We start from the raw sequence: 260360 nt of genomic DNA on the forward strand, positions 1-260360 counted from the left end.
TACACGGCTTTGTTCCTACTCCGCGCCGTGAAAATTCTTGAAGTTACGATTTATGACGTCGTGAAACACAGTGGAAGAGGAGCGGATCTTATAACATTTCGGAATTTCGTTGACTGAATTTAGCGATTTTTGAATCGATATGAATGCGAAACACATGTTTTTTATCAATGAAATAAGACGTAGACGTTGAAACCCCGTTGAAACGTACCTACTGGATCTTTTAGGAACTTCTTCAAACGAATTTCTGGGCACCTTGTCCACTATGTCCAAACTTCGACCAATCTAAAAGCCTTAGATTCCATGGTCAGAAATCTGATAGACTCATACCTGAAACTTCTTCAAACGAATTGCTAGGGACCATGTTCGCTACGCCCACACTTTTGCCATTCGCTACGTACTCACTTTTGCCATTCTAAAAGCCTTAGGTTCCATATCACGATCAGAAATAGCCGATAGACTGAGGCCACCAATAGCGAAGCCACACCAATAACTACCTTGACACACGGTGGGATAGTAATATTGTTACCTTATAACCACTTATAACAGAAGCGTGAAATAACTTCAAGGATATCCAACAGCAACGTAAGGACAATTAGAAATACATAATACATGAAGAATCTACAAAGCATAACCCATTAGGTTTAAAATTTGAGTCAGTCAACATTTTGCTATAGTGGGGGAAAGGCAGTCATTGCATCTACTAAATTTGAAAGAATGATCTAGATAAGATAATGAACTTGTCACAAAATACGGTTCATCGATTTTTAATACGGACCAGAAACAAAGCCACGATTGATTTGTTTATCTAATTAGAAATCTTCTCTCAACGCATCTCGCCGGTATTCAATATACGATTTTTAATCGCCAGCTCGACTGAGACAACGCGTATTAGAGAAGCTTCTTCCGCGCGAGTAGAACCGCGCTTCGGGCTAGATACCGAGTTATCACTGCGAGACGACGCTTGATCGGTGAACGAAATGGCGCCACGACGAACGCGTCGTTATAAAAAAAAGTGAAAAATATACAATCGAAATCGATACGAAAAGAGATTGAAAATTCCACGCGTATGCGCAACATTTCCTGCGCGTCGGTATAGTTCGTTTTTAACGCCTGTATAGTACTGGGTGATATCGGAAATTCGGCGGCGCGCGATCTGAAATTAATGAAAAGAAGAAAAGCTTTTTCTTCGTATCTATACACAGCGCCGACGGTGATAGCGGCGTCTAATTAACAGCGATTTTCGAGAACAGAAAACCGTATGCTAACTACACGTGGCTGCGCCGGCGGCAGCGGCGCGCAAAACACTTCGGGAAAACTAAAAATCGATAATTCCTGATTGGAAACAAGTTATTAATGGGTTTAATCGAGTTTCGTCGTTTACGCGTTTCCTTCGCTTGTTCCGCTATTATTTCTAACATTTAATTTAGAAAAGGGCAACAGAGATGCAACTGAAAAACGGGACCCAATTCGGCTGCAGTTTTTCAGTCATCGCCAATTTAGCCGAGTAGTATAGTGCGCAAACGTAAACGAGCCTCGCGGGTGCTACAACCTAATTGTAGGGAAACGTTCGGCGCTGAGTTAGCTATTACGTCGACGCGGATATTTCGTTATTTTCGCCCGTATTATAAGCTCCGCGTTAGATACGACGGATTAACCCTGACGCGGCCCGACTCAACGGCAAGACTGACCGCCTAATATGATTTTATGTCGGCCGTATATGGTTGGCGGTCTCTAAGGATTCCGGCACGGATTGTCGAGTCTGTGTCTATACGGTGTTTGCGAGTTACAACCAGTTAACGAGTCTCCGAGGACCTGCGTACGACGTACTGGCTTTTACTATTGTCTATACTGATTTCCCAGCCCGTACGCGGCCCGTCGTCGCAAGAAATGTCAGAAGTTAAGTAGAATGCCAGCCCGCCGGATATTCGACGTTCGTTAAAGTCTCCTAAACGAGGAGGCGAGGAAAATATAACGAGGGCCAAAGGTTAATACCGGAAATTACGTTAATATGCCTGAGTACAATTCACGAGGCTGTCCGATGTAAAATTAGAATATTATTCCTACCAGCGCATATTTCTCGACATAAAATCAAGTTTCGTCGATTTCTCGAGGACCCCTTAAATAACCGATGCATTCGTGCAAATTTTGCGCTGATAAATTGAATATCCTTCCCATCACAATGACATACTGTCAGATAAGGGGAGCTTCATCCTTTGCTTAGAACATATCTCATTCAGTCTCATTCTATAGCAGCACTGGAACTGTATCCCCTCCCTTACAGATCGTTTTTGACGCTTCTAACATCCGTTTGTAATCAGAAAACGTCGTTACATCAGCAAATCACACTAATTCTAATAACCGATGACCTACCAGGGTATTTTCTGAGATTTCGAAACGTACATCCGAAATTCAAGACCTTACAGATTTTCAGAATGTCTTTAAATTCCCAATCAATCCATACTAAATTTGATACCAGCGCATTACTCGTCGCCCGTTGCCCAAGAGGCGTCATAATCACAGCTTCTTTGAAACAGATTTCTTGTTTTCAACTATTCACGACATGTTCACACGTATTGTGGCAACGTCATTATATGAAATACAGATAGATACAACGGTCTTTGTTCTGCCCCCGCGAACACAAACGCAAACGGCGCACATCCGCAACTGTCGTTTCCTATAACTTAATAATTGCCAGATTTACAGCACCGCCATTTGCTAATTGCGTTCATTGCAGCATCTTAAGGACTTGTTTCTGTGTGTGTGCCACGGTCGTAATAACGCTGAATTACCAACGTCAAACATAGCACGCATTCGTCCGTTCTCTTTCATCCCCTCCCAACAGAGCTCGCTATACGTGTTGGCTAATGAGAAAATCTTGGCCCAGTTTCCGCACGTGAGGACTGAGATATTGCACTTGCAAACACTTAGATATACGGTTCACGATTGAAATCGCTATCTCGTGAAACGTTCTACGTTGTATTACAAAAATTGAAAAGTTTCAGCCAATGAGACAAAATATCCGTTTTTGGGGCACCTTCCTTAAAGTGACGTATGTTTTTCAAACTGTAGCTGTGACCGATTGTTGCAGCCGAGAAAAATGAAACGAACACCATAAGAAAATAGAGATTGTCCCTTTTCTAATGAAAGATAACTTCAATTTCTGTGGCTTAAGGGGGATGGACGACAATAAATCGTGCTATAGGTTTTGGTGTAAAAATGTTTAAGATCTGTCCAACAATGGGACCGCTTAAAAATGGCATCTGGTACATGGAAACTTCCCTATTTCAATGAACTTGTTCGCAAAACGCTTTATTTCGAGTTTCTAAAACTATGCTGATACATGTAGATTCGGTTTTGCGCTCGCTTTGATTCGTCGTTGTGTCGTCACGTAATGATTTTAAGTTCTGAAAACAAAATTAAACGCCAAGCGAAGCGGACGAATAGTGCAAACACTGTGAACCTATGAATCGACACCGCTGTGTGATGCAAATCTTGAACTCGACGGATTCGAACCTAATTGAAGATTATGCATTGCGACTTTGCAAATGGCTCTAACACCGACATGCGCTGGAAAGTTCCGGATAATTAGCGAGATTTGCATCTTGAGAAATGGCGCGCACGTATATATATATATATATATATATATATATATATATATACACTTAACGCGTAAATAGATAAAGTCATTTTTATGAACGAGCACATTTTTCACCCTAAACAAATCTTCCGCGTATTAATAGACGCCAATTTACGGCCATGTATTAATCACTCGGCGCGATGATGATGATGATGTATTAATACGCCACGGCGACGCGGTTCACCGACTTCCGGTATAGGTGATTAATGAACAGCCGGAAGTGCACCGAATTTACCGCCATGAACAGTTTAATCAAATCGTTCACGCCGACAAATTATACGAACATCGTTTTCTAATGGATCATAATTTATTTCTCTTTAACGCCTGTTATACGTACGCACAAATGCCGGCCATATTTCTGGATAAATATCAAACCGCAAAGAAATTGATCAATTCCGGCGCCGTATCATCTTATCCCGGATATATTTGATTATCGCTGATGAATTTTGCCGTATCTTAAAACTATCCGAAGCGTAAGCCTATTACGTACGTTGATTAGAATCGCATCCTTACGAATGCCACATCCGCAAATATAGTAGCCCCGCATAATTGCCACCATCTATTTCATGTTTTCCGGCCCTTCTACGTCGCACGCGTAATAACGCGTAAGATGAAAAAGATGAATGATGAAAATTCGAAGAATTGATCATCAAGATAAAGAAACCACAGCGCGGTAAACAGTTGAATTCGTTCAGATTTGTACATACTCGTGTATTCTCGTCGGGTTCGAGAATTTGAGCAATGATAAGACGCAACGGTATCGTGAAAAAAACGGATAATAATCAGCCACTGTTCGCTCAGGAAGACGCGTATAATAATCCACCAATATTTACTGCTAATCTTTACCATTGATGCGGTGGGTTTCAGCCCCACCCAGTAATTACATGAATGAAAAATACAGTAGAATGTCGTATTACGTAGAGTTCGAGTCCTGGTCAAACTATATGTAATTATAGTTGACCAGTTGATGTGCTAATAATGCGCTAAAGAGAACGTGTTATCATCCGATATGGCCAGTACAAGCGATGAAATGAAATATTCGTCGGTTCCAGTGCGGTCATTTTTTTCTCGATTAAGCCACTCTAATAGACGATCCGGTCTTGTTTATTCCCGTCTGATCGGGCGATTATGTTTTGGGTTCGAATCCCGGTCATTCCACTAAATCTCGACGCGACAGAAAAAAACCACGTGAGCTGGTCGGCCAGACTGTTACCAGCGACGAGAATCTATGATATCTTAGTCGCATCAGGAATTGATGGTTTATCGATTAGCCATTGATCAACATTAACAGTGCCCGAGGACGTCGTTGACATTTCCCATAAAGTATAGCTTACCCTAGTCTTCAAAGACAACACTAACACCACCACCAACAACAACAGCAGCAGCAGTAGCAGCAGTCCGCCTCCGCAACGAAACAACAATCAGAACTATAATGATGACAGGAAATGTAAAACTGATTTGTCCTGCACCACGATCGCGTGTGAATGTGTCGTTTTCCGCTCCACCGATAATTGGCCTCAACTCTCAAACTCATCGATCGACTAGCGTTGATACTGATACGTATTTAGATATATCGACGATGTCGATGCTTATGTCTGGAGTAATTCCAAACCTAAAATATACATATGCGATGTGTCCCCACAAATCAATACGCATCTTCCATAGACCGTCCACGCGCGTAAATAGATTTTGCTTCTCTACTGAAATAATTTTGTCGATTAGTCAAATAGATAAGCTCTTGCCCTGCCGTGACGCCATCGTTAGAGAGGCGTGGAGGACTTTCCGCCGTCTTTGAGGGGTTAAAGAACCGTGAATTCGCTGCTGTCAATGAGAAGTTGGAGAGAAACGTCATGGTGCCTCTGTCAAGGAGGAGTTTGAGAAAAACTTCCCGCTGCCGCTGTCTGGGAAGAGTTGGAGAAACCGCCTGGTGCCTCTGCCAAGGAGGAGTTTGAGAGAAACTTCCTGGCGTCGCTGTCAAGGAGAAGTTGAAAAACCTCCTGGTGCCAGCAGTCAAATCTCCCAAGCGACACCACGTACAATAATCTACACCTGGTTTTGCGAAGACGTTGCGGAGTTCACCATCAGTTCAGCGGTTTTTACGGTTTATTCTATCAGAGCACCGGTTACCGATTTTGCAATAAAGCCGCCGGTGCGGTGGTTATCTTTCCAATACGTGACATATTCGACGTCTAATCGCGGCGATGGCGGTATTTTACGAATCAGCGACGAATGTCAACACCGAACGAGAGGTATGCAACTCGTCACACAGCGGCTTTAAAGCATTCGCCAGAAAGAAAAAAAGAAAAACCGGCGGTATAGTAACACATGGTTTTGACATGCATGTACGGAAGAAAACAAGCAATAACAATAACCTGTTAATATTCGCACCTACAATAGCAGAAGAGACGGCACCTTCGATTAACAACGACGTGTTATTTCCTTGTGCAATATTTGAGGTTATTTCACATTGTGAATCGCGTATATTGCGTTTGCACACGTATGAAACGTGATACCAATAAGTGTATTTGTTTTTGCAGCCATGCACTCCAGACAGGTGTTTGAATATCAATCAATTGATTCCACGCGGGACGATCCCTGTCATACTACAACAGCTATCATTTTGAAGCATAAATACTTGAAACTTTTGTACGTCATTGCAGTTAATGCTTTTGACTTTGAAGTGGTGAATGTCCCTATTTTGATTGATTGGTTTTGATTTTATGCTGTTTGGCGTCCCTTACAAAACCACCACCTGCCGAGAGCGAAGCAAGTGGTTTAAATCCGAAATGATAAATCGAAGCGCATATATCAGCGGCCGAATTTTTAGGCTATTTTGATAAAATCGTGAAGTACGTAATTGGAAATTTCGGCGTTAACAATCTTCCAACACGCCTGACCTGGCGAGCCACTGATTGGGGTTGTTAAAGCATTTCAAGTGAGGTCACTTTTAACACGCGAAGCCATCCGCACCCACGGATTTGCCACAAACCCGGAGAGCCCCTCCACCCATGCACCTAATGCGTTTACATTCGTCTTGCCGCCCATTCGAGAAAAAAAAACTTCATCGAGCCACCCACTCGAAGAAGCCCTGTCGTCGCCGTCCAACCCACTCGAAGCCTCTCTTATCCAGATTAATTGATACCTTTAAGCGATAATGAGCAATCTGTCAGTGATATACGCGCGATTGGAAAACGATTCATATCGCGAATCGCTGAATCAGTTTATCTGCAACATTCCCCTGAATGGCTGAGTATTCAACGACCATCCCACAGTGTTCATAACGTGCTCAAAATAAACCAGCAGCCTTCAGCGTCACTGGGAGCTGTTTCTAAAACGGTATTTTTAACGCGTAATCTTTTGCGTCGTTTTTGTCGCGAGGGCAGATCAAAAGAACGCATTATATCGCGTTAAAACGGCGCTATATTCCCCGAAACAAATTCTCACGCCTCAAACTAGAAATTGAATTCAATGGATTCATCGACAAAATGCTTTCTTTAAAATTTAAATGTTAACAATCAATATAGGAAACAATGTCCCGTGAGAAAACCCCCAATACGTACATGCGGCTGACAAGCCTTAGAAATATCATATTCCTAACTATAGGGATTAGATATTTCATTCAAATAGAAGGAAAACCATTGACGGTTTTCCTATGCCCCTCACCAGCCAACATAATGCATATTCATAAAAAAAGCTCGGACAGGGGGGCCAATTTTGAAAGACTTGTCACATCACAGAATGGCACTTCGTCTAAAAAAGGCAATATTCGGCTCACTTCCGTACTGAAATGCACTAATTCACAAAATGAAGAAGGGTACTCAAAACTTGACGAACTAATCTTATCCATCAAAAGCCCCACTGGATCCGAAAATGAATTTACTTTAACTCAAAGTTAATTCTAACTCACAACTGTGGAACTGGGTCCCGATGAATAAACACTGATAACTGAATATATCGTGTGCGTTAACTTCAGTGTGATCTGTTTTACTCTGTGTCACTGTGTATTTCTACTTCGACTGAATTTACGTCGTTATTATATGAATACGACTATTTATATCGTCTTGAGCTCGGATTTCCTGCATTCGCGAATCGAAGCAATTATCTAACTCAAGGATTCTATTGTGTTCAAGATTTCATATACCGTACAGAACGTCTCGATCAAAGATCAAAGCAAAGTTGCAATTACCTATTCGATATCGCAGAGTAAGCCGCGGGTTTTCTAAAGATAAGCTATTTATTACATTCAACTGTTTTTAATGGACCGGCAGCATATTTTTATCACCGATATTTTATACGTTAATTAGTGTATTGAGCCTCCTAAAGTATTCGAATATGTTTCATCTTTCGTAATAACTTTCGAATTCGATATTCAAGACTGCGAGGTTTGCGCGTTAACCGCACGGTCACGATTTCAAACAGCGTGTCCTCAAAGGTCACCGAATAAAATAGAATAAAATTGTGCGGTCTACTGCGACCGTTCTCAATTGTTTTAGAAAACACGGTTTATCGTTGATTCTAGAGCAGCGTCATATTATTACAAAGCAAGACATCGAAGCGCATAAAAATAGGCTGCCATTGATGATTTATAGAATTTGCTATCCAATTTTCTCTCATTCAGGAGCGCCAATATTCAGTTTCTGAACATATTGAATTTGTACACAAATCTATCTGGCGTTCAGTGGGCGAGACACAACAACGGCACCAACGACGACGCTTGAGTTTTGTAAATACGAAAATGCAAAAACTCATGTGAAACGTCACGCTGGCAGCGCCCACCAGTTTTTCCCCGGCGAAATTGGGCGCTTGAATTATAGATAATTTTTCTCGGAAACTCCGCGGTGAAACGTTCGGATACTAAATTGATTATAGAATTACCAGACTTTTTTGACTGAGAAAATATACTGCATACACAGTATTTAATGACGGGAGCACACCTAGAACCCACACACACACACACAACCTGCGCTGTGTGTCTAATTACAGCCGCAGTATTGAGGAAGGAAGGAAGCTACGGATAATTTGCGCTGCCGATTCGAGCGCTGTTAGAGAGAAATATTTTCGTGAACGCCACCGCACCGCAATCGCCTGTCATTCCCTTTCCCTCTCGATTTAATTCGCCGTTGATAATTACGCGTGGAAGTGCGAGGTTAATTCGTTTGTTAAACCGGTGCAAGACGTCCCGCGGTATCGAATACGATCGTTCAATTTTCGCCTGTATATAATGCGTATATGTACTATACTTTTATATACGTTACCTACATATTCGATTCGTGATAGCTGGTGTCATCCTCCCCCGGCGGGGATTCGAACCTGATGGCGTCAAGATTGCCACGGTACGAAACCCTGCCACACTAGACCGAGTGCGCAGCTACATGCGCAGCTTAGATGATGTCATTATTAGCCAATCAGAAATCCCGTTTTATTTTAACCCGGGTTTTCCCATTTATAGTTCTTCCGTGAAATCTACCTCAGTGATTATACAACAAGCAATCTGATTGGTGCCGCAAGTTTTCGCGCGGCAAAGCTGCGCATGTACCTGCGCACCCGGTCTACTGTGGCAGGGGTTCGTGCCGTGGCTGAGTGTAGCGATGCCATCAGGTTCGAATCCCTGCCGAGGGAGGATGGCTGGTGTTGGAAAAAGCTACGGGCGAAATATCGTCGGCGCTATGATGTAAAACAAGTCGAAATAGCGCAGAAGTCAAAATACAGACGAATCGAAGAATGCGGACTGTTTCGTCAATATTTAATCAGCTGATTTAACTCATTCGTTTTAACAAAATAGTATTGAATAGCGCGAGTAAAATGAAATGATACATGTATGTATCATACATTCTACCGACGTCTGCAACCGACGTAGTTACTGAACTCCAACAGCAGTGGAAACAGCAAGTCGAATGCAAGGAAGGTACAACGATGGATAATCTGGCAATATTTCAATTATATATCGAAAGAAATCCCACAATAATTCTAACAAATATGAAGGGCCGTATTTAGCAGGGGCAAGGGGGCGGTTGCTCCCCCAGAAATTTTGGGAAAGTGTCCTTTTGTAAATCACATTGTTATATCCTTTAGAACTGTCAAATTTCGTGTTTTTCTGCCCCCTAAAATTCGGATGCTAGGTACGGCCCGTATATTCGAGCAACATTTCGGCTAAAGACTATTAGAGACTCCTTATTTCTCGCACAATTAATCTTTAACAAAATTCATTACAACGCTCTGGCCGCACCAACACAATAATCTATTTCAAAACTCGCTGATAGACCGCTTAAACAAAGAAATCATACCCGCAGGAACTCCACATCGGTATAGTAATGTTTTTCGTTTCTTGAATCGAAATTTAGTGCGATTGATTCATCCATGTTTCAAAATTTATTTCAACATTTTTTTCAAACCACTTTTTATCAATAACTAGATGATGCGTGGGCTGCGTCTTTTTTGAAACAGAGCACAACGTATCGAAAACACATATCATTTTCCAATACCCGATAAATTTAAAAGCTTTAACGAATAAGCCTTTTTACAGTTTCCAGGCGCCATTTTTTTGGGTACCCAAAAAAATGGCGCCTGGAAACTGTAAAAAGGCTTATTCTACACTGCGGCGGATCCAGGGGGTGTCCGCGGGGGTCTCAAATGTTGAGGTCCCTTAAAATTCCGTCCTCAAATATTCAGTCCATCCTCAAATATTACGGATTGAATATTTGAAGAACGATTAAAATCAAGAATGGACAACTGAAAAAAATACCAAGTTTTTGTTGCGGAAAACTTTAGCTGTTTTACCAATTCTAGAAGATCTAAAAAAGATCATTGCGTACAAAAAAAATGCGGCGAAGCTTAGAAAACGCCCTGGACGCCCTCCTTTTCTTCGACCCTGGATCCGCCCCTGTTACGATTACAGAGTGACGTGTCTTCGGTTTTCTTTTCGGGATGGGCTTACACCGCAGCCGTGACATTTTCTTAACGATTTCTTTTTTTTTTCCTTATACCAATTCGCGATCTCGTTTATTCAAACTGGTAATAAATCGAAATTGGCCGATCTAATTCGCGTCGCTGTCTTCGGAAATCGAGCCGAACGGACAACGACTCGATATTCATCGCCCGACGAGTCATTATACTTAGCCGGAGTAATGTATATATATATATATATATATATATAAGTTTAATTTCAATTAGTCTTCGTTTGATTGATGATTATATAGAAGCATTCCTTTATCTCTGAAAGTACGCATTCCATTTGAACGCCGGGCTAATATACAGACACAACTTACAACCTTCGTAAATCGGAATTCTTTTCCCAGTAAATAATTCATTATGTAGACATTGAACTCACCTCGAAAGCGATTTATGAATTGCGATCTATTAAAATCCGTATAGTCTTCGGCGGTAGATATTGATAACGATAGACAAGCCGTATGAATGAATCCATAAAGTAATATCAATCTGGCGAGGATTGAAGAGATCTAGGTACGTTTGAGGCAACAACGAGAGTGTTGCAGAACCGCGCGTTCCCGTTACCCGTTCGGAACGTAACGCTGCGTACGAGCGTGTGTCAGCGCTGAGCGTTGCAGCTCTGTAGCGGCTGACAGCGACGACCGTCGCAGCAACGGTTTCGCATCGCATGCGTGAACGTGCGGTTCAACGCCGCGAACTCTACGTTAACAATATTCGATAGTAGCATTACTGATCGCAAGAAAATGATTAATATTGTTAGATAGAAATCGTAGATTAAAATGTTGCAGTGTCGTGACTAAAAAGCGTTTGGTCACAGATTGTGGAGACGTGTAAAAACGCTATAGAATAAATTGAAACTTTTGTCTTTTGTATTTTCTATCGGTATGAACGTGGATGGTGGTCGAATAAAACACTCTAATCCTCAACGTTTCGGCTGTTGACTAACAGTCATCATCATTGCACCTGATGATGGCCGTTTAATTCAACAGCCGACACGTCGCGGTTTCGTTTCAATAATATAAAATTCTATCGTGGGATTTCTTAACTCATGAGCGTGGATATGTTACCGAGACAAAGAACTGATTCAACCCGCAACACCAGGAAGCCACCAGGTACATTCAACACCGCTTTATGTTTTCGTGAACATCCTTAAAGATAATATAAATGAATGACTTCTCAAATCATAACAAACAGGGCCTGGGCCACTGTTCCCCCAATGAAAAAATTCCCTGAATTTTCCCTATGTTTTCTCCATGTTATAACATACAATTCCCTGAATGCATGGAGAATCCCTTTGCTTAGAATGTTACGATTCATTCATTATTCACGAATCGCGTTAAGAAGCGCATGGTCAATAGCTTATCAAAAATTCCTCATATTTCTCCATGTTTTACCAATATTGGTTAAATTTCCCTGATCCTTCCCTGATTCTTTCCAGATTTTTTCTAATTTCCTCGAATTTTCCGGCCACTCTCTGATGCGATTCAAAATCATACATTTCTGCGTTTATTCTGTTTCTATGGATTTTCAACTATCCGAACTCTCTTCCCAAGATCCAAGTCATATCTCTCACACAAGACTGGGCGTGGTTATCATTAACCGATTCGATCGCACTAAATATGGTATACGGTTTGCTCGCGTTTTGCGAGGTTCTCGTTCGTTCGTTCGTTCGGTCAACAGCTGTCAAACACACGGCGCCAGATCGACCGTCGTAATTTACTTCTCTCGCCTGCTCACTGCCCGTTTTATTACAGACGGTTTGATCGTATCGCGCGCCGAGCCTAATCACCGTCATTTCAGGATAGATCCGCTTTAGAAAAAAAGCACTGACACAACCTTCCGACGAGTTTTAGAGATAAGAGTGCTTCCTAAAAACTCGCTGCAATTTCTAACGAGAAAAAATATCAAGAAAAGTTAAAGGCTTATATAGGAATCAGAATTCCTGAAGATGACTATTGGATTACAGTCGAAACGTCGAATCAAGTTAATAGTTTTAAGGAATCTCTTCGTCAATCAATGTGGGATTTTCTATTATATCGTCACAACATGGATACGTGTTTCACCAATGGTTGTAACTTTAAAGCTTATGTTTCACAATTGGGTTGGTCACCATAAGTAACGAAAATGGAGTACGGCAGTGTCATTTGAATTGATTTATTGTCTTTGACTTTATAATAACCAATATGATAACTTAACCAATATGGCACCGCCTGCTGACATGAGCACATGGCTGGGGCAAGTGGTGCAAAGAAACTTATATATTTCAACGAAATCTTATAAGATTTATGATTTCACACTTGCAAATTAGATCACATATATAACTCGAAATGATTAACCTTACTGTCGTAGATAGAATATGGACGATGATGAATTAATCCGAGCAATAGGTGACAGCCCGCATTTAGTTTATATCACCTGTCTTGTGGAACCAACTTCCCTTTAGTATCAGAGATAGTCCATCGCTTCAATGTCTTAAGAAGAATATGAAAACTTACTTTTTTAAGGAGTATTTATAACTGCAATTAATCTCAGCCACGTGTAAATTTTTTTCAAGTGTTTTGAATTACTATTTTGTTGATTACAGTTTGTAGGAGTGTGCTAGATAGTGAATTATTATCATATTATTGTTACTATTATCAATGAGAATTTCGAAACTTCCTCTGCGATAAAAAAAACTTTTTAAATCGTTGCACTTGGGATGAATTCCGTAGGGCGTGTTCAAATATCAAAACCTTTCGCACACCAGAGCCAATATCTTCATGATATTACGCTTCATCTGCTATTTGCTGTATTTGTTAGCGAAGAAACGAAAGCCACAATCAATCATTTATGATAAATGTTGATATCATTTATCACCATAGATTGACTTACTGTGCTTCGGAATATTTCTTATGTACCACACAACATTTATCATTACCAGACTATCAGTATAGCCCTATTATCTTGCTACATTTTTCTTCATTATCTATTATTTTTGTATGAATTTATGTTACATCTTAATGAAACTGAGGTGTTAACATTAAAATTTTAAGGCCCCTACATACGGGCCAGATCTATAGATAGATTGGATCCAATTCGGTGCGTTTGCTTCTAAACTGATTCAATGAAATGCTGAAAAAGATCAGTATTTAAGAACTAAATATACATTAATAAAAAGCATCGTAGTGAAAGTTCAAAAAGTTTATCTGGCATATTTAACTTAAAGCTGTGACTATAAAATGCGTCTTTTGAAATTTCCATATTTCAGTACCGTCTAAGTATTCTTGAACAAAATGTCAGGTTGACAGAGAACGTTATCATTTTCGTTATTCAAGGTCGGTTTCAAAATTACCCAGGCGTAATGCCGCGCACGTCAGCTGAGATTTCAGACGATTCGCGAAATTTCGCTGGAGTCCTCGTTACGTCGTTAACGTGTTGCGATTCCATCATCATTTGACGAGATTGAATTTTTACCTGAACTCGCCGGGGTCTACTTAACGCGCCTCGTAACGCGTCCCAGTGGTATTTAGGTGCCACGACTCGAGAAATGTCACCAGACACCGTGACCCAAATTTCAGTCGCCAGGTTTACCGTCAGACGATTCTAGCAGTTTTCCATTCGTAAAATCGGTAAAATTTGAAAATCTGATTTGTAGTGAATTCTCCGCGCTAACGAACCGACATAATGACAGCGCGAGACCGGGGACAAAATTTCTGACAGTCTTTTACGTAAAACTTATGGAAAAGACGACTGTCGACTTAAAGCCCAAAAACGCACGCGACGCGGAAACACGGAAACAGGGGGCGGAAACGTGTTTCCGAAATTGGTTTCCATACACAAGCGACTGTCTGAAATAAAATGAAGTAAAACCACAATGTAATGGAAAAAATTCTATTACGGCCCTTTTTCAAAAAGTGTTTTTGAAAATTGTCCATAGAATTCGGTCGGAATGTCAAATTCTCATTTAGTTTTCTCATTATATTGTGGGCGTTTCACTTCATGTTTCCGACCATTTCCCCGCTTCGTCTGCATCGGGTTTATCAACACTTCGGTTTTTCGTGTATACGCATCGGGTGATACCGCTACCTAAAAATTCCGGGGAAAAGTCTAAACGCAAACTTGATCGTCTCTCCAACTCGACGACGATGACGGAGGATGTAGTTGTCGGAGACTCAATTTGTAGCCGGCGTTCGCTACAAATCGGACTAATTATCGAGATGGCACGTCGTCTGACCATTTTTCGCTCGCAATTACCGAGTGTTTATGTACATCACGAGGCAGCGAATTTCCAGGCACGTTCGTCGCACCGTGTACAAGAATGATCACTCGCGCCGAGAGTGGATGTCTACCGCAAATTACTGCTATTATAGTCCACCGTATCATGGCTACCGCCTCGAATGTTGATGATTATACCCCGAAAAACCTTCTCGATATTCCTGTTCGTCGTTATTAAGTTAAAGATAGCGCCTGTACCGTCTACGCATAACATTTATTCGATGGCGTTGTTCTCTGACTCAGTCATTATTCATATGTACTGTGCATATAACATGCTGCCAAAATTATGGTTTTTACACACAACCAATGTAGCGGAAACCCTAAATGGACGGAGGCCACTGGTAGTATACATATTTAAAACAACCAGACTAAGTATAGAGAATCCCACAATAACAACGTAAAAAATTATACAAAGATGATTCCCTGAAGATGATTCCCTGAGCTAGTGTAGTTTTGTTCGACGTTTCGACTCTATTTTGAGTCATCTTCAGTAAGAATATAGTCGAAAAACGTCTAATAAACTACAAGCACAACGAAACATTTTCAGACGTATTATTATCTTTGACGTCGTTATTATTGTGGGATTCTCTGTCTCTTCACAACAGGGATATAGTGTTTTATCAATGGTAACCAGACAAGGTAAACTGTATGATCGAAATATTCTCGATCCTCGATCAACTTGTCTTCAAAAATAATTTTAGGGGAAGAGGCCATTAGTGTAATTAAACAATCCGTCACTATCAGGATCCGTATGAAAACAAATATAAGACATCTTGATTAACAGCGAGGGCCCGTTAGGGAAATAAGCCAATTTCCTTTAAAAAAGTAGGCTTCAGTTTCTCGTTGGAACTGGTCAAAACAATATATTGCTTGATATCATCGACAATAAATAGTATAATATGAAAATTATTACATAATATTGAGGATCAATAAAGTTATTTTGGATTTGTGTTTATCGATAATTGAATTGACCGGGAACCAGTCTAGCCCCGGAATATTGATGACGTAATGAAACTTATCAAAAATAAGATAAGCGTATGAAACATGTTTTATCACAAAATAACTATCTTGAAACGCCAATATTGATGACGTAGTGCACGTCGAATAACGCCTTAAATAACGCGTACTAGGTATCGATGTATATAAACATTATCGTAACGATTTTTACGGCGTCAAAAAAAACTCACCGTATACAGAACCGATAATTAGAAGGATAACACGACGATAGCTTATCACGGAGATCTTCATTCTACACGCGACTCGCTTTCCGGACATTACGCACAGTTTATCGAGTAAACAGTGGCGGAATGAAGAGTGCGGGACAAATCGAGAATAAAACCGATTCGCGTGAGTTCATCTCACAATGATTGAATATTTGAGAAAACAAAGAATAGTAGGGTCGCGTATAGTATGATTATTGGGTGCGTAGCAAATAACGAGGATAAGGTTACGAAAACAATTTGCAAACGGCGATTTTGATTGCGTCAACATTTCCTATATTCGAAATCGACTAATTTTTTTTGACTAATCGACTTAGCGCACATCTTTTACAAATAACAAACTGACGAATACGTAAACTATCTGTCCTATCTTTACTTCGGGAGCGATTTCTGCTTTGTTCGGTTACGGATTGTCGAGGTAAATTGTGAAATTCACGGATAGTGTGGACGGTGTTGATGAAATATCGTCCAAGATATTCATTTTTAAGAATACAAATTTTTGGATGAGACAAAGAATCGTACATAACTATAGCATATGGTATTTATATACTAACAGGCCTATGATAAATTGTTAGATCTTTGCCAGTGAAAGTCCTTTTGTGAATATTTCAAATACTATAAACTTTAAAAACCTTACATTCACAGTACTTACTATTATATCATCTATGTAAGTTACTTATAGAATTTGGTATCCACATTTCTATAGTTCATGGGCATTCTATAAAAGGGGCGCGAACATTCAGTTTCTGAACATATCGAATTTGTACACAAATCTATCTATCTTAAAAAACGGCATTATTACGTACATTCACTGGATTAACTATATGATAACATCATTCATTTAGGTTAGTCTAGCGGAATTGGTTACCGGTACAATTTTCTCCGTTTCGAAGGCTTCCTTTAAAAAGGTCACAAACATACAGTTTCATCTGTGAATATTGAGTTACAAATAATAACGCGGACGAATATCAATGTAGCTATCTTTAAAAAACGGCATATACACTAATAGTATTAACTACATCATTCATTAAAATAACCAGTGGAATTGTGTACACAAATTTCTCTATTTTGAGTGCGTTCTATAAAAGGGACGCGGATATTCGGTTTGTGTAAATATTTTGCTGCCATTTTAATCACCGATATGACCTTATTATTGGTGCGCACAGTCATTGCCGATCAATCGAGAGAGTGTCGCGCGATTAACACGCATCACAGTTTATATTACTCGATGGCGCTTGTCTCGTATAATCAAACAAGCCGTTCCGATTAGTATATAAGATTATCGGCAATAAGAAGTGATGATTTAAGCCCGCCCTAATTCTCTGTCTTCGCTCTTCGAGTGGCAACTAGAGATGATATCGTCGTCACGAATATGCGACTGACGAGCGGATGTGATGACAGGTCAAGGACGCCGTCTGTCAAGTTCGACGTGACTTCGAAACTTCGTGACACAGTTAAATACGCGTCAATTTCAATATCTGGTTTCGCGTCAGTTTAAAAAAAATGATCCAGTAAAACATAAAGATGCATTGTACTTTATGGGTTAACTGATTTATTTGAGATACGAGCTTTCGCTACTAATCCATAATAGCTTCGTCAGATAAATGGGGTAGGCCTAAATCGCTCATTAAAGCTACTATGCATTTGTAGCGAAAGCTCGTAATCTCGGGGTAATATCATTGGTCGAATAATTACTCCAAGCTCAATAAACTAGTTGAAGTACAATAAAGTAACCTATAAATCTGTCTCTACGTGTAACTGATTGAACCCCAGGTTAACACGGCTCATCTACGAATCTTAAGAACCGAACGTCTATTATCGTCTGGTTTTACGTTTGACAGGTGCGTGAGATGCATCGCCGATTCGAATGAAAACCGTCGCATCGATCACTGTTCAAAATGCAAATAATATTTAAATCAGATTGTCTGTTTAATTCATTTTAATCAAAAGCGTAAAAATTCTTTTTGAAAAATGCGTCTTCACTCGGCTTGTGACGTTACTTATATGGATCATGGACGTACGTATAAGCAGAGAATTAGCGCTGCCGGTCTTTGTTTTTCACGCCCGTGCTTCGATTAGGTAGATATACACATCTATTTTCCAATCGGTATCGAGATATATTGGATCGGAACCCGGTGGCGGAAGATTTTCTCAATCCATCCGCAAAAGGGAATCGAAACCTTGCGCCCGCTGATAATCTCTCTCCAGTGCCCTGAAACGAATCGGATTTTTCCGATTTGCGTTCTCGACGTAGTCTACGCGACATAGAAATAACAATATTTCATTTTCACAAGCGGGAAACAGCCTAAATATACATATATTCAGTCTCGTCAGATAGCGATTAAAGATAATATTGATACACGATGCATATTTCATTTTCCCCGTCGTTCGAATAAGGCGATGCATTATGCATAATCCACGCACAGTCTCGCTTCCTTATTTCATTTAATATCGATATGCAATGTGAGAAACGCGCGGCCTTAATTAGATCATTTCGGCCCTGATTCTCGAACCCCGATGTCGTTAGGCGTTGCTTACACGGCGCGAATAATCGAATTTGTATTTGTTATTATTTTCTTAAGTAACTCGCGTGAAATGCGCCGGAAACGGGCGACTGCTCGCTTTCGCCCGAGAACGCCCGGTCCGCTGTCGCCCCGAGCTAACTAACGATGTCATAAATTTGCATAATCACATTAATGCAATCTGTTGACGCTGTATGTAAGTATATTTATATATATAGTCAAAGCCGGGGAAGTCAGTCGACCATTTATAGCAGTTTCATGACGATTTCTTCGTAATTCTTATATTTCAACTGGGAACTTGATGACCTTTGATTGATGTAGCAGTACCAGAATTGAAAACGTTGAGAAAAGGATGAAATGAAAAGATCATCCTCAATATCACCTACGGATGGTAGAGGCCTATTGGTAGATAATCATCGGTAATTCGAAAAGAAAACTAAACCGCGCTACTATTGGATAGAATAGATAATGAAATGATGAATGATAAGCAAGCAAAAAGGACATGTCAGTGGTAGAGACCATTGACAAACCGCCAAGAAAAACCTACCACCATCATTCGAATACATGGATCTAAGAATGAGTATGACATTTCAAGTTTAGAACAAGATACTTTTCATTCGGCCTTCATTGACCTAACAAGACAATTTCCTTAAATATGGCGAAATTTATGGACTTGTAGACTTGGGGATGTCACAAAATTGTATGTATTTATTTGTTATTTGTCACTTCAAATCAAATTGTTTCTCTTTTTCATTTATTTCTTTTATTGTTGATCCTTTTTCATCTACAATCATGTACTTTTGATTTGAATTAAATTAATTGGAATTTGATATCTGAACCCTTGGGCTAACCAGTGAAAAGACCAGTAGCTTGGAACCTCTTTGGATTACATGAACCAGCACTCTTTGAGCTTCACGGTCTAAAACTAGTTCTTTTACAAATTATCCAACTTAAAGTCAAAGTTTAAACTGAATTGAAAAAAAAGAATGATCTCAGATTAAACAAACATGGCTTGCAATCGAAAACCTCGACGAGGACTTATCAGAGACATTACCACGCTTCCTGTGAGTAACTAGAAGTAACGTTTAAGCGTGCTTATCGAATACTTATCGGGTACTCGAATGAATATACGGCTTCGCAAGTGTTAACTCGAATTCTCGGTTAATGCGGCGCTATACCCGAATCAATAAGCAACAGTTACACAGGCACCTACACCTTCCTACCTAGCGGCTTCTGAAGTACATGTATATAACCAGAAAGTAACTAACTCAGTTGCGGTATAGAATGGCTGGTCGCTAAATCTGCGAAAGTCTGGACTCAAATCGTTTAGCGGGTGTCTCCTTGCGCGCTCGGCTCAGTGATACGTTTAGATTTTCTTTTGTAATTCGGTCAACTGATCATTCATAACCATAAATCAAGAATTCGCGCCCGAAAAAAAAATATCCTATTCACATTTTCATCAAATTAATCGCCGCAAAATCGATGGTTGAGTATCTTTTATTAGGGAACAATTAGCATCATTATTGCTTCGAATATATCGATTGCCTTTGTTCAAATAAAACTTGACATCGTGTTATGATTTCACGAACCTAGTTTTACTATCGCTGTACACAGGTTTCCAGCTTCCAGCTCCGGTGGTTGCAACTGACGCCATTTCAAACTCGAGTAAAAATTAGATTTCTAGTTCGATTAATGACAAACTTCACGTCAACTGTTTTGATAATGCGAATAAACGGGATTCATTCATTCATTCATTCATTCATTCATTCATTCATTCATTCATTCATTCATTCATTCATTCATTCATTCTATTCGTTCATTCATTCATTCATTCATTCATTCATTCATTCTATTCGTTCATTCATTCATTCATTCATTCTATTCGTTCATTCATTCATTCATTCATTCATTCATTCATTCGTTCGTTCATTCATTCAATTCGTTCATTCATAAAGATCCTCTAGTATCCGCGCATTCGCGAGTATTTTCTGGAGCGTGCGTATCTAGAAGGAAAATAGTTATGAGAGCAAGAATGCGCATACCATAGAAAAGAGTCTGGGCGATATATTTGAAAGACAAGTATAAAGGTTATATGCACCGACACCACACGCGTCACATTGGACGTCAAATGGCCGTTAAATAGTGACTTTCAAACTCAGTTCGCCGCTTGCGCTTAACGGTCATTATGAAACCCTGCGCATAGAGACCCTGACGAGTGACGTCACTGATAGATAGAAGTGCGTCATAACGTCCGTCAAACGGAAGCGGCTGATTGATGTAAAAAGTCACGGTTGACGGTCATGTGACGGACCAATATGACGCGTGCGAATGATCACGTGACGTCGGTGAATAAGGTTATACACGATCCAAATGTGAATCGAAAACCCGGGTTGTTGTTGAGTACACGTCGAATTATGCAAATTGCAGACGCATTAATCATCCAGTTTAGATTTCTGATTGCCATCGACTAAGACGGGGGGTAATTGTCTAAAGAGATGGATAGCGCATGAGGATTACTCCAATCCGCTTTATAGAATTACATCTTGATTGGATTTAATTCCGTTTTACATCAATCCGAATTCAATTTGAGCCATTGTGTCGCCGAGTGCGCGTGCGCGTGTTGAATGCGTCATCGTTACCGCGAGGCGCTGCACAATCTAGACATTCTGAGAATGTCCGAGAAACGAGACCGCACGTGGAGAACCTGTGAAAAGTCAATTATTAATCAGTCACACATCTGATTGATTAATTGATAAAAACTTAATTTATCAATAGACGAAATTCTTAACAAAAACTAAGGGTTGTACTTTGATAACATCGATAGCCTTTTTATTCATTTCAGCTTTTCGACATGACTATTAGATGTTGAAACCTTTTAAATGCAGCAACTTGTTTGTACAGTAAAATTCGTTTATGACGCCACCGTTGGGACCAGTGTAAAAAACATAGCATTATAACTACTTTGGCAGCGTTATAAAGAATGACATTTTCATTAAATTTGAGTTAGATTTGGCAAGTTTGTTCTCTGACAAACGTTGGCCATTTTTAAGAGAGTATTGGCATTAAAAAGGATGGCGTTATGACGCACTTTGACTGTATATCATTAACGTATGTTAAGGAACGCAAATACGATGTTTCGTTTCTGTGAGCCCGCTAATAACCTGCCGACCTCTGTAGCGTTGAGATTTCACTTTAAGCAACGTGAAACAGAAGTCCAGAATCTGAAACTGTTCCGCGCTGCTTCAGTTTCCAAACAATCGACACGCTCTAAGTGAAGATTATTAGCGGGAGATCAGTGAACTGTGGTTGATCCTACATCGGTGTCGGGATATATATCCAATTAAGATTCCTGGCCTAATGTTTTCGGTAAATATCGAGATCAACGAAGAACGCGAACCACTCAGTAATGGGTTGTTTATTTTCTCGTCTTGTAAACACACGCAGCCACCGAGTGAATGCCTTCGGGCAACGTCTCAGATAGAAATCAATCGCCAACCGATTTTGAAAGCAAGAGCAAAAAAAAAACGAGCCGGTATCATAAGTAAAACGGAACGACATCATTTCACTAATCGAAGGCAACGAGGAGTTTAAAATATTTGTTCAATTTTAAAGTGATAGATTCATTTATGAAATGATATGTGAACGAATAAGTATCGTTTCGGCTAACGAAGACTTCTTTTCCGGACAGTCGGTCAAAAATGCGCCATACTTGAACTTTGCGCTCACTCTCCATCGATGATCATAACCTGTTTCGGTTTGATGTTTTTTTTTGCGAGCAAATAAATCAGCTCATAAGTTCAGTCGTGCTACGATAGTAGGACGTGTAGTATCATACTTTTTATATTGTGACCAGTACATATTTCGTTGCCTAAATGATCGAAAGGAAGAAGTTCCGACGGGCCGTGACATCCGATCTCGCCACTACAAAAATCATCAAACACGATCTGAAACGCTCCTTCTTTTAATTGGATTTCTCTTCCTAGTTCGTTTACAGAGAGGATGGTCTCCGTGCAAAGGGCTGCTCCGCACTCAATCGGAGAGCTCGATTGTGTAAACAGTTCCCAAAGACGCGAAAACACTCGGCGGGTTATAAACTGCTTTTTCCGTTTCTGTTTTTAGGTGTAAAGTTTCCCATTATCGCTCTTGCCATTAGCGCCGAAATAACGCGGAAGCCCGGACCCAGTTCAACAGTTGCGAGTAAGTTGACTGAGAGTAGAATTTAGTTCATTTACAATGAAATGTAGCCCTCGAATTCTAACCGAGATTTATGAAACCGAGACCTTGATCAAAAGTTGGTTTGACTTAATCAGTGGATAGCTGACACAGTGACATATAGTCGACTAGGGCAAAGTGACAATTGCAAATTCACCGGTTATCTTTAACCAACTTTTTAGCAACAGGTCCCTGACAGTTCGACAGTTATGAATTAGATTTGACACTAGAGTTAAAACATTGAATATAATTCGATTTTACCTCTCGAACTCACAACTGTGGAACTGGGCTGTTTAGTAGGTTAAACACTCTGGACTATAGAAACTAATGATAAATCAAATACGCTAATTTTCTAAGATGTATAAATATCGGGAGGAAAATTCGTTAGTGAATTATTAAGCACTATTTTTTGCGGTTGGAGGAAAGTGGTCATCAATCAATAGTAAATCGGAGCAGACGTCATCTTGTAGAACACGATGCACGTGACTGGTAATAAACCCAGCGAATATTCCGCTGATCGGTCGGTACCCGACATGCCTACCTCGGATTTTTCCGCCTATAAGTGTATTCAAACCGGAATTTTTTCATTGCAAAATATCCGATTTCGCGTTTTATTTGCCAGCTATTTCTCCGCAAAATCAAAGGATTATTGGTAAAAGGGCTGGATTGTCGAAAGTGAAGTTTTTTAGTTAGTATCTTATATATATATATAGTTATTTCTATATGTGAGCGACTATTTCCTTGTTCTGGCATGTTCTGGCATTTTGCACGGCATTTCCATCCAGAGTTTGAAATCAAAACGAATATTCGAGTAGTGGCTTCGTACATATTTTGCATCCTACGGTGAGGTTACAGCGTAAAGTACAAGAAATCAATCTTCGCGATCGGATCGCCGCCTAAGATTCCGTAATGGTCATTTGTCCGCTTCGTTGGAAGCGTAGAAATTTGAAAAGGTAATTTCTACGCTTCGGCGATTGTCGTCATTAGGTTATCCATCACCCTTCGAAAAATGTGATTTATTACTAGCCACGGTACGGCGAAGTTTGTGAACGCGCGAAATGGATGATTTTGATTTTGACTGTCCGTGAGCACTCTCTAATAACGTCTATATTGTTCGCATGTCAAAAAAGGTGGTAAAATTGAAATCGAATGAACAAAAAAGATCACCAATATACTGTATGTCATATGAAAATTACTTGCCAAAATTATTTCTACAGACAACATTGCGACGGCATATGTGGAATCCTCGATTGCCACAGTAGCACCAACCGCCTGACACGACTGTATGACAGCGCCCAAACGAGTATGATGAGCTGTCGGCTTTGTTCGAGTTTACCAAATTAATTCCGATAAATGAGAAATGTACGATTGTTGTAAATTATTTTAAAAAATATATGAGAAATAAATATATATTTTTTTCGTTCGAACGAAAAAAAATATATTTATTTTTCACCATGTCCCCTCCGAGGCTCCGTAGAAATTGAACTGAAAACCATTAAAATTATCACTGTTATGCAAGTAATAAGGAATATGGGCTTTCAAATTAAAGGTCGATAGGTCGAAATTAAATTTGCAGATTAAAAAATTTTGATTTGTTATGAAATAAGATTAAATCGAACCTACGAAGTGGGCCTACAAATTTAGATTTAGCTTTCTTTATTATTCAAACATTTGAAATTTGGTTCGATCTATCGACCTTTGATCTGAGAGTCTATATTCCCCGGCAGTGACAATTCTTCGATTGAATTAACACGCATCATTTGCTAAAATAAGTCTATTCACGCGCATATAGACACTAATCACAATAATTGCGTCTATCCTTCGCGATTTTGATTAAACCAACACAAACCATTTGCTTTAGAAATATATAGATAAGCAGGGGCGGATCCAGGGACCACTGTCGAGGGTAGCGGCAACTTGGAAGGGCATCTTTAAAATAAAAGGGCATTCTGAAATTTTGAAAATCTGTTTTGCTGTAATTTCCAAGCAATTAAAGCCCTGTCGCGAAGTGCTTTCTAATGGCGAATTAACTGCATTGAGATGTAGTTTTCGTGTAGACCAAAATCTTCAAGAATTATGTGCTTTTTGTTAGTAAAATTATCTACCTCGTCTTTAAAAAAAGATTAAAAAAGGCACGAGATTTTCGCGACGGTAGCCCGTGCCTACAGTGCCATCTGAATCCGTGCCTGGTAATTTATTTACGCAATTATGAGAATAGGATACATCACTAAGTTAAAAATGAGACCGCGGGAAATTATTGCGGCCAGACTGCATTTCATACGAGTGGCCGGGGCCGGGCCCGCAGCCGCGGCCGGCTTTTATACCCCACCATTGGAGCATTCCAACATCGCGCACTTTAATATTGCATTCCGGAGATTTCGCATGGGAATTGGCGTACCGCGACGAGTTACATATGAACTTGACATGTAGCAGCTGACACCGAGTAGCTCCCACACTGTGCGCGTAGCACACAATCCGGAGCACTCCTGCTGGGAAACATATCAGTCATGTGATTTCACAAAATGGTGGCAGTCCGGATTAGTAGTTGATCCGGCACGACAGTAGTTGATAAGTTTGGTTAAATAAAGATGTCATCTTTTTACCTAGTTAGTTACCTAATCGTTGGTGGTAAGCTTTTCATAATCGGATGGGCTTATACCAACGTTAGGGATGACAAGGACCAAAACACGGTTGAAAAAAGTAACACTTCAAAAGTATACTTTCTATTCACTTCAGTCCACAATTAATGGCTTAATTCACAAACTAACACAGGTACCTTTCGAAATAATCCAATTTTATGTATGTTTCGAGTGGTTAATCAACATTATTTTGAGAAATTAATTAATTTCTCCACCAATTTCGCCATTGGCCGCCATTTCTCTGTATTGCACATGTGGCATGATAAGACAAGGGGACCTACAAGGATTTATATAAAACTTCCGAGACGAAACGACAATTTTTATTTTTGATGGTTTTCCAACTTATATTTCAAATCTTCTTGTTTTCCATAATAAATCATGAAATAATAAATTCTGGTAAAAGAAAAATGTGAATAAGTGTTGATTTCTTAATTTTTTTCAATTTCGTCGTTTCGCTTCGTTAGTTTGTGCTGTTGTCCTCGCCTCAACCCACAGGTGCCAGCACCTCCAGTAATTTTCAAAATGGCAGCTGTTGACCCGACGGAAATTTACTCTCACTTTACGGCCGATTTGCACATGGATTAAGATCGTCAGGTGAGGTGTTATAGGTATCAGACAAACTACGAATCTGTTGTGCGTCGATTACAACAAAAAATAGACGGATATCTTAAGAGACAATGAAATGCCAGGCAAATTACTCGTCAGTCAAATTGGCTGACGAAGATTTCATACAAAAATGACCTTCCCATTCCTGACTGTGGTTTGTGAAAATATCCGATTGTGAAACTAAACCACAGACAGGTTACTGACTACTTTTTACCGTGATATTGAGGAGATTCACGCTCAGCTTGAACTATGTAGTGGTTCATGTTGTGCTGGAAAATACAAGAGTGAGCGCTACCATTGCCCACTTTGTCCATTGACTAAGTTCAAATCGAACAAGATTTCATATGTTCGAAGTCATATTTTGAGCAGTCACTGGAAGTCACGCATCCAGATTCCAAGAAGGCGTGTCGATGATAATGTTGACGATGGTATCCAATCAGCCAGGTAAATTTCTCCTAGTAATATAGGGCCCTTATTTCTCTGTCCCTATATTAGATCTGTGTAGCTGACACCCAGTCCTGATTGAGACCTCTCTGTGCAGCTGACACCCAGTCCCTGTATTAGACCTGTGTAGCTGACACCCAGTCCCTATATTAGTCCTGTCCAGCTGACACCCAGTCCCTGTATTAGACCTGTGTAGCTGACACCCAGTCCCTGTATTAGACCTGTGTAGCTGACACCCAGTCCCTATATTAGTCCTGTCCAGCTGACACCCAGTCTCTGTATTAGACCTGTGTAGCTGACACCCAGTCCCTATATTAGTCCTGTCCAGCTGACACCCAGTCCCTGTATTAGACCTATGTAGCTGATACCTAGTCCCTATATTAGCCGTGTGTAGCTGACACCCAGTCCCTGTATTAGACCTGTGTAGCTGACACCCAGTCCCTATATTAGTCCTGTGCAGCTGACACCCAGTCCCTATATTAGGTCCTGTGTAGCTGACACCCAGTCCCTGTATTAGGTCCTGTGTAGCTGACACCCAGTCCCTGTATTAGTCCTGTGTAGCTGACACCCAGTGCCTATATAATCCTTGTGTAGCTGACACCCAGTCCCTGTATTAGGTCCTGTGTAGCTGACACCCAGTCCCTGTATTAGGTCCTGTGTAGCTGACACCCAGTCCCTATATTAGTCCTGTGCAGCTGACACCCAGTCCCTGTATTAGACCTGTGTAGCTGATACCCAGTCCCTATATTAGCCCTGTGTAGCTGACACCCAGTCCCTGTATAAGGTCCTGTGTAGCTGACACCCAGTCCCTAGGCCTATATTAGACCTGTGTAGCTGACACCCAGTCACTGTATTAGCCCTGTGCAGCTGACACCCTGTCCATATATTAGTCCTGTGCAGCTGACACCCAGTCCCTGTATTAGACCTGTGTAGCTGATACCCAGTCCCTATATTAGCCCTGTGTAGCTGACACCCAGTCCCTGTATTAGGTCCTGTGTAGCTGACACCCAGTCCCTGTATTAGTCCTGTGTAGCTGACACCCAGTCCCTGTATTAGGCCCTGTGTAGCTGACACCCAGTCCCTGTATTAGGTCCTGTAGCTGACACCCAGTCACTGTATTAGCCCTGTGCAGCTGACACCCAGTCCCTATATTAGTCCTGTGTAGCTGACACCCAGTCCCTGTATAAGGTCCTGTGTAGCTGACACCCAGTCCCCATATTAGTCCTGTGTAGCTGACACCCAGTCCCTGTATTAGACCTGTGTAGCTGATACCCAGTCCCTATATAAGGTCCTGTGTAGCTGACACCCAGTCCCTGTATTAGGTCCTGTGTAGCTGACACCCAGTCCCTGTATTAGGTCCTGTGTAGCTGACACCCAGTCCCTGTATTAGTCCTGTGTAGCTGACACCCAGTGCCTATATAAGCCCTGTGTAGCTGACACCCAGTCCCTGTATAAGGTCCTGTGTAGCTGACACCCAGTCCCTGTATAAGGTCCTGTGTAGCTGACACCCAGTCCCTGTATTAGGTCCTGTGTAGCTGACACCCAGTCCCTAGGCCTATATTAGACCTGTGTAGCTGACACCCAGTCACTGTATTAGCCCTGTGCAGCTGACACCCAGTCCCTATATTAGTCATGTGCAGCTGACACCCAGTCCCTACATTAGTCCTGTGCAGCTGACACCCAGTCCCTATATTAGTCCTGTGCAGCTGACACCCAGTCCCTGTATTAGGTCCTGTGTAGCTGACACCCAGTCCCTGTATTAGGTCCTGTGTAGCTGACACCCAGTCCCTGTATTAGTCCTGTGCAGCTGACACCCAGTGCCTATATAAGCCCTGTGTAGCTGACACCCAGTCCCTGTATTAGGTCCTGTGTAGCTGACACCCAGTCCCTGTATAAGGTCCTGTGTAGCTGACACCCAGTCCCTGTATAAGGTCCTGTGTAGCTGACACCCAGTCCCTAGGCCTATATTAGACCTGTGTAGCTGACACCCAGTCACTGTATTAGCCCTGTGCAGCTGACACCCAGTCCCTATATTAGTCATGTGCAGCTGACACCCAGTCCCTACATTAGTCCTGTGCAGCTGACACCCAGTCCCTGTATTAGGTCCTGTGTAGCTGTCACCCAGTCCCTGTATTAGTCCTGTGTAGCTGACACCCAGTGCCTATATAAGCCCTGTGTAGCTGACACCCAGTCCCTGTATTAGGTCCTGTGTAGCTGACACCCAGTCCCTGTATTAGGTCCTGTGTAGCTGACACCCAGTCCCTATATTAGTCCTGTGCAGCTGACACCCAGTCCCTGTATTTGACCTGTGTAGCTGATACCCAGTCCCTATATTAGGTCCTGTGTAGCTGACACCCAGTCCCTGTATTAGGTCCTGTGTAGCTGACACCCAGTCCGTGTATTAGTCCTGTGTAGCTGACACCCAGTGCCTATATAAGCCCTGTGTAGCTGACACCCAGTCCCTGTATTAGGTCCTGTGTAGCTGACACCCAGTCCCTGTATTAGGTCCTGTGTAGCTGACACCCAGTCCCTATATTAGTCCTGTGCAGCTGACACCCAGTCCCTGTATTAGGTCCTGTGTAGCTGACACCCAGTCCCTATATTAGTCCTGTGCAGCTGACACCCAGTCCCTGTATTTGACCTGTGTAGCTGACACCCAGTCCCTATATTAGTCCTGTGCAGCTGACACCCAGTCCCTGTATTTGACCTGTGTAGCTGACACCCAGTCCCTGTATTAGGTCCTGTGTAGCTGACACCCAGTCCCTGTATTAGGTCCTGTGTAGCTGACACCCAGTCCGTGTATTAGTCCTGTGTAGCTGACACCCAGTGCCTATATAAGCCCTGTGTAGCTGACACCCAGTCCCTATATTAGTCCTGAGCAGCTGACACCCAGTCCCTGTATTAGACCTGTGTAGCTGATACCCAGTCCCTATATTAGTCCTGTGTAGCTGACACCCAGTCCCTGTATAAGGTCCTGTGTAGCTGACACCCAGTCCCCATATTAGTCCTTTGTATCTGACACCCAGTCCCTGTATTAGGTCCTGTGTAGCTGACACCCAGTCCTTATATTAGGTCCTGTGTAACTGACACCCAGTCTCTGTATTAGGACTTTTGACATCAAGATCAGGCACTCCTTTATCCTGACTCAATTAGCATTGCGTTATTCGTGGTATGAAATGTAAGCGCAATGTTATTGGGAAAGAATATGGTAGTCGCCATAAACAACGCACCCAGTCATACTTTTCAGCAGAATGTATTTCTAGTTATAGCGATATGCTTTGGAGTTCATTTCCTTTCTTTGGTAGGTTCAGTATAAAATGTTTCAAAGATTGCGCACCAAGAGCACATTACCATTGCTATTACTGCCCATATCAATCATCTGAAAAAGCAAGGATATTGAAACATATGAATACTTGTGACTGTGGGTCGAAAAAACCAAGATCTGTTAATTTACCGGTAAAGCAAGTGAATGATAGCAGCGATGTGCAGCCTGTTGGTTGTCCATTTTGCAGTAAGAAGTTTAGCCGTCAGTGGGAAAAACAACACATTGCAACTTGCCGCATGCAACAATGCCAATCCAGTAAAGCAATATCAAAGTCATATCACCACAAATCTGTTGAAGTTGACACAAACAATGGTATATTTGCTGTTTTCCCATCTGCAACAGCGCGTTCAGTACCAATTCATGTTCAGAGGAAAACAAGTGTACCAGCATCTGTATTTTGTGAAAACAAAATTTGCAGGGATGCCAAAACAGCTGCAGTCATCTCTGGGAATAACTCGTTTGAATGTCGTCATGTTAAATCTGTTGAATTTGCTTCAGCACAACAAAGCTCTCCTTTAGATGATAGTTATCTAATGGACCTTATGAGAAGAAAATTAATCAAGGATGAACGATTTGATGATATAACAAGACTTGCAAGATCTGCAGAAGCTGATACCATACCATTAGTATCGTTGATAACTTGTGATAGTCCACGCTATCAGTATTTTTCTGTACATACTACTCGAAGAAGATGTTATAGCCTACTTAGGCGTGTTGTAATTATTTTTGATAATGTGCAGAAATCTTTCCGATGCAGTTGTTGTAAAGGTGCGTTATATTGCAACCACAAGTCCTGTGTCAAGTGGTATATGAACCAATATACACCAGAAGCTTTGATTAATAATCCTTCTGAAAATGAGGATAATGGTGCCCAATGTGTTCAGACTGAAGACCAACTACAGATGAAGTACATATTGGATCAAAAGCGTGTACCATCTGTGATAAACCATCCACATCCTGTCAACTCTTCAGTCAACCATGAAGTCGTGCCAGCTGAAGCTACTTGTTTTCATTGTAATGGTACTTAAGAAAGGCTAAAACGTACATCATCTGCAAAAATATATGATGTACAAAGAATAATAAAAGGTAAGATATTCATACATAGGTTCAATAGTTCTATTCAAGCGATCAACCAATTCATAGATAAATTGATAAACTTTCATAAAAAATTTCAGATGTGTCAGTATACATCAAGAAGTGTGAAGTTTGTGGCATGCAGTATCGATACCAGGAATGGTGTGATGGAATTCATAATTTTGATAACCACACATTCTTGTCTATAGCATTATGTCAACTCATAAGAGCAGGATTGAAGGTAGCTTTTATGTACTGAGTAATAACGAAGCATGGTGCAATATGAATAACAGTAACTTTACTTGAAATATTATATATCACTTTACTTTCTTAGGAACATGTGTCCATTCAAACATCCGTGAAAATGGTGGCAGCTCTCAACGTCGATGATATTCCATTGAATAAGATACAGCACGCTTATCTTCATTTTGAGGCTCTTTGCAATCACAGCTATGCTTTCACCTGTGCTGTATGTGGTTTTCATCCACCAATTCTTATATGGGATACATTCCGTGAAGCTTGCTTCAGATATGCTGGTAATTGTACTTTTTCATTGACATCTGTTTTGTCTGAAAAATTTCATATTCTGTAGAAATGATTCAGATCAAGGGATTTTTACACTTCCAAATACATTTTCCAGCTTCAGAACTGAAACCACCAAGTGCAAGAAATGAAGAGGTTAATTGCGAGAAGTTCTGGAGAGAAGTTGAGTTAGAAATGCTATACAGAGGTCATGGTGCACAGAAAGGTATCCTAGGCCCAGGCTGGTTTGGTTTTATTATCATAATAGTTGCTGAAAGTCTTAATTATACATGTATACTGGTGAATATATTCAGATCACAGAGTAATCCCAACATATGAAGCGTGGAGTCCATGGATTGGAGAGAAAACTAGAAGATCATCGATGTTGATTAACACTGAATATGAGAAATGCTCAGTGGAGGCAGGATTAGAGGGTTCTGAGCCAATTCCTGAGGAAACTATTGAGCATCTTTTGAAGAATGAAAAGGCAAGTAATGTGAAACCTATTCACTATATGCTTCACTCAATTGTAAAAATGAGAATTATGGGAGGTTATCATTTATGATTTATGTACATAAAGCCTACTTGTAACTCTCTATATTTATCCTTCATGCTAAACAGGTCAAGAATATTCGTGCATTTTGTCGCAGAGCAAAAGTGGACAGTTAAGGTTCAGCAATGGACATGATACGCCGTCTGAGGGACATATCTAGAGCATCCTTCGACAGTATTTATGAAGATGTATTTGGACACTCAGGTAATCTAATGTGTTCAGGTGTTCTCAAATTAGTTGACTTCTTCATGTATGTGTTGATTGAAAGCTGCTTCTGACAAGTTGTTTACAGCGGATAGAAATCCCTTGGTCATTGAGACTTCAAAATAGAAATATCAGCACATATGTCTTCTTAGGTACAGGGGCATTTGCATATCTGCTAAAAAAACTTGCCTTTACCTATTTCATTTTTTTCAGGTGGATGGGCAGTTGGTTGTTGTCCACATGGTGTATCGTATGCGATAAAAAATAATTTTCGAGGTGAAAGTCCGAGGGATTATGTTGACCTGTTAAGAGGCATGAAACATCAGCCAACAATATCGATCTGTGATGTTGCCCATCTTGTGGCAAACTTTGCAAACTCCCGTTTTGACCAGATGTTTGGCCCAAATGATGGTCGACTGGCTGAAGCTAATGAAGATAATATACGGCGAGCAAAATCACATGAGCTAACTTTCAAAGCCGAATTTTTGGATGATATCAATAAACCGTATGAAATTTGTGATGATCCAGTTCATCCAGTTAAAAAATCCAATCATCACTATGCTTTATATGACTGGTTTCATCAGGAAAACTGTAAATCTGAGACAGAAATACTCAGACGTATATCCCTAGTAGATAATATTGCTGGTTTCATTGATTCAGAACGTGATGAACAGGAGTTCAGTCAACGCAAAAAAGATATCTATTTCTTAAATAAGATGAAACCAGGGACACACATGTTTGTCTTCAGACTTATCACTCATCTGCGTAATGAGTCTATCAATCTAATGCTCAACAAAAAGATGAAAGACCATCTGGGAAGCATTCAGCAGGACCCTATTGGTCGTACAATTCAGGCCCCAAAAGGATCAATGCAAAAACATGCTGATTGCAATAAAAAAGTAGAAAAATCCACCATCTCAATAACTCGCCGACTGCCAGAACAGAATATTTCATCAAATCAGTCGCGGGTTGATGAAGTTTCATTACGGTCTAGATGTTTGTCCTTTATTAATAAACTCACAAATCCAAAAATTCTCAATGCATTCATCGATTTGAACATTAGTGAAATGTGTGGTGAAGAATTACGTGGAGTACATGACAACCTCCTTTATGCGTCAACGGTTATTGGAAAAACTGCTCCATCGCACAGACATATTGAAGTAAGAGCAAATTGTGATGGAGTCATGTACATGCAGACTCAAGGGAGTACAAATTATTGTGGTCTGTGTGCTGTCAATAATTTAGTTGGCGCAAGCGCAATCTCGATCAAATATATGGATAGTATATCTGATGCTTTGTGGATTGGACAACTGTTGAATCCAGGAATTGGTCCAACATGCCGTATTCTTCCTCCTAGAGATCTGGAGGGATTCTATAGCATGGATGTAATAGAAGATTGTTTAGAGCGTCTGCACTGTGAAGTCATAAACATTGTGGCTGGCGTTGGTAGTAGTGAATCAGATGAGGAATTGTTGCTTCTTTTAGAGAGTGCATTTGGAGGTAGCGCTGGTACATGTATAATGTCTCTTCTGATAAAAACTGCACGTAGTGATCATTGGGTTGTTGTAAGGCGTGGTGCAAGTAAAAGATTTTACCTACTTGACTCAAGGCAAGCTCGGCCTGTTGAATTAAGTAACAGCTATTGTTTAGATTATCTACGAATACAAAGTATCTCCGGAGCTGTTTATGCTGTGCGATCGCGTCAAACCCATGTACTTTTACAAGATGTGAGTAAGAAATTTTACTTTTGAAGTTATAAAGTTCTATACCTCGGTATCTTATTTTCACCTCAATTGTCAAATTGAATATGTACATGGAATCTATTTCAGCAGGATCAATCGCCGCCTGACTTGACACCAGTAAGTAACACATCTTGTTCAACTTATGTTATTGTTATATGAATAATCAATTTATTTCGAAAATGAATAATTTTCATTCCAGAATCTTGTCGGCGAAAATAATGAAGAAAATGTAGTCACTGATATGACATCATCTGAATTAAGAAGTGTAAGTAAACAAATAAATCTTATATGTACGTTGTTCGACTTCTTATATTGTTATATGAATAATCAATTTATTTCGAAAATGAATAATTTTCATTCCAGAATCTTGTCGGCGAAAATAATGAAGAAAATGTAGTCACTGATATGACATCATCTGAATTAAGAAGTGTAAGTAAACAAATAAATCTTATATGTACGTTGTTCGACTTCTTATATTGTTATATGAATAATCAATTTATTTCGAAAATGAATAATTTTCATTCCAGAATCTTGTCGGCGAAAATAATGAAGAAAATGTAGTCACTGATATGACATCATCTGAATTAAGAAGTGTAAGTAAAAAAATAAATCTTATATGTACGTTGTTCGACTTCTTATATTGTTATATGAATAATCAATTTATTTCGAAAATGAATAATTTTCATTCCAGAATCTTGTCGGCGAAAATAATGAAGAAAATGTAGTCACTGATATGACATCATTTGAATTAAGAAGTGTAAGTAAACAAATAAATCTTATATGTACGTTGTTCAACTTCTTATATTGTTATATGAATAATCAATTTATTTCGAAAATGAATAATTTTCATTCCAGAATCTTGGCATCGAAAATAATGAAGAAAATGTAGTCACTGATATGACATCATCTGAAGTAAGAAGTGTAAGTAAACAAATAAATCTTATATGTACGTTGTTCAACTTCTTATATTGTTATATGAATAATCAATTTATTTCGAAAATGAATAATTTTCATTCCAGAATCTTGTCGGCGAAAATAATGAAGAAAATGTAGTCACTGATATGACATCACGCAAAAGATCTTTTCTTGAACAAGCAGTATGTGAGAAAGAATTAATCAACATTAATGAAAAAATGAAACTTTCAATCTAAAAACTTTCAGATTGTATGTGAACGTTGTTTGTAGCAATCTAAATGAATTTCATACAATTTGACATTCATAAATGAATTTTACTAATTAACCTTTTTCCATGCATTTCTGACTATAGAACACCATTCTGGAAAAATGTGCATGCGCATTTTCAATCATCCTCTTAAGAATTGACCTGGTATGTCATTGTTTCCAGGTATCTGAAATTGATTTAGAAGTACACCAACAACTTCGAATTAATCCAAAGAAGGTAATTTTAGATTCATTTTCTCCCCATATAAGTGTGGTTATTAATGGAATGTATGTATGGGATACTGGAAATAAATTTATACCGGTAATTGATTTTCAGGCAAGACAGAGTGTATCATTTGTTTGGGAGTTTCCAAGACCTCAGGTACTTGGTAGCCACAGATAGAAATTAGATATCAAATCAGTTTCACATTGTATCGCTTTACTAAACATATCATAGAACTAATATCACATCATTTGTGTCTCGTTTTAGAAAATATTCTTAGAATGTACATGTACTTAATTTCAGAAACGTAGGAGAAGTGCCTTCTTATCTGACCTACCAGCTGATATCCAGATATATTGTTTGTGTGAGAAAACAGATACAGGCAGGTAAGCTTTCATATCTATTCAATCAATGCCTTATGGTGAACGTTTGGTCGCATTACCTTCATATATGATATCATTCTTATATTTTGTATTTCTTCTAATTTCCTAGATATACTTCCTAAAATGTTTACATAATACTGTTGTCAATACTGTACATAGCATCGTTTATCTTATAACATATGTGAGAGAATGTTGGATACATAAACCTTTTACTGTAGTTTGTATATTGCTTGTGATGAATGTAAGTGCTGGTTCCATCCACCTTGTGTCGGAATGAAGGAATTGTCAGAGTTGGAGGCAGAAGCCATAGAATTTGTGTGTGACACATGTCAAAATAAAGAGGTAACTATGTCATCATCAAGATGAACTGGATGAAAAACAATATGACACAGTCTTTTCTGATAAATTTCAGATGAAAAATACTGGAACCGTAAGAAATGTAGCTTTGAAGAGGAAATCTCGAAAACCAAAAGTAAAGGAACTTCTTTTTAATCTTCGCTAAGAAAACATATCCTTTCTGCTATAAGGCATTTGTAAATGTGTATGATTTCATTATGATGTCATTGTATTCATCGTTTGAAAAATGTACAGTCTGCATTATAAATATATTTCTAATGGAATTTTTCTTGATAATATTCTTTTAAAGGAGTCACGTTTAAAGAGTATATCTGAATTACCTCAAGATATGAAAGTATTCTGTTTTTGTAAGAATAAAAGGTAATCTATGCTTTTTGATAAGAAAAATGATATATTTTTACATGTACCTGATATTTCATTTACATTTATTGAATTATTATTACCTTCTCATTGCAGTGTTAATGTTATTGTTTGCAATAGCCAGTTTTGTCAATGGGCCATACATCCTGAATGTATAGGTGTTAAGTCCGAACATCTCGACCTGAATGATATGTATTTTTGTGTGATGTGTTCGATTGGTCAGTTACGGAAAAAATGTCTGGATGCCCTGAAGAAGGTCTTTTTCAATACCAAAAATTAATTTTTGTCAATACCCATACATTTTTGTATTTTCGATAGGCTTATAAGCTATGAGAGGCTTAAATGATCAGTTGGCAAATGTATATCATTATTGTTTATAAAGGTTGAAAAAGTAGTCGAGATGAGGTCCCCCTGTCCTTGCTGCTTGACAGATAGAGTTGTCGAGAACAGGATGTTTATGTAAATATGTCAGTAACCATATAGTGTTCACTCCCCCTTAGCCTATGTAGCGAATCATCATATATTTTAGCATGCGCATGTGCAGTCGGGACAGGTGGTTAGCCTGTGTGTGACCGAAATAAACGAGTATCTTATGATCTGTAGACTGAACCCGTCGTGTTTTTAGTCTTTCTCTTCTTTTATCTCCGAACCTGGTCTTCTTTGTGACTCGCAACGCCACATTGGTGCCGTGACCAGGATCAGCCGAATGGAGGATACTCAACTGAACCGGTCGACAATCACACGAACTGCAATCAGGCAGAAAGTTGATGATCTCGTCGTGAAATCGTCAACAATCGTCGAAGATTTTCGAACGACCGAAGACGATGTAGATTTACTAAATATCTACATCGAGCAGATCACAGAAAAGTTAAGTCGACTAGAGAAGCTAGACTCGACAATCGAGGACCTAACTCCTTTAACGCATCTTTCAGACACGATTCAAGAAGCAGAGGACTTCAGATCTAGCGTCATCGAAAAACGCGGCCGAATAATCCGATTTGTAGAAAAGGCGAAGCACACAACGCAACCTCATAATTCTTCGATGAACAATTCCGGTGCTTCTGCGACGCCATTTCGCCCGAACAAGGTAAATCTACCTAAACTTACGCTCGCCAAATTCGACGGCGATTTACTCAAATGGCAGGAATTCATAGACGGATTCAATTCAGCGGTCAACGACGACTCGAATCTCGACGACGTCGTTAAGTTTCAATACTTACGCGCACAACTTAACGGCGAAGCTTACAGAACGATCGAGGGTCTGGCCCTCACCGCGTCGAATTATGCGAACGCACTTCAAGTACTGATAAAAAGGTATGGGCAACCGCAAATCATTATCAGTGCATATATGCGAGCGTTATGGGAACTTTCGCGACCGACAGAAGACATGCAGAGTCTGATGGAATTTTCGGACAAACTGGAAACATATATCCGAGGACTAAGTGCGCTCGGAAAAAACGAAGATAGCTACGGAGATTTGTTGACTCCGATTATCTTAGATAAACTGCCTGGGATGATACGACGACAGATAACGAGGGATAATAACGGCGCGAATTGGAATCTCCAGTCGTTGCGAGATGCCCTTTCGAGAGAGATAACAGCGTTCCAGGCAGGAGTTTCAGTGTACCCAGAAACTGCTCACCTGGGTACCACGTCAGCGTTCCACGTGGGCAATGCGATCAAGAGAAAACCATTAAAATGTACATTTTGTAAAGGGACACATTTCGCGTCAGATTGTGTTCTTGTAACCGAACCAGAGAAACGCCTGGATATCGTTAAACGTGATAAACTTTGTTTTAATTGCATGGGCACTCATCGTTCTCGGGACTGTAAATCCAAGAACACATGTAAAAAGTGCAGAGGGAAACATCACACGTTACTATGTGGTTCCTCCCTTACAGAAACGCGCGAGATTTCTACGAAAAATCGACCGCAAAACCCACAAAACGGAAGCAGAAGCGATTCTCACGATGTAAAAACTGTTCATCAAACGTATGCCGGCGCCCAACAACCACGACCAGATGGGCCCATACTTCTTAAAACAGCTGTGGCGGAGATTTTTTCGCCATCAACTTCCGCTAATAACCGCTCGAATGGTCGTAAGATAAACATTTTACTGGACGAAGGCAGCCATAGATCGTTTATCACGACGCGAGTTTCTGTCAGCTTAAATCTCCCACATCTGGGCCAAGAGGAAATCAATCTAGCGACGTTCGGAGAACAACTGGCCGGTCGGCGATTACTTCAAAGAACGAACTTTAACATCGCGTCATCAGAGGGTTCACCGATACTAATTGAAGCCCTCGTGATACCGACCATCTCCACGCCAATCAGCAATCTTGTAAACAATAAAGTTTTGGATCTTCCGCATCTGCGAAACCTAACTCTAGCGGAACAGCCATCATCAATAACCGGCGACTTTGATATCGATGTATTAATTGGCGCCGATTACTACTGGTCTATAGTCGGCGATAATACCGTGAAGGGCTACGGCCCGACTGCCGTTTCATCACGTATAGGGTATCTCTTATCAGGGCCCATACCGAGCCACACCTTACTCACCGGAGTAAGGAATTCAACCGTTCTCAACGTATCTTGTGTGAGAAATATGGATCTCAATTCGCACCGCGGAGAGGAAGTCTCATTACAATCGTTTTGGGACTTAGAAACGATCGGCATCAAAGATGACGCTTCTTTGATAAAAAACCGTGGACTTGCTTATTCGGACTATATTAAAACCCATCTAACTGTTGATAGCGATGGACGCTATACTGCGAAACTACCTTGGAAAGAAAGCCACGCCCCCTTGCCGGACAACAGACACGTGGCCGAAGCACGGACTCGCAGTATGATACGCCGTTTATCCGCAGAAATGAGAACCGTATACGATGCAATAATTGAAGAACAACTGTCGCGTGATTTCATAGAGGATGTAACACATGACATCTCCAGTATCGGACACTATTTACCCCACCGAGGAGTAAAAAAGGACTCTACTACCACGCCCCTCAGAATCGTTTTCGACTGCAGTTGTAGAGTCGGAAGCGAACCGTCGTTGAATGATTGCTTGGAAACTGGACCCCCGCTCCTAAACGATTTGGTATCTATATTGTTGCGATTTCGATTGTACTCTACGGGAATATCCACCGATATCGAAAAGGCATTTTTACAAATAAGACTCCACGAACACGATCGGAAGTATACCAAATTCTTGTGGTTAACCGACCCGAATGATCCAGAAAGCGATTTCAAAGTACTTCAGTTTAAAAGTATCCTGTTCGGAGCGGTCTCGAGCCCGTTTGTTCTTAATGCCACTGTCAAATCCCACTTAGCCAATTACGATTGCGAAACCGCGGGGAAATTGGCCGAAAACATATACGTGGATAATATCGTCACTGGAATAACATCTGAGGACAAAGCGATAAACTTTTATGCACAATCAAACGAAATAATGAATTCTGCAGGCTTGGCCCTCAGAGCGTGGGCAACTAATTGCCAGAGACTGCGTAATTTGGCGAGCTCGGATGGAGTAGCCGAGTCGAAACCCATCGCGAACGTCCTCGGGATCCGATGGGACACTCATAACGACACCCTTAGCATTAAGGTAGATGACGGAACGTCCGATCTGGTGACAAAACGTGAGGTAGTTAGCGCGGCGTCGAAGTTATATGATCCGCTTGGTTTTCTGGCCCCCGTACAGGTCAGGGCTAAGATGTACATCCAGGAACTCTGGAAACTTAATCTAGGCTGGGACGACCCAGTACAGGACGAATCAATGCGAGAAAAATGGTTCTCGATTCGGAATGATTTGTCACGTGCGTCAGAAATTGTGTTATCAAGGAAATACTTAAGTCAACCGCAAACCCAGAATTATGAAATACACGTGTTTGCTGATAGCAGCAAAGCAGCATTTGGAGCTGTGGTTTATTTACGAAACCAGCATGATACATCGTTTGTTATGTCTAAGACACGTGTCGCACCAGTAAAGGAATTAACTATTCCACGACTGGAATTACTTGCTGCTTTGACCGGTTCGAAGCTTATCGATTATGTAACTGAATCGCTCGGTTCCGAAATCGCTATAACCAAAAAAGTGCTTTGGAGCGATAGTCAGATTGTGCTTTGTTGGTTGAACTCCGATCGAAAGTTACCAGTATTCGTCAGCAACCGCGTGAAACAGATTAAATCTATCAAAATTGACGAGTACCGTTACTGCCCGACGTCTGATAATCCGGCAGACATACTGTCGCGTGGAATCGACTCCGAGAAACTACGGCATTCTAATTTGTGGTGGTTTGGCCCCGAATGGCTGAAACATGGCGACTGGCCCGTGGATAAATTATACGCTGACACTAGCACAGTTAATATCCTCCACATCAACGATCCTCAACCCGGGCAGGTTGAAGACGCGGAGGACGAACGGATTGGTTTGGTAGAATTAATCGACATTGAACGATTCATAGAGTTAGGATCATTATTACGTGTCACCGCTTACGTTTTCTTGTTTGTCGCGAAACTTCAACGCCAGACAGATCGGTCCGCCGCGGATCTGACGCCGAATGATATAGCCCGAGCTAGAACGGCGTGGATTAAAGCTGTGCAAAATGCTAATTATTCGAATGAAATTTTCGTGCTGCAGGGTAATCATGCAAAATCGCGAGCGCCCCTGACAAAACAGCTACGGTTGTTTTTTGGCGATGATAGCTTGTTGAGAGTTGGAGGGAGACTCCATAACGCCCCGATTGATTATGGCGCGAAATTCCCAATATTACTTCCCCCGAAAGGGCGATTTACCGAGTTAACTGTGATTGATGCTCACGCGAGAGCACTTCATTTGGGTACAGAATCAACGATTAACCGTATTCGACAAACGTATTGGATTCAAAGTATCAGGAAAGTCGTTAAATCTCTGTTGCGAAAATGTTACAATTGCAAAATCATTAGTGGTCAGCCATACCCACTACCGGACCCTGCACCGTTGCAGAAGAGCAGGCTGACAGATGCCCCTCCCTTTACCGTAACGGGAGTGGATTTCACCGGACATTTGTTCGTGAGAGATAACAACAGAGAAGCGAAAGCGTATATAGTCTTGTTTACATGTGCGAACACACGTGCCGTTCATCTCGAGGTTGTTTCTGATATGTCGTGTGCCACATTTCTTCTCGCCTTCCGACGTTTCGCCGCACGTCGATCCTTACCTCAAAAGTTGATAAGTGATAACGGATCGGCATTCGTGGCCGCGGTGGGAGAATTAAAGAAGCTTCTCGATATTCATTCGGTTCGAAAATACATGCTCGAGAAAAATGTTGAATGGGTATTTATACCAAAGGCCGCCCCATGGCATGGTGGCTTTTGGGAACGTTTAGTTGGACTTACGAAACAAGTTCTGAAACGTGTTTTAGTCCGCGCATACATATCGATGTCTGAACTTATTACGCTCGTCGCGGAAATCGAAATGGTGATCAACAACCGCCCGCTTACGTATTTGTCCGATGACGTAACTGACCCAGAACCGCTAACACCATCGCACCTCCTTCACGGACGAGTTATGTCGAATCTACCGCACCTATCTGATACCGATGCTATCAGTGATCCGGAGTATGGTGTTTCGATAAACACACAAAACCTCCAGAAACGCGCACAAAGAGTGATGGAACTCTTCGAACATTTTCGGTCTCGTTGGACCAACGAATACGTTATTGCGCTACGTGAACGACATCTGTCCATGCGAAATAATGGCAGAACAAGCGAGATTCGATCAGGAGACGTTGTACTCGTACACGACGACCAAAAACGTAGAATTAACTGGAAGCTCGCGATCGTAACGAAACTGAACTACGGGAACGACGGCGCAGTTCGTTCAGCAGAAATTAGAATGGGCACTACAAATACTAGCCGACCTATAAATAAACTGTTCCCGCTTGAAATTAACACCGATATGGACTTTAAAGAGCCTGGCCCAGTTATAGCCTCCGATCCGCGACCCGTGCGAAACGCAGCGCGAAAGGCTCGTGCAAAAATCGTCGAATGTTTGAAATAGTTGCATAATAGTTACTATCAATGCCTGAATTTACTATTTAATCGTATTTTGAATTAACGTTTAGTTGTTTATTGATTTCCATAAGCTTTATTTACTTAATCCATTGTAATGATTAGTCATATATCTCTCCGTTCTTACTCTTTATTTGTTTACCTTTGTCGCCCCGGAGAAATGTCGAGAACAGGATGTTTATGTAAATATGTCAGTAACCATATAGTGTTCACTCCCCCTTAGCCTATGTAGCGAATCATCATATATTTTAGCATGCGCATGTGCAGTCGGGACAGGTGGTTAGCCTGTGTGTGACCGAAATAAACGAGTATCTTATGATCTGTAGACTGAACCCGTCGTGTTTTTAGTCTTTCTCTTCTTTTATCTCCGAACCTGGTCTTCTTTGTGACTCGCAACGCCACAAGAGTAAGGTAACTCATAACAAACAATTCAGAATCTATGGCCCTCGATATTCTGTCATTTATTGCTTATGAAATTAAACGTATGATTTCTTTTTCAGAATTCAAGAATTGAAAGTATGTTTCAGCTGCTCATTGTATGTCAGGGGTGCAGAATGCCCAGATTATGTTAAAGGACGTGTAGTAGATTACGAATACCTCATCAGTAATAACTGCCAAAAGGTTTGAATTTAATGTGGTGTCTTTGTATGATATATTTGAGGCCACAATTTCTAAACATACTTAATCCTGGTCTTAATGAAATTGCTACCTTTGATATTAATGTACATACAGCTGCAAATATTCTACATGTATACTCAAAGCTTTTGCATGATTAATCTCATTGTGTTGCCAGAATTTTCATGCCTTTAAATTTCTTACAGATGAGGGAATTACATGAATACATCCATGGTATCATCAGTGTGGATTTTCATGCGTAAGTTTCTCATTATTTGACATCATCATGAATAATTGTACATAAGATCAGAATTGTGAAAATTCAATCTGCATTACATTTTACGGTAACGATATTTTATAAGAATGATGTTATATGCACAAGTACTTGTGTGTGTATGGTATATCTAAAAATTATCATATCTTTCGTTAATCTTAATTATAGTGATTTAGAAAAGTACTTGCGCGGTGAGCCTTTGTCAGATATGCAACATGGAGCTGGTGTAACAAACCCAGACGTTCTTGGATTTATTTTTTCCTTTGTTCGAAGAGGAGTATCAAAGAAACTAAAAGTTCATCCAACGTAAGCTATATCCCCATCGTACTGTATATGATTTACTGATATCGATATTGCTATCACAATGTAAGTACATGTATGATAAAATAACCACTGAGAATGATCAGAACTTATGGGTATGGAATTCTTTACAAATTTTGCATAATTTATTTTTGCATCATGAACAAATCGTTGATAAATTTTTGCCCTGATTATTTGTTTCCTTTAATTTGCAGTTATTATTTGACATATCCCAAGGTTACCTTACCGATAATGGCTAGTGAAAAAATGTTATCATTGATCCTTAGAGATAGAGTAAGGTATGTGTATGTGTACATTCCCCTATGGTGTAATTAGTAATGGCAATGAGAAATAACTAACTGAATCATGTTTATGTGAGTCAGGTGGAGTCGGCTGTAACGTAGATGAGTGTAATATTGTTAACCTTCTTTCTTTTAGCCCAGAACGTATATCAAAGGCTTTGCAGATGCAAGCTACTGTATTCATAGTATCATCATATTTTGGAATTTCACTGGATCTGGGGTATATCATATGCCGAGCTACTACAGGTAAATCTAGCTCTGAGCGCTTCAGAAACCTGAAATATTTTAAATTGGAGGACTTTGGTGTTAAACCAAGGCAGTCATAAGAACTTGCACTACATAGTAATGCTGAAAAAATGAGTGTTAATATGTAAACATTAATATTTTAGGTTGGTTGATTTTTAGTTTTAGGATAAAGTATGTAAGTACACATGATAGAGTAAAAGGTAAACTTTAGGAAAGTTTCTTTTGTTTTGGCTAGTTACAGTTTACCCTTTACTTTTAACCTTCATAACCTGTGTATTTTATGTATCATACATTCTGCTTAATCTATCCTGCTTTCCTCATAACAAATGCACAAGAATAATATAGTTGGGCTTCTAAGCTTCTCTTTTTTTACTATTTATTGTAATAAATCTAATATCTAGAAATGGTGATAAATATATGTCGGATGATCAGTACTACAGGAGATTCTGCCTAAACTGGTACAGTTGAGACAAATTTTTCCACCAAATTCGGGGGTTACTGGTTTAAAAAAGCGTGAAAATCAATGTACCAAACAGAAGACTTATCTTTATCTTACCGAATTGAATCGGATTTGAATTGAATAATTGGTACCTTTTTGGGCGGAGTCTACTGTACTAATACATACGTACTTGATAGGGAATGATTTACAAAAACTTGTTCTCCCTGTACCGATATATGGTTAAATATATTCAAATATCTTATTATTGTGTCTCCTTGTCTACCAGGACACTCTCAATCATTACGCTTTGGTTGCACTTGTTTTATGTCTTTCACTGGATTCAATGTTACATGTACGTAAGTATGTATGTATTTTATGTCTAATGTATAATGTATGTTTCATGGTGTGATTTCACTAAGGTTTGAAATCCATGTGCTTTGAAAAAAGATGCTGCAGGTCACCTGGAAATATTTCGTAACATACATAGAGCCCATCAGCACTCGCCCATTCTCAAATATTAGGTACACGCACTCCAATTTTCTTATACAGAACCCAGCACCTGGTAATATTTGTCAAGTGTTCAAGTGTTAAGCAGCACCCATCAGTAGCAAGTCAACTATTTGTAATGTTGATATTTTGCGATATTGTCTAAAAAATTGTACCCTGTATATGGCGTTTGGGCGTCGGTTGTTCGGAGTTGACAGCATTTTGACAGTGAGTGGATATTAATTCATAAAAATAGTCTGTAAAGAATTTATTGAAACGGTCTTTGGATCGGCTGCAAACACCTATCAACGGAAGCAATTAATGAGGGGCCACTAGTTCTCACGTGTGTCGATCGACTTGACGCGCGATATGTCGACGGCGACTTGTTGAGTTGGAACGCGACAACTAGAGGCCTCTTGTCGCTTCGGTACCACCTTGTGATTTTTATTCATTTCACCGTTTTATGGGCAATATTTTTTAGTTTTAATTTTTTGTGTAAGTGGACCAGGTGACCAGCTAGTTGCGTATTCAGAATCTCTCTTGATTATTTGGTTGTATAATTTTCGTTGTTGTTACCGTGTAGCCTATATGCTTCGTGACTAAATTCTTAGGTAACAAATAAAGATCCTTTATATAGAAATATATTTGAGCGTTTTTTGTTTCATTTTCTGTTGTGCATTATTCTTTCTTACAAAACTTTCAAAACTAATTTTTGCCTACATGCAGGAAGTGTGGATCATCCCTTATGAAACCTTTTCTTTTTAGTTCAAACATCTTTTTAATCCGGTCCTACTAAAAAGATTCAAGATCAAACATTAATATTATTCCGATTTAAGTATAGAGAAATTCTGATTATCAAACTCAATGATCTTTAGAGAGGGTTGCATGTAACACCGAAGAGTGTGACTTTAAACATTCATTACAATTAATTCCAAAAAAGAAAGATTATTAAACGTAACACCATTTAGATTTAAAAGTATAACTGAAGGACCATCTGGTAGTATCCCTTAATCCCAACTTCAAAATAGGAAATTAAAATGATACTCGATTCAGATTTTTCTGACTATAGTCGCGGATGCACTTCATGCTTTAATTTTCGGGCTGCAAAACGGTTTCATTTTGATTTTTGGATTGTTTGGAAATCTTTTAGATAATCCACCTATTAAAATCGAACAGGTTAAAAGCATCATTTCATAAACTTGAGCCACTGATCACACCCGAAATTTATATATGTATCTGAAAGTACAGATTGTGTTTGTAGTACATATTCTGGGATTTGAACCTAGTAGCAATACTTTGCCTAAAACTGAGCTATTGAAGCCACCTGTGGCAAGAGAGGTACTACTCGGTGTCAGTTACCACATCGTGTGGCAGCTACTCGGTGTCAGTTGCTACATGGTGAGTGGATATACTGTTGTAAAACTGAGCTATTGAAGCCACCTGTGGCAAGAGAGGTACTACTCGGTGTCAGTTACCACATCGTGTGGCAGCTACTCGGTGTCAGTTGCTACATGGTGAGTGGATATACTGTTGACCGCGACCGGTGATATCTACATATGAAATGAATTGTTTCCACGCAACTGCAAGCTGAAAGGCGTACATCCCATCAAGGCATCAGTGTCCTGGTGATGACAGTGGTTCTACTCTTCGAAAGTTTTCTGGTAGGCCCAAACGATTGTACCTTTCTCTGAGAGTCTTGTTCGAATCCATTCAATTTCAATTCAAGCCCTAGTTAGTTACCTAATCAATCGTTGGTGGTAAGCTTTTTATAATCGGATGGGCTTATACCAACGTTAGGGATGACAAGGACCAAAACTCGGTTGAAAAAAGTAACACTTAAAAAATATACTTTCTATTCACTTCAGTTCACAATTAATGGCTTAATTCACAAACTTACACAGGTACCTTTCGAAATAATCCAATTCTATGTATGTTTCGAGTGGTTAATCAACATTATTTTGAGAAATTAATTAATTTCTCCACCAATTTCGCCATTGGCCGCCATTTCTCTGTATTGCACATGTGGCATGATAAGACAAGTGGACCTACAAGGATTTATATAAATCTTCCAGGACGAAACGACAATTTTTATTTTTGATGGTTTTCCAACTTATATTTCAAATCTTCGTGTTTTCCATAATGAAATGATAAATTCTGGTAAAAGAAAAATGTGAATAAGTGTTGATTTCTTAATTTTTTTCAATTTCGTCGTTTCGCTTCGTTAGTTTGTGCTGTTGTCCTGGCCTCAGTCCACAGGTGCCAGCACCTCCAGTAATTTTCAAAATGGCAGCTGTTGACCAGACGGAAATTTACTCTCACTTTACGGCCGATTTGCACATGGATTAAGATCGTCAGGTGAGGTGTTATAGGTATCAGACAAACTACGAATCTGTTGTGCGTCGATTACAACAAAAATTAGACGGATATCTTAAGAGACAATGAAATGCCAGGCAAATTACTCGTCAGTCAAATTGGCTGACGAAGATTTCATACAAAAATGACCTTCCCATTCCTGACTGTGGTTTGTGAAAATATCCGATCGTGAAACTAAACCACAGACAGGTTACTGACTATTCAAGCCCTAGTCTGAATACCAGTCGTTGTTACGGTTCCGTACAGGAACAACGGCTAGGTACTAGACTATTCAAGCCCCAGCAAGTAAGCAACAGCATAGATTTGATTGTTATGTTAATGTTGAATAGAAACGTGTTTTTTCTCGCAACCCTGCCCCCAACGGCCACAGGGTCTGTCTATTTATTTAGTCAGTCTAGTCTGGTGGGTCGTGTGTATGCTTAAGACAAGACTCTCAAACCGGCCTAAACCACCAACTCAAGACGCGTACACTCAAATAAATTTGCGATACACTTGCCAAAATTTTGGCAGCTCTTTCTCTCGCAGTGTCGGTACCGGTCAACCCGTACCCTACAGCTATTATTGCGGACAATTTGTACGTAACGTATTTTTGTACGTGCATTTTGATATGCTTTTCACCAACCCCTCTATCTGAAAAACTTATTTTGGTTTTTGAAATAAGGCTATTTTTCCTGTTTGACATCGCGCAAAGCAAAAAAACATGAATTTTCGTTTTGTGACATCAGACCGATCAGATATACACGCGATAGGAGATATTTTCGACGATGAAACTGTTTCTAATACAATTAAATTGAACATCATGTAAAATGATGCCCGGTTTGTTTAGCGATAGACGAGCGTCGCTCGCATTGTCTTGTTGCTAACGAACAATTTAGATGCCTGGGGCCAGTTGCTCAAAGGTTGGTTAGAATTTACCAGTGGATAGTTGACATAGTGGCGATTAAAACTTCATTGTTACTATGGTATTTATCCATTGGTTTTCTTTAACCAACTTTTGAGCAACTGACCCCTGCACTCTATTTATTAATGGATGGGACCTGTTTTTCTGGGATATTTTGCTTACGTTTTCGGGTACAGTTCTGTACCAATAAATAGGGATTGCCAAACAGTCCCGTTTAATCAGGTTAGAGAGACCAGTAGGCCTACTGTTAAAATAGGCGCGGTCTTTTGTTATCAGTAGCCGATGGAATAGCTCACCAAACCCATGTATCTTGATCTTTCTTATCATTTCTATTCAACTTTGCTGTTTTGATGTTTTCAGCCACATGGTTACAGCGGTCTTATACATCTTAGACACATTACCCCTGGTTCTAAGTGTAGACGTGCGTAAGCTGTTGAAATGTCAATTAACATTTCTAATTTCATATTTCCAGCGTGTAATTCGATAGTCGAAAAAAGAAGGTCCCGAATGAACTCCGCCAAAATGCAGTGGTTAACCGCAAAGAAAGTGATAGTCGTTATGCTGCTGTTATTTTTCGTAGTCGCCGTGTCAGTGTTTCAATTCGCGAAGATATCCGTGCCGACCATGCCTCGGTTTCTCATACGCAACGTCCACCACCGCGAAGTGAACTTAACCGGCTTCAACAACCGGTCGTTCGGCAACACTCAGCTGTTACATAAATACTGCGACGACCACATGGTCAGTCTCGTGCCGCCCGGTTCGAGAAACGAAATCGAACTGTCCAACTTTCGAAAGCTGATGAAGACGTGGCCGATATCTGTCCCGAAAGCGGCCGTCATTCTGCTGATTGATAAAGCGGAAACGCGTATGAAAATGCTCAAACGTCTGCTACTGCAATACGAGACGAACTTCGCGGCGAAGTTCACCAACTATCCGATCATCCTGTTCCACGATAAGAACTTTCCCGAAGATCTGAAGCTGAAAATACGCTCGTGGAGTAAAACGTTGCATATTTTTCTCTACCTCGTGTCGTTCGAGTATCCGAACTGTTTCGTGATACGCGAGAACGTCGCCAAGGCGGCGCCGTGCAGCGGACACACGATCGGTTATCGCCACATGTGTCGGTTCATGATGCTGAAGATGTTTCACCAGGAGATCATACACGAAGTCGAGTATTACTGGCGCCTCGACACCGACTCGGAATTGCCGTCGCCGGTCGCGTACGACGTTTTCAAAAAGATGCGCGACGAAAACCTCGAATACGCGTTCAAGTCGAAAACGTCGGAGCGCGCGTCGTGTATGCTCGGTTTGCGCGAGTCGACCGAGCGTTATGTCAAGCTCAACCATATCAAACCGACGTTCCTCGCGCAGTGGGGGAAGGTGGACATGTTCTATAACAACTTCGAAGTGTCGAAGATTAGTTTCTGGACGTCGGTCGAAGTGCAGAATTTTCTACGATACATCGACGTGCTCGGAGGTGTTTATTATATTCGCTGGGGCGACGCGCCGATTAAGTCGTTGGCCGTAGCCGTTTTCATGGACAAAAGCAAAGTGCGTCAATTCAACGAAATCGTTTACTACCATGCTGCTCATACAGATGTTAGAAATATAAAACTGCGCAGATAGGGTTTCGATTGAATCGATGTAACGAAGGTTTAGGATCAAAATCTTTTTATTCCAAGGCTCATAGCTGTCCTTGAAGGTCATGGAGTCATGGAATGGGTCAATTCAAGGCCTTGAAGGTCATGGAATGGCCTCTAGTACTCTTGAATCACGGTCATGGTTAAAAAATTCTACTTCAGTGTGTTGAAATAAAATGGGGTACAAAGCTTCAGTGGTCTACACTGCGGTGTTGTGTATTTATTATTAGTTACTTATATTTCACTATGTTTGACAGTTGTTGCAATTGTTCAATAGAGATTTAAAACAAACTGATTATAAATGACATCAATACACTGCACTGGTGCGCATTAACCGAAAGGGTTGATTGACCTCATATCAGTTTGGATTGAAATAAAAAAATTTAAAACTTTGTCAGCGTTCTTTACCAGCGCCTTAGAAAACGGGAGCAGAATGAGAGAATGTTTTAAGGCCTTGAATAGCCGCAAAATCCTTTCATGAAGGGTATTGAAAACTGAAGAATTGGCAGTAATCCACAACCTAGTCTATGAATTTGTTTCCAATATTTTAACCCTTGATTAAGATTCTAACCTACAACTACAGGAATCTGGATATTCATAAGTTTATGTACTGTCTACTATATTGCTATATTAACCTGTTAGCACTTTCGCTAGAATTTCACTATTTAGTGTCTATTCAGGGTTTACAGCGGTCCTTCCAAGTCCTTCTTTTGGAAAAAGTTTGAACAAACATCATCTTTGTCCTTCTTTTTGACTTTAAGTCTTTCCTTTTGATAAGAAAGTCCTTCCAAATTTGATTCTTATGTATTTTCGTGCGCAATTTTGTCGCGAATTCGACTGTTGAAGTATTTTATTACTCAGGCCTGTTAATTCATCAGAAAGATTGAAACACAGGAAAGTGTTATGAAATTACCCTGAAATTTATGACTGGTCTACTATTGTATTCCGGCAAAGGCATTGCGAAAATGCTCCGTTATGGGGCCTCATTTTACTGGAAAGTACCGCTTTCTGAGTCTTTTCGGGTCTAAAATGGCCGAAAATGTCCTTCTTAGCATTTCTTTTTACCCTGGCCTTACCACTGGAAACCCTGACTATTGCTGCACAGAAATCCACATTTATCGTTATTACGGAATTGTTCATTTCCAGTTGATTTTCATGTGACAAGTTGGTGTTATTTTGTAGTAAAAACACTGGGCTTTCATGTGACGTGAGATTTGATGAGGTGGGCCGCCAAAATCATGACCTTTTGACCATCAAATTTCATCCTGACCTACTTGAAGGGTACTTCCAGAATACAGTCAGTGCAATGAATTTTTGTTTTCCCAACTCGTCCTTGACTGACGGCAAACTTTTTCCGGTGTTAAAAATGTGTGCCTTGACCTGATTATTTATTTGAAATCTTAGAAAAACGTAGCAGAGATTTCCCTTCTGCACTTGGATAGAACTGAGAGCGTTCTGGTCCGTCGTGTTCATACCCCAAATACTCGAGAATTTCAAATAGGAAGATGTTGATTTCTGTACAGAATTTCGACGTCATGGATGTCTAGTTTATCCTAGTGCGATTCCTACTGCAACTAGTTTTGTTTAGCAGACGAAAAAAAGTCAGTCGATTTCGGGTGGCTTGATGAGTTAGGTTAGATCTCTTAAACTCCTGCTGACATGTACCGACAAATATAAGGCATGTAAAATCTTGTCCTACAGAGGTTCAAAAAGATAGAGCAGGCCATGATACAGTTAGAAACCTATAGCTTGATATTGTATAAATAAGGCGTCATTTTAAGAATATATATTTCCATAAACGCCACGCCAAACTTGGATATGCATATTTATGTTCTGCGTACATTTACAATGTACTATTTATCATTCCTCTGAACATAATCATTCGCGCCTCAACGGTTTAATGCATTAGGGGAAACAGAAATATATGTAGTATAATTTATTCATTCTTCTATTTTTTTAAAGTATTGTCGATTCACTGAATGATATTTTCTTGACCGTCCGCGTGATCGATGTTTGATTTATTGTGTCTTTTACAATTAGTAAATAAAATCATAACTGCTTGTTCATATCAAAGAAAGTCTAAATTACTGGTTTAGTTGGTATGGTTCACTCTTTCAATGGTGAGAAGGCTACTCCACTCAAGGCAGCGGGCACTCGGCGGTGCAGACAGGAGTTTCCATGTTGTCTCTGAACACAATTCCCGTTCGGTGAACTTTAACAAAAGGTTCTTCATCGGAGGAAGACACGGATGTCATATGTTTCGGTGGCTTGATTTAATCGATGCCATGATACATAAAGTACATTGACCTATACCTCAGAGAAGAGGACAAACAAACTTAATGGTTGAATTGTACGTAGTGATTGAATACGGTCGAACCCTCTATCCGGATAATGGTATAATCTGGACAATATTTGCAATCCATTTGTTCGTTAATACACAAGAAAACGACTTAATCCGGATTTCCTGTAAACCGTATGAATTTTGTTGGTCCCAAATGAGCCAAATTTAGCGGATTCTACTGTAAATATTGCCGATAATAATTTATCAAGTTAAGTAGCTCAGTGGTATTAAGCAGGGTGGCCACTGTTGTTTGACCTGCTTTTCCCCCTGACTGTTCTACGAAATGCACGTTTTCCCTTGACTTGATCTGTTAAGAATTCAATCAAATACGGAAGACAAAAAATCTCCCTGATTTTTAACGTTTTAACAAAATTCCCTGACTTATGAAGAAAAGAAAATTCCATGGATTTTCCTCGTGTTTTAGTAATATCAAATTTTCATGAAAAGTGGAATATACATGTACTATCTATTGCCATCTATTCAAAGTATTCCCGACTGAAGTCAGTCAAACAGAAAAACTCGAAAATCCAATTCATTGCTTCAAAGACAAGAATAAACATCATATATTCACTGAAAGCTATCATATATTATATCATCCTATAATTTAACGTCAACCATACAATCTGATTTGAACAAGCACTACTCTATAACATACCAGCAACATCTGAGACAGATTACGCAATAAATCATCGTTCTGCAATACGAAGCATTTTTGATTAAAACAGTGACCAACAGTTGCGGAGAGTTTCAAACATCCTGAGAAAGCTTAAAACTATTACTGTAAGTATAGAGAAAAATTTCTTATTCTTAAACAATATGTTATTCATGATCAAGTATAGTATCATCTACTATTTCATTGAAAAATACAAAACCATAAACTTCACAAGCTTTGTCAACTCACATAATCCGCAGTGGCAAAGCCTAATGATCTCAATGCATCAAATATGAATAAGTTTTTAACGATTTTTTGGGACATTGTGAGATACAAGTGTACGTTCTTCAAGATCTCTTGTTCCCATTATTTGGAAAAATTATCGTCTAGTAGCCTCCAACCCTGGATTCAGTGACTTGATCGGATGTAATCTTCAAAAAGAAATTCAATTGTTTTCCGAGTACCGTGGTTACAAAGACCTCGGATATTACCATTTTGTCGCCTAGTACCAACCTAGAATTTCGACCCAATAGGGCAATACCGATAATTTCATACATGATAAAACAAACTATTGGTTATATAACAAACAGATTTTCTGGTGCCCTGGAATTTGTTCTAACATGGTTCCACTGTAGTCGAGAAATGAATCTATAGAGAATCCCATGATAATAACGAAAAGATATAGAGTCTGAAAAATGTTACCACGAGAGCTAATAGTTTATTCTAATACCGTAGTCATCTTCAGGAATATTGAGTTACTGAAATTATTACTGTGGTATTCTCTATAGATTATCGTCATAAATCGGATATAGTGTTTTATCGACGGTTTCGAGTAAGGAATGTCGATTAAAACGTTTCTTATTGAAAATCATATCATTGAAAACGTTTTCTTCTGTATTATCGCAATATAACGTGCAACGAAACGTGTAGCAGGTTTTGATGTTATTCATCAGATCAATACACTGTTCAATAAGAAGGCAACGATAAGCTCTTCACTCATTTCAAACAGATGAATCGATCAATCACTCGAAAAACTCGAATAAATTAGCAATTGCATTGTATCGTTCTATCAAGCACATTTTCAGTATCTACTACCGGTATATAATATCTCATCGCAATATGGCAGTTTTAACGGTCAGTATACGAATATGGCACATCATTTGTTCGTTAATCGCTCACTTTCGCCAACAGAAACGCCGTCCTACACGGAGCGTACACCTAGAAACAGAATACAGACAATTATTTCATTTCAAGAGAGGAAAATTGAAAGATGATCGAGATGAATCATATTTGTTACGTAGGAAACAAGGAGGAACGGTGAATTGACGATTGACATTGCAATATTTCCGATGCAGTAATGAGAGACCTAAAATCCCAGTAAAAAGTTTTGAGTGGTTACTACTACCGGTACCCTTCTCCAGTCTAAAATGATATCATCATATCACTTTAGGCCTGAAAAAGAAAGGAAGGGATCGGATCCAATAGCTCAAATGTTGTTCATTCTGTTTACCCTGGAATATCTAATGCGTTTCATTCAATCTGTATAACATGTTCACAGCTGTAGCATATTAACCAGGGTGTCCTATACAAAATAGACGTTTCCAAGCTGTAACAACTTCGCTCAAAAACATTTTATTCATTCTGTATGACAAACAGAGCTGTACACATATCGACCAGGAAGGATAATGCAAAATGTCAGTTCCTAACTAATTCCACTCAAAGACCTCTCGGAGCAGAAACAATCTCTCCAGCCAAGTGCTATTCACACTCAAAATACATCGACATGTTCAGTGTTACATACAAATGTATGAGCAGCGTTAATGAGCAAGACCCACAGTTTTGATACCACATTTTATTTTGACAGTTTCGAAGTTTCAACTTAACATCATCATCAGAGAAATGAAAATAACCTTTTGAAAAAAATTGTTGCTCTGATGATGAAGTTTAGTCAAAACTTTGAACATGTCAGAATAAATTGTTAAATCTAAAAATAAACTGTTACATCATCACAGTTGTTAGCGGAAACGTCGCTCCTCAAATAAAATCATTCTGATATAGAATTTTTCAATCTTGGCTTCGTTATTGTGGGATTTCTCTCGTTATCATCATACACGGATATTGTGTATCTTCTCATCTTATCATGTTTCCCACAGATCGTAAAATCCTTCTTCATAACTTTTCCGCATCTCATCTCTTGTTTTCGGACTTACGAAAAACGGCACATATAATCACTGTAATCTTAATCCTTTAATCTTAATCATTTGTCATATTCTTGCATAAATATCCTGTCATTTTATTTTGTTCTCAGTACGCCTGATGATGGCTAACAGTTGTTAGCCGAAACTTCGCTCCTCAAATATAATCATTCTGATATAGAAATTTTCAATCTTGGCTTCGTTATTGCGGGATTTCTCTCGTTATCAACTGTGGGTTTTGCTCATTCTGACTCTGAAATACAGAGATTAATATCAGTCTCAAACAGTCACGTACGTGCATTGTGTTTTTTCGACACGAATAATGCTCGGGAATCGTGACGAAGTCGGTGTTGTGATCGAGACGCGAAAAACCGTCGAAACGCGCGTCGTCCGTGTCGAGCACGATCTTGTACTTCCCGGGCACTTCGACGCCGATTTTGTAGTCGGTGAAACTTTTCGTCGGGTGAAAGTTGAAAACGAACACCACGTCAGCGCGTTCGAACACGATCGTCTTGTCATCCTCGTGTTTCATACTGACGTACGCCTACAAATAGAGAAAATACAATACATGTTGTGAACGGTTCAAGCAAATATTGGCTGATTTTCAGCTGAAACCAATCAATAATCCCACACTATATTGATATTTCAAATTGTTGCGAAATTTATCTTTTTGCTTTACATCCTTCGGGCCCCGATTTTCACCAGACAAACCCTGTTGGATTGTTCATTCAACCTCACAGGGTTCATAGTGTCCATGACCAATCTCATATAATGACTTTCAAGGGCTTTTTTGACTCCGATACCAGGACCATAGTAATAATAATAATAATAATAATAATAATAATAATAATAATAATAATAATAATAATATAACGGTCATATGATCATTACATTTGAATTGTCCAGAATCATTGTTTTCATTGGAGTTGAGATAAATCATCTGACTAGTGTACAAGACCTAGCAATACCATAATCTGATATGCTGTGTACACCCTAGATGATATAGATGACCAAAAGGTTCAAACGCGAGGTGAGATGACGCCATTCAAGGAACATGATGAAAATGATTTAAGGATTTTACAGCCTATTCCATGATACTCCTTGGTTCTCATTTCTGCTGAACTTAAAAGTTGACCCGTTAAATCATGATCAAGCTAACCACAACAGAACCGGCAGCTATAGAAATGAACTGAAAGCAAATTTTATAAAGTTTACAAAATGATCCAGCCGATTAGGAAAAACTAGGTAAATATTTTTCTAAAGTATCGTCAATATTATGGGATTGTTTATCATCTTCCCCACTGAAGAATACAGCAGTCCATCTGTCAGCTGAAACAATATTGTTCCGCGTAAAATACACAAATACTAACACATGTTCTCAAAGCATTGAGTTTCAGTACCGTTATCATTTCAAATGGCGGTTAATAAATAATATCTCTATTTCAATCGATAATACTGATAAAATAAGGCGCGGTTGAATTTTTTTCAATCATTTTTACTCCAAGATACAATTTATGATCTACTATGTAAAGAGGGTCCCTACAGATCAGTCATTCCAGAATTCAACGACTTTTCATGAAGAAAAATTTCAAATTCCGAGGAGTGTCTGCATTGCTATCATATCCCTATTACAGTAGACTCCTAAATTTGGAATGTTTTCATGGTAAACCATTCAATTCAATGGAATCTGTATAATGAATAGGCCTAAAACCTAAAAAGTTTCGAAATGCCATTTTTAAATTCAAGGATATTCAAGGACCTTAAAAAACATTTTCAAGGAATTAATGAGTCGTAGGGACTCTGGTAAAACGAGAGAACACCTGCGGAGCGCCGAGCCAGCCGTATTTTGCTTCCACGTTATTCATCGCGCTGTCGAAATCGTACAGGTATCGATAACGTAACGTCTGATCATCGACTAAATTCCACTGGCGTCGCGCGTAGTGATAGCTCTCATTGTTGCCGTGGCGCGGGAAATCTAACCACTCCGGGTGACCGAATTCGTTACCTGAAATGTAATTAAAACCGAATAGAAATGAAATTGAAACCGAATAAAAGTTTATCAGGGTTCTTACGGGTTGTTAAATCAATTTCATTTTCCATACATTTTCTTTATCCAAGACTCGGTTCCACAGTTGTGAGTTAGAGTTAACTCTGAGTTAAAATCAGTTTATTTTCGATGTTTTTCGGTGAGAGTCAAATTTAACTCAGAACTGTGGAACTGGATCCTGATCATCAAATTTCCACACATCAAGATTTTTCTCAAATGTGTAGGGGTTATGAGCAATGTGTCATCTAGAAATTGACAACCTGTTGTTATCAAAATTAGAAGACAATTAGGCATACAGCCATTATAGTCATTTTTTTATTTTCCATACCTTTTCCATAGCCGTAGAGAATAAAACAAAATTTCTAAATTCCTAAATTTGGTTTCTATGTCAGTAACCGCCTAATTGGGTAAAAACTAATCCTGGTTCCAGCTATACCAATTCAGGCGCAGTTTACTGTAAAATTACGAACTAGACAAAAATTTCTAATTGCCCATTTCTCAAAATTGAAGTTTTATAAAAAGTGTTTTATGGATTTTGCCCAAATTAAAGGAGTTTCAAGCACCTTTAAAAGCATTTTACGCCTAGAAAGAGTTTTTAGGGAATCAAGGAGTTGTAGGGTGTTTTTTCTTTTCACTCACCCATGAAATTCAGGTAACTTTCCCCGCCGAGCCCGTGCGTTATGAGCCGAATCATTTTGTGTAACGCGATGCCGCGATCGATGACCGGATTGCGATCCGTTAAACACGACATGCTCCAATACATCTCAGCATCCATCAACCAGAACGCAATAGTTTTATCCCCGACTAGCGCCTGATCGTGACTTTCAGCATACGCGATACACCTATTACATTAATGAATATGTGTTTCAATAAGTGGATAATTCAGAACAATCTTAATGTGTTATAAATACAGCAGGCAAACTTGCACAAGTCGTAGCTCTTGGGAGCTAATGAATCTATCGGGATCATTTATCTATTACGTACGCATGAAATTTGACCCCCCCTTGTAAGCAAAATCGGCCATTTTTTCATGAACATTAAGCATTACAGTACGCAATTGCACTTACCCCTCCCCAAATGCGTACGTAATAAATGAATGATCCCACATGACTTATGCGATTGAAGCATAAGTCGAGTTCTTACAGTAACTGTCAAAACGTACGAGTAAGTAAATAAAACTTATATTCAGAACTACCTCGAGAGACCACTGTCAGGGAATGATGATGGTCTCAGGAAAGTCCAAAATGTTGTTTCTTTTAATTTTTGACGAGATAAATATGTTTCATTTTTTGAATCTTTTATATTTGTATGTAGTGGTTTTGAGTCTAATCATCTTTTCTCCAGGTCTGAGTGTACGGTCTATTCAGAAGTACATTCAGTAGATATTGAGCCTGTTAAACCTATATTCATCATAAACGTATCTTGAATTCACTAATCGAATCGAACGACAGTAAATAATAAACGTACTTTTCACCGTGGCGTCGATTGATAAGCGTATGTATGAGATCAGCCAGATCCCACTGTTCGTCGGACTTCTCTTTGAGCATTTTAATCCACTTGTCTGGAATAGCCATCGCGAGACGATAATCGAAACCGGTTCCGCCTTCATCGACGGGTCGACATAAAGCCGGCATTCCAGATACCTCCTACAATAAGAGGGAGGGCAACACTGTAATCGGATAATTAACCTTCAATAGGGAATTGTCCTGCTTATTTGATTGAATCAATTTTGATTAGATTTTAATTTTGTAACAGTTACAAACCCACCACACCTGCCATGAATGATACAGAGGGTTTTTGAGATAATTAATGATCAATTCACAAGTCTCAGACATTTCTATCTATTTGATTTGTACAGTTCTCAATCTTCAGTTTCAATACACCACGACCGACATCCTTTATTTGATAGGTCTACGTGTGTTGTTTATTTGTTACGCCCCAGTAATTCTCATTTTCAATTTTAAAATGTAAAGGTGAAGTCCGTAATGTATGTGCAGTCTGGACGAATACTTTTTGAAAAATTTCTGCCGATGAAATATCCGTGATCAGATAAAATGTGTAAAATCCCACAATAATTGAATGATTGACTAAAAAGTTTATATGAAATGTAGAAATATTTCAGGCAGTTTCTACCTTTTTTTTCATCTAAAATGACATCATTCAAGATTGAAGAAGGGTGGCAGAAACCGTCCGAAATATTTCTACATCTTAAATGAACTTTTCAGTCATTCATTCAATCATTGTGGGATTTATCACTTATCAGGGGTAAGTAGTTCATTTTCATGTCTAAAGTGAAAAACTGGACTAAAATGAAGCCTAGACGATCTGTAAAATTGATCATAAAGGTGTTGGTCGGGAACACAGATTTGTGTCGGCATTAGGTAGAGTAACTATTGTGACCGTGTTTCGACTTACTTCAGCGACTGTCACTAAGAATGAAGGGTATAGTTCGTGCATTAGGTGATTAGCCAGCATCAAATATACTAGCGATTCGGTATCGGTATTCAACCAGAAATATTCGCGGTAGTCTCCACTGAAGCCTGTGCCTGCAAAATAATTTATCAAATTTACTTAGGAGATACAACAAAATAATCACAATTTTTCCACTGCATATATATATATATATATATATATATATATATATATATATATATATATATATATATATATATATATATATATATATATATATATATATATATAGAGCAAAGAGACATTTGCAAAGCTGTATGTATCCTACAATATCTGTGTGATGACACAGCGATGCTGTCAGGCAGACATTGTCCATGAAATGATTATTTATTCTTATTCGATTATTAATTCTTATTAAGTTTGTGTCAGCTAGAAAAATATGTTTGGTCATGCACAGATGTGTTCAATAACTAAGGCTTAGTAGCACAGTGCCCATGCTCAAAGTAATACATGTACATGCATTGATTGAGGGTGCTCCTCTGTAACATTGGGTCCTGATATTGAAGAAGGAGGTGGACTCTAGGATGAACAAGTCATCAGTGTGAAGGAGGACGAGTCCTCAGAATGAAGGAGGCACTGAGTCCTTATGATAAAGGAGGAACTGAGTCAATCTGAGTCCTCGGTGTGAAGGAGGAAATGACAACTCAGAGTGAAGGAGGAACTGACTACTCAGTGTGAAGGAGGAACTTAGCCAGGAGGAACTGACTGCTCAGCGTTAAGGAGAAACTGACAGGCACAGCATGAAGGAGGATCTGACTGATCAGTAAGAGAAAATTCATAGATCAATTATTCATAAATACCTAAACCGTGGCTGTGATAAAGCATCGAAGTAACTCCATCGAATCTGAAGCCATCGAAATGATATTCCTCGATCCACCAGCGTAGATTCGACAGTAAAAATCTCAGCACTTCCCAACTTAAAATTAGATATAAATTTCATTCATTTAGAGATACATGCAGGTTCTCTACAGATTACATAAAACAGTGAAACTTGAAACCCAGTTCCACAGTTATGTGTTAAGATTTGACTATGAGAATTTCAACTCATTGAAAATTAACTCTGAGTTAACTCTAACTCACAACTACAGAACAGGGCCCTGAAAACTGTTGAAATAGGTCCAATTTTAACTTGAACTTCATCTCTATTCATCATCAATTGACTTTAACAGGGTGGCCACTTTTCGCCCATTCACTCCCCGAGTTTTCTATGTAATTACACAAAATTCCCTGAGTAAATCAGAGAAATTCCTAGGGTTTAAGATGCTATAATTCATTCATTTTTCATTGAATCACGTACTGATAAAGAAGCGTAGTCATTAGCATCATCCGAAATCCCCAAATTTTCCAGGTTTTTGGAAAAACTTGTCAAATTCCCTGAGTTATTGCAAATTTTCTAGATAGTTTTAATTTCCTGAGTTTTCCAGGTTTTCCAGGTCAGTGGCCAGCTTGTTTAAGTTAAAACGAGTCCATAAATCCGACCCCCCGAATTCTAGAATCAACCCACACACATAAACATACCTCGAATAATTAAATAGTCTACTATCCCACAAATCGTGGTTACCGCGAGCACCGTCATGGAAGAAGCAACTGTCTGTACCGTCGAACTGGTTGATACCGTCGATCGTGTTTTTTGACGCGTGACTGTGTACGACATCGAGAAGCACCGTTATACCGAGTTCGTGAGCTTTATCGATCATCTGTTTCAACTCTTCCGGAGTTCCGCACCGACTAGAACACAAGGAAAGCATTTAAAAGCGACATCGGTATTATAACACCTAGCCTATATCTGTAACTATGTTTCAGTCATCTCTACCTGGAGAGAAGTGATATTGGTATCACTACCCCTAGTCTATATCTGTAACTGTGTATCAGTCATCTCTCCCTGGAGAGAAGTGACATTGGTATTATTACCCCTAGCCTATATCTGTAACTGTGTATCAGTCATCTCTCCCTGGAGAGAAGTGATATTGGTATCATTACCCCTAGTCTATATCTGTAACTGTGTATCAGTCATCTCTCCCTGGAGAGAAAGACATTGGTATTATTACCCCTAGCCTATATCTGTAACTGTGTATCAGTCATCTCTCCCTGGAGAGAAGTGATATTGGTATCATTACCCCTAGTCTATATCTGTAACTGTGTATCAGTCATCTCTCTTCACTTGATAAGAAATCACATAAAGTGCTCAGGAGTAAATCAACAAGGCAAGTATCGGTACCTCAAACATCTCATGAAGAGCAGAGCAGGGATAAGAATAGTGTATCTTGCCCAGGATAATCATAGCATTTACCTCGACGCAGCAAAGAAACTTGTGACTTGATAACCAAAACTACCATAATATGCATGTTCCATAACAGCCATTACTTGTATTGCATTATACCCTACAATATAACAGATACCAGATTATAGGTTCAACTGTCCACTAACTTACTTATTTCAAACAAATGCTTAGGGCGGATGATTACCGCCTTTGAAAAAAAAACACCAGGCCTGTGCCAAAGGGGTTCTAGGGATAACGAATGACTGGCTTGATCCATACATACAAGGTATTTGCTTACCGAGGTATTTGATACGGGGAAGTATGTTATCTTTGAAATGGGTGTACGACGCCACTTTTCCTTCCCATGATGAAATGCCCACGTGACATTCGTAAATGCGTAATCTATCAGGTTTATCAGGATGCGGATATTTCCAATCAAACGCCTGAAATACATTAAATGCAAACAGTTCACTATATCATAGAGCTGTCAATAATCGCAGAGAAAATGGTGGCAGAATTGACGAGCAACACTTGTAATTACTTCAATAATTTGTCCCTACAATCCAAATTCGAACCCAGGGGGCCAGTTCCATAGTCATCTTAAACTTTTCAACTTAAGACCAGTCTAAGAACATGCAAGTTCCATAGTCTATCTAACAATTTAAGACCAATCTCCAGACTTAAGCCTACTTTTGGACTAAGTTGACTGTGGAACTGGCCCCAAGGAACATGAAAATGGCTCCTGATATCCAATTGTTGCAAGATGTTACATGAAGTTAGATGAAATTAATCTAAACTCAACTCAAATATTGTATCATTTATAGTCATTAATAAGTGAAGTTTGACCCTCGAATTCCACATGATGCGCTCCACCAATGCTTTATCTTTAATCGATGAAGCCATTTCACAAGCTCAATAATCAAATTTAAGTTTCAGTCCGACTCAACTCCTTTTCAATCAGTAATACCGGTACTTTAAAGAACGCTAGTTTTTGATCGATTTCCATTAAGAACTGTGGAACTGAGTTCAACTCGTATATTCGTACCTGCGGCGGATTCCAGAACACTTGATGATATATATTTGTCTTCTCAGCACGAGTGACGTATTTCGCCCACGGTGAAATACGATCCAATAGAGAATTATCTTTACTGACCACCAACAACTGAAAATAGACAACGATACTTATAACGGATTCTGGACTTTGGTCCGTCATTCAGCAATCATGGTGATTCAGCAATCAGGCTGAGGCAAAAATCTGGAATTTTTGCTTGTTGGCCTAAAAGTAAGCACTTTTGTGATACTTTTTTCATCAATTAAGACTGCAGCCCTTGTCATCCATAACACACTTATTAGCCAGAGAAATTAACAAATTAAAGCCCAGTTAGAGCCGGAATCTGGACACAATACCCAGGCTTTCTATTTTTTTTTCACTGACTTACCTTGACAATACTGCCGTGTGGTATGGCACATGAGCCATCTGCATTAGCAGCTATTTTCACCTCCCATTTGCCGTAATCTAACTTGTCAAATTTGTACTGGAATTTGTCCCAATTATCTGCAAAGATTGAGACATTCAATTATTGAATCGGCTAAATCTAAAAATCAACGAAGAGGATTGATTCAACTCTGCCTTAGTTCTATAAACAGATACTTTCTACAAGAGTAGCTTTTTTTACAAATTCTACTTTTATTCTCTGATAGTCAAATCTTTCTTCACACCGAGTTCCTCATTTATCCTCTTTCACACTCCTCATGATATCTGATTTCTCATCCATCCAGGCAATCCTGTGGAAAGCACCTTACATAATTGATTTTTTTTTAGGGGTCATTCTTCATGAGTACCAGACAGAGATTACCTCGAACTTTGGCCATTTTGACAAATTTGTTTCTGTTACACATTTTATGTATGACATCAATTTTTCAACAAATTCATGACATAACAGTGATGATTATTATTCTGTGACGTCATAGCGGCCATCTTGACGCGCCTCGGTCACTGCTTAACGTGGATAAATTAGGTCCCGACCATAAACGTAAATAAGCTAGAAAATAAGCTATTCACATTTTTCTGACTATATTCGGGAAAACAGTGGAATATATAGATTGGATCTGCCCTATGTGATAGGACACCAAAAATGGTATTAATTAATATTAATTAATTATTAATTACAATTTATTAATTTCTTCTTAATAATAAAATAAATACAGGTCTAATAATAGATTTGAACATTGGGATTGCGACGAATTCACTATGAAAGTGATCCATTTGATTTCTTACTAAAATCGCCGCGAATGAACAGAGCATCCGCTCCCGGTGCCCATTCTCTCCATACAATAGCATTATCCGGCTGAACGTGGTATCCGTAATACTCGTAACCTCGCGAAAATTGGTCGAGACTTCCTTCAGCTTCAGCGATATTCTTGCTTAAATCCTCGAACAGGCCGTACCTTAAAATATGCAATAATGCAATATGTACAACAGAGATATAATATTAGATGACGATCCTACGAAACAGATAAAGTTAAGGATGGTAGTCTATTAGCCATTGTGTTTCCCAAGTTTCAGGAGAGCCCCGTTGTAACGACGTCTGGTATTCAGAGACTTATAAACAGTCAGTTAATTCAGACTGCAGAGTAGGTTCACTTGTCATATTAAGACCAAATTGAAGTTGTGTTCAAAAGATTACGAGAAAAAATCAAAAAAATTTATCCCGAACAGACATGACAGAACAGAACTTAACTGCTTAAAGTTAATGTCAGAAGAAATAGACATCATTCTTTACCCTCCTCAATCAGCACTTTATCATTTTACCTTCTCTTAATTTCTCTTTCGAACGGCTTCAGATATCCATCGAGCTCGAAAAGCTTATCTATTTTGGGCACGACAACTTTATCTGGATCAACAGGAGCCATAGTAAACACTGGGCATTATCGGCCCAAATGACAGCACATAGACAAGGTCAATAATATACCGGAGCAACCCCTGACGGTGAACATTCAACTCAATTCAGTTTTATTTTCAGTTTATTTTGCTGAAATTAAAACATATCTTTCAGTTTAAGTGTTCATTACAATTAAATTGGACTTTTCAGAAACGATATTTCACGTCCATCAATTAGAAAACGATCACTTAGAGTTCTAGTATACCGATTGATAACTGGGGACTGGGGTGGGGCTCGAACCCAAGTGTTCAATGAATTCCGTTATTTCATTTTGTATCTCAGTACCCTGATGATGGCTATTAGCATTTAGCCGAAAGGTTGCTCGAAATATAATCATTTTAATAGAACTTTTTATTTTTGGCTGAATTTATTAGGGGATTTCTCCTCGTTGTTCGATGAACGCGTTCTGTATAAATCACGACCACGTGCTATTGTTTACATGTTGTTTGTGGGAGATTGTTTACATGTTGCGCGTGTCACATGTTCCCAGAATCCTTTTGTTCCGAAGAGGGCGCTAGCATTCAAAATGGCGGACGATTCAGCTTTAGAAAGTGAGTTACAAAAGATGCGATTATTTACGGATAAACCACGTCTAATCGACGATACGGGCGCCGATTTGTCGCGAATTCACTCGATTTCAACGGATCGATGTGGCACGATTTAATCTGACGATTTCTGTGTATAAGACGACGAGAAATACAACGAAAATATGCTTGAAATGCCTGAATTTGGCGAAATGTGTCATTGTTTTTCCTACACTTTTTAGTTTTTTACTTCTCGCGACTCGGCTGCGTGCATCATCTTCTTACTTGTTTACTCAAACATGCAGCCCTGCTAAATTGAGCAACGAATTAGTACTGTAATTATGATAGCTGAAATTCCCAAGTTTACTGACTGCTCCTCCCTACCAAGCAGTGTGACTGAGTCAGAGTGTTGTAACTGTAACCTCTGGCTTTAGACTTTTCAGTGTAACCAGAAAATTTGCTAGGCCTAATTGCTTGCTGCTGAAATTGTTATTCTTTCAACAAGTATAGTATGGAGGAGAATAGGGTTTGGCTGGTTTTCTGGTTTGATTAATAAATAATAGTCACTACGTGAAATTTGTTGAATAGATTTAATAACAACTGTTGTGATATATTTTTTCACAGATTCTTCAGCTGAAGCTTTGGTCAGTTTAAAAAGTGGTAAGAATTCCAATAGAAAAGTAATCGGTTGTTCAATGTTCTTTTGATTTAACAAACTTGTAAATGTCTTCTTTCATTTATTGAACATTATGCATTCTAGCTCTTCAACGGTTATTACCTCGATTGCGATGTAAATCGAATTATAAACTCTTCACTAGACTTAAAGCGATCAATTAGCTTAAATCCCTTCAAGACTCTACAACATATTTATCATGCTGATTAGTTATTAAAACCCTGTTTTGTTCCTATTTCAGGTAAAGGTAATACATTCGCTGCACCGGCAAATCCTAGTCCAACAAGAAGAACATTGGTAAGATATATCAACTGTTGAAAAACCAATTATGAGAACTCGAACTTTAAGGATTGACTGTGAAACCTTTAAGAGTATCTTCGACTATGTACAAGAAATTTTGCCAGAAAGCCTTGAACCTGGGATCTAACTAGAAATTCTTAAACCTAGGATCTAACTGAAAGCCTTGATCTTTGGATCCGACTAGAAATCCTTACACTTGGGATCTGTGAACGAACCTTGAACTTTGTGCATCTCAGTGTTCTTCTTAACAAGTTTTAGAGGTGCGGCCACCCCTCTGATTTTTACATCCACCCTCTGAAAATCAGCCACCCCTTATGAAATATCTGCTCCCCCTGCCAGATCGGAAGTCAATATTCTATCAAGCTTAATTTTTTGGAGGATCGAAAGCCTTGCTACTTTAGCTGCCACAAAGTGATACACTTAAAAATGAATGCAGCCGCCTTTTAAAATTCCATTAGACCTAACCCGGGGGTTAACTCAATTGAAATTGAATTGAGTTAACCCCCAGGTTAAAGTTAATACCTGTCTATAAAACCGGGCCCTTGAGCTTTGACTGTGACTAGATAACTTATGCTTTGGATATCACCTTATTTTCAATACGAAATATTTTCATTTTATTCAAAGTCGTCGCGGAATAGAAAACGAAATCGATTGTTTTTCAACGATGACGAAGACACGACGACCGGGGTCGGGATGCGAGCGTCGCCGAAAAAACAAGCGAAAGTTTCAGCCGCAGCAGCATCACCGGCGAAAACACCGCAAACAAGGGCTAGCACTAAAGCATCCGTATGTGTCCTTAATTATCGTTAAAAAAACATTGACAATTAGGCCTGATTATATTTTCAGCATTTTTGAATGATTTAAAGACAATCATTAACTCTTTCAGTGCTGACAAATTCTTACTCTTAAGTGCTGGAGATAATTTAAAAATTTTGGAGAATTTCACCATTTCAGTGCATACAACTAAAGTGAATCGATATCGCAGTGCGATGTATTGTTAGTTACATATATTTCACAATTATTGACTGGTGCTGCCATCTTGCACTAGAGATTATAATTAATAACACTGCTGTGCGGTGTATTTAGCAAAGTCCATCACCGATTCATATACACGGCACTGCAGTGTAGACACACTGAAAGGGTTAAGCATTCCAACTTGGGTGTTAGATTTTGATCTACAGTCAAAATAATTAAAAATGAACTGATTTAATTTTCTACTAGATGAGAATCAAATTTAACTGAGATCTGTAAAACTGGCTTTGAAGTTATCATGATTTTTCATTCATGAACTTAACATATAGAATTACATCGCCATCATCATTTATTATAGGCTGTGCCGAAAGGAGCTTTGAGTACCCCAGATAAGAAAGTGGCCCAAGCTATCGGAGTCCGATTACGCAATTTACTCAAACTTCCGAAAGCTCACAAGTGGGCGTGTTACGAGTCATTCTATTCAAATCTAGACGCGTAAGTCAATTTTAAGTAGTACTAGCGCAGAATATGGCCATTTCTCTGAAATGGTTTGTTCAATCACAGCATAACTTAACAGCTAAATCTTGTTTCTAATTCGATTTAATCTTGATCAGGAATTGTTTGTACCAAAAAAATGTCAGAATATGATTTTCAACACAGATTTCTCAATCATTGAAATCGATCAGTCCCAAATGATTCTTACTAAAAAGACTACGCCTTTTTAATGCCATCATTGCAACCTTGAAAACACTGCCTTTTAACAAATTTCGTGTTATAAGGAATGTGTTATTTCCATTGAATTTGAGTGAAATTGGTGTTACGTGAGGACTAGCTTTAAAAATGATGACGTTGATAATAACATGTTTTAAACTGTACCACACGATCCTAGCTGAACAGGCCTTATACAACTATTACTACTAACACTTAAACAATTTTTTCCGTTTTGTCTGATTATTTTCTAGGCCGATATTCGAGGGTGAAAATGATTTCTGTATCTGTCTGAAGGAGACGTTTCCGCAGTTGAAAACGATGAAACTGCGTCGAGTTGAGTGGTGCACGATTAGACGATTAATGGGTAAACCGCGCCGGTATGTGTCAGTCGTCGTCTATCATTCCCCCAATGACATCATCGATCGAGAAATGGGAAGAATGCACAGGGTGGCGCCACTGGGAATCTGGGAAAACTCAGGGAATTTGACATATTTTACCAAAAACCTGGAAAGCTATGCTATTGAACGTGTGATTCATTGAAAAATGAATGAATTGTAACATTTTAAACCTAGAAATTTCTCTGATTTCGAACCTAGAAATTCCACACCGAATTTTGTGTAATCGAACAGAAAAATCAGGGAAAACTTGTTAAAGGAATTTGTAAAAGTGGTTACTGTGATGTTTTATCGGTGGTATTTCAGGTGTTCGGCGGCATTTTTTCTTGAGGAACGAGATTTGTTGCATAAAAAGCGCAAAAAGATTCGGTTGTTGCAGCAACGTAAAGTCGGCGAATTGAAACTGGACGATTTGAAAGATCTTCCCGAGGATATACCGATGCCACTTGTAATCGGCACCAAAGTCACAGGTGATTACTGAGCCTTGCCGCGTTTTAGTCCGAGTGTACAGTGAAATTTATCTCAGCAACGAGCAAGCCGATCGGTGCCACAAGTTTTTGTGCGGCAAACTTGCTGTGTATCTGCGCACCTGGTCTAGTGTGGCAGGGTTTCGTGCCGTGGCTGAGTCTAGCGATGCCCCCCTGCCGAGAGCGTATGTTGCTGAGCAGGGTTGATGATAAAAATGACAATTAGGGTCTTATTTTGTTAGACATTTTATGAGGAATCCGGCAATGTTTGACATGGAAGCTATTTGTAGAGCATTTCCTACATTCATTTCCGGCCCAGTTATGTACCTGTATGTGGTAAATGTTTAGAAATTAAGACTTTCTGAAAATGTAAAAGTAATCGAAAGTATTCATTTTGTAATTGGTTTGGTTTTTACAGCGAGATTACGTAATCCACAGGATGGTCTCTTCTCCGGTACTATAGATGCGTTAGATACAGTGAATAATACATACAGGGTGACCTTCGAAAGGAATAATCTTGGAACGCATTCGATACCTGATTATGAAGTACTGGTATGTATTCAATACGCTCAGTAGGGGCCGTAGAATATCCTGAGTGTGGTTGCCCGTGAGCTTAGGCAGGGCGGCCACTGACCTGGAATGCCCAGGGCATTATTGACAACGCTTTACTTGATTCATGAATTAAAGATGAACAGATCGTAACATTTTAAACCAAGAAATTCCTCGCATTTGCTCGGGGAATTTTGTGTCATAAAATGGAAAATCAGGGAAAACTAAATTGTTAATGGGAGGAAAGTGGCCGCCTTGTTAGAGTGCATTTCCACAGTGGATACCCCCTCTTCACTCGTCAAGGGATTCAAACCCACTACGCTAAAGCTGTTCCCCGAACACCTTGACCTCACGAGTCATTGGAGTCGTTACTAGCCAACCAGAATCCGGTCGTACCAATCACAGCGCTTGTAACAAACGACATTAGGCTTCTGTTGGTTTTACTGTTAAATGGACCAATCAACGAACGTTTTACCGAACAAGGGAGTATTTCGCAAATTGATATATGACGTCATGCGCAACAGCGCCAGTAAGGAAATCACGCTTCGTGAGGCCAGGGGGCTGGTGGAAGCGAGTCCGGGAGCGATACCGGACCCCTGGCAAGCGAGGATGTAGATACCCATGAAATCATGGGATAGTTATATGATACATCATGAAACTCATATTCATCAGATTCATGAATTATTTTAAATTTCGTATCGTATTTGAATATATTTAATCGTTCTATTTTCCCTGTTTGCAGAGTAACGAACCTCAAGAAACGATGCCACTGTCGGCGTTCCAACAACGTAATCGTCCACGACAGAACTTCCTCACGCCACCGAGATTCATACCGGGTATTAACTCACCGCAGCTGGTACGTACGGTACTCGTTCAGTCCTCAATACGACATCAGGGCCCTCAACAAGACATCGGGGTCCCTACGCTTCCTTGATTCCTTAAAAAAACTCCTAAGCTGAAAATGATTTTAAATGTGCTTGAAACTCCTTTGATTTGAGCAAAATGCGCGAAATTACTAGTATACAGTAGACGCTATGCCTAAATCGGTAAAGTTGGAACCAGGATATATTTTTCTTTACCCAATTAGGCAGTTACCGAATTAGAAACCGAGTTTAATCGTGTAAAGGATAATAATTGCTTATAAAACCACTGAATTAATGGTTTACCGAGATAAACAGTACTGATTTAGGTGAAGTCTGCAGTATGATGTGAAAGTGATGCAGACACGTGAAATATGGCATTTTTTCCTTGAAAACTCATATCCAGGAATAACCAATTAATAGGGACCCTGAATCATCTAAATAAACGCCGCATTGAGCACATTTTCAGAGCGGTTTATCGTTTATTTCAGTCAAACGATCCGTTATTGGGAGCTTCCCCGCTGAAAGGACAACTACTAAGCATGGAAGGCGGAACCTACGGTGGATTCCCGATTAAATTCCTTGTACTATTAGTAAGTGCTCAAAAGCTCCTGTCACAGTATAAACTCTTATCGATAAAAATCTGAACTGAAATGACGGATATTTTTTTTCTGTAGACTCGACTATCGAAGATTCTATCGATCAAAAAGGATCGGATCAAACATCTACGAACTCTAAACACCGACGCTGAGAAAAAAGTAAGTCGTACATGAAATGATAACTCTTGGTATAATTTGTTTAAGTCCCACTAATATCTTGCCCCAAGAGTCTGTACAAGCTCTCTTCCATACCTCGTTAGGCTCGTATGGTTAATACTGAATCATAATTGTTATATTTTCTTGTATTCAGAAATCGTTTGATTGCGACATCGACCTCGATTTCCAGAAGAAATACGCTTCGACCGTGCTAGATCTGGAACGTTTAAACAAAGATTTAAACAATTATTTAGTCGGAGTTCAGAAGTTCTGCCATGAGGTATTTACTGCTTCGATGTTAATACCGACAAACCATCCAAATATCTGATATTTTTTTAGCTCCGCTGTGACCGAAGATGGATTCTTTCCCCAGGGGGCACCCCTTAGGGTGGAGTTTCTGTTTCTTCAAATCGCTACTAGTCCTACAGTTTTAAATCGGATCAATTCCAAATTTGGTATGAATGTTCTACGGACCAATAGCTACAAAGTACAGAGCCCTTTTTGGATTTGGCCAAAAGGGGGCACCCCTAGGTCTGCAGCTTCCATTTCTTCAAATCACACAGCGGAGCCGATAGGCTCCTTGTCTCACATTTGAATCGCGTGACTTTCTCAAGTTATATTTAGGTTACACTATTCTCTGGTTATTACGTTTAAACTGATTATTGATGATTTTAATTGTAGCTCGCTCCGGAGCAAGGATTAGGACCGCTAGAACAGGCAGGCGAAATTAAAAAGACTTGCGAAAACGAAGGAAATGCAACGACCGTACGAATCAATGCAGCGCAGGTCAGTTTTAATTCCTTAAACATAAACTTCAACCTCCAGTTCTATAGTTCAGCAAGGACGTGACTACCACTAATATTTTAAATAGTTACTAAGCCTACTCTGTTAAGACCTCCACTACCAAAATTATTGAAATGCGCTCAAAATCAGGATAATTTTTAAGTCCACTTTCAAACTTCAATTTCGGACATCAAGTTGTGTTGAAAACTACTAATTTATCAAAAGATCATTAAAAGTGGTGTTTGTGTTCGTTCCAGGGGAAACGCTGCGTAAAGAATGAACGCTCTTTGTCGCTTGTGTCGCAACTCACTTCTCTGATGTTACAAATAAAGGTTTGTTCAAATATAATGTCACTTAATGTCATCTTAATGTCATCGAAACCTGCCTTACTTAGTCTTACTGTAAACTGATAGTCAGTTTACAGTTCTGACAAATTCTAATTTGTTGCTCGAACTTTGTTAGAGATATGAATTATATATATCATATCGCTTGAATTAGAATATCTTATTGTTTCAGAATTTTGCCGAGAACGATATGAATTCGTTTGAGTTCAAATCTCTTCAGGAAGCTCTACTGGAAATTAAGAATTCGTTGGACAGATCGAATATCAGGTATCTATCTATCTACTGGAATGGTTGCGCTCCTAAAAGCAATTGAAACTCCTCTTAAACAATACAGGGTCCCTACGACTCTCTGAACTGTTTCAGAATGGAAAATGCTTTAAAGGTGCTTGAAACTCAATTTTGAGAAATAGGCAATTACAATTACATCAATTTTATTATTTTGATCTATAAACAGTACTGATTCAGGAGTCAGTAATAGGAATATGAAAGTGATGCAGACACTTCCTCAAAATTTGAAATGCTTAAAACTCTATATCCAGGAATGACTGATCAGTAGGGACCCTGTAGTAGTCATAGTTGGGTCTTAAATAAAAATCATATCAAGACATGTATATCATTGCGAAATGTTGTTTTTGTTTTTCAGCGTATTTCAGAACAACGTCGAAGTGCATGTGAATCACATACAAAGTGGTCTAACTCAACTGGGAAATCTACACGCGTTCTCGGAACCTGCTCCATACTCGCTGTTATAATGAATTCATTCGTGTTAAGAGATGATGTGCCAACTGATTTAAATATGTATCGTATTATCAACATTTTATGCCGCGAAAACAGCGAAGATTGTCCTTTGAAATAAGATAATATCTCTTTAAAGAGGTAGATTAGGGATCATTCTTTTATTACGTACGCATGAAATATGAATTTTCCCTCCCCTCTGTACGCAAAATCGGCCATTTTTCATATACATTAAGCATTACAGTACGCAATTACACTGACCCCTCCATCTCCCCTAATGCGTACGGAATAAATGAATGACCCCTAACACCGTGGTTCATTCTAAGAGAAATGTTAAAGAGTGCTGAGCTATTAAAAGCTGCTTTCTCGAATCTGAACCACCTCAAAGATTTTATACTTTATCACCATTGTTTCTCCAAAGTTTGGTCGTCCGGACTTCGCCTGTGTTCAGGACTTCAGCCGAGACATTTTTAATTCGAATTCGAACTGTAACAAATGGACTTATTTTTTCATTTACCCTTGTTAAGACTTTACAGTAAAATTCTGGGGTCAGTTGCTCAAAAGTTGGTTAAAGATAACCGGTGGATAACTACCATAGTTACAATGAAGTTTTAATTGTCTTTGTGTCACCTATCCACCGGTTAACTCTAAACAACTTATGAGCAATTGACCCCCGAGTGTCTGAAGGGTTAGTTAAGTTCAGGGCTGACAGTGTTGAACAAGCGCCGAGTACACGGAATATGTGTTCACGTGTTCTTCTGACTCTTTGTTTGAACCGTTCAACTCTTATACAACTCAAGTCATAAATTCAAAAACGATTCCACTTAAGCTTCTGCAATAATGAGCAGAATCAACTGTACTAAGATTTTTAGAAGTACAGTGGAACCTCGTTTGGATATAAGAACTATAGAATTTCATCCCAAGTAAGACAATTTGATTAATTTTATACTGGATATAATGAACTCAAGAGTTAGAACGAACATATTTTCTGGTCCCGTGAAGTTCGCTGTAACAAGTTTCCACTAAAGTACCAGCGAGGAAGGGGTTTTTTTGATCGACAAATTTTCCCAACTTCTTCGGTAACTCACGATTTGTAAAATGAATTTTGTTTAATTTTGATTTGGTTTAATGTTGATTTGATTTAGTTGCTAACTCAAGTTTTCATATTAATTACTTTCTTTATGTACATGAGCATATGTATGTATTTTGATACAGTAGAACCCGCTTAATTCGGATCTTTTGGGACCAACCAAATTCATACGGTGTATGGGAAATCCGGATTAAGTTGTTTTCTTGTATATTATTGAAAAAATGAACTGCAAATATCATCCGGATTAGACCAAAATCCGGATCAAGCGGGTTTGACTGTATCTCAGAAATTTATCTATACTACAAATATTGAAATGAAATGCAGCAGCTAGGTATTAGTAGATTTTAATGAATTGGCAAATGCTGTAGAATATGTAAGATATAAATTATGCATTTTAAACTATGTAAATATATATATGAAAAGAAAAAAACATTTGATGCTGTAAATAAAATGATATATCAAAATGATATGGAGAGAGTTTACGATTGTTTATTGGAGATAGTAATCCTGAAATCAGCCGCGGGCTTTGTCCTCTTTTAAATACCTAAGTCATAACAGCATAGAAATTGAACGGTTCTTCCTGGACGGAATGGAATGGGATCATTTATTACGTACGCATAAAATTTGAATCTTTCAATCTACCCCCTCCCCCCCCATAAGCAAAATCGGCCATTTTTTCATTATACATTAAGCATTACAGTACGCAATTGCACTTACCCTCCCCCTCCCCTAATGCGTACAAAATAAATGAATGATCCCAATGACTGACTTTCAGAGATGAACGCAGATCTCATGGTTTCTAGCAACTCTACTTGGCGCTTCTTAAATCAGCAAATGGAATATCAATGAACGATCAACTATTCATCAACTTACGAAAACTTTGTTTATTAAACTTTGTAAATCTCTGAATCAAATGTATTCAACAACAGCAACGATGATTAAAACTGGTGAAAACAGTTTAAACAAACAGAAGATAACAGGAGGCGGCTCCAAGAATTTGAGAACGGGTTGGCGCTAATAGAATTATGACAACTCGTTCTGGTGCACTCTGAGCACTTTATTTGCTAGGAATCAAAGGATTATCATGACAAATTATTTCATCAAACTTTTGAACAATGTATCTTCAAATTAACGTGATATCGACAATATTTTCTTGAAACGTTTAGTCAGCTGAAAGAAAAGGGGGATCCGCCACTAGTTATTTCAGAAACGAATGAATAAGTATTGCACATCTATGTTACGGTACTTAATTGCACTTGAGTTGAAAACTTAACAGAAATTTCCGCGCAAAACCGGTTTTTACGCATGAAATTAAACATAATTAACTAAAGAGAAAATACGATTTTGTGTGTGTTTTAAGCGTCGCGTTTATCTGATGATTTACACCATAATTGCGTCTGTAGCTTGACTTGCTTTCCTTCGTTTTTTATACGGACGCGCGATTTTATCTTCGAAATCTTGGCTCTGCGATCTGTTGAACATTTCCTATCAATGAAAACATAACATTTTCAACATCGAATGTCTGTGGATAAAACGTACGCTTCTGCGTTCTATACCGGAACTTTAGAGCGGCTGCATTCATTATTTTATGTATAACATTTTTGCACACCTAACGCAAAACTTTTCGAGGCTTTTCAGAGGGGTTTACCGGCGTGACAGACATTCCTGGATATACCGGTAAGGAGTTTTAATGGAGAAAATTTCAAACTTCCAGGAGTTTCTGTATCTCTTTTATATCCGAATTACTGTAAACTCCTAAATCAGTACTGTTAGTAAACCATTAAACCTAATTGGGTAAAAATAAACTCGGTCCCGATTTCAGGGTAGTTGTAGTCGTCAACTACAATCTAGACCATTTCTAATTGCCTATTACTCAAGTTTTCAAGGATTTTTGAGCATTTCGCTCAGATCGAAGCTGTTTCAAGCACAGGGATAAAAACGGCCGATGTTGAAAAAGTAGGAAAATATTCCGAATCAGAGTCGCTTTTCGAATGAGACGCCATATTGGTTTCTCCGACTCCACAATTGTGCTAACTACTGCCAAAAACTGTCTTAAGGAGCACTCCTAACTACGGAGCGCTCCGATGTGACGTGCGTGATTGAGGCGTTTAAAGCGATTTACACTGATCACAGGAATGAATGAAATAAAATAGAAAGTCGGAAATCCGTCTATGGTCGGAAGATTTTCATCCCTGCAAGCACCTTAAAAGCATTTTTCCGTTTTAAAGGAGTTCTTAAAGAATCAAGAAGTCATGAGGACGCTGTGTTAGACCTGTTCAGAAAATAGCAGCTCCACGCGAGATAGTGTAATTACCTGATTCACATGAGCGAGAATACGCTTTCCTTTTTTCCTTTTCACCGGTAATTCAGGTGGAGTCGGCAATGATGAGATGTACTGTTTAGTTTTCAAAGTGGCGTCGACTTTTTGCGACATCAACGCGTTTAAAACATCTTTGTGGTGTTTACTCCCTTGAACTGATCGCTCGGGCTGAAAAAAGGGGCAAATATTGTATACGTAATAAAGATCAAATATTTACCCTGCTATCGAAGAACGCCAGTTGGGCAGTGGCGGATTTAGGGTTGGTATCTCATATGCCTCGTATTAAGAAATCCAAAATTTAGAAAGACAGAAAATTTCAAATGAATTAGTAACTTTGAAAAAACTTCTCAAATGTCTTATCACGCAAAATTTCCTGAGGGTGTGCCTCAAACAATTGTTTCCTTGGGGTCCTGAATGGTGTTTCAAATATTCAGTCGTACGCATTGAGTATTGTCTTGGATCCTAGATCCGCCCCGGCCTGATGGGACTCAATTCCAATGTCGAGATTTTAAGATCTGGCTTGAGTGTAAAACAATTGTATATGAATTATTCTTAACTCATCTAGTCAAACCTAACTGAATCGAGTCCTACAGGTAAATGATAACTTCGTTCCAGACACTGATAATGTTTCGTTGTTAGGGAAACATAGCATTTTCCTAGAATCAATTAATTTTAGATATTCAATAAATCATGGCCACATTCTGAAGTAAGCACTTAAGAGGTCATTCATTTCCACACACAAGGAGAGGGGTTTAGAGCAATTGCGTACTATAACTCTTGAAGTATAGGAAAGAATGGCTGATTTCACGTAAGGGGGGAGGGACGGTAAAGCAGTTCTAATTTTATGCCTACGAATGATCCTTTATCAGATGATTACCCGGTAAAAGTATTTGATTAATCAGTAATTCGACGTAAGTGCTACCTTTTCAGGATAGTTGATGTTCATTTGTTGCTGATCATCTGTACGTTTTTGTACTTTTTCTTTGTTTTTCTTGCCCGTCAATTTCGAACGCGATATCTTCAAACTTTCCGTACGAGCAGAAAGTTTCTCCATCTGAAATAGTAATAATACAGATATAGATGGATAAACATATTCCATTGAACTCACAGGTGCGTTGGAAGCAATGTTTGATCGAATAACTCCAATTTTGTCAAAAACATGGTCTGACCTGGGAGTCAACTGATCTGATTTGAGGGGATGATGTATTTACCTGATCCCCTTGTCCAATCTCAACAGCAGACACAGGTTCTAAAACTGGTTCTCGTTCTACAACCGGTTCGACGAATTCAGTCTTCACATCTTCTTGTCGCTAAACAATTCAAAATCAATACATTCTTATATCAATTTCCTTTAAATCAAAGATTAATATAGAAAAATAGAAGCAAAAAGTATGAAAAACCTTGTTTATCTCCATTCCTTGGTCAGGCAATGACAATGTTTTGTGAATGTCTCTATTGAAATAAATCTTCATGTTCTCCACTAGTTTATCTTTCTGCACAAGTTTGCCTTGTCTTTAAGAGAAGATGAAAAGAAAACATAATTATTGAGACATAAGATTGAAGCTTTTTATACGGGATTTAATACCAAGAGGACGAATGAAACCGACAATCAAAGAAAAAACTGTAAAAGGATTACGACACAAATTGTATGTGAGTTGTAAAAAAAAAGATTTTGAAATTGGCTCATGATATTGAAAATAGTTTTTCATTATAGTTGAAACATCAAAATCCATGCATAGTTTTCTTATGAATCCAATCAAGAGAAGAGTTGAGTTGTTGTTGAACGTGGACAGTAAGATATCCTTATCACTTTCTACCTTTTGGTTTTAGAGGCATTTTTCAGACAGCCCTCTTTCTCGAGTCGCATGATCAACCCCTGGGCCACGGCTACCTGAACGCCGAGTCTCTTGGCTAATTTCGGCGCGACCACGCGACAACCTTCGGTACAGGCAAACAGCGCTCTACGCCACAAGCATGTCGCCTAAAAATGATATTTAAGAAATAAAACCTAGCATTAAGAGAACAATTAGCTAACAAACATTGTGGGGGGGGGGCAAGACCCCTTTAATGTGTATAAGTAACCTACAGGCCTATCTGCCCTACAGTAATTGAATTCGAATGAAGTGTTTTGTTCTCACCTGAACTGACAGCGGTGAGAGAGGACACAAATAAGGATCTGTAACCAAAGATCTGTCGGACAAATTCTGTAAAATATCAAATAAAACACTGTAAAGTTTTAATCAATTTTAGAGAGATTTTAGTAAACGTTCTCATGGATGAATTTACCTGAGCGCACAGATCACAATAGTGAGCAGACGGAGCCTGTGTTTCATCTAATATCTTAAAACAAACTCCGTGTTGCCATAAATTACACTTGGCGCAAAGAATCATCAACCCATCATCCTGAAAAAAAAAAAAACTCCGAGGGTTTTCAAGGGATTCTTCGATAAGTATCAAATGGATGAGTTTGCGTTAAAATCAGTCCACTTCGATAAAATCTTAAATCAGAACTCAGGAACCAGGTCCAGTTGTCTTGAACAGTTTAATCGTAATGAAACTTATCACGATATGTGTATCATATATACCTCGTTATATCCACACGGACAGCGAACACCCGTATTCTGGGTATAATCTTCATCCATATTTTCCGTATTCGATTGTTGGGTTTCCGTTAAAACTTGACTTTCTGGAAAGAATAAAACGCAGCAAAAGAGACGATGAAATTATGAAACAATTATTCGTTGTGTTCTATCCTGAATAAATGTCATACGCAATATCAGATAATATCACGATGATATATTCATTGAACCAGACTATACCTTTGTGTCTCCCTTTTAAAGTAGTTTTCAGCACAGATAGCAGTAATTAGACATCAAAAATAGAGTTTGAAAATTGAATGAATTCTAATTCATTTTCGATCAGCGTTTTTATTTAAAACTTAAAGGAATTGACGGATGGGCACCACCAGGAGTGGAGCCTGTGGCTTAATTTGAATCAACAAGGGAAACTCATTTGGCCCGCTAAGATTTTTGTTGTAATCGAGCTCTCGAAAGTACCAACTATTCTCAAATAGCGGTAATTTGCTCTGAATCATATGTTCTGGACTAATTTCTCAAATTCAATCCATGAGTTATTTTTTGACGTGTTCGCTGTGAACTCCTGGACCCAGTTCCACAGTTCTGAGTTAAATTTGACTCCATAGACTCATTGAAAATCAACTAACTTTAACTCAGAGTTAACTTAAACTCACAACTGTGGAACCGGGCCCTGAATTACAACTCACCATAGTTCATCGGATCGATGTTCTCTTTTTGTTGAGAGGATTTGTTACTGAATTGTAAAATGACATCGTTAGGATCCTCATTCTCGTCGGCAAACTCATACGCATCAGGAGCGGTAGTAGGAGCCGCAGGAGCAGCTGGAACTTCAGGAGCCACAAAAGCAGCAGCGGTTGCAGGAGTAGCAGTGGAAGCTTTAGGGGAATGTTCCTCCTAGATAAACAGTGACACACAATACAGATCAACAACAAATACAAAATACAGTTACAACTTTTTTCACTGATGCAATCAAAGAGATATTCGTCTTTTAAACGCTACATGATTGATTGAAGAAAGGAGCCAAGTTTCAGAGTTGGGAGCAAAATCTGTCTGATTACAAAATCCGCCCACTTCCAAATTTTCTGGGTTTTCCCTGTTCCCCCAGAATTGTGGTCAGTGCACCCAGTTGAAAATCGTGTAATTTATGATTACCATTTTTTCGGGAGAAACATTCGCAGGTTGTTCATCCATTTTAGTATCGTCATCATTTTCTTCATCGAACTGTTTCGCATCAGTTTTAATTCTTAATTTCACTCTGAGAAATTTTCATAAGATCAATATAAGATCATTTTGAATTCTCCAATTACACAGAAACGATATTGTAGTATTCAGCAGTTTAGGAAAGTTTTGTGAGAAACGATAAAAAATCATGATTAAAAACTTACGTGTGAAACGGCTGAAATAGCAAGATATAGAGATAAATCATATAATATAATATATCATAGGAAATATAGTGATATTAAATTATGTAATGTAATATAGTAGAATTAATAGGTATATAGGTAACCAAAATATCTTAAAGAATAGAAAAAATATATATGTACTTTTCATTCTTTTTATGTAGCAGTTTTAATACTATAAGATTAACTTCATTGGTGGAAAATTGCCCTTTTCTGGGTCTGTTAACAAACTGGATAATCGTTAAGTACCGGTAAATAGAGCGTTTGATACAAGTCACTGGTCACACCACCACAGCTGACTATTCATGACAAATAGTTTCATACTTAAAGTACATATCGAAATGGTCATAATTCATAGTTATGAACTTACAGTGGCGACATCACCGATATTAATATTGACGGGTTCATCTTCAAATGTGAAAGTGTCGCATTCAGCCGCTTTAAAACCGGGAGGTTCATAATCTTCGGGTGTTACTGTCGAATTAGAAAAAACTACGTTATTACCACACATATACACACCAGACTATCTGATATCTCTAATTGTAGTAGTTTTCCCCAAAAAACAAAAACCAGTGTAGTTCAATCGAAAATGAACTAGAAATTATTACGATTTTTGTGTAAATTGTAGTTGAGGTATTAAAAAGTGCATAAAAACTTTCAAAAGTCGTCACCAAAATTCCCCTCTTTTTTCATCTGCTACACAAAAATGGTTAGTGGGATTCGAGCCCGAGGATAAACTCTGGATAAACTAGATATCAATGACGTCAAAAGTGTGGTGTGTTTACAACAAAATAACACGAACTTGTAATACATGAAAATCTACTGGAAATGAGCTATTTTCTGTATCATGATAAACGTAGTTTTTCCCATGCATTTTCTGAGAAGCAATAATAGACACTACATGAAATTCCTGAGTACCTTCATCGTAATATAATAATTTCATAGTCATGATGACATCATCAGGCAGAGATTGAAGAGAATTTGTCAGGATGATGATAGTACGCAATAATCTAATTGTAGCTTTCTTCGTTTCAGCTGCAGAATTAGCGCTCGTAATCTGTTTATCATTTCTGAAATGAAACAAAAGAAAAATGATTTTCAAATTTGAGTGTGACGTAATTGTTGAAACACTTCATAGGATTTTTACAGAAGATTTTTCCAAATATCTGAAGGATCTATTCTATTCGAAAGAATGAAAAACCATTTCATCGACCTATGGCATCAAATATCAGTTCCTACAATTAATTTTTGCTTTGAAACAATCAAAACTGTTTAAAACAATTCACAATTCAGCAAGTCCAGCGTGGCCACTTAGACTGCTTTTTTCCCAGACTATTCCCTGACATGTACATTGATTTCCCTGATTTGATCTGCTAAGAATTCAATCAATTTAACACAGTCAAACACATAAGACATTGACGGAAACTGTTTGCTTTTACACACGATCTAGCCATCTCAACATATTTCCCTGACTTTTCTCTCATTTTTTTCAGCTTTTATAACTAAATTCGCTGATTTGTTTTAAAGAAAAGAAAATTCGCTGATTTTTCTATGATTTCCAGATATAGTGGCCACCCTTAAGTAGCAAAGGTTTTTCCCGAGCAATAAGCCTAAAAAATCAGTTGATCTTAAAATTCAAAACTTGAATTCAGAATTTGAAATGGAATGCCGTACCTGTATATATCAATTCCTGAACTATTGTTGCCGTATGTAAATTTAAACGTGTAAGATTCAATGACTGTCTGTAGTTAAACCAATAAGAAATAGGGAATTATTTAATTCATCGAAGAAAAGAAACCCTGAAATCACAGTGATACGGACACAAACCTCTGGAGCATTCGGGTCCATGTATAACTGAAAACAAAATTACAGACACTTCAGATTAACTTTCATTTCAAATTTCAAACACGAATTGACGTTAAATCAACACAGTATTCAAGCTATGATTTCATTTATTTTATGAACAGAAATCTTCATTTTAAAACGTAAATTTTTCAACCTATGGTTTCAACCTATGTAGACATGGAATACTGTCGAATTCACTCACTAAATTTCGAAATGATTTAATTACTTACACCAATTATCAGCGTCTTCAGCTGGAAAATATTGTGATTAAATTGAATTAATTCTTTATAATGACAGAAATTGCATCTTCTTGGCGGCGAGAGCAGGCAATGAAGTTTTGGGCATAAAAATTATTAATTATTTGGGATTTGAACCCAAGACAAGGCACACCCCAAGCAAGCACTCTACCCACTCAACCACCCACACCATTTTATGCTCTATAAGGTTAGGTTCACTCATATATTTGTTAGATTGTATGATTGCATGATTGCATAAATTTTCTTACATATTTCTTTTCCAGGGCATCGAAACAACCTTTAACCCAGCGAATGACTTGACAAGCTCCAGGACAGAGGCTATCATCTCGCAGAATTTTCAGAGTCAAATCTGAAAAACAATTGATTTTTTTTCATTGAATAAATAATATTTTCATATCACTTCAAACAGGGTGGCCGTTTTCTAGTTGACTTTGACTCTAGTAGCTTTTTCCCTGAATGTTCCATGACATGTAAGTTGTTCTCTCTAACTTGATCAACTAGAATTCAATAAATTAACAGTCAAATAAGACATAGAAACTGTTTGATTAAGTGCACAATCTAGCAATCTCAACACACATTTCCCTGACTTTTTAGCTTTTTCTTTTACAAAATTTCCAGATAAATGAATTAAGACAAGTGTGAAATCTGTAAAAAAAAATAAGATTTAAAGAATTTCAACGCAATAATAAATAAGTTAGGATTATATATACATGTCGTCAGTCCGTAGGCCTAAATATGTAGATCATTTGAATTATTATGAATTCAAAATTATCAATTATCGAATTATTGATCTCTCAGAATTAACTCAAAATCAACAAATGTTTTTATTTTCCTGAAAAAATAAAGATAATTAAGTCTTTTAAGTTTTGTACCTTCAAGACACCTGTCACCGAAAGCGTGTTCGGGGAATATAGCTCTGAGATATGTGATATTAGACACAGCGACTGCTAGTAGTTTTTTCACAAATAAAGCAGATTGCTGTTCAGTGACTTGTTCTGTAGGAAAAACTGTCGACCACTGAAAAAGTGAGAAGTAAAATAACTAGTCTTTTCAAAGCTCATAGTTTTGATTTTCAGTTTGGAATTTATGAAGCCCGGTGATAGACCTTCCACAAAGCTAATGGGTTTTACTCTGTCTTTCAGTTGTGGATTCAATCTGTCTTCTCTTGGACCCAGCCAGACCTGACACCCTGGTATTTCTGTGGTAGTTTTTACCACAATGAATGAATGAATGAATTTATTTTCTCAAATATATGAACATGAATTGAAACAAATGACCGTAATTTGACATCAATGATAGTAGTTTAATAACAACAGCAGGTTAAGATTTGACTCCCAATTAATAAGGTAATTATTGTCTTGATTATTGGATTGCTCAAAGTAACTTTTAAATCTGCAACTGGGTCCAGTCCAATCCATTTCTGAGGATCTTCTATTATAATCTATTCGACCCAGGCCAGGAACATCATAAATCCACAACAAAATGAGATTGATCTAAGTTGCTAGGATACATACCCCAGTTTGAGGTCTTGTCATTTGAGCTGTTGCCATTTCTTTATCTGAAAAACTTTATCAAGTAGTAGTAGAAAAATTATTTTCAGTTGAACCACCACCTATATTGGAAGCTTGGTGAATTTGAAGAAAAAAAGCTAAGAAAGACCCAAGGCAAGGGCCAAGTCTCTGACGTTGAGGCGAGGACGCCGACGTAAAACATTTCAAAGAAATAAATCAATCTGATAAAAGTCATCAGCAAACTTGCAGTTGCAAGGCGTCTGTGGTGAAAAATGTCAATCTTTTTCATAGAAAAATAACTCAATACGAGGAGAAACCCGCCAAAATAAAGAAACGAGTTTAATTTCGTTAGGAATACGGGTAAAATAGCGGATGATTATCGATTTAGATGAGAACTGATTCTTATCAGGCAGGCGCGGTTGACTTTTCACAAAATTTTTTAACTTTTTAAAGTAAGTTCAGACACTTAATTGATACTTTTTATAACCTATCGATACTTACTCGGTTTTATTGTTAATCTTTCGGCCAGGAATTCGGAAACTTTCGCCTCGATCTATCGTGAAACGTACTAGAAAAATGTTTCAAACGCGAACGCATTGAAGCTGAACATACATCGGCTGCAAAAGTGGGGTATTGATAAAATAAGAAATCCCAGAAAAACGTTCCGGACCCGACTCACCAACAAATGAACTCATAATGTGTCTTATTTTTAATTTTGAAATAAGTAAATGTTTTTTAACCTGAATGAAAGGGTCGGAAAATTGTAAAGAAATAATTCGAAACTTAAAGCTTGTTATAAAAATTATTTCTCTAGGTCTCTTATTTTGTAAACACCCAAAACCCGGAAGTTGCGTACTGTAACATGCGCATTGGTTGCTAGCGACAACAGTAAACAACAGGGACTCGTTATTGCTGCATCTGACGTTATTTCAACTCACAACTGTTTTTGGTCCGGTGCTAAACGTATCAAGTACGTATAGATGATTGATATTGATCGTTTGCAGTTGAGTTTTTTCAGTTTTATCGGAGAAATTGGGGTCTATAAATGATTTAAAATGTATTCAATTGAATACAAATTAATTTATTGACAGTTTGCCTTGGTGGTTAGATAAACGTAGTATTTGTTGATATCCAGAAAATTATTGCGATTGGAATGTAATCAGTCCAAAAACCCTATTTCTTAAGCCTATATTCACCTTGCGGAATTGTCTTGGTCTCTTCTTGATTTTTCTCAACAAGGAAGAAGTCAGTAAAAGTGTTTATGACCTAATGGATGTTTTATTGATTTTTTTTGCAGCTGTAGAAGTATGCCTGCTCCTGATGAACCGTATTACTGTTCACAACAGATCAACATCCCTCCGGAATTACCGGATATTCTAAAACAATTCACAAAAGCCGCGATTCGAACGCAGCCTAGAGATGTCCTCGGTTGGTCAGCCGCGTAAGTCGACTAACAAATCTTTCAAATAATCTCTAAAGAAATCTGACTTAGTTCAGGTGAATAATCTCTGAGTCTAGATAGATCTGACCCAGGTGCACTGACTGTCATGACTTGAGTTAAAAGTGGTCTTCAAATCTTAAGATTGGTCCTAAGTTCAAAATTACCGGTAGCTATAGAATTAAGGCCAACTTGAAAATGTCTTATATCTAAGCCATAACTACGACTGGCCCCTGGGCCCGGTTTTATAGACTGGTATTAACTTTAATCTAGGGTTTAACTCTGAAAATGAATTGAGTTAGCCCCTGGGTTAAAGTTAGTACCAGTCTATAAAACTGGGCCCTGAACTTTAAGTAAAACTTTTTCAGTGTCTTACCATATTCGTTACTATTGAATTAATGCTGTTTTCTGTTCCTTCCATGCTCGACTAATTAATTTTGTTTTTTTTTCAAAGATATTTCAAAGCTATGTCGAGAGGTGAGGTTCCGCCTGTGAAAGAAAGATTAGAAATGCCAGTAGCGACTCAGAAGACGGACACCGGACTAACTCCCGGATTATTACGGGCCTTAAATAAACAGGTTTGTATGAAAATAAGCAAGGTCAGATCTACTAGTAGAGGGTGATTCAGGGAGGGGTGCACCCACCGATTAGTTGAATATTATATATAATTAAAAGGGCTTCCCAAAGAAAGCTCATCAGAAAACTCATGTTCGAAAATACAGAGAACAAGCTTTTTTTTTCGGTGTCGGTTTAATATTTTTCATTTTCCCATAAGATTTCAGGGCAACTTGACATTTTTAGGAGGGAATGCACGCCTTGCACCCTCTCCTCAGATCCACCCCTGATAAGACACTTTCAGCCTTAGTTAACGCGTCATATCAAACCAAATATTTATGAATTGCTTTATTTTCTCTGTGTTTTAGCTCGGACCAAAGAAAGTCACAAATATTTCGTTAATCGAGGAAAAATGGAAGGAGTTAGCACTACCGAAAGAGAAATTTGATGACTTAGTCCGACTGGGGTCATTTGCCGGTGATGTCGAATGGCTAAAATTCTTCGCCCTCGCGAGTTCTACATTAGGAGAGGTGAGCGTTTGTATGCCGTCCACTCAGATAAGTTGTCATCGGATAAGTCATCACATTACTTAAGGCGTCACTATTTTTAATTCCCAATTTGTTTCAATTTTTAATTTAATTTACTAAGTGTAAATTGTCATTTCGATAGTGGTCGACGTAATGATGGTCTCAGCTATGACTACTTAAAGCGAGTTTGACTGTATTAGGCTTTGAAAAATTGATACAAAAGTGACCCTGCTAATTAGGAGAAACAAAGTATCATTCTTTTGCCTTATTTCTACAATTTTTCCATATTTTCCACATTTTAGAATCTCTGCGACGCTATGAAACTGATTTGTGAAATATTGACGGCCGATCCTGAAGGTGGTGCTGCACGAATACCGTTCACGTTGTGGAAAGATCTTTACAAATTCCTCGCGTCGGTCGATGGTGAAATTTCACAAGAATCGATCGATGAAGTCTGCGCACATTTACAATATGATGTGTGAGTATTAAACAAACCATAAACGGGCTTGGATCTTGAGACTAGATTCGTTAGATTCGCTATAGAACCAACATAGAGCTTAGACTGGTCTTAAGTTGTTAGATTGGTTATGGAACCAAGATGGAGCTTAGACTGGTCTTAAGTTGTTAGATTGGTTATGGAACCAAGATGAAGCTTAGACTGGTCTTAAGTTGTTAGATTGGTTATGGAACCAAGATAGAGCTTAGACTGGTCTTTAGTTGTTAGATTGGTTATGGAACCAAGATGGAGCTTAGACTGGTCTTAAGTTGTTAGATTGGTTATGGAACCAAGATGAAGCTTAGACTGGTCTCAAGTTGTTAGATTGGCTATAGAACCAAAATGAGCTCAGATTGGTCTGAAGTTGTTTCTTTGGCCACAGAATCTTAAGAATAGTTTTGACTGGTAGACTGATATTAATCTCAGTATTCAGAGTTAATGAGCGAAACCCACAGTTCATCATTTGACAATATATTTTCTGACCAATTTCGAAGTTTTGGCTAAATTTTATCGGAGAAACTAAAATGGGTTTTTGCTGACGAAGATTAGTCATAAGTTGTTAGATTGATTATAGAACCAAAATGAGCTTAGACTGGACTTACGTTGTTAGATAACCAACCAAAATGAGCTTAGACTGGTCATAAGCAGTTAGATTGGTTACAATACCAAAATGAGCTTAGAGTTGTTAGATTGGATATAGAATCAAAATGAGCTTAGACTGATTACACTTAGTGACTGTAGAACTAACATGGGGCTTAGACTGGTATTAAGTTGTAACATTGGCTCTAAGATATACTGGTCCAAGATCTACGTTACTGGCTCTATATGCTAACTGATCCACATGTTATCAATTTCAATCGTCGCTTGTTTTACTCTTTCCAGTGATAAACAAGAAGGTTTCGTCCAACCGAGAAATTTCCTCAACCCCGACTGCCCAAAACTATCGAAATGAACGATCGAATGAATGACTGATTATAATGTTGATAATACCTTGTGTAAATATATACTAATAGTGAACGGAAATGTACTGTTTATTCTTTGGTTACATTTTGATACGAGAGACTGTGAATTTCCCACCTATTTATTTATTGACCCGTCCGTGTAATTAATGGATGAATAAAACAAAGACAATTTTGTGAATTATTTTCTCTAGTTCGGTCATTGTTTTATGCTTCTGAGCTCTTCAATCTCTGAAATATCTCTCTTCGCTACTTGGGATCTTGAGGTGTGGAGCTCTCCCAGCTTTGCCAGTATTACCTGCTGTTGAGGTGGTGGAGTAAGGAATCGAGGGGATATCAACAAATCGAAGATTTGCTGCGGCCTTAAGGAAATTATTGAGGTTCTACAGGGCCAGATCCAGAAGCTGACTTAACAAAGGGAGAGGAAATCAAGATGGCGGGATCTGGACAATTTTGATATTTCAGTACACGATATAATGCAATTTCCAGGACTTGACTGACATAAAACAGTTTTCAAAATGGATGGGGAAAATTGCCACTGGAGCACATGTTGAGCATGGGTCAGCCCCTGTTAATCCTTACAAACTCTGATTCAATATGCTGCCACTGTATCTACATCAAGGCTGGAGAAAGAGAAAGAAGATCCTTCAAAATCACCGGCCAGCTCCACGAATCAAATCATCGCAGATGACAATGTAACCTTGACCCAGTCCCAAACTTGCGAGTCAGATTGAACTCACGAGTTGAAATCAATTCATTTATTAGAATATTCAACTCAATTTGAATTTCATCTCCGATCTTCGCAATTGAAATGAATCCTGATCAAAGCATTGTGAAACTGGCCGGACCCGTAATGAAAACAATCACAAACGCGGACCACTGTAATTTTACTTTGAAAAAAAACATTTCCCAATTCACCAACTGGTTAAATCAGGTATTTATTCATCTGGGTATTACACAGAGCCAATTAATTATGAAAACGATTACACTTGGTTTCTAGTGCTAACAAAACAGGATTTACATAATAATAATAATTCAACACATATCTCTCGCTCTCTCTCACTCTCTCTCTTGCAGCATCGTTTTAATCCCCGCTATAATTCTGTATTTTTACCACCGAAAACAATTCGAACAGAGCAATTGGTGCATGCATGTGTAAAACTTGCTTGAACGATCATCAGTTTAGGTACGGGTACGTATTAGTTTATGTTAATAACTTTTCATAATATTCAAACCATAGACAGACACGGAGTTAAATTTCAAACGGATTTTTAAAAGTCGGGTCATTCGCTTCGAGGTTTTCGAACCAGGGTTTAACACTACTAATCGTTGTTATTGTCGACTGCGGTTTTTACTCGATTAGGCAGTACTTGTCAGAATGTTATTACTATTACTCGGTGACCAGAGAAGTCATTACAGCCGACACATTTCCATCATAATCAATACATAATACGAATTGCCTGATTACAGTAACAGCAAAAAGGGAGCCTGAGCTAGACACATAACTGACAGATATTTCGGTAAAAAGTCGCGATGTTATGAAACACAGGCTGCGCGAGTTGTACGAATATTTTATTCCCGTTTTCATTTTCGAATAAGATTTCAATAATGAGCTGCCGAATAAACAGTGCGTGAAAAAAAAAACGCGTTCGTAAGCTTGAGCAGTTTCCGACTAAAAGTTATCGTACGTACGTCCCTGTCGGTTCTTCACAGATGAAATACCGGTACTCGGAAAACTGTGGTCAAAACTGGGATATAGCAGTGGATAGTTCAGTATCAACGCTCTCTTCTGACATAAGCCCCTGAAAACAGGGATTGGGAGGGAGGGGGTTTAATGAAAAATACTCTGCACTTTCCGCTCTCGTCAGCGCGACAAGACGATTCGCCATCGATTTCTCGCTAACAGAACTTTTAGACGTACTCGAATAAATGGCTGAATATATCTATTATTATTATCATCATCATCATTATCATTATATCAATAATATTATTTCATAAGATATACTATCATCATCATCATCAATAATCATAATCGTTTATTTAAGACAGCGCGAGTAGTAGAATACGTGTTAACGAGTTCCTCGACTTCTAACGAGTCACTTCTGAAATTTTATTAATATAATAAAAAGTTAGAGCTATGTATGTACGTACGTGTATATATGTACATATATATATATATATATATATATATATATATATATATATATATGTACATATATATATATACACACACACGTATTTGTATTGATTTATCTATTTATTTCAAGAGATTTTTAAGTAACTGGAAAATGCACATGTATATAATAACATATACATGGTATATCACTAGTATCAATATAGTTTTTATGGAACAATTCTAGGCTACTGTCCATTGCGTTATTATCATCATCATTGTCACCATCATTATCATCATCATCATCATTATTCGCGGCGTTTTCGAAAAAAAAAACGAAATTATTACGGCTTTAATTTTACACACGATCATCAGAAAAATGCGTTTTAATTCGCTGCCTAAAAGAACGTAACGTTAGATCTAAACGCGTGCCAACTCGCCATTCCTACCGCTATGGAATTTTCCTGGCTTATTCTCCGCTATTCGAGTAGAAATATTCGACCTAATACGAATCTTATGCCCTTTAAAAGCCAAGCTCGGGTTGACTAAGATCCGATCAGATCGTAAGCGGTCAAGTTTGCAATTTTTCATACGGGAACCTTGTCGACATGTAATGAGTTTACGTACGATTGATCGCAGACCAACCGTAAGCTGAATTGCAAGGATAGAAAAGTTCTATTTCCTACGACCAGGTCAAAGCCAATCAGTGTCGAGCGTTGCATCACATGACTTAGGCTCCGCGATGGATTGGTCGTAGTCAACTTGAAAGCGCTCTAAAGATCGCGAGACAAACGAATCGGTAATCGGCGGTCACTAGTCGGGTCAAAAATCGACCTGAGCTTGGCTTTGGTTGGATGAGTTTTACATATTTCGTGAGGTGGGCATCTATCGTTCATAGTTAACACGTGAATTCGGTCATCTTAACGAAATTTTGATATCGTGCCATCCGTACGCGTCGTGACCGATGGCGCGGAAAGCTCAGGATTCGTAAAAAGTATACATTTTTTTCAATGTTCTCTTTCGCACAGCAGACGGAGCGGCGAGTTTGAAATAACGCAATTATACGATTATAAGGTCGTCTAAATCCGACGATAGGCTCTCTACGCGACCGTTAAGAATTTACGACGCACGAATGTAACTAATTATTATGTCTTTTTCGAAAAGAGAATCGAGAGAAAAATACGCATGCACAAAATGACATCCGAATGAATGACGTCGACGACGTTTTAAAACCACCCGTCGATTAGAATCCTCGACGACTAGTAACGCCACCTATTCGATGGATGACACAACGAGAATTAGCACACGTGACATTATTATCAATTTTTACAGTAGTAGTAGTAGTAGTAGTAGTAGTAGTAGTAGTAGTAATAGTAGTAGTAGTAGTAGTAATAGTAGTAGTAGTACAGCAACCATCTATGATTTCAAAAGTTTCGTAAAAAGGTTTTTCGTAATTTGTTTAGTCAATGCACGCACACGCACACTCGCACACACTGCAGAAGATGTGAAACGGCCAGACGTCGTAACGTCGAACCGTAGATACGCGAGCGACCATCCTACCAAATTACCCTCGGTCACTTCACGACAACTTCATATCGTCGATCGAACGCGATTAAACGGTTTTGAAAAACTAGAAACGGCGTTCGCCATCTACAGTTCGACGTACGACGCGAGCGTCGAATGAAGTTGTTTTTTTAAAAAGACTATCTCTACTAAGCGTTTTAACATCGGTAGTTGAAGAAGTAGGTATTAGGTAGTTGTAGTAGTAGTAGTCAATAACAATAGTAATAATAATAATAATAATAACTATTATTATCATAGTAATAATAATAATAATCATAATAATAATATCTCTTAAACATTTACAATCGTTTTATACATGGACTGATAAAGATGTAATAAAAATTCACTGTACACTATTTCGAAGTGGTTAATTATGTTATTATTCTATACACAGGTGTTACATGTTTAATCGTAACTACAATCATATTACATAATATTTCAGTACACATCATCATCAGTATCATCATCATCATCGTTTTATTACAGTTCATCATCATCATCAGTATCATCGTCATCATCATCATTTTTCGAGCATTTTAAAAAACCTATGTGCATTGAACAAAGTTTGCATATAGTTAAAATCTTGGTATACGTTTCCCCTGATAAAACACTGAATACATTTACACAAATGACATGACGGTGTACAGATCACCAGAGCCACGCCGCCGTTCCGGGTCGGACCCGCAATCGAGAGAGTGCTAATGGCAATGATGGCCTGCCACCAAACATTTATCATCATACATATATGATATTATTACAAGCGATATTTTCGTCTGGCAGCTGGAAATTCACACGTATTAATCGTAGCGTGACTTTGTCTAGACACTAAATAACAGTCAATGAAGCACCATTTTGCTAAAAGAGGGAAAATTAAGATAATCGAAATCAGCTTACGCGTTTAGAAATAGGATCGTCAAAATATGAAAAGCGTCTCGAGAGGAAGATAAAGAGAACGCCGAAATTATGTTGGTTAGCTCGTGACAAATTTGAACTACATTTTTTGTGAACGCAATTCTCTTTCTACCGACGAGTATAAAGTATCACACCATCTGAAGGATCCAGCAAATTCGCGAGGTGGAAATCGAACTCCCAACTCGTGAAGTTTCGAATCGCGAATAACGATGTGAAAAAGATGGCGGCGATTACAGTGGCGTTGGACGTGCAGCGACTGCAGCGGCGGCAATAATTTACTGAATGACGTTTTTTTTCTTTGAATACCACATTTTTGAAGAAATTAAGTTAATTCAGCGCGGCAATATTTAGAACCTGTTCAAAATCGGCATTTGGCCGCGGCAATCAAAAATTGCTTCCAACGCCCCTGGATTACAGACAGACATAATGACAGGCATTTTCTGCGCGTCGAAAAAAATATCGACGAAAACTCGCGCGTAAAAACTCCGCGGGCAATAATGACAATAATAATAATGATAATAACAATAATAATAATAATACTCGTATTCAGATATACAAAATTAAAAATATTAACTACAGACGTATTGATGATTTTACGTACAAACTTATCACGCAAGACACAAGCACACACGCACGCGTACAGATATAAACATTAACATAAAATGGTTCTTTGTTCTTCGCTGACTAGATGCCAATAACATACATCGATAAAATATGACTACTGAACCGAAAACAACTAAGTGGAACGGAAAAAATGAAATTTCTGGCTTTTAAATTTTTCCTGCGGACTGGCTTTAATTCTACTTGCGCGGAGTAAGTTACGGTTCACACCTATCACGCTTGTCTGAAATATGCGAACTAACTTTTTCCCGCGAATTCAGGCCAAAAAATACCATTGATAATGGAATCGTTGTTTTCGATACATGATTTTGATGTGGTAGTATTGTTAGAACAGCTTCCATATTGATCTAACAGCACAGATGGCTTATCAAATAGGCCCGATACATGGAAGAGATTTTACCTGAAAACTTTATAATTGGATCTCGTTCGAACATAGGATAGAATACACTATCATCTAAAGTTAAAAACTCAGTGTTCTCCACAACAGGTTTTAGAGGGGCGGCCTCCCCTTTCGTTTTTACATCGACCCCCCCACTTATGAAATATCTGCTGCCCCTACCAGAGCGGATATCAATATTCTGATAATTGCTTTGAAATATATTCAGCTAACGTGAAAAGTAAAACATTACATCAAAATTAAGCTTAAATTTTCTGCAGTTTTCAGAGGGGATCGAAAGCCTTGCTTCATCAGCAGCCACGATGGCCTAATGCAGCCCCTGTAAAATTCCAGCATATGGAGAACACCGTAACTTCATTCGGAAATTTCGCGATATCGGTTCGCAGGGCGAAAGGGCGAATCTCAGGCGATTATTGTCGCCGATTGCGCGACGCACGCTGCCGCGACCGACCATTTCAGATCATTCGTTTAATTTTCTACGAGTCAATATACGTGCATAAATGATACAGATTCAACTATCAACAAAAACATGTGTGTAAACATATAAAACTATCGGTAAAATCATATTTATACATATACTATAATATATGTAACATCGTCTATACCATGTCATGTTGTATGTTAGATAATAGTAAAAATAAAATGGGTTTTTTGTTTGACACAATTTTGACTCTGATTAGTAGTGACTGACCGTCCGGGTCTCGTTAAAACAACGACGACGAAGCCGACAACAAGAGGAGATACAGATCATCAATAACAGTATAAACGAAGACGAATGCGAATAGACTAGACTAGACTAAAACATTGACTGGCGAGAAAATAAGCCGTATCGCGGAGCTGCTATGGCCGCAGCCGCCGCTGCTGCTGCTGCTGGTGGTGTTCACGTTTTTCGTAATATCACAGAGAAAAAACATAAAAGTTCCCGAAAAACTTGGACAAAACAACCAATATATATATATATATATATATATTATATATATATATATATATATATATTCCGTATACATAATAACGTCATATGCAGAGATTCTGAACAGAAAGAAAAAAAAGGCGATCATTTTTTCGCGACGATTTTTTCACAGACTCTGAAATTCATCGTACGAATAACTTAACAATATGAAGCGACAGTTTCAAATTTCGTAACAAATAAAACGAAAAATTATTTTTTTTGAACAAAATTTTGGAAAATTTTTTCAACATCTTTAACACGCTCGTGAAAAAACGGCTTACATTTTTTTAACGAATTGAAATCGTTTTTCCAGATCTCTCGGGTTTAATATTCGCACCCATCGATTTCAATAAATTTTCTATAAATTCAGACCCACTAACAGGATAAGATATTGAGATTCAAAAAAGAAATTTGAAAATGAGTCGAAAATCTCAGACTCGGAAAGCGTACGCATCTAAAATCCGACGGCAACATATCCTACGTATGCTAGCGGTACGTATAATTCTAACTATCGTGCGTTTAAAATCATAAGCTTTTCAAATACGAGAACGTAAAACATTTATGGGAGATTGTAAAAAACATCTGGGGTGAGAATACTAATCAATTTTTTGTCTGCGGTTATTATTTATTGCCCGCCGTATGTTATTATTATGCGATATATTGAGATACTTTTTTTTTTTAAAGTCGAGTCAATAAAATGTTAGTCGAATTTATGCCAGGCGAATGAAATCAGAAATCAGGGTTTGAAATAGAAAACGAGAAAGAGACGGCATCAGCCATAAACATCATCATCATCATCATCATCATCATCATCATGGCGAGGATCATACGCAACCGAGAATCACTGATCTAGTATTCTTTTCCAAGCACATTCAAAAAGAGGGGGGAGAATCCATTATTATTTATTATCAATTCGTAAAATAGAAAACTTTCCCGGATTAAAAGCTTAAAATACGCGCGCATCGTACACGCAGGGTCGCGAGCGTACCGAGGGGTACGCCGGCGCCCTCTCGTGCGACGCGCACAAGCACAAACGCAACAAGAAATATGTACATTATACTCTGTTTTGTAGTTTTGTTTGTTGATTTACTTTCTATTTAGAGGCAGGATGCTGAATTTACGCCAACAGCCATTCGGGAGATGCCAATCAACAATACAGCTGGTGTTCCACTGGACGAATCAGCGGCAACTGTTCATCAGTTCGCGTTGCGTAAATTGCGCAACCTGCCCTTAAAATGAAATTTGAGCTTTCATTCATCATTTTTGAAATTTCGTATTACATTAAAGGTACATACTCAGACCTTGAGCTCATAGATAACACATACAAGAACACGGTGGCCTACTCTCAACACATTTGAACAAACGACTTATCGTTTAAAGACTTTCTTCACAAACATTTCTTGCAGATCGAGGCGGATATTCTACCAAGCCAAACAAGGGCGGATTTCGGGTGCACTGGGCCAGACCTTCAAAATTCGACTGTGCCCTCCAAAAAGTCTGGAAAATCTTTTCTAGTAAAGAAAATTTTAAAAAAGACTAAAAACAAATCCAAATTGGCCCCTTTTTATCCTAACTTTTCTCTTGGAGGGCCACCAGAACCCCGCAGTGTTTCCCTTGCAGACTTCGCATTGCCAAATCTGCCATTTTTGAATTTAGTCCAATTTTAGGTCCATCCCTTCATTAAATCCTAGATCCGCCCTTTCAAAATTCTAATTAACTCAAAGCTAAAGCTGTAGACTTATCAGTCACAATAGAAATTACGTTTCGAAAAATTCGCTGAATTTGGTAAACAGTTTTCTAAAGATAGGATGGACTTCAGTCTTCAATATCTCTACGCGAATAGACACGGCAGATTTTGTATCGCAATGCTTCCGATGAGTCCAAACAGATGCTGCCACCGTGTAGCGAATCGCCGAACTACGTAATCATACAAATGTATATACATATATATATATATATACATGGTTACGCATCGACGACGATTTAAAAAAAAACAAAAAACATTCATCTCGCTCTCGAATATTTTCGTAATTTAAAATTCCTTCTCGCGCGGCGGAAACAGTGAACTCGATAGTAGCTAGCGCGTAGTCAACTGTAAATACCAGCTGACATATCATTAAGAGCGCAGGAGTGGATATTTGAAAATGTTTGCTTTGTAGCCACTCTCACCGCCGTGTATATACCACATACGAGATATGTATAAATATGACCGGATTACCGTCGGGAATTATCTCTCGTCGAGAATAGACCGGCGTAGTTAAGTCGACGGAAGTTTTAAACGCCACTTTGCCCGATGCGCGCAGCGGTACACGACACACCGAACGATAACAGAGAGAACGATTCCTCGGGGAGTGCCCTGTGATTAGCGAGACTTAACATCGTCGTCTGCTGGGTCCACCGCAAATCTATATATCATATACATACATATATATATATACATATACAACGCACGAGAGGTTTAATGTATAATTAACATCGCATTATCATACCGACATCAAAGTCAGTACGATACTTTCAGTTATATCGCGGCGCTGGCAACCTCTGAAAAGCGCTCCGAGTAACGTATTTTTGTTTTTCAGGAACATTTCATTGAAATATGAAAGAAAATGTTCGAATTAATCATCAGTAATCAACAGTAAAACCCTCAATATCATTACAAATAAATCGAATCAGTATTTCTCAGGACAAAATAGGAACAAAATACTCTGCTCTGCTATCGTTTCGATAGGAATTTTATCATGATAGGCATTTTACAAAGAAAAAAAAAAGACGAACGAAAATATTCGTAATTCCAATTTTCGGCGTCGCGCTCAAATTCGAACACGGGCGATTCACGATAATCGATAGCTAAAAATAGCACCAGCAAGCGGCACTTCGACCGATGAAGTTGCGGAGGGTTTTAATGAATTTTTTTTATCTCGTCGACGTCGCACTCGTGTGACGACAAACGCGCGCGCGCGTAGGAGAGGGAGTACGTCGAGGGTTTGCGGATAATCCGAATTCAATGACTCTCAACAATCAATGCCTTCTTCGTCGTCGTCGTCGTCGTGCGTTTCATCGTTACGCAGCATCGAAAAGGCCGACGACGACACCGTTTTTGATGGCCGATAAAACGAGGTTACCATGGTGATCGCGGCTGTTGAACGCGCTATATATGAGCTTAAGACCATTCATACATATATATATATATATATATTTATAATATATATCTCTATGTTTTTACTGCTAAGTCAAAAATGTCTTTGTTAAATGCGATCGAAATATCTCGAAGATGATCTACTTACTCCCGAGTTGGGTTTACGTGTAGAGCAATCGATCAAAGTGTGAATCTTCCTTCGCAAAGCCCCCGCCCTAAACTTCCCTCCCCCAGGGCTGGATCTAGGAAAGTTGGAAGGGGGCCCCAGAAATGACTGGATAATTTTTCAGATGAAGCAGGGCGTTATAGATTACTAGCGGGGTTCCACCTTCGGTATAAGACATTCTTGAAGAAATATGTCCGAAAAATATGCAATTTCCAAGATGAGTGTGAAATTTGTAGGTTTTCAATCTTTACTATAAAGGGCGACCACCTCAATGGAAAGGCAGGGGACCTGGACCGCGAGACCAACTCCTAAATCCGCCCCTGTCCCCGGTGCCTAGTTTATCTAAATACGCGCAAATTTGATAATTCGATACGACGTACGAGACGTTGATTCGTCTTTTATTCCGTGTTCAATTAAATTCGTCGGAAACGTAATCCGATTTTCGGCGGCGGCGGAGAAAAAAAAACTCAATTTACCCCGTCGCGCATTTTACACGCGCGCAGAAATGTCACGATTAGAAATGAATTGACGACGTTCGCGCTGCCACGGTGGCCGTTTTTAAAAATACAGAGCGAGATGATGAAGACCGATACGTAATGATTTCGACCGTTTTTACAAAAGATGTTCGACTGAATTTTCTGAGATTGAAAAGTTATCAATCGAATAGCGTATTTGATAAGAAACGATTTCGCAATAACGCCAACAGTTACGACAGTTGAGTGGAACCTCGTTACGATGAACTTCAGGGACCAGTTCCATAGTGACGGCTTGCCTTAAAACCAGTCTAAGACAATATTAGTTCTATAGCCAATCTAATAATTGAAGACCAAATTTAAGCCCACTTTAAGACTTAAATATCGAATGTGGAACTGGCCCCTGGGGACTAGAAACTCTTTTTTGTTATACCCAATAATGTTCTATACAGTATGAAGGTTAGGACTGCCAATCTCTAAAAAGCGCTTTCAGTTACATAATTGAATTTTTTTCAGTAACATTTCATTGAAATACGAAAGAAAATGTTCAAATCAACAGTAAGGCCATCAGTAACATCTCTCATATTTCTGTACGCATCAAACAAATCCAATCAGTATTTCTCATTATAAAATAGTAACAAATACTATCAATAATAATATCAGGAACTGGCAGCTTTGTCTTTATTTGGGACAAAATTCGAAGTTCGTTAATGAGGTTCCGCTGTTGTACTTTCGATAGTAAGACTACAGCTTTAGCATTGATTGAAAACATTTAGGGGAACAATCTTTCAAGGAATCAAATTAAATTTGACAAAATATTCGAACATGATAGGGAATTAATACAAAGGAACCGTGTACGTAAAGTACGTACTGATTTTCGCGAATGCGCGAAAACAACGTAAACAAATCTGCCCGATCCGCACGAAGATGCTTTACAAATTATTCGAGATCTCCGTCATCTCCGTAAACAGCACGACTCGGTGTGCGCGGCTGTGATGCATACATAAGCCCTTGAACATACACGATGAGGAAGCTGTACACGAGGACGTCGTCGTCGTCGATGTCTCTCTCTCCGTGCTGGTGAAACATCGACATATTGCGCAAGCCTCTACAACTCGACGTTGTGATAGTCGTTTGAATGCCGCTGCTGCCGCTGCTGCTGCTGCTGCTGCTGGTGCATATTCACACTCTATCGCACTATGAATATCCGCTCCACTCATTACCATAACTCCCTACGGTCACAATCAGTGGTCAGACGATTTTCCACCAGTATCGCTTACACTCATGACATATACGCACACACTGCCACCATCGCCGCTGCTGCTGCTGATGCTGCTGCTGCCGCCGATGCTGCTGCTTATTCGATATATGTATTACGAATATCGGCGTTGATTTATCGTATCGCCTTTTTTTTCGCGTATGATACGCGCCAAACGCCGACACGAGCGGAATCGCGAACGAACGCGGCGAACATAATTCCGCGCGCTTTCCCGCGAGATATTTCCAGCGGATATCGTCGTCGTCGTCGTAGATGAATTTATGGCCGTTAACTCCGCGAATAAACGCCGGGGCCGCGTGCTGCACTTTTTTGTAACGATACGAAAAACAGAAAATATATTCCCGTCGCCGGGCGCGTGTTTTTTCGCGGCGTTATTATTTCGATGAATTTCTGATTTACGGCGACGGGTGAAGGTATCGTCGGCTGTCGTGTTTGTTCTCGTGTCGTCGCTGCCTTGTTAAGCGTATCCACCACCGGTGTCTAGGCCACACAGTCTACAAAGAATATTGAAATGAATTGTTATTTTTACGAACATGAAAATTTTATAAATTTCCCCGCCAACATAACGATCATCGCCGAATGTCGGACAAACGTTACCCTCGCACGGAGCTTGGATTAGATACTGCTGGACAATGATTTCCAACGTACGGCGATTGTTTATGACAATCTGGCAAAGCAATAAAACGTTTACAACTGTCGACACAACTGCGGCGATGGAGGATTCCACACGCTAGATTCCGACCCCTTACGATCCGGAACCTAGTCTGGTTGTTAGCAGGGTGGCCACTTGTCACCCATTTACAAATTCCCTGATTTTTCCATGTGATTACATAAAATCCCCTGAGGGAATCAGAGAAATTTCTAGGTTTAAAATGTTATAATTGATTCATTTTTCAGTAAATCACGTACTGATTAAAAAAACACGTGGCCAAAAGCATAATCCGAATTCCCCGAGTTTTCCCGGTCAGTGGCGCCACCTGTATAGGTCTCATTGCTTGGTTCATTCTTAGGTTCACAGTATGGATTTATTACAAAGATTACATCACATTACTCCTTAATGGTAACCCGTTTATCCCTTTTGCTGCAGTTTCTGTATTCACTGATATCCCACCCTCCTTTCGCGAACCTACTCAAGATTTTATCAAACGAGAAATCCGATCCTCGAATTTGAATTTTCCTGTCTTACTGATCTTGATAGAACTATGACCTTATGTCTCTTTCAGCTTGACTTGAGAGGACGTCTGGTGGCGTAACTCAGTCAGTTTTGGTGGTACATACCAGATATATAGGTCTTTAAAGGACCAGAATGGGCTGGCAGTTGAATTACGCAAAACATCGATTTTAAATCCATCCTACAATGTATTGAAGGATTGCCAAAAAGTTAAATTGTTCAACTCGAATTATACAAGAAAATGGTGTCTATTTATTATGACCCAACCCCTTTCAATGAAGACTTTTTGGCAATCCCATCTAAGCTTGTCCTTGTAAGACCTATATCAGGGTGCCACCAAAACTGACTGAGCTGTACTGGATGTCCTCTCAAGTCAAGTTGAAATAGACATTAGTGCTGTAGTTGTGAGCTAAATCGGACCTACGAGCGATTTATTCGTAGATCGCACTCTATAACAAAGTAAAACTGAATCGACTGATTTTCAGTTAAGTCTGTGTAACTGGGGCGCAGACGGACGAATTTCTGAATACTGCGCAGCTCAAGCGGAATTCTGCGCGTTCAACATCGAATTGAATTTAAACGCAGTTAACGCCGCCGACGATTCTAATCGTCAATAAATTACGTTTCGCATTGTGTGGAATTACTTTCGTCGGTAATTAACACAATTACAACTCGAAACTGAATCCACGGATAATGACATCAAAATGTGACAAATAGGTAGCAGCAGCAGCAGCATGTATGAGACGGGAGAGAGAGAGTAGTTCGCTCGTTTAATGATAGTTCATCTCACAACACGCCCTTCCAGAAATCATAATCATCTCCAACAGGGAGGCCACTCCTCCCTACCACATCTTCCCCCCAATTTAGATTCTTCTTTTTTTCTTTTCAATTATTTACAAATCATATATTGATTAAGCAATGCATGGTCAATAGCATAAAATAAACTCAAAATTTCCTGATTGAGGTCGAATAGAAAAATGTCAGGATTTAAAATGATACAATTTATTCACTATTCGCATGTATTCATATTAATCATGTATCGATTAAGAAACATGTAGTCAATAGAATATCGAAATACCCTGGGCCCGGTTTTATAGACTGGTATTACCTTTAACCCGGGGGTTAATTAAAGTGAAAATGAATTAAGTAAGCCCGCGGGTTAAAGGTAATACCAGTCTGTAAAACCGGCCACGGTATTTTGCCAGATGTCAAATTCAATGAGTTTTCGCTGATTCATAGATTTTTCCGAGGCCCTGTGTTTTCCAGGTCACACTGAGCAATAGAGCTGATAGCAAATAAGAAACGTATCTTTTCAGAAAGAAAGATCACTCCCGGTTAGAACCTCGAGGAGGTACGAATCGAACGTATCCGCGCTGCGCCTGAAGAAGAGATTGCTCGCGGAGAGAGGAATGGACAAAAACCGGGAATTATGAATACGCGCATTTACTATAAACACATAATGCCACGTCGTCGTGTATCTCGAAGCAGCCGGAGATGATGCGATGACTAAGACGAACAATAAGACACAAGTCTCAAGTGTCGATGCAGACCTATTACTACAAGAAGACAGACGGCATGAAAGTGACTAGCGAGCGATGGAAGGAGGAAGTATCGAAGAAAGAGGGAAGGAGGGAGGGAGGGAGGGGGAGAGAGGGAGGGATGGGGAGAGGGGGAGAGGGATGGGAGGGGGATGGGATGGGATGGGAGGGGAGGGGAGGGGAGAGGGGAGGGGAGAGGGGGAGGGTGAGAGAGGGAGAGAGGGAGAGAGGGAGAGAGAGAGATGGAATCGAGGTGGATGGGAATTTTTGCGCGTAGCAGGCAGTGGTGGCGGTGGCGCGCGAGATAAATAAAACTTGTTAAATCATTGTCACGCTAACTGTGAATTAATACGGCTCACAGTCAATATGATATACGAGCAAATGAATTATTGATGTTTATTCCAGATATTATCTATCGACCGGCGGTCGGTCGGCTGCCACAGCCTGCCGGGGGTTGTGTATATAGTTGAACCCAGAACACAATCCGACACGAGATATACACAATATCAGATAGTCCTCTCGCACTGGATACATCAAATCCCTCCCATACATTCCATCATACTCATACGCAGTGGACGCTTTCCGGCAATTTACAAATCCCTCGAGTTTTGCCTGATTTTCCATGTGCTTACACAAATCTCCCGGAGTGGATCAGAGAAATTTCTAGGTTTAGAATGTAACAATTCCTTTATTTTCTCGTCGAGTCACGAACTGATAAATAAACGCGTAGTCGATAACATTATCCGAATTCCCATACTCCGATTGTCATACTACGATGTGAAAGGTGTACACCAGGCTTAACATGATCTATCTGTTAACTCCCTATAAAGCGGTACCCCTTCACCCCCTACAAAGCGGTACCCCTTCACCCCCTACAAAGCGGTACCCCTTCACCCCCTACAAAGCAGTACCCCTTCAACCCCCTACAAAGCGGTACCCCTTCACCCCCTACAAAGCGGTACCCCTTCACCCCCTACAAAGCGGTACCCCTTCACCCCCTACAAAGCGGTACCCCTTCACCCCCTACAAAGCGGTACCCCTTCAACCCCCTACAAAGCGGTACCCCTTCACCCCCTACAAAGCGGTACCCCTTCAACCCCCTACAAAGCGGTACCCCTTCACCCCCTGTACCCCTTCACCCCTACAAAGCGGTACCCCTTCAACCCCCTACAAAGCGGTACCCCTTCACCCCCTGTACCCCTTCACCCCTACAAAGCTGTACCCCTTCAACCCCTACAAAGTGGTACCCCTTCACTCCCTGTACCCCTTCACCCCCTGTACCCCTTCACTCCCTCCCTGATCTACTTGGATACCTGACTTACATACGTAACAATAACATATAGAGTTATCAGAGATCATATTGTAATCAGGTTCTTAGACGGAAATGATTATTTTCTCTCCTCTTTCTCCTCTCTAAGCGTGTGTATATCGTTCGGTTTTTTCTACCGTGACCGGATCAATCGATAAATAGCAATCAATCGGTCGTCCCTCGCGCGTCATTCCATCTTCAGCGCAGCATTAAACATTAGTAGTGCCTAATTATACACAAGGTTCAATCACAGATATATATATATATATATATATCGGAGCACTTCCTCAACTTTTGCTTCGGTGCCATCGTTTCTCGCAGAGCACTTTTTTCCAACCAGGTGCAAGGCGAAAGGGTGCCGAATAATTAATACCCGAAAGTGCTGGAGATAATTTGGAAATTTTTAAGATTCCCCCCCAGTGTGTTGAATAACAGGCATACCGCTTTATTGCGTCTACACCACGGTGCGGTGTATCGTTAGTTTCACAGTGTTTGGCAGGTGCCACCATCTATTAATAGATAAAACTAATTATTAACTATATCAATATATGGTGTACTAGCAAAGTGCATCACCGATAAATACACGGCACTGCGGTGTAGGTGCACTGAAAGGGTTAATGAGAGCGGAAATTCGTAAACGGGTGCCCACTCCAATATTCAAACATAAATTGAATTTTTATTGTGACTGTTTTCATAAGGTCTCAACAATTCATTGACCCGGATCAATTTTCCAATAATTCTAAGTTGAATAAACTGCCTATACACGCCCCACATTTTAATCAAAAAAGTTTGCGTCATCAGAGCAAGAGGACAGATATGCAGAAGCGGGGTCCAGACGACATGCCGTATCAGTGACCAGAGGAAATGCTGTATCGGTGACCAGAGGACATGCTGTATCGGTGACCAGAGGACATGCTGTATCAGTGACCAGACGACATGCTGTATCAGTGACCAGATGACATGCTGTATCGGTGACCTGACGACATGTTTTACCAGTGGCCAGAGGACATGCCATGTTAGTGACCAGAGGACATGCTGTATCGGTGACCAGAGGACATGCTGTATCGGTGACCAGATGACATGCTGTATCGGTGACCAGAGGAAATGCTGTATCGGTGACCAGAGGACATGCTGTATCGGTGACCAGAGGACATGCTGTATCAGTGACCAGACGACATGCTGTATCAGTGACCAGATGACATGCTGTATCGGTGACCTGACGACATGTTTTACCAGTGGCCAGAGGACATGCCATGTAAATGACCAGAGGACATGCTGTATCGGTGACCAGATGACATGCTGTATCAGTGACCAGAGGAAATGCTGTATCGGTGACCAGAGGACATGCTGTATCGGTGACCAGAGGACATGCTGTATCAGTGACCAGACGACATGCTGTATCAGTGACCAGATGACATGCTGTATCGGTGACCTGACGACATGTTTTACCAGTGGCCAGACGACATGCAATGTTAGTGACCAAAGGACATGCTGTATCAGTGACCAGACAACATGCTGTATCAGTGACCAGATGACATGCTGTATCGGTGACCTGACGACATGTTTTACCAGTGGCCAGATGACATGCCATGTTAGTGACCAGAGGACATGCTGTATCAGTGACAAGAGGGAATACTATATTAGTGACCAGACAAAATGCAGTATCAGTGGTCACATTATTTTTAGAATTTGTTCCCTACTATCGTGCATACTCAATGCACTGACGGGACATTTAATTTTAGAAACGCCTCGCTAGTCCATTACGGCATTGTTGTCTTTCGTCGTCGAAAAATAATGAGACCCGATACGATTCGATTTCATCGGGTCGTTCGGTCGGCCGGGAGCTAGCTCTACTTCGGCTGGTGCCGTTACAGAAAGCAGCCACTGCGGTGATGCTTGTAGAACTGTTGTAACCCTAGCAACGGTAAATGGTGTTCCAACGGAGAGAGAACAAGAGAGAAAGGGAAGAAGAGAACGATGCAGGATGCTCTCTCTCCCTCCCTCTCTCTCTCTCTCTGAACTATACTGCCTCCGCTAGTACTAGTGAATTTTTATATCATTTCATCTGCAGCACACATGAGCTTTAATATTGCTTCATTTATTTCGATAAGAATAAAATTCAAAAATCGTCGAGAAGCGCCTGCATGATTTCCAGCATCTATCTGTAAGACGTGTGTATATAGGATTGCGACAGATTATCGTGAATCCTTGCAGAGCACCTTACGACGACAAAACATTTCCCCAAAAGCAATTCGCGGAGTCCCTATTTCGAAAAAGAGTGAGGTTACCGTAGATTCTGTCGCGCTCCACGATCTCGAGGGCGATACGGAAGGGGACGACGGTCGGCAGAGTCGAGGTCGCGGAGAGCGAAAGCGGAAAAGACGACGAATCGGAATCAACGCGGATAAACGGAAAGGTGAGGCCGAGCGAGGCCGGGAACGAAAGCTGTGACCGACACTCGAATTGATGAACACCAGATCGGATGGGATAAACGTGTATTTCATTTAATAATATAATACTACCGACTATAAATTGTCGTGTGCTACGTAGGAGCCCCTCGAGCTAGTGAGTATGTGTATTCACATACTCATATATATATATATATATATAGCAGGGAAATATAATTCACTGAAACACAGAGCGCGAACACCGACAATAAAGATATGCCTCGCAGTTGAATGTAACTAAAAACTGGAACGTGAGACCCTGCGACCATTATAATAAAATCCCGTCGTTATAAATATAAATACACGGCTCGTTTTAAATGTCACGCATAATAAAACTGCATATTCCACCTAGTACCCTACGCGAGCTCTATCTCTCTCCCTCTCTCGCGCGCGGTATCGGGGCATAATCCTTACACGCAAATAAATCACCGGGTTATATTTATTTATTCGAATATATTTTTAGCCGACTGCGAGAATTCGGATTTGGCGACAACTGCGCGCGCGTATACTGTAATACAACAATCCGTATCCACACACATGTATAATGTATATTATCAAAAATACTTTCTCTTCATGTATTTTCCTCTTTATGATATATTATATCAAAAAAAAATACATTAAGAGGAAGTATTTTTGATAATATACATTATGCATATATATATAGGAAAGACCTACAACAAGGTTTATCAAGACCAGTCCAGAAGCTAAGTTTCCACGATGGACATTGCTATCAGTTGAACCTGAATTTCATTTCCATCGATGCGATGAAAGAAAATGTTCGTTCGAATGAAGCAGTAATTGTCGTCCGAACTCGGTAACATGTTTCACAATTCTAGATATATATATATATATATATATATATATATATATAAGCCAAATCAAATCCGTTAATGCAACTATATTCACTGATATATAACATATATTCATACATACACAGGTCTGCAGCAGGGTTCCCTAAGGTGCCATGTTCTTTATAGACCATTAGCTATCAGGACATACCAGAAACTACGTTTCCATGGCAGACATTGCCAGCGATACCACGAGCGCTATCGGGAACGCGTTGAATTTTCTTCATGAAAATTTCATCGAATTATGAAAGGAAATGTTCGAATTAATCAGTAATCAATGATAAAACCCTCTGTAACATCTTTCGGCGGAACCCGTTTTAATTCGGATCATTTGGGACCAACTAAATTCATTCTGTATACGGAAAATCTCGATTACAAGTCATTTTATTGTATATCAATTAACAAATGGACTGCGATTATTGTCCGGATTAGACCAAAATCCGGATCAAGCCGATCCGGATTAAGCGGGTTCGACTGTAGAAAAAAATCAAATCAGCCTTTCTTGTTATAGATGGTAACGCGTACTGAAAATCAGCAACAGCTCTACGTTCCCGTATAATATCAAACACGCGTTTCTTTTGTACGGAGTTTTTGATTTTCGTTCGTTCAATCTATATTCGAATAAATAAGCCGCGATGCTTAAACGCGGAAGGCATCCACTAGAGAAAGGGACGGCTCGAAATGTCAATATTTCGATATTCCAAGAGCCACCCTTATTACGGGATACACACGTCCCCACGCGCGCGCGCGCACAACCGAGCCACCGACGTCGATCGGTGGGAGGGGCGAAAACTGCTTTCAACTAAATACCGACCGCCAGCCGGCCGAATACAATTCATAAATCACCATCGATGAAACGCTGTATCTGTGTTGTGACGATAATATAACGAGAATCCTACAGTTAAGACGAAAAAATAATACAGTCCAAAAAAGTTTCCTCGAGCTGGAGAAGTTCATTCGACATTTCGACTATATCAGTAAGTTCAGTAAGTTATAAATCGTAATACAGGGTTTCCAGTGGTACGGCCAGGGTAAAAAGAAGTACGAAGAAGGACTTTTTCAGCAATTTTAGACCCAAAAGGACGGACTTTTGACTCGAAAAGAAGTACTTTCCAGTTAAATGAGGGCCCATAAGGAAGCATTTTCGCAAAGCCTTTGCCGGAATACTAGTCATGTAGACCAATCATGTATACCAGGCTAATTCCATAACACTTTCCTGTATATTCGATCAAATTTGGAAGGACTTTTTGTTCAAAAGTTAGGACTTAGAGTCAAAAAGAAGGACAAAGATGATGTTTGTCCAAACCTTTTACAAAAGCAGGACAAATAAGGACTTGGAAGGACCTCTGGAAACCCTGTAATAGACATCTTCAGAGGAACTGATAATCATCTTCAGAGGATGACTATAAGCATATTCTCGAAATGTCGAATAAACTACCAGCTCCAGGAAATGTTTTAGGACTTCATTATTTTTTCGTCATTATTGCGGGATTCTCGTTATATCATATGACTACACATTCATAAATTTAACAACAGGGGGGCACAATGAAAACCACACGCCGGGGATCGGTTACAAGTGGTTGATCAATATATTCTCTATCATCGGTAACAAGGATATAGGAGATACATATAAATCATTGCTATCTCATATTCTATACACTGTATAGATACACGCCGCACGCGTTGTATTGTAATTGAAGAATCGACGATTCTCCGGATTCTCCAGTTTCCTACGCTGCTCATAATATAATAAAAATAACCCCCGCCGGTTTTACTTTACATACGATTATTAGCGGAGCCCGATCGAAATATATATCTAACGCGATTACTGTCGCTCGTCTTTTTTTTCACTCGGTATTTCTATGTTGGCTCTGTTGCGATGTCATGGTCAACGCCGCGGTGAACGCTTCGATGTTTGTATTCGTCCGAGCGACTAATCAGAAATTGGAACCTCGGCGACGGATGTCCTTGCTCGGTAAGACGTACCCGCAATCGATAGAGAGAGAATAGAGATGGCTATGAGGATAAAGCTTCTTTAACAGGGTCCGATCCGTACAGATCGGTCATTCCTCATTGCATCATCCAATTATTGTAGACTCCTCCTAAAATCGGTTCTGTTTACGTCAGAGAACTGGTTTACCGGTAACTTACTGGTTTCGCGAGCCAACTTTTATCCTTCAGACTTCCGAACTAATTTTTCAATTCAGTAACCGCCTAATAAGGTTTAAAAAAACCCGGTCCCGACAGAACTGATTCAGCAGAGTAGTTAACTGTACAACTACAAACATTTCTAATTACCCGTTTCTCATATTTGAAGGAATCTTAAAGGAGTTTCGGGCATTTCGCTCAAATCAAAGGAGTTAAAAGCATTTTCTGTTGAGGAGTTTTTAAGGAAGTAAGCAATCCTAGGGACCATGAGTTTTCCATGCGATTACACAAAATTTCCTGAGTGAATCCGCGGAGTGTCTAGGTTTAAAATGTAACAATTCGTTCGTCTTTTCATCGAATCAAGTATTGCGAAAGAAACACGTGGTCAATAACATTGGATCCAAATTCCCCAAAAGTTCCAGGTTTTTGGTAAAATTTGTTGGAAACTCCCAGTTTCCCTAATCTTCTTTCTAGATTTATCAGATTCCCTTCCAGTTTTCCAGATTTTCCAGGACAACGGCCACTGCGGTTAAGTGCGATAATTCGAAAGTGATCGTTCGTCGTTTTTAGTTTTCTTAAAAAAAATTTTAAAAAACGACGCGCCAGACGTTGTCGTCGTCGTCGTCAATCGAAAATGATCCCGATTTTGATTTATCGCCGTGGAACGAAACGATCGCCGAGAGCCGGTGTGTGAGCGAGAGCTGAAATCAGCGGGGACGACAAATTATTAACGAACATCCCATCAGCAGATTACAACCGATCAATCGATAAATGAATTCATTCTACGGCGACGACGAGAGAAAAGACCCGAGGGCCAGTTTCACAGTACGTAGCTCTCGACTCCAGTCAACAAACTGTAAAAGTGAATGACATCTTAGCAGTAGAATTCTGTCGAAAAGGTTACGAAATTGAAACCTGCTTTAAATAATTTCAAGAGATTAAAAATTAAATCGGGGTGACCACGACATATGTTACATGCTTTTCCCGTGACTATTCCCTGACATGTAAGCCGTTTCCTCTGACTTGATCCGTTAAGAATCCAATCGATTAAAACAGTCAAATATGTAAGACATAGACAGAAACTGAATGATTTTACGTACGATCTAGCAATCCGAACAGATTTCCCTGACTTATCCCTGAATTTTAGCATTTTTACAAAAATCCCCGACTATTTTCCTCCGACTTATTCAAAGATGACGCAATGTTAAGCACTCGTCTAGAGACCATCTTATGATCGGTTTTTTAAGTAGCCATCGAAAATCTTCGTCTATAGTCTAAAATCACCTCGGATACGTAATCACGGCCCCGGGGCACAAATTGCTAAGAAAAGATCGCCTTAAATCGTAAAGACCGCTCAGATTGGCTCACTGAGACCGGTGATAAATCTAAGCGTTAATCGTGCAAATTGCCCCAGTATCGCGGGCTTGAAAAAGGCGTACACGCGTATATATATATATATATATATATATATATATATATATATATATATATATATATATATATATATATATATGTCCCCTCGGGCGCATTCGATATTTGATCCGATTGTGCTTCAATGACACAGACATACACTTATTACATTCATTACATCTGAACTGCATTATCGGTGCGACCAGTAGTAATTAAATTGCCAATGTCCACAATCTGTGGGTCATTCTCAACCAGATTCCAGACACGGCCAGATCCGGCGCTTTAGAAGCAGCCAGACGATACCAGCCTCATCCCCAGCATCATCATCATAGCGGCTGATAGAGTTGGTAAAAACTATTGGACTATTCGCACATGCGGAAAACGACCACGAATATAAGAACGGACTAAACGGGCTTGACGCCCATCCTCATCCTCATGCTCATCCTCAACGGTGGGTTTGTGAAGGACTAACTAAACTAACGAATAACTCAAGTAAACATGAAGGAAAACTCCCTACATACAGATAAGAAACAAATCCCGTTCGAAAGTGGCAATAGAGTCTAAAGGGTTAATCGTTTTTTTTATAGACGCCAGGGAAACAGATTACATTTATATATACACCAAACAAATCCTGAACAAAAGTGGCAATAGCGTCTAAAGGGTTAATCGTTTTTTTATAGATGCCAGGGAAACGGATTACATTTATATATACACCAAAGAAATCCCGTTCGAAAGTGGCAATAGCGTCTAAAGGGTTAATCGTTTTTTTATAGATGCCAGGGAAACGGATTACATTTATATATACACCAAAGAAATCCCGTTCGAAAGTGGCAATAGCGTCTAAAGGGTTAATTGTTTTTTTATAGACGCCAGGGAAACGGATTACATTTATATATACCAAATCCCGCGCGAAGATCATCCATAAATTATCGGTTATATATATATGCAAGATTTCTGATGGCCGTACGATACTGAAATCTCGACCGAAACGTTGTCGTTATCGATTAGAAATATTCCGTCGTCGTCGTCTCTCTCGCGCTCCTACCCGATGTATAAAACAGCCTCTCGCCGACGGACGAGCAAGATTTGCTATTTAAGTCACATATTCGGTTATACAATACGTCGTAAGCACTCGCGCCCCAACGATGACGACGATGAAGATGATGATGATACAATATTCATTATAAACCGCAGCATGTATTCATCAATGAGTTTCTCTCTACACACGAGATATATCTGTACAACACGCATGTATTATATATCCCCTCATCCCCCCTCCCCCGCCCACAGCACGGGTAGAAATCGCTGAAACATCTAACGTCGCTCAGGCCGGCAGAGCAGGTCGGACCTCCCTGCGAATGGTTTCCCAAATAAGGGTGGTCACTTTCCGCCAATTGAAAAATTCCCCGATTTTTCTCGTTATAACAGAAAATTCCCCGACTAATTCCGAGGAATTTCTAGGTTTGAAATTCATTCATTTTTCATCGAATCACGTATTGATAAAGAAACACGCGTTCAATAACATCAAAAGAGTTTTCCGGGTATTCCAGGTCAGTGGCGATAGAAGAGCTTTCCCCGGCAGTTTTAGGGATAGAGGGTGAGGTGCTTGGAACATTAAAAGCTCTGCATCCATAACTTCGTATCAGCACATGTGTGTATACATACATACATACATACATACATACATACATACATACATACATACATACATACACGCTCGCGCGATAAGCAAAAAAGCTCCCGTCGCAAATTTTCAGCGATAAAAACTATTATAAGATAAATACTGTTTAATTATGTTCGATAGAGCTCGCGCGCAGTTGTCAATAGTGACTACGTTATAAAAATCAAACTTCAATACGTCGTCGTTCTGTTCGTCGTGTCGTGTCTATACTAGAATCGGTATAATATGACGCTGAGTGAGTCAATATACTACAGGCATCGGGTCCTTCGTATCGTTATTCAACATTCTAGCATAGAGATGCGTATATAGTCGTTAGATGTAGTCAGACAGGTCCGGGGTGGTCACTTACATTTGACTCGCTTTTTGCCCGACTATTTATTCCCTGACATGTTTTCCCCGACTCGATCTGCTAAGAATCCTATCACCCAGTCAAATATGTAAGACATAGACGGAGATTATTTGATTATACGTGCCATCTAGTCTAAATTTTCCCTGATTTTCAGCTTTTTCTTTTACAAAATTTCCCGACTATTCCCCGACTTATTTTAAAGAGAAGAAGATTTCCTGACTTTTCTCTGATTTCCAGGTAAGCGTCCACCCTGAAGTTCACTCGAAGCCCAACTCTCCAGGGAGCATCTAGCAAAATTGGAAGGCCTGATCCAGAAGGAAAGAAATGGCATTTCTCGGATAAAGCAGATATGTCAAAGGCCACCGGTTAGGTCCCTCGTAAATTTAGCGTGAGATATATTTTTTTAAGAGATCCATCCTGAAAGATGTAATTTCCGACTCAGGATGAGTAGTGTCAAATTTGCTTGTTTTAAGTACCACATCTGTATTGACGAAAAGGGCAACCTCCATGGACCTGCTCGGTTCCGTAGCCTAACATGAGATTTAAGGCAATAATAATAATAATAATAATAATAATAATAATAATAATAATAATGATAATAATAATAATAATAAAATTAAGTTTATAAAGAGCTGTAATTCCGCGCCGAGACAAAGTTAAAAAACGCTCTTCTGGAATGCGGAAGCAAGCTCGGAAAAGTACTATTTTGAGGTGAGACTAGAATTGGATGAATGACATATCCAGAACTCGGTTGAATGAATGGAATATCCAACCATATCCCCCCCCCCCCCCCGTTCAGACATCGGATACACAAGAAAATGTCTCGCACAATTTTTAAACTAGTGTTTGAATAATTCATTCGAACGCTTCCCGCCGAGTAGAGACTACTTACTTAATATACACACGTACGTATATTTCAATGCGAGTTAAGTCGATGAATTATTCAAATTCCGACTATACGCGATTATCGAACGCCATCGATCGGTTACCTGGACACCGATTGTGTTCACGCGAAATCACTGTGTTTTATTCATCGCGTTTCCGAATGCATGACCCGGTCACCAGGTGGCGCAGCTCGCGCGAGGCGAAGATGCTGTATTCGGATCTAAACCCCGATAAATAATAATCATATGAATATTGATCTCATTTGTGTGTGAACTCTTTACACAACGGCCAGCAGCAGCAGCAGCAGCAGCAGCAACAGCAGCAGCAGTGAAAGTAAACCAATAATGTGAAACCGTCAATTCACTGAATACCAGCCTCAAATGAAATTGTATTGTATTAAAGATTCTCATAGCACTCTTAACACCATCGGCAACGGCTGCAACAGCACCGGCAGCACATCAAATACAGCCTCAGCTGCATCCAGTATATCAGCTGCAGGTGGAATGGAACTAGCACCATCGGCGTCGTATGCACAATGCACGTACAAATGCAGGTGCTAAGCAGGGCGCCACAACCTGCCGAAGTGCTATCAGTATCAACTTGAACTTTCATTGAAATTTGAAAGAAAACGTTTCAAATTTATTAGTTATCAACAGTAAGAACGTCTGTAACATCTTTTGAAGACAGCTATGAAATCAAATCAGTATTTCTCAGGACAATAAACTGAAAATCTGTAACAATTGGCAGCTCTCGCTACAACACTAGGTTCACAAAATTAAGCCACATCAGCATCGCGTGAAATGTGACGAGGCCCATCAGCTTTTCGCGCAATGGCAATAGCATAATCAGCTACAGCGGTATCAGACAAATTAGCAGCATCAAAAAGCGGCACCAGCAGAGCTAACCGGTTCAGTTGTCGCTGCAATATGTGCCTAACACAGCGACCACAAGGTCAGGTCGACCATCTCTGGATAGACCACAGTTGTGATCATATATCAATTAAATGCAATAAGTTCAACATTCTTTCGTGATGGGTGGCGCGTAACATTATAGTCAGAGGGTTGAAAATGCCAAATCATCCCGCACCAACACAAGACTTCTGATGAATCACCCTTCATGGCAATAAACCCAAATAAAAACGCATGATACATTGTATTTCTGATAATAAGCATAGATACCAAAGGGGTAAGGCCAACATGGGGTATATATATATATATATATATATATATATATATATATATATATATATATATATATATATATATATATATATATATATATATATATATATATATATATATATATATATATATATATATATATATATATATGTGTATATATACGGTGCATACCGGATTGATGGCCACATATCACAGATGTGACACGGCACAATCTGTTGTCACTGCGTTAAACTCGGTCATATAACGACTGAACGTGTATCCGAAATGATGTTTAAAATACGCGACCTAATTAAAACTCAGACCTAGCGCAGTCGCAGTCGCCATCGCCATCGGGTATGAAATGTCGATTTGATGGCCTTCGAGTCGGAAGCCCGCGAAGAACGGTTTTAGAATGGCGTATCCGAGACGCGCAAGAGCAGACGGTGCCCGTTTTCGTCGTGTAGAAATATTCCGCCGCGGGAACCTGAACCTCCTAGAACCCTCGGTTCACTTATATCGCGCCCTCCCCAAAGAAGAGCTAGCTCAAACTATAGCCGGAGAGACGACGACTCACACGGAGAGACGACGTAACCCGGGCCAAATTGGCACGGTCAGACCCGAGCCAAATAAGGCGCGTACCTAATTAGAGAGCGCATTCCGACAGAAACCTCTCACTTGATACTAAACAATGCTTAAACAAAGCGAATTGGGTTATTACCGGTTCCAGTTGCAATTCACACTGTGCTAGAATTTGGCTCGGGCCTGGTCCGACGTTTTCGTTCGGGCCAAATTTGAACCGGGCCAAATATGCTCATATGATTGTGGCTTATGGCGATCTATGTCCAATTGTCATCAGCAATTTTGGAGAATTCATCAAATTAACTCAGTAGAAACCGCCAACTTGAACTCGGCCAAAATTTCGATATATCAAATTATTAGTTATCGCGAGGCGAGACGAGCGAGAGACGGGCGAGAAAGCGATTTCGTCGAGGTCGTCAAACGGCGAGTAATGGGTTAATATTTCACGAGAAACATTCTCGTCGTTTAAGTATTTGAATTGCATCTCTCGTCGAAACCAACGAGGAAATAGAAATGTTCGCAGCTTGATTGCCGCAAATCTAATCGGGACGACATCTCGAGAGCCGGCGACCGAGAAGGAGGCAGCTTCGACGACGACGACGCCGCGTCGCTGGCTGTTTGTCAAATGAAATTATGCGTCTACGAGGATGTCGTCGTCGTATGTCAGCCCCCCTCGCACCCCTCTTCCCCCCTTCCCCCCCCCCCCGGTCGACATTCTCAATACACGATACACACATGTATCGACTGATTGTTGATTATTTCAACAACACAATCATAAAGACTAGATACGTATGAAGAAAAACCGTGAACATCGAAAAGTTACGTGACTAAGAATCCAATCTCAGATCTCACAGATCACGTTTGTTCCAGATAATCGGAATAATGAAGACCCATCTTTAGGGCCCATACTGAGTACTTGATTTTCACCCGACTGTTCCCTTACATGCACATCATTGTTTTCACTGAATGGATCTGCTAAAAATCAAATCAATTAACACAGTCAAATACGTAAGACACAAACGGAAACTGTTTGATTTTACATCAATCTAGCAATCTCTACAAATTTCCCTGACTTTTACCTGATTTTTTAAAGATAAGAAAATTCCCCGACTTCTCTCCGATTTCCAGGTAAGTGGCCTCCCTGCCATAGTCGCTGTCATCTCCAAAAGCGATTTCGAATCATAACATTAGTCAGAATTAGTTAAGGTTAGAACCAAGATAAGCTTAGTTTGGCCTTAAATCTTAACCTTGAATGCAAATGGCCACGCACGGGACTAGTTTTCGCGAAGTAAATCAAAACGAGTGAATCAGAGTTTTTTTCTTGGGTTTAGAAATGCTGGTCAATAGCATATCCAAAATTCCCAGACCTTTCCAGCGTTTTTCTTTTTGCAAAATTTCGTCAAAATTTCTCGGGAGTCTTCTGCGATTTCGTTTCTAGATTTTTCTAGTTCGCCGAGTTTTCAAGGTTTTCCGGGTCAGCGGTCCGTTATCGGTAAGCTTGTACGAATCGCAGTGCGATGTGTCGGATACAGATAACACATTGTCCGATGACCGCGATGATAACTGGGGACGATGATAACTGCCGTCGTTGTTATCCGGTTACGGGTGTTTATACGTCGTCGAGTCGAGTCACACGTGACGCTCCGTTGAAATTTATTTGATGTATTGATCTCTTCGCCCGATGAAGCGAATACATTAATGATTACTTTACTGAAATCGAATCGAACGAGAAGCCGCCCGCGAACACAGCCATCAATTGCCTGATCACTTGTTTCAACGGTTGCTGGTATTGAACAGATCTTACTCCGATGCCGTAGCTATGCATTATACATGTATAAGTATATATATATATATATATAGACATGAAGTGCGGGATGGCTAGAATCCCGAAACTAACTCAAGAGTGGCCACTTCTATTTCACGAGCTTTTCCCCACTATTATATTCACGTTGTTTTCCCTGACTTGATCTGTTAAGCCTAGCGCACATCGATACTGCGATTGGAGACAACTAGTTGCTACCGAACGATTACCCCGCGCATCGAAATCTAATTACAACCGGTCAGTTGCAGCAACTGCATGGCTCGTGTCGATCGTCGAGATCCAGAGCGCGCACATCGACGGATATGACTGCGATTGAGTACAACCAGTTGCTCAAAAGTAGAACATGGGCAACTGGCTGGAACTGGAGATAGATCGACGCTTACCAATCGTAAGCTCGCTCACATCGACACATTCAAGCAACTGATCGTATCCAGCCAGTTCCTATCTTGCGCCGAAAACTGCGTTGCAACTAGTTGTCTCCAATCGCAGTGTCGATGTGCGCTAGGCTTAACTATATCCCCATAACATAACCTAACTTAGCTTTAAGAATCCGATCAATTAGCACTGTCAAATACATGAAACATAGACAGAAACCATTTGATTTCATGCCTGATCTAACAACCTCAACAAATTTCCCTCACTTTCCCTGATTTTTAGCGCGACAACCGACTGTGGACTGTGGTCGGCCTTGGGGTTTCGTTGTGTATCGTATCGCTTCACTTAAAGCCAGGTGCACTGGAGTCTGAGGATGTGAAGACCCGACGAGTGAGGTTCTTATTTCTGTGGAGTCGTATTTCGTTTTTTTTTCTCTCTAAATTTCCTGACTATTTTTAAGAAAAGAAAATTCCCCGACTTTTCCCCGATGTGCCTGATTTCCCGGTAAGCGCCCGCCGCGCAACTTTACCGCTTCAGTTAATTCCCGATACGGAACCGACAGAAATCGCGCTAACATCATAAATAGAGTAGTAATATAGACAATCGTGGAACCCGCGGCTGTATTTAACCTTTATAATAAACTAGATTACCAGTCATATTACCAGTCATATTACTAGTCATATTCAGCCTATTTCGGACTTCATCATCATCGTCTTCGATCTATATAGAATCGACCACCAACAGCAAGAATACTCGCGACTCAATCAGACTGTGCATGTCCCTGCGCAACCGGTCCAGTCGCGCTTGGGGACGATGCTCAATTGGAGCAGGTCAGCAGTAAGAATTTACGACTGGTTCTTTTTTCCCGATATAAGGGTCTTTCTCTATTGCTCTCACCGCGACGTCTACAATACGATTACTCCAAAATCTGACGACGGAGATGTTTTTATTTGATCGCGTCAGGCCCGAAGGACGGGTGTAATATCTCTCGACGTCTCGTCCCCGCGAGCTTCGTACGTAATTAGTACGTTACAAAAAGGCAATGTCATTTGGGAAGGATTTCGGGTAGACCTATGTGTGTCGTTTAATATCAGGGTGGCCATTTACAAATCCCTGCTTTTTCCATGTGATGACACAAAACTCCCTGAGCGAATCAGAGAAATTTCTAGGTTTATAATTCTACAATTCATTTACTTTTCATTGAATCACGTAGTGACAAAGAAACACGAGGTCCATAGCATTATCCGAATTCCAGATTTTTCCCGGTTTTTGGTAAAACTTTTCAAATCCCACGAGTTTGCACTGATTGTTCTATGCAATAACACATAACCTGAGGAAATCTGAGGTATTTCTAGGTTTAAAATGTTAAAATTCATTCTCATCTTTTTATAAATAAAGAAACCCGTGGTCAATAACATTATTTGAATTCCCTGAGTTTTCCAGTTTTTTTTTTATAGAAAAATTTGTAAAATTCATCTGATTTTTCTGATTCCCCAAGTTTTCCTGTTTTTCCAGGTCAGTGCTAGCCCGGTCCCCACACTAACGGTCCGTTGAACCCATGTCGCGGCCACGCTTCAATTATTCGGCGCCATTCGCGCGCCCGCACCGTCGTATTAAAACACATTATTGCGTTCGCGCATCAACTCAAATCGTGTCTCGCTCGTCCGACGAAGAATAAAGAAGAGGAAACTGATTGAACGACGAACTTCTCGAGAGAATAAAAATTGAACGATTGTCAACGATTGAATGAATCGGTTACCGGTGTTTTGATGTGAATAGCAGCGTGGGCGGACAGAACGAAGCCTCTTCATGTGAATTTTTTCCAGAATTCTGATCTGACGGATGTAAATGCAGCAAATGATTCGATACAATGAAGTGACAGTGATAAGAGAAAGAGAGAGTGATAAGAGGGGAGATGCAGGGAGAGGGAGGAGTGAATTTATTTGGGAGTGCCCGATTTTCCCATGTTTAGAATTGCTATTTATACAGTAAAGTACAGTACATTACAGGGGCTGCAGTTGCTCAAAAGTTGGTTAGAGCTACGTGCAATTTTGCTCGTAGGTTACAGTTAACCAGTAGATAGTTGACTTAGTGACAATTGAAAGTCCATAGTTTCTATGGTATTACCCAGGCCCGTAGGTGGAGGGGGTTACTGGGGTTACTCGTAACCCCCCATTTGGCTGATAGTGCCCTTTTTCTGAGATGTACTAATCTGATTAAAACCTCTTTACTTCTTTACCTTGGGCACACTTTCTACGAAAGGGCACTTTCATTGACGCAAAAGGGCAGTTTCCATGCATAAGATGGAACCAGAAGGCTTTTATTACAAATAACCCCCACACTTTAAATCCTGCCTACGGGTCTGTTATCCACTGGTTATAAAGTTTAACCAACTCATGACCAACTGACTCCAGGTTTCTATTGGCTTCTACCGATTCCAGAATTCACTTGTGGCGCGCGTTCGTTTCAACCAGAATACGCTCTGCCCATTACAAGAATAGCTTATAAAACCTGTAAACCTGATAGAAGACGGGCCGGTCGAGAGTTTGTTTTAACCCGGACCTTAAACGGGAACGCAACGTTCAATCAAAAACTGCCTTAGTTTCAACATAATGCGGAACGCTCGCTGTATTTGATATTGATTTCAGCAATAAGACATACGTCCACGATACGCGATCGCATTTCAAAAATCAAATATTTTCCTATAGTTACAAAGTGGACGGTTACAATAAATAACACAAGTGTCAAACATAATAATAATAATAATAATAATAATAATATTCTAATATTCATCATAAATATATGTATATCATCCGATACAGTTACGCGCACGAACGGTGATAAACACCAGCTCAATGCACAAGTAATCATACGCAACAGAACACCCCCAGCTAGCGGTCTAAACTCAAGGTCATAATCGCGTGGTACGCAAACAAAACTCAAGGTCGCCATACGCACTAACCTAATGGACGATCGATTGATATATTATATATCTCATATCAAATTATTCTATTAATTCAAATACACTCCACTGCATTCGACTATCTATACATATGGTTAGTTATGATTAGTTTTTTCCATCCTCCGAGATTCGCCAGTTGCACAGTCGTGACATTAGTCCAAGTGTGGTCTTAAATCTTAAGACCATCTTAAGTTGTTAGATTGGCTATAGAACTAAATTGGTCTTAGACTGGTCTTATGTCTAAGCCATGACTATGCAACCGGCCCCAGTAGCTGGTCTCTCTGTTAAATCTGACCATCTCAAATACTCGGCCAATATTTGAACGCTGTAAGGCAGACAGAAGGGCGGATCCAGGCCAAAAGAAAGGGAGGCGTCCGCTTAAGGAACGTAGGGCCTTTTTCTAAGCGTTGCAGCAATAATTGCGTTGTTCCTACAAACGATGACTTTTCAGATCTAGTAGAATGGTAAACCAGCTAGTTTCCGAAACAAAATTTATACATTTTTTTCAGTTGTTCAATACTAATATTCACCTTTCTTCAGAAAATATTCAGGGCGAAATATTTGAGGATATTAAGTAGAGGGCTTAAATAATATCAAAACTACGACGATTAACCTAAATACCCACTCCCCCCCGGACATACGTCAATGTAGCCAGGCCCCCTCGATGATTAACCTACATACCCACAGCCCGGACACACGTCGATGTAGTCAGGCACCCCTCGATGATGATTAAAATGACGTAGTGTTAATCCGGCTTATGTTCCACGTCAATGTACGAGCGTCAATCTGTCTGTCTGTGTCATAAAATTATAAATATATATATATATATATACCGGTATATTATATTATTTAGAACGGACCAGGGCAAGGCCTTTCACCGGGCCCGCTAGCCCGCTGCAGTTCCAGCCAGTTGCCCATGACTATTGCGCTGTATGCTATATACGCTCGTCTTTTTGGTCAGTCTTGTCCGGTCCACCAATAGACCAGCTTAATAACGGGGTGGTCACTTTCCGCAAATTCACAAATCCCCTGAATCATGAATGAATGAGTTTCTTGGTTTAAAATGTTACAATTCAAATGTTACAATTCATTAATTTTGTATATGAATCACATATCCATGGTAAAGAAATGCGTGGTCAATAGCGTCATATCCAAAATCCCCGAGATTTCAATGTTTTTTTCACCAAAATTTGTCAAATGCGAATCTTGTTTAGCAAAATAGCGCTATATAAAGTCATCTATATATCTACTACTATACTACATCGCTGTACAATAGCGGTTTCTCATATCGACGACGAGCGTAAATTGAGTATAAATTGATTATTTCATCATTATACGGACGGCGATGAAAACACGTCCACAAATATCCGATAGTTCAAATATAATCACTATATGCGTGCCAGTGCGGAGCTTTTGGTGCACGGTAGAATTAGTTGTCGGTGGTCGCGGTGTTAAGTACGAAGGCGACGCGCGCATATTTCTGCTCGTCGGTGCCTGTCGCTTTTAATTTGAAGTCGATCGATGTCGCCCGCGAGGCCAACCGACGACTCCATAGACTCCGTAGTCGTGCGATGACAATTATACCATATACACATCGACTACATGGGCTGCTGCTGCTGCTGCTGCTGCTGCTGCAACGATGACGGGGATGGATGGAGAGGTTGGAAGCATATCTCTATGACAATATCATACATTCCAGCATCGGATTCCAACATCACCCGACAAACGCACGCACACAACGACGACGACGAAGAACCATGTGTTAAAATACCATTAGCGCAGTCACAACACGGCGTTATCATATACGAATTCAACAACAACGACGACAACAACAACCAGCTCGAATGTCATTCCGTTTTGCGCTTTGTTGCCGTCGTCAAAAAGAAAAATAATGACGATGAAAATTTCACAGACACAAAGAAAAACTACTGAAGAGCTCGTATTCAATGTCGAGTAATAAACCGTTACGCAACTGTATAATAACAAGCTGTGTAACCGCAGTGTGGACTACAATGGAAACCCCTGATACACCGCCCCCTGATCACCGCCATACGCCATGGTTTATCCGAGAACGAGTATCTGAATTCTAACTCGAAACTGGTCAAAATGAATGGCATTACCACCAAAATGCTAAATCAATAATGTAGGCGGTATATGCGGGGGGGGGGGGGGTTGACTGCAGTTCTGTTGATCTACTGATTAGCACTATTTCTTCACAATGTACAAGACTCTCAGTAGAGTATCACGGGACATTTGATCATTCACTAATACCATTTAACAATCAGTGAGCGAATGCTCATATCTATAGCGAACCAGTAAAACAGCATTACGAAGTCTTAACGTTGACCACCACCAGAGCATTCAACAGATTATCAAGAAGTTTGTTGAACACAAACTTCTGAAAACCCCTACAAGGGTTTTACAAACGGGGTTCGATCCTGGTGGATGCGCATAATTTCGCCGTCACTTCCTCGACGTTATGAACGAAAGCGTCGAAGCCATTTCGACGACTTTCATTACCGGACGCAGTCTTTCAGGGACTGACTTAATTTTCTTCGCAAGACATTCAAAAAGGCATCAAGCGTTCTTGCCGAGCCCAAAAAAGGCGTCGTATAACGTTCATACCATGTGTGTATAGGAATGTTCGAATGGCGCGGGCTAAAAAATCGCCTCATACCAGAACAACCGCGGCGGTAATAACCTCTCCCCGGAGGGTGTATATCGCATACCCGGTTTTATGCGCTGCGCCGCGCGAATTTATTCAGTTTGGTATGTGAGCAATTTGACCAATCTAACTTCGCCGGGGCCGGCAACGGGCGACTCGACTGATCAGCGCCGGGCTAACGCGCCGAGTGCGGCTAATTAGTATTCCGTATACCATTCTACAACAACAACTACATATACACAACACTACCTCGATTTAGCAGTCAGGGGTAAATGGATATATATATATATATATATATATATTCCCTCGCGCTCTCTCCCTCTTGATGGCAGAGTTTCTCCTACCTGCTTCAACGTGGATTCATAAACACTTGCATAATAATAGCCGTAATACATTATATATGAGGATAGCGTGGTATATAGCAGTGATGATACACGGCGTGGTATGGTATACATAGTGAATTAGTACCGTTAAATCCGTATATATACCGGCTTGTATTCACTCGATGGCAAACCGATAAATCCGGGCGTTCAATCGAGACTTACTTTAACGTCATGCCCCGTACATATTCTACATTAAAATTGGTTCCAGCTCGTTTTCAATACGTTCGCTCCATATATTAAGCGAACATATCTTAACTTTTTAAAACGCATTGCAAGCAAACCCTCCGAGTCCAGAATCTGGATGTACGTAAGTGCTTAATATCTGCCAACACTGTAGAGATATGAGCTATGACGAACTAAACTGTATCTTGAGCGTTTACATTTTATAGAACGCCACATTTTAGACTGAAGTAGAGCCTCCTCATCTTCATATTCAAGATGGCTGGACAGCACAACTAGATTTTCAAGGGGATAGATACGAGATAATGGTTGTCAATCCTCCGAGGACAAGTGCCAGAAGTGGGAGACCTTCCAAAACAGAAGTATGACTGTCCTTAGAAATAGGAACAGAAGTATGAATGTACTTAGAAATAGGATAGTAAGTATGACTGTCCTTAAAATAGGAATGTAAGTATGAATGTACTTAGAAATAGGAACAGAAGTATGAATGTACTTAGAAATAGGAACGGAAGTATGTCTGTCCTTAGAAATAGGAACGGAAGTATGACTGTCCTTAGAAATAGGAACAGAAGTATGAATGTACTTAGAAATAGGAACGGAAGTATGTCTGTCCTTAGAAATAGGAACGGAAGTATGACTGTCCTTAGAAATAGGAACAGAAGTATGAATGTACTTAGAAATAGGAACGGAAGTATTTCTGTCCTTAGAAATTGGAACGGAAGTATGAATGTACTTAGAAATAGGAACGGAAGTATGACTGTCCTTAGAAATAGGAACAGAAGTATGAATGTACTTAGAAATAGGAACGGAAGTATGTCCGTCCTTAGAAATAGGAACAGAAGTATGAATGTACTTAGAAATAGGAACGGAAGTAAGTCCGTCCTTAGAAATAGGAACAGAAGTATGAATGTACTTAGAAATAGGAACAGAAGTATTTCTGTCCTTAGAAATTGGAACGGAAGTATGAATGTACTTAGAAATAGGAACGGAAGTATGACTGTCCTTAGAAATAGGAACAGAAGTATGAATGTACTTAGAAATAGGAACGGAAGTATGTCCGTCCTTAGAAATAGGAACAGAAGTATGAATGTACTTAGAAATAGGAACAGAAGTATTTCTGTCCTTAGAAATTGGAACGGAAGTATGAATGTACTTAGAAATAGGAACGGAAGTATGACTGTCCTTAGAAATAGGAACAGAAGTATGAATGTACTTAGAAATAGGAACGGAAGTATGAATGTACTTAGAAATAGGAACAGAAGTATTTCTGTCCTTAGAAATTGGAACGGAAGTATGAATGTACTTAGAAATAGGAACGGAAGTATGACTGTCCTTAGAAATAGGAACAGAAGTATGAATGTACTTAGAAATAGGAACGGAAGTATGTCCGTCCTTAGAAATAGGAACAGAAGTATGAATGTACTTAGAAATAGGAACGGAAGTATGAATGTACTTAGAAATAGGAACAGAAGTATTTCTGTCCTTAGAAATTGGAACGGAAGTATGAATGTACTTAGAAATAGGAACGGAAGTATGACTGTCCTTAGAAATAGGAACAGAAGTATGAATGTACTTAGAAATAGGAACGGAAGTATGTCTGTCCTTAGAAATAGGAATGGAAGTATGAATATACTTAGTAATAGGAATGTAAGTAAGGAGGTTCTTCAAATAAGGGAAAGTATTACAGTATACTGTATAATCTATATAACGGGCATCAATAACGTGATCTCAACCTGAACCTCATCTCAACACTCGTATTATATAAATGAATCATTCTGCCTCAGATCATCGATAAAATTTACAATAGAACTGTTTAAGACTCAGGGTTTAACTATAGAAAATCTATATCCCGTTCATTGATTATCATTGCATCATACCCTCCAGTGATAAAAATAAACAAAAAATACACAGAGTTGAATGAGTTCACGGAAATTTTAGAATGTCTATATATAGGACAGGCGTGGGTTTAGTTTGATACAAGAGCTAATGATCTCATCGACAATTTCTTAAAAATATACAACTCAATGAATACAGCAAAATCATACATTCCTCATCCAATTTCACACACTGGGATTTACAGCCCAGTTCCATGAATTTGTGGGTTTCATTTCATTCGAGGCCCATTCCCACAGTTGTGTGACAGTTGTATGGGTTTAATTTCACTCTTGGCCCAGTTCCACAGTTGTGCGGGTTTAATTTGACTGTGGACCCATTTCCACAGTTGTGTGGCTTTGATCAACTGCAGGTCCAGCACCACAACGGGTTTATTTCAATTTCGGGCCCAGTCCTGGTGAGATTAATCAGCCTCTGGGTGCATTTCATCGGCGGCTATACTCAATTCAACTCTTCGACCAATCTGACCGAAATGAACTCATCGATCGCACAACTGTAGAACTGCGTCTATAATTCAATCCGGATCGGGAACGTGATTGGTTAAAATTGAACACTTACCCGCGTGTATGCATCGTACGGAACGTCTTAAGAAGGATCAACACCAGAACGCAGGAGAGTTATATCCCGAGTATGTTTGCATAGAAGTTTTCAACCATGATATCATGTTTGTATTTTTTAAATATATAATGTGTGTTCAACTGGGAGGTCGGGGTGGGACAAAAAACATCGCGATCGCACGTCGCGATCCGAAGTCGGTAGTCATCGCGCGCACACACACAGTCCGTCTTTGAGCTTTCACATCAGCAGTAAGACACCTGAAATGTTATTACAACTAATCAAATAAACTCGATCGGTATACGACGACGACGTGTATACGCCAGGGTAAATATTGATTTCTTAGATCAGTCGTCTGCTGCCCACGCACGCCGCCCGTCGTCTTCGTCGTCGGGATAGTTCAAATCGGGGGAAGCGACTTCTTTCCTCGACCGACAACGCGGGCGGAAAAAACAGATTATTGCTTTTCGCTCGGTTTCATATTTTACGCGAAGAGCAAACAACGACCGAACGTATTACACGACATGTTCCCGTCGGGTAAGTAGACTCTCACCGAACTGACCCGTATCTCGAAAATATGAAGAATCCTACTAACTTACGATGGTTTCCATAGACAGGTGACTGTCTGATATCATTTGAAGTAAAAAGCCACAATTTACAGAAAAATAAATTCTCGCATTTGACGGTTCGGCCCACTTCTGGGCCATTTACAAAAACTGTTTTTGAAAATTAAAACCTATAGAATTGAGTTGCAACGTCAAAAGCTCATTTGATATTTTCTCTATATTGTATGTTTCTACTTATTCCTACTTATTCCTAAATAGCAAGATATCAGAAGTGAGTATAGTCGTCGGAATATTTTTGGGTCATTTTGTCTTCAAATCTTTATCGATGCCTTATAAATAATGATGAGGTTATAGGAAAATTTTACCAAAAGCAACACGCGACAAAGGGCCAGTCATAAACAACATTCCACTAATTTTATCTATTTCTAAATCATTCCTACCTATATACGCAATTTTATATAGCATTACATATACGATACGTTATTTATGAATGTGCGGTAAAAATGCCAGTGGTAAAAATATACCATAGGTAAAAATGCCAGAGTTAGAAATGCCAAAGGGTGATATGCAGATTAGGTGAATATCGGCATCGGACATGGCATTCTTATCTAGACTAGATGACGATAAGATTTTGAACATTAAATAACATATTTCTAGATTAATGAAAATAACGAAGTGAATGTACAATCATTTATTCGATTAAGCGCATCGCTCATTGCGTTTGATGGAAATCGCGAACGACTCCGTTGAAAGAATCAGATAATATCAAACAATATCGGCGTATCGGTTGACAATCAAAATGAAGAGCTTATGAAAAGACGCACATCTCGTATGAAAGCGTCTAACGCTGTATTTGTATTACGATATATAGTTCTATGAGAAAATTGATCCAATCAAAGATACGCCAGATTTGAGGATCGTTTGTTTGATTAAACGAATCGAAATTATCGAATAGACAATTTCTTTTTTATTATGGTGAAAAATATCAAATTACACGCGGCCTCGACCACCAGCTTGCTATCGTTAATTATTTCTAATCAAAAGCTTTTGTTTTGTTTTGTCGTTTGTTCTTCTATGCTTCCTTTTTTATGGTAAACGTATCTATCAAATCATATATTCGCCGATGGCACATTATCAATTATGGCTTTTTTGACGCTGTAAAAACCGTTAAAATAATGTTTATACATATTGATACCTAGTATGTGTTTTATAGGCCTAAGTGGTTCTGTGTGAGTCGATGTGCCCTGTGTCAACAATATTGATTATTCAAAATAACAATTACAATTGTAAATGTAGTAATTGATTATTTTGTGATTCAATTTTTTTCATAACTCTCAGCCTATTTCATCATTAACAAATTTTAATAATTTTTTTGAGAGGATGTGCACTACCTTATCAAAATTTCGGGGCTCGACTGGTTGCCAGTTTTATTCAATTCAAGTATCAATATTCAAATCCAAAATAACTTATCGATCCTTGATTTATAGGATATTATAAATGTTCAACAATATCAAGCTCAGAATCGATAAACTTTCAAAATAGTTTTCTTGTTTACCTCTGGCATTATTGCTGCCTATCTTTATGCATATACACTTCATGAATGACCCCAGAGTATATAACTTAAATACATGGCTCCTCGGTAAATTCGACTAGTATCAAAAGTATTCACATTGCAATAAGCAAAATCCGTACCTGAAAGCATTATAGAAGATAGCAGTGTAGAGATTTCCATCAGTCTTCAGGCTATCCGTTAGCACCACTGCAGTTTTCATTACCTTTACAAAAACGAAAGAAAAAAGACGAGTTCACAACATAGTTAAAATAACATCGAATTCATCGAATAAGCTTCGCGTGGACAATATCTTTGATACAGCTTTGGTCTGCAGAAAGAGGGTCAACTCTCAAGATAAAGTATCTAGAAATCTGAAGAAGACGATGATAACAAATCAGGGGTTAGTTGCCATCGGTTGGTTTAAATTATCTAGTGGATAGTTGACACAAGCTGCGTTCACACGGCCGTGTTAGGCCCGGGCCAAGTTAGGCCCGCAACAACTCGCACATAGGTGCCAAATGGTCCCGCGCCTGTTTGACCCGACCTTAAACATCAGACCAGGCCAGAGCCAAGCTTTAGCACGGGACAAATGATTGCATTTGAATTGCAACTGGTTCGGGAAATGATTTGTTAGTGAGCGTCTAATTAGGCACGGGCCAAATTTGACTCGGGTCTGATCCGTGCCAATTTGGCCCGGGCCAAATCATCTCCATGTGATCGCGGCTATAGTGACAATTAAAACTGCAAAACTAGACGAAACTTCACATCAAAGAATGTTAGATAATTCTGACAGATTATATGGGTGTCATCACGTGAATGGGCAACCTAAAGACAAATTGAATTATTAAAAATATTTTTGAATCAAGTTCATTCGACCATTTTATATATATATATATATATATATATATACATGCATACATTCATTTAAACAGTATATTATCAAAGTTATACTACCCCGAGAAGTATTTACAATTGAGGAAAGGTCAAAGTGAAATTCTTAAGGTTTTACAACAACATACGTACTATTTATTCGCATAATTGGCGACCGTTATTAAACTCAGGGGAACCTCACAACTGTTGGAAGGGAAGGCAGCAGCTCTTACAGCCGGTGGCCTATAAGCACTGCTGAAGCGTGAGCCTTTAATAAAGCCACTATTGAGGTCGAAAGTGCAGAGAATGGTAACGCAGTTTAGCCAAGGTCATTCCCAAGATGGCCGAAATTTCGCACTGTCCTTCCTACAACTGTTCCATACACGAATACATACTCCGGAATATCTATACATCCTAATACAGTCTAGCGCATAAAGCAAGAAAAACCTTTAAACAAGAAACGTATTTGGTGTTTATGCGTTTCGAAGTTTGGGTCACCCAATACTGCACAAGGCGAAACAAGAAACACACTGAAAGGCAATGACGATCCCATGGTATCGAAATATTGGCAATTTTCGATAATTCATGAATGAGATCTGTTTGTTGTCACTGTATGGGTGTTTCTTGTTTAGATACTGACAAAGCGCACACAGCTCCTTGTTTTGGTAAGCGCAAGCCGTGGTAAAGTCTAAGACATGACGGTTAGATTATGCAGTCTCGTACATAGACCAGTAGACCAATGGAACTAGAACTAATCCACTTTGGTCAGCGGTTGTACAGTAAATATATATGTAAAATGCAGTGAATCCCACAAGAATGACGAAAAAAAGATATGTCCGAAAATGTTTCCATGAGCGAGGAGATTAATCAACGTTTCGACTATATTCTAATAGTCATCTTCAGGGAATCTATACGCAGTAAACCTTGCCTTACTTGGACAAAACTGCGACCAAATAACTAATTGACTGTGGTTAAGGCCACAACTTCAGGTTGTACTTAACATCAAATAAGCATAGGTCTATATCAGTTTCACACTGTATGCACTAGGCTTTAGTCGAACGGTCGCCGCATTAGGAGTTTTAGTAGAAAGCTCCTTCGTCCATCAATGGATAAATTAATCGTTCGGGGTCGAGCGCGCTTGCGGGGGTCGAGCGCGCTTGCGGGGGCCGCAGATTCGCGCATCACTGCGCGGCGTACATTCAACGCGTATCCACGTACGCGGCCCGTCGTACATCCGTCGACCTACGACGAATTAAACCTGGCGCCGATCAACGATTATAGATCAGTCATGTATTAATGGATTTATAGATTATTCGTCATAGCTTTCGTTAAACTGATCATACACACGCGCGCACACACCAACGCTGAATCAATGTTACAAGAGCTAAGAGCTATATATATATATATATATATATATATATATACATTATTCTCGTCCACCTCTCGTGAGCAGGTACAATCTACATCACGTTTATACCCCAATACTATAAACTCCTCCTAAGTAACTGTTGATCTCGGTTAACCATTAATTCAGCGGTTAACCTCTTATCCTTTACACTACCGAGCTTGGTTTCAAATTCGGTAACCGCCTCAACTGGGTAAAAAAGAAATCCTGGTCCCAACTGTATCGATTTAAGGGTACCGGGTAGTTTAATGTACGACAATGTAAAAACTAGACATAAATTCCAAAGGCGTTTCAAGCACCTTTAAAGTATCATCAACTTTCAACTTTGGAATCGAGGAGTCGTAGGGACAGCGTAAGATGATGAGTGATCATCTGTCAGCCAAGGCCGACGAAAATCCGCCGAAATAATCGTTAACTTCGAAATCGACGCGGTCGACTCGAGTAATCAAGAAACATTTTCCCGATGACCGCTGGGAAATAGCCGCGCCGCGTCGAGCCGAGCCTTCGGGTTCATCTCGGTCGCAAGCGAAGACGGAAAGATGTCCGAGTCGCAGCAGCAGCAGCAGCAGCGTTTCACCCCGTGAACTACGGCAGACAGTACGACTGACTGACCGCCTGATCGAGACAATTAACTCATCGCCAATCAAAACCACGGTTGAATATCCGTGCGGGCAATCTAAACTCTTAACTGAAAATCAGCTGCATGTCATAGCTGAATATTTCAACGCGCATTCCTTTGAAAAAGGTTGTCAATACATATAATAGAAATACGCAAAATAGACTCTAAAAACTTTTCCAAGCTGAATCAACAGCTATAAAGAGTAACCTATTTCAAAGTGCCTTAAACTTTTGATAATTACTAACCTTTCCGAGGCTTAACCAATAATCAAATCTCAACTAAATGAACCTAAATTTCAAATCCTGATTAAACTAAATGAACTGTATCCTGTAAGACCATCATGATGAGATATTGATCGCGGACTATCGACGACTATATAGACAGTTTCCCAAAACCATCTAGAAAACCATCTACACAAATGATCATGAACCTTTGTGCTAGACACTTCCTGGAACAAAGGTCTTCTGGCTAGGGTTACATCACACGTAGCAGGGTTTCCAGTAGAATGGCCAAGGTAAAAAGAAGTAGGCCTACTAAGAAGGACTTTTTGGCGATATTAGACCCAAAAGGAAGGTCTTTTGGACTCGGAAAATTATTTCTAGTAAAATGAGGGCCCATAAGGGCGCATTTTGCAATGCCTTCACCGGAATAGTAGTCGAGTAAACCAGTCATACATTTTTGGGGTAATTCTATAATACTTTCCTGTATATTCAATCTTATTGACAATTGAATTAACAGGCCTGAGTGATGAAATACTACAACAGTTGAAATCGTAACAAAATTGCGTGTGAAAAATGAATAAAATAATTAAATTTGGAAGGACTTTTTTATCAAAAAGGAGGACAAAGATGATGTTTGTCCAAACTTTCTCCAAATGAAGGACAAAGAAGGAATTGGAAGGACCGCTGGATACCCTGCATTGTGAATTAGGGCACTAGAACGTTGAGCTTATTTGATCGCGTACTGATAACCGACGTTTTCAAAAAATCCATCTATAAACCTTCGCTAGACAGGTTAAATAGTCAAACACAGTAAGGCTCATTTTCTAAAACAAAGGTCTCTAAATCAACGTTCAGCTTATTGTCCTATATCTTACTGCCGGGATTGTTCTTTGTTTATGATAATTTTGAATTCGGTCCTCAACATTACGACATCGCCCCCAAAACGACATCGAAATAACCATCAAAACCAAACACAATTGCTCTAAATGCATTCGGTATCGGAACAGGGCATTGGAACACCCGGTCGAACGAGCAATTACTTCAACGAACATAATGCCGGCATTTACGAGGAAGCAATTGTGACATTCATAATAACTAATCATACAGAAAATTACTTCGTTTATTTCAAATGTTGTACAAATTACGTAGCACAGTATAATTGACTTAATTGCTCTATTTATAATAACACAACAGTACAGTGGCACATAAACAATTTTACTGCAGGGTACTATTCCCTACTGGACTGATTGCGAAGTGTCCTGAATTAACCTGTAAGGCCTAGCCTACATCGACACTGCGATTGGAGACAACTAGTTGTCGGGCAGTTTTGGGCGCATGAGAGCAACTGGCTGTATACAATCAGTTGCTCGAATTTCTTCGATGTGAGCTAGCTTACGACTGGTTAGCGTCCATCTATCTCCAGTTCCACCCCAGTTGCTCATGTTCTACTTTTGAGCAACTAGTTGTACTCAGTTGCTGTCAGAAGATTAATTGAATGCGAACTAAATCTCGTAAGACTAAAATGTACTGAATTGACTGCAGTCGCGGTTCTTCATGCAAAATATATAAACTCATATAAGGCGAAACGGCCGAATGGTGCATAAACCATCCATCACAAGAGCCGTGATCGCACAAGCTTTAAGGCCCGGAACAACCGTTCAATCGGGCGCCAAATGGGCCCGTGCCTATCTGGCTCGGCCAAAAACGTCCAAATTTTAGCACCAGTCAAATTATCGCATTTGAATTGCTAGGACTGGCACTGGAATTGCTAGGACTGGCACCGGAAGAGCTCTCACTTATGAGTGTACCTCACTTTGCTTTGCTTAAACATTGTATAGTTCCTCATTAGGCACGGGTCAAATTTGACTCGGGCCTGATCCGCGCCAATGTGACCCGGGCAAAATCGATCCGAGCATACGATTGTGGCTGTTCATTCCGTGGTTCATATATATGAATTCTAATACCAGCGGCAGAATTTTCCAAGTCAGTCAGACAAAAAAAGAAGCTCGAACCCACTTATAATAATACTAGAGTGCCGTTTCAGCGGGTTGAAGAAATATCAAGGGGTACGCGTGTGAATGTATATAAATATTCCGCGCGAGTAGGCGAAGTACGATTGCTTTGTTCTAAAGGTGAAAACAACGATTCTTTCATTATTTCTGTTGTTGCTGTTTAAAGATAAGTCGAGCGTCGTCTGCGATAGATTGAATATCGAGGCACTTCTCTAACGCAAAATGTCACCCAGTCTTCAAAAGATGAATTAATCGGCGAAGTATTTTTTTTTACCCGCGATGAAAAAACGATTCGGAACTATGCGTTTGCCAGGGTTTCCTACTATGTCGACACCCAGCACTCGTTGATCCTTTGATTTCCGCGATCAAGATCTGAACATTCCCTCGAACCAGGCTCAAAGTACAAGACCCTGAAACGTTTTGAGTTGCCCTTTCTGAATGAACTCATAATTTTTCGCTGCCTTATCACGTGGAGTTTTCATAAACTATTCTTGCATTATTCCATTGGTAGGATAAGCTCTATACTTGGAAATGCTGTAAAATGCGATACATACATATCCAAGTATTTCCATATACGACGTCCTTATTATATTGCTAATATGCTACAAAATATGCATTTTTAATGATGAAAATAAGAATCCGAAGTCAGCCATCTTCGATGACATCATAACCTAGTGTGGTCATGTGACAGATCATTTCAGTTAACATATTAAATATGATAGCCAGCTCTGAACAAATTTGATGAGTTGATGACCAAAATGAATAATTTCAGAATCAAAGGTGGCCACCAGTCGGCCATAATAGCATAGCTTTGTTTGGCCTATCGATACACCATTCCATTTCACATTCTCATGTGAAAAATGAAAGCTCTACATGGTATACTATATCAGCTGATAGCCAAAACATACATTTTCAGAAACCAAGATGGCCACCAGTCAGCCATGTTACATGACAACATGACCTAGATTGGTCAAATGACTGGTGGCCATTCGATTTTACATTCTCATATGGAAAATTACAGCTTAACACAGAATATTGTGTGAGTTGATAGCCAAAATGTGCATTTTCGGAAACAAAGATGGCTACCAGTCAGCCATCTTAGATGCGATTACCACAAATATATAAATAATATATCCCAATTTGAAGATGACTGGCCAAAAGTTGTGAGTTGATTTGTAGAGTGTTCCCAGAAATCTGACGCACGCATGCCAGACCACCACAAACACCAGGGGTACAATATAAGGGGCCTAAGCTCAAATGGTCTTCGGCCAAGTGGACTAAAATCCAGAGGCGAGTTAATAATCCCCTCCCCCGCGGATCATCCCCACCCCCATTGTCGTCAGATCCGACGCTGGGATCGTTTATATCCGAAATATAAAATTCCGAATCGTCGCCGACATTCAACACTAGAAAATAGAATGGCGAACCGAAGAGTGTGGTACAATGGTTACCATAGAAACGACTAGCTACAGGTAGCTCAGTACAGTGAGATCGCAGCCAGCATCAGCTCGCAGCCGAGCGAGAGGAGAGCGAGAGAGAGTAAGAGAGAGAGAGAGGAGAGAGAGAGAGAGAGAGAGAGAGAGAGAGAGAGAGAGAGAGAGAGAGAGAGAGAGAGAGAGAGAGAGAGAGAGAGAGAGAGAGAGAGAGAGAGAGAGAGATGAAAATAGAGGCAAATACATCAGTGATCGAAGAGACTGCCTTCGCATATATACACTGGAAATTGACTTACATATTCTTGTATCTTTCGAATCAGAGTGAATCGATAACAAAAAGGGCAAAGATCAAAATCAGCGACGACACTAAAAACGACGGAATTGAAGACATGTAATACGCATTGTGCCGTATCAGCGGCAGATCTCATTACATTCGTATCTACCTTTTGTAGTAATTCTTACCACAAATTCAGTGTTCTCCATGTACACTGGAATTCAAAAGGGGCTGCTTTATGACATAGTGGCTGCTGAAGTAGCAAGGCTTTCGATCCATCAAAAAAATAACTAGTGAAAATCTATGCTTAATTTTGGTATAATCTTCTATTTTTCACATAAGCTCAATATATCTCAAAGCAGTTACCAGCGTTAATACAATATTAACATCCATTCTGGTAGGGGTAGAAGATATTTCATAAGGGATAGCTGATTTTCAGAGGGTCGGGTGTAAAAATGAAAGCGGTGACCACCTCTCTAAAACCTGTTATGGAGAACACTGTAATTTGACGTCTCAAAAGTAGTTTAATTGAAAATGAACAAGGTCGAGCTATTATTTTGATTTTGAGAGTATTTCGATGATTTCAGTAGTAATTGAGCTCTTGAAAACGTATAGTAATACCCTCAAACAGTAATGGTAGTGAGGTCTGCAGCGGTGCTGGATATCACAAAGATAGCCGCGAAGTAGGGCAAATAGGCCTAAGTGAAACGTGTAATTGACTACGCTGACATCAGTAAAAGTACGGATCACAAAGCCATATCAATCGATATTATATAAATTTGCATCACAAAAAAAAAATGGATGACTGATCAGAACATTGATGAACGGGGCAAACAAACGAATAGTGTTATCGACCAGCTGGCCTGTTTTATAGACAAGCCATCAGTTTACTCAACTGACTGTCGTTTAGATTACTGACGTTTGTACTCATTGAAAAATGAAGTAGATAAATACTTTGAGTTCAATGATTTTTATAATAACTGGATGCACAATTAATTAACGCGGCTAGGTTAATCATATTATAATTGACGGGCTAACGAAGAAACTTTGTTACGTTACTCAGGTCACCAGTAGGGTCCCTACAGATCAGTCATTCCTGGAGAGGCGCAGTGGCCGAGTGGGTCACTGGTCTCGTCAATCCAGGGTTTATGGGTTCAAACCCTGGTGGCGACAGAGTTTCTCTAGTCGAAAAAGAAACATTGAACCCGCTTATAATGCCCTGTGTGCTTAGCGGGTGTTAGAAAAAAAAGATTCCTGGATTTGAGTTTTCAAGGAGAAACATTCATATTACAAGGAAGCGTCTGTATCACTTTCAATCCCTATCACAATAGACTGCCTCTAAATCAGTACTGTTTATCTCGGTAAACCATTAATTGGGTGTTTTGTAAACAAATAAATTCTTATCCTTAACACTACCTAAACTTTGAATTCTTATTCGGTAACTGCCTAATACGGTAAAAAAGAGATCCTGCTTCCAACCATATTGTTTTAGGCGTAGTCTACTGTACAACCCCAAACATTTCCAATCGCCTTTTTCTCAAAATCTAAAGAGTTTTAACGGAGTTTCCGACATTTTCCGCAAATCGAAACAGTTTCGAGCACCTTCAAAAGCAATTTCCATCTATAGACGGAGTTCTAGAGGAATTTTAAGGAGTCGTAGGGATCCCGCAAGCTTCGTGCGACCGGCCCCTGGTTATCAACCGTATAGGTGTAATAACTGAAACCAGCACCGGGGAATAATGACGGAGAAATAGATTTCGAATTATTCAGTACGCGCCTGTAGGTGCGTATTCAGTCATGCGACGGCGGGTGGAAAACATTGCCTCGAAAACATTTGGAATTCTGCCATACTATTTATTACTAGCAAATTTTTAATCATCGCCCATCTTAAAGTACATCGACGATAAAACGCGCTTCATCATCGTCGCAGTCAATGAATATAGGTTTATATCTGATCGATGGCGATTATGATCATCAGGTGAACAGACAAAAACTCTTCAAAGGACAGCCATTCGACGTCGATGATGATGATGATGATGATGATGAAAACGACCGAGCCATATGTTTTAAACGATCACTCGTAAAAGAATGCATATAAACGTATACAGGAGAATTCGCTTATTTCGGATCATTTCAGGACGGATGAAATGTGATTAAGAGACGACACCCACAATATCAATTTGAACGACCGTTATCATTTTCTCAATATGTTACGGGTGGAATCCATGAATCGGGACGTTCCACCGTTTTGAAAGCGTTTTCTAAGGTGTGGCCATATATGCACCTGGACCCGGATTTATAGATTGGTGCTATCTTTAACCTGAGGGTTAACTCAATTGAAAATAGCATAGGCCTACATGAGGCATATGCACGAAATCGAAAGGTATCGAAAGGTACATGACCAAGAATCTACAATCTCAGGACAGAATTCCCGGATTTCCATGAGAAAATGCCCAGATTCCGTGCAGAGAATTTGAAATACTAAATTCCTGATATTCCCCGATCCGCAGACCTGGCCTGATCATTATCATGGCCATATAACGGCCCCATCTTCACACAGGACTCGATCCTGGAAGGCAAATGAACCCAGAAATACCCAATCCATGTTCGATACATAAAAAACCGGGAACCACAGAGTTGGGATTGTATCATATGTTTACCAGTAGCAACCGAGGAGAGGAAAACCTTTGATGTCACGGTATTTTTACTACACCTATCAAATTACGATGTCACGTACGACATTTAAACACTACTTCACGATCGTACCTAAACAGTTTAAAACATTTAAATTCGTTCGTTAGTCTTGAAATTGTTTGTTAAAACTTCTTCTAAGGAATTAAGGCTCGTCGTGCTCCGCAGCGAATCAAGGGTTTATTGGAGCGTAATTTCTCGGGCCGGTTGATCTATAATCGCCTTTTGTCCGGTCGGTCACGTCACACGGTCTGCGTTCTACTGAAAAATAAATACCGCGGGTAGTCCGCGCGTTATAACCGGCTATAAACCTGGCCGCCATTCATTCGGAATTCTGACGCCTGAAATAAATGCTGATTAATGTTAAAAGAGCATTAAATCCGCAGTGCAGTTCTCTACACGTAGAAATCGTCCATACATTCTTTCATACCTGCTCAATTCCTATCATAAACAGGGTCGGATCAAGGTCTGAAGATCTTACCAAATTCTTCGAGGGCAAATCCATTAGAATTTAGGCCATACTGGCAGAAGTGCCACTTTGACCACTTTCCAAAATTCCGAAAAAATTGTGCATTTTTTTCACAGAAATTTCCAACTTAAAGAAATTTCTTTTGACTAAATCGTGCTCTTTTGTCGAAATCTAAGCGCTTTAAATGAATCTTCCATTTTTAAGATACTTTTTTGGACCAAATTGTAACTTTTATGAAGTAACTTTCGCACCAAATTACGCCCTCTTCGAAAGTGCCTTTTAATGAATGGAATGTTGAATTGTGATGAAGTTACGACCCACTGTATCCGTCCCTGGTAAAACTATGAAACTTATAAATCCTTAACAGAATCACAACTGAAACGTAGTTCATCCTTGAAAATGATATATACATATGATGATCAATTTCACTGATATATCATTTTCAAGGATGAATTTGTTCAAGTTCGTGATTCTGTTACGGGATTTATCGGGAGTTCAGTTCATTATCATCACGGGCCAGTTGCACAGTCATGACTTAAGTCCAAAAGTGGTCTTAAATCTTAAGACTGGTCTTAAGTCGTTAGATCGGCTATAGAAATAAGTTGGTCTTAGACTGGTCTTAAGTCTAAGCCATGACTATGCAACCGGCCCCGTGTGTTAACATAAAAGTTAAAAACAAAGTTTTCCATTTTTTACAAAAGTACTTACCAGAGTCAGGCGTGTCCCGCAAACATCAGTATCCTAACACCGACCCAACTCAGCTGGCCGTCCCGTCATCCGGTATCGACGAGCTATCCGGCTCCGCAACCCGAGTTATATCCACACGCGCCGACCGGTTTCACCCGGCGTCATCCGGCAACGCGCGGCCGGGCGCGCGCCCGTCCGCTATCCGAGGCCGCTACCAGCGTCGCGCACACGTTATAAATTTTGGCACTTTTAAGAACAGTACTCGCTACGCGTACGTACGAAGAATTTACGAGGTTTCGATTCGTTCCCGCGCGTACACCGATATAAAGAAGACGAAGAAGGCATCAGAGTGCGGTCGACGATCATGGACAGAGAGAGAAACGCGCGCACACGATTCAGAACTGTGTCAATCGAGAAGACGCCGGGTCCGCGAGAATCCAGCCGGGCTTTTCGTCCGTAAATTCAGTTTAAGTTGCATATTATCATCGTCGTCATCATCATCATCACCATAAAATCGGGAGACTCCGCAAGGTTTTTTTTCTTCTCTTTTCGATCTATGTTTTGCTTTACATGATTTTTCTTCCCCGTAAAAATAAAAAAAAGGCTACCTAACATTTTTAGTAGTAATAGTAATACATAACTCGCGTGATGCTAAGATTTTCAATAGTAGTAACAGTAATAAAATGACGACGCTTATTTTCGTTTTCCGTTGATCGTGACTCTCTCTCACTCTAAAAACATTGAATACTCTTAAATTTGTTTTTAATTTCTTCGTTAAAACATTTACATAATAGTTTACATCTGTTAATAGCAATACGTAATCGGAACTAATCGTTTTTGTTCATTTCAACTTTTCTGCCTTATGAAAAAAAAAAAAAAAGAGAAAGACGCAACAACGCGTAGCCGGAAAACTGGTATGGTCATTATATACGTCCGAAAAAGTCCAGCTCGCATTAATGCAATGCCTAATATCTTCTCGCTATCTATAACTTTCTTAACATTCTCTCTCTCTCTCTCACTCTCTCGATCTCGCGACATTCACTCTCACTCTCTCTCTCTCGAGAAAGTCTTTCTGAGGAACATTTGAAAGTAATTACTTGAGCAACGACATTTTTGTAAAAATCACAGTTAGGTTTGTGTGGGTAATTAATTATTCTATAACATCATCATCACCGTTATCATCACCATCATTATCATCTCATTAATTAATATAACAATGAGATCTGCAATAGTTAGTAAATTATGCCTCGCGTTATATATATATATATATATATATATATATTCGTCTCTCGAGCGATTTCTTCTAAACTCTTTTTTTTCGCGGTTCGTATTTCGAAGGGACGAAGGGAAGAAGAGAACAATCCTGATTTCATCGACGAACACGAACGAATTTCGCGATTAAAAAGGGGGGGGGGTGGTAGGTTACTCGAGAAACATGCTTCAAAAAGTGATAAAGGTTGTTTTTTTTTCGTATCGATAACACTATAGCAGAAATTGAAGTTAACACTCGATCCATCTTATATATCGACCTCGGGTTTACGTGGTTTTTTTTTGCGGCTCGAAGATTTATCACACACCTACGTTTTTCTTTTTTAAATGTAGCAGTAATAGTAGAAGTAGTAGTAGTAGTACTAGTAGTAATAGTAACGACGATAATTCTAAATATGCAAAAATTCTAAATACTTGAAATCGAGAGATATTAGTTTTAAGAGTTATCTATGAAGGAGTCAAAGTTCGTCGTTGTTCGCACGCATGCGGTGTGTGTATAAAATGAAAACTATCGATTATTCGAGTGAAAAAACCACGTTCGTTTTTGCGGCCAGAGAAATATAAATATACATATATATATATATATAATATATACATATGTATATACATATTCAATAATATTCTAGACTATTTTCAGATTCGAAAAGCAAAAGATACACACGCAGCTTACACATCTTAACAATAATAATAATAATAATAATAATAAGATTATCATCATAGTTATATTCAATCATATCTATATACATATAGATGTACGGTGTACATGAAGTGATTTTTGCCTGACTACAAGTTCCACACATTCGATAAAACACATAATCATCATCATCATCATCATTTAAAAGAGGAGTCGATTTGTTTTGGTTTATTTTAGTAGTAAAACGATAAAACAGGTGGGTTCATTCCTTTTTGCATCGATATTTAATTATCATAATAATGGTAGTAGTATTAATAATAGTAATCATAATAAGTCTATGGTTCAGAAGCGTTGAGCTTGTTGTAATATATAAAGGCATCGTTTGATTGACAGAAATTATTCATATATATCGCAGATACATAATACTCTTTGATTAACCGTACGACTCTTCGGAGGTGTCACTCTTTTTTTTAAAACCAAAAAAAAAAAAAAAAAAACGAAATTCGTCATCTTTCAACATGAGAGTGAGTTCGCTTTTTTTTCTTCTTCTTCTAATCGTATTATAGTTAGTAACAAAACATATACGCGTATGTGTTATAAAAACCTAAACTGGAAGTCTCCATCGCTGCTATCAAAATGAAAAACCAAATGTCGCTGGTAGTCTTCGTTTCACACGTCCGTCTCGATGCTGACACTGTTCACCGGCGAGTAGTGCACACGCGTGCCCGAGCCCGGGTTGTTCGACTTCGAACTACTCGTGTGGTTCTGCTTCGTTCTGTCCATGATTATCATGCCCTCCTCCATCTCCATGATGTCCGACACGCTGCCCTGCGACGACTCGGAGCCGCGTTTGCCGCGCGGGAAGTTCGGACACGCCGTCTGCACGTGCACGTAGTTCTGCTTTTCCTCGTTATCCGTTTCGCGGTGGTAGAAATAGTTGAAATTGGACACAATGACCGGCACGGGCAACGCGATCGTCAACACGCCGGCTATCGCGCACAACGAGCCGACCAGTTTGCCCCAGACGCCGATCGGGCGCATGTCGCCGTAGCCGACGGTCGTCATCGTCACGACCGCCCACCAGAACGCGTCCGGTATACTCTTGAAGTGCGAGTTCTGCGAGTCGGCCTCGGCGAAATACACCGCGCTCGAAAACAGTATAACTCCGATGAACAGAAAGAAAATTAGTAATCCGAGTTCGCGCATGCTCGCCTTCAGAGTCTGACCCAAGATCTGTAATCCTTTCGAATGTCTCGACAATTTGAAAATTCTAAAAACGCGCACTAATCTTATAACCCTGAGTATAGCTAACGACATTCCAGGGTTGTTGCTCTTGCTGTCGTCGGCGATGACGGTGCCGAGCGTAATGAAATAGGGAATGATAGCAACGATGTCGATGAGATTCATTATATTTTTGAAGAAGCCTAATTTTTCGGGACACGACGCGAATCGCACGAGCAACTCGAACGTGAACCACACGATGCACGCGGTCTCGATGACGAAGAACGGCTCGTTGAACTGCGGTATGTCGTCCTCCTCGATCGACTCCTCGCTCTGGCCGATCGTCTCGGTCGAGTTGATCACGCGGTAGTGTTTGAATTCCGGTAACGTTTCTAAGCAGAATATAACGATGGAGACTAAAATCACCAATACTGAGAATATAGCAATAATACGAGCGGGCATCGAGCTCTCCGGGTACTCGAACAGTAGCCAGACGCGCCGTTGAAATTCGTTGTCGGGCAACTGTTTCTCGGGCTCTTTGATAAATCCTTCGTCCTCGCGGTACTTCTCGATCGCCTGGTCGCCGAGTTCGTAGAATTTTATCTCCTCGGAGAAGACGTCCAACGGCACGTTGACGGGTCGCCGTAGACGCCCGCCGCTCTGGTAGTAATACAGTATCGCGTCGAAGCTCGGCCGGTTGCGATCGAAGAAGTACTCGTTGCGCAACGGGTCGTAATATCGGTTGCGCTTCGTCGGGTCGCCGAGCAACGTCTCCGGGAACTGGTTCAGCGTTTTTACCTGCGTTTCGAAACGCAGCCCGCTGATGTTGATGACGACCCTCTCGCACGAGTCGTAGTCGCCGAACGCGGTGCCGCGGTCCACCTGCGCCAGCAACGTCTCCGGTTCATCGCTCAATTTCGGAAACGACCTGGAATTTGGAAGAGTGGACGATTGGTTACTCCGATCCCGATTCATCATACGCGCCGTATTATAAGTAGGTGGAGGGCCACCGTTGCCCCCCTCTAGCCCAGCCATAGCCACTTCCATCTTTTGATTTTTAAACTGTGGACGAAGAACGGGGGTAAACCCCCACTTCTCAATAAAATCTAATTTCGAAATTTTGATTACGTTTATAACTATACTAGGCAATAGGCGGCCGAACCCGTCGTTAATAGCAACAACAACGCTTCGAGCGGCCCTACGACGAAAACCATCGAAAGAAGAAACTCTCGACCCATCCACTTTCGAAATCTGTCATTCTATAATAATAACATCCAGTGCAATCGTGTTTAAACATCTAAACTCCGGCGGACGAATTTTAGTCCGTATCAATCGAGCGGACATCTTTTTTTTCTCGTGCTCGTTTCGGAAGAAGCCGTCGTCGCCGTCACACGCCGCCTCGCGATGGTTCCTCGAATCAACCGGTTATATCCCGACGTTACGACAAATACACACACTACGTGTTTAAATACGTATTATAGTGATAGCTACGTGAACGAAATCGAACCCCGTCGTCAATAATAATAAGTCGGTATCGTCGCTTATGATTGTAGATTAGGGGTGTGTGCAGAGCCGTTTTATAAGACAGTACAGAGTAGTGATCGTGACAATTTTGGACGTAGAACGCGCTATATCGACGCAACGTGTGCCTAAATAAAACTAACGTATCTCTAGGCTACAGCTCTCTCTAGTAATGACAACATCAGTACTATACTAGATATAGTAGTAAAACACCACATCTAATCATAGATCGTAATAAATAACTCACATCCCTGTTGCTGCTGCTGCTGTTGCCGATGAAGCATCATCGTTTATGATATTATTAGTATTAACGTGTCGACAATACGAACATATTAATAACTTGAAAGGCGCTTTCACCATCGAAACAGGTCATCCGATGACACTGACAGCCATTCTAACTCGAGCTATCATCAAATCTTCATGGCTCTAGCTATAGCTGGAGTGTGTGTACTGTAATGTGTAGTGGTGCCAGTAGAGAAGTAGCGCGTTCATAGCCACCAACACCGCCAGAATAGCGGTGATCAGGCGCTAATCGGTCGCGATATAAACCGCGTATAAGATTCCCGGTTGCTTTCGAAATTCGCGATAAACGATACCGACGATTATTAATTCGTTAAAAACAGGAAATCTATCGTAGATTTAACCGGTTGATTTCGAGGAAAAAACAGCGACGCAAATTGTGCGGCGCTTATTGGCGCGCAAGGATACAGTATACTGGCGGTATACTAGCTGAGCTTACCCGGCTTCATACAGTCCGTCAGCGCGCACCTTGCACGGAATGTACGGAGAGCCGTATGAATTAACGACGGACTGCGGTAAGGGGTGAGCAGTTAATTGGTAGTTCAGTTTATAGCGTGTGTTGGCTATGGCTTCTTAGTTTAGAGCTAGTTTTGCGTGGAAAATCGTCGAGAAACAACCGTTCGTGGTCGGACCGTGATCGCAAACCGACTCGTATCGAACCGTTGAAGTGATTACTGATTAAAATCGTGCACTAACACCTCGTGAAGATACGGCTAGACAATAAAAATGACACAATATCTACCACCCAATCTACTGGCACTGTTCGCGCCTAGAGACCCTATTCCTCACCTACCGCCCATCGAGAAAATTTCGGCGGAATTGCGTCCGTACACCGGCGTGGCTACTTTCCTGGGACAATTCGAGGTAATGTCACCCTACTGCTTGTCTTTATTTTATTCGTTTGTAACTTGTCATGCTTTGGGTTGGACGAGAAGAGAGCCGGAGAAGAAGGGACCTGCTGCCGGGGGCGGTGTGGCGGTGGGGTGTAAAAACGATAGAATATATAAATATCAAGCCATATTAAAGTCCGGTGTTGTTATATAGATGTAGTAAAAATTAGACGAGAAAATCGATTAAGATTGATTTTGTAAGTAAAGGAAAAAGCGCAACGTTTTTTTCCGATTTCAAAAACATGGACGGATAATGAAATGAGAAAATGAGAAGCGATTTTTGAAAAGTGCTCGACACGCAAATACGAAATATATATATATGAATATAGGTTTTTATTCCCGGTTAGAGAGATGTAGATATTATAAAGATATATATAGAGTAAAATTGTAAGATTTTTAGCGGTTGTCAACTTACAAATTATTGTCGAGAATGGTCGATACTATCGCTGATGCCATTATATATCATATACGGGTAGTTCCAGTATCTCTCTCTCTCTCTCTCTCTCTCTCTCTCTCTGATTGTTAGTAGCTAGATCCGTAAAATTAGCTTGATTGATTTGCGCGACAAACGATCATCAATTTATTTGCGCGAGGTGAAATTTTGATCAGATAGAATTCTTCTCTCTATGAAATTTTTTTCGTTTTTTTTACATTTTTGAAATTTCTAAAAAAAAAACTACGCCTACACTAAATGCGGAGCCCTATAGTAGCTGTTTAAATCATTAGCTATATATGTATATTCTCGGCACTCGAGAGAGAGATATAGTAGTGAAGCCTACAACGCGCGCTCTCTCTCCGCCGCGCAAAACGGTCGTTTGCGCGAAATCAAACGCAAAGACAAGCGCGCTTAGTCCAGCTGTGTTTCGTGATAGGTTCGGATCAAAAACAGCTGCTCTAAAGGATTAAAATCAATCGCCGGTTCAATGTGTATTGTCTGATTTCAAAATGTTTCTCGCGATGACGGCCGGTAGTCTGGCGCGCGAGAGTTTTGGTGTGTGTGACTCGTCGCTGCTAGTCGTGTTGTAGTGTCTATTGTACGTCGCTGGTGAGTTTCGACTAAGCCGACCTGTTCGTGTGCATTCAGCCAGCAGCTCGTGTCGTCGTAGTCGTCGTGCGTTCGATTGTAGCCTCCAGATGGCGGACTCGACTTGAGGAATAAATCAATCCGGGGCTGCATGAGACATCGTCAGCGTATTTCACACGGTTACGACGACGACGACAACGTTATTAAACGGCGATCGTTTTCACCGCGGTCATTTTTAATCCGTGTCATTATTATTATTATGTCGCGCGTCGACGTAAATATCACCAGTTCGTACGAACGGTTAACGTTTTAAAAACTAAAACAATTGAATAGACGCGCGCTGGCGCTAAAACGTTCGTACTCGTAGAAATAATCAATGTCCCCCGCGCGTGTTGCGGTTATTAACGATGACAATAGAACCCGATCGTTCCGATAGTTACATCCAGCGCGCCGATCGATTGTCCCCGAATTCGCGCGTGATTCGGTCGGTCGGTCGGTCGGTCGACAGAGAGAGAGATCGCTACGCGTTCGTTCGACGGTTTATATTCCGTTCATCGCGAGGATGATCCACGGAATGATGATTGCAGCCAGCCCATCTGCCGCCAGTAGTGCGAGGACAACAGTATGTGTGTATATATGTACGCGCGCGAGGAGAGAGAGCTCGGAGTGTGCGTGTGTGTCACAATACACAATATAATAGTGATACTATTTAGTAGATACTCGATTTGCATATTCAAATTCTATTGGTAATTGCATCAATGCAAGGTGCAACCAATTATGTACTAGCATAAATATTTTATTAGTGTTAATGTAGACTGAACAGTGCGCGTATCGGCTCCTAAAACTGTTTAGTTATCCGACATTGCGACGCATTGGTTTTTGCGCGACGGCGCGTGTTTGCGCGATCTGATCCGATTGATTCCGATTCGGCTGGGATTTTGATTTAAATTTTATCGTCAGTATTTAATAGAAATTGAACGCGTTGAAAATGTCGCGCTGGTTATGAAGATGGGATAAACCCTAAGGAGATCGGGGAATTTGGCCGTGGGGGTTGGAAAAAATTTCGTACAGACCCTGTGCTGTAATGGATGCCTTAATTTCCACCGCGCTTGCATGAATTTCAATTTGTGAAGAATGAATTGATTGTTAGATTCAAAACCTTGAAATTTCTCTGATTCACTCGGGGAATTTTGTGTAATCACGTGAAAAGCTCAAAAAGAATTTATAATTCTTATATGGGCAGAAAGTCGCCACCCTGATTATGTTTTAGTCATGGACTCTTAAGTTAAGGGAATTTCTGCTTCCCTGATCTATATATAGTTCCTGTTGAACTTAGTCATTCATTATGTACGATTTATCCCGGTAGCGATTTTATGGGGTAGTTTTACAAAATAAGCCGCGATCACATGTAAGCATTTTTGGCCCAGAACGACTGTTCACATGGCCCGACCGAAAACGTTGGACCAAGTCCGAGCCAAATATTAGCACGGGACAATTGATTGCAACTGGTTCTCGAAATGATTCCACTTCACTTTAGTATGAGCATTGTTTAGTTTCGAGTGAGTGGTTTGTTTACGTGTGAACGCGTTCTCTAATTAGGCACAAGCCAAATTTGGCTCGAGCCTGATCCGTGCCAGTTTGGACGGGGCCGAATCATCTTCGTGTGATTGCGGCTATAGTATGCAGAACCAGACTCTCTCTTTCCCAAGATCTATATTGTGATTATCCCAGAAATTTTCATTGAAAAGCGATCATAACGCTGAATTTTAATGGGGATGAACTTTCTCCGTCAGAAATATCAACATCTGTTTTAAAATCCAGATCGATATAGTTTTAGAATTAATGTCTATATGTCGAGAGTGTGGGTGTTGTATACTCATTGATCTCCAAACGGGATCAAGTCATGTTTGCATGTGTTCATTGGCACGGTGGCCACTGACCTGGAAAACTCAGCATTGATTATGGAATATTGATTTTCAAGATGGGTTAAAGCAATATGAATAGTAGTATCCCGGATAGCAGGGTTCCACATCGTTCCCCCCTTACATTTGAGATAACATTTTCACTACCTGGCTTCAGTGAGTTATGCATACAGTGGCAAATGATTGCTGGCTGTGTTCTCTAATCGATCTCTCTAATCACTCTAGGAAGTGATCCATTTAAAAAAAGACCCCGTAAAGAGACTTAACGTCTGCCACGTGTGTCAAATACGTATAGAACTTGGCCGTTTAGATGTTTTGTCCCCCCCCCCCCCCCCATATTCAAAATTCCCAGATCCATCCCTGCTTAGTGCGAAACACAGATTTAGCTAGTCGTTAACTAAGTGAAGGTCTCTACGTTGTAATATTTCTAACAGTCTATTCTAGCTGTGTTGATATATTTGTGGTTGTTGTAATCGTTAATTCTTACCTGCGCTGAGATTTCGTCGTCGTCGCCGTGGTTTCGTCCGCGTCCGACGTCATTTGCTCGGTCGAACTTTTCGGCGACGTCGATTTCGATTTTCGTTTCGAGTCGCGTTTTAAAGTATCTCCGTCGTCTGTCGTCGGCGCCGACAGCAGCGGCTCGGACGCGCCGCCGTCGTCGCGTTTCACCGGCGACAGGTCGAACGACTCGGTCGGTTTGTCGTCTTGCGTCGCGTCGACGCGGTTCGTTTCGCCCTCCTGCGGTGTCGGGCTCTTCGATTTGCGATTCAACAATTTGCGATACATGTCGCCACCGGGGGGCGTGTTAGCTCTCTCGGTTCGTACGTTCGTTCGGCGTTCACCGGCCGGCAACTCGCGACATCGAACGTCCCTTCACCCGAATTCGTGGCTACAAATATACGGCATCGTTTGTTTCGTAGCTACGACACCGGCGGCCATCTTGGATGATATGAATCTTCTTATAATCGACCGTGGAACGCGCGCGGAACGGACGACAACGTCATCGCCTATAAATCCACGTCGCGCAAAATGGCCGTCGATATATCTCTCCGTTCATTGGATAGTCTTCACTGTCGATAGATCCGCGCGCTCGTGGCGTTTCCGGTTTTCGAGCACCCGCGGCTGAACGTCGTTCTTCCCGCGGCGAATCGGATTTTCCCGTCCACCTAAAAGAGAATGATCGCTGTTTTATAATATATGTATATACGTCGAAGTCTTGGTGGTGGCGTTCCTCGTGCGTTTCGGTTAGTTCGATCGATTTTTGCCCGCGGCGACGGTTATCTTTTTCGAACCTCGAGCTCTAATCATCGCGCTCGGCGATCCTTCCGTTCTTTACCTATATCTATATCGACTTTTTCGTTTAATAGACTTTTATACTGATGCTAGTAGCACGTTCGGTCGTCGGTACTGAAACCCTGCGTGTATATTCCTGCGTATTGTGCAACACGCGCGTACGTATGTATCTATGTGTATGTGTGTGTGTGTATTACGAAGGTAGAACATTCTTCTTCGGCGAGCGAGAGAGCTGCTCCCCGCTATACCTTCACCAACATGTGTAACTTTAGACGAACTCGGCGATAAAGTGTCGGATCTAAAAATGGCTCAATAAACCCCCCGAGAACTAGTTAAAACTCAAACGCAAAACGGCTAGAATAGAATCGGTACGCTCGATTTGTGGCGTGCAGGTAATTATGCTGAAACTTTTCCTCCACCGCCTACGAAAACTATTAGTTTTACTATTCTTTATCGGGAATGGCCCCCGATGTCAGGCCGGGGTCATAGGGTATTGCGATGAAAGCGTTGTTGCATTGCGCGTGGGTTGAATTATATGGTGCAAAGATATTTATACTTGTTTCCCCCTATAGTGGCAGCTGGGGGAGGGGGAGGGGGGGGGGTAATGCAGGTGAAGTTGTCCTTAAAGTACATGCTGTCGATGACCGGGTTACCGTGCATCAGGGGATTTTGTATCTAAACTTCCCTGCATCGGGAAATCAGGGAATTTATTTTTTAAATTTCCCCGCAAGGAGTTCGGGGGGGGGGATCTGGGTATTTTCTCATCGCGATCTGCAGAATTCTGAGATAGAATCGTCGGGTGATTGATACCTACTCGACGACGTCCCGAGAATTACGATTCTAATTATTTATCAACGAATGAATGAGCAAAATCCGAATGATTTATTCTGACGGCTTCACGGTTTTGAGTAAATTTCATCGTCGGATGAATAGATTCATGAGCGACGATTATGTAGCCGTTTTATTGTCGTGTCAGATAATTTACGGGTTTTTTGCTTAAATTTAACTCTTGAGCAAACTGAGATCGACGTCAATCTGCTGCCGGTTGTCGTCGACGGACTTTCCTAAAAAAAAATGATTTTTTACATTTCTGTTTCGCTATTTGCAGGACCCGAAGGACACGCCTCCCCCGACACGCGTCGAAACTAGAGACGAAAGGAAAGAAAGAAAGGTGACCAAAAAAAAAAATTATACTTCTCTTATCTTTTTTTTTCGCCGATTTGACGCAATAGATTCGAAAATAGAACTAATCAATAGTTGTCGATAAACGCATACGTTGCACTTCAGCTGTAGTCGTCATGTCTTTGGGGGGTTTAATTTTTTTTTTTTTAATTATTATTTCGCGGGTAACGTTCTAAGAATCGTCCCGTCGATTGGTGATAAAAATTCTACAGAAGCTGGAAAAAAGTGTTTTTGATCTTTCCGCCTGGTTGCTGACACCAGCTTGTGTTAATGTATGTTTCCCACTTGTCGCCATTGATTTTTTCTTTTTTTCTGGAAAGGCGGTTCCTTCTTTAGTGTTTGAAATGAAACATGACGCCGTACGCGTTGTACGGTCGGAGAGAAAAAATTGATAACTAGGTTAATTACAGTCAAACACGCGGCAATTGATTTTTGATAAGTCGTATTTAGTTTTGCCTCGAAGAAACGACTTGATTTTCTGACTTGAACCGCGACTAATGGACGAACTGCGCGTTGAAATACGGGGGTCCCTACGATTCCTTAAATCCTAAAAAAACTTCTAAGCAGAAAGTGCCTTTGAAGGTGCTTGAAACGCCTTTAATTGGAGCCAAAACGTCCTCAAATTTGAGAAATAGTCAATTAGAAATTGTCTAGTTTGTAGGCTGTACATTAGACTTCACCTAAATCGGTACAGTTGGGACCAGGATATTTTCTTTACCCAATTAGGCAGTTATCAAATTAGAAACCTAGTTTAGGTAATATATAGGATAGTCGCTGGGTCACTGAATCAATGGTTTACCGAGATAAACAGTACCGATTCAGGAGTCTATAATCAGGGATATGAAGTGATGCGGACACTTCCGTGAAATTTGAAATTTTCTCCTTAAAAACTCCTAATATCCAGGAACAGGGTTCATAGCGGTCATTGAAAGTCATGAAATGGGAATCGGTCAATTCAAGGCCTTGAAAGTCATTAAATTGCTTCTAAAGTCATTGAATCATGGTCATTAATAGCGATCTACTTTACTACTGATGAATAACCGGTCCGTATAGGGACCCCGCGGTGGAAACTTTGCGACCCTTTTTTTTTCTTTTTTTTCTAATCGAGAATTCGACTGTTTCTCGTATGCGTATCGACTTAATGAACCTCTCTCGTTGTTTATTTTCGCAGCGTCGAGAACGAGCGGAACAAATCGCGTATAAACTAGAGCAAGACTTAGCGTTATGTAAGTATAGTATATTCTGTTTGGAAGACGCTGGAGCGTTCGTTCGTTCGTTCGTTCGAGCCTCGGTTCACTCTCTTGTTGCTCTGTTTATTAATAATCTATTTTGTTTATTCTAACGTCGAACAGGTGTCATTTTCTTCTCGTTGCGAACATACTTCGATGTTCGCTCCTCCTCGTTCGAATTCGAAGGGTAGATGATGATGATGATGATGATGATGCAGCGAGTGAGAGGAAGAGAGGCTGAGCTATGAACGTGTAACACTTGTTGCATCATCATCTATCGTGTCCGGTTTGAATTTCGTCGATTCTAAGTCTGGGGGTGGGAAAGCAGTCAGCTAGCTATTCGGAAACTGCCTGTTATACAAGGTGGCCGCCGTCGACCTGAAAAACTCAGGCAATTTGACAAATTTTGGGGGAAAAACCTGGAAACTCAAAGAATTTGACAAATTTTGCATCAAAAAATCTGGAAAACTCAGGAATTTGATAAATTTTCTATTGAAAAAACATGGAAACTCAAGAAATTTGACAAATCTTTCACGAAAAACCTGAAAAACCCGGGGAATTTTGATAATGTTTTCGACATGATTCATGAAATATGAATAGATTGTAGCCTAGAAATTTCTATGATTCTCTCAGGGAATTTTGTGTTATAACAATGGAAAACATGTTTGTTATGTTGGCTTGTCCTGTTTGTTATATTAATCTGAACATATTGCGTATCGTCAGAATTTCAAGCATTGCGTGCGAATGATTCCCTTTCTAAATATTTCGAATTGCAAAACGCAGACAAAATGTTATCTTAAAACATGCGATTCTTTTCTCAATAGTCTGGCGCATCTTTTCGTCAAAATTTATTACCTTTTTACGCGGCTTATTAATCCGATTTCCTTCTCTTCTAATAACCGTCGACCTTGAAGTCGTCGTAGTAATACTTTGGTTCGAAATATCAGATAAAAGTTCCTAGCTGCCTGGTTGCCATATTTGTTTCAATAGTCGTTGCGGAGATTTCGTTATCAGGCGAAGAACGAAGATAGCGTTTCACTTGCACTCTAAACAACAGACAAACAGCAGAAAAAATTTCGTAGCTGCCTGGTTGCCATATTTGTTTTAGCGGTCTTATGTCAACACCCAGTTATGATCATTCCAAAGAATCATTGTCGGGTGAAGAACGAAGATATCGTTTCGGTTGCACTGCAAAGGAAATGACGCAAAAACAACAGAAAAAAGTCCATAGCTGCCTGGTTGCCATATTTGTTACGAAAGTCAAATATCAACCACTGTTAATGATCATTCCAAACAATCGGAAGAACTAAGATAAACATTTCACTTCCTTTCGAAACGACAGAAAAAAGTCCATAGCTGCCTGGTTGCCATATTTGTTTCACTGGTTGAATATTAACACGCGTTTGCGATCATTCCAAAAGATTCATCCGGTGATGACCTGAAATAACGTTTCAATTGCACGGAAAACAACGCGAAAAAGTCCTTAGCCGCCTGGTGGCCGTATTTGTTATGGCGGTTAAACGTTTAACGTTCGGCGGTGGTCGAAAAATAATCGCGTTCCGTCTTCAGAAATCGACGCTAGTTGACGCGATACACCGGCGGACGAGGATGAGTTACAGGTATATATCTAGGTGTACATCATCGTCGTCGTCATCATCATCATCGCATCCATCCTATTGATCACCGTTTACAATGGGTGTCTTCTCGATCGTATCTGTGTATCTCCCTCTTCCGTATGTGTGTTCATATGTAAACCCTTAATCAATAGAGCTTCAACCAATATTGATATATATATATATATATATATGTATTTATAGATTTTAAAGGATGGATTCATCGTTATTATCCATACTACATTTTACATACTCGACGCGCATATATGTATCGGGACTGGGTTAGTCACGATAACGCGCGCTCGCCTTTTTTTTCGATCGAATACAAAGGAGTTTTGTTTAACGACGGTGGCGATGACATTTCGAGAAATCGAGCTCGAAATTTCGTCGTGTAACTCTATTTGAGAAACTTAAAACAGAAATGCTCCCAATTCACACTATTAAGCCTGATTCTAAGTATCTGGGGCCAGTTCCATAGTCGAGACTTATAACCAAAAGTGGTCTTAAGTTGTTAGATTGGCTTCAGAACTAAGATTGGCTTAGATTGGTCTTAAGTCTAAGCCCTCTCTACGGAACCGGCCCCTGAACTACCTCAAAACCTCTTACTGTTCGTCACTATTCTACACAGTTTAAATTTCTACAAAATTCAGATCACTCAAAAATGACTATAAATGCGTGTCGAAACGTCGTGTGTGGATATATTTGGTGGTTCGCACGTGATGCAAAACTTAATTAAGTATTTAAAATGATATTTTGTGATGTTCTGGTACGGTAGAACTGACACAAAATAAAGCAGGTTTTATCGTACAAGTTTTGTGTTGATAAGTCGCGCGTTTTAGTCAAATTTTGTATCGATTTGAAGATTCTTCATCGAGATCGAGTTAAAGATATAAACGTTTTGATATAACAGTTGTGTGACGAAAAAGTGAGGCGATATTGTCACATGTATCCAATTGGCGGTGGCATATTGAAATCATGGCATTCGGAGCCATCCCTTTTTTTTAGTTCGATGGCTCCAGGTGGAGTTCGATATATTTTTAACGTCGCCTTTAAAGATTTATTTTTGCAAAAATATCGACGTCGCGAAAACTCGCTTTTTCAGTTCGGGAAATTTCTCGTTCATATCGTACGCGGTGTTTAGAGAAAATGATGCTTTCCTCGTCGCTCTATGCAGCAGATACATTGCCCGGTCTACATCGAGATAATACAAAACTGTTAAAAGCTTTAACCCGTATATGCGTTAGCCCGACGAGGCCTTATTGCGACGATGGCTGCGTGTTAGAAGCAATTAATAGCTGAAATATTTGCGAATAATAGCTTTTATCGGATTCCGTTGCGGATATATTTAATTGTATGGCCGCGCATGTCTATAATCCGCTGTATGTATCAGTTATCTGTTAATTTCCGTATACGTATATATATTGTTTTTTTTCTCTCGATATTTTCAGGGGACCCGGCGACCGATATAAATGCGACATCCGACCCGTACAAGACTCTTTTCATCGCGAGAATCGTAAGTCGATGGCCCGCGGGATTCTTATACAGGGTGGCCACTGACCTGAACAACTCGGGGAACCGGGGAAAATCTAGAAAAAGTCAGTGAAAACTCGGGGAATTTTACGAATCTTGATAAAAACCTGTAAAAATTGTGGAATTTGGATGATGTTTTTGACCACATGTTTCTTAACACTACATGGTTCATGAAAAAATGTATAGATTGTAACATTTTAAACCGAGAAATTTCTCCGATTGGGGAAGTTTTTGTAAACACAAATCAGGGAAAGCTATGAAAGATTTGTAAATTGGTGGAGGGGGCTGCCAGCCTACATCGGATGAAAATCAAATCTTTCTTCAATTATATGCACTGAGTTTGGTACCTGAAATCTTTGAAATGTCATATTCGGTCGTTCTTTTCGTGATGATTTCGATGAACGCCTAATTCGTTCGTTAATCGTTATAAAAGCCTGGATTTTTCGCATGCTCGAGTCTCGATAATGATCTTGTTTGTAGTAAACCCCAGGCAGAGTAGATACTCGATCGGAGAGCTAAAAAACGAAGATGTGATATGTTGAATAAAATCTGTTCAACTCGTCGTCACTTCTTCTCAGTTCTCCATCGTACATAACTTATATTTTTAGAATCTAATTCGAATAGTTCAAAGTCAGTTTATTCGAGAGACGAGTTTCCGAGTTCGGATTCGAGTTTTTCATGTGATTTTAGTTGTACAGTCAAACACCACTCCGATAAACCTCGCCTAACGCCCAATTATTTTCTGGCGACGGAATGTTTGTATTTGGTCTTGGAACAAGTAGAGATTAAAGCACCCTTTGTATACCAGGGTGGCGCCACTGACCTGGAAAACTCAGGGAATTCGAATAATATTATTGACCACGTGTTTCTTATCTTGATCAGTACGTGATTCAATGAAAAATGAACGAATTGTAAAATTTAAGACTTAGAAACTTAAAAATTTCTTTTGATACATCCAGGAATTTTGTGTAATAAAATCAGGGAAATCTCAATTGATGTGTAAATTGGCAGAAAGTGGCGGCACCCTGTATACGGCCAATCCTGTACTTCTTATACCGCCCAAATCCTAAATCACGGGTTGTCAGTTTATCGGATGAAAAAAATGTACAATTTACATTCGATTTTTTTTTTTTTTTCAGAATTTTGACACGAGCGAATCGAAGCTTCGTCGAGAATTCGAAGTCTACGGCCCGATACGCATGGTAAGAGGGGAATATTCGGAGATAGATCGCCGACACGAGTCTGTGCGCGTTATTTATTACTGAACGGCGTTTTCATCGCTGAACTTAACATACTTTATTTCTACGCGGAATTATCTTTAGTTCCGCTTCACATATATATATATATATATATATATCAGGGTCGGTACAATTCCTTGATTCGTTAAAAACGTCTTCTGAACAGAGAGTGCTTTTTAAGATTCTTGAAACTCCTTTAATTTGAGCAAAGTCTTCAAAGAAAACTACAGTAGACTAACGTCTAAATCGGTACAGTTGGGACCAGGATATTTTCTTTACCCAATTAGGGGGTTATGGAATTAGAAACCTAGTTCAGGTTATTCAACGGCTGAAAATTTGCTTACAAAACCAGTACCGAGATAAACAGTACCGGTTTAGTTTGAGTCTACTGTAATCGGGATGTGAAAGCGATGCTGAAATTCGAAAAAACTTTTTCCTCGAAATTCCTTCTATCCGGGAATGACTGATCTGTAGGGACGGTGTATATGTATGAATACGGTTAACGTAGGAAAGATTTAATACGTATTTGATTGGAAACCGCCTCTGTATCTTACAGCGAGGTTCTCTCAATGGCAGTAGTTGCAGCAGCGATAACGCCGCGAACCCTGGCTTTTTCACATACTCGTATTCAACGCGATGATCTTGTATGTAGTAAACTCCAGGCACAGTAAACCACTTGATAAACCGCTAATAGTTGATACGCGCGCGGTCGGCGCTATCAATCGGCAAATCAAGAAACACTTCAATCATTATTAAACTCCTCCTTCAACTGATTTAAGTTTGTTTGATCTGGATTAATCGATATCGTGGTTTCATTTTTTTATGCATGTGTGCGCGTATGGTTTTTCCCTATAAGGCTATAATGAAAATTGATACCTCGTTAAAGAAAATTACTATGACTACGAACCAGGTATTTTTAAAAGTTGAAAAAAACTTGCATTAACAAATCCAGGATAGAACTAATGTTTACATCAGTATCCACTTTAGTCAGTGAACTGTTTTTAGGACAAGGATATATTTTTTCTGTTTTCTCCTGGTATATTACTATTACTTATAAATGTAAACAGCCTTCACTTAGACTTGTAGTTATTAGTAACAATGTTTGAAACGTGGGTTTTCTTTTGATTATTCGTATTTTATAATCAGAAATGACAGAAATCACATTGATTATGATTCTCATCATTTGATGAGATAAATTGGGAATGCTATAAATTAGTTAAAAACTATAGAATTTCTGATATTTAGCCATTTAAGCAATTGAACTTAGATCCTTTATTTACGGGAGGATATAGATTTGATAGTTGATTCTCTGTTCCCTGGACTGGGTGGTAGAATCCTGATACTTGTTAGAAGTCCGATTCGGTATATTAGAGCTTTATATATTTAGTAGTACTGATAGATACAGTAGATACTCTGTATGCAATTTGATAAAACCCTGATACAGCAGATACTCTGCAGTTTGATAAAACCGTGATACAGCAGATACTCTGCAGTTTGATAAAGCCCTGATACAGTAGATACTCTGTATGTTGGGTGATAAAACCCTGATACAGTAGATACTCTGTATGTGGGGTGATAAAGCCCTGATACAGTAGATACTCTGTATGCAGTTTGATAAAGCCCTGATACAGTAGATACTCTGTATGTTGGGTGATAAAACCCTGATACAGAAGATACTCAGTATGCGGCGTGATAAAGCCCTGATACAGTAGATACTCTGTATGCAGTTTGATAAAGCCCTGATACAGTAGACACTCTGTATGCAGTTTGATAAAGCCCTGATACAGTAGATATTCTGTATGTGGGGTGATAAAGCCCTGATACAGTAGATACTCTGTATGTGTGGTGATAAAGCCCTGATACAGTAGATACTCTGTATGCAGTTTGATAAAGCCCTGATACAGTAGATACTCTGTATGTGTGGTGATAAAGCCCTGATACAGTAGATACTCTGTATGTGTGGTGATAAAGCCCTGATACAGTAGATACTCTGTATGCAGTTTGATAAAGCCCTGATACAGTAGATACTCTGTATGTGGGGTGATAAAGCCCTGATACAGTAGACACTCTGTATGCAGTTTGATAAAGCCCTGATACAGTAGATACTCTGTATGTGGGGTGATAAAGCCCTGATACAGTAGACACTCTGTATGCAGTTTGATAAAGCCCTGATACAGTAGATACTCTGTATGTGGGGTGATAAAGCCCTGATACAGAAGATGCTTTGTATGCTGTGTAATAAAACCCTGAATACTGATACAGTACTGGTAGAACCCTGATACAGTTGTTGTAGTGGGGGAGATAAAGTCACGAAAGACTATTGTAGTCCGATAGTGTAATTACTTGGCACATTGGGTGAAAGAACCCTAATAGAGTACTCATAGAACCCTGATACTGTAATTACGGGGCGGCAGCTGAAATGTTTCGTGATTGCGATGTGTATCATGATCATTAAATTCTATTGCTGATACTGATCCCGGCGTCTCACGGCGGCTGCTGCTGCTGCTGCTGGTACATTCCGGTATCACACGTCATTAATTACAGATCCCACAGTTAATACGCATACATACATACATACATACATACAGGCAGGCACTGGCATCGACCGACAAACGAACGCAGCTATCATAATGTGTCTCTGTTGTACGCAGCCGATGAGATCGGTCTCTCGAGAAATCTTTTCATGAGCTTCTCGCGCATTCGTTGAATCATCAGCAGCTCTTCGGCCGACGACGACGACGACGATGCCGCATACAGGCGGTTAGATTTTTATATACGTTCGTTTTCTGCCACACGTCGTCGACGATGCATGCGTTACATACGCGGTTCTGACGGCTTCGGTTTTAAATTGAAATTAAGCATCCGAATGCAGCCGTCGTCGTAGATTAACCGATTCAAAGGCGAATCGAGAAAATGCGGCGCCGAAGTGAAAAGAGTTCATTTCGTAAACGCGACGATTTCAGCGATATTTTCTACGCGGCTGAAAACTTGAACGGTTTTGGTTATTTGATGGATTTTTTTTTTTTGGCTCCGTACAGTTCTTTACAGATCAGGGAAAATCATGGCACACTCAGGGTACCCGCTTTAATCTAGAAATCAGGGAGTTTTCATTTATTGAATATTCTGTTAATTGATCGGATTCCTAGGAGATCAAGCCAGGGAAACAGCAAGTCGGATTCTGAATTTATATTTTCCTGTTCAAAAAATCATACAATTCAAGGGCCAGTTGCTGAAAATTTGGGTAAAGATAAATACCATAGGAACAATGAACTTTTAATTGTCTCTTCACCAACTTTTCAGCAACTACAGCCCCTGAGTCTTTTCTTGAAAAGTCGGGGAACATTTTTCGTGTCTTTAGGGGCCTGTCTAAGAACCGTTTACGCAGATGTTAGTACAGAGCGAGCGGTGATGAATCCCGCCTCGGTGGCGGAGGCTGATCGACACCGGTCGTCGCCGCCGGTGATGAAACCCGCCTCGGTGGTGGAGGCTGATCGACACCGGTCGTCGTCGCCGCCGCCGTCAAATTTCATTAACGCCGCGAGTGACTTAAAAGCGTTCAATTTAACGAATGTTTACCCGCGATACGTGTTCATTCGCCGCGTCTGCTCCCGACGAGAAATATCGGATAATCGAATATTATCGATAAGTGCTCGGTGGTTTATTGATTATTGATTTCGTGTATACGTACGCGCGCGTGAGAGGTAACCGTAGAGAATGTGTGTATGTGTGTGGGTCCGGTTATAATTGATAATGTGAATGTCGGGTGTGTACGCGTGTGTGGGCTTGAAGGCTTACTGTATTCATCGTGTTCTCCATATGCTGATAATGCATTCGTTCATGATTGATTTTTTTTAAATTTTTGACCTTATTAGGTATGTCACTCGCAAACCTGATGTAACCTGCTCGTAACAAAACAGGATCCAGGTCCGCAGTTATGAGTTGAATGTGACTCGGGAGTTAACTCATCGAAAATGAAATGATTTCAACTCTTGAGTTAACTCTCTTTTCTAACTCGTAATTGTGGAATTCGGCCCAGGGATTTTGATATCTATATGCTGGGATCTAAAAGGGACTGCTTTTATGCATTCACTTATTTAATTGGTCACTGGATAGTGGATATTTCTAAGGGGTGGTTGGTTTTCGGAGTAGGACGGATGTAAAAATGACAAGGGGGGCTTGTGGAGAACAGTGTATGTACTTCGATGCCCCCCCCCCCCCCCCCCGCGCGCTCGCGTTTTCCAAGAATCGCAACACAATAATAATAAAAGTAATGTTTTCAACAGATGTGCAGCCGAGTCCAATTTCCAGTTATCCGCTGGTGTGCGTATTGTCAGAGAAATGGTTTATTCGTCTTTGTACCCGATACTGAAAAATTGATATATGGCGTCGAAATCCATTCTTTTTTTTTAATTATTATTAATTACCTACTTCACTTATTGGAAAATCCGAAGTCAAATACAAATTTACGGCTGTTGTAGTTGAACTGGTTCCGCTTCAACGAACTTGTCAGTGTTGACGAGTATGCGTACTACTTTCAAACCACGAATAACTGTTATATTCGTCATTTGTAATAGGGGCCGGGCGCTTACCTGGATATCGGCGGAAAGTCAGGGAATGATCTTTTCTTTCAAAAAAGTCAGGGAATTTTGTAAAAAAAATTTTTTAATGAATATCAAGGTCCTTAATTTATTTGAAATTTTTGGTCTTTGATGGAGAAATCCGATGAATTGTTACGTATATAAATTTGCAATGCGTTTGTAATCCTGTTGATATAGATCCATTGTTTCCTTATAACGACATGCATGTAATAACATCTGATTTGAATGAAAACTGAATCTAAATTTTGCCTATTTTTTGCGTATATTTCAGATCCGGTTGGTAACTGATAAGCTGTCTAATAAACCGCGGGGATACGCATTTATAGAGTATGAACATGAACGTGATATGCATTGTAAGTATGCTAATCGAGGTTGACCTCTGACCTGACGTCACGAGTGTCCCTCCGGCGCCCCGCAGCAGGTGGCGCCGTTCTACGCGGCGTATCGATTACACCGTTCTATGAACGCGAGGATCGGTCGTGGTCGAAAAAAAAAAAACATTTACGATAACCATCGTTGAAACCATGTTGATGTGATATCCCGATCTCAAGAGTCTGAAATGTTTCCTTGAGCTAGAAGTTTATTCGACGTTTCGACTATATCCTTCTAAGTCCTGCATTTTTAAGCTGGTACCTCGTCTTAAGTTTTAAAAAACCTCTGATAGGTGAACGATCAACCAACCTAGCAAACACCTTTATGAATTTGATTTCCCTCAAAATTTCACATTGAATTGCTAGATTATTCTCTATTTTGCTTGAGGTTTTTTAAGCATATAAAGACTAGAATTACGACATGCTACGAATGTTCTCAAAGCCACTAACGTAAGGCGATTACTCGAACCCCCCGCCCCCTCCGAAAAGGGGGTAACCCCTCTTCCACTGCTTGCATGCTATGGCCCAATCCCGGACTGGTACAAGGTCCCGGTTTTCCTCAGAAACTCCAAACAGAAGATGCTGTTAAGGCTGTTTGAAGCTTCTTTGACTTCATCGAAATGCCCCTAACTCAACAGAGACCCAAAACTTTTTGCCAAAACTATAGATGGCCGACGCCCGACTCGTGTAAACATTTCAGACTCGAGCGTAAGATTTTATATCGAACGTTTAAACGATATTCGTACTCAACCGCTACGAACACGTGTTACACGCGTAAACTGTTGATTTACGCTAAACGATTGTCGTCGTCGACGTCGTTTCGCGAACGAGGCGTGTTTCGAAACGTTTTGTGTCGAGCAACTCGCGCGGCAAGATGTATTAATAAGGTTGACGCGTTGGTGGAGTCAATAATTTCGGTGCGAACAGATGGTTTTAAACGACGCCATTTAAACTGCTACTAAATTAAATCGGTAATAATGGCGTCGGTAAGATTTATAACGAATGACACAAAGAGAATTTTTTTTTTTTAAAAGGTGTATTTTGGATTGGTAAGATTTTTAAATCGTGTCCTACGTAAAGGTACATATATAGACGTATCGAAATGATTAGTGGGTAAGACCAGATTGTGTAGGTTAGGTTTTGTTAAAGCAGGTAAAATAAGCAAGGTTTTATAAGTTGGAGATAAGGTAATTTAGTTCTGAAGTGTAGGAATGGGTTCGATATTCGGTAAACTTATAAGGTTATGACAGGTAAACCACCTAATAAAGGTGAGGTGTATACATTAGTATGGGTTTATTTGGGCGAAGGTGTGTTGAAGAGCTGGCTGTTGCAATTTTGTATTAGAAAGGTGAAGTATGGGTTGAAAGTTCAGGTAATTATATCTACCGCGTAAATGGCTATGGGAGGTTGGGCTTGAAAGTTCATTGTTTTTAGTCTAAAGAGTTGTTTGGGGGTTGAAGTTCATCATCTCTAGACTAAAAGGGATATCTTGAAGCTGTTCAGGTATAGTGTCATAATATTCTAAAGGGTGGTTTGGAGGTTTATTCTGAAGTTCAGGTATTGTATCATCTCTAAAAGAGGTGTCTTGAAACTGTTCAGGTATTGTGTTGTGTACTCAAAAGGGGTAGTTTGGGGGTTGATCCTGAAGTTCAGGTATTGTATCATCTCTAAATGGGCTGTCTTGAAACTGTTCAGGTATTGTGTTATACTCTAAAGGGTGGTAAGGGGTTGATGTTCATGATCTCTAGACTAATTGGGGTGTCTCGAAACTGTTCAGGTATTGTGTATACTCTAAAAGTTGGTTTGGGGGTTGATTGTGAAGTTCAGGTATTGTGTACCATGTTGTTAAGGTTAGGGCGGGGGGAGGGGGTGGCGTTTGATGTAATGACGAGGTTGTAAGTGCCTCGAACTAACGAAGGGTGTAAACCCTCGGTTCAGGTAAAACAGTTTCCGGGTGACAAGATTCGTCATAAAATTGGACTGTTGTTTAGGAGTTGTGAGTGTAGGTATGTTAGGTGGGTATAAATACCAGATCAGGTGTAGTATGGTCATCGCTATTTTTCCCTGAATAAAAAAATTAACAGAGAAATTTAGGCTTCCTTAAGATGAACACACTGTTCGTAGAAAAATGTTTTGAAAAAAACTAATTATCAAATATGGCTGACTTGCAGTTGTCAATTACGCCATAGAACTCAAAAATCCTAGTCCCTGAGAAATTGTTTGAAAATAGCTTGAAAATTACCGATAAACGTTTTAGTTTTAAGTTCGATTGAAGTAAAATTTTCATCTGTTTCGTCCGTCATAAAAAAAAACAATTTCTGATTTTCGGTCATCAAAATTCTTAGAAACAAAATCCTATTAGATATTAGCAGAAAACCCTGTGTATATATATATACAGTATACATTAGAACTATAAATGCTTACTTTGACTTGCCTGCCATTGAATCATTGAGTCGTAATGCGCATTTAACAATAAGCATAACGACTGTTAATGGTTTACTATGGCACCCTTAATCAGGTAGGTCAGGTAAGTTAGGGGTCGTGTGGATGCGTTAGTGAGGCTGCGCGGTGTGATTAAACTGGTCCGATCGTCATTTATAAAAAACAAAACTACGTAAGTTACTACTGCGTAAGTTTCATTCGATTTTGATTCGTTTTTGTTGTTTATTTTTCTATTTCGATGATTATTATTGACTTTTTGTCGTATTTGTTTGATATATATATATATATATATATATCACCACCGCCATCATCTCTATTCCATTGTATTAAAACGTTACGCAATCGTCCGCGGATAATAGCGTCGCCACCGATGCAAATCGATGATATAAGGATAGGTAAAATATATTGTGAGTGTGAAGGTATATTCGTAGGTTTCGAAGGTTTGTAATGCTTGGAGTTAATCGAATAGGGTTTCCGGGTGACAGGTAACACCCCCGACGGGTAAAGTTTGTATACCGCGCAGCAGATGGCGTTTCGGGTTTTCGTCCTTTAGGGTTTTTAGATCTTCAGTTTGTTGTCTCGTGATCGACGAATCACTCGAGAGAGAGTTTTGGTAAAATTTGGTTAGCAGGTTGAGGAATTGTCATCGATTTCAGATGATTGGTTAGTTGCACGTGTAAGGTTCCTCGTCCTTCCATCCATCTGCTGTTGCGTTTTCAATAGGCATGGTGTTCGATGTGTTTGATTTTTTTTCGACGAATGTCTTATTCATCGTCGTTCACGTTTTCGCATTCGATGTTCGTTTCAGCCGCTTATAAACACGCGGACGGTAAAAAAATTGATGGCAGACGTGTTTTGGTCGACGTAATGCGTTCGCGTACAGTGAAAGGATGGCGTCCGAGACGATTAGGTAAGTAATGGACAGTTCTTGTGTCGTCATGGCCAACTTCGGTTTTCGTAGCTAGTCGACTAGTGGTCAGAACTAATAACCGAACGCACTATAGTTTGGTCGTAACGTATTTCAGCGCCTGCCATCTTGGAAATGGGTCGGAACTACGGTGACCGCGCTCAATCCCGTTGTCGACTATTTCCAGACCATAGTTCCGACTAACTGACATTCGGTTTTGTTTAGTTTGACTATAGTGGACTAACTCAGATAACCGAAGTTCACCATTGGTGGCCACAGACTTGGAAAACCGGTTAAATTCAGGGAATCGGAAAAATCAGCGAAAACTCTGGGAGTTTGGATATGTTATTGGCCGCCCATTTCTTGATAAACACGTGACTTGTACAAAGTGAATAAGTTGTAACATTTTAAACCACCAAATCTCTCCATTCACCCGCAGATTCAATCAGGGAATTTGTAAATGTGGAACATCAGAGAACAGGCTAAACCACACAGCATCTCTGCAAAATCAGGGAAATCGAGAAATTTTGCCAGAAAGGGATCTGGATATACTATTGACCACTCATTTCTTTATCAATAAGTGATAAAGAATGAATTAATAGTGAAAATTTAAACCAGGAAATCTCTCCATTCTCAGCGGATTTGTAAATGGAGGAATGTGGCCACCCTGTGTCAAAGATTAAGCCATAGCATCTCTGACTGGAGTTTTGTCACTGATCATTGTAATCAATGAGTGTGTATTAATCCATATTTGTCACTTTCAGGTGGAGGTCTTGGTTCAACGAGAAAGGGCGGGCCCGATGTGAATAGTCGATTTTCAGGACGCGATGATATGAGCGGGGGTGGTGGACGTGGTAGGAGTCCATCGCCGTACAGCGGCGGAGGAGGGGTGGGAGGTGGTGGTCCCGGCGAGCGCGAAAGAGGAGGAGGTATGGGCGGAGGCGGCGGTGGTGGCGAGCGAGGAATGAGGCGTAAACGTAGTCGTAGCCGAGAACGTCGAAGAAGTCGTAGCAGAGACCGTGAAAGACGTAGAAGTCGAGAACGCGAAGGTATTTTAGAAATCGTGATTAAAAGTCTTTAAAATTTTCTGAAGTAAAGTTAATGTCCGTTGTAACGCCATCCTTTTTAACACCACTGCTCTCTTGAGAAATTAACAAAATTCAAATTCAATGGAACAACAGTAGATAGTAGACTTCTAAATAAGTATGGGTAGAACCAGGATTTTCTTTACCCAATTGGGCAGTTACCCAATTAGAAAGCAAGTTAAATAATGTTAAGGATAAAAATTTGCTTACGAAACCACTGAAATTAGTAGTTTACTGAGATAGTATCGATTTAAGAGGAGTCTACTTTTATCGGAATATAAAAGTGATGCAGATGCTTCTTAGAAATTTGAAATTTTCTCCTTTGGGATCATTCATTTATTACGTACGCATAAAATTTGGATTTTTCAACCCCCCTCCCCCTCTGTACGCAAAATCGGCCATTTTTTCATATACATTAAGCATTACAGTACGCAATTGCACTGACCCCTCCCCCCTCCCTTGATGCGTACGTAATAAATGAATGACCCCTTTAAAACTCCTCAAATCCTGGAATGGACTGATCGGTAGAGACCCTGTTATAGTTGACTGATCGAGTCTTCATTGTATTTTCTAACAGATCGCCGCCGAAGGAGAAGCAGATCACGAGATCGCGACCGCTCGAGGCGAAGTCGAAGCCGCGATCGTAAACGCAGCAGACGCAGTCGATCACCGCGCGAGCGACGATCGCGATCGGAGGAACAGGACGATCAATACGGCGGCGGCGCGGACGGACAACGAAACGGTAGCGGCAAACGCGATAACTACGACGACGGTAATCAATACGGCGGCGCCGGGGACGACGACTTCGACGTGCCATACATCAAAGAGGAGCGCGTCGACGACGGATACGTGGAGAACGACCAGAAACCGTTCGTCGGGGGAATACCGGACGAGCCGGTGTCCGATTAGAACGTTCGCGTCGACGCGGGTTGTTTTTTCCCCAAGTGGCGGAAATGTCCGCCGCAATCGAAGTACCTTTTTAACATATTCACGGTTTGCATTTACTCATACATACGCTAGCGTTTAAAACATCGTGGTAGGTATTATACAAACTTTGGAAAAATGTGCGCGAAAGCTACATACATTAACTCTCCTGTTAAACATCTGTTGAATTTCCTACGTGTGATTTCGATTAACTTTAGATGTATGCGTAATGATAACAATGCCAAATTTTTACGAAATTATTTTAAAACTAATGATGACGAATGCTTAAGATTTGAAGTGTTTTAATGGAAGATTGCGTTTTGCTGTAAATAGTGTTCGAATCGAAGGAGTTTCTCTCGTAGATGAAATATAAGCAATCGGTCTCAATGTGCTGATATCTATTCAATCATTACATCTCAAATAGTTACTTTTAAATCCAATATATATACATCGACATGCTTTGTGTGTGTAGCCACATTCTAAGTAAAGAACACAAATCGTACATTATGCTGGAGAAATCTACAAGCCTTTCTTGGTTGACGGTTGAAGGTTCTATTGATTCATTTTGAGATGATGCACTGTTGTATTTATTAAATCTCGAGTAAATAGAATTTTTGTATATATTGTACTTGATGAATATTAGTTTTGCGTTACTTGTTTCTGAGGATTAAAAGCAGTTTCAGCGGAGGAGGTTCAGTGAGAGGAAATGACTGGAATCACAGCCAGTTTTCGATAATGCAAGAATTGAGGATGAAACATTATGAGGATGAAAAGAGCAGTTCACTGGGTTCAAAACTTTTGACTAAGAAGGATGCCCTCATAACCAACAAACTTTCAAAACTTCCATAATTTCATTCATCTGAAGATTCATTATTTAAAGAATTGATCCTCTGAAAAATAGATATGTTTCATCAGTTTTAATTATTACTCTACTGCCAGGGTCGGTTCCTCCACTGCCATTATAGCGTTCACCTGAACCGGGTGGCAGCACTGTACAGTCCCCTAGCGGAATTTCTGTGAACTAATATGTAAAACTGCCCATGCTTGACTTTTGACTAAGAAGGATGCCCTTATAACCAACAAACTTTCAAAACTTCCATAATTTCATTCATCTGGATGATTCATTATTTAAAGAATTGATCCTCTGAAAAATAGATATGTTTCATCAGTTTTAATTATTACTCTACTGCCAGGGTCGGTTCCTCCACTGCCATTATAGCGTTCACCTGAACCGGGTGGCAGCACTGTACAGTCCCCTAGCGGAATTTCTGTGAACTAATATGTAAAACTGCCCATGCTTGACTTTTGACTAAGAAGGATGCCCTTATAACCAACAAACTTTCAAAACTTCCATAATTTCATTCATCTGGATGATTTATTATTTAAAGAATTGATCCTCTGAAAAATAGATATGTTTCATTAGTTTTAATTATTACTCTACTGCCAGGGTCGGTTCCTCCACTGCCATTATAGCGTTCACCTGAACCGGGTGGCAGCACTGTACAGTCCCCTAGCGGAATTTCTGTGAACTAATATGTAAAACTGCCCATGTTTGACTTTTGACTAAGAAGAATGCCCTTATAACCAACAAACTTTCAAAACTTCCATAATTTCATTCATCTGGATGATTCATTATTTAAAGAATTGATCCTCTGAAAAATAGATATGTTTCATCAGTTTTAATTATTACTCTACTGCCAGGGTCGGTTCCTCCACTGCCATGATAGCGTTCACCGAATACGAATACGAATACGAATATTTATTACACTCCAACCATTCCCATGGTATATGGAGGAAAAAACAGTATTTACAATTATTTACAAAAACAGTGGATAAAAGCACTTTGAAACATAACAAACGTTATTTACAACATACTATTTACACACACTACCGGAGGGATCTATATACATCCAGACCTAATTTGATAAATTTAGCAAGTTTAAAAGTTGGAATTTTTAAAACATCAAGATTCCGAAAGGTATTTGAATTTAGGTAGCTTTCACGGAATACGGTAAGTAATTTACAGTCAAAAATGAAATGTAGTTCGTCGCCTAAAACGTTACAGGTGGGGCATAATCTATCGGTTCTCGGTAGATGGAGATTTGACAATTCCCTTATGAAAATGGTACACGTGTATTTAGCTAAATACACGTGTAATATGAAATTACACGTGTACTTTTGACGTGTATTTTGAAATACACGTGTAACTTAGGACGTGTATTTTAAAAACACGTGTAAATTCATATGTGGCTTCTGAAATACACGTGCAATCTGGATGCATGTACTAGGCTAAAAAATTATACATGTACCTTGTTTCTCATAATTGGTCACTTTTGTAAACTGCAATAAAATTTGTAATTACATCATTTAGCTTCACATGATTTTATTAAAAGTAAGATTGTGCATGTAATGTTCGAGGAATTGAAGGAATCTCCTGTCTTTTTAATTGTTTGATCCTCATTTAGTAGTTTTTTCCAGGATGCCGTGTCAAAAAAGTCATGTTGTTTGTCCTGTATTGACTAGATTGGATCCTGTATGAATGAAGCACATGTCTTTGTTGCCCCTTGAATAAATCCAAAAACTGTTTCACAAAAATCATGATCTGAACAAAAAATTTTGGATATTTTTCATTTATTATCAAGAAAACTAGAGGCTTAGGGGACTGCCCAAGCCCCGAATTACAATGTTATTTATGAAAAATGTTGAATATATTGCTGTCACCAGCTCGAAGTGTTCTGCTTTCCTTGTAGGCCCATTCATTAATTTTGCTAGCTAGCTCTTCTTAGCCGAGGAGTCTTTTCAGTTGTTCATTAACGGGCATGTACACAAAAAAATGTCCTTTTTCCTCTAATGTTGCCTTATCATACTGTATAACACATAATGAACATTTGTATCATACCTGCAGTTTTTTTTATAATGTCTTATATACAGGGCAGTAATATTTGTTCACCTCCGGACATAGAGAAAATCTTTTGAAAATAGGCTAATTAGAACTGCGTAGAACCGCTTTTCAGTAACAGTAAATTCAACTGATCCAACAATCCAGTCAAAACAGTTGATGTGGATCCAGCTTTGAGGGAGAACGCCATAATAGTAGTAACAGCCCCACGATGGTTCACCTCAGCATTTGTGTGGAGAGGATCATCTATTTCCATCAATGAGCTGTGGCTGCAAAACAGATTAAACATTTTTGTGATTGGTCAAGTTCATATCGGATGAGTAGATTGGCAATTAAGATTGCATTTTTAGTCATAAGGCACTGTATTACTAACTTACGTTGTCATAACCATTGTCTGCATTATTGGTGGATTGTGGCCATTTTCAATTCTTAAATCTTCCAGTTTCTCAAAATCCACTTCTTGAAAAATCGAAATGTCCATCATTTAGCAATTTACAGGTAGGAGATAAGACCCAATCCTGAACTGGAATAAGCTGGTCACTAAGTCGTCATCAAGCCGATTTATATAGTTTTCAAATTTGATATCCTTCTTATATTGTCTAAAATTAATGTATGGGTTATTATTTAGCCTAAAATCTGTCTCTTGCACATGCTGATCACGGAGTATACGGTGTATTTGTTTTGGAGAAGTCCTAGAGTTTACCATAGATTGTTGTGTCCATATATACGAAAGGCCACAGTCATCAAAAGTCTTCTTAATAAATAACAGCCAGGGGCTCTTAAACCTATCATTCAGATATAAATTATAAGATATCTTATAGAGAATTGAACTAAGTTTACTTTGTTTGCACTCAATCGTTTTGACCCAAAAATTAATCATTCTACGCTTTACGCTTAGGCCTATATACATAGGATTACGTCCTAACTCCGCTAATACTTGAAGGTTATGGGAATATTTTGTAACTTTCATGATAATTTTACAAAATAAACAGTGGAGGTTTTCTAATAAGTCAAGGTTTTCATATCCCCAGATTTCGCAACCGTACAACGCGATAGGAGCGACACACATGTCAAATAGTTTAAACATTACATCTACTGGAAGTTTCAAACGTCTGCCCTTTCGAATAATAGAATACATAGCTTTCATAGCTTTATCATAGAGAATTTTTTTTGCTTTAGCGAAACTACCGTTCCAATTGAATTTCACTCCGAGATACACATAATCCTCAACTAACTCTAACTCCTGATTACCGAACATGAATTTCGAAATATGCTTAATCCTACTTTTACTTCGAGCGAAGACTAATATTTTAGTTTTATCAACATTCACCGTGAGGCCGTTGTCGGCGCAATATTCAAATAATGTATCTAAATGTGACTGGAGAGATTCCTCATCTTCGGCAAGAATGACTGTGTCATCCGCATAAAGGATAATGAATAAGTTAAGTAAAGTCCCTAGTTCTGGGTCACAATTCACATTAAGCTTTTCAATATACGACAAAGTTGGTTTACCGCGCGTAGCAAAAAAGTCTTCAATATCGTTTAAGAATAAGGAAAATAGGATAGGGGATAAATTTTCACCTTGTCTTAAACCTCTATCAGCAGCAAAATACTGTGATGTGTTTCCGTTAAAAATGCCCTTATAACCAACAAACTTTCAAAACTTCCATAATTTCATTCATCTGGATGATTCATTATTTAAAGTATTGATCCTCTGAAAAATAGATATGGTTCATCAGTTTTAATTATTACTCTACTGCCAGGGTCGGTTCCTCCACTTCCATTATAGCGTTCACCTGAACCGGGTGGCAGCACCGTACGGTATCCTAGCGGAATTTCTGTGAACTAATATGTATAACTAATGTATAACATTTGCTTGACTTTAGTTCACAGAAATTCCACTAGGGTACCGTACGGTGCTGCCACCAAATTTGCCCTGCACTCTTCCACGGGATTCGAACCTAAACACTGTCTCTTTGCATTGGGTTCGAAACCTGCCAAGTAACAGCATGTGTGGTTACACTCAGTGACAATATACAAACAAATATGAATAGTCCAATCATCCTCTCATTATTTTGATGGTCATCCTCTGCACTACCGTGCAGTTATCCTCTCATTATTTTGATGGTCATCCTCTCCACTACCGTGCAGTTATCCTCTCAAATATTGTGAGGTGATCATCCTCTCTCCAATAAGCAAATCAAAGATAAAACTGATAGCAAAACGTTACTTTTTGTTTAGTTTAGAAATTCTTTTATTCAAAATAAAATAGAAATGTTGATAAAACCCATCATAAAATAATCTCAGATTTTAAAATGTCATTATCTGGTGGAAGCGGATCATCATAACAAATGCCATAAGTAAAACGTACCACAGAGACCTGAAAATATGAAACATATCAGCTAGATCAAAACTCTCCCTCTCCCAGTTACAGTTACGACTTCAGTCACAGGATTTTAACAATTTAAGATGAGCTTTTTGAATAACTGACCTTAAAAACACATTCGAATTCGATCAATTAATGCAATCTTATCCGGACATCAAATTGTAGACATCACCATCTGTGTGCTTGTGTGTGTGACTATATCTAAAAATGACAGGCTTATAAAGGTTAGAATTTACACAATAGCGATTTAATAGACAAAGATGAGACAAGAGTTTATACACATGTATACAGGGATCATTCATTTATTACGTATGCATGAAATTTGAGAAAGACCCCGTTAAAAAAACTATTACAGCAAACTCTCCGCCCATAGCGGTCAACTCCGGGACAAGCTAAATGTTACCGGTACAGATTTTCAGATTTTTTTACAGTAGGGACAGAAAATTTCATGATTATTGCGCTTATTTGAATAGTTAACCAATAGACTGGTACGCTATAAGCCGAGTCTACTGTACATAATCAAAAATAACTTGTGACAATCATATTTTGCTTATACATGTACAGGGCAAGTATTTTACACTATCATTCAGTATCAATAATAGCATTTCTTCGCGACGTTATCTATCGGTTTATTTTTAATCATCGAATAAAAATACGACATCTCTGATCCGCTATAACGGGACGATTTCGAACTAATCTAAAATATATCTTACGAGTAAGTAGATACAACTCATGGTAAACTGAACTCTATCGCATTTTATAACTTCAGTATTCATCAATACACCCTTGAAGATTTGTTAGATAGGAAAAATAAATACGAGACAAAATATACTATACATGTAGTTAAGTAGATGAGAGCCTAGTCTAAAATTCATTTTTAATATGATTTTTCATCGAATTTAATGGTAATAGCTCAAACAAGTCTCGCCGATAAGGCAACATGATGCCTTCCAAAAGATACTCGGTCACACCATATACAGTGTATGTACGTACTACAAATGTACTTTCATGCAAGTCGGGTTAAAACTTATGCTCGTGAATATACTGTTAATATAGACTAGTTACCGATTAAAGAGATATTTGTTTAAATATGACATGAAATTTCTTGCAGTATTTACTTCACATTTTAACGTTCGAAACTCACAGTACACAAAGAATAAGACATAGGTTCATAGGATGCAAATATTTTCGACGCACACGGTAAAAGTTCTAAACTTTGTGAAACATATTCATTCACCAAGGCATAAAAACTGTACGGCTATGCACGATATCCTTTACACATTTCTGGAGAATCCAATTCAACTGTTCTGGGTTAAATTGAAAGTTTGGTCAAAATTTAAAAAATATCCATTTCTATAAAAGGGTGTTAGGAGGGTTCATAGACTTGCTGTTCATCTCAACTCCCCAAGTATTTTCAAATAACACCCATTCAAATCATCAATGACCGTTCTCCGCGCAAAATGCTATGAACCATCCTCTAAAAAGTCAAATATAAACCCCACTATGTTGAAACTGGTTTCAAAAGTTATCGCAAACCAGTCCAATGACTATACTAAATACTGCTCAACACTCTTGATAACATTTGACTTACCTTAATTATCAGTTAGTTAACATCTTATCAATCAACGTGTCTGTGTAATAGCGTAGTCTTTACAACATCTTATTATGATAATCCTTTTTTACATGAGTTCAAAATACGAAAAAAATTGTTCCTCTTTTTACCTTACCCGATTATAGTAATTACATTCTTCATTTAATGATCCTTACACAAAAACAAGTAATTTTCATTCAGGTCGGTAGAACAAACCAATCTGTTTCAAGTTGAAGCGGTAGAAAACTCAAAATTGTCCACGAATTGAAACTTTTCCGCGATAGATAGAAAAATGTCTTAATTGCGGTGAAACACTCTGTCCATGTTGTTGCTATAATACAAAATCCCAAAATAAGAATGAAAATTATATTCATTGAGTAGATGATTTTAAGAATATAGTTGCAATTTGAATGAAAATTATCTCAAGTAAGCATTCGCATTCTTTCTTATTAATGGGATTTCATATCAGAGAAGTGTCTAAGATCTTGGGTGACTATAATAGGTAACTTAAATTTCTATCTAGTGTAGTCATAAATAAACATATAGCAATTGATATTCGAAGTCCTAATAATCAATAATGCATAAAAAATGGCAGTAGGAAAGAAGTATTCTTCCATTTGAAGAAAGCCCATCCGACCCGGATAACTAAATGTTTGTTTAAAATGCCCTAAATAAATTCTGTAAAAATAAAATTTGTGTTATGTTACAAAACTTTACATATGGATTTATATAAGTGGGTAAACTACATTGATTTCATGATCATTTTTGGATGAATCTGGTTTTTTCACCAAGATAAATGATTCTTAAGTTTAAACATAAGAGAGAATGCACTTAATATTTTTTTAAGATGAAGCATGCATATCAGTATCCGCCGAGTGTTAGTGCAGGTTCTTTTGAAAATGCATCTTAACAAATATCGACATGTATTGACAAGAAAATTCCCCAAAGTTGAAACAATTTCTGAAGGAAGTTTCATAGAATGACAAACCTACGCCTTTATAAACAACGTGCTATCGACTCCGGTCAAGACATATAAATTTGAACGTTGAAAATATTTCAATGAATACCCTAGACGATCCAGACTTCAGCGGAGTCTACCATACGCATATGTCAAGTACAGAGATGGTATAATTTGTTCTAAAAATTAAAACTGTTCCTAAATAAAAACGCTTTTCTATGATGCAACTGTACTTCACATATATTTGCAATAAACTGTCAGCCAGTTTAACTATAAGAACGAACATGGGAAAAATGTCAAAATCAAGAGAAAACTACAAAATGAACACTTCCAATTCATGGCATTTGCGACAAAATTAAAATATTTTAATAGTCACGTTCGACGTACTAAGTTACAGTTAAGAAATATCGACACAAACATATATACGGTATAAACGAGCAGAAATGATCGGAATAAAACTTGATCTCGATGTCTTCTTCTTGACTTTAAGTCGGCTCGTTCAGCGCGTTAAACTCTGCCAGCTGATCCGAAGACGATGATTCTCCGTAGATCCTGCTTTTGTCCGAGAATCCTCAACTTGTCCAAGTTGCAGTCCACGTTCCGTTGATAGATGATCATAAATCCGTTGATTCGAGGAACAACGATTTTACGCGGGGTAACAACAGAGACATTCTTAATATAACGACGACAAATGCTTATCAGTCGTTAATGTTAAAGTTTTAAAATGTATTTACAAATTGTCTAATGGTTGGTCGTACGTGATTAGATTAAGTTGTATATTTGTTTTCTCATCTAGTTGTTGATCCATACTCACAATATTAACGATTTTACACATTAAACGATGATGTATATTTACAAAGTACAAACACTTTATCAATCAATTTGTATTCAACCTAAAAATGGACAAAAGAAAAAGACAAAGTCGTTAAACGCAATTACGAAATTCAACAGGTTCGAACAGGTATTGGTGGAAAGAGATACTCTAAACCTACTGAGCGGACACAGTTCTACTCGCGCTAAGTTGATCGAATGCTGAACTGGAATTGTTCGAAACATTATCGCATCAAACTTGACATTTTTCAAGGACAAAAATACAGATTTTCTTCATAATTGTAGGTTCGATTGAATACAAGTAGACTGCACCTTAATCGGTAGCGTTGGGACTGTAAATATCCCAAAAGAATCGAGGAATTTTCGAAATAAATCGACGAATACCAACTTGAGCTGTTTACCCAGTAAACCAGCACCGACAAATGAGGTGTCTACTGTACGTAACCAACTTAGCAACGAGTTGACAGGAGTCTACTTAGCTCAAAAAAACGGATTTGTTTCTTAGAAATGATAGATCAGAATGCCCTACTTCTAAATATCGCGCACAACAAGTACAAATACCATCACAGATCATCACAGGGTTTCCACTCATTCAACTGATATATTTCAATGAGTGCGCAGTTGATGACGAACGCTGAAATAAATGTTTCATTAGTGCATCGTGATTCGAACAGTGACGATGAAAATATGAAATTCAGTAATACCGTCGAGTAATTGAACAATATTTGAATTTCAAATTGAAATTGACTGAAGGCACAAATGGATAACTATATTTCGGGATGGATTGTCATTCGAATAAAATGCATTACGGTACTACTGAATTCCAAAATAGCTATCTGTAACAACTTGTACGCAACAATTTAAAGAGCAGCTCAAAAACTGGACCCATTTTGTCCGAATAGATCAGAAATGAACAGGATGAATAACTGTTTAAATAGCCTAAACATACAGGGTTACAGATCACTATACAGCAGAGTACAACATACAATGATGAATATCATCAAATAGATACACAAAAAATACCACAAAATACACATTTACACTTTCGGACCTTTCAATAATATGCCCATACAAGAGTATACAATTGAGCTCATAGTATCCCAATCAATCAAATAATCAAGAAATCTTTAGTCAAATTAAGTTATTAAGTTATTTTTCTATTCCTAATCTTCTTAAACAAGATGTCAGTTGTTATATTTAGAAATGCTCGAACGAGACTATCTTCTCGGGAGCATTCCGCTAAACATCAATGATAACCTTTCAAATGGACTTTAAGAAAAAGAACAATCATTTATTATTTTTCTGTTCTAATTGAAATGCGATTGTTTGAACAAATTTTAAAGAATAATTGAAAATTATTTCCTACAAATATCACTTGATTTCCGCAAAGCATGAATAATGTACATTTGGCTATTCAATTCAGCAATAGCCACATGAATCAAAAGACATGATTTTTCATGACATCAATTTCAAAACCCAGGGTCCAGTTGCACAATCAGGACTAAAGACCCAATATGGCCATTGAAAGCCCTAACAACTTTTACAATTCATTTTAGACGCTTGTTTACGAAGTCTCCACAGTGCAACCAGATCCCAAGCATCAGGATTGGAAGAAAAAATAGTGAGTCTAGCAACATTACCAATGGTAAAAAAGTATGTAAATAGGTGTTTGTCAAAATCTATAATTCTTGATAATGAATTGGTTTATTCTAACACGGTCTATAGCACCTTAAAATCAAATATTCTTCAAATCAAAATCCTAATATTTGTCACCTTTGTGAACTAATTCGTTTTTCAACAGATTGATAGATTGATAAATGATCAATTCTACTACTGGAAACATAATTATTTCATTCTCAGAACTTGCGCGACTTCCACAAAGAAAAAAATTCTCATACTCGAAGTTAAAGCAACACGTGTCGAAAAAAATGTTTTGAAACTTTTTCAGAAAATAGGCATTTAAAACCCGAGAGCTGGTCTTATAGATCGAACAGTGATAATACAGCAAACCTCACCCATCTTAGACTGGTACTGGGACCGGTAAAATCTGTCTGAGGTCAATGTTAAGGATAGGAAAATCCATTAGAAAGTCGGGAAAATGATTCTGTTTTTGTAGTTTGACATGTGTTTCGGTAGAAACTGGTAAATTAATGGGATTCGAACCTTCCCGGTCTGTTTTTAATTTATGCAGAACTACGGGTTAAAGGTTGCAGTCAATATCCGGTTTTTCCACGAGACCGCGCCGGTCGAATATAGTTTCTAAAACAACGAATTTGAAATAAGAGAATGTTGACGTAACACGTATTATAAGTTGTTCTGTATGTCGTTTCACACTTCGAATAGTTGAAATAAACTAACTATACCAAATCGACTGCTTCGTCAATTTATTCGGCCGGTTGGCTATCCAACATGTTTGAGTTAGGTGAGGTTTACTGTTTTACCTGTTCCCGCAGCGATTTAAGTCTCGCCTGTTTCAATAATTCCAACTGGGTTGAGAAAATCTATATCTATATAAAGATAAATCTATATGAAAGAATATAGCTATAAATAACTCAACCTATGAAAACCATAGCGTGTCTACAAGGGCTGATTAATCATTCAGCGTTCATGGAGAAATGAAAGAAATTAAACTAAACCATTGGTCATCAATGATAGGATAACAAGAAGACTTTTCTGTCCCCCCAGTCCTGGAGACAATTGCCAATTTCTATTCTAAATGAATAACGGTTTTCCTTTGATTCATAGAACAGGGCTGCCAACCTCTGCAAAGTTATGAACCTCGGTAGCATCTATCGTATATCTGTACGCATCAAACAAACCACACCAGTATTTTTCGAGACGAAAAAGTAAGAAAATACCGAAAATCAGGAATAGCTAGCTGACGGCTCAAGACAGAAAATCAGAATTCACTACATCTGAAAGTGCAGGGTATGGGCAGCAGATCGATACACTGAGCACGCATCATATTCAACCCTTGTAGACACAATATTCGTACATATACGTAGGGTTAAATAATATGTGAATGATATACATTAAATATATGACAATTAAATCTGAAATGAAACATTTGAAACAACAGTTCTTCGTGGCTCTTCGCTATTAAGATAAATGCTGAAAGAAATTCGTCAAAAGTTATTATTAATTCCAACATACAAAGACATTTATACAGCACAAATCATCGTATGTAATAAAAGACAGTTTCGATATTAAAGAACTTAAAATAATTAACATAAAGATTGTCATGAAAATACTTAAAGAATTTATCGGCAAACATAAATGGAAAAGTATCAGGTACATTAAGAATTGGTAATCGATCATTTAGTTAAATTCTTACCAAACACTAACAAAACAGTTGTTTTCAATGACCTTCATTACGCTTTTCAAAAAGTTTCCAATTAATCACATAAAACAAAGGCATTAAGTAGATTCAGAAATTTTTTTCAAGGTTTAAAATATCATATGCTTGAGGTAACGCAAACACTCAGAACAATCAGAATGGAAACTCCCCCGCCCGGGTTACGGCATCGCTGTAACTGATCACCTGTATTATTTCACACATAAATATACTACACATGCTTGCATCAGATGGATCAATATCGAAATGTCAATTCACAACGACCGAAAAACAGAGTTTATCAATAAATCATCACAAAGAAGTTAACGCTTTTCAACAGCTATACCTAGAGTCTATTATATAAAGTGTATAGACATCTGAACATGTAAATTTCTTATTCTAATCGAAGATCACTTTAAACAATATAAAATAAATATTTCGTCTGACTATTCTATCAATTCACTCGTTATCAAACAACATGATACCATTCATTCACAGGGTGGCCACTTTCCACCCATTTACAAATCACCTGAGTTTTTCACTATGATTATACAAAATTCCCTGAGTGAATCAGAGAAATTGCTAGGTTCAAAATATTACAATTCATTCATTTTTCATTGAATCACGTACTGATAAAGAAACATGCGGTCAATAGCATTATCTGAATTCCCCTAGTTTTCCAGGTTTTTGAAAAAATTCGTCAAATTCCCCGAGTTTTACAGGTTTTCCAGGTCAGTGGCCACCCTCGATTCATCAGTTCGAAGACGACTTCTACCGAAATCTGAGCAAACACTTTATCAAACTATTTAATTAATACTTTTCATAATCATTGTTTTACACTTGCAATTTTTTTCCTGAGACGGGAAACATTTGCTTCTGTTTTGGCACATTTTTGACTTACCGGTAACGCAACGATGACGCAATGTTTGTTTATTGTTAATGTCGGCTGCTGCGACTACTCGATGTATACTCGACTTCGCGTTCGCGCTCGCTGCGTTCGCGCTCGCTGTCTCTGTGACTGCGCGACCGCGATCGCTCCGGGTCGTGGTAGCGTTCGCGGTCTCTCTCGCGATCGCGACTTCGCTCGCGGTATTCCTCGCGTTCGCGGCTACGCGACGAACGACGCGATCGACTGCTGCGCGACTTCTCTCTCTCGCGGTCACGGTCGCGATCTCTTTCCCGATCGCGCGAACGAGAACGTCTTTCACGACTTGAACCGGCGCTGAAAAAGATATAAACCACAAATCCAGTTTCAATCACAACTCATAGTCCTACATAGTTCTACTCATAGTGTGCAAAATTCAAGGTAAGTTTGACCAATGTTGAAATAATTCCATTTTCAATGTATGAAACCCTGAACCCAGTTCCACAGTTCCGAGTTAAGATTTGACTCGGAGTTAACTCATTGAAAATGAACTAATCATAACTCTAACTCACAACTGTGGAACCGGGTCATAGAGTCTAATTTCAACCCAGTCTGGGCCTTGGGAGTTCAAATTGGATCCCTTTCAATTGGTTCACTCTTCTTTTCAGTCAAATCTAGCTCACTCTCCTAACCCGTTAACGACAGATGCAGAGCGACGAATACTAATATCTCTTACCTGGATCCGTACGACTTGGCTTCGATACCGTGCAGCGTGTCCTGCAGGGAAGTGATCAGTATCTTACAGCGATCGTCGCTGGCAATCTTCGATTGTTTGATTAACGATATCGCCGTCACTAACGTCTCGATGGCGCTCGCGAAATCACCTATTATATAAAACAATTACGATATTTCGATTAACCCCGCATGAAGTGCCATCGTTTTTCAAAATTGTTTCCATGAAATATTGGGACACGATCCTCAGTAATACATTCAAACTCAGTCCGCCTTTAAATGAAAATATAAAATCCCACACTAAGAAGGATCATCGGTCAGAAATGTTACCTAAAACTCCTTTTCAATTCGACATTTCAACTTTCCTTATTAATATTTCAGTTTAGGATGAAGTTAAATTAAAACGTTGAATAAACTACCAGCCCAGTGAAACATTTTTCACTCTTTTTACCTATTTCTAGTTTCGAATCTTACAGGGTAACCACAAAACATCCACCTCTGAATTCCCTGGTTTTTCCCAGTGAAACTTTTTCGAAGTTCTGATGAATTGTTTTGAATTCCCTGCGAGAAATCAGTTGCCCGTTTTCCAGGTGGTCACCATATAACATTTTCACATTTCTGCTCGACGTAAATCAAGTCGGTATTTCGCTGGCCAAAACGAAGTAACAAACTTTCCGGGGAAGGGGGATTGCTCTATCCTACCTGCGCTAGCGTCCTGTACAGCCTTCGATATAGCACTGCTGGACACGGTCTTATTACGTTGTAACATATCTTCATATTCCGACTCGGATATTGACGGCGGAGGAGCGTCGTGTCGGCTGGAAATAATAACACGCAAATCATTGTTATCGATTCGCAAAATCGTAGGAATGAAGATAGATATCGAATGTTGAAAATATGCAATTTTCAACAATTGGTAAAAACGCTGTGTCCGTGTTGTGACGATACATAGAGAATCACATCCTGAAGACGATTATTAGGCTACTGTCAAAACATTGTACAAATAAATTATTGGCTTTATCTCATCTTCCTCATTAACTTGATGTTGGATTCTCTATCAGTCTATTTTCAATGTTCAATATCTAATCTTTTTGGATTACGCACAAAGATGAACTGATTCTTATCACTATGAGGGATTTGAAGTAACCATAACCAAGCTATACATGTTGATACTACTAAGCAAAAACTTGAATGCCTAACTCTCAGCACTAACGGAGGTTTAACTGTGTTTTCGACGTTCAATGTCTAACTTTTTGGATTATGCACACACAGAGATGAACTCATTTCAATCACAACGAGGAGGATTTAAATAACCACGTCGATAATCAACAAAACCTTAAAACCTAATGCATTGAATGTCTAATATATGTCTAATAATAGGTCCTTTTATATTCTAAAGAGATATTTAATAATAATCGAGCGCCAAAACTCAACATAACTCAAGAGATTAACTTAAAGAGATTTCATAATAAGCTGCATCAAGTCTACACAATGATTCTTTTTAGTTTGATATACATTTCAATGCGAGGAGAGGAAGGATATTTCATCGTACCGCTAATGAGAGACGAGAGATTCATTGAAAATTACCTTTCAGAATGTTCATACCTATCTGGAGGTCGAGCGTATGGATCGTACGATACCTGCTGCGGAGGTGCACGATATGGATCTTGTGGCTGAAAGCGAAAACAACAAGAAATCTTATATTTCATACGAACTTTAAGAACCGACTTCTTTCCGTACTTGGAAATTCTGGAATATTGTTGACTACGTAATCGAATTAATGTCAATCTTTATCAAAACACTGATCCCAGACCACTGGGCCACTTTTATTTGACTTGCTTTTTCCCCATTTTATTTGACTTGCTTTCCACCCCCGACTATTCCCTGACATGCACCTTTCTTTCCCTGACTCGATCTGCTAAGAATCCAATCAATTAAATAAGTCAAATACATAAAATGCAGACGGAAACTGATTGAACTTGATTTTACACGCGATTTAGCAATCTTAACATATTTCCGCGTCTTATCCCTGATTTTCAGTTACAAAATTCCTACTTTTTAGAAGAAAAGAGAATTTTTTGAGTGACTCTTCTGTCACCCTGATGACTGTGCACCGTTTTTAAACTTACCGGTTGCGAGTTCGGTTGCGGTTGAGGGAAAAATGCAGGATTGACGTGAGGAGCAGGCGCTGATTGAGGAGGCATCGGTCCAGGCTGAGGTTGCGGGTGATGCTGAGGTGGAGGCATACCTACAAAACCAGAAACTTCACCATCATCACCGTTCGGGAAGGTATTTTCGCGAGATATATTTTCCCAGTATGAACTAACCTGGCGGCGGACCTCTATGTTGTGGAGGCATCTGCTGATGCGGCGGTCCCATTCCTGGGGGCGGCGGTCCTCCCGGATGTCCTGGTGGTCCGACTGGCATACCGGGTGGTGGGCCACCAGGATGCCCAGGTGGCGGGGGTCCTCCTGGATGTCCCATCGGCGGACCAGGAAGTGGTCCTGGATGTCCGTGCGGGGGTGGTCCTCCGGGGCCTGGATACGGTCCTGGAATAGAAAACATTAGAATGCAATAATAATCTACAAACCTTTCACGTTGCTGTTAAATAGAATTTAGCGAATGGAAATTTCCTGCCCATTTTTAATAAATTAATTTTCACTTTGATTTTCTCAAATCTTAATCATCAAATATTTGCATCCTAGGTAACTAGATCCTAAAATACAAACCAAATCTCAAATGATGATTTCCTGATGAATTTTTCAAAAACATACCTGGTGGACCCTGCATCATACCAGGGCCTACGAGGTATAAACAAAACAATACTTCAGCATATGCAAATTCATTTCAAGTCGATTGAAACATTATTTATCTCGACCTGTATATGATTTACCTGGTGGTCTATGGTCCCAGTCCGGTCGTGGCTGTGGTGGTCCATGCGGTGGCATTCTCTGTCCAGGAGGTCCACGCGGAGGCTACAAATACAATTCGTACAAAGAACTGATCAGATATTTTATATCTTTTCTGACTGTTACCCTTTCAGTGTGTCTATACCATATAATAAAACGGGATGGACTTCGCTAGTACAATGCGTTGTGGTGTATTGATGCATTTTGTCATTAAATTTTATTTCTAATCGATGATGGCAGCATCTGTCAAACAAATATTAGAGACTAACGATAAACTGCACTGCGGTGTAGACACACTGTAGCAGTAGGTTCGTTATTCAATACACTGAGGTGGATCTTATCTAAATTTTGAATCATCTTTCTGCACATTCAGATATTAAGTCAACACTGAAGAGTGAAATGCCAAGCTTATTCGATTGCGAAGCAAATAAGACATACTTACCATGCCAGGAGGTCCTGGTCTTGGCGGTCCTTGGTTTCCGGGATGACCAGGCGGCGGACCACCCGGGTGTCCAGGAGGGCCGCCAGGATGTCCCGGCGGTGGTCCACCGGGGTGGCCGGGAGGTGGTCCGCCCGGTCCTCCGGGCCGGTGTCCTGGGGGTCCGCCTGCAACGAACGAACACTCAAATATAAACATCAAACAAGAATTTCTTAAAATCTGATAAATTAACGAAATATACCTGGAGACGGACCTTGGCCTCTCATTTGGAAACCCTGCGGTGGGAACATTCCTCGTCCCCTTGGCGGCGGTCCTTGCGGTCCTGGTGGGCCTTGACGGTTATTTTGCTGTCCAGGAAATCGCCCTGAAAATCATTTCAAAACATTCTCAGTCACATTTATATAACCACTTACAGTGCTCTCCATATTCTAGAATTTTAAAGGGGCTGCATTATGTGACACTGTGGCTGCTGACTTTCAATCCCCCCAAAAAAATCTAAATTTTGTGTAATCATCTATTATTCGTAATAGCTCGATATATTTCAAAGCAATCATCAGCAATGATACAATATTAACATCCACTCTAGTAGGGGCAGCAGATATTTTATAAGGGATGGCTGATTTTCAGAGTGGTGGATGAAAAAAGGCAAAGGGGTGTGGCAACTTTTTTAAAACCTCTTATGGAGAACACTGTCTTCAACGAAATGCAAGAATCGTTGAGAAATAGGAGAGAATTGTTAATAAAATGTAGTGAACTCACATGGCTTACCGTTTTGTTCTTTCTTCGCCTGGTTGTCGAACTGAGCAAGTGTATTACGGTTACAGTGCGTTACGACTGGTGTTTGTCCGTGGATCTCTTTCTGCGGCAGACGTTCCATCACCGTGCGCATCGACTGTTCAGAGTTCAACGCCAGAATTCCGAAACTACAAAACAAGGAGTAAACGGATTATGTACAGCGACCTTCACAATCATGGTGGCCACTTTCCGCCCATTTACAAATTCCCTGATTTTTCCATGTGATTACACAGAGAATTTTCTAGGTTACAATTCATTCATTTTTTTTTTTGATCTTAAAATAGGGATTGTCCCCATTATTTATTTATCTGGTAAATTTTGTTTGATTTTTCGATTGAGTGTCCCTTACAGACCCACCACACCTGCCGGGAGCGAAACAGTACAATTCATTCATTAACTATTGAGTTAAGTCACAATATGGTCAATAACATTATCCATATTCACTTTCCAGGTTTTAGGTCAAGTTTGACAAATTCCCAATTTTCCCTGATTTTCCAGATCAGTGGCACCCTTATAATCATTAACGGGTTTGTTCTTGACAGATAGAGGGGAATCCAAAATTTCATGATATTTTCACGACCCTTTGCCAAAAATTCCCTAATTGAATCATCATATCAAGATATTCTCAGGGAGGAGCCATTTCTTTTCGGGAGGTTACTTGTGCAGTCCATCCCCAGCAATGACAAGAAGACACCAAATATTAAAATTCCCTCGTCTTAAAGAAGACTCTAGATTTCTCTAATTTTCACAGCAGGAAAAAATTCTTAAAACCACAAGTAGTATCTAAATACTGAATTGAAGATACACACTCGGCAAATCTACTCTTAATTCATCTGAAAGCCTGCATTTCTCAGAACTCACCCCTTCGATTGACCGTTGGCTCTGTTCTCGTAGAACTTGATCTCGGTGATATCAGTAACTCCGACGCTGGCGCACGCATCGACCAAATCCTGATCGGTGGTCCACTGAAAATACAGGAACAATTCGTGACGAGAATAACGAACAGAAAATGGAAAGTAACCAGATAAAAAGATTTCAAGTGCCAAAAAACACAGTACACCGGTGTATAAATACAAATAGTTAAAACATAAAGTCTATGAAAGATTTCTATTTTTATCCAATGTAGGCTAATAAACTGACTTTGAACTATTCGAATTAGATTCAAAAAATATAAGTTATGTACGATGGAGAACTAAGAAGAAGTGACGACGAGTTGAACAGATTTTATTCAACGCATCACATCTTCGTTTTTTAGCTCTCCGTATCGAGTATCTACTCTGCCTGGGGTTTACTACAAACAAGATCATAATCGAGACTCGAGCATGCGAAAAGTCCAGGCTTTTATAACGATTAACGAATGAATTAGGCGTTCATCGGAATCATCACGAAAAGAAGGACAGAATCTGACATTTCAATGATTTCAGGTGCCAAGACAGAGTACACCGGTTTACGAGTACAAATAATTGAAACACAAAGTGTGTGAAAGATTTTGATTTTCAACCAATGCAGGTAATACAGATTTGCAATGCTTTATACAGCATAACTACTCATCTGTGCATTCACAAGGAAAGATTAAGAATTGAAAAGGACGGACTGAATACAAGCAGACAGACAGACATACACACAGACAGAGATGTATATACAACAACAATGAATGCTTACCCAGGTCAAGTTACCAACTGACGTGGCAAATCTTCGGTCGTTCCCCCCAGAATTCTGCATCGAGAGAACAAACAATAACCATGAATATCGAAACAGAAAAAAAAAACAAAACAAAACCATCGAAGAGTAATTAAATCAACGGCAAAATTATAACGAGTGAATTTACTGTAATTAAGAACACAGCAGAATTCTGGAAGGACTTGACACCGCAATGATTACATGCTTAAACCCTTAACAGATTTCTCTGTGTCGCTTTGAACTTAGATTTTGATTAAAGCGGATTAAAGCAGGCGCCGTATAAGAGTTTATTGGACAGAATTATACATCTTAGTAATGACCGTCTAATTCAATTGAAGAAATAATCCACAATTTATGAAGAAAAGCCGAAGAAAGTCACGTCCACGTTTTGACTCAAATACTAATCAGCATCCATTTTGAAATTGGCTTGTAGCATTTGAGTCATAATATCAATCTTCTATCAGTTTAACTTCGTAATCGAGGGTTCTTTCATCAACTACTGAAAAACCACGTCTTGAAAATTGACACAATTTTTCGTTCCAGGAGCCAGTTGCTCAAAAGTTGGTTAAGAGTTAACCAGTAACAGCAGAAAGTTGACTTAGGGGTGACAATCAAAAGTACAATTGGATTACTACATGGTATTTATCCACCAGGTTATCTTCAACCAACTTTTTATCAACTGACCCGGCTGGTATGTATGTTATGAAACAGCCGCTAAGCATTGTCAATCATTTGGATAAAATGTCTCTACTAGGTGTGACAATGATTACTTACCCATGATAGATTGCCCACGTATGTAGCGTGTCGTCTGGTGGCCCATGGTTGCCCGGCAGCATTCGCAGCAGCCGTAGCCGTCTGCTTAGGGCCGGTCGGTTCCGACTGAAAATGAAAGACACAAAACATCTAGCATTGTATTTTACAATATCATTTATTTACTCAACACTATTTCTTATTGTATTTTAAGATTATTTTGAATTTTTTGTTTCTAATTCATATTTCATAACGTATTAAGAGTTTGATAACCAAAGTTTTGGCCAACTTGTAAGTTTTCTTCTAACATCACCAGTCGTCCTAAATTATTTCTTAAATATTATTCATAAAATTTTATGAAATAATTTTAGTTATCTTATCTAAATGTCGTTGTCATCAAGTTTAGGGTTTCATTTCATTGACAACTGTTAAGCTATGTATTAGTAACTATTGAAAGAACATTTGTGGGCCGGGAAAGAATCAATTACAGTTATCGTAGGGTAAGAAATATCAAAAGTAGCAATTAAAGGGTTTTCAGAGATCAGGGAAAGCAACAATCCCCGATTTAGCAGCAGGGTAAAATAATCCAGACCTCCCTTATTTTCAACATCACTATAAAGAACCATGTAATTCGTAGGTCGGGATAGTTTTTACGATTTAATAAGCTTTTGCTCGGGGCAACAGGTAAAAATACTAACATTATGATGAGCTGGAGGACCATCAGCAGCGGGTCGGTCACCACCTCCGGTCGCTGGAGCAGTTATGACATCATCGTATAAATCACCTGCGTCGTTATTAAATTCATTTTCCTGAAGAAATAGTTCAAATAATCACGTGAAACAGAGCGCGAATATAATGAATACAGCATTTGCTATGTCCATCGACATTGTATTTGAGTTAGATTTGGCAAATTTGTTCTCTGAAAGTGCGTTGGCATTTTGTGAGTGGTGGCGTTAAAAAGCATGGCATTATCACAGACTTCGACTGTATACTCAAAGCTATTTGATTTTCTTTTTTTTCATTGAAGCCTGATTGCAGCGCCCTCAAATGACAAAACAACGAACTAAAATGTGTTCTTTCAGTAAGTAAGTACCAGGATTCATTATCCCCTAGAAGGCTCTAGCAGCGGCATTGTTTAAAATAACCAACCCTCAACTCACGATATAATTGCAAGCAACAAACGCAAAAACAACAACTTGCATTTTTTGTTTTAACAAAGAACAATGAATGCCCAGCTCCCGTAGAAACCACCCGGCAAACTCGCACCCTTCTAAATCACAATATACTAAAGAGAACTGACCGTTATCAACCACTCAAAATAACCCTCCAGATTCTATAATTTGTGCTCTATAAAGAGCTGCTAGAAAGATATCGATTCTAAACTGAATAAGACCTATTTACCTGATTAAAATCTTCGATATTTTCATAAATATCGATGTCCACGCCATCCGCCATTTTGAATGCCGCTTCAAGTTAGAAATAATCGCTGGAACGACCACAATTTTATTAATACCTTTTTCGGTATAATCTCTGTATTTTAGTTCAAATTATAGAAGCGATTATATATACCGTTACAGCAACATTTAAAGCCTCATTATTTGATGTAAGACCTACGATATGTAAAACACGTGTGATATTTGATGTATCGACGGTTCGGATTCAATTTTTCGCGGAGCGCACAAGAACCATGACGTCATCGAAGGCGCTGTTGGGTTCGAGCCCGTGTATTATTGAAATACATTCGAAAGCTACGAAATGAGACGAGGCAACATAAAAAAACAACAAAAAATTATTCTGATAATTGCGACTTTTATTTTACAAATATTAACTAGGGTTTTCAACTTTACACATTTTGATAAAACGTACATGGTGTAGTATACAACGAGACATATACAATACATAGCCTGTAAGGATAAAATTATATATCCTCCACAGCACTTCTAACTGTACACATTACATTACAAAAATTTGATACCTCTCTAAAAGCATTTAAACAAATTTCCTACGTAAACATCGGATACCAAAATCACAGCTTCAACAAATTATTTTTCTTCAGGAAGGGAAAACAATCTTGTTTAGGAATCATGTTAGATAATACGATTCTCTTGAATAGATAGTTAAACTCTGTATTTTGCCATTTTCAGATATTTCACTGGTTACAAGTTCCCTAGGGATAAGGTAGTCGGTAACTTTCAGTGGTTTAGCTTCATGACGATTGGATATTTTCACAAACCATATAAGCCCATTCGATAATGAAAGCTTACCTGGTAAGTGGTAATACCACCAACGATTAGGTTATTTACTAGGGATAAGTACTAAACTGTCAAACACAGATTTTACAAATAACGTATAAGACCTAGTACTAAACTTGACAAAACATCAAATTTATAAATCGGAAATGTTCTGTGTGGAATCATTGCTTCTTTCATAAACCTTAACAAAATAGATGATGATAAATAACAGGGTCCCTACAGATCAGTCATTCCTGGATATAAGGAGAAAATATCAAATATCGAGGAACTGTCTGCATCACTTTCACATTCAGCAGACTGCTCCTATATTGGTACTGTAAACCATTATTTCGGTGGTTTTGTAAGCAAATTTTTATCCTTAATACACTATTAAACAAGGTTTCTAATTCGGTAACCGCCTAATTGACTAAAAAAATTCTGGTCCCAACTGCACCGATTTAGGCGTAGTCTAGTGTACAACTACAGACAAAATTGAAGGAGTTTCTAACATTTTTTTTCAAATTAAAGGAGTTTCAAGCACCTATATTTGAAGGAGTTTTTAAGGAATCAAGGAGTTATAGGGACCCTGAATATCGACACAAACCGCAGTTTAACTTTCCCACCATTTATTTCGTTACAGATCAATTAATTTTGAAAAAATTTTTTCAGTTCATGATCGAAAAATTTCTAATTCGTTCGTAAAATAAGTTAGATAATGATTAAACATAACGTCAGTGTAAAATATTGCCTACGACATAATTTCAATTCTTCATCGAGAGTAAAATTCACGAAAATGTCTCTGCGTATAAAATAAATTTCATATATTTATATAATATGATGTACATATGAAACAGGTAGCACCACATAAACACCCATACACACTCATACATACATACAATACGCCACATCTCTCTCTCTGCTTTCATAGTGGATTCGTATTCTCCGTTCAAATAACATTGAATTCCACGTATAATATTCACGGGTATTATGATGTTCAACACACGTATAAGGTTTGCAATTGCTACTAATTGAAAATCTAGGCAGGTTTCGATTGAGTCTCCCTACGACTGATTCTGGAACGCTCTTCTAGTGTGTTAAGCCAAACGCATAAATAGGACACAGAAACATGTTCCCGAGTGTTTCCGAGTGTTGTATACATACACAAGAAACAATAAACATGGTTTCGGGAACATTGTTTCTTAAATGAAACATGTTTGTTTTCATGTTTTCTGCATCGACTAAAATACACTTTACATTTTTTTCGACCAGAGTGTAGTATAATCTGAAAACCTAGATAGAAACGGCCCCGGTAGAGGGTTTGTAATCAGGATTTGCTGTTCTTAAACCGGAGTTCGTCCAATCGAAACCTGCCTTACAAACGGTGTCCAGATCTGATGATATGTCCGCGCTGCAGAAAAACATCGTAGCCAGGTGGTTGTTGTCGGGGTAAGGGCTGGCAGCGCATGCTACAACAGCGGCTTCTCCTCACGCTCAATATCCATCCGTGTTAATGAGTTAGTTTTTCTGTCATTTCACGCTGTGGAGAGAAATAATGAAAATTTTTGGATTATCTAAGATTTTGACTACGAATATATCAGGGTGGCCACTTTCCGTCCATTTACAAATCCCCTGAGTTTTCCATGTGATTACACAAAATTCCCAGAGTGAATCAGAGAAATTTCTAGGTTTGAAATGTTACAATTCATTCATTTTTCATTGAATCACGTATTGATACAGAGAGTTTTCAAGGTTTTTGGTAAAATGGGTCAAATATTCTCTACAATTTTCTGTTTCCCTAAGTTTTCCCGATCGGTGGCCATCCAGTACAAGAGGACACCTTTCACGATGGACTTCGTTAAGCCATTAAGAGTTTTAAGAATTGAATTAACATAAGCCTGACTCCCAATTCACTGCCTTTTATTGAGCTGCATCATTGCAGAACTACTTCCTGCTATAAAATGGTTCTTCTCCCAGTCATGAACAATTCTAACATCATATAATGTCCTTACCAGTGGTTCCAACTCCTTTTTATCGACCAAATTGAATTCCGTGACAAAATAATAGAAGTGCTTGTAGCAAGTGTTAATGTGGGCTTCCTGAAAAATACGTAATCGGATATATAGCGATTTATGTGGCTCGCGATGCAGATGAAGAATGTAAGATGAATATTTTCGGTCTCAACACGTACGGCTCCAATGGCGACTAATCTGTCGAAATGATGGATATATACATGAACGAACACGCGGAAAAGTCGAGTCAGAATCTTCTTACAGGTCGGAAAATAATTCCGCGGAAATGGAACTCCTGTAATTAAAAGTTACACTCGAAATATAGCGTCAGGTTTGATACGAAGATTCGTAGATCTGTGTTTCAAACTTTTCTGATTCTTCGATTATATCAGTATTCCACAGAGAAAATTATCTTATTACCTTAACTCTCCTAATGTAGTGCTAAATTTTGTGCAAAATCGTGTGAATTCATTTAATTGTACTTCACAGAAAATCATACCTAATGTGACTGGAAATATATCTTCGTTATTGATTTGATTTTCAGCCCAGTCCATCAGAAGGGCTATATACTTATTGGCAGGTAAAGCTGTTGGTTTTTTGTACGTTAGACCATCACACCAGTGATATTCATATCTAAATGTATCAAATATAGACCACATTATGAAGAATTCTATTAGCCAGCGAGTATCATAAACTACAAACATTACACCACATGACTGGGTTTACCAGTTCGATTTGAATCTTGAAGTTAGTTAATTTTCAACGATAAAACTTGAGTCAAACACTAATGATTTGTGCAACTCAAGGATATTCTAACATTATAGGCCATACATAATTAACCCTTCCAGTGAATCTACACTGCAGTGCGGTGTATAAATATGAGATGGACTTTGCTAGTACACACCGCATCGCAACCTGAGTTTTTATCTCTATTGGAAGATGGCAGCACCTATCAAACAAATGGAATATCAGTCCATAATGATACACTGTGCCGCGGAGTAGTTACATTAAAGCCCAAATAATATTCAACACACAGGGACGGAATTTTCAAAAAAAATTTCAAATTATCTCCAGCATTTTCCAGTATTAATTAATCAGCCCTGGTAGGGTTTTATCCTTAGATTTCTCGTAGATAAACGTTTAGGGACGAATCTTTCTCTTGATCAGCGCTAAATCATTTTTCAATTCTTTCTATAAGGAAGCGATTCTACTTACTTCGGACCTCCGCACATCGTAGGACATGATTCTTCGGTGCAATACTCTGTAACTGTACCGTAAATCAAATTGATTCTGTTGAAGAAGTCGACGACTGAAAATACAAGAGATTGTCGCACAGATTAGAAGAGTAGTCTGATGGTTTAAAAATCAAAAGGAAAAAAATCGAGAGCGAAATTTACGGAAAGGGGGCTGAAGATGAAAATGTACTTTTTCCACAAGAAACTCCTAAAATACGTGGCAGATCGATTAAATAAGGAAAGAAAAAAATGAAGCTGATGATTCACAGGCACAGTAGGACAGACAGCAAAGGATTTCGAAATTCTAGCGTCTCTGAGGCCATTTCAAATGAAATTCATGAGACAGAATCCTGTTCTGTTAAGTCTACAAAAAATGTTCTCAACATTTTTGGAGGCATCGCAGATATTTTTTGGCCTATTCAAGGGCAAACCAAGCGGTCTGCTTGCCCTTTGGTACCCTCTTGAAAGATGCTCGAAAAATCAACATACCATGTACGGCAATCCAATCATTCATATTTTCATTTGGAGGCAACGAGACAACTTTCCTGAGGTCAATACCAGATTGCAACGAGGCAGTCGCTTGCTTGTGCAGGTTGTATTTCAATGTTCCGGGTTCAAAGCGTTTCTTCGGCCGAAATGTCTGGAAAATAAATGATTGAATTATCAAAAAACTTTAACCGGGCTTGTCCTGTGGATGATAGAAATCGAAAAGTGGTACAGATTCGTGATACCCACCTTGTCTCGGCCGAAAAAATTCATAAAACCAACTACTGGTAGATTAGCCATACTGCTTACTACCCATATACCTGAAACTAGAGACATAAATCAACTAAAATTAGTATGTGTTCTGGTGTCAGCCTGTCATCTGAGTAGACTTGGTGCGCTACAGTGAATAAGGCTTATTCACTGTCTGGTTAATGGATCATTGGATATTGGTCATGACTGATTCTGGGACACAGTCCAGCTAGGCTCAGCTTAATCTATAAACCTGTAAACTAGTGTTTATACTAAACACAGCTGTTAGTCTAAGACAGATCCTGGCACGAACAGCCATGTTGCTGTTGGTTTTGATGGCTTCCTGATTGAGTCGACATGGTCGAGATGACAAGGCCGGGTGACATTTCCATCGTTTTTAAGAGGTGATAGAAAAATACCAACAAACAACTGTCCAAAAAAAGTTGTTCCAAAGCAATAAATCAAGAAAGCAGCTTCTTATTCTTTATGACATTGTCATTATCAATCAACTGATCAAGTCAAGACATATATTCAATGAGTGATCATCTCCACTCGTCTCGTCTCATGTCGTTTTCCACCAATTCGGGATATTTTTTACCAAAAAAACACTTCGCTACTTTCCTTCTTTTATGAATATGTATTTCTCATTTTTACTGAAGAAGAATCACGAATGATCTAAAATCACACCGGGATTCAAAACTCACCAAATTATGCGTTGAATATTCAATAATTATTGCGAAAAATCGTCGATTTCTTTCTTCCTGGTTCTATTTATGAAGTGAGCAGTGTCACCCATGGACGACTCGGCGCCGCTCCTAACACTGAAATAGAGCGGTACGGGTCGGACGCCGCATCGGGCGGGCCTTAAAATCCTCACGCGAAACGTCGACTACTCAGACACTCGCAATCGTTTGGTCCGAACTTAGCAAGATGATAAAACATTCTTTCGCAGCACGGAACCGCTTAGAAGAAATAAAGCCTATTAATTCAATTTTTAAAAACTTGAAGTGAAGAAGATGAAAATTGTTTTATTTATTCTACGATTATACTTTTTTTATTTTTACAATAAATCAATATCATCAACACCAGTCGCACAGTTGAGAACAAACCAAAGTCCAAAAGTAGTCTCTTATATCAAAACTGGTCTTAAGTTGTTTGTTGTTTGAACTTAGTTGGTCTTAGGCTCCTGGAGTAGTCTGAATACCAGACGTTGTTACAGTCCCAACACGATGTGCCCAAAGGTCCTCTGTTTGGGGAACATCGTTAAGATACAAGACAAACTTCTGGGGTCAGGCCGGTTGCTAAACATTTAGTAAAGGATAACCAGCGAATAAATACCATCAAATTAACGATGAACTTGTAATTGTCACGATGTCAACTATTCACTGGTTAACTCTAACCAACTTATGAACAACTGACCCCTACATTAACAAAATCTAAGCCATGGACTGGTCCAACTGGTGCAGTTTCACAGTTCTGAGTTATGATTTGACTCTGGGTTAACTCATTGAAAATAAACTAACTTTAACTCAGAGTTATCTCTAACTCACGACTGTGGAACTGGGTCTCAACTGAATTCTAACAAAATGCAATAATCTCACAGGCACCAAGAGACAGCTTAATATGTCGAAATAATGCAGTCTAAGTAGTTCAGTAGTACACGTAAAAAATCGACACTCTATTGTTGCGTTACCCGAGCGACGCAATGTCAAAGGCCACTTTATTGTTGAGTTTCAAAAGCAACGCAATGTAGACGACCACTCTATTGTTGCGTTTCCCGAGGGACGCCATGTCGACGACCACTCTATTGTTGCGTTTCCCGAGCGACGCGATGTCGACGATCCCTCTAGTGTTGCTTTCCCCGAGCGACGCGATGTCGACGATCGCGTCTCTTTTTACCTTTATTACGAAACGCTCGTTCTTTGATCGTCGCGCGTTTATTTCCGTGATCCCCGTCGCCATCCTCATCGTCATCCTCATCGGGGTTATAATCCTCGTCAGACGAATTCGATCCTTTTCTTCCTCCTCTTCGCGGACTGGACTCCTGGCCTGTTCGCGTGCGTTTTTTTCCCGGAGGAGACAAACTTCCCGACGGGCCGGCGGCGATTTTTTCGGCAACACGTTTTTCGAACTCGGCGATCGTGGCCTCCATCGTCTCGGTAACGTTTCGATGTTGTAACACGTCTAACGCCGGCGAGGGCCGGGTCGCCGTCGGGCCCGCCAGCATACACTTCATTTTATAATACTGTTCGTGAACGGCGTTTAACTGTATGGCCAAATCGCAATGCACCAAATCGTTGATTTCGCTTTTTACGATCGAAGACCCGCCGTCGTTCGACTTCTGCATTCGCGCGTCCTTCTCCACCCAGAAATTCCTAACCGGACGCTCGGTGGCGCTGAAATAGAAACACTTCGACAGTATCATCTTGCGCATGATGAACTCGATGTCTAAATGTCCCTTTTTCGTTACGAGGTCGAGAAATTTAAGATAGCACTTCCATTGTTCGGGTTCCATCAGTATTTTCAGTTTGGGAACGTGCGGTTGGGTGTGATAGAGCCCGTACAACAAGTAGAGACCGCAGAGATTCGCCTGAAAACTCTTAAACGATAAAAACTCTTTCGCGACGACGAACGTTTCTTCGATGAACTCGATCAGGCTTTCTTTCATGCGTCGACCCCAGAATATCTGCGGCATTTTCATATCGCGCCAGATTTCGGCGAATTGTTCGTATCGGATGCTGTCGGATGATACGAAGCGGCGACAGAGTTTTTGTAAATCGAGACGGATGCAGCCTCCTGTAGTATGAGAACTCGCAATTGTCAGTTCACCGGCACCGGCGCCGATCTCCTCAGCCATCTTCGTCGATTCAGTATTCATTTCCTCATTAGCAGAAGCCATATTCGCTCCTTGCTCCAATTTCTCAGTAACTGTCCCCTTCCGCCGAATGACAACCAAGAAAAAGTAATGTTTGAAAACTTTTTTTCGAAGCGCCCTATGAAAAACTGCATAGATTTAAAATTAGACGGCCTTGGTCGGTATTTAGTACTACCAACTTATTACTCGCTTGCCACAGTATCCCAGTTAACCGGACGTAAAAAAAGAAATTTAAAAGATTCAATTTTACATTCCAATTTTTACAAGAAATACCTTGAGGAATTCCATACTTAATCACTAGTAGCAACCGTCAACGATTAAAACTTCAGCGCTGAAGCTTAACGGCCCGGAAAGAACTATTGGGCGAGAACGGGTGTCCGGTCAGCATCGCTGCGTCCGGGCCATCATTCCAAAATGTGGAGAACAAACATGGCGGATGAACAGAATTAAATTTCAACCCAATTTTTTTTAAAGTACTTCTTAGCGATCATTCAACACATCGGATAGGTTTATTTCCTCGTTGAAACCAGCAGCAGAAAATAATCATGTCGATACCTGTGAAATCAGTTCCGATTCAGTCGACGGCTGGAGCAATCCCGATCAAAAATGAAAAAGGTATTGCCATCTTTCTCAACGTCAACGAATCATCAATTAACATTTTATTGCACAGTTAGGGTTCATACAATGTCTCACAGAAAATCCCCTGAGCTTAAACTCGCACTCAAAGATCCGATTCCATCTTTTCTGATTCATTCTGAAGAACGTTCATATCACATCATGAGGTCGAAATGAAGTTTTATTGATCGAATTCTAAATTTGAAAAAGATTTGCGTATCAAATTTTTATTTGGAAGTAGTTATTTTGCCGGATCCGGTTACGGTCCACAAAAAGTTATTTGAGATGTCACCTCACTCAAAATCAGCCAATCAGAAATGATTTAGGCATACGGTGAAATAACTTTTTTTGTACCGGATCCGGCAAAATAACCACTCCCTTTTTATTTTGGATAGCCTTCAAGAATATGACATCATAATTCAGTTTTTGTATTGTTATTCAGGAGACACGATTATGCAAAAGGTGAAAGTCAGCAGATACGTTTCAGGGAAAAGGTAAACAATCTTTGATTCGATAGATTTCGAGCGTCCCTAAACCTGTTACCAATAAAACTTGGAAATATTACATCGATGCGGATTTAATGTGATATTTCAGGCCGGACTACGCGCCGGTAGATTCTAGCGACGATGAAGAAGATGAATTTGGATTCACGACGAAAAATAAACAACCACAGCTGAAAACGGAGGCTGAATTAGACGACCCTCGTTTGAGGCGTCTACTGAAGAAACACATCAGCGATGATGAAGACGAAGATGAAGACAGGTAGGGTACTCTACTTTCAGCCATTACTTCAATTTCGGTCGTCAAATTAATTGAGCTATTTACTATTTCACGTGATTCGAGATTCAAAGAAAATCTTAAGACTTTTTATTGTAGATGTCACCTGTTTTCTGAGAGTGTCTTAGATAATCCTACTGTATACAAGGCACTTCAGAAATTCATAATTCTATGCTATCTATTGATTCTTTGAATTGAAATCATGGGTTACAAACTGATTACCGTGAAAGAGTTTTCAGAAAAGTTGTGAATTACAAAATTCAAAAAAGGAGATTTTCTCTAATAAGAACACCATGTCGAAATAAATAACAGGTTCCCTACGACCCCACGATTCCTTAATAACTCCTTCAAAATGGAAAATGCATTTAAAGGTGCTTGAAACTCATTCAATTTGATCAAAATGCCAAAAACTCCTTTAAAACTTTTATAATTATTTTTTACCCAACTAGGCGCTTACCAAATTAGAAAGAGTAGGAATCTGCTTACGAAACCACCAAAATAACAGTTAAGGAGGAGTCTCCTATAATCGGGATAAAAAGTGATGCAGACGCTTCCTTGAAATTTTCTCCTTATATTCCCGGAATGATCCTGATTATATTGATGTTGATATTTTGTAGGGTCAGTCGTCACCGGCGTATTCGAGAACCAGAAATTCTCGCCAATTCCGACGACGACGAAGATACCGCTGTAAAAGTAGAGCAAGACGACAACGACGATGAACGCGTGGAGCCGGATGACGACGAGGAACGGGACGATGAGAGAGACGATGAAAAGATGGTCGTAGAACGCGGTCGAACGTCGGTGCGTTACCGCGGCGATGCGGCGTCGGAGAGCAGCGACGAAGGAGAAGACGAAGAGGAATTAGACGACGAGGAAATCGAGCGTCGACGAAACGCTCTCCGATTGCGAGCGAAACAAAAAAATGAAGAGGTAGAAATTCAAACAATCTTGTTTAAAACCCTTTCAGCGCTGACTAATTTATACCTGAGAAAGTGCTGGAGATAATTTGAAAATTGAGAAGAATTCCACCCGATTGTGTTGAATATCAGGTATACCACTATATCGCGTCTACACCACGGATTTATCTACTCCTGCATAGAAAATCAGGGAGTTCTAATTCCTCTTGAAAATCAGGGAAAAGTTGGGGGTGGGGAATTTGAAATTTTAGTGCGACTTGTTGTCCTCGTTGATGGGTTGCACAAGTAACCTCTTGAGAAGAAACTGCCCCACTGTTGAGATACCCAGTATTAATCAGGGAATTTTCTGTCAGTGGTCTGGGAAATATCAGGATCCTTAATCCGTAAGAAAGAGCTGGTTTGACGTAACGTTAAACGGGAAAGAGGAAATTAAGACGTTTATTGAGTCATTGATGTTGTAGGAATTGATGGACGTCGAAGATGAGAAATCGGAAGGGGAATCGGAGGAAGAATCGTCGGAATACGAGGAATACAGCGATTCCGAAGAAGAAGAGAATCCAAGGCTGAAACCTGTATTCGTACGAAAGTATGTGTGAAAAATTCACTTTCTGTCAAGAATGTCACTGAGATCCCCTGAAATTTCATTGTGTCCTTCAAGTGAAAATGGTTGGGTGAAAGTAAACCTAAGATCCCCTTAAAGGTCTCAAAACTTGGAGGTCTTTTAGGTAGCAAGGATTTCTATACGTGGTAATCAGAAACGTTGATAGCACTCGGCCTAAAATTTAATCATAATTCTACAGTTAAGTGTATTATATACAGGTAAAATTAAACACCCCCGAAACATAAGACCTTAAGACCTAAGAGGGTTTGGGTAGCAAGGATTTCTGTATGAGAAATTTCAATAGTGCTTGATGTGAAATTCAATGATTATTTTTCTTCAGAAAAGACCGAATAACCATCCAGGAACGCGACAGGCAATTGAAGAAACAGAGAGATCTCGAAATCGAAGTAAAGAAGATGGCGGAAGATCGACGAAGACAAACGTTACGAGTAAGTCTTCACGATCTCACGAAACCAATCTTAACTCTCCCAAATAATCTGAAAACCCTGAATAAATACTTTTTTGGCCAAGTGGACCCAGTTCAACAGGATCTAGGATTCTTAGAAGGGGATGGACCTGAAAATTGGAATGGGCACTTAATTTGAGAAGGGCAGATTTGGCAATGCGAGGGCTGCAAGCACGAACATTTCTAAGGGGTCTGTTAGCCTCACTCAAGGATCAATTAAGGACAAAAAGGACTTTCTGACCTTTTATCACGGCCCATTTGGATTTATTTTTCGTCTTTTTGAAATTTTCTTCGCAAAATAGATTTCTAGACTTTTTGGGTGGCACATTTGAATTTTGAAGGATGACCTGATCCACCCCCTAAATCCGCCCTTGACTTACCTGGGTTGAAATTTGACTGAAGAGTGTACTCATCGAAAATGAACTACGGTAATTTTAACTCATAGTTTATGTCAGCTCACAACACTGTGGAATTGGATCCTGGGGCCGGTTGCATAGTCATGGCTTAGACTTAAAACAGTCTAAGACCAACTAAGTTCTATAGTCAATCTAACAACTTAAGACAAGTCTTAAGATTTAAGACCACTTTTGGATTTACGTCATGACTGTGCAACCGGCCCCCTGATAATTTGAAGTCGATCTTCGAACAGTGTTCACTTCTCCGTTTGATTTTGTCTTCAAGATCGTCGAGGATGAATTGAAGAAAGAATTAGAGGAGGCTCGTAATACCGAGGAGGCGTGCGACGCGTTGATCACCGATGAAGAGAACGATGAAGAGGAATACGAGGCGTGGAAGGTCAGAGAACTGAAGAGGATCAAACGCGATCGAGAGGAGCGTGAAGCGTACGTATCTGAAAGACTTAATTCTAATAACTTTTTTTAATAAATTTTTCTTAACTTAAAACAAATGAGTATTGACACTGACCTGAAAAACCTTGACGATTCCAAGTTATCAGAAAAATCTAGAAAAAATCTTAAATTACCTAAATCCTTGAAAACTTGGGGTATTTGGATAATGTTTGTTGACCATGTTTCTTTGACAGTATGCGATTTAATGAAAAATTAGAATGTAACATTTTTAATAATCAGGGAAACTCAGGGGATTAGTAAATTGCTGGAAAGTGGCCATTCTGTTTAACTTTTATTTGAAAATCAGGTTTGAATCCTTGCCGGGGAGAGGATGGCCTCTTAAAACTCTAGTGGATAATTTACTTTGCATTAACAACTGTAAATATTGTGCCACGAGAGACTGTTTAGGGGTCTTAATTCAGAACAGGGAAGAAAATTGAAATTGATGAAATATTTTTACTGCTACAGAATCGAAAAAGAAAAGATAGATATCGAACAAATTCACAATATGACGGAAGAGGAACGACGAAACGAGTTCCGCGTGAATCCGAAAACGATTACGAATAAATCGGTGAAAGGAAAATACAAATTCTTACAGAAATACTATCACCGTGGTGCATTCTATTTGGTAAGTATTGCGGGACTGGTGATTAACTTTGGTCAGTACGGCTCCTTAAAAACTCCGAACAGAAAATGCTTACTGAAGGTGCTTGAATCTCCTTTAATTGGAATAAGATACCTGTAATTTTGAGAAATAGGTTATTAGTAATTTTCGTCTAGTTTCATAGTTGTACATTAAACTACCACTAAATCGGTACAGTTAGGACCAGGAGTTTTTTTACTCAAGTAGGCAGTTACCAAATTAGAAACTGAGTTTAGATTGTGTTAAGGATAAAAATTTGCTTACAAAACCACCAAATTAACGGTTTACCGAGATAAACAGTACCGATTTAGGAGGAGTCTATTGTAATTGGGATATTAAAGTGATGCGAACGCTTCCTCGAGATTTTCTCCTTTGAAACTCCTTGAAAACTCCTTATATCCAGGAATGATTGATCTGTAGGGAACCTGTTAACCCCTCTCTCGGGTTTCAATTGATCGTTAACATTTTCTTATTGTGTTGTTATTTACAGGATAACGATGATACCGTGTATAAACGTGATTATTCGTCGGCTACGCTCGAAGATCACTTCGATAAAACTATTTTACCCAAAGTCATGCAGGTAAATAAGTATACCCGGCTATACGCAACAGAACGCTGTTATGTATTAGGGAAATTGGGGAATCCTGGATTTAGTTATTATCCCTCTGCTGGAAAAATCAGGGAATTCTGACTCTTTTCTTGAAAATCAGGGAAAAATTGTGGAATTTGAATTGTTGGTGTCGAGGGTACCAGGAACTTCTTGATAGTGAATACATTGGAGGAGCATCTTCAAGACCCTTGTTTTGCAACATGAATATCATACTTATAATATATGTGTCCTTCATCCTTTCGTTTTGTACAATTCTGTTAAAATTCAAGGAAAAAGTTAAGTTATTATTAGTTATAAGTTAGTTAAAGTGCGAATACTTCAGTAATTTCAATATATCCTAAATCTTGTCTCTACTAAGAGTGTTACCCTTGAGTAGGAAAAGTTTAAGCGCAAGTTTATTTTGAATTGTTGTCCTCATTGAATACACGAAGGAACCAATAGCAATTACACCAATAATTTGCGAGTTAAACCTTTTTGTGAAACTGGGCGCAGTAAGCAAAATCTAAATCATTCAGATGATGAAACTCAGTTTCTGTCTCGTTTCAGGTCAAAAACTTCGGTCGTTCGGGACGTACGAAGTACACACATCTCGTCGATCAGGATACGACATGTTTCGATTCTCCGTGGGTCGCCGATACGGCTCAAAATCTGAAATTCCAAATGGCTAAAGGCGGCGGAATGAAACAGCACTTCGATCGACCGTCCGTTAAAAAACGTAAATAAGTTACGGATTGTTACGTAACAACAATACGAGTCGATGCATTTGAAAAAGAACTGATTGTGTGCGTATATGAGTGAAGAAGAGTAGATATTATGATTCCGATCTGTGTCTTTATGTATTTACTGTAAATAGATTAATAAAATTATTGAATAAATAAAGGATTTTTGTACGGATTGAATATTATTTTCGAGGAATCTTTCAAGTGAGGGCAACAGACTGAAGTCTTTGTCTCCTAGTTAAGTAGTTTTTTCACTTCAAAAGAGATTAGATAAGTCTACTGTAGTTACCGTTTATCAACATGAAGTATAGAGACGATAAATATCTTATAGAGAAAACGTTTATTCAGCTGAATCTATTTACAAATACTGTTTATGCATGCAAATCACATAAACTATCATTATCACAGACGCGAGAATTTATAAATGCTTAATTATTGAATCGGGAAAAAAAATCATCGATCGACGAATCAAGTCCATTTGAACACTCGTAGATTGCGTTCGGTAAGAGAAGCTAAAAAGTGTTGATTGTTGAGAGTGTACGCGCAGCTTTGAAGAACCGGTACGCCTCCGTTATCTAACCTCTGTATTATTTCTCCGGTGCTCGCGTCCCAAATAAACGACTACGAAATATAAAATATATTTCTCATTAGAATCGCGGTAATTCGAATATAAACAGGCAAGGATCCAGGAAAATTGGAAGGCCAGGCTCGAAAGGTCCAGAAGAAAAGATAATTCAAAGTATCTGAGGGGTCGGTGAAAGTGACTTGCTAGGCTCAGATTCTTAAACTGGCATCGCATGAAGTAGATTTCCCTTGACTAATGGTTCAATAGATTTCCCTTGACTAATGGTTCAAAAGTAGACCCAGCCGGCTGCCTATCCTACCCTGAACATTACTTTTCTTTAAAACTATGATCAAGTTAACCATAGCCAACTGATAGCTATAGGAATGAAATGATTACAAATTCTATCGCAGTTTACAAAATGACCCGGCCGCTGCGGAGAAACAAGGTTTCATTTTTTCAGCCTTTTACGTACGTGACGAAAGTTGGAAAATAGCTTAACCCTTTCAGTGCTGACTAATCAATACCCTATAGTGCTGGAGATAATTTGAAAATTTTGAAAAATTCCACCCTAGTGTGTTGAATAATGGGAATACCACTATAGTGCGTATACACCACAGCGCGGTGTATCGTTAGTGACTAACAGTTCACTATGTTTGACAGGTGCTGCCATTTTCAAGAGAGTTGATTACATCAATACACCGCAGTGCGGTGTACTAGAAAAATCCATAACCGATTCATACACTGCACTGCAGTGTAGACGCACTGAAAGGGTTAATGTTGCGTACGTATTTCATGAATGAACGCTCTACGATACAAACCTTTCCCGATGCTTCGTCACCCGCACAAACTAACAGGTGACCGTCGATTACCGGATGACTGTAAATCGTAGATCGCGACAACAGTTTCATCGTGCTCCCTCCGTACAACGTTTTCACCGTCGCGCACTGCCATATCAAATCGTCGTCGTCGTTATCGTGTAAGTTTAACTTCGTCCTCTGCATCGAACAAACCTGCGATACACATTTTACTTCATTAAAACCCTTTCAGTGCCGACTAACCATTGTGCTCGAGGTAGTTTTAATAAAGATTTCTAGAAATTCCACCCCAGTGTGTTGAATAAAGGGTTAACTGAACTGACAGGAAACATTTCCAAATTATCGAAATGATGACTCACAGTGAGTAAAATTAACTGGAAATACACAAATTGGGAGTAAAAAATAGTGATGACTTTAGTAATGTTACAAATCATGTCATGGCAAGTGAATTTGACTGTATCATTTTCAATAACAGTAGGTGCTTTTTGAAAATACGAATCCCAGCAGGAAGTCGATAATCGAACAGGTCAAAATTTTCAGTTTAATATGTGCTTGTATTAAAAGCTCCTGTCAAAGCTCATTTGTAGGACAGACTGTTGTTCAATCGGGAAAACTACCTCATGTCTGACGGATGGTGCAGTGGACATTGGTCGAAATGATCCTAATAGTGTCTTAGTCGACGGATCCAGAGCTAAACTCGTCATTGAACCTAGAATGAAATACAACACACAAATCAGAATTCCTTCAAATCTATAAACAATAGCTAAAAAGAGTGCTCCACTGACCTTCCAATGCTAAAATATGAATTTTGTAATCGTTTTCTTCCTTGGTTTCAAAAAATGAAGTGGAATCTAACTGTCCAACTAACAGTCCACCAGGACTAAAAATACAAAAGCACCCCATATCCATAAAGCGCGGTTATCTGAACCGATTCAGGACCTAGTTCCAAAGTTCTGAGTTGAGATTTGACCTTAACAGTGAACTCATTCAAAATGTACTAACTAATTTCAACTCTAACTCACTGTTAACTCTAACTTACAGAACTGTTGAACTAGACTCAGGTTGTTTTCAGGTCATTATTCTGCTAAAATCTATTCGTGATAGCGAGTCCCTATTGGCTCAGTGTATTCTTTTATAATACAATTTTGCAGCTTATATTGTTTTATGTAAAGTGTTATGATTCCGTTAAGAGAACGACGCCATATAAAAATAAACATTATCATTGTTATTATGATTATCATTATTTTCAACTTACGTGATATTTTCGCGGTATTCCATCGGCATGTATTGTAATCCTACGACCGGTTTACGCGAGCCGTTTGTGTTCAACAATTGAACGTGTTCGGACGTGTTTCGTATGTCATAGACGACGACGGTGCCGTTTGCTAGACCGGCGTACATGTAATTACGATCGGCGAGATTCCACGTACAGCTCCACACTCCGCTCGGCGCGTTATAACTGAAATATCATACGGAAAATGTTACAGTTCTATGATGATATACACTCCTCACTACAAGGTACTGCTAATCATCTTATAAAACCAGGTAGTCACCCTAGGTTGTACCTCACCCTCTGATAAACTGCCCTCCCTGGTTTATGCCCATACTCTCTAAACCGCCAAAATTGTTATTTTCTCTGATCCTTGACTGGGATATTTGGCCTCTCAAATATGGAAGCGAATGAACTCAAAGCAGCGGACATTAAACATTTTGTCAGAACACGTTCAAAAAGTGACCGTCCAAACTTGAAATCTGATTCTTTTAGGACTTGTAACACGTTTTAATTGGAAATTAACTACAAACACTGGACATTATACATTTTAACAGCACACAGTACAAAAACTGATCGGCAAGACTTCACGCTAATGACGATTGTTTGAATGGGTGATTGTTTGGAGGGGTGGTTCCTGGTGGCTGCAGATTATGTAATGACCTCAATCCGTTGGAGAGAGTTTTATACATCTAATGTCTACTTACGTTTGAACGACGGTGTTGCTGATTAGACTGGTTAGTTTAACAGTTTTATCCAGCGATCCCGACAATAATAAACTGTCGTGACTGAGTGGATGTACAGCTATATCGCGTATAGAGTTCTGATGCACGGCTGTGTACTGAGTGGCGCGTAAATCTAAACAGCTTACCTGTAATATAGACAGAATGATGAAATCAACTCAGAGACCCACAATAAATCACTGAAGATGGGTAAAAACAACAGTCTAGATAATTTACATTATTAATCTACACAATATCGCAGGCCTTTTATATAGTCATGGTAGCCACTTTCGGCCCAGTCACAAATCCTGAAGTTTTCGATGCAATTACACAAAATTCCCTGAGTAAATCAGAGAAATTTCTAGGTTTCAAATGTTACGATTCATTTTTCATTGAACTATGTATTGATAAAGAAACATACAGTCAATAGCATTATCCAAATTGCTTTCCAAGTTTTCCAGGTTTTTGGTAAAATCTGTCAAATTCCCAAAAGTTTTGTCTGATTTTTTTTTAGAATTTTCTGACTCCCTGAGTTTTCAAGGATTTTCAGGTGAGTGGCCACCCTGAGTCATATATAAACATCCCATATCATCATCTCTAGCTGCTTATTTAAATTTTGAGTCAATTTAATTCATTTTACTTTTTGGATTCCGTATCCAGGGAATAGTGGATTAGCCGAAGGTTTAGAGATCACCAGCGCGCCGATCTGTCCGCAAAACGTCATCACGCGGCAATTTCCGGCCCGAGATATTTCAATAGTTCGTTCCAATAGGTAGCACTGTTTGGCGGTAGCTTGCTGCTGGTTGGGTTGAGCGTTATGGGGTGTTCCGCCAGCAGGCGCATTGTTCAAAGCAACTCCCGACCTGAAACGTATAGACAATCATCGTGAATTGAATAAACATTGTCTCGACGGAACCTAGCCGAAATTTTAACTCTGCCTGACGAAATTTATAGGTAAGGTTGACTTGTTTCTAAACAGTAATGATACATGGCGAATTCATCGCACAACACAAGTTGCCTTTTACTACTAAAGCAGATTATCGTCTGTCATTCTATGGAGTGTGTTGTCTCTTTAATTTCGTATATTTTTAACATTTCATATTTTGAGCGTATATCCTTTGTACAATTTGTCTAACATGTTATTATTGCTTTGGACATAAAGATATACCTTAATCCGGTAAATTGTTGTAATATCTAAGTTTTCACATTCAAGCGAACAAATTTCTGGTTAATCATTGAACAGGAGTTTCATATATCAGGGTGGCCACTTTCCGCCCATTAACAAATTCCCGGAGATTTCCCCGATTTTCCCATGCGATTACACAAAATTCCCTGAGTAAATCAGGGAAATTTCTAGATTTAAAATGCTACAATTCATTCATTTTCAATGGTATCATGTACTGAGAAAGAAACACACAGTCAACAGCATTATTTGAATTCCCCGAGTTTTCCAGGTGAGCAGCCACCCTGTTTAATGTAAGTTCTACGAGATTTATGTCCGTCATTTGTAATAGTACGTACTCTCTGAGGTTTGTAAGTTGTTGCTGTCTCGTATCCAACTGTTCTTTCAATCGTCTGCACTCATCGATCATCATCTGATACTGAACGCGAGACTGCGCGGCCTCCATTTCCGCGCGACGTCGAGCCTCGCGTTCTTTCTCTAAATCGGCTACAGCTCGGTCTCTATCGGTCGTATCTAACGCCTACAATTATCGAAAACACAGGCTTGAAAAAAATATCTCAAATTCATTCAAAACAATAGGACAGGCTACGCTAAAACCTACCCGTACTGACTTGGCGTATATAACACGGATGTCTTTACGAGTAGCTTTACTGTTACAATGCGGACACCTGCTTCCCTGACCTTGTAACCATTTCTCGATACAACTGCAACAAACAATTCAACAATTATAATATCTATCGATTAATTTGTGAGGCCAGTTTTCTGTGTTATTTGACCTAAGACCCAAATGGGCTACCAGTATGTTCCGCCAAAATTAAGCCAACTTTCGCAGAAAAACAAATCCGGCCAAGGGGAAATAATGCAGTGCGATAGTGAGAATATTTATGAAATATTTTCAAACCTTAATCCGAATAGATGTCCACACTTTAATGAACATATCCTGTGTTCACCGGAGGTCGACCACGACTCAAAACATATCGGGCAACACTGAAAACAAATGCATATATACGGGTAAAAGTCAGTAATCATTCCCTTTAACGACTTCATTAGTTATTGAACAGTAGCTTTGACGCAGGACACTTTTTTTCATTATAGATATTATTGTCGATTATTTACCTCAGAATCGTCATCTTGTTCAGGAGACAGCATAGCACGAGCAGCGGCTAAAGATGAAGTCTGAACTGGAGTGCTCAATGAACCTGGAGCTGGAGCGCTTGATGGACCTGGAGCTGGAGCGCTCGATGGACCTGCAGCCGGAGCGCTCGATGGACCTGGAGTGCCCGATGAACTCTGAACAGGGTTCACTGAACCCTGCTGAGCAGGTATATTCTGTAAAGTTTGAGCGACTGGTTGAATATGATCTGCAGCAGTTGAACCTTCTTCAACTTCCATCGACTGAAACAATCATAAAAAGAAAACACCGAAATAGGAGCAGTTCAACAATTTTTGTAGACACCATTTTTAACTATTGACCGTCCATCGAAAGGAACAAATTTCACGCAATATTTATTCATTCATACCCTCTCCTGTTCATTATCGTTCATTGCATCTTCACCAACAGATGATGAGGAGTCATCATCATCACCGTCAGTATCTTCCTCCTAAAATACGCGTAAGAAACTTATGAAATGCAAGATTTATATCTTAATCGAGTCAACTTCCAGTGATATTTTTCGAATTTGAAATTCTACTCCCAAACAAGTCCAAGGAAATAGTGGAATATAAGACAGATATTTCAAATAGAAATTCTATTCTTCAGTTTTTAAAGAAATACTGGGCCTGGTTCAGGTTGTGAGTTAAAGTTGACTCAAATCAGTTCAATTTCAAATGTTTTATCCCTACAGTCACATCGAACTCAGAACTGTGGAACTGGATCCCCTAAAGAACATATCTAAAGATCTCGAAACGCAATTATGGCATATAGAGAAAAGATCTCGAAAAACTTACGGTAGTACTATCGACATCGATGATTTCTACATTAAGACCGACTGCAGGTACGGTAGATACCGGTTGAGTTATGTTTTGAGGTTGTACTGCAGCTGTATGCAACGATGACGGCACAAGATTATTCGGCTGATTTTGAGACGACTCGGCCGGACGAGTACTGGTGCTAGGTTGTATCGAACTGCTCACGAATACCGGTGCCACTGTAGAACTGCTAGCAACAGGAGGCTGATGCTGCTGCTGCTGTAAGGAAAATGTAGCAGCCGGTCTTATCAAACTGACACCCGCAGCTCGACGGAGCTGAGATGGCGCCACGAAACTCATCGATTCGCTTAAAACAATTCTCGGAGTCGGTTGGCGCTGGTTTGATGAAGATGGTTCGTTGCACGCTACTAGTGTTGGTGAAGGAGCAGCAGGTAAATTTCCCCTAATTGTTATAATTCCTAGACCCCTTTCTCCAAACCGAAAGTTTATCACGTTTCCGCTGTTGCGTTGACTGTCATCTGCCTAGAAATTTAAAAAGAGAGATGAACTAATCAAAATGAATCATTCGCTCTTCAGAGTTGCTTTCGCTTTTGTGGTCTGTCGACTGGGCCACTATAGTCGAACTAAACGAAACCGCATATGGGCCACTATAGTCGAACTAAACGAAACCGCATATCCGTTAGTCGGAACAATATTCCGGAAATACTTCGAAAATCAAGCGTATTCGGCTATTAGTTCCCACCACTAGTCGACTAGTGTCAGTGACGAATAAAACCGAATATGGCCCTCGTTGCTTGTGCAGCCTACCTCTTGCAATTCAGCATTATCCCCAGATTGGTAATTAGAATCTGATGATGAAGAATTATTTTCCATTTCAATTTTTCATGAAGACGATTATTCCTCCTTAAAAACATAAGACCATTTACATTACAACATAATAAATCTTAATTTGTATTTGTATTGATTGCAAGTTTGGCCGCACGATCAATCAATCTGAGTCTAATTCAGTCTCACGACAAAAAGTATCTCGAATTTCTATATACCATCATTTAAGATTAAGGCGCAATTAGAAGAGCAAACTTGTATTCATTGCATTTATGAGTTTTATTTACTTGGGGGAAAAAACTGAACAGACCGCCCAATCACCAAATACTGCCGTCAAGTGCTGCCACCTAGTTTATGTACAAAATGTATCATGCCTGAAGATGTTGCAGTCTTGGGCGATAGCGGGTCGCTCCGGGAAAATTGCAGGACTTCTAGTAGATTGGGCCACCCGGTTATCTGAGTTAGTCGACTACGGTCGAACTAAACGAAACCGAATGTCCATTAGTCGGAACTATATTCCGGAAATTGTTCGAAGATTAAGCACATTCGGTTATTAGTTCCGACCACTAGTCGATTAGATACGATAAGCCGAATTTGGCCCTGGCTGCCGACGTATCTATTTCACTTTCGCTTTCATTATTTTCTGACTGAGGAGGCGCCGCAGAATTCACCAAACAACCAGATGTCTACTATAGTAGTGGCAGTGCTTAAATGGGTGGTCAGTTTAGCCAATTGGTTTGAATGTTTAAAAAAACAAATTTGCCGGTTTGCAAGATCTCCGGAGTGGTGTGCAGTGGCGGATTTTTCACTCCGAACCATCCTCGAAAAACTCGCGTTCAATGCATGATTTATGAATCACACTGTGGTGCTCCTGTCCTGTCAGACGTTTCAAAATCAAACTGAGTAGCGTTAACGGTCGAGCTTTAAAATCGGTTAATCAAGTTCTATGTTCAAATTTATTTAACGGAAAAACTATGACAGGCTATGTACTATACAGAGATCAAAGGAGAGAAAATACAAACAAACCACAAAATTCACAATTTTCAACAAGCCCAATTATAAAAAAGAGAAAAGAAAGAAATTTAGCTTTCTGCGTGGTCCAAGCAAAGAGGCCGCTGTCGCAAGCATCCAGTCCACGGAAAGGACAACGAATGAACGAAAGGAGAGGAAATGAGAATTGATTAATTTCGCAAACTTAGAGTGTATGAGCTAGAAACTTCAGAAGATGACGGATAGGATCTAAGTTTACGTTTTGAATCATCGATTGCCGTTTAATCGACTCGTGCCTTTTTCGCATGGTTCAACCAACTACCGGCCTTTCTCAACTGCCAGCTCTTAATCAATACGCTGAACCTACGACTTCCAGCTGCTAATCGTGCTACAGATGTCATTGAAATTGTGTTTAGGTGACTGGGCTAATTATTACAGAAAACTCCGACATAAGATACATTTTAGTACACATCATTTTCAACTATTGACCACCCTTCTAATCACGTCACAAAGTAAATATTTCATTTATCTTGAAATCGAATCGAATCTGACCGGTCCCCTTCGAACTGACCTCCAAACAGAAAAATCTCCGAAATCCATGTCACTCAAGTGTAACTTGTTCCGTTATGCATATCATCATCATCCAGGATTCTATACTCGGGCGGGAAGCGGGGGAGTAGACACCTTAGTATTCTTTATCTAAATAATACTAAAATAGATATATTTATATTGTATTCAAAAGACGGTAGCCTTGTGCGTGATATTTCATTTGATACTCTAGCCCAGCATATGAATATATACGTACACTTTTAAAAAATGCCGGAGGGATTGACAAGCTTCGTATTACATTATATTTCATTTCTTTTACTGACCCAACCCTACTTTCACGGAAAATTGACAACCATCATGATACATGATTACATAAATTTGATGGTTAATATCGATCGTTTTTCAAAAATTTTTCAAAAAAAAATTCCAAGGCCAGATTTATGAATGAAGAACTGCATTAACAGTTTAATTGGCCGAAGGGTAAGATTCCAAATTGGTCTGCACGAATACCCCTAGTACGTTTCTCGGAAGTATAGACACTCACTTATCACCTCTTCAAGCAAGATATTCGGACCCAAAATCTGTATCGATTCATTCTCATTATCGATTACAAATACATTCGGACGTACACTAGGTTAAAACTGTAATTCACTCGCGGAAAAGTATCTAAAAAGAATGGAGGACAATATATGATCTTTTCCTTTATAGCTAATTCCAAATCTTTTAAATTAGGCCAACAAAAATAAACCCCAATCAGTCGCTTGCCCGTTGAGGCTGGATGTATGATTGCTTATACGAACAGAAATTACCGATTATGTACACAAATTATTATGTTATTTCGACTAATTTAATTACGTTATTCCGATTGACCATTCCTACCATATCTCTACTTTGTGTGATTTCACAACGTTCCTGGCAGGTGTGACGGGGACACCGAAATGAACATAACATCAATTCAAATCAATCCACCAAATATGAGGGACAATATTCTATTTCAAAATAAATTAGATTTGTTTTCTTTTCATATGCATTTCATTTCCATTATATTGTGTACACAAATTTTCAATAAAATCCACATTCGTCACAAAATAACATTACAGCAAGTTTGAATATTACGCAATAATAACAGATATGTTCACACTGTGAATGCGCCGTAGATTCTAAGTTCTGTTCGAAGCTTCAGCTCGTCCGAAGGTGAAAATGAACAATGAACATGAATTAATAAGATAGTGGTCAGTTAATTTCTGTCAAATTATTGTGGAATCCTGACGTCCAAAGGCCTTCCATTAGACTGGGAAATATACAGACATGAATAATTATGTAATGGGTTTACGTAACTGGAACGTTACTATATTCTATCCGCACCCAAAAGTTCTTACAAAAAAAAAACGTGATTACTATAATACGTCACTCCTTTCAATAAAGTCTCTAACGAAGAAACGTGACTTCTTTTTTTCGTATTCTGTTCGATAACCTACGCGTGTTGAAAGAGAGAGAGAGAGAAAAAAACTATGAAAAAAGTTTCAAACGCCTCCTTCTGTATAAAACAACGGAGGAAGACAACGACGCGGAATGAAGTTCAGAGCGAGCGTTCGTTGACCTTTATCATCGTAGTTCATAACATCTCAATTTAACTGAAGGCCATCGCGCGGAGAAAGTGTCGTTATAAATAAAAGACCAGACTGTCAACTTGTTAGATTTATACGTACGTGGAGAAACCGCCTGGACGTCCGCGTTTGAGTTTCAGTTTAACAATAAATAATGGTATGTTCTTCGCAGAGCTCCAAGATGTCGACATTAATACCGCACATGTCCGTTAACAGAACGTTTCTACTACAAACTGTATTTTATTTTTCTACTCATCGACGCCGCTACCGGCCAGAAATTACCTTAGAAATTATAAGAAAATTATTTTTCCAGGTAAGTGCATCTTTGTTTTATATTCTTATTTGACGGAACGTGCGCTCACATTTTCTGGGTTAGACCTTTTGTAAGATATTATTTTTCTATCTAACGCAAGCGCGCATTTTCGAATGCATTTGCCTAAAAAGGGCTGTGGTAAACAAGTCCATTCTTTCGTTCAGATCTATCGATGGGCCATACAGGTTAAATCTTTTGACCGACTAAGCAAATTTCTTCGGCGAATCATTCACGGTATAATTCGATTGCGATTGAATTCGGGAGACCAAGGTTGACGCGTTTAGGCGAATGCGGTGTGAAGACTGATTCGCCGAATATCATCGCCGATCAAAAGATCTCATCATTCAGTATATATTTTCTATTCGGTGGAGGTGAAACAAGCAATCGCCGATTAGAAACTCGGCGATGATATCTACGTAGATAGGATACAGCTTAAGGCAATTTAAAAGAGAGCACTGCCACTTTTCATCAACTGGAGAAAAAATTTATAGATATCTTAAGACAAAACCATGACACAGTTTGGTTTCACATCGTCACTGTTCTCAATTGTTGCGTTCAAAAATTCCAAGAATCGCCAGCAAATATCTGCATTTCATTTCCTTTAAAATGCTGTATAACTTAAGTTCATCGAACAAGGGGCTGCAGAACTATATATGATATTCAATCTAAACTTATGTTTTAAAAATGAGCGCAATTCATCGCAACAATGCGGACCTCGAGGGACCGCCACAAAATGGCGCCTAGAAACTGGAAACTTCTTTATTGGTCGATTCGCCAATTGAAAATGCGCCTCGTGTCCGTTGCACATTATGCAAAATTTGTAGAAAATTGATGAAATACTGTAACGGGCTTGTGGTCTGCGGAAACCATTTTGAACCGATAATTAGCGTGAGTTAACAATTTGTCTTTTTCGATCGAAAACAGCGAGCAGGAAATCAGTTACGAAAATCCGCTACGTACATTGCGTGGTTTAACGATCAGAAATCTGATCTCTGTACTAAACATGTATCGTCTGTGAACAATGCGTCAAGACAATTATATGATTGTAATGTTATTTAATACTATTCGCGTCAAACCCAGATTTAACAGTGACGATGCCAGTCCGTCCGTCCAAAAATCCGTGACGTCGATGTTTGGTATAGAAAACAATGTTTTTTTTACCGATATTGCGCTTGAAAACAAGCCTCTAGGGGAATATGTTTACAGTAATTTTTCATTCCGTGTTCGAACGAAGAAATCTAGGTGCTCGTGATGTATAAACATCACAATATGACCGGTATGACCGGTTGTCATGAAATTCGGCGCTGCGCGCGGTTGATATCTCGACATTTCTATCCCAAAGGCCGGCGGCGGCGAGGACCCGATTGCTTATAACAACCCTGACGTAGACACGGTCATTCGTCCGGTCATTTCACTTGGCTATGAATTATTTCTATTTACGTCAAATTTGCCATCAATTGGTGATATTCATGAATTATCTAATAGTGTGCCCTCACACGCCAGACTTTGACCGGTTGGTTAAATATTAGAAATCATGTTTTACATTTATGCAATGATCGGATTGTAAATAATATCCGGGTAAGATGAAAATCCGGATTCAGCTGATCCGAACAAAGTTTGACTGTATCTTTATACGGATATATTTCTGTTAAAACCCTTTGTATTTGAAGACGGACTCCAAGTCACCGATTGAATAGCAATTTCTGTTAGGCGTAGCTTGAAAGTCGTCTGTATTTATTGGACCTCCAGAATACAATAGAAGTATTCATTGTGATCTGTTATTTACAGCTGATGCTTTGAACACGAGAACTGTGATATTTACAAACTCAATAGCTATAGTTATATTTGATACATATAAAAGTATGATTAGGTTTAACGCCCATATTGTGCTGTTAACAAGAACTAAGACAAGTACATCTATGATTTACACCCAAAAACCTTCAAGGCCATCCTCGCCAACACAAACCCTGGCCGCAAACCCTGCATTGGTCTATAACATTGCCCAAAATTCCCCCAAGATCTCTTTGGCGGACGGGTTCGAGCCGCTAAGCGGCCACCAGACCAGTCTAGACAACCAGATGTGCAGCGAATCTGCCGGTGTCAAAAACAACGCGTTTGATTGGCTAGATATATACACTGTGGCAACCTGTCCGCCCAAGGAATTCTGGGCAATGTAAAACCTGGCAAACCCTTCAATAGACCAACGAAGGGTTTGCAGCCAGAGATTGTGTTGACGTGAGTTTTGGCGGGAGGCAATCAAACCCTGGCAAGCGAGGATGCGACAACGTCCTCATACAGTGAATGCCAGTGGATTGTTGCAATTCAGCAACGCCGTTAATTTTTTTTCTTAGCGTTGATGCGAAAGCTATATGAGGGCCATGGCAAAATCCCCTCCCCTGTAACGATCCCTGTCTTTGATAGTCTGAATACTAATACTTTATCGTAGTCATCGTGTAACGTCTTGTCCAATGACTAACGGGGCAGAAACAGCGTGCCCCACGTTATCGATGAAGGACGACTGCGAGCAAAACCGCAAAGAAGTTCTGGAGTTCGAAAACCGCGGACATGATTTGGAGCACACTATCTGTTCAATTGGGCGTCCATGATCTAATTTGGATATTCATTAAGACCTAGTCTATACGCATACGCCATTGGTTTATTATCAGTCTAATGAATCTTTATATCAACGGGAAATTCATTTCTATCCCAGCACGAAGTGGAAGTTGAACAGTGTCGTGCTAGTTTGATATTTTCCGATCTTGCTCAGTCTGGCGGTTAATTTAAAACGTTCATCTCTATAATCGAAACTATTTTGGATTGATAAAGGTAAACATACGTGTGGATGAAGCCAGAGATATGATTTGTTAAATTCTCACAATAATGCAGAAATTAATAGACCCTTTGAGATAACTCTTGGGTGTAACCCGCGAGAGTCTTTTAGGTTCAGAAACGTCAATCATTTACACTTAGCAAATGAACCTTTCAAACTGGGTTTATTCCATTTAGTTACAATTTACGAGTGATAGCGGGTATTGTTATCGAGTCACCACAGCTTTAAGCAATTGTTAGTGAACTTCCATACTTCATTAGTTATAAATCTCGTTCCGTGGTCTATAGTTAGCGGGGAGGGGGGATGGAGGGATTCCCATTCTGACCAGGACGCTCGCCAGGACATCCACAGTGTAGTGAACCCCGCTTTCTTCCAGCCTGGATCCGCCCCTGGCTGTCGAGCTAAAGAGGTTGCCGGTTTGAGTCCTGGTAGGAGGGATGGTCGAGCTTGGGTTATCGGAGATCTCAGTCTAACATAATCTAATTTTGTTTTTTTTAGATATTCTATATGCAAGCGCGTCGGATTAGACTGACGGATGTCGTAAGGTTATTGGTCTGGTCAACGTTATTTAATTGGTCGGAGGCGATGGTTAGACATAGACATACTCCCAATCGACTTTTGTTACATGCGCAACATATACGAGAAATTCGAATTAACCTTAAGTTTCTAAAAGGTAAAAGTTTTGGCTTGGGTCGAAAAGGACAACTTGGCATTTTTTCTTTCAATGGTCCTTTCAACAAATCTTATACTTCATCATAGAATACTACGTATGTTTTTTTTTCAGAGTTTGAGATAACAAGTTGAATATATGTTTTTTCCTTTGCTAGATTGTCAATGCCCTCTGCCAGTGTGCGCCCGAACGCCCCGTAGATGTCTAGTAACCGGAGTTTGCACGGCATGTAAAGCCCCGAACTACGGCAAACGATCTCAGGTACGTGTTTCGACCGACAGGTGGCAGCTTGTCGTCTGCGAAATCATGAATGAAGTCGATTCACGACCCCAAGATGAATTGCACTATATAAGAACGACTTTTTTCTTATAAAAAAAGAAACAAGTCGAAACGATCACGTTTGATCGCGCTGTCGCAATTTTAACACGAGAAACAAGAACGTGAATGTATTGCCTTTCATGAGAACGGGTTAACGAACTCCAGCCCAGTCAAAACATCGTTAACACCTCGAACAACATGATTCGTGGGTTGGAGGTGCACAGTTTCATACGTTTCTGATATTTCAGAATAACGAAAATTTGTCGATTAAAGATGGCGACTCGATGATGAGGCGTCAGCTACCAGAGAAGTGGCAAAGAGATCAGATTCTTACAGGAGGTTAGTATCGACTTAGTGACATAATAATCTTTTCGTGAAACCGTTTCGCGAAACTCGAGTACGATCGATACAGACGCCGTAGTAGTTCGGGTCAACGATCTTATTTTTACGCAAACCGCGTGATTAGCTGGTTACCAACCAACGATGTTAGGTAGCTCAAATAAAAATAGATTCAAGCTATTTTCATTCCGCTAAGGCGAAAGATCATTCCCTCATCGTTCATTGTCACGAGTTGGGTTACATAACTATATTCTAATGCAGTTATATATTCAATAATTAATCATTGACTTCATTCATTGTCACTTTTGCCATATATATATAATAAGTGTCATACGCTTTAAGAATGATACTGTTATTATCATGTATGACCAGGGAGGTGCGAGTACCTCCCTGACGTTCAGACTCCGAGAGAATATATTCAAAGTGTTACGCATAGTACATGACATATTATCTCATAGTGCTACTAGATAAAATGATGGGCACAGAGTTATAAACTAATTTCCGTTCATTTCAGATAGTGAATTTATGGGTAGGCAGGACCGCCAGCACCACGTCCTCGCACGACTAAAACCCCCAGTGACCCAAAAACAACGGGACGTTTATCTATTGCTAGCGCTGAATCGTAGAATATCAAATACCGATCATTGATAATGAAAGACGATTAAAATACAGTACGGTTTAATATTTTCCTCATCCACGTGTGATATATCAACGGTTACGTATATAGATATTTATTGTATATAAATTTTGTTTGCTCTGTTTTGTTTCGTTTAGCAAAAATAAAGCTAAGCATAAAATTTATTTTATTCTGAACTATGTGTCGCCATGTGTCTAATTTTATTTTCGGGAATATATTGGCAGTATCTACTCCGTACATCGAAACGCAGTGAGATCTGATTGCAAAAGATATTTCACTTAAAATGCATCGTCAGGGATGCGGCATTTAGAATGAAATCTATGACTTCATGAACCCGATCCGTTTTTCAAGAATTTTAGCATCAAATGAAGAATTGAAATCGTGCTCATTTTTTAGAAATTCGATGTCTTCGTAGCAAATAGTGAATATCAGGGGATTTTCTGGTCCCCTGACTTTCGAACGATATTCCGCTATAGTGAGTGCCTCCCCCAATCCAGAAAATGGAAGAGACAAAACACAATGGAACTGAAGGCAACATGACCCGAACATAGAACAGTTTAGACTCAACGTCAAGCGGAATTTGTTTTTTCGATTTTTCAATTATTTTTTGCCTCCTTAATGTCATTATCGGTAATAAATGATAATTCTAGGATAAAACGACTGGCCCTTATCCACTTATCCAAAGAGCTGATCCCGATCCTCCCTCCTCGCGACATAGATCTCTGACAAAATGATCGAAAGGTCGCGATGATAACAATTTCGATAAAAGCAGCCTACATTGTAAGAGCAACGACCTGACTGAAACGAACAAATGTTTCTGAGAACGTAGTGGGCTGATGTCATGTGAGATCAAGATCAACATGTGTTGTGTGTATATATGTTTATATATATATATATATATATATATATATATATATATATATATATATATATATATATATATATATATATATATATATATATATATATATATATATATATATATATATATATATATATATATATATATATATATATATATATATAAAAACAATGACGGGTGTGCTCCCTCGACTGGGAGTTGGTTCGTTCAAATCAAATTACATCGTCTTTGTTCGTCGACCTTTTCGAGTCGAATGGGATGAGGGTGAAATTAAGTTCGTTGACCTACGCTCGCGTATACAATACTTTTGTTTTCCACATTTTGAAGAAAGGATGCATATGTAACTGTTTTCCTGATTTTGCATATCTTATAATATATTTCTTTTACAATAACAATTGCTAATAACTATCTAAATATACAATTGTTTACACTTGGTATAACAATATTATTACAATACAATTTCATCTGCACTCGAAGAGTAAGAAGCATAAAGAATACGAAATATCCTAGCACGTTGTTTTTAAGCAAAAATGATAAGTCATTCTATGTGGAAATGTGTAGCTCTAAGAAGTGTGAAATCAAGACTATACCTGTATACCAAAAAAGCATTATTTTGCAAAGATTTATTACTAGAAAAATCTTTTGCTCATTTTTAAAGAACGAAGTACATGAGTCAGAATGAACACTTCATAAAACGTCAGTTAATACAAAGATTTAGAAATCATCGCCAGAAGTAATTTAACCGTATTTAGTATATATAAGTACCGGTATACCAAAAAAATATATATATTTTGCAAGCATTTATAACGAAAAAAATCTCGTGCTCAAGGGCCCGATTCCATAGTTGTGAATTTGAGTTATCTCGCAGTTGGAATCAGTTTATTTTCAAATGTCATAAACTGAAGAGTGAAATTCAACTCAGAACTGTGAAATTGGATACAGAGTGAAAACTTAGATTTAGAAATCGTCGTCGGTAGATGAATCGCCAATGTTTCGTATATCATCCATACCTCCTCCTCCTCCCACGATCTCTTCTTCGATTACAACCGTTTTTACGTCATTCTTATTCCCATCGTCGCCGCCGTCGTCGTCGGATCTATCGTCATTCGACCTCAGTAGTTCTTCTTGCGCGTCCTCCAGAGCGTCTTCCATCGTTTCGTATTCTTTCGCCTCCTGTTTCTTCGTCGAGTTTTTGTTCTTCTTTTTTCTCAATATTTTCGGGATTTTTATCTTTTTAATTTTGAATCGTCGTCGTTTCGGCGCGTCGGGATCTCGTTTGCCGAAAATCACGACCGGTCGTTTGTAAAGTATGACGGCAGCGGTTACAATCCCGGCCACACCCAGGATACCAACTACCGCTCCGACTATAGCCCCGACTGGTGTCTGGTTCTCAACCTTTTCGAGCTTTTTCTCTAAAACTGCTTCTTTTTTCTATTGAAATGAGTTGGAAATTTGCAGCAACAATATTCTAATATGTATACAGCATTTATATAATTCAGACATTAAGTAAATAAAACTCACCTCTTCTTTGTACAGTTGCTTTTCGACCTTTTTCAATTCTTTCACCACTTTTTCTCCAGTATCTTCTTTCTTCGCCGGTTTCAATTTCTTGCTTTCGTGCCCTAAACGTGACGCCAGGAAACTCAATAACGGGAAGATGATTTTCCAGGTTTCAATTCAATATTATTGAAAACATCCATAACTGTTAAAAACGATGCTACGTTCACTAAGAACCGTACGGGTTTTAGTGTACCGTAGCTCCAGGTACACCCCCACCCTATCACGAGTGGGATCACTGGAGGGAAATCATGGACAAGTCAAGTCACCTGCCTTGATTTATTTTCGAAGCTGGCTCAGGAATCGCTCACCAAGAACCTTATCATCTGATGTACCATGTCGGACCGTAGAACGAAGGAGATCTCTGAGGAGACAACTACTGCCAGGACTGGGTGAAAGGAATCAAGTAGGCCTATAGACACATTTACTCGCTACATGAATTTAATGGTTTTCCCCAAAATTGCGGGATTTTTCCCCTCCAGAAGGCCAGGGCAAATTCATTTGGTGACGATACCTATGTTAATATTGATTCGACCTGCTGGTGCGTCATTCACTGGTTCTTGCTCTTCACCATCGAGCTCATCTTCGTCTTCTTCTGAGTCCAATACGTAGTCGTCGATTTCCTCATCGTCATCAACAACTTCGTCATTTTCATCGTCGTAATCTCCCTCTACACAGGATAGATTTGAAATGTAGTCAGGTCTGAATATCTAAGTGCGTAGTGTCTAAGCTAGCGGCGGCTGGACAAATCTCAATTCTGGCTCCATACCTTTACGTGAATCCGATAGTCGTGATTTTTCTGCCGTTTCTTTATTTTTATGATGTTTCAACTCCACATCAGTGCCTGCTGTCTGTATCTTAACCTTCGTGTTTCTATTGCCATCGTGGCTTTTAGTGGTACTCGCAAAAACCCCTACTGGGAGGTAAATCATTCAATAAGAAAGTCCTCAGGCCTATAGGCCTGATAACCCGTTTGGTTTGATTTTAAGTTCAAAAAGTATTTTCATGATTTGAGATGAAAAGAAATGTTCAGAAATATTTTGATAGATGCAGACACTTACCTGCGCAAAGTATGCACAGAATTATCATAACAAGTTTCAAGTCCATCTTTTTTTCAATAGTAAAACTCATAACAAATCAACAACAATGCGGGCAGTTTTCAAGAACCAACCCTAAACAACGACTTCTCTTCATGCGCAAGGTTTCTTATCGATGGTTCTTACCGCAGTTGTCGAAGTGGCGCAATTTGTCGATGATCTTAGGACCTTCAGCTTCACCCATATTCTATTCGAGTCATCTCCCTTATCTGTGCGAGTGAAGGACGTACACAATTTGTTTCGCATTCATCGGAAATTATGGGATTCGACTTTTCAAGAATCTAATTAAGATGGGGTATTCAATATTACTCACCATTCACTGCCCGGATTGCATGAGAAATGAGGGACGAAAATTAAGTACCCCGAACAGCAAAAATCGTGCCATTTTCAGCGATGTCTGCAAATTAACAAACTATTTAGAAATATTTAAAGCCTAAACGGCATTCGTTAATCCCTAAAACAGAACGCCTCGGCGCGCCGGCTGTCGGTTGAAGTCAGAATACTTTCAAAAACCGGAAAATATATGTATCTTACTCACAAATTAAATTTACGCATTTATATGTAGGAAACCTATAGAAAGAACGTGATTTAATATATTATTATAGTTATTTGTTTGAATTCTCGGATGGCTTTATTCTGATTTTATCTGATTTCGCCTAAAGGAGTTGCTTATTCAGCCGGTTTCTGATATCAGGAATCCGTACAATATTTTGCGGTGTTACATATATAGAATCATTGCACAATAGAAGTTTTGATTCAATCTAATCTGGAAGTGCTGACGACTCGTTGCTATTGAGTTGTGGACCATGACAGTGAACGGTTCTCATCCGTTTCGTTGCTCCCAGACATTAAGATGGAACTATCAGTTCAGCGTTTACATCTACATGGCAGGAATCGGTCCTGTTACTGTTTGCGGTATTCTGTTGAATATCCTGACTATTATCATTATAGGCAGACTACGCAATAGTTGCTATCATACGATTTGTCTTTTAGCGGTTTCTGATCTTGTGTTCAGTTTATCATCTTTTATCATGTATCCGCTGAGAATGTATTTTATCTACAGTAATCTGGGTGACTTCGTTTTTCGTTATGATGACTGGTATTTCGGTTGGTGGTTTATAATTGTCGCCTATATGGGGCTGTATCCGTCACAGTTCGTCAGAAACTGGCTCGTTGTTGTTGTGAGTTTAGAGAGAATTTTAGTCATTATTTTCCCGTTAAATTATAAACGCTTCTGGAGACCTTTAAGTATTAATCTACTCTGTTTCGTGTTGACATTGTTCAGTTTGTTAATTTTCTCGGAATCTATCATTCCTCGAACCCTACCGGGTTTAACGAGATGGCCCTGTCTAAAACCTGGTCAGTACACTTATACAATTTTCTGGCCCGAGTACACAAATGTTAGAATTCTGAAAAATGTTGAATCTCTTCTAAAACCAATATCAGTTAATAGAAGATACACAATAGTATACGGGATTATATTTCTGCCTATATCAACATTGCTGGTTGTAAACGTATTTTTGTGTATTGTTTTCACTCGGACCAGAAATCAACGTAAATCATTAATAGGTGGCGTTTCTAGGGATAACGATACGGGAATATTGAAGATGGTTTCAGCAGTTGTTCTGGTTTATGTTATTTGTGAATTTCCTGGCATTTGGATCGACTTCCCGCAAAGCTTTTCAACTTTGTAGATGAAATGATTCTGAGGAAATTCTCACTGTTAATGACAATGTTTGATTCTTGCCTAAATTTTACCGTTTATTGTTTGACGAATCAAAGATTTCGGTCAGAAGTCGTCGCCATATTGAAAGTCAGCAATCACGTAAGAACAAACACAAGTCGAGCAAGCTGGTTATAGCATTTAAACCCGTCCTCTAATGAACTGTAACTGGACAGTACACTCGTACCATTCATTGGCCTCAGTACACAAACTGCCAGAATTCTAAAAGACATTGAATCCAATCCAAAACCAATAACAGTTGAAGATAGATACCCAATAATGTATGGGATGATACTTTTACCTATGTCGACATTACAGGCTGTAAATGCATTTTTGTTTATTCTTTCCACTCGGACCAGATATCAACGTAAATCACTAATAGGTGGCGCTTCTAGGGATAACGATAGATTTAACGCAGCAGACGATTTTATTTTCATCAATTAATTAGGCTTTTAAAGTTTTTATCCTGAATTCTACAATGTTAAGGGTTGTGCGGTTGTAATCTCTCAAGATGACTCGTCGGAGCATATCCGTTCATTGATTCATCGTCCTTCATGTGGTAATAGTTGTAGAATGGGCTGAACGTATATTCCAGTACAAGCACATCACCTGTAATTAGTCAAGAAATAGGACATGTTGAGATGTGAAATATGAAGACGTGTTAATCATGGGGTGCGTGGAATGCTGCAGCTATTCAGATTTTCTCACCTTGTTTAAAGGACAGCTCGTCGTGAGCTTTTGAGTCGTAATCAGCAATGGCAAAATATTCTTGTACACTTATCACAGGTTGTGGTTGATCCTCGTGTTTGCTGAATTTAGTAATGAAATCAATAGAAGTTGTAGATGGAGATCAGCAAGTTAGAAATCTCCCCTGTTGTGCAAAAGGGAAATAGGAATTGAAAGGTTGACTTACCTGCGCTCAAATTCTTCGTCACAATCGTCATTGTCATCCCATGCAGAATGTCTAACGGTCGTCTCATTCCGATCGCGCTCCTCCTCGCCGTCATTCCAGGCAGATTTCAGCGGCTGAACTCGCGTCTGTTCGCTCGATTCTGGCGTGGGAGTCTTCGGTCGAACTACCGGTCGTACGTCCTGACTTACCGTTTGAGCAACACGATTCACGAACGTATACGTAGGAGCGTTAGGCGGCGGCGGAGACACTACGCGTCGATTTGGCGACTGCTGACAAGGAATAACGATCATCATATTAATGATTTCTAATTTTCGTGATGAATAAAGACAAGAACAGGTTGTTTTGATGTTGAATCAGCAGAAGGTAGAGACAGTACTTTTAAGTTTTATTCTAAGATACGAGTTTCCGCTATTAAGTAGCATCATCAGGTTTTGTAAATAATGAGCGATCTCTACCTCATGATGAAGCTTCTATTAATAATACACTAGTAGCGAAAGCTCGTATTTCAAATAAATCCAGATAACCAACGTAATGGACTCAGTTCCACAGTGAGTTAAGATTTGACTCAGAGTTAACTCATTGAAAACGAACTAATTTCAACTCAGAGTTAACTCTAATTCAGAACTGTGGAACTAGATCCAGTATATCTGTATCTACTTACTGATTCGATACCAGGTTAACACGGCTCCTCTACAACACTTTTGATGCAGTTATTCTAGATTTTCAAAATCGGCAGATTCTTTGAAATATAGGGATAAAACTAGATCAAATCGCCGTTCATCTCTCATATTTACCTTATCTTTGTGGCCGATTTTATGGAATATATTTATCACTTGGTCTTTCACGACGTGTCGCGTTTTTGATTTCGACGACTCGGGTTGCGGTGCGAGCATCTGTAACGGAGCCGGTTTCGACGGCGTATCTGTGACAAAATCCTCAGTAAACGGGTGCAAATTCTACAATGTGAACAAAAATACTTTCAAATATGTATGCAAAATAATACCGTGTGCCCAATTTGATAGACTGTTGTATTAATTCTAACCCGGAGAACTATTTCAATTGATTTTCGATTGAATTAACCCCCAATTAAAGTTGATACCAGTCTATGAAACTAATCCCTGCAGTGTAGGCCTAGCTATTGGTTTCCATACACAAGCAAATTTTATGCTATTTAAAATGCTATTTTTGAGTCGAAACATCAAAATCTTCGGTTAGTTTTGCTTCGCGTGTTGTGAGTTTGTTCTACAATGCCCAGAACTTTCTTCATTGGACTCCATATTTCAAGGTTCGCCATCACGTTTAAACTTACAGTTAAATCTGGCCAGGCGGCGTTGATATCCTGACCAGGTCCGTACATATCCCTCCAATCACGCAAATCAGTGTGACAATCAAACATCGATTCGATAGCATCAAGATGGTGCTGATAACTGCCAGTTTCGCTGCAAATGGCAAAAAAATCACTACAAGAATATGCTATATCTTATATTTGCTTGCAATAAATTTAGTGAGTCTAAATAGACCGTTCACCGTTTTCTATTTTGTTAGGTTAGATATTTCAAATAATTTTCATCATGATGTATTACACTAATTATTCGGTTTTGAACGTACAGAATATCGGTGATCTTTACGAATTGTTCCAGTTGTGATTTGAAGAATTCCATTCGTTCGAGCTCTTCTCTTTCGGTCATCACGAACTGTATTTCCATACGATTTAAGTAGTCTTGTTTGCCTGTATCATATTACGATTTGAGACTTACTTCGATACCACGTCAGGTAAGAATTAAGGATGTTTCAGAGTAGGCCTTGAAATACCCCCCCCCCCGCAAGTTGCACTTTGATGAAGTTTTGATTTTGGGCCGGATGATACTGAATTATGTATTCTTGCATGCTACTTTGCTCTGAACGCAAATGTACTATTCCCAATGAACAATACCATAGAACTCAAATCAAATTTGAGTTCTATGACAATACCAATTCTATGATATCGTAAGTTCACTTTTCTAACAGTTTTGAGATCTATCTTTAAAACACCCCATTTCAGAGAAACACGTCATCTAAGGTATTCCGTATTTGAATCATACAGTTGGGACTTTTTAGCTCGTTTGCTAGTTTTATTAGCAGACGTTACCTTCGTTCAGTCTCTGATAAGCGAACAGGAGGTGACTTTTAGCAGTTTGTCCGTTCAGACGAGATGCGTTGACCTTCAACTCGTTCTCCGGACCCGGATGTTTGCGCAGACGTCGAACACACGTTTCATAAACTTCTATCGAATCTTGGTAACATTTCCAATAATCTATGAAGAAATTACATAGATACATCAAAAAAATAAAACCCGTTGCTTTTAAACAAAAACTTCGATGTGGTTTTTTCTCTCTAAGTCAGTCTTTATACTTCGGATATTTTCCTTACGTTTTATTTTATCCATATTAGTTTTATGAGAACTTTGAGCGTTTGTAAAACGTTCTCTCATTTCTTGTACTATGTGATATTCACTTCCAAATCCAGTCGCCTTTTTATACTTTGCCTTTCGCCATCTGCAACCACATTATTATGCAAAAATTGTAAACTTTTTAGTGGTTTGTAATCAAACATATCGTAAAATACTTGTACTAAGTATAGCCTCAGATTTCCTGAGTTGTGAGCCAAACGCCATAAGGACGACGGAAGACCAAGATAATTACTTGTGAACGGTTTTCAGGAGTTGTGTAAGAAGGTTAGCGGCTCGGTCGTGGTATTTGTAAGTCATCTGTCCTTCTTTCAAAGACTCCTTCCAAATATCCAACATATTCCCGTATTCACCACCTAAACAACGACATCTAATTTATTCATTCAATCGAGGTCTAAAGCGACATAGAAAACATTTCACAATTTTTACTTCGACGTGGGGACAGGGTTTGACCACAGTGTGAATAGGTATTTAAATTAGAAAAAAGGTCCGAAATAAACACCAGGACACAGTTTCCAGTCGCGAGTTACAGTTAACTCTGAGTTTGAGTTAGTTTATCTTCACTGAGTTAACTCTAAGGTCAAGCCTTGACTCAGAACTGTGGAATTTGGTTCTGTGTGCCGATGCAAGTAGGCCAATACACACACGCCCAGATGATCTATTATTTACTTGTGACAATCTGTTGATAGAAAAAGTTGCTCCATGATTTCAGTTTTTCGGCGTGTTTAGTCTCAATAATCGCTCGTTCATTTATCATGTCTTCCAGTAGCTCGGTCAGGCTGTATTAAAAATCAAACAATTTCAACGTGTCACTGACTGACCAGGCGACGTCGACCCGATTTTTATTTTGCGATAAACGTTTATCATTCATTACATAATACAGAAAACATGTACACATCTTATATAAGCATCGACTCACTGCTTTGACTGTTCGATTCGTTTCACGGTTTCTTTGAATCCACCGACTGCCCAGAAATTTAAGGCACATCGTTTTGGTGACGGATCTCGTTTTTCGGCCATGATTGATAGTCCTCGAGTGCAAAACCATGACGACTGCACCTGGAGACTTACCATATAGTTACAAAAACAACGGATATACACTGTCATAGCAACGCCAGTCGAACCCTAAGATTATAGGTATAATGCCCAACAGACGACACAGGGCGAACACGGAAACACGGAAACATTTCATGTTTCCGAGCGTTCCCCGTGTCGTCTGCGTTGACGAGAAACGAGAAACAAGGTTTCGGGAAAATGTTTCCGAGATAAAGCATGCTTGATCCCGTGTTTCTCTATTTCCTGATCTGTGCGTTGGGCTTTGAAACCGACATTAACTGATCCAGGGAGATACACACTAAATAATATGATGGTTATATCAAAGCTGTGGGTAGTTGGGTGTTGAATGGGTAGTGTGCAGTGTGATCTGCAAGTAACGCTTTGATACTGACTACTGCGGGCAATGACCGAAAAATCGGCATTCTAGGTCATCTACCGACTTCTACTAATTTTCTGTATATATTAAAAGGAAACAGTCTTCGCCGAGTTGCGCTTGTTGAGGAAACCGATAGAACTCAACGTCATCCATATTCGAGGATAACTCGATATTCAAATTAAAATGGAAAAACGGAAAACGACGCATTAAAATGTCACGTCTACGAATGGTTTCCGAGGATCCTTCAGAGAAAAATCATACAAATCTTCCGCACGGAATAATAGTGACATTAATTGAGTACCACTAAAATGCGTTAATGGATCTGATTAGTAGTTAATAATGTATGTAGAAGAAAAAGAATCGTGGTTTACTTTTTTCCTATAGGTCGGTGTACTGTAGAACAATATTGTTCGTTTTAAAATTTTGTTTCAATCAGAAAGCTTATTTCTATTGAGAAACTTCTTTAAGGTCTGCTATAGATTACATGTTGTCACATTGTAACTGCAGATACTATTACAGATCAAAGATTTAACCAGGATCAACAACTTGATACACGACAGTCCGTAATAAAACCGGGCTCAGGATTTTAGCGTGATGATGGCGAAACATTTTTCTGGAGTGATAGCTGTTGTGTATTGCCTTGTGTATCCTTGTTTTTCGGATTCAAGGCCAAACTCAACCGGTACGTTATAAAACATCACAAATACTTTAAAAGGACTTTTGCTTATATATACGACTATTTTTGATGTTATACGTATCAAAGACTATATGTATGTGTGTATTATATCTTTTTAAAGGACCTATATGTTCGAAATCTAAATGCTACATGAAAACCAATGAAAAATGTAAAACCTTTGATAAGGTAAGCAATCATCTTTTTCTTCGCCATTTTACCGTCGAATATAATATGACCATTCGCCTTTAACCTCGTAATTCGTATACTGAAGGCAAATGAACTTTGTGCTAGCGGGTTCGGAGGAAAATTGATTTCCATCGAAAACGACGATGAATGGAAATTCATAAAGAACAGTTCGATTCTGTGAGTAGCTCGGAGAAACGTCGATAAATCGATATTCTTTAATGATGAAATTTTAATTTGGAATAATAGCCCACTTAGAGAATATTTCGACAATATCGTATTTCATATTTAGATCGGGGCGTTCTTAATGATAAATTTTGCAACGAGTCAGAACAGAAGCTTAAGATTAAGATGAACTACGGATGTATTTTCAGGGCACGTGATCAAGACTTGATTATCGGCTTGAAGAGTAAACGTTGGATATCAGACCAGCCATTCACTCTAACGATAGATGACAATGATAAACAAGACTGGGACCAGTGGGGCAAGAAATGTATGTTTCTCAGAGCTAAGCGTGACTCGTTTGAATGGAGGGCGCAATTTTGTTATTTTGAGAGGTCTACTTTTGGACTTTGCGAAGTCACTAGGAACACCAGCCTCACCAGCACTTGCGAGAGAGAGGCAGAAGAACGTGATGAAAGTAAATTGAAATCAGTCTGGGTGCGCGACGCGCCGCCCGAGACCGCAGCGATTACAAACGGCGAAATTTTAGAAACTAGAAATGAAGTGCACAGAATCGCGTGCATCGCATCGTGTCAGCGATCGCAACTTTGCATCGGGGCGTTGTACAAGGGGACGTTCGCGTCCGGGGAATGCGTCATACTCAAGAACGCGACGGCGACGATTCCGTCAAAATACGACGGATACGAATCCTGGTCGAAGATGGAGGGAGCAAAATCAGCGGCCGGGGGCAGCACAGATGCTCTGAATAAATGCAAAAACTGATCTCAAATTCCCAGCTTTTTAATTAATAATGAACATTTTATTCATTCATCTAGATAAATAAAAATATAATATTATGGTTTTATCAAATACAACATTTATTACAAGGAGAGACAGGCCTGTCGACTAAAATACTGGTAAAACAATAAAATTCGCTCGAAAATTCTATAATATCTATAAAATAAGTAGATGTTGTAATTTCATTCAACGTAATTTATACGCGTTCTTTTTTAAATTCGAATAAAATCCGTCGACATTTTTCTCGACTCAATAAGATCGGTTGGCGATAAGAATATGTCTATGAAAAACAACATACGGAATACTTTCTAAAACTGGAAGACGAGGGGGTTTTATTTTTAAATACAGCAGACTCCATTTAACTCTCCAAAAAACTAACAAATGTAAAAATTCACAGAGTCTACTGTATATGAGGAAAACATACAATAACGTTTCGATTACATTCGGGAAAAATCTTTGAGCAAAATAGGCATTTATGTACTTCGATACTCTTTCGATGAATATACTAGAATTCTATTTTCAAAGATACTACCTTCAGTTAAAGGCCCTATTATACTTGATAATCTATTTTCTAAAGGAAAATAGTTGTTCAATTATCATCGTAGTGACGGCTTCGACTTAACGAAATATGATATGTGATTTGAAATACAACGTGTGTTTAATTATGTTCAGCTGCTTGGTTATTTAGTAATAATGCTTACTTTATTTGAATCAGGGTTCCATCAGCGCACGGCTCCTCGCGTCTAAGACCCGGTCTATTTTTGATCTACAGTAAACTACGCCTTACTCAACAGTGGTAGCACTGTAAATATTTCAGTGAGTTGAAAATCTGGAAAAGAGATACCTTTTCCGAAATAGATTTTAGTAGAATTCGCCTAAGACTCGTGCAGTTTATCGAGTTGACCACCAGTACCGAGTAAGACCAAGCCTACTGTATATCCAATATTAACTCATCTTCATTTATCCGACATATGCCTTAATATATGTCACTAAGACCATGCCAGGACTAAAAGTGACGACTGTACCACTCAAACCCCTAACATTTTTCAGCTATTTGTAAGCTAAATTTACAGGCAAAATTTTGTCGAGTTATCGCAAAAAAAATAAAAACGTTTATGTTTATACGTGGTATCTAAAACAATACAACAGTAACAACGAAAATAAGCACCATACATAAATAGGTAATACATAGAATAACAGTGATTACAACAGTGTTACAATAACAGATTCACCGATGACCAGGCCCGTACCCAGAGGACGTGCGAACGCAACCCCTGCAAAATCCAGACTTCCGCTATGTTTCAAGATTAAACTACATCAACACTTCAATAAATGTTTATATACATATACAATTTCGTATATATTACTTGTTCTGAAATGAAGTTAAGTAATTTAAAGTAAAGTAAATATGAGATAATTCACTTGATTGGCCAGAAAATGCATCTAAAATGCTTCAAGTATACAAAATTTTCTTGAAAGACGACCCAAAAACCCCTAGCAAAATGCCTCACACCAGCAAAAGAGGCTTTGTACGGGCCTGTTGAAAGATTCACACCTACTTGGTTCAGAAATGTATAATACAAAATCATAGTTACTTCGAAATAAACTGTTCCTTTGAATTGGCATTGAGGGACTGGGAGAACAGCGCCGTGAAGCGGCCTCCCAGAACCCCCCACTAAATACAGTTTCCTTGGAGGCCATTTCAAATACAGTCAGGGTTTAGATACAGATCACGAATGAAGAAGTATAACGCTAAACAAAATTGATTCCTTGTTTTCCAATTCTGCTGAGCTTAAAAGTTGACCGAGCCAGCCACCCAGGACATTACTTTTTTCTAAAGCATGATCAAACTAACAATAACAAACCCAGCAATTATAGCAATTTATAAAATGACCCGGCCACGTAGGAGAAACGAGGTATCATTTTTTAGCCTAAATTAGGTGCAGAGGAGAAACATTGATTCGGGTAAATTTCCACAGGCCAATTCCATAGTCAAGACTTAACTCCAAAAGTGGTCTTAAAAAAAGACTGGACTTAAGGTGTTAGACTGGCTATAGTGAACTGTGATAGTCGTAAGAGTCAGCCATGACTATGTAACTAGCGAACAGGGGCAGATTTAGGAAAATTGGAAGGCTGGGTTCCGGAAGTGAATTAAAGGTATTTCTCCGAAAAAGCAGTCATGTCCAAGGCCACTAGCAGGGCCCCGGGTGCCACGCTTTGTAAAATCGAAAAAATTCATCCTAAAAGATAAGAATTCCAAGAGTATCAAATTTGCGGGTTTAAACTATTCCTCGACAAAAAGGGCCACCTCTTAACCTCTTTGGGAAGGCAGGGGTCTAGACCTCCGATACCACCCCTAAATCCGCCCCTGCACCGCCATCAGGATACGGGAAGTATCGCGTAATTTCTACTAAGCGCCCGGTCCGTTGTACGGTGTTTGGAGTATTTTCGGTGTCGTGCTGATCACGCGTACTAGCAGCATATCTATATAATCTTCGAGGTCGTGTACGTATTCGTCTTTTTGTTCTATTTGTAAACGTTGATTGAACAGCAATTTGACGAGTTCCTAAAACGAGAGAAGAAAATATTCAATGAAGATTTCTACGAATAACACCGCCTAAATTTGACATGAAACCAGTAAACTTATAACAAATCAGGCGGCCACTTTTATTAGCTTTTTCCCTGACTATTCCGTGACATGTAAGCTGTTTTCTCTGACTTGATCTGTTAAGAATTCAATCAATTAACACAGTCAAATATGTGACATAGATGTAAACTGACTGATTATATGCGCGATATTGATATCTCGACATACTTCCCTGATTTTTAGCTCTTACAAAATTCCCCGACCATTCCGACTTGAAAAAAAAAAATCTGATTTCCAGGTTAGTGGCCACCCTGAATCAGTAATCTACAGTAAGACTCTCAGTAACATCTATTACATTTCTGTACGTGTCGAACAAATCAAATCAGTATTCCTCGCGACAAAATCGTAACAAAATACTGAAACAGTTGGCAGCTACGGTTTCGACGATGTATACCTCGTGAGATTTGTCCTCGTATTGTTTCAAACATTCATTGTATAATACTTGTTGTTTTTTGTTCTGCTCTCGCTGATAATCCTCCCACAGTTTCTGATAACGCTCCCAGTCGGCGGGTAACTCCGGCACGATCGGCAAACTCGACCGAGTGCCTTGAAACGAATAACCCCTTCGCGCTGAAACGACATCGACATCGAGGCATGAAAATAGACACCGATAAAATTAAACCAAAAAGAAGCGATATTTCATCTAGATCAACGGTGTGAAAGTGAATCCCTTCACTGGAGATCAAGTTAATATTTTTGATCTCACATGGACGCTTGCGAAATGGTAACAGAATTTACTATTTTTTTTAACACCCTTAACCCGCTAAGCGCCACACAGGGTTTGATGTTTCTTTTTCCCAATCGGGGAGAGATCAGAGAAGAACCTTCGACCAAGAAACTGTGTTGCCACCAGGGTTTGAACCCATACACCCTGGATTGACGAGATCAGCGACCGGCGGCTTAAACCACTCGGCCAATGCGCCTCTCTTTACTAATATTACTTTCGCTACTAACGTATGTAAGCTTCATCAGGTATTCTAAACCCAGTTAACACGGCTACTCTATATATCTTAATATCACAAGAGAATTTACTAGAATTACAAGAGCAGTTACTAAATTGTCAAGAAAATTTACTCATATTTCTGGTGGTTCAACAGAATTTACTGAAATTACACCCGAATTTACCAAAATTACATGTCCTACTCCCTCCTGTTTTCACTTTTTAGATAAGACTTACGTATTTTGGTTGTGCGTTTAAAACAGCTGGGGTTTAGAGGTGGAGCTACGAATTTAGTTTCGCCCATTGTCATCGTTAATTGTCCGATATCAAGGGATTGAGCGTTTTCGTGTAGAGTCATCAATAACGGTGTTCCTCCGTCGTCACCATTTGTAGAACTGGCCACAGATTTTTCCTCTTCAATCAAAAAACATTAATTTGAGATTCAGTCGATACTTATTGAAATTCTTCTTTGATCCTATGAAGTACATACCATCCAACTCGGATATATCATGTCAGACAAATTCAGGGTGGCCACTTATATTTGATGGGCTTTTTCCCTGACTTTTGACAATTCCCTGACATGTAAGTTGTTTTCCCTGACTTGATCTACTCAGAATCTAATCAATTAACACAGTCGAATATGTAAGACATAGACGGAAACTGTTTGATTTTACACACGATCTAGCTGTTTCAACAAATTTCCCTGACTTTTCCATTCTTTGCAAAATTCCCTAATTTCTTTTTAGAAAAGAGAATTGCCTGACTTTTTCCTGATTTCCGGGAAGGCGGTCACCCTGAAATTACTACCGGCCTATAAACTGGGAGTCCACTGTATTTGGTAAATTTCAAACGTTTTTGTTTGTTTCTGTTCTCACCTGATAAAAGCGGTATTTCAGTACTTTCGGGTAAAGACTTGTGGCGCTGTCTTTGTTTCAATTTGTCCTCAGCCATTGCCTGTAGCAGACTTTGATTGTGCTAAAAGGAATATGGAAACAAATTTGTCGAACCAGAAACATCGCGATTCAATCATAAATTTGATATTTTACAGAGTTTTTTTATCACTCATATTGATTACCACAATTCTAACCGAACTAATGAAGTTTGACTTACTTTCGGCCCGGAGGGAACTTCTCTATTCGGTGAGATAGTAAATACAACGGCATCTTCTTTCTTTTTCAGCGGTTTGAGCAGCGAACCGAACATACGCGGTAGAGTGGCGCTTCTCTTCCGCGTGTCTGGGTTATCTTCCACCGAGTCCGTATCGTGGTGATAAACCTAGAATAAACGCAAACATGTAGATAAACTACCGATAACGAACCAGATATAATAAGTATTTCAACTGCTGCGTTTGTACAGCAGACCTTAACCACAAGTCGCTCACCGGATCCAGTCAACTCAAATCATTCCATTTTGAGCAACTGTCACAGGCTAAGATTAACCTATAAATCGGTGTTTGTGGCGCTAACTAACCTGTTTCGGAATTTCATCGCCGTTCGAATTTGACGGCAGAAGCAGGGAAGTCGTCGACCGAGATTTCAACGAAGAACTTCGCTGAAGAACTTTATCACCTGACAAATGAACAACGTAATTCAAATATAATAATGTTACTTTTGACAGGGTGCTGCCACTTTCCGCCCATTTGCAAGTCCTCAGTTTTCCCTAATTTTTCCATGCGATTACACAAAATTTCGAGCGAATCAGAGAAATTTCAAGGTTTAAAATGTTACGATTTAATCATTTCTTATGGATCATGTATTGATAAAGAAACACATCATAACATATCTAAATTTCCTGAGTTTTCCAGGTTTTTGGTAAAATTGGTCGAATTCCCCGAGTTTTCCCTGATTTTTTCTAGATTTTTCTGATTCATTCCCCGACCACCCAGGTTGAATATTCGATACCTGGTCAACAAATTCATGGAATGGTACATGGATTCTGATACAAACTTACTGATATTTTCAGCCATTTCTTTGAGCGAGGGAAACGAAGGCGAACGGAATCTTTGTTTGACGTCTTCATCTTCGTTTTTACTACGAACTATGAACGTTATTTTCACTTCGATTTCACCTCTGTACCGACCGTCCGATCTTTTACCGGGTTTCGGGAGCAGCAAATAACTTCTGGATAAAGAGAATGACGGCGGAATTTTACAAATCATGAGATTAGGAATGCAGAAACGATGAGGTGCCAGCACTGCTACTATGGCAAGTGAGGATTCACCGGGTATAATTTGCTAATGGTTAATAAGTTAACGCGCCGTACTTTTTCTTATACATTTCAACTAAAATCAACTTTTCTCCTTAGCAAATCAATTTCTAATTAAATCCATACGATACACTGAGTGAGAAAATCAATCTTACATCTATTTGATTACTTGTTCAATAGTATTCGAAGTTGGATGCATAAAAATCCAATTCAATGTTCACTTTTCAATGAACTGCAGTCAACCCCGCACTATACTGGCGTTGACTGTATATATAACGGAAGTACTGTTGCGTTATCTGGTGTGTCCCACCGGTACCCCATTATCAACACGGTACTTACTTATTTTTCGACGATTTGTAAACCGGGAATTCGGCGAGTGGCACGTTCGCGTGGCCGAGAAATTCATCCGATCCGATAAACGTCCGATGGTAAATGTTGAGCTGAACCACTGACGATAAATCCGTTATTGGTCTGAATGAATGAGAAGGAAAAATATAGATTCAACAACAATCGCAAATCATTAGGCCTATAACATTCACGTCACAACACATGGGCTCGTTACTGATGTTTGGGGTGATTCAGTAGCTTGGATCATCGATTATCCAAGCAAGTACTTCTTTGTATAGGCCCAACAGATCGATCATCCCTCGATATGAGTTTTCAAGGAGTTTCAAAGGAGAAAATTTCAAGAAGTATCTGCATCATTTTCATATCGTAATTACTGTAGACTCCTCCTAAATCAGTACTGTTTATTTCAATACACCGGATATTCTGTGGTTTTGAAAGCAAGTTATTATCCTATACACAACCTAAACTGGGTTTCTAATTCAGTCAATGCCTAAATGGCTGTAAAAAATCCTGGTATCAACTGCACCGACTTAGGCGTAGTCTACTGTACAACTAAAAACTAGACAAAAAGTTCTAATTGCCTATTTCTCAAAATTGAAAGGGTTTCCCTTTCGAGTTTCGGGCACATTGTTTAAATTTTAAAGGAGATTCAAGTACCTATTTTCCATTTTGAAGGAGTTTTGAAGGAATCAAGGAGTCAAGGGGACCCTATTTATGTAGTTGCCGGGATAGGAAGAAGAATATCAAATTTTTCTGAGTAGTGGCGAGTTCGACCCCCATGTAGTAGGTCAAATGCTATTATCAGAAAAATAAAGTTCAGTTCATCTCATAGTAACCAACAGTGTTGGAGTGCTTTTTGGTTCTGCCCCATCACGACAAGAGAGGACTCCGGTGTACCCTGGCTACCTAATACTCTAGACGGTTTCGACAATTAGGCCTACCAGGAAACTTCGACCAAGAGTATTCCACCTTCTGGAGGAGTATAATTGAATAGGGTAAACGAATAGTAGTCTGAATGCCCGACAGCGTAGTCTGAATACCAGTCGTTGTTCAGGGTTCCACGTTGTTTGCGGGACGACGGCTACTGATTGGGTATTGAGGGGCAATATTTTAAAGAAGCGTCATGATGTACGGGTTCCCCATGAGAACGACGGCTAGATACTAGACTCAAGGCAGGAATAGCTAGGTGATACATACAGGTCACATTCTTCATTCCAAACAGGTTGATCAGTGCGTTCTATAACCGATGTACGATATTGCTCTTTGCCGAGTTGTATTGTCACATACGCGTCGTTTGTTCCTAGGTAAAAATCAAAAACCAAAATCATTCGCAAATCATTGCCTGAATTACACATTTTCAAAGTCGTAACATTTTATATAGTGAAAGTTGCAATTTATTACCCCCTTTTCCGCGAATGATCAGATTCCTCGCCTGGATAACTGAAATAAAAATAAAACAATACAGAGATATTTTCTGGCCACAATTTGAACGATATTTTCTTCTTGTTGATTTTGATGAGGTGAATAAGGAAACCAGAGATGTCAACAGAACTAAGTATAGTCAAAGACACTTGAACGAAGATGTAGCGACTTGATGAGCAGATCTGGGACGCAAGAATGATGACGATACTAGGAACAGGGATTCACGATAGTCTGAAATTCACCAGTCGCTGTTATGGGTTCCCTGTTTGGGGAACAACAACTAGGTACTACACTTGTAGACTCGGTGTCACGATTAACTGAATTGATATCCCACTTACCAGTAGGCCTAAGCTGAGCATGGGTCGGAGTCCACATTCTTTAAGTAGAATGATGAATTGAATATTGAAGAAACGATGCCGGTTGTCGGTAATGAATAGAAGTTCAACGGTCGGTGTTGGCAGGATTCTCCTCAATCGAAAAAGATCAAACTGTCACGATCTCTTTTCATTTCATCTCTTTTCATTTCATTCGTGTTCCATTTTAATGGCAAAAGTCACTTTTGTTTCATAACATCTGCTGGGCCAAACTCGATCATTCTTTATGTTTTAAATAGCCTAGCAGCCAGAAATTCAACGAATTAGGCTTCCCTAAATAATTAACAATCAACAAAATGCATTGAATTGGGATTCTCCAGGTCTGATAAAAATCCAGCGACCGTGATTTAGGAATATCAAAATCTTCATTGTTCTTTTTGTCGTAGCGTTCCTAATCATTTCTTATTTGTATCACTGTTATTAATCTATTTATTGCCCTTAGAAAATACGTTCCTTGTAATCATCAACACATTAATAAAATTCAATTTAAATTGTAGTCCTGGGACCGTGATTTAGGTAAAGTCTCCACACGGCGCATCGGGGACTCAGAGCCGCTGCGCACTAATGGCGACGAATTTCTCTCCGGTTGTTGCCATTTTTCCGATCAAATATCTCGCCCTTTCCTGCGACCTCGCTGAACTGATCCCTTCGGACTGATCATCGCCAGCTGCTCGAGTCAGTGGACAGGTAGTTGATTAACTAATTAATCCGTTAATTGATGAAGCAACGTCGTTAATTAGTGGCGACAGCTGGCTGCTCCGACGAGAATCGATCGAACCCGGAAGTAAACAGATTTTTGGCTTCTGTTGATTTTTATGCCGTTTGTTGTCGGTTGAAAGAAATTTCACTTTACAAAACTGAAAGCGTGTTCGATTTGTCCTGTGATTAATTAGCCTGCGCGCATTGTTAACATGGCGTCAAGAAGAGGACGCACGATGTCGTAAGTATGAAAAACCTGAAGCTGAAGGCTGGGCGTGTTTTCTGGTTTAGGGTCACTGGTATAGCTCATCGTTCTGGGGCCTCCAATCACAGTTTTCAATCATATGATAACAGCACAAAGGGTTAGCTATATATGCGGAGTGGGCCATGTAAAAAAAAATTAGTTGATTCAGTGCCTTCTCATCTCAATTTAGCGGCTGCCTGAAGTTTTTTTACATTTGAAATAAGATATAAAACTGCGGATAAGAAATGACACTAACAACATTTCATTTATATACACAAAATTCATCTATCTGCTATCAAACATGTAAAACACTTGAAACATAATCATTATATAGACATATACAGATACATGGTACTATTGATTATTGAAAGCTAGTTCCGACACATGTTGACCCATTTTCTGAAAATTCAGAATTTTCTGAAAAAGGAAAATTTCATTTAGAGACAAGATAGGGGTCATGCTAGTCAATAACTCGTCTGTGGTTTAGTTTCACGTCGGATATTTTCACCCATCCGATTATAAAAGCTTACCACCAACGATAGGTAACTAACTAGGGTCATGATGCTAGTCCCCGTATATCATTAAAGCTTGGTGGAATATTTCATATAAAAAATAAATCTCCCTCTTCGATGATTTTTTCACAACTTCTGATGAGAATCAAGTAATTAATTTTGTATGGCCTATGGTTTTGTACCTAACCTAACCATAACACTATTCTCTGATAACGCTAGTTCCACGGCGGGAAAGGTGATCCAAACTGCGGTTAGACCGCATATATGCTATGATAAATCCTCCCTTGGTACGGATTCAAACCTGATCTGATAGTATTGCACGAATCCCTGGCAGCTTAGCCGCGATCACACGAGTATTTTTGATCCGGGCCAAATTTGGCCCGAAACAACTGTTCACACGGGTGCCAAATGGGCCCGGCCAAAAACGGACCAGGCCCGAGCCAAATTTTAGCACCAGACAAATGATTGCGTTTGAATTGCAACTGTTTCCGGAAATGATCCACTTCACTTTGTTTGAGCATTGTTTAGTATTGAGTGAATGGTTTGTGTGTGAACGCGCTCTCTAATTAGGCACGGGCCAAATTTGGCCCGAGTCTAATCCGTGCCAATTTGGCCCGGGCCAAATCGTGTCCATGTGATCGCGGCTATTGACACAATTAGGTTGACGTATGTAATCACTGAGGCAAATCACGATTAGCTTTAAATGGTTGCAAATACTTACGTTCTTCTCTGTATGAACGAACTGCATAAAAAACTGGAAATACGAAAAAAACTGTACTGTTAATCTAAATCATGTAATCACGTAATTTCTAGCACATCTGGACTCAGTTTATATGAGCAGTTAGGATTACAAAAAGGAGCGACTCCCGATGAAATAAAGAAAGCGTACAGAAAGGTAACGTTGAACCGTCATTCTTGTCGATACTGTGAATCGTAGCTTTAATCGAGTAAATTAACAATGAATAATAGAACTCAATTCTGATTACTTTTTGTCATTACAGTTGGCTTTGAAGCTGCATCCGGATAAGAACTTGGATAATCCTGATGTTGCTGAAAAAGTAAGTCAAGAATTGCAAGTAAAATGTTAGAATGCTATTTATTGGTCCCACTTCTTTGCAAAAAGTGCCATGTGAAAATAACAATACAGCGTAACCTTATGTTGGAATGACTTCGGTTGTATCAATTTATCAAAGGAGAAACCTAGAATATCATCCTGAATTAGAACAATTTCAATCATATATAATGAATTATAGGTAAGACCTATATTGGGCATTCTTCTGGTCCCCTTGAGCCAGTTGCGCGGATGTGGCTTAAGTCCCAATCACGTGGTTTCGAATGTTGAAACTGGATGCAAGTTGTAAGATTGCCCACAGAAGCAAGATGGTTTTGTTCAGGGTCCCTCCTTGATTCCTTAAAAACTCCTTGTAAACCGGAATTAATTTTAAAGGTGCTTGAAACTCCTTCAATTCGAGCAAAATTCCCAAAACACCTTTAAAACAAATTCTTTCAATTTTGAAAAATAGGCAACTAGAAATGTTTGTTGTCATACAGACATCTGCACCTAAATCAGTACAGTGTAACTAGAATTTTTTTAAACATGGGCGGTTACCAAATTGGAAACCTGGTTTGTTGGTGTAAAGAATACAAATTAGCTTACAAAACCACTAAATAAACAGTACTGATTTTGGGGGAGTCTACAGTTATTGGGATATGAAAGTGATGCAGATACTTCCTTGAAGTATGAAATTTTCTCTAAGAAAAAAAATAAACTTCATCAGAAAAACAAAAATATCCTAACTGGGTAATAATGATATACAATAATACAGTAAATATTAGAAATATAGATATTACTGAGGAGGGTTGCGGACAGGAACTATGAGTTCGAAAACTGTCAGAAAATAAATAGTTACATCCATCCACTGTAGGATTTGTTTATTTACTTTGAATATTGAGATTTATATCTGTTTAAAATTCCATCTTTCATTTTATTTCAGTTCAAGGAAATCAACTACGCGAATTCAGTGCTGAGCGACTCGACGAAAAGAGGAATTTACGATCAATACGGTTCACTAGGTTTATACGTGGCTGAACAGTTCGGCGAAGAAAATGTCAACACGTATTTCGTTTTAACGAGTGGTTGGTGTAAGGTATGGACAATGTTTTCGAGGCGTAGTTCGTTCGCGAGTGCTATGTTCAAACTTCCTAGCGATAGATTAGATGGAAGTTTTACGAGCGACTCTTGAAAATCTACTTAAACTCTTTGCGAAGTAATCATTATAGATTATGATAACCGTCGTTGCCTGAGATAGTAGTACAAATAGATCCAACTAGATTGAACTTTACCCGATAGATGGCGACGCTGTCAATATCTAAGTGACATCTAGTACAGCCGGGTAACAGTTGTACGGTAATATGAAATCCCACAAGAATCTGAAATGTTTTCTTTAGCTTTAGTTTATTCATAATTTCAACTGTTTCCTAATAATCATCATAGTTGAAATGTCGAGATAAACTACTCGCTCGTTTTATATACTCAATAGTATGGACAGATTTCTCAAGTTGCACTGCCCATATTGGTCAGGTTAGAATATTACGCGTGCAAACAGCAGACCTTACCCGGGTCAATTGTCCTGGGTCCAGTTCCACAGTTCTGAGTTAAGATTTGACTCTGGGTTAAAACATTGAAAATGAACTAACTTTAACTCAGAGTTAACTCTAACTCACAACTGTGGAACTGGGTCCTGGATGATATGTTACAAATTTTCTTATTCAAATTCACGTGATAACGACCAATCTCTGCTGCCCCGGAATTCATCTCTACCTCGCAGATAATTAATTGGTCACGCCGGGTCTGAGGCAGGCGGAGTCTACTGTAACGGTTGCGCATAAACTTGTAAAATCGAAACCGGACGCGTATCGACAATAATGATCTGTAATTCAACGATTTTGTTTTCCGTCGTTATTTTTTCAGGCGTTGTTCATTTTCTGCGGAGTCATCACCGGTTGTTACCTTTGTTGTTGTTTCTGTTGTTGTTGTAACTTCTGCTGCGGCAAGTGTAAACCGCGGCCACCCGAGGATGATATGGACCAGTATGCGAACTTACACGTAAGTGGGGTAAATGTCACTTAGAAATTCACTATTTCATTAACTATTTTTTAAAGATTTTTGTCAATATTGAAGTTCACCCTTAAAATAGACCGCTGCTTAATCCGGATCAGTTTAGTCTGGATTTTGATATTTGGTCGGAGATAATTTGGCGCTGGCACGTACCAGATCTAAGTCGAATTTCAATTTGGCCCGTGACTGATAAAAGAGCCTGTTGCGCAATATCACTCAAACTCATTGCTACAATGCCATCAAAATGATGCTGTGGCAAGCATGGAATAATTTGACCCATGCTAAAATTGCCAGTGTCGACCAGGAATGGACCCATTTAGCAGTCTAGTCGGTTGGCTCAGGTCTTATCTAGCATTAGCCAACTTATTAATTTCATCGGTGCCAAATGATCCTGGTTAAGCATGGTTAACCATATTTGTTGTTAATTCACTTGCACTAGAAATAGCGATTACATTTTATTCCATCAACACGGTAGCCACTTACCTGGAAATCAGGGGAAAGTCAGGGAAACTTGTTGAGATTGCTAGATCAGTTTCCATCTATGTCTTAGCAGTTTGAGTCGGGGAAAACAATGTGCATGTCAGGGAATAGTCAATGGAAAGCTGGTCAAATAAACGTGGCCACCCTGATTAAATCCGCCCTCCAGAATTCCACCACAAACATTGAATTAGAATTAAAATTTCTCCAATTGCTTAGTGTTTATAATTTTTCCTGTTAGTTCCATCTTAATTTTCGATCTATTTAGTCACAAAAAAAGGTACCCTTCGCCTACTGATTTTCTCCTTTGTACGCCGATTGATTGAATGACGGCCGTATTTCGGCCTTATTCGATGTGAATGTTGTTGGCGTAATTCAAAGAAACGGAACTGATTTCTAATTTGTAGGAAGAGTACAGCTCAGCCTCGTCGCCGGAAGGTGAGACCGCACCGGTAACAACGCAACCAAAAGCCACACCTATGCCAGCGCCATCTAGCAACGTAACCGAAACCACTGGATTGAACATGGACGGCAAACCAACGTACGGTGTCCCAGATCCAAATGTCGTCTCGCAATAAAAAATCTCCATTCAGTACTAGACTTTATATCATGTTACCCCGGCAAAGTTAATATCGTTTTTCAACATTATCTCAGCTGTGAACTGTATTTCCTCTATTTATATTGTTCTCGACGTCTGTTTAAACAGATTGGGATCATTCATTTATTACATACCCTTAAAATTTTTCAACCCCCTCGAGCAATTGCGTACTGTAAATTACAGTACGCAATTGCCCTGACCCCTCCCCTAATGCGTACGTAATAAATGAATGACCTCATGGTGTGAAATGAAGAAGTCCAAACCCGTAGCGTGACAAAATCTGCAGGTTCGGGGCTCGTAAACGCGTGGTTCGTGGAGCATGTTTTTTTTGTGTGTGTGTTACTTGATCATGGGCGCAATACAATATAAGTCTGCCTGCAACTGATATATAAGACAGCAGTCTGCTGCGCAAGATTTAGATTTTATTGTATGAAAATGCACTGAAATTTCAAAATTGTCCAGACCCTTGTTTTGGCTGCATGGATTTGCTCCATTTTCAGTACGCTTGCCCATTTCATTTCTTCGTGCTCTGGTCAAAGTCTGGATCTGCTCCTGCCTCGCCACGCTACGGGTCTTCAAACAAACTAGCGCCACCGAGTTCATTCGTAGCAGGGTATATAATAATAGCATGTATTTGAAAATCATGGTCAATCATAGCGTGCTGTATGATAACATGTATTTTAAGATCGTGGTCAATCATTCGGTTTACTTTGCTTGACTACACTACACCTTCACTACTACATCCATCGACCCTCGGCAGATGTGCAAACCTGATCGCATTGTTTGTGTCCCTGCCGAGACGGAGGATGAATTTAGTTATGGTATAAACGATATACAGAGAATTCAATTTCAATATAAGGGGAAATATGAAGTCCGAAAAGTTTCCTTAAAGGTAATAATTTATTGATTCGACGAAGTTTCGACTATAATGTTATGACCAATATATATATATATATATATATATATATATATATATATATATATATATATATATATATATATATATATATATATATATATCTATGGTTATATCTCATATTCTGTCAACTCGGCATTTCAGAAGATGACTACAGTGGAACCTCGTTACAACGAACTTCACGGGACCAGGAAATCTGTTCGTTATAACCGATAGTTCGTTATATCCAGTATGAAATCAATCAAATTTTCTTACTTTGGACAAAATTCTTCATTTGCTAGACCTGATGAATCATTGTATCCGAGTCCGTTGTTGTAACGAGGTTCCTCAGGTTATAGTCAAAACATCGAATCGATAGATTATTAGCTAAAAAGGATACTTCTCGGACTTCATCTTTCTCGTTATTACCAGTGTGCGGTATTCTCTAAATCTCGTCACGGGACATGGTGTTTCACTGATCAGGTATATATATATATATATATATATATATATATATATATATATATATATATATATATATATATATATATATATATATATATATATATATATATATATATATATATATATATATATATATATATATATATATATATATATATATATATATATATATATATATACATAAACGATACAATTGCCGCGGTAACATTCGTCACAGTTCTAGTCAATTATTGTTAATCTTATATTCACCTCCTCGGTATTAGTCGTTTCGACATCATCATCAGACTTAATGGTCCCGGTTATGATGTTAGCATCGTTGAAAACACTGATCGGTGTTGTTTTTCGTTTTCGGATTCTCGATTAAAATCCGCATCATCGATATTCGCGCCGCGCGGGGATATTTTCTCTACGCCCGGGAATTATAACCGAGTTTACTTTTTGGTCCTGATGACAGTATTTTTTAGATCCATCATCATTATCGATAGGAAAATTCGTAAATTCTAGTCTTGTTAAGATTGTGGATTTGTTTTTCTTTTTCGACTATAGCGTCATCGTTGTCGTCGTCCTGGGCCCGGTTTCACGAAAGAAAGAACGTTCACGTGTCTAAAAACGATTTGTAGTCCTTACTCTAGTCCTTACTTTATGCCTGTTTAGCGTGCGTGGCAAGAATGTGCTAGGTTCAAGTTCAAAGTTCAAATTCATTTCAACGTCAAAATTTATTTCATGTCCGTTCGCTATTGCAGGTACAAGGTTTGACTGTATAGTAACTGAACGCGCTCAAATCGAATTTTTTCAACTGTTTTCATGGAACCGTGAGTCCCGACGACATTACAACACTCGTTTATTATTATATATCTATATATAAAAACTTGAATTACGAGGATTGTGAATGAAAAGCGGTTTTACTGTTGTTCGTCGTCTTACATGTCATCCTCTGTGCGTGTGTATATATATATATATATCTATATATCGATAGCATGCTCCGTTCTTTCATCTGGTCGGTAGAACACGTAATAGAATAAACTATATACTCATTTCAAAACTAGGTATAGAATTCATCGCGTTATTATCGTCGTGTTAGAAACAATTCCAACCGTCTCATATTTACCCGGTATATTACACCTTAGGTTGTCGCTAAAAGAACCGAATTCGTTACTTATACTAAAATGATTAGCGCTTCTAAAGATTATTCAAATTGACGGATGAACCGCTCCTAAATTCGCTTTCGTCCGATGCTGGAATTTTGTCACATAGGTGCCTTAGATCGCGCGGATCCTGCGGCACGATTTCTGAGGGATTTAAACAAATCACGATTAGTTAGTCATCGTCATGACATTCAAGTTCTTAATATCGATCATCGCTTTCATTGCTCCTGATGATGATGGATACAGTGTCTACGAATAAGGCCCATCACGCGCGGCGATGTACGTCACGAACTATTTTTGAATCACCATTATTTATCACGTCATTTCCCATCTATTTCAATATGATTTTTCATCTGTGATATTTTTATTAGATTTTTTGTTGTTGTTGTTGCGAATGTTACTTGTTAGTACAGTGTTACTGCGTCCGTGCCTGCTTGGAGTGATTACTCCAAGGTGCCTGTTAATGCCTTAGCACGGCCTTCTTAATGACTAGTGTTTGACTAATAGAAATTCGACGAATGAATCTTCACGTGTTAGGATACTCGAGAAAGTTTACTTGAAATCTGGTTTATTAAAAGGTTACAAATTCTATTGAAACCTCTTTATCGGTGAACTTGGATTCAATGTATTCTCATGTAGGACCAAGTTCCACAGAAACTAACCTACAGTATAGACTCTGCTCCAGTCGCAGTTGTGCCTTGGAGTTAACTTTTGAGTGGAAATTAATTCATTTTCGACGAGTTAAATCCGAGCCAAATCTTAACCTACGTCTGTCGTACTGGATCCTGGATCGAAATTTTAGATATTCATAAAGAGTTGCGTCCAGCTCGCAATTTTGGAACCGGGTCTATGATCGTGTTTAGAACTGGGTCCTGGATAACGCGTCATTGGACTTTTACTTAAAATGTCTTGGTCATGCCTCGAGTTTATACGTCCAAGGTTCTACGGTTCGAATGCAATATCGTAAAAAAACTCTGAAAAATGATAAAATTTTGGCTAGAAATAAACAAAGATTGATACATTGTTTCTCATTTCTGCTCAGCTTCAAAGTTGACCCGGCCGACCGCCTATCTACCCTGTAGGCCTACATTGGGCTACTTTTTAAAATCATGATCAAGCTAACAATAACAGACCCGGCAGTGTTATAAGAATGTACTGATTACGAATTTTATTCCAGTTTAAAAATGAGCCGGCCAATTAGGAGAAACAAGGTATCATTTTATTTTAGCCTTGGGCCCTCTCTATCTTCGCCTGATAATCAGGCACCTCAACGATCATCTCCCTAACACCTGTACTGTACACAATTAAGTGGGTATGTAATAGAGGGCACGGTAGTTACTGTTTTTGTTTTGTTTTCAGTTGTAACGAAGAGAAATGGTAGAATAGAAAATGTGTCGCTTGTATCTTAGAAGACGTGTTTGAAAACAAAAAAAATAATAGCTGTACAAGTACTTAAATCGATAAGAATGTAATATTGTGTCGTGTGGCGATACGGAGGGGTTACTGAATGGGTGTATCTGCGCGCGCGCGTGTGTGTTTGTTTTCAAGATCATGTTTAAACTGGCAACGAAGCATTCCATTTTACATTTCTCGCTATAGTTTGAACAGCTATCGTTTTGAATATTAGACCTCTTTTATGTATACGGTCTCTGAAACAATATCGCATCACGTTTAATTAAGTGGTTTCAATCTAAATATTGGCACCAACTCCGCAGTAGCAGCTGAAACTTAGATTTATTATATAGTTGAAACTCTGACGCTGGGCACCGTCGTGTAGTTGACGACGGTACCGATTACAACTGCACGAACGAAATTCTAGTTTATATCGAATAAATGAAATTCGGAAACAAGAGTGCGGATTTTCCACGTATTTTGACGTCTGTCCGGCCTGTGTAGGAGAAAACGTTCAATTTTGGCGTCCCCTTCGAATCCGAAGGCTTCAGGCTCTCGCTTTAAAAACAGCGTTGGTGGATCTTTGCTTGATCAGACCATATAGATCAATTTATTATGTGTATATGATAATGTCTAATAATAATTTGTGATCCATCCCGACGAGTTCCACACTTGTCTTGTGGTCCTTAGATTTTCGAATCGTAATAGGCTACGCGAAAATGCCCTGGTTTCTCGCGAATTCATAATCTCGCGCGGAAAACAGCCTTTAGAAAGAGTGTACGTATGAATTTATGTTTGACCGTATAATATTTCGGCGATTGTAAAATTCATCGACCCCGATGAGTCTACTTTATCGGCGATGTAGGCTACGGTCAGAGCTGCCAACCTTTCCCGATTTTCAGAATATGCGTAACCATATTTCTGTCCAAAGAAACATCGATTCGATTTATCTGACGCTGTGGCCAGAAGTGGAAAGATCTTACTATGAGGGTCCTCGTCATTAGTGATTAATTTTGCACACGTTGTTTCATATTTCAATGACATTTTCCTGAAAAATTAACACTGGTAGCAAGGACCTGTAATATACCGATCAGTTAGAACGATTACCACACTCAAACGTGGTGAACGGATAATAAGATAAAAACCCACTATCTAACAGATTAAAAGAATTTAAAAACAAGAATTTACTTATTCAATTTATTAATGAATAAATAAATTCTTATTTTTAAATTCTTTTAATCCGTAGATAGTGGGTTTTTATCTAATTATACGGATCAGTTATTAAAGTAGAGGAACTATGGCCATTTTTGTGTGGCCTTGAATCTTTTATCATATCATAATAGGCTTATCATTTTAAAATCTATTGGGCGTTTTCTTTTTCATGTAATAAACGATTACAGATTTGTACATATACTGATAATACTGATACCTACCGTGAATCATCAATATTGATCGTACTACGATATCATGTATACAATAATCCAAACAAATGATAGCGCCTTGTTGATCAAAAAACAAATGGGGTGATATAATCAATATCCAGCGTGTATCTTAAGTGTGCAATCGTTTGTAAGTGGTATTGTACTAATTATTGAATGTAATATGGATAATGAAAAATAAACAGATGATGCATGTACGATAGGTTTAATGCATTTATGGTGTTGAAAAAGAATGTTTTTTTTTGTGTTTTTCTCTGTTTAAATGGACGGTATGGTTCACAACAATGAAGGAATCAAGTATAATGCACGATTCGTTTTCACTAAAGAAGCGTATTTTATTCGGTAGAAGGATCGCGAGACGTGAGTCGTTATGCAGTTACATGAATACATACAAACTAACCCGTATTAGGTGTTAAAACTCCGTGATTATTCAACAATAAAATCTACATCATCTAAAGATCTAGGATCCTCCGCCCTGCCCTAAACGGAGATTGGGGTCGACACCAGTCCCCCATGTTTGGGACTTAAATAATAAGAAAAGTGTAACTTTTGCCTTACGAAGTGCTTCACTTATACTATCAATAAGTGCATTAAAGTGCTTACTTTTGCCTCAGACTTACTACTATGATCCCTTCAACACTTGGTGGACAGATGAAAAAATTCACCTGAAACCGTTACTGAGTGACCTATTGATTAGCAATTTTCGAACTTTCTAAGTCCGACAATACAGCTAAAAAACATCGTTCATGTCTGAGGTAGTTATATAGAGTGATAAAAACATAAGCATACATATGCATTTTTCGAATGCACGAAAGCGGAATAATAATGAATAGCGACAATGAATCACATGTACATACGGGTACGTACGTATAAAATATAGTTGATGTTTACAGTTTGAAAGCCATGGACTGTGACGCACATTATCTATGACTTTCAAATACTTGAAGAATGTACATGTATAACTTCCAACACACCTTACTCAAGGGTCAATCATTTACTATACATACGATATGTTTCGAAAATCTTGTACTCATCTTTGTACGCAACATAAGCTACATCGTCGAAGAATCTGATCCGGTCTCTACTATATCAATGTTTTAACCAAAAAGCCTATGCAGGCCCGTACGTAGCCTCTATTTTGGGTGGGTGCAAATTTCAAATTTAGATAACGCGGAACGTACCTGACGGCGTATAGCCGGCAACAGCGAGAGAGTGGCGGGGGTGGGGCGGGGGCTGTTGGGGGCCTCCCTCAAGAAAAAGCGTTTTAGATACATTTTCGGCCAATGTTAGAGAATATTTCATATAACGTCATTGAAACACTAATAGTCTGATGTATGCAATAATTCAATGTTTTAACCCAAAATCAACGCCTGTAGAGATGGTGACCATTTCATTCGTAAGATGACGCAAAAACGTGGAACTCGCTGTTGGTTTTAGACTGAACGTAACTCACGGCGTGATTGCCGAACTCGCTAGCTGGTAACTGCACCAGTGGAAGCGACCACATCCCGGCGTATAGCTGTTTCTCGAACTGATGTTTCGGCCAATCTCTGCCAATACACAGCGGCGGAACGAGACTGAAAGGTGGTATTTCCAAATTCAAATTTCTAAATCGAGCGTGTTCGAAAGACGATAGTTCGGCATTCGAGCGCGTATTGGCCCACGTAGTCGTGAGCAGAAAGCGACTTCCGCTGTCCGAAAAGTGTTTTAGAACTTTCAGGGCGTCGGCTGTTGTCAGATGTTGCAGCATGTGCCTGCAGTGAATTATATCGTAAGAGCCGTCCAAAGGATTCTTCACGATATCTTGATGTCGAAACGACCAATCCGTTCTATTTGCGAACCTGGTGTTGTGCGATTTAATCAACTCTGGTACGATATCCATTCCTGTATAGATAACGTCGTTTCTGTTCTCCAGAAACGTCTGCATCCAAACCATGTCCCCGCACGGGATGTCGAGAAAACGAATTTTATTTTTGCCGGTAGCCTTCTTTACCATATCTATAGTACCGCCCAAAACTTTCATCATGTGCCGAGCGAAATCGACCGACGATCCCTGACCGGATCCTTGTATCCCCTTGTAACCGGGCTGCTGCACGCCCCAGTGATGGTTTTTGTACACATCCCTAAACGACGCCATCCTGTGACTGTCGTCCTCTTTCTTCGGACTGTTCTTCGACGAATCAACGTCGAACGGAATTATTTTCAACTTTGGACGGATCTTATAAACAGCGGTGCCGGTCACGCAATCGTTCACCACGACTAATTTCGGATCCAATTCGCCACGGATCGGGACGACATCAGGGCGTGACATATCATGTACGACTGGTCGCCGTTTGTACATCAAGACAATTGAGCTGACCACAACGAACATCACAACAGTCATTAACCATAATCTAGTACTCCCCGTCCGAATCTGAAATGATGCACAAAATATATAAAACTTATTCATCTGCAGTTAACTACATTATCGTAGGGGAGACTGGGGCATATCGAGACCACCCTGAAGAAAATCCCCTGCTACAGCTACAACACCCCCCCTCTTTCACCTCCTCACTTGTTTATCGACAATGCCGTTCCTTAACAGTGGCGAGAAAAAACTGGAGAAATTATTGTCACTGCAGCTGCAAAAGAAAAATTTCATCGAGGTTTGACTCGATACGGGAACAGGTGGTGAATGTCCTGGATTCTTTCCTCCCTGTTCGCTTTCATAAGAGGACATGGATTGTGACGTTAGTTGAGGTATGGTATTGGGACCTGCCTGACAGGAATTATAAGCATCATTGAAAATAAAGCTCTATTCGTAATGGGTAGAGTGTCCTGCATTTTGCAAGAGAGTCTTGGTGTATTGATTATTAACGCTATATGAGGATATCTTATACACTAGTGACAGTGATAGATGAGTGAAGCAAAACATCCGATATTCAACTCCACACGATTCGAAAAATCAAAAATCGATTCCGAGTTCTCAGGTGGGACGCACATGTTAACAACTGGGACAAAACAAAACAACATTTAACATTATATCGGGCTCACTATAGTAAGGTCACTATACTAAGGCGATAGCTTTTTAAATATCCTTGGTTTACGGAATTTTATCTCATTAATACCCGTCCGTGCATGGAAACGAATTCGTTGGAAAAATTAGCAAAAAAAAATTTCCGTTTTTTTTCTCGCCGCCGAAAGAGAATCCCGGCTTGAATGATGGAAAATATTGAAAAAGGTTCTTTTTTAATCATTTGTTTGGAATGTATATTGCCCTATCAACAAAAATGATTTTACCTCACTAAGGGAATTATTTCTTAATTTTTATTCCTCCTCCAAAATGATGTTCGAATAGGTCTATCCCGTAAACCAAGATATCAAAAAGGCCTAAATGAACGGGCGATAAATTGCGAAGTTTGAAGTTCTGGGATAGAACATCCAGACCCCGGGTGTTTCGCAAGCATTTTTCTACCAGTAAAATAATAAACTTTCGTGCAATTAATTAAATCGTAACGTTTAAAGCTGCGACGAAGAAGGGATTCGATTTCGATAAACTTACCCTATACATTTCTTCGATATTCTTGCTTTCGATCTGAATATTAATAATACGTTTGTTAATACATTTGCCAGGCAAGCTTTAACACGCTTCACTATATCCATGGACGTATTACGTCCATGCTATATCTTATCGGTGGCTGATAAGGCAACGTGCATTGGTTATTTTCTTATATGGCCTCGATCTTTTGAAACATGGAAACACGAAATATTGTACAACGTAATAAAGAGAATCCCACAATAATAACAAAAAAAAAAACACTCCGAAAATGTAACTGAAGCTGGTAGTTTATTCAACGTTTCGACTAAACCTTAATAGTCATCTTCAGGAATAATGAATTACAACAATGAAGAAGACTATAAGGATATAGTCGAAACGTTGAATAAACTACCAGCTTCAGTTGCATTTTCGGACTGTGTTTTTTCGTTATAATTGTGGGATTCTCTCTACATCGCTTCAACACGGATATAGTGTTTTATCAATCATGATTGTATAGCGACGATTCTTTATTTGTAATGAATCACCGTTGACGAAACACTAAACGATTAGTCGCGAATCCCAAACTAATAAGCAAATAATTTATTGACGTTTCGATACCACGATTAACGATTGGTTACTTATGGCAACCTTTGAATCCTTATTGTGTAAAATTGGTGTGAAACTGGCCCTTGCTGGTGTGGCAGCTGCTGCTGCTGCTGCTGCTGTTGAATCTCTGTCACTAAGAACAATTATATCGATATCGCGCACTGACCATTGAAACTGATTTTATCAATGCAAATAAGTTTTTGCACAATAAAATTATCTATCTGTCTATCCCCGCCTTTCGATCTATCTTCACTGAGTGAACAAAATATGAAAAGATTTGCTAAGATAGACGCAGTATTCACAGTTTCATTAATTATGGAAAACTCTTCATCTTTCTTATACTAGCGTGGAATATTCTTAATTTACACGCTGGATCGTTGTGAGTTCGGTAATTACGAGTCCAGACAATGGAACCCATGTACGAATGCTTGATTTATGTTTTTGTGGTGTTAATTAAAACGAGCAATGTATTCAACTAAGCGAAAATAGCGAACAAACTTTACCTGTATATTTGGCAACTATATAGAAGACTGGGCTCAGATCCGTCGTTAACTCCGGGTTATTCAAATCCGACCTAGTGTTACATTAGCCCTATAGTGGGACAGCAATGTTTTTCTACTCACACGCCGGGTTTCTCAAACCCGTAAGATGTATGTACGTAAATACCAAACAATGTGATAATGTCGCGCGTGAGCTCACCTGGTGTAGAATGTACGCATAGCGCCGTCGCGGAGAAATGCTAATAATGACGGTGCGCACGAATATCAAATCAACGCCATCATCATAAACACGACGACACTATCGCGACCTAATACACGACATCCATGGGTATATTTAAACATAGCCTTGATCATAACGATCGTACTTCCGTGTAGCTTGATTGACTTGACGTTCCAAAATACGCTTTGTGCCAAACCGGTTTTTAGAAGTAAATGCGGACGCCGTATTCAACATAATTATATGCGGATTTAGCGTCGTTCTTAACAGAGGAAAGATCTGAACAGAAAGGGGCTCAAAATTTTAATGTCATTCGGTACCGTACAACCAATATTAGATACCCTGTATAAAGGATCCTCTATTCCTTCCATTTTCCCTCGATTCTTTTTCTTCGATTACGCTTAGTATTCTCAGGAAATACGTTAACAGATAAATATGGTCGAACTTCGGTTTTCGTAGTTAATCGGTGGGAAAAAATAACCGAACGCAGTTCGATCTAACGCATTTCACAGTGCCCAGTGCCTAGTGCCCAGCCATCTTGGAACTAGATCTGGTCGACAGCGACCGTGCTCAATTCCGTGTTCGACTATTTCCGACTTTGACTATAAGTTGGCGAAAAAAGTCGACTAAAACTCCGATAACCGAAGGTCGCCAGCTGTTCCGCTAGAGGACTAACAACCGGCTTATGAATAGCTCAGAGTTTTATCCGTGGATCTGGGTCCAGTTTTAGGGTTAGTTAAATAGAGGTGACACGCATAGGTTCTGCTAACATCGACAGGAATCTAATATTTCACATAGTAACGGGCTCACATCACCGTCATGAGCCAATGTTCTATTGAAATCAATTTGTAACGATACAAAAGGAAGAGTAAGATGTTCAAGCTAAATATCAGGTGGTATTGCTCGTAGGGTAGAGGGTCTGGAATTTAAAAACCGAATATTCTAACTAGTACTAACTGAGGACAAATGGCTGGACCTCGGCTTTGAGAGGATACAGGTTGTGAGGATTTATATTCCTAATGTATGCAGTGATTGAATTGAATTTGACAGCGGGTGATGCCACCCGGTTATCGACAGCAGATACAGTACTTAACCAGGATCACCATGGTTACTGAGTCTCGGTACTGATTATTAACAATGGTGCCAGCAGCAGGACCCAGCTTCACAAAAGACGAACCACAATCAGTAGTCATGGTATCTATCGAACTCAGTCCATGGTTTCGTTCATCGCGATGGTTGTCATTCCACTAACCATGGATTCTTAAAACTCTTCGTTTTTGAGAATCCGTCCAATAACAATGGCTTCCTGGATCGCAATGGCAGAACGAAATGGCCTCCACCCAGCGCCAGACGAACTCTATTATTCAAACAACTATACAGACTGGACATTTACCTTTCAGAAATTTATGTTTCAATTGATGGTTAGATTATATTTGGCGCGGATCACTGCTCAGATATGCACTGTCGTTGTTCTGTTCGATGAAGCCGACGGCTGATGTGATCATCCCGCTCCCACCGATCTATCTACGCTGCACGAGTCGCATCCAGCATTGCGAACTTATCATCAAGATGTAAATAGATGCTGAACTGTATTAGCGACGTCCATCATCCAGCGATATGTATGCGCGCGTGCGCAAAAGCTCGAAACACGCGGCGTCATTTGGTCAATCGCAGCTATTTGCCCAGACTCAATGATATACTGTTATAACAAAGATATCCACTTCGGCGTGTAGGATTTCTCGTATATAAAAGCTGGCCGCAATAATCTCCTCTGCATGCCACGGGTCGGGGGGGGGGGGTGGCACCTTTGAGGACGACCCTCTTTTTTAAATCCAAGTTATTTTTTTTCATATTCCGTAAATTTCATAAATAATTGGCCCAGAAAATACCCCTCTCGACAAGCTTCGAATTTCAAAAATTACAGTAAGACTATTTCAAGACAATTTCAAAGATTCCCAGATGCTCGTTTTCCTTCGGCGCTCGGTGGATACGATGCGAAATATAGCATATAGTTCCGTTTGTATTAATTCTGACCCCTTTAAAATATTCTAATGACAACCATGCTTTCACTCAGAGTAGATTGCAAGTTACCCCATGTGAACTGGTTTAGGTTTTAATATATATGTATTTATTGCCAAAGTTATAAACTTTTATCACAAAAATCGATATACAAGCATAAATGGCGGGAAACAATATAACATAGAACAAACATTGATACATGTATGTGGATTACATAATCAGTTAAGGTTGCCTGAGTATATAAACTTTCTTACGGAATTTCGAAAGGTTTGAAAAATCATTGTTATTACGCATTAGAATAGAAAATTTCGCTGTATTTGGGTTGTTCCAGTATCTCGAGTTGATATATTCTAACCTAAGGTTATCATAAAAGGGACATATCAAAACGATATGATATTCGTCTTCAACTGCATTAATATTACACCGGAAGCATGTGCGGTGAGCATACGGTAATGGAGGTCTCGTCCATCTACCAGTCTCCACTTTTAAATCCACTTTTAATAACTCATCAACTTCAGTGTACATTATCGAACAAACCATATGGACAGATTATTGTAAGTCAAAATTAACGATGGGAAATTCCTTCCAAGCGATCGGTGTTAACGAAAGCGAAGTAGTCTCCTTGAGAGTTTGGGCTTCGTCGGAATCACAATCGACTAAACTGACTCCGTAGATTCGATCAAATTACCATATCAGGAAATATTAAGAAATTCCCGATCCTCGATTCTTATTCAATTCTCTTATCTTTCCCTTTCCTCTAGCATCTCGTCCGACTCCGTCCGCTTTCTAAAAGACTTCGGAAGAATGTTACGGTCGCGACGTTGGCGCTATTTGAAATTCCTCCTTAGGCATGTGAGGGATCAATACGCTGTCGCTTCACTGATATGCAAAATACAAAATACATAAATACAAACACTGAATAAAAGTTCTATCTAAGGCTCAAACTCATTTTCACCAGATTCATCGTTCATAGAACGTCACCGTGAACGGAGCAAATCTGTATTAATCGCATGCCACAGTATGTATCTGAAATCTAACCCGCTAAGTGCTGCCCCTTTGCCGGTGAAACATTACTCGCATGCCGCAGACAGAATATTGCTCTGTTACTTCTCATAATTCAATTCACTTTATTGTGCCGTTACGTTATAAATATACATTTTTGAACATATACAATAAGAAGAAACAACATAATAGAATAGAATGTGCAGAATAACTGTTAAATATAATATACATTGTAAGGTGATTTATACGTTTCGTTCACACATTCTCCGCTAATGCTGTTTTAGAGGCAGCACTTGACGCCGCCGGCTAAGATCTGACAATGGAAAAGATACTACCAAACTGCCGCAACTTGTATGAATATGATAAGTAAAAAAAAACCCACAGTAATGATGAATAAACCATTTCTGACAGTTTTGCGGTGTTTTGACTAAACTCTATAGCCCAACGCACACGGCAAGACATGTGTTTCGCCGAAACAGAAAACACGTTTTTCAGAAAACGTTTTTTGCTCGTGAAAAACGTTTTTCAGTTCGGCGTTTTGTGTTTTGCCTCCCCGCACACGGCATAACAAAAAACATCGAAAACGTTTTTTTTCGGTGCCGTGTGCGTTGGGCTTATCACCTGAGGAACCAGAAACAAAAACCCTTTTTTGGTTTCTCTTCTAATGGTGTTTAGTCAAAACTCCAAAACAGCCAGAAAATAAATGATTTATTCGTCAACTGTGGATTTTTATTCATCAACTCCGAATATTGGAATACTGAGATTAATATCGGTCTACCAGTCTTGTATGACTATACCTGTAGGTATGAAAATGAATTAGTATATGTTCTGGTAATTGAAAATACGCATCACTATACGGCTCGACAAATGATATCACAAATAATCACTGTTCGTAGCAACGACAACAACGACCTTTCGACCTTTTCAACTCAAGATCTGCGCAGAAATCAATTCGGAATGGAGATGAACATTTCTTTCGACTTTTACTCGCATTCACGAGCCCACGTGAGTCACACACAGCCGGAACGTTAAGTCAGGCAGGTACGAGCCTGGTTTAATTAATAATAATCCTAGCGCTCAATTTATCGCGTATTGCTAGTAATTAAATGCTATTTGAACACTTCTGCGTATTAAGTGCAGTTTTCTGTTTCGCCCCATGCTACCACTTAAAACGAATCTACAGCACAGCGCCAATAATTCTACGGGGAGCGACAGAAAGAACAGATTTTACCTGCGGCAAAATTTCCACTTCACAAAATGTATTAATACAACAACCTTACACCATAGCTCGAACAGAGGTGGCTTAAAAGCGAGGAATTTTTTTTTCGTCGTGTCATATAGAAGCTTTTGCTACGTGTTTACACGTATACCGACGGGCGGAAAAGTGGACATTTCAAATGCGATAAACCAATAGCGAAAACATATAAATCATCATCGCATTGCTTAATAACGCGACCTGGGTGGTTCTGTTGGATGTAACAAGGACTACAAAAGGGACTATAACCTAACCACGTGCTAGTGGTAAGATATAGATATCTATGATCTTTCCAGCGGGGAAGACGAGTATTTCGCGAAGATCGATGGTTCGTTCGGTTCATATTCATCGTCGGTGCTCGCTTATAGACTTCGCCGATGAAAGTGATATTTATAATGATACCCGCGCGTTGTTGATTGGATGCCAGATCAGATATTTGTTTACGCGCAGCGCGGAAAAACGCAGATAAAGCCGAGTAGCGAATATTTCAAATTAATCCAATGATAGGCGCGGCAAAAACATCAAAATAATGGCATATTCGAGCTGAGAAATAGAAGCACCTGTGTGTTATATGTAACGCCGTGAATAATACATTCTGTCGAAATTCTTGCGGGTTTTTTTTTTATTGTTTGATAACCAGTGCCGTTATCACGCCCATCAAACGACCACGCGGAGTAGGGAATCGCCTTTTTGTTACTGCGAAAGTTGGCGGTGAAAATCCGAGACTACATTTATCACAAATTGCGTGGGCTTTTGTCGGTACATTTTAACAGTATTTCGTTGGACTTGCACTATAGCGAAACGAAGAGGCGCTTTAAACGTATAAGCTACAAATTACTAATTTGACTACATGACTGTGTTACGTGAATATAAATATTTTGACGGACATCAGTTATAGGGACGATGGAAACTCCGGAAATAGTCAAAAGTTCTTGAATATATATCGGGGAATAAGGAATAAGGAATATTAACGGAATTGGAAATACTTTTTTTACAATGAAGGTACGAAGATGTAAGACTTTTTAAAATGAATTCGCTGATTTGATGAATATGTTTATCTTTATCAAAGAAAGCGGTCAATATTCATCGATTTTGAATTAATTTAATTCGATTCATGTATTTCATACTTTTGTTACAGGTAACGATATTGTTCGCGTTTTTCGTCGTCCCTCTACTGGCGTTTGTAGTCGCCATTATTCCGGAGGAACCGTTCAGAAACATTCAGATAACTAGTCAACAACGAGAATCGCCGAAAACGACCACGGACGCGGCCAAAACAGACGACAAAAACAGCGTCCAGAAACTACAAAGACAAGAACCATCGTATATACATAAACTGACCGAAAACGTCGTTCTATCGAACAACGCCACACCGAACAGAAAAAGCCGACCGAACTGGCGACGAAACCGCAAAAACCGAAACGAAAGTGTGCGCCGTCGCCAGAACAGGCGCAGAAAAAATCGCAAGCGTAATCGCAATAAACAAGAACGCAGGCGACAAAAGGCGGTGGAAAAAGTCGACAAACAGATGAAAGAGAACAATTCAGTCAAAGTGAAAAAAGGATTTCTAAGTAAACATAACATAGAGGCCGTGCGGGTACACGTGTCTCCTAAACGACAAAGAGTTAACTGTTCAGGCGTCTGCTGGAAGCGTTATTTCGTCTGCATGAGTAAATGTGGCACGACCGATAGGTGTCGTTGTTTCCGTACCTTTATCAAAAAATGCATGCGGCGAAAAATCTGTATGTGATCAGATTTACGAATAGCGATCCGCATTTTGCTGTTGTCCGACGAGTAGTTCACCGAATCTCGATACTTTTGCGTGTTTGTTTACGCACAGACATTCCCCGGATGTACGTATTTTATCTATCGGAGTTTATGAACTGATTGAAAACTGTTGTGGATTTTATGTTGTTTAGGGCTGTATTTTTTCGAAGCAAAATCATACGTCTATGTAAGACGGGTTTCCAGGCGTATTTTCTTCGTGGATGACATACTCACTTAATACCTCTTGATCGAATACCTCTTGGATACCAAAAGTATGGCGTAAATTTTCATTTCATACCAGAATTCAAACGTTACTTCATAATACAAACAATTGTAGTAGATATACGTAGATTGATTTTGAGCTGATTTAAAACAAGCGAAAGGAAATGTTCACGAATAAAGAAATTACGAAACATAATTGTAGGCAAAAAAATATTGTAATTACAATTAAGAAAATACAGTTGAATATTTCAATTTTGTTTTTATTTCGCATTGGAATTTGACTTTGGAGTTTATATGATAATCTAATTTGACATAAATTCTGATTTCGTATCATGAAAAGTAATGACATATATGCATAAAGCGGCATTTAAATTACACACTTGGGTTGAATTCCTTTTGTTTGTACGTAAAGAATGAGTCTTTTATATGTAGAAATTGGAAACAAGCTTTCATATATAGTGACGCTGTCACGCTGTATTTATAGCATTCTGCCGTTAGCAAGGGAGTTGCAAATTTTATACACCCTTATCGCATTTTCAATATAACACTTCAATTGAGCTTCCAATTACAACGTCGTGTAGGCTTTACATTCGAAAATACCCACTTGATTTTGATAGAAATCTATTGAAGAACTAACAGGAATATGACTCGTCTATATATAAATACCCTGTTTAAAAAAGCGTCTTCCCCGATAGGCCTAAAATGTACCTATTATTGAAATTTTTTGAAGCACGCCTCTAATTCGTATATCCATGATTCCTATACAATATACATGTAAAAGTCAGTTCATTGATTGATTTTAATGGAGAGACCTCGGGTTGTACGTCGTGTTAGCACAGACCACCTCCCTGCACAGACACACGATGAAGTTTCCTCTCGGTAAATAGAATCTTGTTTTCTTTTGATCCGATGCCCACTAGGTGTCCGGGGTTAACAGATTCTGAATCCAATTATTGCTCAGTTAGGGTTGAGGTTCAGGTAACATTTGATCTCGTTGCTGCAGGTTTCGCCGCCGTGTGGTTATAGAGCGGTGCGATGTGCCACTCCTCCTAAACTTCCATTTGCACCGTCTGAAGCGATCGCTTCAACGAAAATAATCAAGACATTTTCGGGACTACGATTAAGATGCATACGAATACGTCACCTTTAACGAGAATTTGCTATTCTATAACGTCAAAACAATGATAGTTTTTACGAATGAGATATTGAATTCGATTCAAAAAAAAGATTCATTTTAGACTACGTATAAAAAATTCATGCCTTGTTTCTCATTTCTGCTGAGTTTAACAGTTGACCCGCCTGCCTATATACCCTGTATGTAAGTTTTTTTTTAGAAATCATGATCAAGCTCACCATAACAGACCCGGCAGCTAAAGAAATAAACTGATTACAAATTTCATTGCGAGTTACAAAATAACCAGGTCGATTAGGAGAAACGAGGTATCATTTTTTAGCATAAGATTCCAAACATTCGTATAAACATTTCATTATCATGCACCAATATAATCAACCTTACTGAAATTATTTC

General features: G+C 39.4%; 17 protein-coding genes and 1 long non-coding RNA gene across 26 annotated transcripts; 8 read left to right on the forward strand and 10 right to left on the reverse strand.

The window, feature by feature from the left end:
* The first annotated feature begins 32037 nt into the window (after positions 1-32037).
* LOC141913049 (uncharacterized) lies at positions 32038-36894 on the forward strand. Its single transcript, XM_074804488.1, has 14 exons — positions 32038-32160; positions 32374-33887; positions 33993-34019; positions 34102-34167; positions 34594-34659; positions 34758-34823; positions 34922-34999; positions 35248-35301; positions 35401-35445; positions 35590-35672; positions 35888-36011; positions 36082-36141; positions 36316-36386; positions 36483-36894. Exons 1-14 carry the CDS (start codon positions 32082-32084, stop codon positions 36664-36666), a joined length of 2517 nt encoding a protein of 838 aa, XP_074660589.1. The 5' UTR covers positions 32038-32081; the 3' UTR covers positions 36667-36894.
* A 198-nt stretch (positions 36895-37092) lies between these two features.
* On the forward strand, positions 37093-42426 carry LOC141913050 (uncharacterized). Its single transcript, XM_074804489.1, has one exon. It carries the CDS (start codon positions 37093-37095, stop codon positions 42424-42426), a length of 5334 nt encoding a protein of 1777 aa, XP_074660590.1.
* A 515-nt stretch (positions 42427-42941) lies between these two features.
* On the forward strand, positions 42942-52060 carry LOC141913026 (uncharacterized). Its single transcript, XM_074804463.1, has 6 exons — positions 42942-43058; positions 43259-43311; positions 43495-43632; positions 43842-43925; positions 44065-44174; positions 48846-52060. The coding sequence occupies exons 2-6, from the start codon at positions 43259-43261 to the stop codon at positions 49997-49999; spliced, it is 1539 nt and encodes a 512-aa protein (XP_074660564.1). The 5' UTR covers positions 42942-43058; the 3' UTR covers positions 50000-52060.
* Positions 52061-52920: 860 nt separating this feature from the next.
* LOC141912957 (1,4-alpha-glucan-branching enzyme-like) lies at positions 52921-64942 on the reverse strand. The gene is made up of 14 exons (XM_074804394.1): positions 64793-64942; positions 64259-64428; positions 63420-63535; positions 63026-63142; positions 62279-62423; positions 62011-62101; positions 61239-61448; positions 60521-60636; positions 59664-59794; positions 58716-58894; positions 57888-58090; positions 57022-57206; positions 55497-55745; positions 52921-54224 (listed from the first exon to the last, which is right to left on the reverse strand). Exons 1-14 carry the CDS (start codon positions 64891-64893, stop codon positions 54174-54176), a joined length of 2064 nt encoding a protein of 687 aa, XP_074660495.1. The 5' UTR covers positions 64894-64942; the 3' UTR covers positions 52921-54173.
* Positions 64943-65448: 506 nt separating this feature from the next.
* LOC141912532 (protein lin-9 homolog) lies at positions 65449-74518 on the forward strand. The gene is made up of 16 exons (XM_074803788.1): positions 65449-65473; positions 66071-66106; positions 66361-66416; positions 67044-67205; positions 67750-67886; positions 68354-68479; positions 68804-68967; positions 69383-69516; positions 70256-70369; positions 70865-70966; positions 71051-71131; positions 71283-71408; positions 71810-71914; positions 72169-72243; positions 72428-72522; positions 72899-74518. The coding sequence occupies exons 1-16, from the start codon at positions 65449-65451 to the stop codon at positions 73005-73007; spliced, it is 1647 nt and encodes a 548-aa protein (XP_074659889.1). The 3' UTR covers positions 73008-74518.
* A 1960-nt stretch (positions 74519-76478) lies between these two features.
* LOC141913053 (uncharacterized) lies at positions 76479-84049 on the reverse strand (the record flags this gene model as incomplete). Its single annotated transcript, XM_074804491.1, has 19 exons — positions 84014-84049; positions 83372-83516; positions 82748-82848; positions 82473-82493; positions 82225-82251; positions 82072-82139; positions 81316-81467; positions 80768-80871; positions 80383-80393; positions 80150-80252; positions 79684-79891; positions 78986-79086; positions 78687-78803; positions 78539-78604; positions 78218-78381; positions 77801-77912; positions 77612-77710; positions 77323-77454; positions 76479-76568 (listed from the first exon to the last, which is right to left on the reverse strand). Coding segments are annotated over exons 1-19 (1857 nt in total), but the record flags the coding sequence as incomplete, so codon positions are not given.
* Positions 84050-84883: 834 nt separating this feature from the next.
* Positions 84884-88147, forward strand: LOC141912843 (ropporin-1-like protein). The gene is made up of 6 exons (XM_074804259.1): positions 84884-84980; positions 85308-85451; positions 85903-86026; positions 86372-86533; positions 86833-87008; positions 87909-88147. Exons 2-6 carry the CDS (start codon positions 85318-85320, stop codon positions 87976-87978), a joined length of 666 nt encoding a protein of 221 aa, XP_074660360.1. The 5' UTR covers positions 84884-84980; positions 85308-85317; the 3' UTR covers positions 87979-88147.
* Positions 88148-99816: 11669 nt separating this feature from the next.
* Positions 99817-139520, reverse strand: LOC141913219 (uncharacterized). Its single transcript, XR_012620248.1, has 4 exons — positions 138775-139520; positions 128213-128295; positions 125958-126214; positions 99817-100088 (listed from the first exon to the last, which is right to left on the reverse strand). It is a non-coding gene; the product is annotated as an uncharacterized LOC141913219 (long non-coding RNA).
* A 1397-nt stretch (positions 139521-140917) lies between these two features.
* LOC141913313 (potassium voltage-gated channel subfamily A member 1-like) lies at positions 140918-142930 on the reverse strand. Its single transcript, XM_074804809.1, has one exon. The coding sequence runs from the start codon at positions 142922-142924 to the stop codon at positions 141326-141328; it is 1599 nt and encodes a 532-aa protein (XP_074660910.1). The 5' UTR covers positions 142925-142930; the 3' UTR covers positions 140918-141325.
* A 1306-nt stretch (positions 142931-144236) lies between these two features.
* LOC141913315 (U1 small nuclear ribonucleoprotein 70 kDa-like) lies at positions 144237-166566 on the forward strand. Its single transcript, XM_074804810.1, has 9 exons — positions 144237-144562; positions 149936-149998; positions 151181-151235; positions 154300-154364; positions 155521-155583; positions 160489-160570; positions 163839-163940; positions 164702-164986; positions 165600-166566. The coding sequence occupies exons 1-9, from the start codon at positions 144425-144427 to the stop codon at positions 165929-165931; spliced, it is 1185 nt and encodes a 394-aa protein (XP_074660911.1). The 5' UTR covers positions 144237-144424; the 3' UTR covers positions 165932-166566.
* Positions 166567-171086: 4520 nt separating this feature from the next.
* Positions 171087-187624, reverse strand: LOC141912474 (cleavage and polyadenylation specificity factor subunit 6-like). Of its 8 annotated transcripts, none has more exons than XM_074803697.1 (18): positions 187517-187624; positions 186814-186924; positions 186140-186244; positions 185348-185401; positions 184547-184650; positions 183659-183813; positions 183144-183254; positions 182894-183057; positions 182436-182517; positions 182317-182343; positions 181870-182091; positions 181672-181790; positions 181130-181215; positions 180245-180360; positions 179547-179694; positions 178847-179167; positions 171337-171432; positions 171087-171225 (listed from the first exon to the last, which is right to left on the reverse strand). In XM_074803697.1, the coding sequence occupies exons 1-16, from the start codon at positions 187568-187570 to the stop codon at positions 178882-178884; spliced, it is 1944 nt and encodes a 647-aa protein (XP_074659798.1). In that variant the 5' UTR covers positions 187571-187624; the 3' UTR covers positions 171087-171225; positions 171337-171432; positions 178847-178881. The 8 variants fall into 8 exon arrangements, with proteins under 8 accessions (XP_074659798.1, XP_074659795.1, XP_074659796.1 ...); XM_074803694.1 differs by having other exon boundaries at positions 183132-183254; XM_074803695.1 differs by having other exon boundaries at positions 183650-183813.
* A 280-nt stretch (positions 187625-187904) lies between these two features.
* Positions 187905-193111, reverse strand: LOC141912523 (MOB kinase activator 3B-like). The gene is made up of 8 exons (XM_074803775.1): positions 193030-193111; positions 192326-192402; positions 192080-192230; positions 191571-191664; positions 190855-190988; positions 190535-190650; positions 190356-190442; positions 187905-189883 (listed from the first exon to the last, which is right to left on the reverse strand). The coding sequence occupies exons 2-8, from the start codon at positions 192374-192376 to the stop codon at positions 189854-189856; spliced, it is 663 nt and encodes a 220-aa protein (XP_074659876.1). The 5' UTR covers positions 192377-192402; positions 193030-193111; the 3' UTR covers positions 187905-189853.
* A 296-nt stretch (positions 193112-193407) lies between these two features.
* LOC141912822 (snRNA-activating protein complex subunit 1-like) lies at positions 193408-195375 on the reverse strand. The gene has a single exon (XM_074804230.1). It carries the CDS (start codon positions 195222-195224, stop codon positions 194172-194174), a length of 1053 nt encoding a protein of 350 aa, XP_074660331.1. The 5' UTR covers positions 195225-195375; the 3' UTR covers positions 193408-194171.
* A 248-nt stretch (positions 195376-195623) lies between these two features.
* Positions 195624-201549, forward strand: LOC141912577 (microfibrillar-associated protein 1-like). Its single transcript, XM_074803865.1, has 10 exons — positions 195624-195815; positions 196258-196309; positions 196410-196577; positions 197210-197522; positions 197971-198095; positions 198451-198559; positions 199258-199418; positions 199893-200052; positions 200558-200647; positions 201224-201549. Exons 1-10 carry the CDS (start codon positions 195746-195748, stop codon positions 201398-201400), a joined length of 1425 nt encoding a protein of 474 aa, XP_074659966.1. The 5' UTR covers positions 195624-195745; the 3' UTR covers positions 201401-201549.
* A 200-nt stretch (positions 201550-201749) lies between these two features.
* On the reverse strand, positions 201750-209046 carry LOC141912657 (E3 ubiquitin-protein ligase rfwd3.L-like). Its single transcript, XM_074803982.1, has 15 exons — positions 208993-209046; positions 208688-208783; positions 207899-208402; positions 207472-207552; positions 207068-207346; positions 206853-206938; positions 206553-206655; positions 206290-206471; positions 205409-205631; positions 204754-204917; positions 204032-204235; positions 203562-203656; positions 203394-203485; positions 202780-202971; positions 201750-202017 (listed from the first exon to the last, which is right to left on the reverse strand). The coding sequence occupies exons 2-15, from the start codon at positions 208751-208753 to the stop codon at positions 201865-201867; spliced, it is 2424 nt and encodes an 807-aa protein (XP_074660083.1). The 5' UTR covers positions 208754-208783; positions 208993-209046; the 3' UTR covers positions 201750-201864.
* A 19861-nt stretch (positions 209047-228907) lies between these two features.
* LOC141912666 (uncharacterized) lies at positions 228908-237198 on the reverse strand. Its single transcript, XM_074803993.1, has 11 exons — positions 236708-237198; positions 236349-236387; positions 236145-236247; positions 234939-235070; positions 234345-234514; positions 233865-233962; positions 233505-233669; positions 233270-233369; positions 232632-232808; positions 231849-232024; positions 228908-231373 (listed from the first exon to the last, which is right to left on the reverse strand). The coding sequence occupies exons 1-11, from the start codon at positions 236742-236744 to the stop codon at positions 231218-231220; spliced, it is 1353 nt and encodes a 450-aa protein (XP_074660094.1). The 5' UTR covers positions 236745-237198; the 3' UTR covers positions 228908-231217.
* A 97-nt stretch (positions 237199-237295) lies between these two features.
* LOC141912495 (dnaJ homolog subfamily C member 5-like) lies at positions 237296-247960 on the forward strand. 2 transcript variants are annotated; one of them, XM_074803727.1, is made up of 7 exons: positions 237296-237683; positions 239012-239093; positions 239200-239256; positions 240193-240345; positions 241170-241313; positions 242201-242334; positions 246256-247960. In XM_074803727.1, exons 1-7 carry the CDS (start codon positions 237655-237657, stop codon positions 246275-246277), a joined length of 621 nt encoding a protein of 206 aa, XP_074659828.1. In that variant the 5' UTR covers positions 237296-237654; the 3' UTR covers positions 246278-247960. The 2 variants fall into 2 exon arrangements, with proteins under 2 accessions (XP_074659828.1, XP_074659829.1); XM_074803728.1 differs by having other exon boundaries at positions 241170-241304.
* A 67-nt stretch (positions 247961-248027) lies between these two features.
* LOC141912759 (uncharacterized) lies at positions 248028-252643 on the reverse strand. Its single transcript, XM_074804139.1, has 3 exons — positions 252550-252643; positions 251269-251301; positions 248028-250140 (listed from the first exon to the last, which is right to left on the reverse strand). Exons 2-3 carry the CDS (start codon positions 251275-251277, stop codon positions 249118-249120), a joined length of 1032 nt encoding a protein of 343 aa, XP_074660240.1. The 5' UTR covers positions 251278-251301; positions 252550-252643; the 3' UTR covers positions 248028-249117.
* Positions 252644-260360: the final 7717 nt, after the last annotated feature.

Source organism: Tubulanus polymorphus, chromosome 11 (genome assembly GCF_964204645.1).
Source record: "Tubulanus polymorphus chromosome 11, tnTubPoly1.2, whole genome shotgun sequence".
NCBI lineage: Eukaryota > Metazoa > Nemertea > Palaeonemertea > Tubulaniformes > Tubulanidae > Tubulanus > Tubulanus polymorphus.

Coding starts and splice junctions, on each gene's coding strand:
- LOC141912657 (XM_074803982.1), bottom strand. CDS start 208,753: ATGGAAAATAATTCTTCATCATCAGATTCTAATTACCAATCTGGGGAT. Junction 207,553..207,898: donor TCGATGTCGATAGTACTACC/GTAAGTTTTTCG, acceptor CGCGTATTTTAG/GAGGAAGATACTGACGGTGA. Junction 206,472..206,552: donor TATACGCCAAGTCAGTACGG/GTAGGTTTTAGC, acceptor CGATAATTGTAG/GCGTTAGATACGACCGATAG.
- LOC141913315 (XM_074804810.1), top strand. CDS start 144,425: ATGACACAATATCTACCACCCAATCTACTGGCACTGTTCGCGCCTAGA. Junction 154,365..155,520: donor CTCTTTTCATCGCGAGAATC/GTAAGTCGATGG, acceptor TTTTTTTTTCAG/AATTTTGACACGAGCGAATC. Junction 163,941..164,701: donor ATGGCGTCCGAGACGATTAG/GTAAGTAATGGA, acceptor TGTCACTTTCAG/GTGGAGGTCTTGGTTCAACG.
- LOC141912532 (XM_074803788.1), top strand. CDS start 65,449: ATGGCGGACGATTCAGCTTTAGAAA. Junction 65,474..66,070: donor GGACGATTCAGCTTTAGAAA/GTGAGTTACAAA, acceptor ATTTTTTCACAG/ATTCTTCAGCTGAAGCTTTG. Junction 71,409..71,809: donor TTCAGAAGTTCTGCCATGAG/GTATTTACTGCT, acceptor TTTTAATTGTAG/CTCGCTCCGGAGCAAGGATT.
- LOC141912577 (XM_074803865.1), top strand. CDS start 195,746: ATGTCGATACCTGTGAAATCAGTTCCGATTCAGTCGACGGCTGGAGCA. Junction 195,816..196,257: donor CCCGATCAAAAATGAAAAAG/GTATTGCCATCT, acceptor ATTGTTATTCAG/GAGACACGATTATGCAAAAG. Junction 196,578..197,209: donor GAAGACGAAGATGAAGACAG/GTAGGGTACTCT, acceptor GATATTTTGTAG/GGTCAGTCGTCACCGGCGTA.
- LOC141912666 (XM_074803993.1), bottom strand. CDS start 236,744: ATGTGGACTCCGACCCATGCTCAGCTTAGGCCTACTG. Junction 235,071..236,144: donor TGGAATGAAGAATGTGACCT/GTATGTATCACC, acceptor TCATTCATTCAG/ACCAATAACGGATTTATCGT. Junction 231,374..231,848: donor ACGAGGACAAATCTCACGAG/GTATACATCGTC, acceptor CTCTCGTTTTAG/GAACTCGTCAAATTGCTGTT.
- LOC141913026 (XM_074804463.1), top strand. CDS start 43,259: ATGAGGGAATTACATGAATACATCCATGGTATCATCAGTGTGGATTTT. Junction 43,633..43,841: donor AAACTAAAAGTTCATCCAAC/GTAAGCTATATC, acceptor TTTAATTTGCAG/TTATTATTTGACATATCCCA. Junction 43,926..44,064: donor ATCCTTAGAGATAGAGTAAG/GTATGTGTATGT, acceptor TCTTTCTTTTAG/CCCAGAACGTATATCAAAGG.
- LOC141913050 (XM_074804489.1), top strand. CDS start 37,093: ATGGAGGATACTCAACTGAACCGGTCGACAATCACACGAACTGCAATC.
- LOC141913313 (XM_074804809.1), bottom strand. CDS start 142,924: ATGGAAGTGGCTATGGCTGGGCTAGAGGGGGGCAACGGTGGCCCTCCA.
- LOC141912474 (XM_074803691.1), bottom strand. CDS start 187,570: ATGGCGGATGGCGTGGACATCGATATTTATGAAAATATCGAAGATTTT. Junction 185,402..186,139: donor ACGTGGGCAATCTATCATGG/GTAAGTAATCAT, acceptor CTCTCGATGCAG/AATTCTGGGGGGAACGACCG. Junction 183,058..183,131: donor AGGCCAAGGTCCGTCTCCAG/GTATATTTCGTT, acceptor CGTTCGTTGCAG/GCGGACCCCCAGGACACCGG.
- LOC141912843 (XM_074804259.1), top strand. CDS start 85,318: ATGCCTGCTCCTGATGAACCGTATTACTGTTCACAACAGATCAACATC. Junction 85,452..85,902: donor GTCCTCGGTTGGTCAGCCGC/GTAAGTCGACTA, acceptor TTTTTTTCAAAG/ATATTTCAAAGCTATGTCGA. Junction 86,534..86,832: donor CGAGTTCTACATTAGGAGAG/GTGAGCGTTTGT, acceptor TCCACATTTTAG/AATCTCTGCGACGCTATGAA.
- LOC141912957 (XM_074804394.1), bottom strand. CDS start 64,893: ATGGCTCCTGTTGATCCAGATAAAGTTGTCGTGCCCAAAATAGATAAG. Junction 61,449..62,010: donor AGTTTCTTTGCTGCGTCGAG/GTAAATGCTATG, acceptor CTTGTGTTCTAG/TCGGTGCGGAACTCCGGAAG. Junction 54,225..55,496: donor GTCGAAAAAACACAATGCAC/GTACGTGACTGT, acceptor TTCTGTTTCTAG/GTGTACGCTCCGTGTAGGAC.
- LOC141912495 (XM_074803727.1), top strand. CDS start 237,655: ATGGCGTCAAGAAGAGGACGCACGATGTC. Junction 237,684..239,011: donor AGAAGAGGACGCACGATGTC/GTAAGTATGAAA, acceptor CGTAATTTCTAG/CACATCTGGACTCAGTTTAT. Junction 239,257..240,192: donor ATCCTGATGTTGCTGAAAAA/GTAAGTCAAGAA, acceptor ATTTTATTTCAG/TTCAAGGAAATCAACTACGC.
- LOC141912523 (XM_074803775.1), bottom strand. CDS start 192,376: ATGGCTAATCTACCAGTAGTTGGTTTTATGAATTTTTTCGGCCGAGAC. Junction 190,989..191,570: donor ACGATGTGCGGAGGTCCGAA/GTAAGTAGAATC, acceptor TGATACATTTAG/ATATGAATATCACTGGTGTG. Junction 190,443..190,534: donor GATTAGTCGCCATTGGAGCC/GTACGTGTTGAG, acceptor CGTATTTTTCAG/GAAGCCCACATTAACACTTG.
- LOC141913049 (XM_074804488.1), top strand. CDS start 32,082: ATGGACATGATACGCCGTCTGAGGGACATATCTAGAGCATCCTTCGAC. Junction 33,888..33,992: donor CCCATGTACTTTTACAAGAT/GTGAGTAAGAAA, acceptor CTATTTCAGCAG/GATCAATCGCCGCCTGACTT. Junction 35,302..35,400: donor TTCGAATTAATCCAAAGAAG/GTAATTTTAGAT, acceptor ATTGATTTTCAG/GCAAGACAGAGTGTATCATT.
- LOC141912822 (XM_074804230.1), bottom strand. CDS start 195,224: ATGGCTTCTGCTAATGAGGAAATGAATACTGAATCGACGAAGATGGCT.